The sequence below is a fragment of the Ptiloglossa arizonensis genome, chromosome 7, assembly GCF_051014685.1.
Source record: "Ptiloglossa arizonensis isolate GNS036 chromosome 7, iyPtiAriz1_principal, whole genome shotgun sequence".
Lineage (NCBI taxonomy): Eukaryota > Metazoa > Arthropoda > Insecta > Hymenoptera > Colletidae > Ptiloglossa > Ptiloglossa arizonensis.
In genome coordinates this window covers 7,099,204-7,369,761 of record NC_135054.1, presented here as the reverse complement: position 1 = coordinate 7,369,761, position 270,558 = coordinate 7,099,204, and the positions used below count along the sequence as shown (strand labels likewise).

At 36.6% G+C, this 270,558-nt stretch overlaps 10 protein-coding genes and 2 long non-coding RNA genes across 28 annotated transcripts; 4 read left to right on the top strand and 8 right to left on the bottom strand.

The window, feature by feature from the left end:
* The first annotated feature begins 44,301 nt into the window (after window positions 1–44,301).
* On the top strand, window positions 44,302–150,856 carry Myo10a (unconventional myosin 10A). Of its 7 annotated transcripts, none has more exons than XM_076316705.1 (34): window positions 44,302–44,706; window positions 60,124–60,225; window positions 70,935–71,045; window positions 82,563–82,651; window positions 82,719–82,782; window positions 82,867–82,976; window positions 83,358–83,642; window positions 84,272–84,449; window positions 84,521–84,799; window positions 84,881–85,210; window positions 86,115–86,402; window positions 86,484–86,641; window positions 87,309–87,686; window positions 87,976–88,319; window positions 88,889–89,560; window positions 89,748–90,019; window positions 90,093–90,269; window positions 90,443–90,896; window positions 91,166–91,947; window positions 93,287–93,391; window positions 93,769–94,244; window positions 94,758–95,042; window positions 95,111–95,322; window positions 95,499–95,694; window positions 95,932–96,928; window positions 97,386–97,628; window positions 141,632–142,008; window positions 144,830–145,133; window positions 146,041–146,436; window positions 146,806–146,990; window positions 147,183–147,315; window positions 148,053–148,257; window positions 148,354–148,490; window positions 149,013–150,856. In XM_076316705.1, exons 2-34 carry the CDS (start codon window positions 60,205–60,207, stop codon window positions 149,241–149,243), a joined length of 9,474 nt encoding a protein of 3,157 aa, XP_076172820.1. In that variant the 5' UTR covers window positions 44,302–44,706; window positions 60,124–60,204; the 3' UTR covers window positions 149,244–150,856. The 7 variants fall into 7 exon arrangements, with proteins under 7 accessions (XP_076172820.1, XP_076172821.1, XP_076172819.1 ...); XM_076316706.1 differs by having other exon boundaries at window positions 60,121–60,225; window positions 91,184–91,947; XM_076316704.1 differs by having other exon boundaries at window positions 60,121–60,225.
* Window positions 50,344–51,992, bottom strand: LOC143149547 (uncharacterized). The gene is made up of 2 exons (XR_012992820.1): window positions 51,723–51,992; window positions 50,344–50,713 (listed from the first exon to the last, which is right to left on the bottom strand). It is a non-coding gene; the product is annotated as an uncharacterized LOC143149547 (long non-coding RNA).
* Window positions 150,624–158,366, bottom strand: LOC143149387 (uncharacterized). 4 transcript variants are annotated; one of them, XM_076316714.1, is made up of 6 exons: window positions 157,539–158,366; window positions 156,298–156,424; window positions 155,415–155,512; window positions 153,470–153,689; window positions 152,626–153,193; window positions 150,624–151,788 (listed from the first exon to the last, which is right to left on the bottom strand). In XM_076316714.1, the coding sequence occupies exons 1-6, from the start codon at window positions 157,575–157,577 to the stop codon at window positions 151,461–151,463; spliced, it is 1,380 nt and encodes a 459-aa protein (XP_076172829.1). In that variant the 5' UTR covers window positions 157,578–158,366; the 3' UTR covers window positions 150,624–151,460. The 4 variants fall into 4 exon arrangements, with proteins under 4 accessions (XP_076172829.1, XP_076172831.1, XP_076172832.1 ...); XM_076316716.1 differs by having other exon boundaries at window positions 152,626–153,139; XM_076316717.1 differs by having other exon boundaries at window positions 153,470–153,685.
* Window positions 158,367–163,492: 5,126 nt separating this feature from the next.
* Window positions 163,493–164,243, top strand: LOC143149629 (putative RNA-binding protein 46). The gene is made up of 2 exons (XM_076317199.1): window positions 163,493–163,924; window positions 164,229–164,243. The coding sequence occupies exons 1-2, from the start codon at window positions 163,493–163,495 to the stop codon at window positions 164,241–164,243; spliced, it is 447 nt and encodes a 148-aa protein (XP_076173314.1).
* A 1,941-nt stretch (window positions 164,244–166,184) lies between these two features.
* Window positions 166,185–214,584, top strand: Adsl (adenylosuccinate lyase). Of its 3 annotated transcripts, XM_076316712.1 has the most exons (6): window positions 166,185–166,448; window positions 210,785–210,988; window positions 211,596–211,878; window positions 212,306–212,457; window positions 213,007–213,405; window positions 214,086–214,584. In XM_076316712.1, the coding sequence occupies exons 1-6, from the start codon at window positions 166,293–166,295 to the stop codon at window positions 214,347–214,349; spliced, it is 1,458 nt and encodes a 485-aa protein (XP_076172827.1). In that variant the 5' UTR covers window positions 166,185–166,292; the 3' UTR covers window positions 214,350–214,584. The 3 variants fall into 3 exon arrangements, with proteins under 3 accessions (XP_076172827.1, XP_076172826.1, XP_076172828.1); XM_076316711.1 differs by lacking the exons at window positions 210,785–210,988; window positions 211,596–211,878; window positions 212,306–212,457; window positions 213,007–213,405; window positions 214,086–214,584 and adding an exon at window positions 167,700–169,969; XM_076316713.1 differs by lacking the exons at window positions 166,185–166,448; window positions 210,785–210,988; window positions 211,596–211,878; ... (1 more) ...; window positions 213,007–213,405; window positions 214,086–214,584 and adding exons at window positions 167,246–167,607; window positions 167,700–169,969.
* On the bottom strand, window positions 171,601–173,848 carry LOC143149400 (uncharacterized). The gene is made up of 4 exons (XM_076316739.1): window positions 173,736–173,848; window positions 172,615–173,391; window positions 171,872–171,955; window positions 171,601–171,747 (listed from the first exon to the last, which is right to left on the bottom strand). The coding sequence occupies exons 1-4, from the start codon at window positions 173,846–173,848 to the stop codon at window positions 171,633–171,635; spliced, it is 1,089 nt and encodes a 362-aa protein (XP_076172854.1). The 3' UTR covers window positions 171,601–171,632.
* On the bottom strand, window positions 174,117–177,159 carry LOC143149388 (uncharacterized). The gene is made up of 4 exons (XM_076316719.1): window positions 177,061–177,159; window positions 176,292–176,501; window positions 175,579–175,754; window positions 174,117–174,392 (listed from the first exon to the last, which is right to left on the bottom strand). Exons 2-4 carry the CDS (start codon window positions 176,496–176,498, stop codon window positions 174,179–174,181), a joined length of 597 nt encoding a protein of 198 aa, XP_076172834.1. The 5' UTR covers window positions 176,499–176,501; window positions 177,061–177,159; the 3' UTR covers window positions 174,117–174,178.
* LOC143149389 (uncharacterized) lies at window positions 178,585–185,458 on the bottom strand. Of its 3 annotated transcripts, XM_076316722.1 has the most exons (5): window positions 185,061–185,458; window positions 184,784–184,900; window positions 184,028–184,239; window positions 183,599–183,784; window positions 178,585–180,643 (listed from the first exon to the last, which is right to left on the bottom strand). In XM_076316722.1, the coding sequence occupies exons 3-5, from the start codon at window positions 184,115–184,117 to the stop codon at window positions 180,413–180,415; spliced, it is 507 nt and encodes a 168-aa protein (XP_076172837.1). In that variant the 5' UTR covers window positions 184,118–184,239; window positions 184,784–184,900; window positions 185,061–185,458; the 3' UTR covers window positions 178,585–180,412. The 3 variants fall into 3 exon arrangements, with proteins under 3 accessions (XP_076172837.1, XP_076172836.1, XP_076172835.1); XM_076316721.1 differs by lacking the exon at window positions 184,784–184,900 and having other exon boundaries at window positions 184,028–184,306; XM_076316720.1 differs by lacking the exon at window positions 184,784–184,900 and having other exon boundaries at window positions 185,061–185,457.
* Window positions 206,369–209,983, bottom strand: Ssk (smooth septate junction protein snakeskin). Of its 2 annotated transcripts, none has more exons than XM_076316146.1 (4): window positions 209,777–209,983; window positions 208,336–208,542; window positions 207,221–207,340; window positions 206,369–207,067 (listed from the first exon to the last, which is right to left on the bottom strand). In XM_076316146.1, exons 1-4 carry the CDS (start codon window positions 209,825–209,827, stop codon window positions 206,957–206,959), a joined length of 489 nt encoding a protein of 162 aa, XP_076172261.1. In that variant the 5' UTR covers window positions 209,828–209,983; the 3' UTR covers window positions 206,369–206,956. The 2 variants fall into 2 exon arrangements, with proteins under 2 accessions (XP_076172261.1, XP_076172262.1); XM_076316147.1 differs by lacking the exon at window positions 209,777–209,983 and adding an exon at window positions 208,616–208,717.
* Window positions 214,585–216,859: 2,275 nt separating the features above from the next.
* C1q-vp (C1q-like venom protein) lies at window positions 216,860–225,502 on the bottom strand. Its single transcript, XM_076316723.1, has 3 exons — window positions 225,306–225,502; window positions 219,628–219,790; window positions 216,860–218,919 (listed from the first exon to the last, which is right to left on the bottom strand). Coding segments are annotated over exons 1-3 (486 nt in total). The 5' UTR covers window positions 225,308–225,502; the 3' UTR covers window positions 216,860–218,598.
* On the top strand, window positions 223,142–226,986 carry LOC143149391 (uncharacterized). Of its 3 annotated transcripts, none has more exons than XR_012992763.1 (3): window positions 223,142–223,247; window positions 225,144–225,379; window positions 226,672–226,986. It is a non-coding gene; the product is annotated as an uncharacterized LOC143149391 (long non-coding RNA). The 3 variants fall into 3 exon arrangements; XR_012992764.1 differs by lacking the exon at window positions 223,142–223,247 and adding an exon at window positions 223,315–223,615; XR_012992765.1 differs by lacking the exon at window positions 223,142–223,247 and adding an exon at window positions 223,315–224,266.
* Window positions 226,987–231,337: 4,351 nt separating this feature from the next.
* On the bottom strand, window positions 231,338–254,100 carry LOC143149186 (uncharacterized). The gene is made up of 14 exons (XM_076316347.1): window positions 254,064–254,100; window positions 252,038–252,412; window positions 249,013–249,156; window positions 242,850–242,995; window positions 242,597–242,769; window positions 240,465–240,735; window positions 240,202–240,324; window positions 239,938–240,108; window positions 239,332–239,492; window positions 238,992–239,245; window positions 237,183–238,913; window positions 235,157–237,102; window positions 234,975–235,085; window positions 231,338–234,889 (listed from the first exon to the last, which is right to left on the bottom strand). The coding sequence occupies exons 2-14, from the start codon at window positions 252,096–252,098 to the stop codon at window positions 233,717–233,719; spliced, it is 6,465 nt and encodes a 2,154-aa protein (XP_076172462.1). The 5' UTR covers window positions 252,099–252,412; window positions 254,064–254,100; the 3' UTR covers window positions 231,338–233,716.
* Window positions 254,101–270,558: the final 16,458 nt, after the last annotated feature.

Sequence of the window (270,558 nt, the reverse complement as noted above, 5' to 3'; positions counted from 1 at the left end):
CGTTAAATGATTTAGGCAACGCGAGATCGAAATCAAAAATTGCCGATCGAGGGTCGCCGGCGATGATCCACGAAGCATGTGGCCAACGTGAAACGTGCTCGCGAGGGATGCGCCTGTTACACTCGTAATTGCATCTTACGCCAATGAGCAACGAATTACCAGGTAATATATTACCTCAAATTATAGGTGATAACCGACGGGACATTACGATCGCCACTTCGACCAGATGGGTCGATCGGTCCGTTTTCGGTGGCGATTCGCGCCACGGCATATGGAACCCCATAAATATTCGAGGGCTTCCTGCTCATCGACACTGGGCCCCTTTGATTTCTCTCTCCTTCTCACGAGCGGTCAGTGACGTACATAATTCTATAGATTCAGGTTTCGAGTACTTGGCAAACATCTTGGTTACGTTCTGGAACATTTCTTTTCGTTTCTTCTTGCCAGAGTTCGGTTGGATCGATGGGTCGAATGAAACATTTATTCATCAACACTGGAATTACCGAGAGATTCCAGGTGTATTAACGTGCTCCTCGTGTGAATCTCGGAAAAATCGATGATTGAGCAAAAAGAAGAACGTATGAAATTAATAATATGTATAGAATAGAGAAAGTCGTAACGTCTTTTGAAAATATGCTATGGAATTTCAAGTGAATTTCTTTGTAAAAACGGTTGATTACGACTGATGAAAATTTCTCAAGCGAATCGATTTCGAGACCGTCTTCAGAGTGTTATCGTTTATATAAAAATAAATTCGTAAAGAGTTCGTTAATGGAATGGGAAAGAAAGGAGTAGCCTCCTCGTTGTTGCATTCGCGAAGGAAAAACCCTTATTTGAATCTCTAAATTTATTCCTCGAACGTTTCCATTAAAGTGCATCCATGTTTTAAATAAATTAACACACATTACAAAAGAGGTATTCGGATAACGGTATTTGTATCACGATTTCCTGAGAAAAGTATCGTCGGTGTCTTCAACGATGTTGAAAAGTTTATAACGGACTCGTTAAAAATTCTTCAGCGTCGCTTCGCGCTTTACAGGCTTTCCAATTTCGTCCTTTCGTTTTCCACGTTTACTCTTTACAGTCGGGGGGGTTAACTGCGACTTTATAACAGGGCGATTATAGTGGAAAGCTAATTTCCAACTAGCCGAGCGTCCTCGGCAGCGTTCTCTCCCCCATTCCGCGGCTAACTTCGTTAATGTATAATCCGGGGTGACTCCCCGGGGCTGCGTTGCCGTGATATAAAATCAGTAAGCTTTAGTAAATTTCGTTTAAACAATCCAGTAAACAATTTTCCGCCGCTCTGCACGGCAAAGTAACGGCACCCTGGTGGCACCTGTACGCCTGCAACACTTTCTACCCCGTGGCGTTTACCCCTATCGTCGGCCACGTTCTGCCACCCCCTTTTACACTTCGACGTCCTACTTCGTAGGAGAACGTTTCTGGGTATCTGTCATCCAGGGATTAATCTAGTTAAATGTTCGCTGGAAGTTCCACGCTGCGCACTGTTTTACACGTGTTTATCGCGACGTTACCTCGAGAACCTGAACGCGGAAAATAATTTCACAAATTACAATCGGAAATTCATTTTTCATCGCGGCGAACCGAAAGAAGCGATACGAACAGTTTGAACGGACTTGGAATCTCTTTTTCGTGCAAGCTTGAAATTTCTCTGTGAAAAATAATTTTGTATTAAAATTAGCTCCGATCGGAGATAAAACGACACGTAAATGGGAAAATATACACGAAAAAGATCGTTGCATAACGTATTCGCGTATTGTCCCACAAATTGAATCGAATTAAAATTTCACTCATTTCTAGCTTCAAAATAGCAAGTGAGATAGAATTTTTCTTCCAGTGTGCTTTAGTTTGGTAAATTTCCTACAATCACTTTACACAATCACTCCGTTTTATGTACGTGCAAAGTATTCTTGTACTTCCTAGTTTTAAATCGAATAATTTCACTCGTACAACGTACGAAAGGGTAAAAACTTCAAAGTGTCGTCGAAGTCATTTCCATGACTTTCCGATCACCCCGAGAAATGAAAACGGTACAGATCGTTCGAGTCACCGACTGTACCAAGACTTGGACATTTTCGCTCCCCTGTGATCGTACACCGAACGCATAGTCCATCCCCGCGAGTTTCCGTCTCCAATCGCGTCGCGTAAATTACCTACATTGGAAAATTCGTTTTTTCCAAGAAACATAACTCAACGGGCCACCTGGAAGCCTTACAAACACCCGAATTACTATTTATTCCCGATGCTTTCGCTCGGTGGTGCGAGGGACACTGCTATCGGCCGCTGATAGTGATAAAAGTATCTATAACTCAACGAAAATAAAAAAAAAAAAAAACCGCGGAAAAAGAGGCACAAATCATCGGTGAGACGGTGTGCACGGGGTGGTGGGACGGTGGGGTGGTCTCCCGGGGGATATCGAACACGGTCATAAATCGCAAATCAAAACGTGTCAAACGGGCCGGCCGCGAAATTAAAAGTGACGGGCGAGCGGCGTGTATTGTGCACGGTTGCATATCGACGCCGTGAAAACCGGCCCGCCATAATTGTGAGTTACGGTGATCACGCACCAGCATTTATTTATTCGCCGGTGCGCTCGTTATTTATGACGAAAATGCATCAGAGACTATATCTGCGGCACAGGCAGGACGTGCCTGTGTACGCGTTCCGTTGTATCGATGACGCGCCGATATTTTATCGGAATTTTCGAAAACGCGACAAACGTAACCCCGGTTGAACCGCGGCGACCTGGCCACACCTTTCGGTACCGACCACGCAGCCGAAGGAAATTCAAATTCCCGCCCCTTCTTCGCAACGTAATTTCAAGCCGCGAGACCAACCGTGGCTGGTGGTGATCGTTCGAAACGCGATATTCCTTCGGTAAATGTACCACACCACCGTGATTCCTGGTACAATCGAAGAAGCCTCCGTGCGAGAGAAAGTCGAAAATTTCGAACGAGGATTTTTTCCACCAGACTTTGCTCTCGAGACAATTTCAATCTTCCTCGAGTACGAGCGTGACTCGACTAACGTGTTCTTAACCCGTTTCTTTTACTCGGAGTCCGTTAACGATGACAATTTTATCAAATTTCTATCGCTTCTGCTACCGTCTTCGTGTCACTTGACGTTCCGTTAAATGATCGGTATCGATATAAAGATAGATGGATATTTTGACGTTTTATTCGAGTCTCTTCGGGAATATCGATCAGAAACTATCTTTGTGTGTTCGCGCGTTGTGTCAGAAACGGTGTACCAAAATCAAGTAGAAGAAATTACAACCGACACCGATCGGATCATCGAAGCTGGAAACAAGGTAAATGGCGATTTCTCGGTGTAGCTTTGTCGACGCATCGGGCGGTACGGTCTCACCGGTTAGAACCGGTGGTTAATCAGGAACTGGGGGCAGAGGGTGCACCGTAGCCCGAAACTTACGAAAGACGTTAAAACCATCGAGCGGCGTTGGCAGATAAATTTTTCACCCGAAACTTCGGCGGCAAGTTCCGATTGCCTCGCGTGTCTCCGAGGTCCATCGACCCTCGACGTCTTGCGAGACCTCGCCGCGTCGAAAGGGCCCCAAAAACCCTTTAACGAGGAAACTTTCGACGAAACGAGCCACTTGAACATTTTCGAGGGTAGCTTTAAATATTCGAAAGCACAGTTTTCCCTCCTTCGGTCCCTCCTTCTCTCCCCCGTCCGACGGCCGCATCCCTGTTACTCTTCGGGCCGCCATGACGGTTCTAATTTAACGCTAGCTAACGACGGAAAGGGGGAGGCTGTTGGCCCGTCCACCCCCACCATCGCACCCCGCACACGGTAACACACATTCGGCTCCGACAATGTACTGTTTCGGGACAACGAATAAACAAAAAACACCGATTCTCCATCAAGTTGATTGGCAGCACGGCGGAGGATTTACGATGCGGACTTTTGGCGAGCATGGTCCACCGGCTACTTTTTCAATGGCTCCACGGCGTTTAGACGTTCACGTTGAAATAATTTAAATTACCCGGCGAAAATTGTAATTAGCCCCGCGTCCCGTGTAATCGCGCGTGCAGAAAATTGCGAGGAAGGAACGTTAATTATGCGGACGTGACATAATGTCCCCGAAAACGACTTCGCTTCCCTGAACGCGTTCGCGATTATTTTTAAAAGCCACGCGCTACGGGATACGCGCGACCATTTGACGAATTGCCAACGAAAATTGCGGCAAATTCGGCCGTGATTTTAACATCGATCGTCGAACGTTTTTACCATTTATGTGTTTTTACCCGTGTGTTGCCGATAGGGATCCAAAAGGTGGGTGGAGGACATTTAACGATCGAAATTTGTCAAGTCTGCCACGATAGAGCGCATTTTAACCATCTTTTCAAAGTATAAGGAAAAATAGAAGAAAACACAGCGGTAAGAAATCACTGGATGTATTAAAGGAAGAACAGTCACGTAAAGGACATAAACCTGAACAACCTAGTATAGTATCTATCGCATATCAAAGTGACAAATAAATGTGGTCGCTGATAACCCGGTAGGTGGGCGTGATCTTAAACTCCAAAGAAGAAAAGAAAAAATCAATTTTTTAGGCGCCAGACTTTACAATTTTCTCCTTGTTGCAGCGTGTACAGGAATTGTGTAATTTTGTTCAGGGAATATCCGTGAAAAATTTGTACAAAATGTTTCGAGAAATATAGCCTACGTTTGAAACGGACGAGTGAAGAGTAAGAAATTCTTCCGCGAAAGTGAATTGCACGAAATGAATATTAATAGGGACTTTTCCACGAACGTGGACTTTCCCTCTGCGCTCAACGGTGTAATTAAGGATCGAAACGGTGTAGAAATAGGAGGTATCCTTCCAACGTGTTAACAGCTTGGAAACCAATCACACGGTGTCGTTAAATAACTGATTGAACGCGGCAAACGATGCCGTGTTTAAACGCGGCACGCTTGTGTGCGGCTCCGTTCACGCGTGCACACGCGTTGACCACCATTCGTGCGAGCGTATTACGCAAGATTCGAAATTCCATTCCGCGTGCACCGAGGCGAGAAAGGTCTGCGTACGCGTCCGGCAATAATGAAAATTTTCGAATTTCACGCTCGATTATCCGCAGCGCCGCGTGCGCCACCGCCATTTGGCGCATTTACAATCGTCAATCCCTTGGAACGGTCCACCCTCGAACGTTTCGACGATCACGACCGATTCGTCTCGATCCGACATGCATTTCAAAAGATTTCGCACGAAACGGAGTGTTTCGACATTTTTCGCGTGTAAAATGATCGTTTCATTTTCTTTCGATCACTTCGATCGACTATATTTGTACTTGAACCATCTATCTCGAATTTGGAATTTGGAAATATCTATGCTTACGGGAACATCGTCCATTTGACAATTTTTAATTTTTACATAACTTGGCACACTTAACTTAAGTCACTGATTACCGACGCTCTGAACTTATGTCTCTCTAAAGGGATCGCAAGGAGAGAACTCTAATGCTTGTAAATTTTTTAACAATATTATTGTTGTTCGTAATACTTTAAAATAACAAGTGTATCGACAAATTATCAAATCTTTCTACTTTTTATATTATAGTTTGAACAAATGGAGGACACCCTTAAATATAGAAAACTGGGGTGGCAGTAAACGTGTTACAAAGGGGATGAAAATTATCCTCGAGGTTTTGGATGAAATAATTATTTAGTTGAACATCTAAAACGTCAATGGAGATGGAAAATCATGTTGGATAAAAAAGTTTGGTTTTCAACGAGTTACAACAAGGCCTGATAAATTTTACGAAGTCATAAGTTGCGCCACAGCAGTCAATCAGATATTTATAAACGCGCCATTTGATCGAACAATAACGCCACCTATGATTTGTTACAATTTTTAACTAGTCTCCGTTGCTCGTTAAACAATAAACATTCTTCGTATTCAACATTGTTTTCTCTTTGCGTTAGTTCGAACGCGAATAACGTTAGATAAAAAAATAATTATTCATCTATCCTTTATCTGTGTGCCATTTTTCTGAAATAATCGAGTTATGCTACTTGTTAATTGGTAAAAGAAATTTAAATTAAACCACACGTACATATACGAAGTTTTTTATATCACCCGCGATCTACGTCAGCCATGGACGGTTAACGTAAAAACGATGTATAAATTTCGCATAAACATATGCTTTACGCGACCTTGTTGCCAAATTACAGCCATTTCTGTACTCTGGTAATGTGCAGCTGCTTACCGTTACAGAAAACGCACAAAATGGTTACCATCGACCATAATGCGAGCCTGTGTTCACCAAACATGGAATAATCGATTTTCATAACACTCGTCTTTCAACCGAAGAACATCGACAATAATTCAACACGAATATAAGTTATAGACAGGTTACGATTAAAATCGTACATTAAAAACGATAAACTGTCGATCGATACTCATCAAGCTCGATGCTTCTGTCAATCAAACAACGATCGTTTCAACGACTAAACATCTGTTAGATATTCCTGAAACGTACGTTGGATCGTATCTGGATCCACGCGATGAAATATCCGATAAACTCTCTTCCAATGACGCAAAGACGCTCTTCGTTTCCCCTGACCGGCAATTAAAAATCAAAATTCGATAGACAAAGCAGCAGAGACATTTGTCGAACGACTGCCATTTGGCGCGTACCTAATCGCTCAACCGTCGACAATTCACCCTTCATCGCCTCGTCCATCATAAACGATCGCACGAAACGACATTAAACACAGTCGAGAAGCGAGCCTCGCCCGCAGCATCGAATTCCGCGTTATCTTTCGAAGTGCATCGTTGCATCCGTGCGGTGGACAGATGGTGCAGCGTCTCGAGCGGGCCTATGACAGGTTGGTCCTGGGCACCGGCAGCATTTCGTGGTTCATTTGCGGTACCCAGGGGTGCCATCTATTATCGAGGGTCAGCCCGCCGCTGTCCCGAAAGTCGACTCTCCCTACCCCCATCCCTTCGGAATCTATACGCGAAAGGGGGTTGTTTACACGCCGGAAAGGCGACTCGATTTAATTCGGTGATGATTTTTTAACGAGCTCCACTGTACCGGCTGTGACGGTTCGTAGATTGAGTTCTGCGCCGGTTTTTCATTCGGTCCCGTCACGTAGAGCCACTCTGTTTCGTATATTGAAGAGCGAGATTGGTTTTGAAAAAAAAACGCGCCGCGAAATAATCAATAGCGCGATTAAACGAACAAATTTCCTGCCACCGTGTGACTACGTGGCGCGCGAATTTGTCGAAAACCGGCTCGAAGGTTTTTTTTTTCAATTTTTAGAGGCTTCGAATTTCCCTGCTTACCGCGAGGCCAGCCCGGTTCCCCGAATGTCACGGTTTATTCGTTACCGAATTTGCGGTTACGGGGATTCGAATGCCGTGAAGTTTACGATGCTCCGGAAATTCGGTAGTTTCCTTCGTCGATGGATCGCTGCGTTTCTCCGGTGAGTGGATAGGTTTCGAAAGAAAGAACAATAGGTGTTATTTCCAGTGCTGACTTTGCAATATTATCGAAGAAACGATTAACGGTGTCCGTGAGAATCGTATTTTCCAGAAGAGGACCATATGGACGCGCTTGAATATTTTGCCGAATATTTTCGTTTTAATATTATCACGTTTACGAGGAAAAGAAGGATTTCTGAACGAGATCAACAATTGCAAGGATACGACATATTCAGTTGTTATCTTGTGCACATAACGGAGGAATATATTAGCAAACGAGGAGCATCTAGAATCAAGAATCAGATAACGACGCACCTGAAAAGAATCGAGTTCGTCGTGTCTGATAATCGAAAACGATAATCGAAAGTTAATTAAATAAAAACACGTCGCACCGGATCGACTACCAATGTTGAACAGATAGACCGTTATCACCGTGAACGAAGAAGTTGCAGAGACTTTTATAAATATACTTAGGGAATAATTGTGATCTCGAGACCTTGGAAAATGGAATCTTCTTGGTGAAGAAAGTGAGACATATAAATATAAAAACATGTTTCTCTGCTCGAGAACACGTTTTGAAAACCTACCTGGTCGTTAAAAACTGCAAACCTGCGTTTAGAATTTTTTTTTAAGGATTTCTTTTCTCGTAAAGTGAGAAAGTAATCAATGTCTGTCGAGAAATGTATCAATGAAATAGAATTAATACAGTACCATCGGTGCTTCTTCTCATCGGTTTCCAACAAATGTTTCTTTCATTGCGAATTCCTTGAAAACACACATACACACACGCAATCTTTGAGTCTAATCCCTCCAAGTAACTCGTTCCACCTTTTTCGCGCGTACAGAGAATTTCCTAAAAATTCTTCGCTCTCTATCTGTCCAACGTCGACTGAGCACCCGTGTATCCCTCGCGTTTCGGAGTTTATTAAATCAACGCCATCTTAATGCTGACCACATAATTGACACGTCGCGCTTCGTGTCGCGTTTATTACTATCGGTGCTTATTACATCGATAACCACTTAAGCAAATTCCCGCAGCAGGTTATTCAAATTTCCAGAAAAATCTTATCGCCGGGCCCCGTTACAAGATCGACGTCGCAATTTCAATCTCGGTGGAAAAAGGAAAAAACCATGGCCGAAAACACGACGATCGCGAGCGAGATAAACGGCGACTAATTAAAAACGAGTAAATTAGGCCAACCAGCTGGCCGGGGTACGTTCGTGTCGGTGTCGGGGCGACCACGCCAAGTCCCGGAACGACGTTCTTCGTTCTCTTTCGGTTTTGGGTCGGTTCGGAGCGCGCGATCTCTCTCGTTTCGAGGGCCTTTTTTAGCCGCGTCCCTTCCGAGCCTCGCCGCCGCCTACGGGCGTTTCATTAATCTCGCGTCTCTCAATTTATTTTGTACGTCTTGTTAGGTGCCCGGGCCCGTTCTCGGCTGGTTATGTCTCACTCAAGGAGAGAACGCGCGATCCCGTGCTGGGTGATAATGAAAAGCGGACGACGGGACAGAAGGAAGACCACAGAGAGGATGAGGGGGACCACGAGGCCGAGGTAAATAGGAAACGAAAGTCGTGGTCGTGACCACTGAAAATATTGCCAGGACGATCACCAGTGAGTGATAGGAAATGGTAAACCTCTTGTAACACGATCGTTTTGTTACATTGTACCGAGGTAACATTAGGAGTGTTTGAAATGCGTAGAATAACGAGTTTCAGAAATGTTTAAAATTGTGTAGAACAACGATATTTGAGAAATGTTTAAAATTGTCTGGAACAACGAGTTTGAGAAATGTTTAAAATTGTATAGCACAACGAATTTGAGAAATGTTTAAAATTGTCTAGAACAACGATATTTGAGAAATGTTTAAAATTGTCTAGAACAACGAATTTGAGAAATGTTTAAAAGTGTGTGGAACAACGATATTTGAGAAATGTTTAAAATTGTCTAGAACAACGAGTTTCAGAAATGTTTAAAATTGTGTGGAACAACGAGTTTAAGAAATGTTTAAAATTGTCTAGAACAACGAGTTTGAGAAATGTTTAAAATTGTGTAGAACAACAAGTTTGAGAAATGTTTAAAATTGTATAACACAACGAATTTGAGAAATGTTTAAAATTGTGTAGAACAACGAGTTTGAGAAAAAGTTTAACGGTGGTTTTATGAAAGCAGGTTAATTTCTCGAATTATTCGCCAGCTGGTGTTTGTTTACAAGTTGGAATGGTTTCAAAGTTTCAATACTTCGCGCTAGGCCCTAAAGTGTGCCTAATTTACCAAAGAAAGGAAAGATTATTTTTAAATTATCTGTCTGATCTAGAAAGCGAGAAAGCAAGAGTCCATGTATTATTTAAAATTTGTTTTCAGTTGGTATCAGAACTCACACATCCATCCGATATGGCTTCGTCGGACTTCCAGATACTCATTAAACTGTAAAATTCTCGGTCGAACATAAATGATCCCGTATTGGATCACAAAGAGAACATAACGAAGTCGCAGTATTTATGGACCAAGTGTATCGATCTTAAGCGTTATTATATCGAAAAATAAAACTACAATATAATTCTTTTCTACGCAAGGCTGCAAACTTTTTACCTTACCGTTTCGCTGGTGAAAGACTCGAGAATACGTATGTTCAAGGTTTGCAAATGCAGAAAATGTAATAAAACTCGTAAATATGTGCAACTGAAAATTGTTGAATAATGATTTTGAAAATGTCGAAATGAATCATACCGAAATTTAATTTCAGAACGAAAAAGGAAATAAATTCGGCCAAAGAATTAGATTTCATTTCATTCGATATGGCCTTTCAGAATTGTGCAATGAGAAATGTAAAAAGAATTATAGAGTTGGCGAGCTCTTTATCGAGAAGTTTACGAAGAATTACAAAATAAGAGTAACCTGTCCTTTAATACTATCTATGAATTCAATCTATGGATTCTTTCCTCAACTATTTCTCGAGAAAAAAATATCGAACAATATCAATTTCCAATTCCTAGAAAAAAAAACAGTCGAGTTAATGGTATTTGTGAACGATAGATATGAAAATTAATTCAACGATGAAGAAGGAAGGGAAAACTTGAGAAAATTGAAAAGGAACAGGAATCTATATATATATGAGCAAAGGACAGAATGGAAATATCGAAGATTGGTTAATAAAACCTTTATTTGAACCATCTCTTCATTTTTAACGCAGCAAAGTGTCGCACATACTCTGATAATGGGAGATTCTGTACGAGTAGTAAATATATATCTGGTATATATATATATATATTAATATTGTAGGCGAAGACACCGCTAATAATTAAGTAATTTTAAAAAGAAGTTTGAAACAGATCAAAGTAACCAGTTTGGTAATTCTAGTGTTAAACGACACCGTATCCCACAACTAACGTCATCCAGAACTATCTGACACACTTTCTCCATTCCATTTCGATTAAAACCTCCATCGTTCTTATCGAGGACAACCTTTATTTCGCAAAGAAAACGATAGAACGTTTCGAAAGCACCAACCAAATGGCAGACGATTCGTAGATACGCGTTCCGGTCGTTGTCAGACGCGCGATAAAGTTATCTTTGGGTCGTCGATCGATAACATTATCGAGTCGAAAACCGAGCCCCCCTCCGTTAAATTGTCCGATTTTCGTCGAAATTGTGACCAGCTTCTGCGATCGCACGTTTGTCTCCGCGTCCCTACGAAACACTCGTGAACGAACCCGATGCCCGAATCCTGGCTAGGCGAATGGGTGTCTGCGGTGAAAACCACCCCGAACAAAGCTGAATCGCGTAATTAACGTGTCCGATCATCGTGATCATCTTCTAACGCGACGTGGCAGCCGATCAAAAACGTTGTTCTTATCGTTCCCATCGATCTTCCTGAGGTGGTCGCTCGCGTTCGTCCCACAGGACCGAAAAAGGGGACTCGGCTGGATGTGCACTGCTGACGTGCCCCGCTTTGACGAGCCACGACGGGGACGTTTCGTGGCCTCTGCTCGCGAGCTCATTGTCCCGCGGTCGGGCTTTGTTCGTGTTCACGCGCCATCCACGGTAAACATCCTAATAGCAACGTTGAAAATAACGGTGGCTCGCTTGGATCGACGACAATACTTGCATACCGAATTACGATGATTTGCGCGTTGTTGCGCGTCCGCTCGAGAAAACGTGGATTGGTAAAGTGGGCAGGAAGAGAGGGCCGAAAATTGTCGATACGAACACTGACGAGGCGATAGGGGTATCGAAACGGGGAACCGTGGAATTATCGATAATTGCGGTCACGTTCAACGGATTGACATTTATCACCGAGAGGAGAACAGTAAAAAGGAATCGAGGATTTGATTACGGAGATCGAAGATTCGGTACGAGCAACGGAGAAACGATCGAGAAAATATTCTTCGATGTTTGGAGGCTGGAAAGGTTTACGCAATGTAATCGATGTAATGTAGGCCAATCGGATGTGAAGGACGTGCACACTACTCGTATTTGGTCGTCGCTTTGATAAGCTTCGTCGAAGTTATCGATGGGAGGATTATATCTGCGACCAGAGTGGACTATTTAAATGACTTAGACCGTCTCTTTTGCTCAGCACGACAAAGATGAATCATTTCGAAGGAATTATTGCGATAGGAAAGATATATTTCAGATACGACATTAAGAATGATAGCAAGATACGATTTTCCTAATTCTTGTGATTTTATAAATGTTTACAACATCTGAAGAGAGTGGAAAGAGACGCAAAGGTTTGATTTTTCCACGGTTGTAACGCGATATGCTTGGAATAGCAAATAATCTGTTTATGAGTACCTACAGTGAAATAGAAATTTCAAGGAAACTCACTTGTATTTATATATAGATGTAAAATCTATATATAAATAGAAAAATAGATTAGAGAACGAATCGTGAGTTGTATCTGTCCGTTGTTCTTAACTTTCTCGAGAAATGTGTTACACAGTCGCGGTTTGTGAAATAAAAACTAACCGAACGAATAATTATAACCAATCTACATTAACTGCGAAGTGAATGAACTTAATCTGTAAATAATCAAAATGCCATAATACATTCTACAGACGACTGTGACAAACACGTAAATACTTGAGAATGATCATTAATTTAAGAAAAGTTCTCCATCAAAATATTCGCAATCGGTAAGATTTAAAAATTCACCGATCGTAGATTCGAGTCTTCTATCAATTTACAAGTCGTAAGAAACTACTCTGCGATATTAGCTTAATAGGAAAATTAAGCAAACCTCGCCGAGCTTGTATAATACTTGTTTCGCAAGCTTTCTAACTCGATAAGAAATTAACTTCCATTTAAATAATGAACGTAAATTCTTACGTTCCTACGTAAGCACTTTCGCCTTGCGTGTACGACACAAATAATTATCAGCTTCTCTTCTTCATCGACCGTTTACAGGATCGATCGACGAAGAATCTGGACAGCATTCCGCGTTATTCGATTCTCCGGCTCCCATGAGAATGATACACATTTACTGGTGACAAGAAATCGATCATTCTTAACTGCACACGGATCTTTTCTCGTTCTCGCGTTGATGACGGTTCAGTCCATGAGACAAATAGTCTGTCTTGAAAGTTACACCATCCTCTCTCGAAAGAAAATTCTGAAATAGAAGTAGCACGACTTATATTCTGTAAAAGTTATTCGATAAGTTGAACTCGTCTGGAAGAGCGATAGATATTTATACGATCGAGTCAAACTTTCCCATGTGAATTCTTTCGACTTGTACAATTATCCCTTCTCCGAATCTTTGAAACGTTCCAAAAAAATACCTCGTTTCTCGTCGACACAGTGGTAAGCACTCCGTTCTCGAAAAAATTCTGCGATAATCGTTCGGAATGGTAAATCCAAATCGAAATCCTCTTTAAGGTAAATTCTTGCGTACTCGAACAGCGCTCGAAGAAATATTTCCGAAGTGACATCGACGCCGTAAATGAAACGTAATTCACAGAACGTCTCTCATCGATCGAAGATCGCGTTAATTAACTCGGGCATAATTACCGGTTACAAGACGATCGATTCTCGGCCATGGAAGACATGGACGTATTAATTCGCCGCAGGAAGACTGGGCGAGTCTCTATCACAGCGTTCTGGATATTCCATTTCCACCTCGTTGCACGGTACCACGGTGATATAAATGCTAATTCGTGACGGGCATCTCCGATCGAGACTAGAGGAATCCGTACCTAATTTTCCTGCTGCCAAGGGATTCGCTGCTCATAGAGACAGCTGTTTCTCTGCGGGAACACGAGAAACACGCCCCACTTTTCGCGGGAAGTTTGACATACGCGCTGTGCGCGACGCTTTAATTGCACCCTCATCGTTCTCGCCGCGATATCGTTCGATCGACTTTCGTATTCTTCACCGATGATGAGATCATCTTGCCTCCATCGTTTACTTACGGAAACTGTGGCCAAGATCGAAGATTTACAATCTAGACCGCACCTTAACGAATTACGAGAGCAACGCTGCATACGAAGAAAACAATTCGCGAATTCGAAGACGAAAACAGGAAGTCGACGTTTGGATACTCGAGGAAACGGTATGGCGTACGGTAATCACTAGAAACGGTGGAAATTGAGATCACATTGCTATAATTGAGTTCATAGTACGGCTTCAATTTCAAATGTATTTCCGGTTCCATTTTCGAACCGTGTTTCATAGAATATGCGTATCGTTTATTGACTGCATTGGAATTTCACATTGTTTCCTTAAATTCTTATCGTTTACATAATACGGGCCTTGGAATGATTATTTCTAATTTTTACTGGATCGGTATTCGATTACTTTTTATTTTTACGAATCTTTCCGTAGATTTTAATTTAATACTACTTGTTAAACTTGCGAAGATTTTTCATTTTATACAACGACACACACTGGGTTACGTTGTCTACATTTTTATGAGAAATATTTTATTCCATTGATAAAAGTATGATCTATTTTCCTGTTTAAAAATTGTTACGTTGAATATTGAGGTACTTTATTCATTCGTTTATTTAATACTATACTTTCTTTTTATAAATTTACTCAGCTCTATTACTTTTCGTGTTTAATTTGCAAAGTAAATTTCTTCATACTCAATCGTTTATTTTTTCCATCAAATCGTATATTAATTCTTATTATAATTTTATTTGCACTGTACTGAGAAACGTTATTATCGTAGGCCGAAACATCGAAATATATCTGTTGGAAGCATTACTTGGTAATGTTGATCAACGTCCAAAGTTACTCGTTCGAGGAATCAAATTAAACGAATAATAAATCAAATATCGGGAAACCGTAAATTTTCGATAAATTTTCGATAAATCTTTAATCACGTGGTTTTCCACCAAAGATTTCGATCACAAATCACGTGAAACAAGAAAAGAAACAAATCACCGCGCCCTCTAATTTCGATAAGTCAAAAAGGTTCGAAGAAACGGTCGAACTCGCTTTCGACGTGGACAGGATCGAGACACCTGCGATGAAATACGACAACCAGACGAACCGGGAAAGGAATATTAAGGCGAGTCTGCGAGTGCTCTGTGTTTCGTACGAATATTACGGAATATCGCGTGAGAGAAGCCCTCTCCGCGTGTCGGTTGCATGCACCGAACTCGTTACTGGTTTTGTCCACGTAAATTAATTACCTTACACCATTTGTTCTGTTTCGCGAGCAACAAACGCCGACACAGGTTTACGTCAATGGACGTCTCGTTCGTTTCCAACGTTGGATGACGCGAACAACGCGTGCACGGAAATTGATAATAAATTATGGAATTCTCTGCTGGAAAATTTCTGCCGCGAATTAGACACAACACAGGTGGTTCGAACATTTGTTATCGTTATTACTCGAAAAGGAAGTTACCTATTCTGTAAAGAAGAACCGTAGAATCGATAATGGACCAAATAGAAAAATCGTACAGTTGATAATAATTCTAAATAGACGTTTAATACCTTTTCGTCATTTTTGACATTACTTCGTGGCTTTCTTTACCATTATATAAAATTAAAAGTTCGATAAGGTAAGCTACTACGTTTCAATGCAAACGATATTCGAGTTCTATTCCCTGAATCACAAATAGAGACGAATTCCCATGGAATTTCAGTTTTCGACTATGACTCCAATTCGCACCTCGAGTGAACACGTATTACTAATAATTGAATCGCGCGAAGAACGCTTACATTAACATTCTCGATGCTTCTGAGACACGTTTTTTTCATGGACAAAATAGAAGCTTCCTCCAGCAAACGTCACGTTTACAGGGCAAACGTGGAATGAATTAATGTGCAAGCACTGCCTCGTATTGTCATTTTGATCGAACCGATCGTCGAAGATGGATTTAGCAGTCTTTCCACGAAAACCGATTACGAAGCATCGTGTGCCCTATTATCGACCACCGTGGTAGGCAATAAATGTCGATATACGCCTATCGGCACATGCGCGTGTTAATCGAGTCCCCGTATGTTTCATCCTATCAGAATCGTCGTAGGCAATAACACTACCGGCAACCCGAAGACGCCACGAAGCACATTCGAGCGTCTTCTATTTCCGATAGAACCGTAACGACTCCTTTTGCAACTTACTTGCACGAGTAAATCATCCTGACGAGCTTCATTTTTTATCGACTCTTACGAACCCAGGAGCGCCAGGTACGCTAGTGTTAATCTAATCGCGTGTCTCGTTTGATCGAAGCGGTCGAGGACGATGAAAGGAACGGAAATGGAATCGTAGACCGAGCGACCGATGAAACGATATATAACTAGACAGAAATGTAGGCACATGGACGTAATACACCGTATCGAGGTAGTCGTCAGGCGTGGAGAATGTATTGGAACGTCGATCGGGAAAAATGTAATTGAAAATCATTGATCGGTGGACTGACGATATAATTGCCACGACATTGTCACGAGTGAATCGAAATACGGCCAGGACTACGTTTTCAATGTACAATTAACACCCGCAATGTTGTTGAATCATTGTTCCTCGTCTTTGGTTAGTCGATGTTGGACATTAGAATCGTGGTGCTGATGGAAACAATAAAACACGGTACGTCGTACGATTGGGACTGCTGGGGACGTTGAAAAAGTGAAAATGCGATAAGATATACATTGAGGCACTGACTGATAACACCTCGACACTCGATCATCCAAACATTAGCTTCAAATGTTCAATGTGTACCGCTTAGTAAATACCGTGGATGAGTTACTGGAGTTCTGATTCGTTATGGCGTGCAAAAACATTAGTGCTGACATGGTCTAAAATTCTAAATAACTTGCTAATAATGTTAGAGCCAATGTCAGGAGATTTCAGTATCAATACACCCGAGTAATAGTAGGTGTTGGAAATTTCTGACACGATAGGTTCAAATCTTTAACAAAATACCATAGGGAAGGGCAATTCAATTAAAACGAGAAATCTAGCATCTTTAAACGGAACCATTTCAGAAACACTAAAGATCATATACTGTTCTATGATTAAATCCTATTAATTAGGATGTGAAACACTGACGATTAACGATATTAGAACTTTATTCGTGTACCTTGATCACTTACCTGGCCATTCACAGTACCAACTACCTTCTACTCAGCAACTGGACAATTTTTCCTTTTTCTCTATTCAGATGATACAAATTGTTTTACAAACGTTGTAGTAATTTTGTACGTTTCAGAATATTTTACTAAATACTGCTGAATATTTTTTATATGTTGTACAATATGAGCAAAAGTTACAGCTAAACGGAAAACTTCAAACAGAAGAGTGCAAAATTTCTGTACTATTGAGAGCTGAAAAGATATCTTGAAAGAAACGAAGAGGCAACGTACACGTGCAAAACCTACAAAGTGTATCTTGAATATTTAGAGCCTCCCCTAACTTATACTGTAGACAGTTTACGAGAATTGTCCCGAGAGGTAGCATAAACTTAGGGGAATGCTTCACAATTCCGCGACAATATAAACAAAATTGACACAGCGGCTCAGCCACTACTTAACAGTGGTTATATTAATTCTATACCGCTCAATATATGACGTTACTTAAATTCAATGTCTCGATGTACGTCGATATATCAAATTCAGAAAATATTACACAGTTTAAATCACTTTGCTTCGTTTCCTGTTATTTTTAAACCGAAGTATGTACGTTAATGATTTCTTGCACCGATTACGTAAATGTACCTTGCGTTTTCAATGTTCGTTTCGTTTATTTTGTCGATTTTTTTGCACCGTTATTGGAAGGAAAACTAATGTTCTATAATTGAAATTATAATTTACCCAGTGTGTAAACTTTGGATCACCTTATTCGGGTAATAGTATACTTTTCGAGCGGCGGATGATTCAACAATGGCTACGTCGATGTGTGATATTTTTTACATCTAAAGCATACTATTGCAGAGGAATACCACAAATGATTTATTTACTGTAATTACGACTTCGTACATTAAATTTCTTCTTGCACCTCTTACCATAGTTACGTTTAGTTTTAGTTATTGATACATTTTTCAAATATCGGTGTACACGATTTCTGAAACCAGAATTTATTTTTACAATGACTGACTTTAAATACGGTTGTTCCTTTTTCATCTCAACTTCGCTTAATCGTTAATATTAATTTCGAAGATATGCCTCAAAATATCTATAACCTAAAGCCACATAGATTTTTAACCAACGTGTATTTCCGAAGAAGTCCACAATCACATTCGTGTCGAAACATTGAACCGTACGTCGTTGCTCCAATATGTAATCTAACGAAAGAACATTTCCTCTATCCCTGAAGAGTAAAGCATCTACAATTATTGTTTCCTAGATATTGGTAAAACAAAGTTTCAAAATGTCCAATGTGTTCAACGACACGATGTGTTCAAAACCTAACACTGAATCTCGAACCCTACAAAAGTGGTGTCAACATTCTAACCAATTAGACCCTCATTGCTCCCAAGAAATCTTCCAACCTGCCAAGGATACATCACCGTACGATAACTGTGAACAAAAACCCAAAAAAGAACCAACGTACGCGGCTACTGGGTGTCCCGAAGTTAACAGTGAAAGGGTCTGTGGAAAAACGAGACGATTCGTAAGGAAGCCACGGAGGATCGTCAGTTTAATTTGTAGGACGAACGCACCTAAGCGATAGGTGGTAAAACTGAAAAATCAAGGGTCCCGGGCACGGGGAGTCGCGCGCTCGACTCATTGGCGGGGGTAATAACGTGAAATTAGGAGCTAATGTGGATCGATGTGCCCCGCCGACGTCGTGGCTCGACTGTTTTAAGAACGATAATAAAAACGAAACGATTTCGCCGAGGCTTCGGCCGACATGTACGCGAGGGGAACGAACGGCACGCGGGCGGAAGAGGCGTTTCCAACGAACAAGCGACTTCTTCGTTCAACTTTCGCCCCGCCTACGCCTCCGTGTTCCCTGTCACCCCCTCCGTCCAACGCCCCACCAGGATTCCCCTAGAGAGAGGGGTAGCAGCTCCCCACCGCGGTTCGTTTCGATTGCCAACCGACGCGGCGTACGTTCGCCTGGCGCAAGTCGCCATGGAAACCGACGAAAAGCGTCGCCCGGGATTGTTCGAAACAATTATCCGGCGCTCAATTCCACTCGCGCTAGTTCTATGTATCTCTTTGGCCGCGGCGCCTCCGCCGACCGCTCTTCAATCCTTCCCGGTGAGTAAAAATTCCTCGAGACGACCGAACTTTTCCGATGGCTATCCGAGACCGGATTGCTACCGACTACGCGCCGCTTGGAAAAGATCTGGGGGACGCGGTTGCCGTTTACGGCCGGTTTAGACGAATTGCTAAAACTTATTGCGAAAGAGAGTCAAGAGTACGAGCGACGCGACGATCGATTAACCGTGTTCGAACCGAGACACCGGATCTTGGATGATAATATTGTTCAACCCTTTGGACTCGAGAGGATACCCTCGCTCGCCACCTAATTCAGTGTACGATTTCCGATTTGGGAAAACTTCGTGGTTTGGAATTCAAATTGGAATTTAACTGTTACGTTTTTGTAGAGTGTGAACGTATGTATACGAAGTATATGAAAATGTTCCATTCTGGATTAATTTTACGACTCGAAGGATTCTTTCGAGGCGTTGGTTTCTGGTAGCGAAGAAGCATCGAGTGCAAAGGGTTAAACAGGAGTGAATCTTCCGCAACTGGTTAGGGTTCAAGATGCTCTGAGTCGCGGTTGGAGAGTTCGGTACTCTTTTCTGATAGTGGGATCGAACGATAAACCGTAGTACATAGATTACGAGATTACGGTTTCAGACGGATCGGTGGGTCTTCTTCTGTTCAATTTAAAAAATATTCTTCGATGGCGTTAAGTAGAATTGAATGTTTCATTTTAATAAATTCGATAATGATATTCGAATTCGAGGCAAATAATTCTAAACAGTTCGAGCAACGTCGCTTGTTAACTGTCGAGTTTAACCAAACCGAGGTGTTGGATCGTTGAGGATAATTTCCAAAAGAGTTTGGTATTCTTTTCTGGCAGTGGGATCGAACGATAAACCGTAGTACATAGATTACGGTTCGAGATGAATCGGTAGGTTTTGTTCTGGACGTGGATGGGAGCAATTTGAGCAACACGTCGCTTGTTAACTGTCGAGTTTAGCCAAACCGAGGTGCTGGATCGGTGACAATGTTTAAATCCGAGCGAGTCTCTCTAACTTATTACAGATCGAGATGCTGTGTCGCGATTGAAAAGTTTGAAAATCTATCTCGATAGTGAGACGCTTGATCGATAGCTCTTATACCGGATTGGTAAACGCTGAATTCAGTCGAATTAAATCCCTGGATCGGTATCAATGGTTCTGAGCAATGTTTAACTCCGAGTGATTTGAATCTCCGTAACTTGTTACGGATGAGATGCTTTGTCACGATTTGAGAAATTGAGCTATAATCTGCAATGAATAGACTTCGACTTGAAACGAATTGGTAGGTTTTATCGTTTCATTGTTCGATATTTAATTCCAAGCGGTTTGAGTTTCTTTAATCAGTCACGGATGAAGTGACTGTCACAGTTGAGAATTCAAAAGTCTATTCTAACTATAGAATTCGATGAGTGGTTAACGAGCTTCAGTTTGACCGTCAGTTTAATTGTTAAGTGTCTTGTTGCGTATATAGGCATGGAATGTATAATCGAATGAAAATTTTAATTGGAGTGTCCGTCGGTTCATTCGTAGGACACCTGAATACGACCAATCGAAACTATTGACAGATGCTATTCTTCGAATAATTAAGCTACATTTCGGATAAAAAGAAACCAACTTAGGTAACCAACTTGTTAGGTCATGCTGACACTAACAATAAATTCAACCGATACGTAATTTTAGGCTATTTTAGTTTGAATACTGCTTCGATCAACGGTTGTGAAATCTATCTACTAACTTAACGTGTTAGATGTATCGTCGCTAATTAATTCAGCGACAGTGAATAGGTGTTATTACCAATTTCGTGTCCGTGTTACACACCGCTAATTTAGACTATACTTTACGTTTCGATAAATCTCCAAGACATCGTTGCAAGGATGAAATAGAAGCTCGATAAATTGGATAAAATGTTAGAATTCTATCTTCGGTGTTACTGGCAAATTCCACGGTTCATCTACTCGCGTTGTACATCGAGAATGCACGAACAGCATTCCTGTGGAGCAAAGAATTAGACAAAAAAGTAACTAACCTGACGAGATACAGTTCGAAGTAGCATTGCTATTCGGAAAATGATCGAATCCAATTTGACGGCAAAAGTTCTCGCGAGGAATTACTCGTGAACGTTCCCACGCGTTGTCATAGTTGAATCAATCTTTCTCATACGCGTCAAACGGTAAAATATAATTTTACAACAAACGTTTCGAGGATTCCGGTGCAACGCACAATACTCCGCGCATAGCATTAACCCAGGGTTTCTCGGGATATTTCAGACGATCCACGCGGAATATGGGAAAAAGTATTCTGCAAATGTTTTCTCGAAGATGGCTGAATAGTGGAACGTATTCCGCTCGAGTTTTACTTTAGCACATCCAAGGACGGATCCGTGGTGTGTGTAAGAGCTTGCGTGGTTAAGGGTACCACGATTCGAGCAAATGTGTTTCACGCTCCGCTAAGCGACGGCTCGATTGGAGATCAGAAAGATGTACGGCATCGCGACTGCCTCCACGGAATATAAAACTTTATGTACAAGCGAAATGAAAAATTCCGTACACTCGTGTCTAAAAATCATGGCGATGCATCCGTAGAACTCTGGAACCGTTACAGGTACATCCTTTACCATTCGTGCCTCGTTAATGAAATTAAATTATACCTACTATCGTCCGGATCAATTAAGCTCAATGTTGACATAACATTAATACAGACTTGTCGGTATTATTCTATATTAATTTACGTTCTCTTCCATATCCACAATGGCGAATTTGGTTAATTTAAATTCGAAACTTTGAGAAATTATTCATGTTGGAATGCAACCGAGTGTAAGAAATAAAGTGCAATAAAGCACGAAACTCGTTAGATTAACGCGAACGGGTGCGTTAACAATATATTATAAATTTAAGTTGTGTACAATATATCCAATTTTTAAACGATTAAAACATTAATGTATATCTGCATGTATCTTTTTTCCACCATTGAGAATACATTTTTCCTGTATTAATAAAATGTGTAAAGAAATTTATTCTGTCAGCATAGACTAAAGTAATTTTCAGACAACGTTATCTCATCGAAAGTGATTTTGAAACAACATTAGTTTTATTTAAAAGAAACGTAACCTACAGATTGTGTCCCCTCCTTCTTCTTCGCGAGTATATAATATTTCACAATATTATATTATCCTTTTATACTTTAGTATTAATTTTATACTTTTACATACGACTGGGGAGAAACTGAAAATATTATTCTGCTCGACTTCCACTTGGTATTTTTGCATTATACATTTTCGATAATCGCTACATAATATAGTATAATAACTACAATGTCAAGTTTTATACAAATCGTACGTCGTAACCGCGCTAAATTTTGCGCAAATTAACTGTTAGCGTATCCTAGCCTCTAGAATCTCTTTGTCCGCCATGGTCTCACTTTCCGTGTAATTTTCTCAACAGATGAGTATCATTTATCGAAGAGTACCTAGAACTAAGCTCGCAACGTATAAAATGTACACGAGTAACCTTGTATATCTTTGCTAATTGGTTCTACGAATGGAATCTAGACGCTGCCCATTTGATGTAAGATGTTCTATTCCGAAATATGGAAAACACACTTGGCTGCAGGAAACGTTGAGGTCAAGAGATCTCTTCGACCGATGAAAGCGAAGAAGTAACGTCAGCTCGGCCGGTGTGCAAGATTCACAATGGACTTTCTGCGAGGACTGTATGCGAATCCTCTGTTATTTTCGCGTACATCCAGATATCGTTTCCGCATCACGTCTCCGCTATTCGCCTCGGTTCACCTAGAAATAAATATGTTTCCCTTATCGTTCTCGGCCGACCGATCGAGGAACAACGATTCCTGAAGGTTCCGCGGGGGTAAGAAGAGGTATAGGCGTCAGAAAATTCTTATTTCATCGTGCAGCAGATAGGAAACGAGAGGTTGAACCGTGTACCGCGCACCTGGACGCTTTGTTGCAGCGACAGCGAGATCTCCGGAGCCATCGAGTTCGCAGCGGCACGCTTTTTCACGAATGAAGTTGTAATTACGTTTATCCGAAACGAATCAGACGCGAAGGGGACGGTAATTAAGACAACCGCGCGTTCACCACGTCGTTCTTATCTACATCTCGCTCTTTCCTCGCCGGGCGTCAATTAACAATTCGGGGGAAAGGATTGAAGGTTGAGGATCGATCTCGCGCGATGATCGCGGCGCTAGATTACGGTTGTAATTAATTACGCATCCCTTGCCGAGTATATTCTCACTTTTCGTAATTAATTGTTTCTGTCTGTATAACTTACGCCCAATAGCGGTATAATTACAATATAAATGTTTAAACTGTAATTCGCAATTAACGAAAAGAAGTACCGAAAACTTCGAGTAGGTATTAATGACGATGAATTTGTCGCATGGATGTTATTTCGATAAACAGGGCTCTGGTACGCGCAACGGTGATCGACTAATATCGATAATTCTAGTTCGACGATTTCGAATATTTGATTATATTAATTAAGTACTTTATATGTAAAACTGACCGTTGCGAAGGAAACATCGACGGTGAAGAAATTGTACAAAGAATGGTTATTATGTAGAGTATTCGTATTATTTATGTCCGAGGTGACGCCCACGTGCTTTGTTCACATGCCTCAGAATGATAACTACTCGTAAGAATTATTCAGTCTTTATCTTCGTATCTTGATCCATATGTTCATACATTGTTGCATCGCCTGCTTACGTTCCATTAGAAACACAAAAGTAATGTACGATGATATATTATCACCTAGAGAATTTTTAATTTTTGGATATCAGTCGGTGAATATAAAATCTGATACGAGTCTTCTAGATTATGTAAAATAAGTTTTAATTGGTACCGGTACGAGGATGACAAAAGAACCAACTTTGAAAGAAGCTCGAGAAAAGTGGAAAAATATTTTCGGGAAAATTCTGAAAAGATTCTTCGTATTTCCTTTGAGATCAATAAATCACACTCTCAAATACGAAAGCATTACTTTTACCTCCCAATCCTTGTTATACGATGTTCCTAATTTTTACGCAGAATATATCTCATTAGCTATAACAGCGTTCGAACAGATCTATGAATCGCTATATTCGTATCTTCCGTGGATAAAAAATTCTAAAAAATACAGATATAACGAGGAGCGTGTTATTAGGCAAAATCTTCGAAAAACATTTAAATTTACTAGTTGTTTCAAGTACATCGCTGCGATATACGAAGAGAAAAATTAAGTTACAGTGTGCACTGGTGAATATATCTGCGAATAATATGTAGAATATATAAGGAATCATAAACCAATATAGACAAATAAAATATATTTTCTGTCCTTGTATTTATACACACAATAAGGAAAGTAACATTATTTCTTATACGTTTGCAGTGAGAAATATCTTCTCATAACACAGTAGTTAATGAAATATATAACAAAGACGGTCGCTACCGATAAATTTTAATTATCAACAAAAAAGAATATTGAGTTACTTCGGTAGCTAAATATCTTAGAAAGCAATTCTTTGAATTTAAAATTCAGTTTAAAAAACCAAATGAATTTTCAAATCTCTATCACCGAAACTGATTTCAAGTCTTTTAACAATTCTTTGAAACAAATGGCAAGTCGACGTTACAGAAACTACCTCGGATTGTTAAAAAGTACAGTTAACATGGATGTTTCGTTATTCCTCGTTACTTCTGTAACACGAATCTCAAAATGTAAGACTACAGCATCCATTGATTAATCCTTCGGATAAAATTGATCCAAAGAAGCAAACTATCGCGAAATATTTTTTTCCCACGATCTGAAGATTCTACTTTAATCACCCGGCCCATAATCGTACCGAATGCATTAGATCCTCCATTAGGATTTTAGAGTCAATAGCAGCAGCACTCGACGTTCGAGTGTTAGCACCAGTGTTAACGCAAAGAATATGGATTTAACGGTAACTCCGAGTACACAGCGGCGCCGAATGATTCAGACGCTCATTGCCATGAAGCTGCAGTACCGTTCGGACATCAATAACGTCTAATCACCCTGACGTAGAACCGATCCTGCTTGGTCCTGCGGTGCAATTTCGTCCTCTAAGCGTCCGCCACAAATCACACCCCGGCACGATTTGGAAGCCTTCCCCCGTTCGACATTTAAACTCGGTCGGATTATGGTCCAAAGCCTCTTGTGCGACCGATAATTAATCGCCTCGATCGATTTTACGATCGCCTCTGATCACGCTCACGGAAAGTGTTTAAAGAGTCCGAAGTGCATTTCCTGGAGTTTCGCGGAGAGCTAATTTCTTTTTCAGAGACCACTGAATCGGAAATTGCCAGAGTTCGGCGTGAAATTAAACTTCCTCTGCAATTAAGTAGTAACAATCAAACTGCAATTGATATCGGCGCACCGGGATTCCTTTGATGATTCCAATAAGATATTTTTCCGTGGAAATATATTATACTTAATTAACAAAGACGAGTAGGTTACGTTACTCTTCGACGAAGAAAATGTAGTTCAAGTATACGACAAATAAAATTTCATTTAGTTTCTTCTTTATTAGCGAAGATAGAAATAGCGTTCGTTTGATTCTTTTTTATGAAAAACTTGAATGGTCTGGAGATTTAATTAATACGTTTCTTTCCATTTTTGCGAATAATAAATATATGCATATTGAAAGATTGGAAATGGTAGAAGAGGAAACTATCGTTACTTATGGGCTGATTCTGTTCAAAATTTAATGAAATAAGTATAACAATTTCATTATTCTTTTTCTATATTCCGATAATGGTAGGCTCGTTTGCACCAATTTTTTAATTTCCTCGACGTTAATATCTCTGCAATGTTTCGCGTTAACGAAGCGATTTCCTAATTATTTCATTTTCTAATACAATAAGTCCTCTATTTACGCAGTTAATTCGTTTCAGAGCTTCCCGCGTAATTCCAATTGTATAAATACGATGTACACTCCCGTCCAAAAATCACCGTACACTTATTATTAGTAAATACAGAATGGGAACCAATTAACATAATGAAATAAAACTAAATTAATTCTTTATATACCAAAGGAAATGTAACGTACGATTGTACGTTAACGATTTTATCGAAAAGTGAACGAACAATCATCAATTTTCTTTTTATCGTCGCATCCGTGTGGTTTGACAATTATTGTTGGAATATTTTACAATCAATTTCATTACAATTTTCTTGTAATATTTTCCTCAAGTGTTTCAATTTTAGACACGTTTATTTTGGAAATTTACTTATGCGTACAACCTTATTTATTGCATATTTATTTGGATTATATACGTATGCATTATAAAATTTACATCGAAATAATAATTTGGAATAGATACAACAAAAGAAGATAATAAAATCGTCTCTGAAAAATGTATCCGCATTTTGATTTGCATTTTCTAAGCTGGACAAGTGTACAGTGACTTGTGGATGCTGTTATACCTTTGATGTACAATTTTTATATACAATCTTAGTTTGAAAAGTTAATCAAAGTGAAACGGGTCGATATGTATGTACATGTTTACGAAAAGAAAAGCGAAGAAAAGAAAACTCTATTCAATATGTAAATACATACATACATGAAAAATATGTAAAAGGACGTAAATGTTAAAGTCCCCTGTAAAATATTCACAAATACACGTAACTCGAGGACTTACTGTATTTTGATTCCCCCATATTTATACTATATTCTGCGTTAAGTGAGCAAGAAACGGACTAAGATAACTTAATTCAAGATGGAGCAAATAGCAAATAGCCGCTTCACTCTTACAAGCCGGGATATTTAACCGGGTAAGTAATAACGACATTGTTTTTATTTAAACACAGAAACTGTGAAATAGCTGGCTGTGGTACGTTGTAAATAACAATTTTGTTTTTATATCGTATACCTTGAAAGATAATAAGCACCCTCAAGTGCCATAGTCTGTATAGAATATAGCCCTTCAGCTACGTGTCGTGATTCCCAAGGACGTCGCGTTAACATTTTTCGTGGTCGTTGAAAATGGTGAAAAACGTGAAGCTTGTTTTCTGTTGTTTCTGAATATCAAAATATTCTACCCCTATAAAGAAATTATACTTCTATAGTGATTATTATTATCAATTATATTAGTCAGCCAGTTAAGAATGAATATATTAGTCACTAAAATTGTCCTTATCCTCTATACGGTTGAATTCGTGGTATCCATAGATTTCACAAAAAGGAATCGTTGAACAATTTCATCTTACAAAGAAGGGTCCCGCGTGACAAAAATTAAAATATCCCGGTATGGAGGTTACAGTCGTGTCCATTAATATCATCAAAGATCCATAATTATCCACGATTATCGAAATAATATTTCTTTCAGCTCGTTAAATTTCAACTTAGAAATCTTTCGATACCAATCGCGATATTTTCATTAGATTCCACGGCAAAGTGTTCCAGAAGCAAGCAACGAATCGAAGTGAATTCGAACACGGCGGGGCAAAAGCCTTTTTATTAATTTTCCGTTAAACTACTTTATCGTTTTCAGATTCATTTTACGGCGCGACTCAACTCGCGCCGGAGAACGGGCGACAAATAAAGTTCTTATTGTGCAATTCGTTTTTCCGTGTTCTTTCGAACCCGGACATACGTTATCCGGGAAGTGCCTATAATTCCCGGCCATAACTTAATTTTCGGGTGGTTTATAGCGAAAAAGAAGGATGACGTTGCGAGGCTGGATCGCACATGGCCGATACCGGTAACGCTCGTAATAATTCTCGCTTAACCATGTGCCGGAAATAACAGGGAAATAACGATGAAATAACGACGACGGAAACGTCGTCCATGGCAACGCGAGATAAATATGCGCTTAATGCGACCAACGATCCGTTTATAACCGGGAACGGTTGTCTCTGCTTGTTTGGAAAAAGGACCGCATTAATTCCTTTATTCTTTCGCATTACCGTTTTTAATCCCCGTTTCGCTAAACAAATTAAAATGCTCGTTGGTCGTCTCGTTGCGAATTTCTCGAGGAATCTTTCCTGTTCTCTTTTACATCGATGAACAAGATACTATCAGCGTTGCCTTCCATTCTTCTTTATGATTTATTTCCTTTCGTAAGTAGCGTTGTAGAGGGTGAATCCGAGTGTAATTTATCCGCTCCTATTATTTTCATTTGCAGCAGATCGAACGAAAGTTTGTCGTAATTGATGCGATTCGGAAGCTTTTTCAAGACAACGTTAAATTTTCTGTACAGAACCTAACTAATTAAAATCCGAAAGCTGGATGAAATATGATTTAAATTAATTTCTCAAAGTCAAGAGAAATTGACGTGTATTGTAAAATGTAGTAACAGTTATTAGAAATAAACTTGGAAGTGTTCCATAAAATTAACAATTAACTTTCCAAGTTCCCAAGTTACTTTCCTCGGGTTCGGTAAAATCGACATGAATTAATTGCCAACGAAGTTTCTCGAGTGAACCGTTGGATATCGAGAAAAATTGGCTAAAAATGGACTTTCCAGGGTTAGGCAGAATGAACTTGAATTATCCGCTCAAGGTTAGATGAAAATTGGTCTCGATTAACTTTCCAAATGGTGGATAAACGCGTGTACATTCCCTTTCTCGTTAGCAGAGGGGTTACGATAATACCACGCGTTCGTCAGAAATGAAAATAAACTGTTCGCCAGTTTCAATCGACAAGACAAAGAAGCTTCGTCAACGAACCCGTACACTGGACTCGATCAACCGACGAACTGGGTCGGGGAAAAAATAGCGGACTCGATAAAGTCCTGGAGCGACGCTGGCAGCTTTCCGAGATACATGCCTCGGATTTCCGAACGTATCTCAATTACCCGTTGGACTATAATTAACAAAAACATTGGTGCGCACCGGGCGGAAGTTCGGCTGGCTATTTTGTTATCGAGGAGAACAGAAACGGTCGGCGGTGGAACCGCGCAATTACCCGCCGCAGAATGTATAGCGTTCGGAATAGCCCTGCACGCGGAATCGCGGTACAGATTAATTGTAACTGCATCGTGGCTACCGATTTGCCTAATTAATTCGGTTACTAATGGCCGCCGCGGAATCCTCGACTTCCGAGGATCGAACGTGCCCGCAGCGCCATTCGTGTCCGACGCTATCAATGGAATCGAAGCGGATCCGCGCCGGGATGGGAGATTCCACGGCTGCCAGAGCGACGACGGAAACTCCGCCACGGAATTAAATCGCCAGAAATCTCGGGCTAACCTACCCGCCCCACCTCCCCTCTTCCATCTCCTGTCCCACACCAGCGAACTCGATTAATTCCAATCGATTCGAGCGACTGCACCTTCTCCGGGCTCCTTGATCTCCGTTCCTCCGATTGCTTTCTTCGGGATTCACCGGTAATATCAATTGCGTTCAACGGAGAGGCGGCGCCCGCTGGGCATGCCTTTAATGCGCTCCAACTCTCGGAATTTATTCCTCGACGGACGAATTACTCGGCGTTATCCCCGTGATAAGAAATATTGGTGCAAACATTTTTGTTGTAAAATTCTAATATATACAGTTGTATACGTCGTATAGGTTGTACACGTTGTATATGTTGCATACGCTGTATACGTTGCATGCGTTGCATACGCTGCATACGTTGCATACATTGCATACGTTGTATACGTTATATACGTTGCATGCGTTGCATATGTTGTATATGTTGTATATGTCGTATATGTTGTACACGTTATACACGTTATACACGTTGCATGCGTTGTATCCGTTGCATGCGTTGCATACGTTGCATACGTTGCATACGTTGCATACGTTGCATACGTTGCATACGTTGCATACATTGTATACGTTGCATACGTTACATACGTTGTATACGTTCTATATATTGTATATGTTGTATACATTGTATATGTCGTATATGTTGTACACGTTATACACGTTGTATACGTTGCATGCGTTGCATACGTTGCATACGTTGCATACGTTGCATACGTTGCATACGTTGCATACGTTGCATACATTGTACACATTGTAAACGTTGCATACGTTACATACGTTGTATACATTCTATATATTGTATATGTTGTATACATTGTATATGTCGTATATGTTGTACACGTCATACACGTTGCATACGTTGCATACATTGCATGCGTTGCATACGTTGCATACGTTGTATATGTTCTATACATTGCATATGTTGTATACGTTGTATATGTTGTATGTCGTATATGTTGTAAGATTATAATATATATAGTGACTCCAAAAAGTATTTGCACGCTGTATTATAAAAAAATTCTTCGCGAATGAAAATTTATAGTAGTATACTCCTAATTATAGGAGTATATGTTTTTCTTATGTTCAGGAATTACCGATTTGGAGAAAGATCTTTAATTTTTAATTTTTTGTAAACTTACAGCGCACAGATTAAACGAGAACCCGACAGGTGTCTTAATCGTGATTAAATCTAGTGACAATTTTAGAAACTGTGGAAAAATGTAATGTATCGTTAAATCTGTTGTTAAATATTGACAGTGCAATTTAGTCGGTTTCGAGGTACGATGATCCGCCACTGTATAGTGATTGAAAACCATTGCCGTAGAGTATCCACGATGTTTCTTACGAATACACTATCTACATGTACATACAACTTAACCACATTGAGTATTTATAGGAAATTTGAAAAATATTTCTTTAATAAATTAAAATGTAGATATTTAAATACCATGCGTTGTTCAAGTTAAAGCGAAATTCGAGTTTTGATTTCACATTTCTTTGATTTTGAGAATGATTCCGTAAAGTCTTCCCTATTTTATTTAATTTTTGAAAAATAAATTTCGAAATTAATTGAACGTAGTAAATGGACACCAATTTCGAGAAAACAATATTTTGGTAATGCGTAGGTTAATATCATAGAACCACGTTATTAAATGAATTACGTGCGAGAACGTTACGGGGTCTTGAATCATGTTCTAACTGTTTATCGTAACTAAAGACTGGATGTGGAAACTGGATAGATACGATCCGTTTGAGCGGTTGTAACGTAATTGACGGTGCTTTCGTATTTTTCTACCAACGAAAGATCGGTTGGAAATAAAATCGACTATCGATGGAAGATACAAGTTTCATGAAGTTTCGAACGATGATTGGTGGTTGCGAATTCCTGGTACAAATACGGATACCCGATTGGTGTCGAGGTTTTTGCTGCCTACCTTGACTTGCGACACATCTCTTCTACAATATTACACTCGTAGATCGCAAAGGCACTGATGATCGGATCGATTCTATCGAGTATTTATATAGAACGGAAAAAATTCGCAAATTAAATTTGCAATAATTTTTTTTGTGTAAATTTTTAGCCGTAAAAGTAACTATTAAGCGAGATTGCGTACATTGAGTTTGCGTACATCCTCTTGGCTCAATTCCCCTTAGATTTTAATTCGAATTACTCTCTGGAATATATTTCTAATTTCATCGCAGTCGGACGATTAATTTTTTTAAACATCATATTTATGATACTTCAAGGCTATCGACATCTTTAAACTGACAACGTATTTTCACCGTTGAAATGATAGATCGTGAACAAAAATTCGGTCGTACAGTTTGTGTTGATCTTTAAATAACAACAAGAATCGTATTTCATGTATAATTAGTTTCTTTTAAATTTAAGTGAAATTGTTTAATACTATCGGTATGTTATCCTTTCGCGTTTTTAAATTAAGATCGTGCGATGATCGAAAATAAACATCGATGGTACTCAAAAGTTGAGAGAAACAAAATTAGAAATACCAAGTTTGAGTCTCGAATAATTTATCAGGTTTGACCTTTTAAGTAGTAGATGTCGGCTCCAAAGCAGACGTGTTATGCGACACAATGAGAAGGAGACACAAAGCCGTTAATATTCGTTTCTAGAATGAACCATAAATTAAATTGTTCACGTAAAGGCAACTTTTGCTGATCACACTAACAGCAAATATACTTTTTTCGGTGATCAACATAGCCCACAAACGTAGAATACCTCTTTGTTAGAGTTAGGAATTGGTAACTGTGTCTATCTAAAATTAGTATAAATAAATCTTTTTAGACCAAACTGATCAGAAACTACGAATCAAAATTTTCGTTCGATCGAATTTAAAATAATTGCTCGATGCGTGGAATTTTTTCGATTTTACAACTGTTTTTCACGAAAGTCGTAATAAAACAGCTTTTAAGTGCGAAGATAAATCTTCGACCTGTATTGTACTATGAGCAAAGAAAATCTAAAGTGTCGATTAACGTTTACTTGGTTACAGACTTTTACCAAAGGTTAACCGAAACTGAAGAATTCATACAAATCCTATATTCTCCCCGTAATAAATTTGATATACAATTTCAATTCAAGATCCATTAATAGTTCTTTACGAAGAAAGAAATCGAAGAAAAGAGAACTTTATTTAAATACACGAGTACCAAATGTATAAAAATATAAATATGCATACATCGTTGTACATCGATCGAACTAAAAAATTGTATTCAAATACGTATAGACGTACAAAATGCATACAAACATAAATGTACATTATTATACATCGATCGAACTAAAAACTTTTATTCAAAAATATATACAAACATAAATGTACATTGTTGTGCATCGATCGAACTAAAAAATTGTATTCAAACCCATAAACTCGTACAAACAGTGTACAAACATAAATGTACAATATTATACGTCGATCGAACTAAAAACTTTTATTCAAAAATATATACAAACATAAATGTACATTGTTGTGCATCGATCGAACTAAAAAATTGTATTCAAATCCATAAACTCGTACAAACTGTGTACAAACATAAATGTACAATATCATACATCGATCGAATTAAAAAATTGTATTCGAATACCTACGCGTCTACAAAATGTACAAAAACCTAAATATTTATACATCGTTGTGGATCGATCGAACTAAAAGATGCAAGAAACAGCGGTACCAAAATCGACTACCATTCTCTTATCGGGAGTTTCGAACACTGCCTAAGGAAGAGAACTCATCGATCATCGTAACCGCAGAAAAATCCTCGTCGAACGAATCAATTAAAAACCTGGGGCAACATCCTATCGCCATCAGCGGATCGTTCGAGCGGAAACAAACAGACGGCGCGCACCGATACCTTGTATCTCAATTTATAATGCAATCGCTTCTTCCACCGAGGTTTTCAATGGACCCGTCGATCTCCTTCGAGCAACCATTTACGACGTGAAACCGCGAGGCCGACAATTTCACCGAAGAGGAAAAAGAGAACGAGGAACGGAAATAAAATTAAAAAAAAGAAAAAAGAAAAAAAGAAAGAAAAATAAAAGAGAACACAACACGCTTGTCCATATCGGAGCAGGGATCTTTTGTGGTGGCTCCTGGTCTTCGAAGCTCCGGAATGTTCGAAGCTGATATCTTTCGATCGGCTACCATCCTTTCAGCAAGATATGTAGACTTCTCTGACGCGTCTCCCTTTGCCTTCCCTTTGCTTCGATTCTTCGCTCTTTTCACATTCCCCGGTCGTGTTCTTGCGGTTTTGTTCGGTAAACAAACCGATGATTGTTGCGGTCGATCCAGCGTTCATCCCGGAGGCACGCCATTTCGCGGTCGCTGTGAAAAATCCATTATCGGCGTGTTTCGCTCGGGAACATTTCCCTTCTCCCCCGCGAGATCGTTGCGCTTTCTCGTTGCCCGATGAAAATTGGACGACTTCGGGGCTGCCGCGAACGAGCGAATCAACTGTTGCGAAGAATCATTTCGAGGTACGAGCCGTGGAAATACAGTGTTCGTTGTGGGAATTGATTAAAATTAATACGTGCTTTTCGCTATTGCGGGAGTCTAATTGCGCCCAATTCGTTCCATCCATTATGTTTGCGAGAATCGTTTGGCAGTGCGAGCCGTGGAAACACTGCGTACGTTGTGGGAATCGATTGAAATAACTATGGCTTTTTTGAGATTCTCAGACTCGAATTGCATTCAATGCGTTCCATCGATCGTGTCTGCGAGAATCGTTTGGAAATATTAACTGTGGAAACACACTGATCGTTGTGAGAATCGATTAAAACAAATATGCATTTTTTTGAGATTCTCAGACTCGAATTGCATCCAATGCTTTTCATCGATCGTGTCTGCGAGAATCGTCTGGTAATATTAACTGTAAGAACACAGCGATTGTTGCGAGAATCGATTAGAACAGGCTGCAGAAGTACAGGAATTGATTAAAAAACATATGTAGATGCTTTTCGGAATTGTGGACTCCAAATTGCGCGTACTTCGTTTTATCTATTCTATTTTGGATCGCTGCGAACGAACGAATCGATCGTTGCCTAGAATCGTTTGAAAATAAGAGCCGTGGAAACGGAGTGTTCGTTGTGGGAATTTATTAAAATGATTACGTGCTGTTCACGGTTGTGGGATTCAAATTACGGAGAATGTCTTCCATCCATTGTGTTTCGATGATTGTATCGACATTATTGTTCATTTGGGCTCGTATTTTTCTCGGCGGTAGTCGACCAGCGACATATGTACCTCTGTTCTACGTTGAGCGTGTTAACTACACGCTGATGGTGGAATGCGAAAATAGTACCTTTCGTTTCTTACAAATTATAGGATAATCAGTAGGTAGCATTAGTACAACACTTTGGTGTGGCTGAGAGGCGTAGTTGGAGCGGAAAGGGTTAACGGCTTACTCGCCGGCACCTTGAGCGCAGAATTAGGTCTTATTAGCAAATTGTCGGTAAAACCTTTCTACTTTATAAAATTTGATACAGTGTACCGATATGTATGCATCGAGCAAACTGGTACTAACGTGCTGCGATTACAATGTTCAATCGACTTCACTTCGCTCGAAACTCGAATCGATTCAGGTCCGTCCAATTTTCCATTATTTATATTTTTAACCCAATATCGGTATTTTGTTCAACCTTGTCAACAGATTCTCTGGATATCAGATACTCATTGGGTTTCTACATAGCGTTATTCGGCGATGATTTTTATGTTCTAAGAAACGATATCTCAATAGCCTAAAGATTTATGTCAGTTGTATACGCGTGACGTAGCAATAAACGCGTTAAAGGCTGAATCGATTGATATTTAAAATGGAGTTTCTCCGCGAAATAAATTACTACGAAGTTAAATATCTTACGAGATATTCCAGCTGCGACACAATTTAATCATTTAAACACGATCAACTTCCAAATAAAAATTCTTTTTAAACGAGTTTTTCTCCGATCGTGGACATTCTCCGAACGATGTCATTCTTCAATTGTGAACATTCTTCAAACGATGTCCGAGAACATCCTCTGAATAGGAGTGTAGTCAACTTCTAATTGTGAACACTTTTTAGATATGGTCAACTTCTAACTGTGAACACTTTTTAAATATGGTCAACTTCTAACTGTGAACATCCACTGAATATATAGTCAACTTTCTACTACAAATTTCTCTAAAATAATGTCATCGTCCAATTGTGAACATCCTCCAAATATGCTCGAGTTTCAACTGCGAACATCCCCCGAACAAAGTCATCTACCTGCTACGAATATCCCCCAAATGATATTATCGTCGAATCGTGGACATCCCCTGAACGATATTGCGCTCTAACTGTGGACGTCCTCCAAATATGCTCCAATTTCAACTGTAGACATCCCACGAAGGAAATCATCTTTCAACAATGAATGTCCCTAAAAATTATATAACTCTCCGATCGTGGACATCCCCTGAACGATATTGCGCTCTAACTGTGGACGTCCTCCAAATATGCTCATTGCTCAATTTTAACTTGTAGACATCCCACGAAGAAAACTACCTTTCAACAATGAATGCCCCTCAAAATTATATAATCATCAGATGGTGGACGTCCCCTGACATCTAACTGTGAACCTCGATCCCGGAACAGTCATCTTCAGACTAGGAATATCCTTCGAACGATGTAATCGTCCGATCGTGAATATCCCTCAACCTGTCCGTAAATCTTCGTTTTCCACCGAAGAAGGTCATCGCGAAAAGTACGACCATCCGCTGTTTCAAAGGCGTTCGTATACAGGAATAAACGACCCCCGAAAAGGCCCGAAGACGTCTTGGAAATTAAAAGGAACGGGGCGGCATCGGCGGCTGGGATAGCGTGTCGCTGTTAATACGGCACCTGGAAAAATTAAAATAACGACAAGATTTATCGTCGAAGTTCTCACGGCGGAGGAGCGAAAAAGTTTCGTCCGCGACAGGGATGAGGGAGGGATCTCAGCCGGTCGTCGTCATCGTCGTCGTCGTCGTCGTCGTCGTCGTCGTCGTTGCCACGAGAAAGGAACTTTCCTCTCTTTCTCGGACCGGTTAGCACCCCCTCCACTCCCCCAACGCCCACCCTTCGCCCCCTCCCGCGTTCGTCCGGCGCCGTTCTTTATTCAAAGTTGTAATAACGTTTGGCAGATGTTTCTGATATAGTGGCGAAGCCCAGGGCCGCTTTATTCCGCGAACTTTTATCGAGTCAATTTAAGTTGCTGCCAGGGACTGCCGCGCGTCTGCTCGCCTTCCCTTTTCTCTTTCTGTTGCCACCCCCTCTCGCCCCCTACCCCGTGCCCCGACGAACCCGCGGCCGGCCCCGCTTTCTTCTGGAACTTTGTATTCATACTCGTCGGAGAGCCGCGGCTTCTTTTCGCCCGGCCCCCACGTGCGCGCGCGCACGCCAAATAAAAAAGGGGAGAAAAGAAAAAAAGAGAGGAGCGCAAAGTTTCGGCATCGTGGATAGATTTTCTTAATTTTATGCAGACCGAGCCAAGGCGCAACTTCGGAATTAGTTCGGCGTAATGTCGGTGAAATGTTGCGGGACGGGACGAGGCGTCTTCGTTCCTCGTTCGGATAGATAATGCTCGATGCGTGGTGGGTAGCGTTTTCGTGATGGCATTTCGATTCGCTCGAGAATCGCGCGCGCTACTGATACGGCATATCGAATCAGGTGGTTCGATCCATTAAATTTTGCGACCCGTTTGACCCTTTTATATTATCTTTTATTTCTTCTTCTATCTTTTTTATTTATGAAATATCGTTTACCGTCGTGACGCATGCTCACGGAAACAATAGTTGCCAGTTTGGAAACTCGGTGAAAGATACTTTTACGTATCGCTTCGCTTCACGTTACGAAATCAATCGGAATATTGAATTAAATCAAACGAGTTCAATACGAAACACTTTCATACGAATACATTGCCAACCGAAGATGAAATCTTATATGGATTTTTATGCTTCTATCTTTATGCTTCTTATGTAGCATTTTGGTGACCAACGAGTACACCGATCAGCTGTTAGCATTTTTCTGCAACGGAAACTGTTTTACTTTATTGGTTTATCCAGTTCGGGCGAGCGTCGGCGGACCGCGCCGATGGCCAGGTGTAACTCTTGTTACCTGAATTACTTCGGTCGTCATGTTCCGTGTCTGGGTTAAGTTTTTGTTATCTACCAAAAATTTATTATTGACGCTATTAAGGTAATCGCACTTTTCGGCGCTGAAACCCTTCCTGTCTTTAAGAACCGTTTTTTTTTCTATTGTTACGCCGTAACGTTTACTATCTATTTACCATTATTCGAAAGTACACGTAAACAGCTTTCGCTGACCTTAGTGGGTTCTTTCGTTCGACAATACAGTGAACATCTTTGGGAAAAATGTGTCCCGAATGTGGACGAAGCTCGTGTTTATAATTTTATAATACGATGAAAAGACTAAAGAAACCAGGAAGTATCTTGTATTTTTATAATAGTTTTATTTATAGAGAAACGATTATATTACGAACAGGCAGTGGGTAGACCATATGAGATCCATGTCGACTTTTAGCAATTAGAAAACTGATTGTATCGATGAAAAGTGCATTCTTTATTTGAGAAGGATATCATGGCCTCGTTAATTATATTTAATCAATTTTAATGTTATTATTAGTCAAAAGAACGACTAGAAATTTAAAAATGTTAACGAATCAATGTAGTTTTTCTTGTACGAAAATTACGGTTGTGTGGATTAACAATTGTCTTTGCAGTTCCAAAATTCATCAGTTTTATAGGCATCTAATATGATCATCCTTCAAAAACCACTTTTCTAATATTCTGTTTTGTATGTTTATTGTAAATATAAAATAATTCGTATAAGATTGCTGGTCACATTGTTAGTCGATAGAAAAAACATAAAGTTCGAAGCAAACATAGTTAAAAAATAATATTATGTTTACTGTCTTATACAATGCATAATACTGTTTTATCAAAGGGGGTTCAAATTGAGGCCGAAAAGTTTAAAAAACGTAATATCATTATTTAAAGTCTTTCGAGGTGCTGAGCTACTTAACATGCGCATACATTAGTAAAAAATTGAAATGTTTTTAAAGGATATGTACGTCAGAATAAACTTCTTTTCTCAAATTGTACAATTTTGAACCATATAATTTGATTACCTAACTCATACTTAAAATAATACATTAATGTTCAGAATAAAATCGATTATATTAAAAACGTTAATATCCTTCGTGCGATACAATCGTTTATTACCTCATCGATCTACCACGAAACTAAAAATTAATATACTAAAAGCAATGAATAAAGTTACTAGAGATTATATTCGATTTCGTGAATCTTAAAATGAATTATTGTATAACATGAATTACTTGAACCAATATTCTAATAAAACAAAATATTAAAATTAAATTTAGTAAATTGGATATCCTTAGCAGAAAATTCGCAACTAAGAAAATTTCATATTACAGTTGTAGAAATAATTGCAAGTAAATCAAATTTCTTATTTACATTCGTATTCCCTTTTTAAACAAATTTTAATCGAATAAAAGTTTTCCCAATGTTACAGAAGCACAAGGTACATATAAAATACAATATTTTTGTAACGAATTAAAATTTGTTCTTATTTTTTCTTGGTCCCTGAATGCATCCGTCGATTAAATAACTTTAAAAACCTAATTTCCTCATTTTTGTAGAACTTGATACGGTAGAAAATCCAATTTTCGATGTAAAATGCGAACTCTCTTCGGAGAAGGAAAAAAACTACATTAAAAATATGATAAGGTTGATGCTGTTATCTTCTATTGTAGAAAATAACGAAAAATTTTACGAAGACTACTCTGGTACGCTATATATATGTAAATAACAAAGTAGAAATTTCAGTTACGTAACATATGCATACATTGGAAAATAATCCAATTTCATATTAAATATCGTTATCCACGAGCATTTATAAAATACGTACACATATCTATATATATATATATTTCCAAATATATAAATTTATAAATTTATTTAATACAACGACGATATTGTAGATTTATATATATATTTGCGAAAACACGTCTTTCAAAATCCAGCTGCGCGATAAAGCACTTAAAAGAAAATTGTTTAATCTTTCACCCGTCGGATGCGATGTAAAAATTGCATCGAATAAAAATTGTATCCGTGTTCGTTGCACGGGTTAATAATTTTATGCATGTCGAACACCGGCTTCCTGTAACGAGCACCATATAAATTCTGCCACACGTATTATGCCAAACTGGTATCGATACGTAGGGCAAGCAAATATAGCGGGGCTTAAACCTGCCGATGTAACTTTATTTCAGCTCACGTGCGAATCCAATCCAGGCATGATTTTCCATTTCAAATCGAGCGTATATCAAAAGTCTGTGCCGTCTCATCCATATCAATCGAAGAAGGGTTTCGCCTCCTGTACCTAAATTACAATAATTCTTCGAATCCGTATAAAAATTGTCGAGTTGCATGAAATATACTTGGCTGGAGAAGCTCGATACATCCATCGCTCTTAATTTTTTAAACAAATCCACTCTCGACGAAAACATAAAGCAGTCTCGCGCAGAGATACTGCGGATAGCTAATCAAGGGCTCCTAATAATTAATTTGACAGGCAAGTAATTGATAAATGCGAAGGGATGTAATTTAATCACTCTCGAAACCGTTGAAATAATATTGGCCACTTTGCCGTTGAGTGTAATTCAATGTTAATTTTATCGTACCCTTCTGGGTGCACGGATTTCTACTAAAGGATTATTTAATGTTTGAAATAGCACCGATAAAAGATTCCGATAAGCTTATCGCACGTTGGAACAATTTATAAATCACCTTATGTCTTTTTTCTGGTTAACCTGTAATCAATATACAGAATCGTAATGTGCATATTCATTTTTTAATGAAAAAATGTACACGAACCGGTGAGAACAATACATACTGAAATGAAAATACGAGCGGATATTTCTTTTCGCTACATATCGAGGCGAACGAATGCGAGATTAAAATTTATAGTTTCTGTGATTTACAATCGTTACTTTTTAGAAAATTTCGACGAACCACCCTTTGTATCCAAATATTTTTGGAATTAATAAACGCTTCGATTCAAAAAATTCTACAGGAGAATAAATAATTTTCTGTTTTGACTACTTTCACATTTTTCAGGCTTGCTACATATTAGATCTCTTCCTTATCAGCAGTCGCTTACGATTCCAGAATTCTTCATTTTCAATAATCGGTAATCGTTTAACTTATTTACAGACAAGATATAAAATAGACGTTATGTCTATTTATGCCAAAGATGGCCAGCAGGTAGATCAAAAGTCGAGACGTTCGTCCATCTCGTAGACTCCAGAGAAAGAGAACATTTCCGGTTACGTGAAGTCTATATATGTATCCATACTTTCAAGGACTAGTAACGTCACAGATTTACAGTTCCATTGTCCATTCGATCGAATCGAGAAATTGTTTCACGAACAATTAATGTTTCGGTGAAGCGATACTTTAAACCAATATTTACACGATAGATACAATTATTAATTATTTCAAATATTTCCCAATGAAAATTGTTAATAATCACGATGCACAAAAACCAAGATGTGCAATCTGTGACGGATGATAATATTAATAAATTTTTATTCCGGCGCGTGATTGTTACAATATTTGGTAGGTTCGACGAAACCACAAACGATACACAGAGACCTATTCTCTACGTTTACTACCTTTCCCGACTTTGGTAACTCTGTTGAACATAATTCATAGAATCACCGTTCTTACACTTAGGATATCGTTCCCAAACCACCGATATTTCAGATCGTACAAGACTAGTTCCTATAACGTTTATTCTAGATCTCGTCTACGACTTATTTATTATCCATAAACGGATTTACTTGCAGATTCCTACTTACGGATCGTGGATAAAATAGAACGAAATAATTTCTCCAGTATCGACCGTTAATTTTAAAATACCTTCTTTTAAAATTCCTTTTCACCGAAATTTCGTTAAATTAACGCGAATTGGAGCAAATCGACGGATTGATATCAACGATATTTAAATACGATTAAGTATTTCCAATTCGCGTTGTACCGTATCTTACGAACGTCTTCGAAGTTTCCTTCGATCAACGCAATTGTTCATTTACACCGTACACAACGTTTCATTCGTTCGTGAGATCGCAGAAACGGTGAATGGAAATCTGTAGTGCATTACTTGCATACCAGCGTTAAGGCAGCGCAGGTGGTCGTACTGCTGAGACACGAGCGATAGCACGAAGCATATATTAACATAGAATAAAGCGATATACCGATACATTATTGACCCGTTTGAAGCAACAAGCGCGTAGGTTGAATAATCACGCTTGGGAATTCGTGGAATTGGTTACGGTATTTTCATTGTTTATCGTTTATCCATTTGCTTGTGCATCGACGCGCAAAATACGTTGACACTTATTACGCAATTGTTTGCTATTGAATTAAAATTCTAAAATTAGGTTGCGAAACGACGACTATTCGCCGAACCTCGCTCGTTCACCTTGCTTCTTCTACGTTGTTTTGCGTCTCTTGTATCTTTAGAAACTCGTATACCATTTTGTCTCGACGAATAAGATCATCGAATAAAAAATACAGAAAAATGTGATTATTATTACGGTAACCGAGATTCAATCGGTACTCGAATCGATACGGATGAACTATTATGCAAAATTAAATTGCAACGTTTCCCACGGAAACAATTACGTATTTAGAATCTGACTTCATCGAGGACTTATTTCTTGGACAAGTTGATAACACAAATTGATAACACCATTGTTCAAATTCTACGAATGATGTATGAATATTATCTTTTAGTAATGTCATTAAGTATTTTAGTAAAATATCTATCCATAAAACGTGCGAAATTATCTTAGGATAATTTATTACATACCTCTGTAAAGCACATGTTTAAATTTATCAATATTACGAAATTATTTATTTTCTCCATAGATTATTCGATATCGTTGGCCAGTCAAGGTACGGAATATTTTCAAATGAAAAATATTCTTCAACCCTTTTATTTTTACATTAAACGATCGTTATACACCCTCCACTCGTTTAACGTCATATTTTTGTCGATTCCTCTTTCTATACGTAATAGTCATAATCATAGGTGTGGAACATCTGGATTGAATCTGTGGTGGCACTTCCCACACTTGCCACCAGAGGGAAACTGATCACCGACAGTTTCCCGCAAGCTCCTATATCTGCTCCGATTGCTATATATAAGGTTCCTTACCAATCACCGAATATTCAAACGTATAAGGCAGGGCCTGCTAGGAAGCCTTACCGATGAGTCCACTAGCAGGCCCGGGATGAAACGCTTTTCTTTCCTTTTCCTATCTACTGGCGTATAAGGTTAGGGCCTGTTAGGATGCCTTACTGATGAGTCCGCGCTATCAGGCCCGATGAAACGCTCTTTTTTCCTTTTCCCACAGTCAACACCTTTAGAACCATCAAAAGTCTTATTTCGTCTCCAAATACGATTATTCGCCATTTCTTCTTACGCGTTACATGTTTCGCAAGACTGACACGATCCTTCCTATATCTAGATGTCAATGCAGGTTTTCGTTTCAATTTTCGTCGTACGATATTTTCACGTATCCGAAGTATACAACGAACGTTACTAGAAACAGGGTCAATCTCATTTCGCGCGATTCGAATTTGACGCAGCACGCAAAACGACACGTTTTCCATGCGGAAAAATCGCGTTCACCGTACCATAATTATTCAAATCTTTCGATAGGTTATAAATAACAATTTTTGAAACTGATAAACGTTGTTTTCTCCATTTCAAGAGTTCGAATTTCCTCTTTGTTTAATTTTTTCCCCTGTCTCGTTACTATATTAAATATTTCTAATACTTCTAAGGCTGACTGTCTACGGAACACTATGTTTACCCGACTTAGTATACACAAAGACACTAAAGAATATAAACGAAAACTCGTGTGTGTTATCGTTTCATCGACCTCTTTTGTTGATAAGTACAAAGAAAAACAGCCAAGTTCCGGTACATTTCAATCGTTACAAGGTAATGTTTACGCAGCGTTGGCGTCTTTGTACAATTCCGAACGTGTTACTGAGAATTCAACGCGAAATACCTAGGTACACGCGTGTTGTCCGTTTAATATTTCCTAGATAAATTTCTTCCGCTGTCCAGCCACGCCTAACTAACTAGAAATTCTCGAATCGATACGGATAAACAATTCCGAAAAATGAAATTGTCCCGAAGGAAGAGTCCGTGGTTTAATTTCGTAACCGTGGTCGAAAAAGGTCTTTCGAGTATCCCACGAAAACCGGTCGAATCCAATCAAGGTTTCGATAGATCGTCGACAAATCTTGTTCGTCGATTATTTTCGTTATCCGTTCGTTCCGCGTTGGATTCCTCGATCGGCATCCGGGCATCGAGAGCCTGTCCTAAACTCCTCAAGAGAAGAATTCCATTCCACGTTACCCAGTTCCCCCGTTTGACGTTCCAAAAGGAGAGCCCGGCGACCGTTTCGGTGACACGTGCTCGTGGCGTAGACCCGGTTCGAGCAAAAGTGAAAAGCCGCCCGAATGCCGACCACGGGGACAATGGCCGCCGATTAGATGACCTCTTTGACGCGTTCCTCTCGCGAACCTGCCCGGCGTACATTTGGGTAAACGCAGGTAGAAGAGGCGTAGGTATGCACCTGCGCATACCTGCTTACAGAGAGTCGTCGAGGCGACACCGAGGACACCCTGGCAGGGTACACGTAGACCCAACGACGGGACACGGGAGAGGGATCACCGAGCCACGAGCCACGAGCCACCTGTAACGCCGTGTAACGGTACAGAGGAGCGTACGGTGGCGCCGTACGTCGGCGACGCGAACTAAAATCTCCTTAGGCGAGGTCGAGCGACCGCATACCACGTTCTGGAATCGCGGCGAGTACGCAGTCGGTGTCCGGTCGTCCGGGTAACGCTCGAATTGCGAAGGGAAAACGAGCTGGCCCCCACGTCATCGTCCTGGTAGCGCGACCAGGTTCGGTAGTGACACCCGTGACACTGTGAGACCCCCGACGCGGTAACACCGTCGAGATACTCCGCGCCGGGTTCCTTCGTTTTCCTCTCCGTTTCACTTCTCCTTTTCACCTTCTCTTTGTTCACCGCGCCCGAGCATCCTCGTGGTTTACTGCTCGCGATCGCGTGCATCGTCGTGCATCAGTGACCCCCCTACCCCCTACCCGCCCCCCACCACCGCTATCGGTCATCGCGCGAACGATTCGACGAGGTGACATCCCGTCCAAGTGAGACATCGCGGGCCTGGAACCGACGAATTACGGGGAAGAGGACGGATACCAGAGTAAGTGGAGAAGATATTGGTTCGAGCACGCTGTCCGGGAGACATCAACGCGGGTACAGGGCATGCGCTCTCGCGCGACAAGCCCGCGTGGGGTACGCGTTCGTCACCCTCTCCGCGACGACACACCGTGGATCGTGAAAACCGCGGTTAGCTCCTCGCAGCCGTCGATCGATTTTAAAATGGCGCGCGTACCAGGTATACATTCCAGCCCGTACGGATGCTGCGACGAATACCATTCGAAACGTTTCTCCGTGGCCCACGGTGTCCTTTCCCTGCCGTAAACACGATGTTTTCGAGCACGTTTCTACGGTGTCACGTTGTCGATCGAGGCGGACCAGTTTCTCGTCCGTAGACGGACGATGGAATTCTCACGATCCCCGCGCACGCGCGACGCAACGACGGATGGATTGTTCGTTCGCCAAGCCGAGTCTCCTCGTGAAACGATCATGGGGGACCGAGGGGGGTCATGGGAGAACGGTCCAACCGTGCCTCGATGAATAAAGATGCCCGTGGAAGCGACGCGTACACGTAGATATTCTGGTTTCGTTTTTATTCGACGACTTTGTTAGCGATGGAGGAAAATCTGTATTCAAGTACACGAGCGGAGAAAACAAGGTGAAAGGGCGAGGTTCAGCGAATCGCTGTTTCGTTGCTCGAGAGATAGATCGGGATCTGAGTTAAGGATACCAGAGGTAAAAAAAAATACTACCAGAGAGAAATTCACCGTCATGGGAAAAGAACGAGCATGTTTAACCTTAAAGCGTTCTTCCGTTCGACTACGCGTTCAAGGTCTTCGAATGAAAAACGTCCCGGACGTTTGGTACGCGGTGTTTAACTTTGCGATACAGTAGAGCCTCCCGTGCTCGAATCAATAGGGAGACTTGTATGGTGTACGAATAATGGAACAATTTTCGATGTTGAACTTCGTTTATGCGAATAGAAACGAAGAGAATCGACGATTCGTTTAAATATTTTAGGATTCTATGTCGTTGTGACAGCTTGCGCAAACAATCGTACGTTGGAGTACTCGGATGTGGCTTTACTGTACAAAAAGAAGATCCAAGAAAATTTTAAAGCATCGGTTGTGGTAGCTTTGGTTATACAAGAAAATAACGTACAATCGACCCTCTTGTAACACGGTATTCCGAAAACAGGGTTTCGATTCAACACCGTGCAAAAATTTCAACGATTCTCGTAATACGATTTTCATACAGCACGGCTCGATAATCTTGGACAACCCTCGTACAGCACGAACGTTTCCACCGCGTTGTCTCAATTTCGTTTAACATGATTTAGATGCAACACGAAACGAATTGTCGGATTGTAAGAGAATCGAGTGTATTACGAGGATGCGATTAGTTGAAAAGAATCAAAGGAACGCACTAGGGTTAAACGAAGCGTAGAATTTTAAGAATCGTACGTCGATCGGGTTAGAATTAAACTAGTAAACGGATGAGTAAGAAAGGATGGCTTGAAATTTAGCAGGGAGAGGATACAGAATGATTTATTCATTTATTTATTTTTATCAGCTGGAAATCTTTTAGTATCATCGTACGTTACAATAGACAATCAGTTTGCGAATATAGGAAATAAATTACACCTAAAGTTGTAGATCGGAGCTGTGTAGCTTATTGTTAGACCGGTAGAAGTAACCGAAGTAACGTTCCCACCACTGACGTCTTGACCTACCATGAGCTACAAACGAAATAAATACAATAGCCAAGCGTAACTACTGGGCCAATTGTACAAAAAACGTTTATTTCTTCGCAGGACGGATCAACGTTTCTTCAACATTCTTCTGATACAATTGAATTTTCTACAAGGAGTTCGATGAGGTTCTTAATTAACGAGACGGTGTTTTATAGAGAGTCGAGATGTATATAAATTGAAACGAGTTAAAATTTCGAGGGTATTTACGGTGCTATTTAATATCTTCTGTGCAAAAGTTAAATTAAACATCGGGCGTCTACGTTTAAAAGTCATTAGGTTTGGATCAGAAATTCCTATTTCACGTGTCTTTAAGTAGATACACGTGCTCACGTATCTACTTTAGTGCGTATAATTTTAAGTACATAATTATCCGTGTACTGTTTCGCGTATATTTAGGTATACGTGTGGTATTTCAATCACATTTAGCTACATATGTGTTTTAATTCGTATAATTTTTAGAACACGGTTACTAATTTACTGTAGTTATAAAAATAAATTTCAGAACCGATCCTATTAACAAAATCGATTCGATGAATCTCTCGTTTAATACAAACAATCCAACGTGTTTATATTCCCAGCAGTTCAGAACGAGCATTCGAAAATAAATTAATTTGCCTTATCCTCTTCTTTTTCTTTCGTTTTATTTCATTTTATTATTCTTCATTTTATCTTACTTTATTTCGTACTGTATTCATTGACCTGTCATTTTGATTATATACCTGCTTTATATTTTGTTATACCAATTGTATACAAAGAAAACTCAAACCCGTTAAACTAATAACCAATTTTGAAGATACGTACGTGATCTGATACAAATAGGAATACGTTGGTAGTTCTTGTGTTAATACATTTCCATCAGGGACAAGACCCGAGAGTCTTCGTGACAGAAGAATCCGTGTATTCGAGAGTAGGAAGCGCACGGATGATGTGGTGATGAGAATCAATGCAGAAGAAGCGTTTCTCACTGGATGGTGGAAACCGAAGAAATAGCATTCCTGCATTGTTTACCTGTGTGCCTTGTGAGTCATAGTAATTGCAGCGCAGTCATGTTTATTTATAATAGTAAATGCCCGGAGAGGTTGGAGAATTGATTCCACCGAGCGGTAGCCATTTCTTTTTTAATCGATAATTTCAACGAATTTACGGTATTCGTTGGGAAAGAGCTCGGTATTTTCAGTTTCCGCTGCATAGAATTTAACACGATTGCGAAGAGAAGAATGTAATACCAAATTGGAGAACATGTTCTGGACGTTCACAAGTGGTTTAGAGAGAAGGAAATTTCAAATTCCAGTAAATCAAGGTCGAGAGAAAATTAAACGAATAGTTCGTAAGCGAGTATCCAGTTATGTTGCGAATTATATAAATATTTTTTCACCGGATCTAGAAACTCGAATTTCAAAATTCCTCCACGCCGAATTTTATTCATCGGTCGGAAATTCGAGTGGCACACGTCGTCGATGGTTTATAAACGTTTTCTCTTTTCATTTTCGAGCATCGAATTACGCGCAAAATTAACCAACAGTTTATTAAGAAATTTAAACGAACGGGATTTCAATCGTCGGAGTTTCGAATGCGCAAATTTTTTAATTAGTGGTCTTCGCGGCGAGATCCATACACGGCGTTCGATCTAGATGCCCGATTAGGCGAAAGTATTCAAGGACAGTGAATCGTGTGACCTCCCGCTGTTGCTGGAGAAAGATACTGTCCCGTTATTAACGTTCATTCATGTCACGCAAAACGTTCGAACGCCTTGGCAAGCTATTAACGACAAAATATTTAACGAATCGTTATACGTTGCAACGACCTTTAAAGGGAACGAATCTTTTCGGCTTGTTCGCGAAACTTAAATAATTTATTCGTACACTCTATTTTTGTTCGTCGATAACGGTTTATACACGAATAGAAAATTAAAAAAGGACAACGTTACCGTAATAAACCGTTCATTGGTATTGCTCGTTACAATTGTATACATTTTTTACGATTACAACATTTCAATCTTACTGTAATAAAGAAATTTTTAGATTCGTCAATTTTAAGACGATATAATATTTCTACGCATTTAGACAATACCGACAACGTTTTGCGATCATTTTGTTCTTCCATTGTTCTAAATAATAGAAATTGTTCTAAAATTTGGGGGAATTGGAAATTTTCGATACTATCTTCGTAATACTATCGAACGATTAGAAGCACGACGGTTTCATTTTACTATTGAATCGTGAAACATTATTTATTATTACACAAAGTGGCGGTAATTGGCTTTTAATTGAGAAAATAATAATTCCAATAGTTGGGATGATAAAATTGAGGAATTTTCTGAAAAAGGGACCTAACCCAGACCTATGAGCCCTTTTTCGGTAAATCGTTTTTTATTACTCATCGTAGATCCACAAACGTGTTCTCAAAATTTCACCAATTAAGATCACAGCAGCACTTATCGTTGAATCGTGTACAGTTGGAACTCGAAACAGACGAGCAATTATTGTTACGTTGCTAACACAAGCTCGCGACCGTCGATTCAGTTTTTCAAATAGCATTATCTTAAATAATAAATTCATATTTTGCAATTCATAGAAACAACGGTGTTCCTCCGACGCTATTTATTCGTTCCACGATTTCGTTTTATGGAACCTTTGTTCAATGCAGCTCAATTATAAAAATGTTTCGCAATAACACAGATTATGCCATTCGTAACTCGAGTAGATAATTTCTACATACCAATATATAGATAATTTCTACGTATTATAAGTGCTGGATCAATAAAGGTTTTGCTCTCGTTTCGAAAAGGAAAAATATATATTAGGTTATTAAAGTTCCTTAACGGATAAAATAAAAATAACGTATCATTTTTTATAGTAATTTCCCGTTGAATGACAAGTTCCATTCATTCGTGATCCCCGTGATCGTGCAATTTACGTAAATGGTGAAATCGGTGTAAGTCTGCATACCAATTATCAACGATCTAAATATTTTCTGCAGTGTCATTCGTAAAACACGTCGTCCCGATCCTTGTTGCGGTGCGGTACGATTACAGGAAATTTTATTACGTATTGTGACTGGCGGTTAATTGCCTTTTCCGTTGTACTTGTCGCTTTTGATGCTTCCAATCGTTCCGCCGATAAGAAAGCCGACTTTAGGAAGCACTTTCATCGTGAATTTCAACTGGTTTCGTATCGAGGCAACGCGATCGAACTTTCAACGAACGGCACAAAAACTTCTCCCGGTTATAGCCAATTATAAGCAGGTATTTGCACAATTTCGACAACGCATTGCGAAACTCCGCCAATGGAGGCTTTATTCAATGTATTCGAAAATTACGCTTATCGTTGGTAACCGATATTTCAATTTGAAACTTTACATTACACTTCTTTAAATTATATTTATTATACTTGCTTTGGTATCTTGAATCAGTTCCTAATACAAAATATTTATCATCGCGCGGGACTGGTAAAATTGAACCAGGTGTATGCAAACACGGAACGATGACTTTCGATTGATTTTCGTATAGATAATTTTAACGTGTCACTATTTTTGGAATTTTGTCCAAAGAGAATTTCATTTTCTCAAAATCTTCAATTCTTCCCTGCTATTCGAAATCGTATTCGTTTAAAAGAAATGCAAAAAAATAATTAAGGAACATTTTCTTCAATCGAAATTGATTTTTTTCGTTACACCTGTATCTTCGCTGTAAACGTTTGAAAGTTGATTCGTATGATTTATTATATATAGTTAGTACCATTTGATCATGTTTTGGTACGTTCAAACGTGACGAGAGTTAAAATCACCGGAAATTCGTTGCCGGAGAAGAAGCTTATGATCACGTACTTACGACGTCGAACGCCACTGTTTTCGTTTATTTAAAAACGTACGTCCGATATGAGCGTATGTTATTTACAAGAATGCTTACGGAGATAATTAATCTCTTGCGTGTCTTCTGTTTCGATAGAGAGAAGAGGCACGATTATGAATTACATAAGATCCTTGTATCACCGTATTCGAGCTGCTGCTTTCTCTGTCTGACCTCGATACTTGCTCGACGAAACCTCGATTCTCCTCGATGTTAGATTCGGCTTCGTGCTCCCATCTTCGAAGGAATACCTCGTTCGTTAATTCGTCTTGGATGTTAGAATCGTATTGGTGTTTCTACCCTGGAAAGAATCCCTCGTTCCTCGATTCAACTTCGACAATTAGATTCGACACCGGGCTACATCCATCTTGGACGGAGCTTTTCATTTCTCGTTGTAAATTATTTTACGGGTGTGTTTTATCATTTATCCTTTCGTTAGATCAACACGATCTATAATATTGAAAGTAAAAATAGTGTTACTATATTGCTAATTATAGTAATTCAATTGTATTAGGGTAATCTTTAATTACATCGATAATTAACAATTACGCTAATGATTACCGCTAATTAGCAATTACACGAATTTGATCCTACCAGGATTATTTTTATAATTAACGCCGAGATCCTCAATTTTACTAAACATTTGTTCCAGTTACCTATTTTTGAGTTTCGTTAAAATTGAAATCCATAAAAATTTAAGTACAAGATACGTTTATATTTGAAAAGTAAGTTATTAAGTTATTTTAAACATGACAACATAGGAATAACCATCAATGTTATTAGTAAATATTCATAATTAAACTTTCAAGGGCAATAAGTTCGATAGGTGTAATAGATCGCTATCGGTTTCAGTTTTTCTATTATTCCAAGCAGAATAATTTGTTCCCGAAGAAGCGAAGTAGATAAGAATCTACTATAGGTACGTTTAACGAGAGCTACGATCATAATGCCGATTTTGAAGGGAACTGCAGAGTTAATTAAAGCATTAAAAGAAGTATCACCGTTCACGAAGCATTATTTGACCTTTAAAAGTTTTTTGAACAATACTGTGGCTACATTGAAATACCACCTAGAGCAGACCAAGGCGAATCTGATCACTTTCTGCTTGGGGAGAAAAAAAATATAGATTAAACATTGAACGGCTAATTTTTCATAATAAATTCGTAACTAGTACTCATTTGATTTGTACAAAAGAAACTTAAAAATCTTTCTTTTGTGAATGAAAAACAAAAAAGTGAGAAATAACCGATTCGCCTCAAATTTTGGCAAAAGACAAATTTTCGTAACGAAAGCTTTGAAATCAATTCCAAAATATATAATTCATTAACAACAATGTCAACTGACACTATTTGACATCTAAATCTGGTGTTTGCGGGGGTGTAAAACCATTTTTACACCCCCAAAGGTTTCTTTTCATTCTTACATAATAAATGTAGATACATTGACATTATATACCTACATATAAAATTTGTTCTTTTAAATCATCTTTTTTACGAGACGAAACATTTTCTGATGTGTGGTGCGATGATTTTGGCTGTGACTCATTGTACATCGCAAACATATTGTTCTTTCTTACCGCCTCTATCGGCACAATTCTCGTGGCACTACTCTTCACAAACATTGCACTGTATCCAATTTTCTGAAAGTGAATGGATAAATTTTTCACCGCAGTAAATATAACATCATCCTTCTAATAATCTGTATATAAATAATTGTCATATTTGTAATCATAAAAATACTCGAACGAAGAAAGAGAATGATCCGATTTAGCCCAAATGACGTGATTTGATTAGTTTCGCAAATAAAAATGTTAACCTAAGTAATTTACATATGTATATTGTGATATAATAGTCTAAGATATATCAAGTGCTAAATTTGGACACGGTGCAAATTAATAATAAACACATTTCAATTTTCCAGCTTCACTTTTTATATTAAATACGAAATTGTAGATTATGTATCTTAAATTTGCACAAAAGTTTTAACGTTTGCACGCGTCTATCTCACTGGCAACGTAGGCTGACACTAAGCAACGACTTAAAACAATTGACGGGCTCTCTAGTAGGAACAGGGGAGAGGGATGAGGTAATATGAACAATCGGAATGCGAGTTTCTATCGCGATGTAACAAACATCGATTGAATTCATATTTTGAACCGAATAGCCTCGGTCTACATCGAACAGTATTCTTTCCCTTTGAAGATAAATTGACGCAGTTTGCAACGATACTTGGAACATGATTCACTCTTTAAAAATGTTTAATATATAACACCTATGTATATCTCTGTAAAAAGGACTACGTGTTATCGAGACTATGCAGATCTAGCGGCGAAATCTGCCAACGAAGAAAGAGGGAAACTCCATCGCACGAAACGGGAAATAACGAGCGACTACCGCGAAACAATGTTGTAACAAACGACGAGACATTTTATTTTCCTCTTATTCTGCAGCGTTTCAAGTTTTGCGACGCACAATTTGTCTTGCTGAACGATTTGACAGGAGTAAATTATCCATTTCAACGAAACGGAAGGCAATTTATTCAGTGCCCTGAAAACTTATTTCACCGTATCGTACCAGCACCGACGATTTGTCGCTGTAATTCTGTATCATTTTCTAGGACGCGCCTACTGTTCCTCCTAAAGACCTTTTCATTCTAATATCGTGGAATCACGAACTTTGAACAAAATCGGTATCTTTCCCCCGTAATTTGTAACAACTCTCGTTCGTTAAAACGTGAACGTTTTATCGTTGGTATTATCAAAATGAATAAAATTATTTTATATTGATTCGATTTCGCAGCGATAAGTTAAAGTTTACTGACATGTCGGGGACCGGGGTAGAGAAATTGAAACTCGACAATAACCTTATCCAGTATTTTGTTGCTATCGATGGATGTTGTGAACATTTTCTTTACTGTACAACGATAGTGTTGATTAATATTCACTGAGGACTTTAAATGCGAGGGCTTGAAACAAAATTTGATATTTGCATTTGGAGTAGTTTTTCTAGGAGTATAAAATTGAAATGTTATATTTGCAGTATTGCAGTTCTCTAACTCTCGATAACGGTGTTTGTCGATTATATGGAGAATGGTTGTAATAAAGAAATAGGAAATATTGTTAACGAAACTTTGCCATCGTGATACTTCTCTATTTGTTGTCTACGATCACTGCTCTAGTATGAATGAAAGTGATTCATACTCTTGATCGACACAACAAAGAGGAACTACAATCGGAGTTACATTTTGATCCAAGTATCTATTTGTGGTAGAATAAAATAATTCTTGACAGTTTTCAAATTCGATAGCTATTATCAAAAATTGTCAATTCATGCTATACGACAACAGTGACGTACACGATTTCTAACTCCTTCGTACTGAATTGTAATTATCTACCCTTCCTTCGTCCTATTTATCTAGATAAAATATAGCATTGTGAAAGGAAAACGAATGATTCAATTGCCTCCGGGCAATACTTATAGGCATACACCGTGGACGACGACGAAAGCAATTAGTTAATGTCAAAGAGTGCTTGAAATAAATTTATACTTATTCTTACCATAAACAGTAGGATTTCTATAACCTTTTGAGTACGAGAACGATTCAAAATGGTGGTTGAATAATAAATATTTGCTAACGGAAGAGAATGTTAAGACAACGATCAATTTAATTTTCAATATAGAAAATGACATAATAAACATTCAAAAGTGACGTGTATTATCAAAAATAAAGAAAAGTCGAGTAGCCTATTACTTCAATTTTTTTCATTATAACAACTCTTCTTTCGTGGTGTTTCACTCTGTAAATATACATTTTAACGATGGTATTAACAGAATTGCAAATAGCAAATATGCACTTGTTGCATACTACACAATACTATATTAATTAACAACTATGTATCAGTCATAAAAGTCTACGATATATACGGTATTGTAAAAAATACGAGAGATTCTTTTGGAGTTACAGTAGTCTATACATTCCAGTAATTGTTTCCTCATTGTTAAGAGATACACGTTTCATAACAGTAAATGAACATGTACTAGAACATACACATAAATCACTACAGAATAAATCTCTCGTATTTTCTATAATGTTGTGAATATAGATTTTTTTTACTAGTACCTATTTACTAATCAAGAGAGAAGTTTAGAGAGAAGTTCGTTCGTTTTAATTAGTCTAACATTCAGAGTGTTCAAAGTAAGGGCTTGCTTGTACTTATCGGTATTCACGTTTCTGTTATAGAGCAATCAAATACCACGAGACGATGTGTACTTATCAATACTAAGTTTAGGAAGAAGTTCGTTCATTTTAGTTAGTCCAATATTCATAGTGTCCAAAGTAAGGGCTTGCTTGTACTTATCGGTATTCACATTTCTGTTATAGAGAACAATCAAATACCACGAGACGATGTGTACTTACCAATACTAGGTTTAGGAAGAAGTTTGTTCATTTTAGTTAGTCCAATATTCATAGTGTCCAAAGTAAGGGCTTGCTTGTACTTATCGGTATTCACATTTCTGTTATAGAGAACAATCAAATACCACGAGACGATGTGTACTTACCAATACTAGGTTTAGGAAGAAGTTCGTTCATTTTAGTTAATCCAATATTCATAGTGTCCAAAGTAAGGGCTTGCTTGTACTTATCGGTATTCACGTTTCTGTTATAGAGAACAATCAAATACCACGAGACGATATGTACTTACCAATACTAGGTTTAGGAAGAAGTTCGTTCATTTTAGTTAGTCCAATATTCATAGTGTCCAAAGTAAGGGCTTGCTTGTATTTATCAGTATTCACGTTTCTGTTATAGAGAACAATCAAATACCACGAGACGATGTATACTTACGAATACTAGGTTTAGGAAGAAGTTCGTTCATTTTAGTTAGTTGAATGTTCATAGTGTGCAAAGTTAAGGCTTGCTTATATCTATCGGTATTCATTTTTCTGTTATAGAGAACAATCGAGTACCACGAGACGATGTATACTTACTAATATAAAGTTTAGGAAGAAGTTCGTTCATTTTAGTTAAACCAATATTCATGGTGTCCAAAGTAAGGGCTTGCTTGTACTTATCGGTATTCACGTTTCTGTTATAGAGCAATCAAATACCACGAGACGATGTGTACTTACCAATACTAGGTTTAGGAAGAAGTTCGTTCATTTTAGTTAGTCCAATATTCATGGTGTCCAAAGTAAGAGCTTGCTCGTATTCGTCGGTATTCGCTTCTCGAATGCAGAGGACAGCCAAATATCACGATACCGATGATTCACACTCTGCTCCTAGCAGCCAGATAGAGGTACACACGCCTGCGAGCATCGATCACGCGGATAAATCCTCGAGTAAAAGTACCTCCTGGCGTCCTTCTGCGGTGCTCACGATGGAATGTATTTCGCAACCTTATGCTAATTTGGTTAGTCACCCTCGGTAGGTCGGCTGCGTTCGATACGTGTACACCGGTATTCGCTGTGTATCAGTGCCGGAATAGAAGAGGCGTAGTTGAAACGAGACAACGGAACAATGGCGATGGCAATTTGGCCTTTCGACACCATCGATTGTTCCCTGTCCTTTCGCGACTCCTTATCCTTAAACACGTCCCATTGACTGCGAGAAATGGCGGAGATTGTTGAACCATTTCGTGCAACGGCGTCACGTCTACAATGACATTGAAATGTTTATGACAGTTCGTTGGAGGAAAACAGTTCGAGATAGTTGGCTGGTAGCGAATGGTGACGATTCGTTTGCATCTGCAATACCAAGTAACCGTGAGCAGCCCTTTTTGTGTACAACTTGAAAGAACATGTTTAGCGACTGAATGATAAATTAGTGCTCTATATTGCGTTGCTTCGAAACTTTCGATTTATTTCGAGACGCGAGCGATAGGACTATGAAACTTTAATCTGAATCTACCGATTAGTACTTCTTCGCTCGCGACAAATTGCATTCGGTTTAATGGAGGATTTGACCGATGATCGAAGCACCGAGCAAACTTGATATTTATACCGTAGATGTATTTGTACAGTATCGAATTCAAAAGGATTTCAATATTGTCATCTTTTACCTGTGTTGGCTCCCTAAATTATTAGCATTTCGATCAATGTCGCGTATAAGATTATCAAGGTATTAAATACGTAAACTTCGAACGGATTGCTTTCGATATCACGTTGTTGAATCGAGAAGATCGGAATCGTATCCTTTTGGAACGTTGAAACGTTAAACGCGAGGCAGCTCCGATATCTCCTACTCGCGAAATATGAAAGTATCGAATCCACGGGGAAACTTAAACGTTGAAATATTCTATAAACGTATAAAAATTTTACGCATCGCGGGTTAAACTTCTCTCCCACTTTCTCTCCGACGATAAGCAGCAGCAAGCGTCTGAAACGTAGCTGCTCGTTCACGATCAGCGGCTCTAAGAGAACAACGATCGCTGTTCCACCATCTTTCGAACCGTAGGATCGTTTCTTGCGACAGTCGCGGTATTCAAGGAACGCGAACAGGACGATTTTAATAGTCGGTTTGTTCTCCATGCGCGTCGTGAAAACACGGGACATTTTCCTTTTTCTTTTTTTTTTTCATATCGCTCGTTTTACAGCGGGAATCGTGAATCATACAAGCGCGATGTGATACCTCAATTATCCGAGCCAAGGCATCGTTTCTTCGCGCAAAATACAGAACATTTTACGACACTTCCTGTATTTCCGAAACGCCACGCGATCGGTATCAATGGCTCTTCACGCGAACAGTGCGTGTATTTTCTAAAGAACGATTCCCGCGAAATCTACGCAAATCTGTGCAAATAAAGGAGTCTCTGAATCGTCGTATTCTCGCCTCAATGGATACCTGTTCATTCGTTCGTGAGCCATAGTGACACTCTTTAACCTCTTCAAGGCTACTCGCGCGTATGTGTACGTTTTATTTCTAACACGAGAGTTCAACGGTCCGAAAATGTTGAAAAATTATTCTTTATTCAGACAATGGAACCATTTTGGTTTCGAAAACAATATTTTCGTATTATCACGAATAAATGGATTACGAAACCGTAAAATATATACATACATGTATCGAAAAACAGTTTAACATCAAATGTTATTGTTATTCATATCACACAATACGATGAAGAAAAAGAATATGTTCATTGAAAATTCTTTATTACCATATGGTAGGATATTGAAAGCAAAACAAATTTTAATTACACGTCTTTCGTTATCTTTTGTGGTTTCTCTAATATTTATGATAATGTGAAGAATTACAATTTCTTCGAGAGTGTTTCCACCTCCTACAATCGTTTCATTAACGAAAAAGAGTTGTTTTACGTTATTAGCATCATTTAACATTTCACAGGTTCGTCTTTTGATTATTTTTGCATATAAATTTTGAAGAAACAGAAGAGTACATCATATTTGTGTTGCGTTCCTACAATTTCGTAGTCAAATATAAGAAATCCGCATTCCAATTGCTTGAATATGCGCCAAGGTCGACACGCTTTGGTGGCAATGGAATTCGTCAATTCTTTTCGATGGTAAACATAGTGTTAAACGATCAATTTCTATAGTCCCATCACGTCTTGGAATCTGAAGACACGACGATCGTAGCTAATCATTTTTACTTTTTCCGTGCAGTAAAGAAAGAAAGTAGATATCGTAATCGAGAAAAATTGAAAGAAATTTCTTTTATGTTAAAGCACGTATTAAAACACCCCAATCACGTTTTAATTATTAAAAACAAAATTGCTTCGACTTACTCACTATTTACTTATGTGTATTATTAACACAATTCGTCTAAACAGCTAAATAGATTTCGATGAAACTTTATATTTAAGTTTTACATTCCCATTACGAAATCTGATTAGATTTTCAGAAAAATCTATCAGGGGTAATGATAATATCCTCTTGTAGTTTTTTACTCTTTTATATGTACATCCATTATTTGTGAAATTTAACAAAAATGTTTTATACAAATCTTAAAGAGAATTAAATTCCACATACAAAAGTTAAATTAACTTTCTCTCCATCTTCTCCAATAAAAGAAGTATTAAACGAAATTGTATACGTTGTATACTTAACCACATTTTCGCACTCAAATCAAATACCTAGATAGCACGAACGAAGACGGTGGCCATCTTTACGAAAAGTTAACAATCCTTATATTTAACAAACGATTGAATATAAAATAAACTCTAAAATATATTATATAGGGTTTCAATCTTAATTGTCTGTACAATTTGAGTTCCTTTCATTTTTAAGAATCGACATACTTCAAATGTCTCAATCAATATATTTATGAAAATATTGTTTTGTTTAATTTACTGTATTCTTCGATTAAAAGTATACTAAAGCGATACGTTGGCAAATATTGTGACATATTCGTATTGTTGACATATTGTTAATCCATCCGAGATATAGGATTTAGGTTCGAACCTCTATCGAACTTTTCCTCCAGGTCCGTTCCTTTCGTGCGTGGGATGTCGTTAATACCGGAAGTCGAATAATAATCAGACGTTGCACGTTGCTTCCGGTAAGTTGTCGCGATTCATTCTTTCCGATCACGAAGGCTGGAAAGATCGTGATGTCGACTTGGTCGTTCATGATCCGATTTGTATCTTGAGTGAATTTGTCATTACTTAATATTATACAAATAATTGTTATCATAAAACAATTGATTATAGTTGATCTAATTTTCTTAATTTAAAATTCATAATAACCGAATTGATCTCTCAACTACGAATCATAAGCTATTTTCGAACGCACAATATGATGCATGTTTTATTATTCGATAAATATTTGTAGAAAGTATCGAATAACGATAATTTGGAACATATAATTACGTCTATAATCGTATAAAAATAGTAATAATAAGTATAATCTAACCACAGTTTTCGAAACCAAAATGGCGTAGCTGTAGAGTTAAAAAAAATTTAGATGTATTGAAACACACTATGTTGTTGTTTAATCTGGTATTCTAGCTACTAAAATTACAATCAATATTGTGTAATGCATTGAAAGGAAAATAGGAAGTTTCGTTTATTAAAATGAAAAATGCTAGTGTCTACATACTGATCTCGTTGTTTTGATTAGAATCATTCATAATACTTAAGATAAAATCTAACATCACGGGTTTTCACCTACAACTATTATGAATCATCATTTAGTACTTACAATAATCGTATAATAATTACGATATAGCATCATTGAATTAGTCCAGTTTGTTTCTAAAATAAATAATGAATTACTTGTAGAATTTTAAATTGCGACATCGTATTTTTGCACCCAATTTATGAACAAACGAAGAGGAATTTTAATTTTACTTGAGAGCTAATCAAATTCATTCATTTATATTCATTTACATTTGTTCGGCCGTAATTGAACACACTTTATGTGCCTGAGTCGAGGAAAGGTCAAACGAATGTTCGTAGCTGTAATAAATACATACCATAAATTATTGAAATTCTTTGAGTTCAGAAAGATTGAAGTAGGAAATGACTCGCGTGAATCCATTAAGCTTCAGTTTTGTGAACTTTATCTTATTAATTAAATTTACGGTTAAATTTATCGTCTTTGGTAAATTATAATAAAATCTATCTTTAAAGGAAATACCTTAGAAGAACAAAGCACAGTTAATTAAATTTTATTTATTCGCATCTTTATTTAATTACAGTTCATTGTTTTACGTAAATGTAGTTTCACCTGGCATACAAATTAATAATTAAGTCAAGTTCATTCAGTCAGTTGCAATATTTAATTAGTTTTTCAAAGGAATGAAATCTGGCCTGAGATTGATTTCGAAATCGTTAATTTACTTGATTTATGGAAGTTTCACTTTTCTTTGGCAGATTTTTAAGAGCGTCCATTCTTTTTCAGGAGGCAAGGAACAACAATCTAACCTGCCCGTGCAAAATGAGGGTAGCTCATTCTCTTCGAACGACACTCTAACATTGTCTCAAGATGTACGCCGAGTGGCAAAAGGTGAGTCAACAATTATTCTCTCTCCTTTCTCTCCACGAATCAAATTTTGTTATATTTCTGACATTTTTCATTTACACGTAATTTTAGAACTATCACTTATTTAAAAACATTTTAGAGGAGTGTCTCAACATTGACTAATCTGTACACAAGTCCTTCAATAAATAGCGAAATATATGAACACAGGGTATGCCAGTAATCATAGTCAAACTGTGAAAAAAGAGTGATTCTCCGTACAAGAACAAGTAAAAAATGTAGAATTAAATTTTTATATTATTTATCGTTTTCTTCTGTTCTTTTTATCTATTCCTAAGAAATTCGTCTTACTTTTTATTTAATTCCAGATAGACTGTGTCATAATTATTTCTGATTATACGATGTATAATTTTCTAGAGAGGGCCTATTCGTATCTGTTTAATTGTCTCTAGTGTCGAACTCAGTTTTATATATATGTTGCAACGTAGACAGTACTTTTGATCGTTTTTCTAATAATCTTAATCTTACTTGAAAGTTATCATTATTCATGAATGAAATACAATCTACATTCTGGTCCATTAGATGACAGTCAACAAATAATCAAATGCAGACTTATTTGATCGATTTTCAAAGTTGCTTTTTGTAAAAGATTCTATATCAATTTATTATACATTTTCGATTAATCTTTGGACGAAGAATCGCCTCCTTTCCAGGTGTACTAGTATTAATAAGACACCCTGTGTACATCGTATTCTAAATCGTATACCATTTTATAGAGAAAGAAAGATTTGTCCCAGGTTGAGGGGAATATGGTAGCATGAGTAAGAGGAATGTGGACAGTGTCGAGTCATTTTTGTTCAGTCGTAGGCTTTACGAAGGCTGACTAAAATGCCTGACCTAACACGACTCACAATTCCTTCCAGGACCGATCTTCCTTTCTCCCTATAATACAAGTGAATTCGTTTTTTGTTTTTCTCTTTCTATATCGTTATGATAATGCTAATTGTTGTACGTTACTCGGAGCAATATTCCACAAATTTTTATTCATTACCAAAGAATCAAATTATAATACAAATCTAACCGAGAAATTTTTCTAAAAGGCGGACGATTCTGTACTCGATGAGGAAAATTTCCTTCTTTAAATCGTCATTTATGATCTTCTCTTTGTATCCGATCTAGGTCGACAATAACTGGCAAGTCCAATTTCCGTAAGTGGTTCTGACGTAGTCAAAAAAAAACGTATTAGGAGTACAGTTCCTTCCGCCAGTGCTCGCTGATAAATAACAAATATCTCTATTTTGATATTTTTACTCTTTTCGTATCAGAATGATAATAGAAATAGGATTTTCTTAATTTATAGTCCTTTTGGAATAATATTCTATATCATAGGTACCGAATTAATACTTTCCTCGTTAAATGTTATCACGAACTTTATATCAAAACATTTCTCTAAGATATACATATGTACATCATTATTCAGTTATATCTGAAAAGAACTTTGTAATCAAAGCTGAAACATCGTGATAAATAAACGTTCGTTCTATGTAATTTCATTTCCAATTTATAATATTGCATCTCGATGTTGAAGCGGTTATGAAGTTCTTATTCATAGACCTTTTAGTAACATCTCGCAACTACCTCAAAATGAAAATGCATGATTGTAACGTAGAAAACGAGGCCACGCAGAACGAACGTTTATACAAATTCACTCGGTTGTTACACTTGGTCGATGTATCCCTGAATGCTCACACATGCGACATAAATATTCCTTTGTGCAAAACGTTTTGGTTGTCAAAGCTGACAAGATTGATGTCAAACGTCATTCAAAATTTCAACGAATTTCTCAAGCGCGATCGGACTACGGGCTCTTGACAATTTCTCGAAATGATTTTTATTGTTGTACGATCGGTGGTCGCTTTCGGGTTATCGTGTCGTTGCACAATGTTTACGTGGTCAGGATCGTACCGGGGATTGTTGCGTGGTTGGAGTCAATGATCTGTGCACACGCAATTGCGTCGTCGCGCAAGCCAGCCACTTTCGAATGCTTCTGCGCTTCGCGCTGTTTCGTCCGGCGACCTAATCGCGCTCTATTCGCCGTGCACGCTCGCGAATACACCGCATTTACTCTTTTCGTTTGCGCTCCGCTGCTCCGTGGATAGCTGGAAAAAGTATAAAAAATATTGCGTAAAATCTGGCGCGCTTTCGTACCGACGAAATCCAACGAAACGCGAAAATCGTTGGAGTAACGTTGTACAGTGACACTTGCACAGGGTGTTAACTCTCCGATTCCCGGTCCAGACAGATAGATACGTATTTAGAATTATTGAATAAAACGATTGACGAAAATGGTTCGACAACCATACTCGTGTCCATAATTATTTATAGGTCTTTTGATCATCGATCAACGAACCTATATAGAAAGTAGCGAATATTAGTTCACGGTAGGTAAGAAGGTTATAAACGTTAAAATAGCACGAGATAAATTTACATAAAAATTTGTTTAACGAAATTCAAGAGTTACAAAATTAATCATCGTATAATAATTTTCTCATCTTTATCTTCTCTCAAACACTATCTTGAATCTTTTAATTGTTATTAAGTCAAATATAACTGCCATTTATATTTTCATATCTCTGTATATCTTGGTTGTGTTTACTGTTATGTAAACAGTTTCAGCATACATTTGACATATATTTGAAAACTTATTAGCAAAACAGAATACGTTACCATTCATTTAAATGCCGTTACAGTTCGGTAATGAGAGTTATTATAAATACAGTTAAAATTCTTGCAACGTGTTAGGTAAATGTATGGATCAAAAGCAAGGAAAAAGGTTTTGCAAATGCAAATAATAATACACCGATTCCTAAGGAAATCAACTCCGAACTACCGTAAACAACGTCTTGTTGAACTTTGTCTTTCGTATTTTAACATGTCGCGTATGCAGCGAGTTTAGCGTCAACGTTAACAAAACTTTAAAGAAAAATCTACAACGGAGCAAAACGCTTTTCGAATAGAAATCAAATTCTGGCGACTACTTCTTGTCTTCGAATCTTTCGTCGACCGTGTATAACGTCAAGATCAATTATTAATATTAACGACGAAAAGTTTCTTGATAAGTGCTTTAACGATACGTCGCGCAGAAAGTTACAAGGAATACGCAATTCATCGTCGCAAAATTTACCACCGCGCATTACCTTTCAAAGCTTTCAGTTACTGAACAAACGAAGGTCAATTATTTAATGAACAGTCGCGTGCGATCTATTCACTCGTGTGAAATTGTAATTGTGCACAATGCGCCGGCGTAGAAAAGTACAAACAGTTCTGAACAGTTTCGTCCCGTGCGAATGAAAAATTAAAGTGTACCGATTGTCTTGGAACGTTCGAAGGAACCTCGTTCCGAAAATAGAAATTCATAACAGGGAACGTTTCGTCGGAGAAAGAGCTTGGGAAATTCACGATAACTCGTACCATTTTCAATTATCACGAAAGGAAATACGGCGCATTAATTATCGAAGTGGAGATGACGCGCGTTGTATTACTTCAATTTTCTGTAACGCCGGTTACGCTACCCAGGGACGATGTCTTCCTCAATTATTCTGGAGCTCATTACTGGTGATTGGACCCGCGTAATGCCGACTCGAGTAAAAGTGAGAACGCGGGTGAATCGTTCTGAACGTTAGGGAAGTGGTTGCGAACATTTCCAACCGCTACGTATCCTAACCGATTTTATTCAAATGTGATCATCTTTCGTGAAATTTCAAAGGAATGAAAATTTCGTTCGTAGGTTACTTTGAATTTCAATTTGTACGAATCTAGCTTTGCTAGACACCGAACTGTTCGCTACGTTTGAACGATGCGCATCCTCCTAATCTTTCATCAGAAAATAGAAAAGGCGATTCATTGAAATAATATTGTTAGAAATTTTTATAACCGAACCGTATGCCAAAAGAATACACCTGGCTTGGTCAGGGTCATAAAAAGTCGGTAAAAGTATACCAATACGAGAATTCGGTTAGCTGACAGTCCTTTTGATTTCGAAGGAACTTGATTTTCGAATTAACAATCGTTTCCAAACTGTGCACAAACGTCCACAATTAATACTTGGAGGTTAAGTTTCGAAATAGCACCTCGCCACTTTACGTGCTTATCTTTCCCGTGTCTGGTCCCTCGCGATAAATGAATGTTCAAAGACGTTGAATAAAACAAACGAATCGTATAAATACAAAAGTTTAAAGTCCGGAAATTTCTCAAAGTAGAACTGAACCATTCGACGTACGATAAATGAATTTCCATTTAGAAACCGACGAAGACGCTCCAACGATCCGTATCCCCAAAAATAAACGTTTCTCGATTAACGGATCCTCCTGGTCGATTTGTCACAATTGCTGACACTGTTGCGATCCTCGTTATTCGCGTGTCAGCTGTAACATTGTACAAAGCGAAACTGTAACTATTGTACCTAAATTATTCCAAGTTAATTGGAACAGACCGTGCACAAATTGCTGACAAACCGGTGCACAGATCGATCGACACGATACAGAGTCCCCCAGCGTCCGTGGAGTAACATCGGACTTCCTCCACGAGGGGTTGGCGGTGTTTTTTCTTTTTTTTTTTTTTTTTTTTTTCGAAAATCGAAAGACGACGTGCGATCCGTGGCGAAACAATTGTCCGATCTCGATCGGCGTGGCTCGCGTCAGAGTCGTCTGAACGCGGTTCGAACGGTTCTGCGAGCACAATCGGTTTTTGCCATCGACAGCGGTGGCCGCTTCTGCAACTCGCCACGGTGGCTAGTTAGAGAATCGCTTCCCGTTCGCCGCGGCCGCGGCCGCAGCCTATATCCAGCTAGCTCCACGTAGGCGTACGCGTATTTAGCGCGTAATTTATATAAGAAGAGAGGCACGCTTGGTTCCACCCCAAAGCACTTCGATCCACTGGCGCCGGCAACGATTCTTTCGCGTTTTCCATGGAAAGCGGACGAAACTGTTCGCTGGTACGTCTTCGTTCGGAGACACTAACGCTGGCTCGTGGACCGACGTTTCGGTACACCGACGAACGCTCGCGAAAATGAAAGCCTGAAGGGCCGATTTCCCAACGAGAGTTTGTAACTCACATCGGCCAATTAGCCGTTACCTTAATTAAAAAACGTGTACGCCACTGTGAACACGCAGCAATTGTTGCGGAGAGGAGGCGTATAACTTCCAGTGTTGCATCGAACATCCTCGCGTCCGGATCGCGGAACTCGATTCCTCCACGTCGGTGGAAACGGACCGCTTCTTCTCTTTCTTTCTTTTTTTTTTTTTTTTCACCGATACGTGACCATCCCGGTGGCCGTTTTTCGTCGATCTTGTAATTCGTCTATCGTTTTACGAACGAGTACATCCCAATTTCTGGCCGACCTCGTTTCCGCGATCGATTTTTCGAACAAGTGGCACGGAATCGTGGACATATCCGACGTCGCTCGTCGAAAGCTGAATTTTTCGTTGTGGCCTCTCTCTCTCTCTCTCTCTTTCTTTCTCTTTCTCTCTTTTCTCTCTTTCTCTCTTTTTCTCGTGGCGCTCCCACGCGCGCGAGAAGGGAATATTTTGCGGTGTTTATTGTTGAGCGAGGACTTGTTTGTGTGCGAAACTAGCTTGTGAAACGAGTCGAAGGACAGCGAGATCGAGAGAAGCGACGACGTGGAGAAAGAGAGGACAGTCGTAGAGGAGTTGAACGCGCGCATAGAAAACACCTGAGGCTGCTAGAAACCAAAGAACACCAACTCTCGATCGAACTGTGATATTCTTTGGGAAAAGTACGAAACGGGTGAAGGAATCCAGGTTACCTCGGAGACGGAAAGTTTCTCTAGGAACTGATTTAAGTAACACATACTTCGGGAGTGTCCGAGTGGCCAAACAAACGCGCAGGGTCGTTTAAATCCCAAACGACGGGTCTAGAAAGGATTCTAGGGACTGGACAGCCAATCGAACGCGCGATCGTATTCCCGAAACGTTTCGTCGAAAGACCGTTAACGAATTCAACGCGAGCAGCACGATTTTTTTCGAGACTGGTGACCCAATGTGCCCGATAGTAAACCGTCTCAATGACCTCCTAACTCCTTTAAGCCGAATTTAAAATGCGCGACAGTGTTGTGCCCGACGATTGTCTCAAATCTTGACCGATCGTGATCGGATTCTCGAACGAGGCGCGCTCCTGTCGTTCGATAATTGCGGGACGTTTAAACGGGGCATGTTCTTACAGAGATCGACGATTCCCTCGTTTCGTCCTTAAAATGATCCACGATTTTCAAATAGTCGAGGATTCGCGATCGTTCGATGGAACGTTCCTTCCAAGAAAAGACGTCGTCACGTCGCCGGGCACGGAATGAAAGCAGAGGTCACTGACACGTGGATTCGACTGGAAGACACCTTTTCTCATCTTCATCGACGACTTTACCAGTCGCCTCGTGTTTGCGCGAGCTTTCTGCAAATAGAAAGAACATCGATGACCGAACGAAAGGTGGTTTGCGCGCGTTAACCTTGAACCCTCGAGTACTTCGCAGTCCGCAAGGATGCGGAGAAACGAAGTGCAGGGAATATTGTATTCAACTTCGAGAGACCACGAGAGACGAGATTGGTGAAAATTTCCAGCTGCTTTGCTCTCGAACCGAATGGGAGTGAACGTACGCGATACGTGATAAGAGGCCGATGGAAAAAGTTTTCGAACGGATCGTGTTACCCTCGGGTAACATTGGGACTAGAAACTCGGTTTCTGGTTGAACGGGAAACTGGTATCTGGCAAAACTCGTACGATTCGAGCCGGTGACAATGTCAGGTTCACGTGAATTCCCGGTACTCGGTGTTAATTGATGTTTAAACGGCACCGGCGCGCGTTGAAAACACCGGACGGTTTTGCTAAATTACGTGCTCCGTCGTCCGGTTGTGATTTAATTAACGTTCCCGTTAGTGCAATCCTTAAAACTTGAACGCTACATACTAATCGCGAGTTCGAACGTAGTGCCGAACGATGGCGAGCGTTCGGCGAATCGTTACCGGTTTGCGCGCCAGAAAGTGGACGATCGAGTGACCCGAGGAAGCTTTCGATGGGATTTTGACTCTCGTTTTTTGAGCTACGCGTCGCGAAGAACCGTCACGAATCGACGTTCGACGAACGAACACCGAAAGGCTTTCGGTTAGCTTCGTTGTACTTTCAATGGACGTTTCTCGAAATTTCCCGAAAGAACGTATTCGTCGGTGAGCGGAGAGTATCGATCGAGATCGTGACCCCTCGAGTCGCAACGAGGTCGAATGCAATTTCGAATCGAGTTTGTCAAGATCGAAGCGATCGAGCGGGACGAAAGACCGATAATGCGGATTAAAATCGAACGCTGACCGATGCGCGCAACATGGAGTCCACGGTAGCGTGCAACAAGAAACCCGAGCGCAGGTCTACGCGATCGTCGACCTCGAAGAATCGGTTTTCGTCACGAAACACGCGCTCGGAAGCTTTCTACGCCGGCGTGGAACCGTTATCCGTTCGACGCGCATTGCATAATTCCACCGGCCCAGACCCAGATACAAATTCCGCTCCAAATTCCGGCGTATCGACGGAACGCTCTAAGAGGCATCACACTTCCGGTCACTCGCAGCACCTAGACCCTAGAATCGTCATAGAGATCGGACCAAGGGCCGGTGTATTGCCCCATCAGGAAGTATTCTACACGGTCCCGCGAGACCTGGCTGTCTCGCGAAAAGAAATCCTTCGAAAGTACAACAAAGAGAAGGAGGAGAGGGAGGCTACCTCGAAATATGCAGACACGATGCGTCACCGTTGGAAACGATCGGTGGACGTCGATAAGGATCAACAAGAGAGGCCCAGAACTCTACCCTCTATCGCCAAAAGATCGTACAAGGATTCCGAAAAGGTCCAGGCGTCTCAGGCTTTCCGAAAAATCTCGAGGCAGGATATATTGCGCAGACGCGCCAGCGTGGACGGGCCAGTTGCGGTATCTCGGGGAAGGAGTCACGGGGACGCGAAGCTAGAAAGTTCAGAGGCGAAAGGTGGCACCTCTTCCAGTTTCCCGAGGAACGTCCCGAGGCCGAGAAGCGCTAGGTGGGGCAGAGAGGACGAGAGAGAGTCCAGGTCGGTCTGCGATTTCCTGACAGTCACTGCCAAGCTGCAGGACATTAACAGCGGCCTTGCGCCGAGACCATCGACCTTGCCCAAGATCGTTCACGCGTCGAGGACATCCCGTCTAACGGAAGATTGGATTAGCCCTAGACTGATCAAAGATGCGGTGAAAAAGGAGCCACCGGTTTACGGAAGGATACGCAGAAGGAAGACTTCGTTGCCAACGAACACCGGCGCTCTAAGAGGTTCCGGGTTGTCATTGAACACCTTGTCCAGGTACTCGAGGCCAGGCCATTCGCATGTCAGAGAAAGGGCCGTGGACGTGGAGTTTCGAACGACCACGAGACATCTTCGCGACCCTGTGCCCGACGCGCCGTATCACTCGGCTACTTTGCCACTCGTGGACATGAGAACGAATCCCCAGCGGAATGCGATTTACGCCAAAGTGTCTCGGAGAACGCCGAAAGGCTTTCAGAGCCATAATCACAAGACTGATCCGAAAGATGGTGCTAACGGTAGGCTCGAAGTTAACGTAGATACCGGTCATCAGACTATGTCGCGTAGGAGGATCATCGACAATATGAAAGACACGAATGTCTACGAAGACCAGAACAGCTCGAAGACCGAAGACTCTGTTGACATTCCGTCAGAATATCAGTCAGAAAGTCAATCGTATCAGAGCAGGGACTACGACGTCCACGACAGCAAGGATTCCTGCGAGATCGATACCGACCGATCCAAGGAAACAAATGGCTTTTTCCGCGTGACCGGCTCCCACACGCTGGACTCTCGATCTAACGACAATTGGACGAAATCGAAGGAGTCGACGAAACACAGATCGAAGTCACAGAGCAGACTGATCGAAAACTTTCGCCCGTCTCATCGGGAGATTGACGCCGCGGCCAGGCTAGCGACCACTCTTCCCAGTTATGTGAAAAGTTCGAGAAAGTGTTCGACCGAGAAGCCGCCAGGGACCGACTGTCACAGGAAACTGTCCAAGGAAACTGGAATCTCGACGAAACAGAGCAAGGAGAGATCAAACTACGTGAAGAAGTCCGCGGCCAGTCACGCCAGAGCTTACAACGACGCTCATAGCGGTCGTTCGAGTTCACCGGTGACGACGTCCTCGATTTTTGGATTTTGCACCGGGAAGAGAAAAGTGCAAACTTCGACCAATGGTGCCACGAAGGTCGAAAGTGCACCATCCTATCCATCATGGAACGTGAAAATGGTTAGCATCGATTCAAAGTGCTTTGACGGGGAAGATTCGCAGTAATCGATCAGTGATTAATCCTTTGGGTGTCGTAGACGCTCGTAAGCGTTCGATCGGTGCATTCGCGCGCGGTAAACGCCTAAGGGCGATCACCGTATATGCTCGATAAATGTGACCATAGGATTTCCGCCCACGCCTCGTACCGAGCCTTCTAATCTTTGCACCGAAAGGGTTAATTATCTTCCCATCTTTGTTCTTCCATTGAGAGTTCATTCTACGACTCATTTCCTTTTGCATGTTTCTGGTACGGAATACTCTTAGAATTCTGGGACTAATGGGTGTGTCTACAAACGATCTCTTCGGTGTGTAGATCTTTTAAATTTACACGTTAATGAGGATATTTAAAATTTTCAACTCCGTTTGTGAAAATGTCGTAGAATGACTGTTGGTCTTTCATAAGCAACTAAATATAAATGTGCAGTGTTTAGAGTCGCAGAGAACAGTTATGGAAAGAGAGTGCTTCGAAAATGTATTCCAATATGGAAGTCTTTTACTATGTAAACATACTTACGGATCCATGCAGTTCCATGTTTTTCACATTTAATCGGCCTAACAATTAAAAGGAATAGATTTTCAAAAATTTCAATAGTGCAGAATTTTTATGAAATTCTAAGAATGCTTGTTTTCTTGTTATCCAAAATTAATAACTCTGGACATTTTCTGAAAACATTCAAAATTAGTACAGAAACAATTTTCACGAACAACGGTTCAAAATAGAAGATAAACGTATATTTCTTCTAACTAGGACATAATTTTTTGCACAATATCGTAATTGAACCTCTAATTTCTTTTCTCAGGTTTCATCAATATTCTCCATTCTTTCGTAATAGAATTCCCTTTAAAATTAAAACAATTATATATCTGTTAATAACGAACAAGGTACGACAAGAAATCTTACGTGTATGCAGATCTCTATCTTTACATATTTTTACACAAATTTCTTTCTCATTAAAAGAGAAACGAATTTCGAAATCGACCACCTGCAATTCTTCAAATAATAATAGATTTCGACATGAAATGAAAGTCAAGCTATTGGACAACTTAAATGAGTATTCCTACAATATCTACTATATCCAGTACCAATCAAATTACAAAAAGAAACCTTAGACATAAATATCATTCTCCGTGTATCTCTGCATCGATAGTAAAATGATCTTCCATCGATCACCTACGGGTATCTTCCTCGATTATAAACTACGATACAACTCTTGCCCTTTGCAGGTGTATTTTTCTACTTTTGGTCATAATTCTGTCCTTACTCTTTACTACCGGAAAGTAGAGGATATCCCTTTAACGAGTGTCTTAGGATCATTCGAAGCAAAAAATTCATCTTTCCTCGACCTTTCTTTTTCAGGGTGAATTGGTGTGGTTCGACCCTGGTGTCGGCCACGTGTTACCGGGTGAAGTTTTGGAGTACCACAGAGCCGCCAACGTGCTCTCCGTCCAAGCAGTGATCGCTGGCAAGGTACGAAAATCAATTAATTTTTTCCAGATTCTCGCTGGAGTCCGAATGACCCCTGTCGAAACCCTGTGCCGAGTAGAAAGGGGACAGACTCGGTGTGTAAATTATTCGCCATTCAAACCATCGGTCGCATAAGTTACGCAAGTTCCGTGATACGTCTTCGCTTATGATGCATGGAACCTAAACGCGTTGTTTGCATCGACGGTTCGACGACGAACCGCTCGTTACTTTCCCGACTGAATAGGAATCGGATATTTACCGTTCGTCCCCATAGACAGACCAACAATGAAACTGCACCGTATGTTATTATCTCGAAGGGATAGAAGAACAGGATAGAAGTGTGTTAGGCTACGCGCTAGTCAACAATACGAGTCCACTTCGAGGCCAACGAACAACCGGTTATTCTGCATTTTCTTAAGACGATGCACGATTCAAGCGGTCGCTCGACGTCGTATGTTTCATTGATTTTTTGTCGAAACAATTTGGCACAGAGACAATAGCTAGAAATAGTTGAATAGTTATTGTAGCGATCTAGGTGTATGATATTTCAATTTTATATGTACTTTTGTATTCATAAGCGCGTTCTCGACTTGTTAATCCTGTGTTTAGGTTTTGTTAGAGATTATTTAATTATTTCGTTCGGGTTTGGTCCGAGCATCGACCTCTTCAATATTTTTCCCATTCGATTAATATATGTTCAACCGTGAGTCGATTCTCCTTTGTTACACAATTAGGTGGATCTGTTACGTGTGTTTCTAACGGAGATCTTGATTGTTATTGAATTTGTCTTGAACTTAAAATCATTTTCATATCTTTGATGGCGAAAGATAAGATCCTTCTCTCAGCTATATTTGATTAAACCTCCGGTCAATCCTGTGGAAGAAAAACGTAAGTTTTCCTGGGGAAAGTGATACGTCGATGCCTTTGAAAATTAATTAAATACTTCCCGTTGTTCACATACACACTATACGCCTGTTAAGTTTAGTTTTTAGTTTCTTCGATCAGCTATGCAAATTATTTAATTTGAATTCGATTTTTCAAGTCGATGTCGTCGTTACTAAGCAAAAATTATTATCAACAACTGAAGACATTTCCAAGCAGGAAATCGTGTACGATCCAAACTCTATCGTATATCGTTAACTCGCTGTAATGTGCACAAAACCGAACAATGAAGGATATGCTCAAAACTCGTCATTTTTGGTACTCGTTGAAAAGGAAGAACGTTTACATAAGATATCTCGATACAATCTAGAGAATCAGGAAACAATGGTTACTTAATCGACATGTGATGGGAAAGTTGAAATAAACGCGTCTAAATGTTCGAATATCACAGCAAGTACAACTCACCCAACTGATGTGCGTTATCCTCGTCTTCCACATACCACCATCTGTTCCCGTAGTAATTATTCAGGAAATTGTTCGAAAAGTCTGTGGAAGGTCTAGCGAAACGGTGAAATCATAAAACTGTTCCTATAGGAGTGCAATAACTGCTACGCTGTTCGTTAAGAATGCGACCACGCGCAATGCTAGAAAATAACTGCCTTAGGTAGGTAGCCTTCCGAAAGTAATATTGTTACGGAACACATACATTTGAACTTAATAATTAAAAATATCCACCGACACAGATACGTATAAACAGAGTAAACCACCATTTAATACAGACTGAAAAATTTTGATAATTTTTCTATAACGCGTAAGGGTAGTTTCAAATATATCAACACCGAGGAATGTTTAGTTGTGTAAACACTTCGACATCGATATGTTCGACTTTACGCTATGATTTTATAGTATTGCATCAGTTCGTTTGACTTTCGAAAAAATTGATGAATTTATTTTCCTCTTTTTTGTAATCGAACAACATATTTTCACATTTTATACTGTTGTATAACGTAGTTTCCTATATTGCGAAACGTATACTCTGTATTATACAAAAGCTTATCGTGTATTTGTATGTATGTTTACGGTCGTGTTCTTTAGTAGTATTACTTTTCGAAGGAGTCATTTTGAATGCATCCTAGGCGAATCGAATACAATTTAATTTTTGCTCCCCTAAAATAATAGTTGTACAACTGTTTATCCGTTTTGCTAGACCTTCCAGAGATTATCTTAACAATTTTCGGATTAATTACTTCGCAAGGAAGTACCGTGTGAAGAAGTCAAGAACAACGCCTATCAATTAGATGAGTTGTTCTCGCTAATTCTCCCATATTCCATATTTGGTCGCATTTATTATAACTTTCACATCACTGTCGATTAAATGACTATTTTTTCCGGATTCCTTTGTACACATGTTATGTAAACGTTATTCTTTTCCAACGGCTACCGAAAATGGTCATCTTCGAATTTTTGTTAACGATTGTTTAGGAAAAGATTCCTTCCTTGTTGATATGTGCGAACCAACAATTATTTTACGGAAACCCTGCAATAATTCAATATTCTATACAAAACATTTTGACCTTCTTATTCGAAGCTATCATTAAGTATTTACAAATCGATATTGATTAAAATAAAAGGGGGCAAAATGTATACGTAAACACGGATGAAAAAATATAAAGATGTAATGAATCAAAGAATAATAATTATTGATCGTAGAATAATATAATTTGACTATAAAATGCTCTTGCAAAAACAATTGAAACCACACTTAATACTGTTTAGTCATTGAACATTTATCACTTTAAACCTTTAGTGTGTGTTCTCTTTGATAGAACAATACATTATAAAATCAGTTATTTTTCTTAAATATATATTGTTTCACCGAATAGGACCCAGAGGCTGAAAACGTTACATACATGCTCAATAACTACACTGATTGAAAATTAGTAATATTCCGAGGAAGATGGGTAAATAAAGCTTGAAAGGCAGTATCGATAAATTTTTTAAGCGGGAAAGATAATGTATGAAAACAAACATGATCCGTTCATTGTAACATCAGACGGCCTTTAAGTTCCGTACATCGACACGAAGCAGAAAGAGTATCGAAAAAATATTCGTCGAGAAACAAGATTCCCGTTGTGGCCACCTAACGAAGCAGTCAAATGCGTCGGGTCCCGGATAGAAAGTCGAATACCACGCATACTTGGCGAAATACTTCCGCTAAGGCGGTCCGCGATACCTTGGAAAATTACTCCAGCAGTGCGATGTGTCGATCCCGGCGTGAAAGTGCATATCGAAAAGGGGCAGCGTGCCGGCTACTTGCAACACCTTCCTGCACTTTCAAGCTCCAAGGACACCGTATTGGCAACAATCGTGTCCCCGAGTTTTTCGCGTTCCCCGTCTTTCACTTTCGTGAATTCACGGCTCTTCTTTCCCTCACGCACGTCCATCATTGAAATAATACGTCGATTCTGGATCGGGTCGATACATACCTTGCACATACGGTTGAACGTTAGTCGAACTAACGGGGAGACGATGTGTTGTTCTCAAGTTCGAGTATTACTTTTCAGAACTAAGCCTCGGAAAATCCACGTGTTCAGAACGAGTGATTTATTTCATAATTATTTGAATTATCTTACTTGGAAGTTGTTTCAATTCTTGAAATTATATTTAATAAATGCCAAATTCTTTTGTTAGATTTTGTTACGTATCAATTGATAATGTGTCAATTTAAAGATTTCTCGATGACACTCTCTAGGACTATTTATCAAGATTGTATTATAGAATTAATTCGCGTTTTGAGCTATATTCGATTTCTCTTCAGGAATATAATTAAGATGCAAAGACCATCTAATCGGAACGAGTGACTTGTCTCGTAATTATCTTACTTATCGTACTTAATGAAACGAAAAATAAATTCAATCCATAAAAAAGCCATAGTCCTATAAAAACAGCAATTATTTTATAAAGAACATTATCACAGAAGTAAGTCACGTAATGCACGAAAACGTGATGTTTTTAACGATCGATGTTACTCTCAAATAGCTAATTTTTTACCATTTTTACGCAGGTGCTTATTTTTTACCCATAAACGTGCAACCAATATATAATACTTTATCCCATAATAACTTCAACCATTGGACATATTGGTTTGCTGTTATGTGCCAAGATAAGAATTGTTATCATTTTTTATTTGATGTGATTTTTATACTGCGATTATAACTGTTTCTTGTGTTTGAAAATGATGTCGGATGTACTAAAAGAAAATTGAAAGTCGGTTACAAATGTTTTTCAATTTTATATTTAATACACTTGGTACAGTAAAAACAAATATATGCTTTTATGACCAATAAAACATACAGTGAATTTGCAATAGGGAAACGTACACTGCCACTCAAAAGTTTGATGTAGATTTCGATCATTAAAAGTAAATTAATAGCTTTTTGTATATACACGAACATTTTTCTCGCATTACGAAACTACATCTTTGATAATATTACTTGTAAGGTAATTGTAGTTTCATAAGTCTGTTTTCTTTACGGATTAAATTTATTTTTCATCTTATTAAGTACAGTAACTAAGATCATTACGAGACACGTTATTCGTTCCGATCATGTGGCTATTTAAACCATTTAAACCTTAATTATACTCGTGAAGAAAATCTGAACATGGATCAAAACGTTAAATTAATTGTATAATATCAGCTTGATAAACGACTCTGGTAAATCTTATCGAAGAATTGCTTTTTAAGCTTCACATTGTCAATTGATACGTAACAAAAGTAATAAAAGAATACTCTAGTTTTTCGTGAAACTATAATTCTTAAAGGTAATAAATTTGGCATTATATAAGTAAAGTTTCGACATTTTATTATTGTGAATTCATAACGATCTCTCTCGGTGAACTACTTCAAACAAGTGAGAATTTGTTGAAGTAAACTATTGCTTAATACCGAAAGCCTCCTGTCACTTGTTTACAAAATAATATCGAAATTGGAACACCTAATTAATTGATCGCTAGGAGAGATATGCTTAGCAAAATTACTCAATATTAAATTAATTTTTACAACTTCTCTAAAGGAAATTTACAATATCTAATTTTTCCCTTATTTCTTACACGGAAAACAGTTTTGTAAACTTTTCCTATTTTTCTAAATAATACCTATGGTATGTAATATTCTTTTAATACGAAGGAGTACAATTTTTGTTGAAACAAGTATATGTGTATAAAAAGGTTTATTTCTATGAAAATTGAAAAAGGCTCAACAATTTTGAGCGAAAGTATAAATGCTGGGAAATATAAGAAGAAACAAAAGTCAAATTTTCGAAGAAAGAACAACCATTCTGGTGTTGTACCTATACTGGGTGATAAAATTGAGCAAGAAGCGATTTCTTGCGTAAAAGTAAGTCGAAAGTGTAGAATAAAATTTGTTTCTGCAATGAGGAATTTGTAATTCCTTGCATTGTCACAATCTCAATGCGAGCAGCATGTGCACGATTGTTGTATTCTTCCACCGCAATAGCTTTGTTGATGGTGATGATGGTACATAAAGACTGATAGCGAGCGAGATAACAGAGATGATAGAAGGTAAAGCGCATTGACAATGTTTATAAATGCAAATACGAGCAGAAATAGTTGTAATCTTCAGAGATACGTTAAATTGACAGCTAAGTGCATGTGATTACCTCGATAACAAAGCTTTATGTGAAATTATTTTATTCTACATTTTCGATCCATTTTTACATCAATAATCCCATCCTACTCTGTACGAATAAAATGAAGTTTCGTCTGTCTGTTTCTTAACGCATCATGGGAAAATGGCTGAAGCAATTGTGATGAAATGTGAAGTGTATTTGCAGAATAGCCCAATTTAAAGTCTAACAAGCTACATAACATCGTAACATTCTTCCCAGAAGAGGCACTGATATAATTTTGACATTCAAGAAATAGTTTCTATCTCGCAAAATATCGAGCAATTCGCCTAGTTTTATACATCTGATACGACGTTAAACAAAATGAACGCTTGGATACTGTTTTACGTGTTCCACATCTTCTTGACAGCCGAGTCACAGTAATTTATTAACATGTTTAACTATATTAGATTGTATTTGGCGTTCTAAATCTTCTAAGCCTCTTCTCCAAAGGAGTTAAAAAGCAGAGTTCCCTGGTACAGCTAGAAAAGTAATTATGCGAAACTTTTGCTTCAAGCTCCACAGCAAATATTCAGCCTAGATAATCCCGTTACTTCGTTTTTAGAAAGTGTTATTATTATTCGTAGACTTACACTGCGGATGAAAACAATAATTATAGGACAAATGGATAGTTCTTAAATAAAAATCTGATTCGTTTTAAATAACTGGCAAATATTACTAACAGAATCGACAGATTTGCTCAGAAACCATTTTAATCCCACGACGATTAGTCATCCGTTTAGGATTCCGTTATAAGAGTTAAATATAGATACGAAGATATACCTCGAGTGACACGTTTACTCGAATATAACCAAAAATATGTATTCCCAACTAGGATAAAGCCGTAGTCGAAGATTCCATGGTTAAAGGATATATATTTTCAGTTTATTAACCGTTTCTGGTAAATTACTCTAATGATAGGTTCGTAATCGCCACGTAATGCCGGTGATAACTAATTGTAGGTTACAAGGAATTACATAGTAAAAGAATGTACCGTTTTATAAAATACTATTTAATAGAGTTAGGGAAAAACTCGAGATCTTAAACGGTTATTTAAATCATTAATTTATATTCGTATTATAGATATTAGTACTCGTTCATAAACCTCTTACATGACTAGTTGCTGCCTTTTGTAAAAAGTTAATTGTATTCGTTACTTGTAAATTTCATTTTTCTTTCCTATATCACAGAAGAATATAAAAGAAAATTTTCACAACTTTTCGTGAAATTATTCGTGTAAGTGCTCATCAAATAGCTCAAATAACTCTGTGATTAAAAGTTACAAAATATTTAAAAAATCGGATTAACGATGAGAAACGTAATGTTTACAGAGTAAAATTGAAATATTGAGAAACAAGAAATGAATAATTTTAAATTGAATGTATATTGAAAAACAAAACAATATTTATAGGCATTATGTTCATCACATAATGAGAATTCTTTTATGCACTCGATAAGGATATAAACCAATAAAAACGAAATGTTGCGAAGACGTTCTTTTATTATGTTTTAGAAATACCAAATCTTTGTTCAAGACACAGTATTGATGACAAAATTGATAAACAAACATGTTCACAAGTATTATTATTTAATATTACAGAAGAAACTGGTGAAGGAAGTCAGCAATTTGTTGCGTACCATAAAATTTACTACGTTTCTAAAGTTCTAACCTGTTTTCCAAGTAAGCGTAACGTTAACGTAATATTAGTTGATGAGCTAAGTTATCGAGTTCGCTTGTAATTTTATTTTCACGACACGCGCGAATCATCGTTGTACAACTCGACTTTAGCATTTGATTACTTTTCTACGTAGTAGTGTCTCATGTTCGATTTCTCGAAGCATTGTCGTGCATTGGTAGCAGAGTCTGGTTCAACGGTGTCCCATTATAGATGACGATGCACACAGGCGTAGCAATGTGAGATTTACTTCATAATTACATAAGAGTAACGTTAAAGGTATTAAGCAATCTCATTATTCAGTGAGCTACACATTATTCAGAATTACCAGTATAATATTTCAGTCGTTACACAAATACTAATTATAAATGGATATTCTTTTTATAACAATGTTCTAAATTTATTATAAATATGAACGTGCCCTTGACATTGAATGAAAATTATTGTGACTTCTTTGCTCTGAGAACTACAATTACACCTTTCGGAGGTAACTAGTTCATTAGATCGAATATTAATTTTATAGCATTTTCATAATCGATAAATAAATACCATATGGTTGTTATTGAAGATAAATGATAACCATACAAAATAATTGAAAAGTACAACAATTTGTATCGTGTAATTTTCATAAATATATTTTCCTACACACTATCCGCAGAACAGTTTATGTTTATTTAATAGCTCTGTACTAAATAAAAGAATTATAAATCGGTTAAATATAGTTAATTTACAACAGAGAATTCCGTATTATATTTCAAGGCATGTTACCTCGAGTACACTCGTAGCAAGAAAATACCTGTAAAACTAGTCGTAGACTATTTTCAATGATATCACTCGCAAGAAGCAATCTTGCAACTTAGAATGAAAATTAACCCACTGAAGTATCAGTGTCCTATTTGCATTGACATTCAAAACAATTTTTGTCCGTGTATTAAAACATATTCGAATATCGTGTGATCTTTCAAGTATAGGATTGGTACTCGAATAAATTTCATTGAAACTTTCTTGCAATCGTTTTGATAGTGTATTACGAATTTAAAAATATTATATTCAACAATGATTTACTTGATTTTTCTAGTCTTCAATATTCCCAGATGGTGATCAGTGAAACAAATTCTATCATACGTTATTTTGATTCTTTACTAGAAAAAAATAAAAGCTTACTTATAAGCTTATTTATAAAAGCTTACAGCATTGTTCTTTGTTATTCCACACTATGCGCTATACAAGTTTCTCGATATTATTAGATACTTCTAGGTATCAGTGTCCTATTAGTAGAAACGTCGTAACATGAAAAAAAAACTTTTTTCTTCTTGAAAAAGAAATGATAAAGAATATTTGAATACAAACGTGTAGTAGTCGTACTACGTATTTATATGTAAAGAACAAAATTTTGACAAACTTAAATGAATTTATTGTTCTTTTTGGTATGAATTTACATTACGAATAAAAGATTGTTCAACGAATAATACAGAGCATCCCTAGTTCGGACAAACATATTTTTAATAATACCGACAATTCGTTCTATTTGACTTTAAATGTGTTCGAACAATTGTTGCACGAATAAATAATGCCAGTGTATAACCTTGAACCCGTAAGTAGAGAGATATTTATAACTTTTAAGATCAGTTTGTACAGTTAAGGTATAGTACAATTGTTATCTATTTTCATTTCACAAATCTGCATTGCAATTTTTCTAAATTCATTCAGAATTGGTATCCCGAAGAGAATCCAAAAAGAAGAGTTGAAACGTCGATGTTATTGAAAATAAGTTTGTTTGCGGAAAATTTTCGTCAATTTTGAGTAAACAATAATTCGATAATTAATGGGTTAACATGTGACCTCGAATAGCCTTGGAAGACTTTCAGACGCCGTGTCAGTGAAAGGATGCTCTTAATTAATTTTCATAATTCCACGAAGTACTGGGGCGCCCATTAAAACCTTCTAACGGGATCGGTTTCTGTTTACTACGGCAAACCGAGTTCGCCAGAACGTCGATACACCTTCACGAGTCGCATTCCCCGCGGTAACGCGGCGACGACGCCAATGGAATTGCAACTGCAAACTCAGGCAGCCCAGTATCCGGTTAAGTCTCACGTGAGTAGCTTTCGCGTCTTATGTGAATCCGCGCGAATCTTCCTTTTTTTTAACGCGCATTCTCTCTACGGAGATCGGGTCGCAACCGTCGTGGAAATCGGGTAAAAAACGTCCGGAAAAAAGACCGCTGCTAAGAAAGTTCCACCATGATGCACGGGTTAACGGATCTAACCTCTGGAACGTTGCCTATGGGATCATTTGTCCGGTGAATCTCGAACGAAAATGATCGAAAAATGGAACGTTGAGAGAAGAAGTCACACCGATGGTTCGCGAAGCATCGATGGAAACCTTGACGATCGATTTAACCAAAGTGGTTGCAAACGATTCGTGAATCGATACCAGTGAAACCAGCAATGGCTAACACAGAAGATCACCATTACCATGTACCGATTATTCGTCGTGGATCGACACCAAGATCGTTGTCTTCCGAGATATCTCTCCCTGGCGACACCACGAATACATCAGGATCTTCGGATTCGTTCGGTGGCAGGGATCGCGCGGAACAGTTTCATCTTGATCACGGTACGGTGTACTCGGACTCGGACAGATGTTCCGAAACATGCCGGTGTCGGAAATCTACGTTGGAGTCGTGGTACGATGTTCCTGTTCAAAAGTCAAGGTTACGCTGGAAAGAAAGTGTCTTCGACTGCAAGGACGCGGAGGTGTGCTTGTGCGCGCCGCGGCAAGACTTCGTCGAGTGGCATTACAAAACGACGAAGTCGGTGTTGAAGAGTTTAAAGCCGTCCTTCGGCGGGCTGAACTTCCCCGACGATGGCGACGACTCTCTCAAAGAATTCCACGATGGCTCGGTCGATTCCTCGACGACCTCGTCGACGTCCTCCCGCGAGTTTTTTCCCGCGTGTCCGAGAGAGGACGTGGAAAGCGACACTGGCAGTCACTCGAGGAGGCAGGGTACGATCAAGAGGGCGACGCCTGGAGACACGACCTTGAGACCGAAGCCGAAGAAGTCACCGGAACCCTTGGCGTACCTCTGCGTTCGCGTGATCGACGAAAATGTAATGCACTGCGGGATGACGTTTGCATATCTTTTCGAGAACGCGCAACATCCAGGAAAATCTCGCGTGTTTCGCGATTTTCATTCATTACGTGCGACGTAATTCAAACTTTAATTTCGTGCACCACGGTTCATCGTTTACTATTGTTCCGAAAACAATTGAATTTTTTCACAATCGCACGATGGATCGTGTTTTTTCTTTTTTGTTTTTAATTTCGATGCAAAATATTAGACACATTTTTGTTCAGCCTCTTCGGAGACACTGGCAAGAATTCCACGACGCTTACATTTCGTTTTCACGTTCTTTTGAACGTTACGACATGAATGTAACCGTCGAGATACATAATTATGTCTGGCGACGATACAACACGATCGTATTGTCGCAAAATTAATAGGTGCAATGTATCGATAACGTTTTGAACTTTTGTTCGTTTCAAAGAAATTAATTGCTCCCTGAGGTGATCTTCTTAAAATGTCTCGAGTTGAAAAATAGGAAATCTTTAGGATTTCTGGTAAAGTACGGGAAGTATTATATTAGATTGAAACTTTCTGCCTTTGTTAATACACTTATGAAAACTTTACGTGTATTTTTGTATATAATTTATTAGAATAGTGCACGAGTTGTTAGCGATGCTGTATCGAAAGTGTCGTCGTAAAATCGATCATGATTGAACAATTCGAAAAATTCTAAAATCGACGAAATGGCGGCACTTTCAAGACGTAGAATTATTTTCTTACATTTTTTACGCATAGTTTTTCTTTAAATATATTTAAAATTTTCGGCTGTGAGTTGCATAGTTCTTGTTTCTTTTCAGTCTTAATTATTTCAGTCATTGAGCGTAACATCATTTGTTTATCTAACGAGTATGTTGACCTTGTTAACTTGGGCGCGGTCTTTAACTGGTTAAAGGACTGGTTCGACCGCATACATTTTTCTGTGATAGATTCTTCCTTGTACTAAAACCTGTAGAATTGCAAATGTTACACAGTGCAAAACTTTAATGTAAATAGGAAATTTTATCGAATGAAATTTGGTAAACAGATTACTATGAAGACAAATGACGATTAAATGAGAAACATGTTTGTATCAAATACAAATTAAAATGTAAAAAGATTAGACAATATAATTGAAACAATGGTAAATATAATTCATTTTATGTTTCAGCCGCAAATCTTCACCCTCACTAATTTGAGTGGAGTGAAACCAAGGCAGGATCTTGGTCAAAATGGGATCGAAGACATGATTCAGTTAACGTAAGTTCGACTTTAAAAATTGTAAATTATTTATAAAATGAAACTAACAGCATTATTCGCATAACAGCGATCTCAACGAAGCATCTTTACTATGGAACCTGAAGATTCGATACGACAAAGAATTAATATACGTACGTTTGTTCGTTTAATTCCTCATCAATATTAACGATTACTACCTGCGATTATAATTAAACCGTTCTTTTCACAAATGACAGACGTACACAGGTAGCATCTTAGTGGCAGTAAATCCGTATAAAATGTTTGACATTTATGGCCTGGACCAAGTGAAACTATACGAAGGACGAATACTCGGCACATTGCCACCGTGAGTCTCATTTTATTTGAAATTAAAACTATATGTATCCGTAATATAGAAAGTAAACGATTTATTCAATATCACAATTGTAAACAAAACGAATCGCGAACTGCACTTAACCCTTTCTGTTAATTCATTCGCGATTTATTCTCCTCGATTAATCGTTTCTTGGTTTCAAATCGATAACGTATTTCAATCTATAGATACTACGTATCTGTATTCGAAGTTCATTACTTTAAATATTCTATGCTGAAAACGAGTTTTCTCGTTTCATTGCAAGTATTTAAATCGTTCGTAATAACGTTTCTCCTGTTATTCTACTGTACAATATTTTGATGCAACGTACCGTACGATAATTCTTATTGAAAAAATGTTACAATGCAATTGCAGACACCTGTTTGCCGTGGGCTCGTCTGCGTACAGTCAAGTAACTGCGGCAAATAATGCCAGCGCGAATCAGGTGGTCGTCATTTCCGGTGAATCCGGTTCAGGAAAAACGGAATCCACGAAACTCGTAATGCAATATCTAGCAGCCGTTAATCGAGCACCGAACAATCTTGTCACCGAACAGATACTCGAGGCGACGCCATTATTGGAGAGCTTTGGGAACGCGAAAACCCCAAGGAACGATAACAGCAGCCGATTTGGGAAATATTTGGAGGTTTACTTCAGAGAGTGAGTGTCCGGTACCGTTACAAATTACTGCGAAATTGGTTGCAACCATCGTGGAATCGATTCTGCCGCTTTAACGTTCAATTACGAACACCCATGTAAAATTCAAGGTATATTAATAACGATTAGAAAGTGAAATTAAATACTTGGAGAGATATTTGTGAAACTTAATTTCCATGACAACAAATGAACTCAAATGTTAAAGAAATAAGGTTACACAGACGTTGAACAGACATTCTTTCGATCGATCGTATTGAAGGGAATTGGTGAAAAATTTACAAAATGGAGTACAATGCTCAGAACAGTTGAAACGTTTCGTAAACGTTTTTCGCTCGTAATAAGTGTATTTTTCATATACTCGAAATTCTCTGTAACTCTAAAGAACTTCAACGCAACTCTCCGAGAGATTAGAGGCTCATACTTTGAGAAATTCTGGGTTAGAAAATCGTGTATCTGGACTGTTCTGAGAACGAAATGTCGGAAAAGGAACAACTTCTGAGCTACTAGATACATTACCGAACGATTCGTTTCGAACGTCTCTTAATCATTTCGAACAATACAAAGTGTAAAGTATAAGAAACACGGTCTGAAATCGTGGAACCTAAAAGAATAATTGAACTCGTTGTTTCCAGTGGAGTCATCGTCGGAGGAAGAATAACCCAGTACCTTTTAGAGAAAAGTAGAATAGTCACCCAAGCATCGGAGGAACGGAATTACCATGTGTTCTACGAACTTTTAGCTGGTCTCGATCAGCAACTCAGGGACAAATACGGATTGCTGACACCGGACAAATACTTTTACTTGAACCAGGTTATTTGATGCTACATCAAACAATGCTACCGTTCTCAATGCACGGATGAGGTTACAACTTCAGCTTTCAGGGTGGTAACTGCGAGATCGATGGCAAAAGCGACACTCAGGACTTCAAAGCTCTGTTGTCCGCGATGCAAGTGTTGGGGTTCACGTCCGAGGAGCAAGACACGATATTCAAGATCCTCGCCAGCGTGTTGCATCTTGGGAACGTTTACTTCCACCGTAAACAAATGAGGCACGGCCAGGAGGGTGTGGAGGTCGGCTCGGACGCGGAGATACGTTGGGCTGCTCATCTTCTACAAGTGAACTCCGATGGGATCATCAGAGCGCTCACGACCAAAACAACAGTGCGTGGCAGAGAAAGCGTTATAAGAAACGTCGTTGCCCCAATTTTTCCTCGGTCGACGGGTAATTGTGTTTGTTTACAGGAAGCAAGAAACGAGAGAGTCTTCACGGCATTGAATATCGATCAGGCACTGGATGCCAGGGATGCCTTCGCCAAAGCCTTGTACAGTTCGTTATTTTCCTGGCTGGTTGCTCGTGTTAATCATATCGTTTACAAAGGAACCAAACAAACGGCTGCGATCTCGATCCTCGATATATTCGGCTTCGAGAATTTCACGGAGAACAGTCTGGAGCAGTTGTGCATCAATTACGCGAACGAGAACCTTCAGTTCTACTTCAACAAGCATATCTTCAAGTTGGAGCAGCAAGAGTATGCAAAGGAGAAGATTGACTGGACGACCATCAATTACACCGTAAGTGAATATTTCATTGTTGTCGCTGAAACGAGCGAATTAAATTTTACTCGATAGTAGATGCTGATATTTTGACGAAATAGTAGCGACGTATCAAGAATTGTACGTTATTATTATACGAATCGGGGAGAACAGGGTCAGTAATGATGATTACGCGGGAGTTTTTGCATTTATAACAGAAATTCTTGTACAAACATATTATCTAATTATCTGATATTCTTGAGCAATTCGTTGTACAAGTAATGTCCAAGATGATAATAAAAAATAACAAGCGGAGAAAATGTTACAACCGTCCCGTACACCGGGGTAACACAATTTTAATTTTAGAAAATCAAGATATTTATTTAAATAAATTGTAGCAGTGTATAAAAAGGAGCAAAATTATTATTTTGGTACATAGAAAGGGCGAACAATTAAAAACCAAAAGTACAAAATTATAATATTTGAGAGATCAAATTGAAGTTTTAAAGCAAGAAACGAGAAGATATTTGCTAAAAGAGCGTTTATATTACAATTCTAAAATAGCAAGAAAAGTTAACTTTTGAGTACCACGAAGCTACTTTCTTTGTTATACAGATGTCTATTTTGCATCTACATAAATATGATAAATGATCATGTTTCAAATGTTATTTTGCACTATATACCTGAAAACTTGTACTTATGTTTATTATATATTTTGAGATATTTACGATGTTACTACCGCCCCGGTGTTACGACCGACCCCGCTCTCCCTTACTTTATCATTTTATTTGTCGACACCGTGAGCAAGTACGTCATTGATTTTGCAAAATTAAACGCTTGGAATAGTTACTGTCGTGGGAACTTAAAATTGAAGTATATATCTCTTTATTTGATTGGATTAGGTTGTATGTAGCGACAGAATTAGTTTTTCTTCGGTGTATAGGACAATCTGCCAGTGATACATCTGATAGCAAAGAAACCTGTCGGTATTCTTCATCTGCTGGATGACGAAAGCAATTTTCCCAAAGCAACGGATCTCTCGTTCCTGGAAAAGTGTCATTACAATCATGCCTTGAGTGAATTGTACTCGAGGCCAAGAATGAACTCTGCCGAGTTCGCCATTAAACACTATGCCGGCCAAGTTTGGTATAACGTTGAAGGCTTCTTGGATAAAAACAGAGATACATTGAGACCAGATGTAGTGGAATTATTAATAAGCAGCAAAATATCCGTGAGTTTTGTCTCGTTCGACGAAAACAATGTTTCGTCGAGGCTCGTAGTTATTTACCTCGGATGTTGAATTCCTTTCTAGATGGTGAGTAAAATGTTCCAGCATGTAAGGACGACTCACGAGGCTAACAAAACTATGAATAAACCGAATGGTAGATTCGTCACCATGAAACCGAGGACGCCAACCGTATCTGCGCGGTTTCATGACAGTCTGCAGCAACTTCTGGATTCCATGTCTCAGTAAGCATCTCTCAAAACTGATATTATTTATTATTTCAATTAAAATGATAAATTTTCAATAAACAGCATAGTAGTGAAAAATTATTCAATTTTATCCAAAGTACGGAGGATTCTAAGAAAGAATTTAATTAATAAAATATTTAATATCTTATATTCAAATTTAAACAGAATAACAACTTAATGTGATTTTATATTCTGAAATCTATGTTTATTTATTATGAAATTTAATCAAATTCTTCGCCAAAAGTCCTCTGAAAAGCTTGCAATTTACAAAAAATATTCTACAGTTTCATTAGAATTTCAGATAGTTTTATCAAGGGTTTCAGAAAACATTAAAACGGATCATTCAGTTGATGTCTAGAGCATCACCTTCTCATATTTCAAATCGTTCCTATCAACAATAATATTCAATTGGCTGACTGATTAATTAAAGAATCGAAAATAGACTGTTATTAACAACGGATATATATTAACAGTTCCATATTTTTCATCCATCAGCTGATTATAAAGTGTAGTTGATAATGATGAACCCAATCCACGCGATTCCGATGAAACTAGCTGCAATTCAACAATTCAAACGATTTACCTTCATCGTTAATCCCTGGGAGCAGTTTCTGCTCTCTTTAGCCTGCAAAGTACTCGTTGCAATATTCGTTGAACGTTCCAGGTGCAATCCGTGGTTCGTGCGGTGCATCAAGCCAAACACGGAGAAGGCGCCAATGAAATTCGACATGCCATGCGTTCTCGAGCAGCTACGCTATACAGGAATGTTAGAAACGATTCGCATTCGGAAAACGGGTTACCCTGTTCGACTTCTTTTCGGACATTTCGTGGATCGATACAGATACCTCGTTTCCACGCATCTACCCAGAGGAGCACCCAACAAGGAGCTTTGTCGCATAATTTTGGATAAAGCTGCCCCGAAAGAGGCACAGTCTCAGTATCAACTGGGACTCACCAGGGTGTTCCTGCGGGAATCGTTGGAGAGGACTCTGGAGTATAACAGAGCACTGATTCTAGAAAGGGCAGCCATAACTGTTCAGAGGTAATGAAAGTTGTCCATAGAAAAATCATCAAATATTTGACTTTTACTCGTGTGAATTGAAAGAGACTATTAGAGTGTAAAGTACAGAAACGATAAGAGAGAAATGAACATTTTGTAGAATGTTTTCAACAAAGGTAAAGCAATCGCGTGAAATTAAATTGTAACGTTCGCTATTGGCAGCTTCTGGATCTGTTAGAAATCGAAATTAAAGGAGATGTTGAAGATATCGCACGATACTTTCACTTAATGTGGGAAATAATTATATGCGTTTTTAATTGCACGATTGCAGATACACAAGGGGATTCCTCGCGAGGAGGAGGTTCCTCAATATTTCACGAAGCACGGTGCTGATTCAAGCCGTTTATCGTGGCTATCGAGAAAGGAAGAAGTTCAGAGCGTTGAAGAGAGCGACGCTCATGGCGCAGAAAATATACAGAGGAAAGAAACAACGCGAGAGGTTTAGCGTTTTGAAGGAAGAGATGGCGAAGAGGGCGGAAATCGAAAGGGCCAGCAAAGAACGAGCTAAAGCGAAGCAACAACGGGAGGAACAAGAAAGAACTTCGAGAGCTGTGGCTGGGGTCAATCATTTAGAAATACCTGCAGAACTTGCATTTATCTACAGTAAACTTGACGGTAATTTATTTTATAGACAAGGACAATCTCTCGTTAACATTCTAATTGTGACACAATTGCCTAAAACACCGATGACTCAGAGTTTCGTAGCGTTAACGACGAAAAATTCTATTGCTGCGTGCTGGTCCAAATAGTTTGTACCAGCTTCGTTAATCGTGAAACATTTTGTCGTCAATCCGACTCGCGAAACTCGAATCGACCAACTAAGTCATAAAATCGATACCGCCTGGACGATAAGGCAAAGACATAATAACACGAATCAAACATAATTCAATCTTTATTCGACTCTACGCCATTAATTTGTCGTAGAGATAGGGTCCTCTTAGAATTTCTATTCTACAAGAATACACTACAGAGCGTTGAGCCATCTTACACACAGCTATTCGAAACTCAACAACTGTTTCAAACCATTTATTCATATTCTAAATCTCATTTGATGAAATAATTAGCCAAGTCTCTGTTTCAAATAAAAGTTCACGTTCTTCTAAATTCTTTGCTATAGTTACAAGTAACTTGGTTTAACTGTTCCCATTCAGATTTCATTCAAATATGTAACTCGTTCTCTATAGACTGGCAACCAACACACACGGAAAGAAATCTCTTGAAAGTCGTCGGTCAAGTGATCCCTATGCATCACAATTATGGTCTGCCACCGGATATTGATCAACACCAATTCTCAAAGTTCACGAACATTTATTTCAAAAGTCACATCTTCGGGATGAAACGGGAACCGATAAAGACACCATTCCTGGCGAAAGCTCGAGACCAAGATTACACGGACTCGTTGATGATCTTCAAGATGATTCTTCGTTTCATGAACGAGAACAATTTGAGTGGAAAGAGAGAACAGGCTCTGGGTGATTATATCGTGAACAAAGGAATCGTCAACGAGAAATTGAGGGACGAGATCCTCTGCCAACTGGCCAATCAAACATGGAAGAACGAGAACGATGCAAATAAAGAGAGAGGATGGTTGTTGTTGTCGAATTGTTTGTCAGCCTTCCAACCAAGTCCCACTTTGTTCAAATATTTGCTCAAGTACGTGTCAGATCACGCGTACGATGGTTACAAAGCCTATTATCAGAGGAAGCTTCTGCAAGGCGAGAGAGCAATATTCAGGATAATGAGCAACAATCAACAAATTGTGCATCACGTACCGAGAAATTATCCACCTTGCGTGTTGGAATGGAGAGCGAACAGAAATCGTGTTAACATGGCTCTGAGTGTAGGATTCTATGATGGTGAGTATCCAAACGGATTCAAATATAGATTCCCCGATAAGTCTGTGCATTATAGTGACACAAGAGATACTTATTATTTTCTGTGAAAGAAAAATTGCAAGGTTCACGGTACTGCTGATAAGATACGAGTGCGTCATTATCGAAACAGAATTAATTGAACGAAACGAGTAAACGAAATTACTTTCAGGTGAAACGGTCAACTGTGCAGTGGATTCGTGGACAACTTGCGAGGAATTGGCCAATCTCGCTGTTCATAATCATGGCGTTGACAATTCTGGCTGGACTATCACTTTGTGGAATCAGTTGGATGGCCCAGACGCTATTGTGACAGAAACCAATGGTTTCGATTACGTTCTTGACCTGATCTCCGAAATGGAGCTGGCGCCAGCTTTCCCAGCTGCCAAGCACATGTTCCTAGAACAGCGGAAGAACAGTTTCCCACCCATTAAAAAGAGAGAGGTGAGTAGAATAATTTAAGATAACGAATTCTGTTGTAACCTCGTGCTATACAATTTTTCACGATTCGTTTCAGCACACGCAGATAATTCGTGAATTGGAGCAAGAAATAGAGCCACCGGTTCTCAAGACCTTCCAACCTCTCGAACGGAAACCAGTACCAAAGACTGTGGACAAACCTGTTGAACCGGAAATTCAGTCGCCTAGGCGGCCTGCTGTTCCTCCGCCTCAGCCACCTGTGGCGAAGCCATCGGTAAATTAAACTTCTTTTAAATTTAATTTGAAATATTCCACGATCGACGTGCTTTTACAAAGTCGAAATTGCTTTCGATGTTCTGTTTCGGGGAAAGCAAATTAAAGTTATTATATTTCGGAAGTATTTTAGCGATCACCGCCTAATTTTTGTACAACGATTACACCTTCCAGACAAGAAAGCAATCTCACGAAGCCATGTTAGAAACAACAATAGAAACTGGTTTGTCGCGGAAATCAGCTTTGAACGACAGATACTTTGAAAAAGAAAAGCAACGTAGTCGTAGTTTGGATAATTTACTTCAACCGGAAGTGATATCGCCTCCGGTGAAACTAGCGAATCTTGGATTGTCGTCGTCGAAACTGAACGAACGCTATCACAGTCTCGAAAGGATCGGAGAAACATCTGCCGTTAGCAATGTCGAGTACATGACAAGGAATGAAATCGCGCAGGAGAGAAAGTACAGCAGAATAACGAGGACAACGGAACCAAACATCGAAGAGGAAGATTTAACGATCGACTTCGAGTATCCTGATATTCAATCGGTCAGTCAAACTGGACGATCAGAAGACGACAAGAGCAGTTACATCAGATCGCAAACTAGATTCATCAAATCTCAATATCCTGGTAAGTGTCAAAGTTTCGATATATATTAATATAAACCACCAATTTCGTAGAGCATCTATGACATTCAGATTGATGATATTATCAGATTTTCTTGCTTACTATTCAACTTCAAATATTACAGTAATGTTATACGATTGCTTCGAATGTAATGCCAATACTTCACGATTGCTCCTAATAAAATGCAATTTGATTGTTGCAAATAGAAAATCTGAGTATCTCATTCTGTTCAATTGTCAAGTGTCTGTGAACATTTTCCCCTAAATCTGAAGGTAAACGAGCACTGCCAGGTAGCCAATCGAGTCGAGCCTACATCGAAAAGAGCGAGTACGGCGTGAAATCCTCGGCCATGTCTGACACGAGCGAAGCTCCATCCCTGGCGTCGCACGTGAGACGAGTTAGGGTGCCTAGTCAAGCTTCGGACGTGGATCAGTTCCTGGACGAGTTGTTCATGCCGGTTCTGGACGGAAATTTGGACGAACTGTCCGATGCTAGAAGTCTAGCAGCTAGCATCAAAGGTACAAACGACGACAGGTCTCACAGCGATGCCAACATCGACGAGCAAACCGACAGAAGCAAACTCGAAACAGTCGACGACTTCATGGAAATGATGTTCAAAGGCTCCGAGAATGAAACGATCACAGCGAAGAAATTGTTAGAGAAAATCAAAGGTGGAGGCAACATGGACATACCAAATCAGAATGCAAACTTCAACTTCGGTGCCATCACACCAGGAATGATGTCCCCACCCATGATGATGCCAATGTTTAGTACACCGCAACAAGTGCCACCTGCGCAGAGCAGCAACATGAATATGGGAGCGGGGTTCATGCCAATACCTATCTACAGCATGCAAGGACTCAGTCTCCCTCAGTATCCGAATTCACCGCCGAATCAAAACAACGACATGATGGCCTATCAGCAGAACCTGCAGAGAGCATTCCTGCAAAGTGCAATGGCACAAAATATACAGATTCAACAGCAACTATTGGCGCAGAATCAGGCTCTCCAACAACTGCTTGTGCAGAGCCCTCAAAACTCTAACCAACAACCGGTGAGAAATTATTAATATAAATTGGTTATCGTGAATAATGACACTGACACTGAAATGTTAGGACACGAAAGGTCTCCTCGTTTATCTTTTGGGACAGTTAATGCGAGTGCGGATACGCGAAGATACTATTTCAAATTACGTTTCTTATAATACATATTAATTAAGGATATATCCAGGATTAGAATTTCAAGAATTTTCTCATTCGAGTCAACTGATCGTTGTTTTCCATAGTCCCAGAAGATAATCGTAGAACAAACGCGAACACGTCTCGCACACAAAGACTCAAGACACTCTGTAAAAACAGACACACTTTAATTCTTGATTGAATTCTTTTCTCCGACACTGCGTTACCTTGCCGCACAGTAACACTGAAGATGTCGTAACGACATAAACAGAGAATTGCATGTTAAATGTCATCACAGTGAATGGGATAGCCGTCATTCGGCATGTCACTTTCACGATTCACGATCACATAACTAGTAAGGATGGGTCGAAAGCTAATTTCTAAATTCACGAAACTCGAAACCGAAACTCTGTGAGATATCGAAACCTTCGAAACTCTTCAAACTTGAAACTTTCGAGACGTTAAATGCTGATATTTTCCTTTCGTTGTAACGTTCGATTTGAATAGCTTTTAAACTAGAACAAGTCCACATGTTAGTCGTGATTCCAATAAAATCTTTAGTTTCTTCGTACCTGTTAGGAATTATTTTATTTGTTAAATAATTTCTCGTAAGGATAGTATGGCTTCGTTAAAGATGATTAATCAACTTTCGAAATTCTTTATCATCTACTATAGAAAAATGATCTTCACCGTGGCTCTACTATCCCTGAAAAGAAATGCCTTACTCAATAGTAACAATAGCCATCTTTATAGTTTACAAAACTTGAATTTTTATGTTTTATTTGTTCTCACTATAAATTACTGTAATTGGTAAAATCGTACCAATAATTAAAATGAGTCTAAAGCTAAAACACAAACTCAGTTGAAGTATTGGTTAAATAAATTCGTATGATGACAATATTCATGACGTTATTTGTACAAATTATTATTACTTAGGTTTCGAGAGTTTCAAATCATAAAAGTAGCACAAAATGTTAATGGGCAGCAATTCATCGAGTTCTCGAGACTCAAAACTCAAAGAGTTTTGAAGGGTTTTGAGATTTCAAGGTTTCGAGCGTCCCATCCCTAATAACTAGTACTAACACGATCACTCTTGCACAACACTGCACGAGAACAGCTTCAGTGATTGCGATCACTCTCGACGGAGGGATCGTGTCCCTCTGGACAATCCTGTGGGCTTTTGAGCCGCATCGCGGCATGGGTGTGTGTTTCCAGGGCACGGTGTTGTCCGCAGGCCCCTCCAGTATGAATCTTGTACCCCCAGCCCCCCAAAACGGTGCCCAAATGGGGCCCAATGATTCTATTGGACGCTACTCCAAGGTATCTACCGATTTCATCTAACAAATAGAACTGCTGGTCGATTCATGTCAGTGATTACTTCGACGTACTTAAACGTAACGATAATCCGTTTGATGTTAGATAAATCGTGTATAAATATTGTAACATATTTTGAAAATATTAACTGGTTATGGGAACGATATCAATGAACGGATTCGCGCGGTTGATGTGTACAGTGGTGTGAGGAAATGTACTTTTCACTCGAGGGCGTTCGAATACTTTCGTGACTCACTATAGGTTCAAAGAAACTGTTGCTTAAGCATCCTGGTCATATTTCACAGCGGGGACAGTAATTATATTGTACGATTCTCGAATATTGATGACCAGGAAGCTTGTAAAATAACTTTTGGCATTGTTAGGTGTCATTCCGGGAACCAGAGGATGGTGAACTTTGGTCGACGGAGAAGCAAGTGTCTCAAGTAAAGTCATCGGCGAATAGCCAACGTCAAGAAGTAACGGTCAAAGCTCAAATCCATCGATCTCAGAGTCCGCCACGGATGAACTCTGAAATCGTCAGGAAGACTAGCGTCGAGTATGCAGTTAGAAAGATAAGCGTTGACAGAAAAGCTGGCGACAAAAAGTCATCCGTTCCAACAGACGTTAAGAGGACAAATTCGAACAAGAACAATGTACAAAGCAACTTCACGAACGTGTTGAGCGAATTGAAGAATCGTAAAAGTAGCGTGGACAGCAATTTGTCGAGTTCGAGCAACAATAAGGGTGTTCCACCACCGCCACCGATGCCACCACCATTGGAGTCCCATGATCCGTCGGAGTCGAGACCATTTCTTGACCCATACGGGAGAGCAAAGACGGTTCGAATTGGCAAATGGAGGTGAATAATTATTATTTTATTAATGATTACAGCAATAACTGTACAATTGATAACGTCCTTAGTTCCTGGAAAAGGCATAACTTAAGATTGTTGCACATTTAATATTCTTTAATGCAATTATCGTACTACTAAGGAGCTACTTTCATTTTGTTCTCTTTTTACTATTATATTACCAGTTCCTGAATTGATTCGAACATACATCTTAATACTTCAAGAATTGAATCTAAACACACTAAATTAGATAAAGAATAGTATATGTATATAATACAAAGTGTACCATCTAATAATTTTCTCTAGTTAGAGTAATAAAAACTATTTCATCATCTAGTACAGTATCATATCTAAACACGTTTTTCCTGCTATTTGTCTATTGACATGCTTTGATCACCTTTTATGTATTTAAACAGTGTTTCAACGTAAAGTTATATCTAAATAAATTTTCATACGAACATTTTTAACAGTAATATTTCCAAAAATATACTCGAAGAAATCCTTTATATTTATTCTGTTTAGATGGCCTCCACCAAGTGATTCGAATGAAAATCAAAGCCAGGACAGTTTCATAGAGTTCAAAATGCGCCAGCAGCACCAACAACGTAAGATCACGCCACAGTATCAAGAATACAATCAGGGGGACGGGGAACCGAGTACAGAAGGCACAGTGGAATGGGAAGAGTTCGAGATCGAAAATATTGTTGGCAACGAGGAGAGGACGATAACAACTCATGCGTCGGTTTCCACAGTTAAACACGAAAATGGATACAAAGAAGAAGGAGAGAAGAAAAAGAAGAAATCCAAGTACGATAGTTGTGTAAAACATAGCGACTATCGTAAATCCTTTGTTACTTTCCGATCGATGTTTTTAGGTCTGCGTTGGAAGTCGGGGCGCAGAGACCGTCTCCAGGCAGCATTGGAAAATTGAAACTCAGCTCGGAGATGCGACAAAGATTGGAAAAGGTAACAGCGAATCACAGCGTAAGATCTACGAAAACGGCTGAGAAACCCGCCCTTCCACGGGAAGATGGTAAAGTGAAGCGTTTGGAGGACAATAGAAAGCTTCTTCTTGAACAACAATTAGGTACGATCCTGTGTTTAGAACAACGCTGCTATTGGGGTTAAATATTTTCCTACACAAATAAGAAATTTTTGTCCAACTGAGCGAATCGACACAATGGGATATCCGAATTCTTTAGACCATGCAGCGATTTAAAGAATAGTTATGAAAGTTTGGTAATATTTGTTGGCACTTTCAAGGAGGTCGATGGGACGATTATGCTTCTACGGCTGACGACACACAAAGCGTCACTTCGAAAGGCACGACCGATATGATGACTCAAGCTCAAGTGGTCAGAACGCAAATTGAAAGGATGGAGAGACCTGTACCACCTCCGCTTCCGGTGACACCTCCGCAACCACCCAGTCCGAGAGGTGGAAGCATGTACAGTAATAGGTATTTCCTCTTTTTCATTCTTCGGTACCGCTAATTGATTGAAAATCTATGCGTTTAGAATAGCTGTTACACCTTCTACTCTATTGTCTATGAATTTAATTTCGTTACAACATAACCTGACTGAAGAATTGACGAACTAAAGAATTATTATTTCTGTAATCTTTCTTTCACTAGCATCCCATTCTTGTATACAGACGTCGAACTAATTTCATACTTCAAAACTGATACAAATTTCAGTCAATCAGGTGTACCGCAACCAAGGTCGCCGCCAGCTCCGATCGAACCAAAAGCTCGAGAATCCTTCAGAACGTCCCCGGATTCAGAATCCTTCGATCATTTCTCGAAGAGTCAACGCGATATGTTCAGTCACAGTCGGGATATATTTACGTCCCAGCAGCACCTGAGAGAGTCCCACGAGTACAGAAACGATTTCGACAAGTCTCGCTCGCAGGATCAGAAATCCAAAGACTTCTACGGAAAGGACAGCACGGACATGGCCAGTTCAGCCAGAGACAGAAGCTCCGATTTCGATTCTCGTCGCGATTTGAATTCCGACATCTTCGATCCGAAGTATGCCAGGGACATCTTCGAGAACTCGAACTCCAAGAGGGATCCTTTCGGGATGACCAGAGACGTCTCTCCAAAGTCTAGGGACAGCTTTGGCATGCCGTCGTCTCGAGACTTTGGCGTGATGCCAAACACGAGGGAATCATTCGCGGCTGCGCGTCAAAGTTTCAAGAAATTGGACCGTGAGGTTGACAGACGTTCCAGCATCGCGTCTACCCATCGTACGGACAAGATGGAGAGGATCGAGATCGAGGAATGGCCCGAGTTTCTCAGACCTGTACTGCCACCAGCGGAGAAGCCAGAGATCGAGAAGGTGCAGGAAGTCATGAACACGAAGCTCTATCTTCAGACCTCCACCGCCCATTTCACGTACAACAGAGTTACGTGGACCTTACGAGTTAAGAAGGAAGTGTTCGCGCCGAACGAAACTCTGAACAGTCCTCTAGCGTTGCACCTGGTGTTCTGTCAGGTGGCTTACGATGTTCTTGCCACGTCCAGCATCAGGATAACCAAGGAAGACAGACAGAACATGCTGAAAATGCTGGACAACTACGGTATCACTTTGGACAACCTGCAGAGCACGCAGCACAAAATCACGATCAAAAAGAACGTCGTCGATATGGCTAAACAGTGGCCTCTCTACTTTGCCAGGATATTTCCAGTCTCGGTAAGTGTTTTGCCACAGTTTGCTATTAATTAAAAATGAATTAAGTGCGCCACGTTAGTTTCGTGTTTTTCACGCGAACCGCGGTTAGTTACTCATAGTGTGCAATTACCGTGCATGGTGTTTATACATGGTTAATCATACGTAACATTCTCGAAAGGAAAGTCGCGAAAAGAATGTGACGGTTAAATTAAAATCGTGCCTCCCGTTCCCCGAGATACAAAACTTTTATTGCTAATCCGACTTCGGAACATTAAACAACGAGACACTGTTATCGTTGAAAACTGTAATTACTGTTACAGTGCCTATAAGTGCCTTTGTCTTATTCGTGATCGTATTGTTCGTTGATTCTTGCTCTATTTTGTATTCGTACCGACTACTTTCTAAAAAAAATTCGTTAAATATCAAGATTTTTGTAAATTCGTCGTTATTAATGGTATTTAATCAATTTTTTACGCAGATCGGGCCGCAACATCCTGAAACCCAGCACGTGGCAGTCTCTCATCACGGTCTCCGACTGATCAAACGTACTCAAAACGGTGACCTAGTTATCCTGGAAACTTTACCTCTGGAGGACATCGTGTCTGTGAGTTCCCCACGTGTTGGTGTGTGTGTAATGCAAATTGCGTCAGGAGTCAGGCTACCCTTGCACACTAATCGAGCACCACAATTGACAGAGATGATCAGCACCTACATCAGACTGGTGAGTGAATATTATTTAAATGTAATAGGCGAGACGAATTGACTTGAGAAGATTTTCATTCATAACTGGTAGAAAAGAACATCGTGTTTTACAGTTTTCAGTTTCCTAACAAGTTAACTTAGTATTAATTTAACAATATTTCTACATTTGAAGACACAAAGAGTTTGTTTCGCGTATCTTCTTTATATTGAGATTAAATTGATCTCTTCCTAAGAATTATATACAAAGCATAATTACATTATTAAGTAGCTAAGAATGTCTCGTAAATTCAATATAATAATAATATTTTGAATATAAAATTAGGGTTGCAATCGAGACCAAGTATTTCAAGTACTAAATTAAAGGTGTGTTCTAATAAGAAAACTTGAAACTGTTAAGAACGATTTTATTCATTTTCCATTTATGTACAATGTGAAAGGATCGTCTTCGGTTTCTTGGTTAGGAATTTCCGATAGCATAACGCTCAAAGTATGAAGAATAATTACGTTGGGCAAGTTTTCTGTATTTCATTCTCACGACATTTTCTTCCAATTCCATCGCCAACATAACGCTCGAAGTATTATAATTATTTTCCGTAGTTCTCTCTATTTCGTTCTCACGATCTTTTCTTGCAATCCCGTTGTCACAATTCCAAGTATTAGAAATGTAATTCGATAACACGAAGAAATCAAGATCTGATTTTTATCAATATATATCTGGGTTATCATTCTTTCTTGAAAAATAGGATGGATTGTAGAAAGTGTATAAAAAAAATTGAGCGTATTTGAAATATCTATGATGAACCGTGATTGACCAACTTCTGCCTGTCGTTTTCTTCAGCGATCTCCGTGAAATTGATGGGATTCACCGTAACCGTTAGCTGCATCGAATTATACGATTCGGAGCAAACGTAGAATGAATAATATAAATTTCAACAATAAAGCTGATAATTGTTTGCTCGGTTATGTACTCGTTGATAAATTATTACGGAAGCAAATTACTGGTGAAACTTCTCGGGTAAACAAATTTGCACAATTAATTAAACGATTGAACGTATCGTTCACATTTCCTGGACCTCTTCAGAGGTCTAAATTAAACGCACATTGCAAATTAATTTAAATACACCGATTAATTACAAAAAATAGAACAAAACATAGAAAGTTATATATTTACATACATCAAAAGAATTAATTTCTATATTTTCAATATGTTGTATACCTTTGTATGTTTTTCATTCCATCTTTCGTAATTGGGTAACGTGTATTAATTTCAATATTTGTATATCTTAAACTCCTGAAAAGATTTAAAAAGTAACAATAAACGAATCATCGATTCCATACGCGTCATTAAATGTACAGCTTCGTTGACTGTGGAAAATCCAACGAATACGCGGTATAAATACTTACTAATAATTTCGTCACTGTCGTCAAAGGATGTAAAGTAATTATCCGACATTCGTACGAGCGATGAAGTTTATTCGGTACACGCGAAAACACGTGGCATTGAATAACAACCGAACGAATCTAGGCTACTTCAATGTCAATAACCGTTTCCATAATCAACGGCGCACTATACCTTTACAAGAAGCAATGTGATTATCACGGCTCTATTACACATCTATTACTCGATTAATTAAAAATGCAGCGTAAATTTCCAGCTCTTTCCCCGCGTGCTACCCACCGAGTTTAATATTCACATTCCAAACTCAATGTTAAGTTGAAAATACACGAATTATCAAGGATGTAGTCAACAGCTTGAAACATTACGGACCCAATTATCTCAACAATCTTCATTAAGCCATTTCCATGAAATTAATGAATCTAGCACACCACTCTGTTCCCAACGAGCCTCGTCAACCGTTTCATCGTTGCGAGGAGTACAGTTTCCACCTTGATAGCGGTTAACAAAACCAATCGAATTAACAAAACCAGTCGAACTGCTGGAAGTAATGACCCGTGACTCGCTGGTTGCCCATTAGTCACCGGTCATTTCATCTCTGGGAGGTGAACAAACGATGTTCACGGAGAGGTGTTTGCTCTATCGATCGTTCGTTTCAATTTCTCACGGGGAACTGGTTGCCCCGTGCTACCAGCACCGCGTTTACCAACGAGCTTGCCAGGATCCTTGAAGGTCGGCAGCTGCGTTAGATCTTGCGCAATTAATCGCGAACACGCAGCCGACGTAACGCGATCGCGCGTGTGGAAATCGGTACACACGGCTGTAATAAGCTACCACGGTAAGGATAACAACGAGGAGGGGCCATCGTTCGAGGCGTGTGCCCGACATCGACCACAGACGACGCATTCCAACGCGATAATGCGTGGGCAGTGGAAAGCAAACCCACGATTTCCTCGGTAAAAGACGATCCTGGCTAACAACGTCCCGAGAGGGATGCGTCTACGCACCGTGTCGTTGTTGCACGGAAAAACGGAACCGTGACCTCGAGTTCGATTAAACGTGGCCTCGTTGATAATCACTACGTTAGGGGCGCGTCCTTACTCCACCTGATATCGTAGACGAGGAACAGGGCGCTTGATTAATCGTTTCCAGATTGCGCAGGATGCTGTCCTAGGTTTTCCATTTCCTCGTTCTCTTGCCTCATCACGTTCCTCGGATCTACGGATGCAATTTAGGTGTACCCTGTTTTACGCTCATTTTCAGAAATGATTTACCAGACGGTTCCTAAGACATCCACGGTTATTAGAATTCCAAAGGTGTAACGGAACCCGATACTCTGGTTTCAGAAGGTTGAACATTTAGACGAATCCGGAGTATAGTGTTTCGAGTACTTGGTACACTGTCGGTAGATAGGGTTCTCTCGGTTGTTGGGTTTTTCTGTGCCAATGCTTGTCCACTTGTCCAACGTTTCACATCGCAGAAACTTTTGTACTTCGATAATCTCGAGTATGAAAATTCTGTCACGTTCGTTCGTACTCTCTGAATTTATTTGGGTTACTTATTGCCGTTTCTTCCAGAGGTTGTGCACTCGTTTAAAAGAGGATTAAGAAAGTATCCTTTCTTTTAATCCTTTCGATTAAGAAAGTATCGATATCGTCTCGTTGGTGTTCTTAAGATTTAAGTGCTTAGAATATAATAATTGTAAATGGAATTCGTAGCTCTTCACGTCATTGAAAAGAACACTTTCTTTCGGCGATAAATATTTTACGTTGTGTATACATTTCGTATGTCACCATCGAACACATGCGAGTAAACATTTGCTAACGATTCCTAGGAATCCTGTAAAATCTTTCATTTCAGGTTAATGCGTTCGTCTGTACCAACCTTATTTTATTTATCTATATTGTACGTATACCAGAATGATTTGAAATATTATTGATTAGGTCAATGATTCAGCATACGTAAGATAGATTTCATATATCTGCTGATTCTTTTTCTCTCCGCAGATGTATCAGATTGTTTTTCTCTCGCAGGGATATTAGATTGTTTTTTCTTCTACGTACACATTTAATAGAATTTCTTGCACCACACTGTAGCATACGTTGCATCTAACAAGAAGCGTAATAGCGTTCGAGAGACTGTAAAGCTAAGTGGTGTATGTCCATGAAAGTGGATTGAGAAATCGAGATTTCGTGCTCGATTCTGCTGAAAAGCCTGTTCGTGCAAGTGTGCTACGAGTCAATGACCAAACACAATATAAGTAAAAGACGAATATGGGCGTTAATGAGACTCGTACGAATTCTAGAATATCTTAGACCGCAAAATCGATGAAGATGGAACTTTCATCGCGGGATATATAGCCTCCTGATTTATTCAAAATATTGTAATCGAGTCATCGAACAACTTTCACACACCCGAGAACGTACCTCGTTTCACGAAGTAAAATTGCATTCTACAAAACTTCTGTAACATCGAATCTTATTTTGAACCCACATCAATTAAACCACGCTACCTTCTAATTCCTTGCTTTCTATCGTAAATTCTTATCTTGAAAGTTTTATTCGCGAGCCAAGGAATATTGCTAGAGGTTGCAATCCGTATCACTTTGCAAGATAATTCCAACGTATCGTCAGAATTCCAGCTGGTATCATCAGTAGCCGGAGGAAGTACCGATACCATCAATCCACAGTCTCATTGCCCATGAAAGAATTTTCCTCAACAGACGGATCTATTTCATCTTTCAACCTTACCAATTTATCAGAATTTCGAACAACTGAACCAAAAACCGTGAGATAAAATCGACGATAATTATGCAAGCTGATCCTGTTGGTTCCAGCGTTGATCGATCAAAGCATTAACATTTCAACCGATGACTTTCAACCAGGGAACCGTAATTCTAATCAGTTCCGTGATTCAACAAACGGTTCTACTTTACCAGCGTATCGAATCGGAGCACGAAATAATCTTTTGTCCGTTAATTCAATATTGAACGTCGGTACTGTACACAACGTTGAAACGTTTCGCAACGAGAAACGTTCGACGTAGTTCCTAAATAAGCTTTATTAACGCTACGAAGAAACGGTTCGCGATAAGAGTACTCGCGATTGCGGAACGAAACTGTACGCAACAATAGCTTGTAATCTTGTCAGCTGTGGCATGAATGAAATACCGATTAATTATCAGAAAGGAAGATTCGTCGATCTATCGACGAATATGGCGTTTCGATGGCTCGTGTAACCGTTATTTCGAAATCGTCTTCGACCCCGATCCATTCTTCGGTCGGAAACATTATCTGGCCCAACTGAAGAACGATCCCCCGTAAATGAAATTAGTTTCTATAATTGTGACCGAAAATGAAATTCGGGAATTAGACTCTACCTGCAGAGACATTATAATTGGTCAGTTTATTGTTACGTGCATTTCAGTATCTGGTGTTAGGATATATCTGGATTATGTACATAGCTTTATAGGTAAAGTAGTTCTTACCAAGAACAAGGATCTAAAAGAACGTGTAAACGTTATTTTAGAGTTAGTTGTAACAACCTCTACAATCATTCGACTTTAACTCGATTAGGAAATTGAAGGATAATTTGAAAAAGAAAATCAGAACCAAGTGTCCAAAGTTTTAAGGACGCCTTTAGGCACAGTTACAGACAGCCTGGGAAGAAATTCAAGACGACGAGTTAAAAACACTCGTCCATAAACCATTATCTTCTAAAGAGTATTTAACTTTTTTCGTCGTTTCATTGCAACAATTTTATTGTAACATACCGTTTAATTTTAATACGATACAGGCATTCTGAACTAATCGTTGAAAAGTATCAAGCAACATCACTGCACTATTTACTTCGAGTGTCTAACCTCTTCAAGGACGTATTATTTTGCTTAAAATATCGCACTAAAGTATTTATCAATGTTACGACAAGGTTGTGCACTACCATTGGAAATATTTATGAATATTTATTTACAATTTTAGTAGACCTTTTGGAAAATTAGACGCATACGTTGGTATCCCTGAGTATCGCACTTATAACGAATCGTAATGCGGCCCTAAAGTCTAAAATCATGTTTTTACCACTCATCTTCGATATTCGCTTCTTCGCTATTCGATTCGCTTCTGTGGAAGAGAAATCCTTTTATATTTACATTCCAGTTACATCGAGACCTATTTTCGCGTCAAGAAACCCGATTCGTATGTAAGATCTGCATACTTACCTGCACCCGTCATTTTTCGCCCTTAATCTTTACGTGTCGCGATGTTGATCTATCAAGAAATATGATTCTAAAGAAAAAGCCTATATCCTTTCTTAACCGAAGCTATAGCCTGCCATTGAATAAGTAACATATGTGCCACGATATTCGTGCGACACTTCAACCTCTACATTGAGTTCCATGGCGTATGATGTGAACGTGGGACCAGTCAATCGATCGGCCCTATCATTTTACTTGTGCGATCAATGGCGTAGCGAAGCACCGACGGACCAGCGAATTTCTCGTAAACCAAAACGGTAGCAAACCTCCCGAATAATTGCTACCCTCTGACACGAGATGTATCGTAATTTGCATCTTTCGTATTTAAAACTTTCGATCTTCACGAGATCCGAATCGCTCGCTTCCATTTCAACGAAAAAGAAGAAACCGCTACTTGCCGCGCGCGAAGTGGCGAGATAATACGTAATTAGAAAGGAAGAACTGCCAACGTAGCTAACTCTGAAGGTTGGCGATCTAAGGAATGTACGTTTTAATATCTCTGAAGGTTGTGAGCTATATTTAGGAAGTGAAGATCGCTATCGACCCTATTCTTTATCAGAGGCGATCGAAAACTGTCTACGCTGATGATAGGTCGTCGATACGTTCTCCGGCGGGGCGAAGAAAAAGAGGAAGGAGGCATTGGCCAGCATATATGACCACTCACTGGAAACGCAATTTACACTAGGCGTTGCCCGAGGTTGCTTCGTTGCGTTACACTGTATCGTGCTGTTAGAATTTCCTGGACGATCGTCGCTAATTGGTGTCGGTTGATCGTTCGCGGCTCGGCTGTTTGCACGGAACAATTTCAAGAGCGAAGAAATGCGAAAAGTCCGGTTTCGTTTCTGTTCAACCATGAAGGAAGCGTACCCACCTTGCACGTGTCACGAGGAGTTCTTCGTAACATATTTTTCAATACGCGCGAACTATCGGTTCATTTTTATTCATTTAACCCCCGCACTTTAACACAATCTTACACCTAGATAGCAGACTCTGAACGAACGTACAATTTGGATAACTTTTATTCGTTTATCCCCCGCATCTTACCACAGTCTTGCACCTAAATAGCAGACTCTGAACAAACGTACAATTTGAATAACTTTTATTCATTTATCCCCCGCATGTTACCACAGTCTTGCATCCAGATAGCAGACTCTGAACAAACGTATAATTTGGATAACTTTTATTCGCTTATCCCCCGCATGGTAGTACAGTCTCACACTTAGATAGCAAACTTGAAACGAAACTAAGAGAAAACAACGTAACGTCAAATTCGACAAATTGTAACGATGCTGAACGAGCAGTGCACGTTGTCGATTGAGAATAAATTGTTATCGCACAAAGTAACCTGTAAGATCGTACGAACTTACGGTATAGAATGAATATTGGAATTTTGCAAAGATTACGATCTTTGTAATATTGAAATTTTATGGGGTGTTACCAGTCGTTTTAAATGCACCGTGATGCAACGATAATACTTCGGTACATTAATAGTTTACAAATAAAAACTGTCGAGGAAACCATCAGTGAGTTTAGTAAAAATTATTTGCAATTAGATAAATTAGATAGGCATCCGAGCACGTTGGTTACGAATTTACCGGATAACGGTGAAGAAATATGTGGATCAAAGCGTTACAGTACAACTGATTTAATCGTTCAGATATAATTAAAACAGCCATAATCGTTAGGTGAATAATGTTTCGAATATAAATATGCAATGTATTCAAATAACTAACACGAGTTACGCCACTGGATCTAATTCGTACATGTGTTATATTAATGGCACAGTTACATTTATTACGGTAATGCAAATTACGTAATAAATATGTGGAAAATATTTGTTATACAATGACACGCAAGAGTATCCTCGGATAGTGATTCGTTGACTCTTCTTTGAGAAGGGAAACTTCAAAGAACAGTGTACGATGTAATTTCTCGTGCAATTAAAATTTAGACGATTCCTTGTCCGAGAATACGTCACAATGGTGGACTACAAACAGACATGCGATTTATCTATGTCTTTATTTCTCATCTGATTGTTAATGTTGGTCAGTCTTTTCTTCGTCATGAATTGTTAAGTTTGCTTAACCGATAACATCGCTTCAACAGTTGTTCTCCAAAGGTATAATTCATCGCTACGCTTACTCTTTATTTCAGAGGCTAAGTTTGTACAAGGTCTGGTTTACTCGTGTAGTAACCCAAATAAAGTATTACGAGTTATTTTCTTGGGAGCTGTCAGGGATAACAGGCACATTTCTTTCAGTGCTTTAAAAGAACAAACGAAGAGAAGTATTCTCGTTGCTTGTGAAACGGTTACGCGAACGACGCTGTCAAATTTTCGAACTAATATAAATGGCATATAAAAAATATAAAAAATCTAGAAAATGACAAAAATGATTTATTGTGTCATATTTTAAAGATTGGGAGATTATATGGAAGATGATTCTTAACTGCATATCCAGTACACTAAGGGATAAATCTTGACTGTAAAACAAGAAAAAAATGTTACACATACTTCCGTTGATTAAGTATTACAATTTATATCGTATAGACTTTTAATTTTTAACTGTCACGCATATTTTTTTCTCGAAAGAATTAAAGGAAGAGTTAAATGTTCTCAAAACGTGTCTTGTTCAATTCACATTGGCAGTTCAAATGAAATTGATTATTACAGTATCGATCACGCATCACGCCATTCCCAAACCCAACATTAAAAACTAATTACGAGTACATTGAGGACGACACGTCGATTATCAGTTATGGAATCGTTCCTGCCATTTAACAGCTGCTGCGCGAAGATATTTATAAACATGGCGTTTGAATTATTCGTCTGGAGAATAATACGATATCGAACGAAAACTTTCATCCAATGATTTATGTCCAAGATACGTTAAAAACTTCCAAACAGAATTTACAATTCAGAAGAATGATTCGCGGCTCTATAATTTCACACAACGTTATCATTTACGTGTCTCCATTAATCGTATTTCTGTAACATGGAAATTGTACGGAACGCAAACTTCACTTCCTTGATAATACATCGTAAGAAGTATCCTGCAAAAGAAATAACCAAACAATTTCGTTTCTTCGATCTCGCTATTTATCTCGCGGAGTACAGAATTTATCAAGCGACGTCTTTTTAAACGAGATATCGATAGAAATGATAAGAAATCCAATTGTATCGCAATCCTTCCTCGTTTAACACGAAAACATTGAGACACCTTCCATGCAAAGAAACCGATGGATTAACAGCCGTAATTAAATTCATTAGATCCAACAAGTTGGATCGCCACGACAAACGATGAGAATGGAAATGTAATTGAGCATTATTATGCGAGATCCTCGGAGTTCGCGTTGAAAAACGTCATTTAAAACCTTCGAAGACGCCGACTTCTTCCGGCCAGCTCGGCCATTGTGCACGACGTCAAGCTTCGTGCACGATGTCGTCACTTCGCTCGTGACAAAAGAGGCGAACAACAATTTGTTACCGGTTTTTGCACCTCTCGAATGCCTTTTTCACTAACGAACGGGCGTGTGTCTAGAAAACTTTCGCGTTGAAAACACCGTGATTCTGCCTACATGGTTCCGTTCGTGTCGTAATTTGGAAACTTCGACGCGCGATGGGCTCAGGTATCGATTGTTTTTAGAGTTCTCGTGCAATTGATTCGAATAAAATTGTATTTAGAAACAACAGATGAAAATTTCTAGGAAGGAAAATGCGAATTACAATTGCTCGAATACACTTGGCGACGATGCACACTCGTAGGTACGAGGTTGTATTTGCGCGATAATATTTTTATCAGAATCGTACTTCTGGTTTCTCTTAACAGTAATTTTGATTCGTTTCTACAATCAAGTTATGCAAATTGAACAGCAAAGGTTGAAAGATAAATGCTCGCTGAAAGCAGTCACGATTCGTGTAAATGTAGCAATATCAGTAGCGAGAGAACAGTGAAACACGTTGATTGAAATAATTACAAAATTACTCATTTGGGTGACATTATCCACGAGAGCCGGTTTAATACAAAATTTATACGATTCAAGTACAAATCATTCGCTAAAATTATCACTGTATCGAATAATCGGAATTGATTTCACTGTCACAGTTGGATGTCATACTAGATTGCTCATGATACACACCGTTTAAAATAATTCCTACATTAAAAAGTTCATGAAATAATGGTAGAGGCAATATGTATTTATTGCATTTTCGACGTACAATCTATCGAAATGAAAATGATTTTTTTATTTTTATTTTTTAAAGATTAGTTCAAAGTCAACATGATTTCCTTGAATGGTATCGTAATACTTCATTATCGATATTAAAGTTAGGTTATATAAAACCTTTTTCTTTTATGCATTTGTGTATTCTAGGTATATTTTATTATTAATGCGTGTATTCAATTCTGCGTATGCGTAATAAAGACGTTAAATAATAATAATAATAATAATAATAATAATAATAATAGTAATAAGAATACATTTTGTTAGGCAAAGAAAAATTAATTCAAAGATGTATGGCAAAATAATATTCAAGCTCGGACGAGACCAAAAAAAGGAAATATATAATCAGCATTTTTTTTATACTAGAAAGGACGGCTAATGTACTTGACTTCCTCTGCAAACCCGCTTCTAATACAAAGTTGATGATCGGTATATGTTTCATTTCTGCTCTCGGATAACCTTGTACATTAATCAGTCGTGTATTTATCGTCGAATTGGTTATTTTCTATCTATCAGAATATTTATAAAAAAATATAGCCTACTATTCGAAGAAATCAAGTTACCCTGGTAAATAATAAAAAAATAAAAACATAAATATAATTATTATCCTACCGAATTCTATCGGAAAACTGACAAACATAGTTCCCAGTGCGTTTGTTTCGTAAAATCGATAGTTTAGGAGTTTAAACGGTACTAACCTTGAAACATCGTGTGTCTACATTCTAAGAGATTTTCTTTTTCGAACGAGCATCTGTGCGACAGGTGTGAATTACCCTAATTCTGGTTAGGACAGGTTGGTCGCGTCTATTTATGGATTTGTTCCCGAGGTCTGCGTTTGATGTTGCTTCTCGTTTCTCTCGCTATTCGAGCCCAATAATTAAAAATCCGAGGAAAATTCCCTCTCTTCGAGTAACTGCTCGGATAAATTTCAAAGACGCACGACAAATTAAACGATTATCACGAATCAACGACGTCTCGTCCCTCTGCAAAACTGAAATTGCTCTTTCGGTGAATATTTCTCCTCGAATAAAATAGCATTTACGATCCCGAATACCGTTTTCTACGGTTGCACGATTTACGATGCTCTTCGCAGCCCCATTTATATACCAGTCGCATCTTTGCATTCCATTACGGCTGGAGACAAAGGAAAAAGGAATTCCCGTCACCACGAGGGAAACGTCAATTCGTTTCGCCGCGACATCGTCTCCTGTTTCTTCTTCTTCTTCTTCTTCTTCTTCTTCTTCTTCTTTAGCCCGCGCGCAGTCCTCCGCGATTGTAAACACTTCGTACCTGCGCACAGGTGCATCGTAGATTTCTCCCTCTCGTAAAAAAATCATCTTGTCACACCGTCGGCGCAATTACGCGACGAGAAAAGGTGCGACCGAGCCGGTTCGGGTCAAACTATCGCGCATGGAAGAAGAAAGTTGCCTCTTTATACCTTGCCCGTGCGTATTTAACAAGCTGGATTATTGCACCGCTTCTGTGCTGGAATTTACACGTTTGTCGTACGACATTTCCGTAATCTCGAAAGATTTATTGCTTCGCTAAGTACGTTTCAATCAGAGTTTACAAACAGCGTAGACATCAAACAGACGCGTTTGCCTGTTTTTTTTTTTTTCGTAATCAATTGTATCAACCATGTATAATTTCTTCCATTTTGTCTGTCGTTTCGATCGATTCTTGTTTCATTGATCGATGCGCCATTGAATTTACTCATTTTCTCTCACAAGAAAATTCTTACAACGGTCGAAACTTAAATTAAAAATCAAACCCTCGGTAATTTGATTGAGAAATCTGGTAGCATAATTCGACGTATTTGGACTTGTGCTTGCTTCGTTTTACCATATTTCTAAATTTGGAAAATGTAAATATAATTCTAGATATTCGTAATACCTATTACTTTTGTTGTGTATATTTATATATATATATAGGAATACCTAGTCGATTGTATCGAACAATTTATGTAGTGTGTTTAATGTATTGTGGTAATTAAATTCGTATAAAAGTATCAGATTATCAAACCAAGCTTTCAAATTAACAATTGGTGACAATTCTTACAGTAGAGAACTTTTCAAAATGAACTATACCTTCGCGATACGAACAACTATTACTTGCCATAAAGAGTATTATCACGGTACCAATATGTGTTAAATTCTCCTGATTAATAATCAACCTACGTAAAATTAATAATTAGTGCATTTTTTTCAATTCTGATCTCCTAGTACGTGTCAAAACTTAACAAGGTACGTGGATGTTTCTTTTCTTCACAGCAGAATTATATATATACACACACACGCAACAAAAGTAATAAAAATGAAACATCCGATGTTGATTTCACTCCCAAATGTATGTTATCCTAATCTACGCGTTTTATTTCTTTTTCTTATTTGGTTATGCTGTTCCATTGATTTTACTACTTGTACCGTGTACTGTTTCATTTCATGGTAACGCGTTAATCGTTATATTTTTCTGTCCGGTAACTCGTATTGATACAAGTTTCGTATTAAATTAAAATCAATTATTCGTTAAAATCGTACAGTTCTTTCGGCTTCGTGAATAATTAATTCTTCTACGACCGGGGAGAAAGAAACATACCCGTACCGTTTCCCGTGGATGAAAATTAATTTAGAACCGTGTCGAAACAAACATTTCAATTCCGAGCGATCTCCTTTAACGATTGCTCACGATCCCGTGTCAGCTGAGTAATTAGCAACCGCGAACGGTGTCAATTAAGCCGGCGAGGAAATTGTAACTAAGAGGGGGATTACGCGAAACTTCAATTTCCTCTTTTCGTTTCTGCGAGGCACTTTTGCGGATCCGATGCACACGGTTGCATGCGTGCCAGGCTTCTCGGATATTCCGCAGCCGAAGAAGCCGAAGCCACGTAACGTTCAGGCGCGCGGCTACTTAGGCTTCTTTCAAGCGATTCAGAGTTCAAGCAACTCGTGTTTACCGGAGGCAACACCTTCTTTCTCGTGTACGTTATACCGGGGTATGGAGACCGGAAGCCGTTTGAATTGCTAATGGCCCTGGCAACGATCGTTATCTCCTTCTGACACTCGCCGTCTGGCCTAAATTCTCCCGCGATGTCCTTCCCGGTTTCGGAGCCATCCTGATCCTTCGTGCGTCCACCAGTGAATCATACTTATCGTTCATCGGATAGTTATTCGCGTGGAAAGAAAGACGCGATCGATAGGTCTACAACGTTCGAACAAAATAACAACCCACGTGGAACAATTATTCGATAGATTGATTTAGGTGTATTAACGGCTTGGTCTACGGTGATGTTTCTTCGTTGAAAAACGTTTACTACAATGTGACGTTTCAAGCATCTCTCGCGAGCACCTTCGTGCACGGTATATTATATTAATATACCGTTATATCTAAACGGAAATTTATGTGTCTAGAGAAACTTCTGATAAAAAGAGAGACTTGTGAGAGTATATTCGTCAAAATTTAATTAAACAGTCATTTATTCAAACGTTATTAACGATAACGAGGTCGTAGTTTCTCTAATGAACAGAGCACAATGGAAGAACGTTTTTCCAATGGAAACAGTTTATAGGAGTGTTTCTCGAACTTCACTTTCCCGCAAATCCCTTCCTTTCTTACGGAAAACTTTTGATGAAATTCTAAGATTAAAATTAAATTCTTTCTGTGTCATACATATTAAAACTGCTTTTTAACAAATGCATTCGTCGTTTAAAAATTGTAATTTTATTAAATTCACGTGTGCATCTTAATTTAAATTTCTTATGCATCCTTCACGAGAGCAATGCACAAACATAAATATGAAGAAATATGATCAGACTCGTGTAGGGTCGTGGTTTCCTGGAGATACATTTGATCTTATTTAACAATAAATTCGTATTTATTAATATTTATTTTCTTTTATCGGGCGGTAGTGAAACATCTTATTACTTGGCTTTCAGGTAAAATTATTTTACTGGAAGCGAAATATCCAGCAAAATTTGTTTCTTTGTTTTATATATATTTTTAATACTAGCAAGAGAAAAAATTGTACTCACTGTTTTTGATAAGAATGTAATACTACAAGAAGCATCTGTTTTATCTCATTATTTAAGATGCTTTCTTTTCTTCTAAGAGCTCGCGGTGCATCATCGACACTTTCAAGAACCTCGTGAGGTTGAGAAATTGATTTATTGCATATATATATATTGCAATATTTTGAAAAATCGAAATAAATAGATTGGACGTGATAATAATGTACAGTATAAGAAATAAAAATTGATTTATTAATAAGATAAAATACTATTATATTAATGTTTGATGTAAAACTTATTATGCAATTTTCTTATCCTCTTTTGCTTTAGTCTATTTTGTACTTTAGTTTTTTAATTTTTGTACAGTATTAACCCCTCTCATCTAAATCGTTTCTGATTATATATAGACTCGATGAACAACAGACTATTGCTTGAAAGTAAACTCTTGTGCAACATGTACTGCACAATATTGCCCTGAAACTATAATGCCCTGCCATAAAAGTGCAATCTTGGGAGTAAACGGTTCATTTACCATGGTGCAAAGCGTCATTTTTTTTAATAAAGATATATTATATCGTAAGGAAATGAGGGCGCGAGAATTTCAGAATGATTTACTTTCTGTATTACGTAACATTACTCCGAAAGGGTAACGTTTGATGTACAAAAAGAATTAAATTGTTCAAAAGTCCAAAACGGTGACTTGAATTCTTGAGATCAACGCCTCATTAAGCATCCAAAACGATGTCGATGTCATTTCATAGAAGTGATATTTACAACACTTAATACATTCTTCGAAGACAACAAAACATAATACAAGCAGAAGACGTAATAAGAAAATTCTAAAATATGACCGAAAATTTTGCAAACGAGATATTATTTGACAAAGATATTATTTGATAAAATAGAAATGTACCAGTCCAAAAATATAACATAGAAATGTACGAGTACAAGAATATAATAACATAGAAATTTACGAGTACAGGAATACTGAAGTGTAGAAACATAATAGTATAAAAATGTAAAAGTACAGGAACACGAGGGTATAGAAAACCCAAAGACAACAAGGTATTAAAAAATAATACTCTTTAATGTTAGATACCATTTTCTTGAAACATCAACGATCGATAGAAAAAGCAAGTATAAAGAATCGAATGAGATTCTCATAGACTCGTCAACCTTTCGAGACACCCGAGTTTCATTTTCGCGGGAGTTAGGCGCGCTACGTCGAGGAAAGGGGTGTTGCGAAAGACTGGACGTCGGAAATGGAAAATGTAACGCTTATTCGTGAAACAGGGAGAGTTTTCTAGGAGTCGACTAGTCTTTCCAGTCACGACAGATGCCTTTTACAGCGCACGATCATGCTCGAGGAAAAGATTTCGCCTCGATCGCCTTCTTTCCGCCATATTGGCACGTCTCGCAGCGTTGAAAAAGGATCGAAGACGAATGTGGCTAGTTAGAAAATTACCTACAGGAAGAACGACAGGCGAGAAAGCGTTGAAAGCGTTGAAAACGTTTCACAAAGGGTCGAACTGGATCGAGTTTCTCTGTCGAGTCATCTCCTAAAATCACCGCTTCAACCAAGTTCCACTTGGAGCAACACCTTTAAACCTTCGCGCGATTTCATCATTCCTATTTCGTAGCGGTTCCATAAATTATTCCATACTTTTGTCTTGTCTTTCGTTGTATCTTACAATTAGCGTCAGTTATAAGAGGTAGATAAACAAGAATTGCTTCTACACGAAAGTAAAATATATTTTCGTTCAGAGAGCTGAGGAAAAAGTTCTGTGTTTTTAGCGATACTGTACGAGTTAACAATTTCTTGCTGATTTCCGTGCATTGAACTCGAAACACTGAAACAAAAATCTGAATGAAACACTTCAATGATATTCGTTAACAGTACGTGTTTACACGGCTTAAAACGATTGCAATCTGACGCAAACCCGAAGCTTAATGTAAACACCCTTTTAGGTGAACTGTCACCGAAGCTTCGCGCTATAATTTACTGAAAAGCTTAAAAGATTCTGGCAGCGATTAAAGCTTCAATCGCGTTTATTCTATACAACGATTCGCTCTATATTATCTAAAAGACTGTATAATAGTCGGTGAGCTCTCTGTCTCATCGTGATTGCTAAATCATCAATGATTTCATCGAGCAGAAAAGGAGAAAGATGGAGGTCGTAAGGTCGTGTACGTAGAAACGTGGGAACTCGTCTTGAAGCTTCGTGTGTGGAAGGATCTTCGTTACTTCCGGCGGAAAAGGACGACAATCATTGTTTGTATTTCTGTAAAATTTTGGTCATTGTTTGATACGGATAGTATCTTCGTTGAACGTTCCATATGTAAAAGTCAAAGACTATAGCAATTGTTTCAAATTTTTTTTGTACTTTATGCTTGATTTCTATTTGGAAATAAACAGAATTGTGGGGTAGATTGCGATTGATATTTAGAAGAAAATTAAATTAAAGTTTACTTTGCAAGGGAACAGAGTTTCCAGATTGGAGCTACTTCATTGGTAGTTTTTTTGCGTCAGATTTTACTTCTTTCTATTAAATTATGCTTTTTATTGTATAACATTTTCCGCTTATTTTTTAACAATCTACGGCATTAAAGGAAATAATTTTAAATCAAATGTCAAGTAACTCGGTAAAAGTATAATGAATTATCGTAATCATAATTTATCACACTGTTATCCAGATTCTTTTTAATCGTAAAATACCATTAAGCCTAGAATCTTAATTCCTTTAAACAGTTATAAAGTGTACAACAGAATCTAAAAACGAATGAATTACATAAAAATATCTTAAACTCACCGAATCGAAGTAATTGAAGAATTTTCTCCGTTTACATTTCTTCTTTATTTGAAAATGTCCAAAAACGTAGTCTCAAAATTGCACAAAAATAAGATAAAACGTTCAAAAGAACAAATTGAAAATGTACCTTACGAGTAAACTGATTTTTAATTTTATGACAAAATTTTAGTCACAATCGTTTTCACTTGTTAAATTTTCTTGGATACGTAAATTGAAGTATATTTAGATCAGGACTTTTATTTAGAAACTAATCGGTTGAAACGAAGAGAATACGTCGTAACTTTTGGGAAATGGGAGTGGGCCTGTACTTCAACGATTACGCTTCTCGACGAGGCTATTATAGGACCCTGAAAAGGGTCCCAGGTGTAATCGTTCGTTTCCGTTACCGACAGGTGCGCCCGTTGTTACACGTACACGCATGAATCACGCATCTTTTGTGTAGCTTCTTTTTTGTGTGGCGTTGATCGAGGATTTTAAATTATGGGAAAGACTGTTTGTGGCTCAACGAATTTACGTTGTTTGCAAAGAAGGCTTTACCACGAATAGAATCCTTTCCTTTCGATCGTGCCGAGAGTTACTGTTATAATCGAGGTACGTAACTAATATTTTTCTACCAAAGTGTGGTAATGAGATAATCCTTTATTACAAAGTGTGCGCAGAAGTGAAAAACGAAGAGTTTACTTTTATAAACATTAACAAAAAAAATAGTAAGGTAATCCATTATTTTTGTATCACAATTGACTACCAGAAGCGAGTAAGTCTCGTGCTTCGACCTAAACAGAAAGTTCTTTATAATTCCGAGAATATTCATTTTTCAATCCATATCAATTGAGACTATTTTCATCCATTTCCCCTTTTTTTAACACCCTGTATATTATATCTCAAAATCAGTATATATTGATTTATGGATTCTTATTGAACTTTACTACCACTGAGTTAGAAACGTTTCTTTCGATACTTGATAAAAATTAATGTAGAAACATTCCAAGATATCAATTACAATTTTTGCTACCTAGTGATTATAGATATTTTTTGCAAAAACGAGAACGCGAGTTTTTCAGGAACGAAAAAGACAGAAACAAATGTCACGTGGACTATAATATCAAAGAACACTCGGCTTACTTTCACGGGCGAAAATTTTTATTTTCGCTGAATGCGTTCATCGAGTAAAGAAATTATAATGTTTCGCGGTGAACTACTATCACTTCCGACTTTTCCTGCGCCTTCCGGTTCTGATTTCTATTTCATTGCAAGCCTCATTATCCGTGTTGTCCTTAGGAGCGGCCACTCGTCGTATTCACCGATGTCGAAGAAAAGAAAAAAACGAAACAGTTACTTTAATTCGATAAAAATTTGCAGAGTGGTTTTTAATTTGCAATCGTTTCAACGATCGCACAACGTAAATATCAAAAATTGTTTCTTAACGAAAGATTAGCACGATACTTTGCAATTAGGTATATTTCTTCTACCGGGTACTTCTGGAAAGAATGTTTATTAAGCAAAGTGTAACAAGTACAATACAATTTACCAATTTGAAACGGTAATGTAAATTCCTTCAAACGATTCTTAACTGCACATTGATCTAGAAACTAAGACATTTATCAAAGTAATTAATGTATCTTCATCTAGATTAATTTACTTCCTGCCTCCTCTTCTCGGTTTCTCTTTCTCCTCGCAATGATCGTTTACTGCCAAGAGCCAGAGCCATTAACCAGCTGTCGTCAATGAGAACTTATGGCAACTCTTCGCCACGATTTGAGCGTCTCTAACTTTATCGCCTAACAGATCTTCTTCAAGTCGAACGTACACGTTTCATTTTGCAAGTAATCGTATTTTCTAAATGGGAATTAAAACCGTTGATTTTCACCTATTATTAAATTAGCACGCGAAACATAATTAGTTGTAGACATTTTTAGAGAATTGAGGACACAGAAGAGAAATTACGAATAATGAATTTATTATCCTGCTTGTATACTTTGTCGATTCCATTAGCGTTCCTTGGAAATTCGAACGAAATGTTGCAAGAAACGGTACTTCCTTCTCTGATCGACAAAACTGAATTCTATCGATAACCATCGCACAGAGGTGCAACAAATATGAACGAAATCACGTTACGTCTAACTTTCTGTTTCTCCTCGTATAAAATTGACGGTGTTGTAACGAAACAAGACGACAAGGAAATTTTCACTCGTCAGTTACGAAATAAATGTGCACAGCTGCAACAACGAGGTAGAACTTTTGTATTCCACATTCCGTGTTTTATAACGTGAATACCAACATGGAGTATTTCTCATTGGCGTTCGATGAGAGTGCACATCGATGGTCAACGAACGATTAAGTCCCCAGGCTATTGTGTGCACAGAATACCAAGCTGTCAGGTCGAATTCGAAAGGATCTATTCTTTGGGAAGCACGGTACGATCGAGGCATCTGAAACTTCGCTACTGTTTATACAAAACATTGAGCTATCAGTTCCAATTGAAAGAAATAGATTCTACTTTTTAGTTGAGAGACTAAAAATTGCGTTGCTTAGGGTGTTCGCAGAATGTTAAACTCTCGTCTTTTTTTTTCTTATTTTCTTGAAGTTTAAAGTGTGTAGAATGTTACGTCGGAAAGACATTTCGAAATTCGAACATTTGACGAAGTTGCAACGATAAATATACTTGTTTTACGTTTTCCTCAAAATTATATTTTTCAACCTGGTCGACACGAAATCTCGCGAAATTTTACAGAGATATTCTGCATAGAGTATTTTATAATGTAGCGTACGATTTTTTCAATATGTTGTTTATTTCATATTTTGGAAACGTTTAAAGTCGTTTTCTTTTATAAAAATGATTATTTTTTCATCAAACTTCGACCGTTTCTACAATTATTAAAATTTTCGAAAAATCGTACGCTACGTTTTAGATAATAGTCTCTAGTTTATGAATCGACAACATTTTTTTATTTCAAACCTCCCTGTTCTTGTCAACTGTGACGGTCAATAAACAATATTTCTTCAGAAGGGGTTCTGGGAATAGCGAATAACTTCTTCATTTTGTACGATTTTTATTTTCACAAAATTGTAAAATGAAGCTGAAAGTTATATTTATATTCTTTGAAAAAAACTACATGTTTCATTTAGTAACTACTTAGACAAAAAATTTGCAAAATTTACCCATTTTTTGAAGTCTCAGAGTGATATCCCCAGTAATGGTGTCCCCTTAAGTAGAAAGAGATATGTATTATACTTTGAAAAAACTAATACGATCGAAACGTTTTAATCACGGTGCACATAGAATAACAAATATTTGTCAAGATTTTCAAATAATCGAGACATTTAATAATTATCGAAAGAGATGTATGTGTCGTATAAATAATCAAGGAATTGATATTTTCAGTCATTATTCGTGCAGAATTTTTATGAAGAATCCTAAAGTAATTAGAATACTGAAAGTCTCGTTGTTACGCCATGCGCGTTTTCAGGCATTCAACGTAATTGAGATGCCTAAAAATCTCGTTGTTATGACACGAGCTTCACTGACCTATGTTAATTAGTCTTTAAGCTAACCGTGCTTCCGTTGACTGCTAAACATTCGTCTAGTTCGCGTGCACGCACGATGCATTCGTAACTAGAAAACTGTACACTCGACATCGTTCTGTCATACCAATTGAGGGAATTAAATGCAGAAAGATGCAGGCGTGTGTAATTTAGTCTCTCCATGAACGAGCAATTTCTTTAAATTACAATTCACGGGACATTCAAGTTGTTTTAATCGTTACAGATGTTGATACTTGATTCGCACGGTTTGAAGTCTCGTAATTTATGTTTAATAGGTCAGATTACAGTAATTTAAAATACTCGGTTGACATTTCTGCCGCAATACGGAATGTTGTAAACATAGCTTTCATCGAATTGAGAACTTCAGTGACAAACGAACGAGTTGTCAACTTCATAAAGTATACAAATTTAAACGTGTCCTCGATTGTCGATCGTGCTAAACAAATTCAATTTGTATTCCTAGTTTACAAACATACGAAACTTAATTCTTGTACCAATCCAAGAATCGACTTCCTAAAATTGCTACTTATCGGTATCTAATTCAGTTAATTTGTGTCATTTGTAATAACAAGAACGAAAGAAATATCTCGGTTTAATATAGAGACACGAAAATTACTCTCGTCATTTTTAAACGGAAGGTGATGAGTTTAGAATTACCCAAACCTCGTACTTTCGACTTACTTCCTCTACTGTGTCTCGTGTTTCTATATATCTACTTGAATATATGCGTGTGTTTCCACTCAAACGAATAAAATCGTTCTATAGAAGAGCTAAAATATAAATCAGAAGAGAAAGAAACAATAGCATCGAAAACAATCGAGTTAGTTCAAAGATCTAATTTTATACCGAGTGCAAATAGCGATTGGGATCGTTTCAGATAAAGCGAGACAGTTAACGACCGAAGAAGGCAAATAAAGTTACGTAAATAATCGAGAAATAAGTGACATCGGTACAGACTTTAGAAACCTCTCTGAGATTTAGACTTCTTAACGGACCAGAGGTATCGTTTCGTTTGATTACGAGGAATTTCTCAGCAGTCCGTAAGAATAACGAGTGAATTTCTATTACGAAATTGGTTGCCAATGCTGACGGTTAGACGTACCCGATCTAAATACTCGGACGTCCCTATTTATTAAGGTCGCTCGTCTCGAAAGTTTCACTCGGTTATCTAAATAGTCGTTCCCCCGATGTGGGCCTCGGAGAAACGGTTTTACTCTACATTCCTCGTCTCGTTATGCGCATTCCGATCAGAGTGTAATGAAAAATGAAGAAGGAAACGCGAGAGAAAGAAGCTGCGGACCGCAGACACGGGACGAGTCATCGGCGATGCCTCTAGCTGTTCTCTGTATGCGAAATTAGCAGCGGGAATGTAACACTTTGAGCATTTCCCCTCGGATCGATCGAAATATATTTTAATATATTTTCTTCTTCGATGCTCGTCGACCATGAAAACTCGAACGTTAGACTCCCGAGAGGCATCGAATAGCCATGGAGTCGAAGCAGGCAACTGGAAAATAAACTGTACAACCGGATTCTTTTCGGTAATGCAATTCGTGTGTCCCCGATTCTTCGAGTCCGCGAGAATTGTTTGTTGCTCGATACCAAAATCACACGGGGCTAAAAAATTCATGGAAATACCGAGTAACGGTCGAACACACGATTTCTGATATTTACATTCTGTTGCTCCGAAGATTCCTGCGAATTCTTAATTACCTACAACGTTTCCTCGACACTTTGGTGAATTGTGAGTAAATATTGGGGTATTGCGCGAATCTTCTCGTATTGAACGATACGAACAATGTAAACATACATAAACGTAGTACTATCGAGTCAGGGCACAACACGTTCATCGCTGTTTTAATATTCAGTCCTCCATCAGTCGCTGAAACAAGTTCAACGAAGTATGGAAAATAAATAAATATTAAGGATATATTTGACACACACTGTTACCGAGCGTTAACAACACTTTTTCGAGCGTTTATTCCAAAGCTGAGACAACTTTATACAAGACAGGTACTCGATGAATGATTACTATCTTTGTTTACGTATTTACATATTTTCCTCAAATACGACCAATTAAATACGTCGATACAAACGGTACAGTTAAATACATAGAATGTTGCTTCTTTACTAGTTGTTTCTTTACCAGTGGACTGAAATATTAAAACTTAATTTTCTCGATAAAGCTATTTTGTGACGTTCCGTGTTTTTTCCTTTTAAACTTCGTATAGTTTCGAGATAATTCGAAAATGATTAATCTTTAACTTGTAACGTTCTTCGACTCGTCGATTCGATTATGTTACCTTTTCACGATCGTTACCCCGATTCTGTCAAATTCTACTTCTTTGCGTCGTTGGGAGCACTACGAGCCCTTAACACTAGAACTACCAACGGTGAACGTATTTCTATCAGATCGCATACGTATCTTCGAAGTTAGATGGGGAAAGGGCAAATTAATTTACGAGTACCATTAATTGCCTATTTCAATAATTGTCCATGAATATCGTAGGCAAAGACATCGTTAGTAATGAAATAATTTTAAAAAGAAATTCGAAACAAGGCATATTAACTAAACTAGAAACTACCTTTAGTAGTTCTATTAGTGTCAAATGTATCCTTTTACCAAACATTTTATATATCTTCGAAGTTAGATGGGGAAAGGACAAATTAATTTACGAGTACCATTAATTGCCTATTTCAATAATTGTCCATGAATGTCGTAGGCAAAGACAACGTTAGTAATGGAATAATTTTAAAAAGAAATTCGAAACAAGTCAAATTGACTAAACTAAAAACTACCTTTAGTAGTTCTATTAGTGTCAAATGTATCCTTTTACCAAACATTTTGTATATCTTCCAAGTTAGATGGGAAAATTAATTTACGAGTACCATTAGCTTCCTATTTTAATAATTCTTCATGAATATCGTAGGCCAAGACACCGCTAGCAATTAAGTAATTTTAAAGATAAGTTCGAAACAAGTCAAATTCACCCCTTTGGTAGTTCTACTAATGTTAAACGTGTCCACTTACCAAATATTTTGTATATCTTCCAAGTTAGATGGGGAAATTAATTTACGAGTACCATTAGTTTCCTATTTCAATAATTCTTCATGAATATCGTAGGCCAAGACACCGCTAGCAATTAAGTAATTTTAAAGAGAAGTTCGAAACAAGTCAAATTGATCCCTTTGGTAGTTCTATTAATGTTAAACGTGTCCACTTACCAAATATTTTGTATATCTTCGAAGTTAGATGGGGAAATTAATTTACGAGTACCATTAGCTTCCTATTTCAATAATTCTTCATGAATATCGTAGGCAAAGACACCGCTAGCAATTAAGTAATTTTAAAGAAAAGTTCGAAACAAGTCATATTGACTAAACTAGAAACTACCTTTAGTAGTTCTATTAGTGTCAAATGTATCCGTTTACCAAACATTTTGTATATCTTCGAAGTTAGATGGGGAAAATTAATTTACGAGTACCATTAGTTGCCTATTTCAATAATTGTCCACGAATACCGTAGGCAAAGACACCGCTAGCAATTAAGTAATTTTAAAGAGAAGTTCGAAACAAGTCAAATTCTACTAGTGTGAAACGTGTCCGTTTACCAAACATTCTCTGTATGTACGGCCGGTGACTCGCAACCCCTCCAAGCTTTTTGCCGAGCGATTCAGTTGGAAACCCAAACGAAACCGTACGTCGAGTGCCCATCGCCGCGCGGAACGTATACGCCGGCACACACCGGTGGAAAGGCTCGACCCAGATATCGGTGTTTCGATGGTACCGGGTAGCAGAGCGCAGCCAACGGGGAATAGCGCTATCTATCGGAAGCCGCACGGCTCTTCAGTTCATCGACTGTCGTCGTGCGGTGCGCTAACTCGCGACTCTGCACCGTGGACTACGCGTCTTCCGCGTCGCATTTCACGTAAAGCCTGCGCCGTACCCGGTGTTCTTATCGTGTCGATAAGGTGGTCAGTGAGTGTCAGTGGCTCGATTCCCGCGGAGAAGTGTCATGTGAAGTCCTACCTACGGTTTGTTTCCCCTGTTCTCCCCTTTGTCTCGAATGTACCGTGCGCGCGGCGAGAAATCGAAACCCGGATTTTGGGTATTTCGATGCTCGTAACGAGGTCCAACCGATGCCAGGGATCGCAGATGTAGTTTGGAACGCGAAGGTCGAATAAATTCGACGATTGTCCACATTTGCATTTAGAGAGGATGCGTTCTTGTAGGTCGAACGGAATTCTTCGGACGTTTTAGCGATTGTTGGAGAATATTTGGAAACAGTTGGAGTAATTTTAACACGATTCGATCGATTCCGTGAGATTTGAATGTTTTGTACTTTTGTTAATCGGCGAGAAACTTGGAATTAATTGGAATACGAGGGTTGAATTTTGAGGATGTTTAGGGTGTGTAATTCACGATGGCAATAATAGAAAATATGGTGGGAAAAAGATCGAGAAATTTTTGTAAGTTTCCGATGATTGTACTTAGACGGCGAGAAATCTGGGAATAATTAGAATGTGAATGTTCGCGAATTCTTTTAGCGTCTAATGATTATGATTACGTCAACTGGATGTTAAGGATCGCGGAAGTAATTGTAACGTAAAGACCGACGATTCTCCTTGTGGTTGTTTCAGCGAGGAGCGTCGAGATAATGTGTTCGTTCGTGTTGAATTTCAATCGAGACTTCTAATTTGGAATGGTAATGTTTATTAAACGAAACAAAGATACGAGCAACTATTTACATATGTTTCTGTTTCGAAACGCGATTACAACGCTTGTGGTAGCTGTCCGTTACACTTACCGCGTATTTTAAGAGAGTAATTTCTCTTGAGCAAACTGTATCGGATTGCATAACGATTATTAAGTACAGGGAAGTTTATTCGTAGTATTGGATTCTGGTTTTACCTGTCGGACGGAATTCAGAGTGGAAAAAGTATCGAAGAAGTGAATTGCGTAACTGGCAAGAAAATTCTACGTATAAGTTATTCCAACTGTAAGATAGAAACGAAGAAATAAAATCCTAGCATTGTTTCGATATGCGACAACGAGAAAAATTATTTCTGCTAACATCGATATCCATTTAACGTACGTCATTTCTATTTCTTCATCTCGTGCTGGTTGATCTGCGTCAGCCATTTGACCTCCTCGTTGTTACTTCGCGTAATTTGCATTTCTTCTTCTGGTCGTTCCTCTGCATAAATTAATAATATTATTTGCAAGACTCGGAAGTTTAAAGAAAATAATACTGCTTCTAATTAACAAGTACACGGGGATTCGATTACGTAATAGTTTCGCAGGGATTCATTTGGTTCTTAATTTTAAGAAGGTAAAATTGATTCTTTGATAAATAATTATTGCACCTTAGGAAGGAAAAATAGTTCGTCCACTGTGATCTCTTAACGCGAATCCTTGTTTACTTACACCGTAACAATCTCAAAATATTTTTGACAGGGTACTTCTATACGCTTTGAAATTGCTAATTTTACATTCAACAATTTACGGAAAAGTACGAAGTTGTTCTATTGCGACGATATGACTGCGTAAAACTGTAAACATTTACTCGTGCAGAAAGAAATATGTACATCTTTAACGATGTAGCAACGTTATAAAGAAAACAAAATTTCTGAACCTGGAATAGTAGTTTCCTGGAATACGACTATTTATAGTCGTAGTTTATAAATAAAGAGACGTACGATTAGAATTTGAGTAAACTAATACACGTTTCAAACATTAATTTATACGTATCTTCTGATATAATAAAATAGATATCTATTTTCTCATTTCATACGTGGAAGCAGTTAATGAATATTGTTCGTTTAAATTCCGAGTTCACATAAACAGTGTTGAGTAAAATAACTCCAAACAGAAGCGAAAAGCAACTTCCTTCGAGGAGTCTGATTTCGAAGGTTATTATTTTACCACGAGACTTGAAATTCGGTCTATTCTCACGCCTTCGAGGAAATAACAGTCAGCATTGTTCTTAACTATCACTTTCTGTCTTTAAGCAGAGGCACTCGTTAAAAATCTACTTTTCTTTGCTGCTCGTCTTTCGATCATAGATAATTATCGCGACATTATATATTATTTTCGGAAGCAAATGCCACGTACACGATTGTATAACAGTAACTCCACGGTAGCATAAAAACAATAAACGATGTAATAATTAATAATGTGCGAGTTGCATAAAAAATTGACTGCAAAATACTTTGTATAATATCTGTCCTGTCGTTCGAAGGAAAAACTGCATGCGAACGAATATGGTAGACATTGAGAAGGATACTTTCGAATAGTATATATAAAAATAAATTGCGATAAATTTAAAAGTAAAATAGTGCAAATTCTACGACAATGTAACTTAGCGTAACTTTGCATCGTGCAATATTATTTTCGTTTTAAACAAACGCGTTAAAGAGATTTTAAGCCGGCATTTAATACCTACTAGTTATTTTTAAAATAAGTTTAAAACTATACGACTAAAAGCGTTCGAAACATGTTTTCATCGAGCTAAAAATAGAAAGATATATTTATTCGTCGACCAGTTTTTGACATAACAGGAATTGAACGGGAAACCATTTGAAATTTAATCTAGAGCCCACAATGACGTAACAGTTAATTTTTTCTTCAATTAAAATGATAAAAATGAACCTATAATTAAGGTTACTTGTGAAATTAAACACACTTCTAATCCAATTTTATTTTCCACGTCATAAGTGGAATTGAGAAACATTTTCAATCCTGACTAATGGCAATACCATAAATACACTGCTGAAACTGAGTACAGGTTCACCTACACAAATTTTCGCAATGTCTGCTCTTAATACTAAAATGTTAATTGCATTAATACATTTATAACTAACTCTGTACCAAGAGAGCAAAGTAACAAAGCATTGGTTTAACTTATTTTATTCCTTGAACATATTGAAACCCATTTTGAAACTATTACAAAGTTCTAGCAAATATGCTAAAGTACAAGTTTCATTCTACTCCGTTTCTTTAAATAGAGAAATGCAAAAAAAGTGTAACGTTCAGAAAAGAAGCGTTTCTTTTTATTCGAATAGTAAAATATTGGAAAAATGATATTCGTTTTCTTGGACTTCCTGGAAAAGTCGTATTACGATCTAACATCTAAATCAGGTTGTATTATACAATTCTATTTTCCCTATCTTGAGAGTGGGTGGTCTATTCCATATTTTCCAATAGAAAACGACGTTTATTCGTTGCTTGAGTCAATTTGTAATATATAATTATCAGCGATGCAAAGAAGTAATTAAGGTCTGAAGACACTGCGAAAGCTCTCATCGAAGATGGAAGAAATCACGAACGATTGTGGCAATTACATTGACAGCATCCACAGTGATGTTTCAGTATTCTGGGAAAGAAATTTTTACACGAGAAAACCGATATTTACTTGCAGAAGAGCTTTTGAGAAAGATGACAGATTTATAAGGATACGAGTCTCGAGAAACCAGCACACAACGACACGCCAAATTCAATACCAACTCTGACACACACAGAAAATGGACGTGAGTAAGTCGACCACCGGAAGATGGTTACAGGAAGAAAATTTTACAAACGGAAGGAAGACTAGTCACGAGTTTGCACTTGTCACAACAGCTGCGTGGTACCAGTCCTCACTTTGCACGAGAGCATATGACCTGGAGGATTAATGGCCCAATTTTCTCTTCATCAATGAACCCAGATTTTCTCTGGGATCACAGGTGGCTGAGAAGAAATCTGCAGAAAACTCGAGAAACAATATACAATCGGATTTATTTCAAATCAACCAATATTTGTTAATTCGTCGATTAGCTGACTCGTCAACAATATTTCCATCAACACTGACACCATCTTTGATCGACCTTACGTGTTTACCAAGATTTGCATAAGTCATATCTCGACACCAACTTCATCGATATTGCGTGTTTATCCATACGTACTGTTGTCAACAATGTATAACAGCACCATTTTTATGTAAACTTTGACTTCTTCACCTTTTCGCTACTATGAATAAGATCTTTTTACCGATATCTTTTTATCACGAGATATCTAAGCGCATTTTATATTAGAGGATAAAATTTTTCATCTGAAAATTTAAAGTGAAGAATTCGTTTATAAAAGATTTCATCGTTGATAAAAAGGAAATAAAAAGTGATAGCAAGAAGTATATTATATTTTTGCAAATTAATTCTTTTGTTTTTATTTTGTATGAAATATTTGAACGTACGGTGTGGCTCGTAATGTACAATTTTTGCAAAAATGCATTGTTTCCTTTCGTTGTCCATTTCGTTTGTCGAGTACTTGGATAGTACTCTATTTTTGTGGGCGATATGGTAACAGAAAAACAACAAGCGTATGTGTATGCTAATGAACATATAAGGTCGGTTGAAATCGGTGTCATTGAAACAGCGCCGATGAAAACATTGTCGGTGGAACATTTGTTGATGATTTGAAGTAGACTCCATGCAAACCGTTTCATTTCGGAAGAATGGCACACCATTGGGGGTGCGTCATGGTTTGAACCTATGTAAACAGTCACGCAATTATGGAATTGGTTTTTACGAAACACGGAACCACTTATCACCCATTGTTACATAGAAAACATTTTCTTAGAGCACGTTCTACCGATTACTCGTACGAGGAAATTTGTTATCCACTTCTTCAGAGATGAACTATTTTGTTCGAAATGAACAAATATTCAAACTGATGTGTATCCATGGTCACCTATCGATACGTTGTTACGATGTTGACGTACTATATTACTGGCAAATCCAATTATGAACATCTAATCACAATCTTCAGTGGATTATTTTCGTATTAAGCTATTCAAAATAACCTAAAAACTAAACGTACGTATCGGTATTCCAGAAAAAGTTAATGGATGATAATAATAATGGTCCACGTGTTGCGCTTCGAACTGTTTGAAGAGTGTTGGAATACGAATAAATTGGCCATTGCGAAACCCAGATCTAAATTCTACTGAACGTGTTTAGGGTATGCTGAGAGGACGTCTTTGAACATGAAATGGTGTACTATAAAACCTCGAAGAAAACATAAACTTATTGCAATTATTATGCAAACTTGAACCTATATTCACTTCCTGAAAATGAACGCGGTGAATGTCCCATTTGGACGAACCTTGTTAAGAAAACTAAATAGAATAACCGTTCCACGCGATATCTCTAGAGCGTTGCACTCGTTCTGCATCCGATTGCGTTACTCGTAATCGAACAAAGACACGTTGAAACTCGATAAACCCGCGAAAGGCAGGAAATTCGCGACGCGGTCGGCCCGATCTGCGATCGATATCAACTTATCGATCGCACGGGATAACAAGATCGAAGGCTGCGCACCGTTCCCGTGCAATGTCACACACATCAGCCTCCGCCTCGGTTTCTTAACACCGCGGGAAGAATGGTCTCGATCTCGATCGCGATCGTGGCGCAATAAATCGGTTTCGCTGCGCCAGTGTCATGGCGAAATCCCGGTATTCGTGTCGCGACGTTCAATTACGACTAGCAATGTTGTTTACCTCGGCCCGCTGCCGCAAAATGGCCCCCGAGCCCGTTGAGAAACGTTTCCAGAATGCGCAACTCGCCTCGTTTCCAGAATGCGCAACACGCCCCGATAATTGGACTCACGGGACGAGAAGAGCCCGGAGCTTTCTTAAAATATTGATCACGACTTCGAGCTGGCATTCCAGACAGGGAACGCAAACAGGGGATGACGTGTTGCTTATGGCGATTGCCATTGTTGCCGGATGAAGTCGATGGAATCTGGATTTCCTTGGACAGATTAATTTGAATTGGACAGTCCCGTAGATACGACCGAGGACCCGTACTCTTGGAACCGGGCCACGATACACTTTTTTTTTTTTTTATTGTTGCTGGAAACCAAGCTACGAATCGTATTTATAGTTTACTCTTTGGTCGATCGAAATTGTAGGATTTCGATGAAATTATCGGTTTGCTGTAGTCTTTTATAGAATACAAAATTATGATACTTCGAGCAAGGACAATAGGCCATTTAGGTCGAACAAAAAGACGACGTTTCGGTTAGACGTACGTGGCTATTAATACTTAAGTATCGTAGATGTATGTAACGTTTGGTTTCATTGTCTACCAGTTTCGATAACGTATACATCATTTAGTACTTGATGTATTATTCAAAGTTGACCCGATAATCGAAGGTCGAATTACTGTACTTTTTATGTTAAATATAGTAAGTGTACCGCCTTTGCTGCAAAGACCATTGCTTTGTATTTTTACGGTATTTTTAAAATCATAATCGAACTCTACTTTGTAAGCTAATGTTGTTTACAGGTTTGAATATTTTATACTGTTCGAAACAATTGCGAAATTGCCATTGACATTATCGTTCTGGATACGTATTAAAAAGACGTTTGTTCAATTCGGTAATATTTTTACTCGTCTTTTAAATTATACATTACTACGTTATACGTAAGATAGTATAGCAAAGAACAGCATTACGCGAATAGGTGAATCTCCAATTATTTTCAATAGTATATTCATTTTACAGAGATCTTGTAAATATTTGAAACAGCGACGAGTTTACGAAAAGAACAGTTAAAGGCAAATTTCGTTTCGAAAGTGTTGCAAGCCTGGAAGAATGGATACCCTCTCAATATCTCTATATTTATAAATATAACAAAATTCTGGAATAGATGAGAAATCGGAGAGTTCTTAATGGATTTCATTATTCGCAACCTGTCATAATTGCATTGCCGAGGAATCGAAAGTCCACTCCAATTATGTTACAGCCATTTCCTGCGATATGCCTTATTTATTCTCTTACTTCAACGGAGAAAGTAGGATTCGCTTCGAAGAAAAATTGATGAACCTACAACTGAACGAAAAAAATCTCTCAATTTTCTTTAACAAGGTATTATGCCACTCGAATGTGTAACTCCGCTTACGTAGTAAGATAAAGATTATACGAATAATTGAATATACAGAATTATTTAAAAAATAATGTCACAATACAGAATGCATCGATGACTCAACACGTTATTCCTTATTCACCGAGCTTCGGCGAATTATCATTCGAATGTTTATTCAAGTTTCTAAACAAAAAAGCGATCGTTCGATCGAGACAATGAAGAAAATTCATTGAAAGAGTTTATTACCGAAAGCGGATGCTTTATCGCGCATTGAAATCACCCGAGCAACTTTTGTATTAATGTCACGCTCACGAATTTATCGTAGAAGAGGTTGTCGCTTATATACGTTGTAATTTCAGCCGTTCTGTTTGAAGAAACGAGAGAGATAAAATAGTTTTCCGAGCATGTAGTCGCTCACAGCCGTAGGAGTGAGTCATTTAAACGGTACCAAACTAACGATACTAATATACTTATTACTCGGTAGGAACGTATAGGAGCTGGTGTAATATACTTCGATTAACGAGAAATTGTCTAAGTATTACCTACATACGGTAATTCCCGTTTTATAAGAAACCCTCGAGAATCCCTGCAGCAACCCAATACAAAGAGTTACGCATATCGCTCGTTTTCCATCGGCGTTTCTCGATGAAGAAGCCACCTCAGGGAACGGAAAAATAGGCGTGTGATCGTGATCTTCCTTACGCAAACCTCTCGATCGCATGCGAGATCGTTAACGATCCCTCTATACGCAGGTTTACGCGTTCCGTGGATAGTTGCGCAGTGCTTGCCAGCGTACCAAAGAAGCTTCGGTCTCAGATATCGATCTTCGATCGAGCTGGGAATAATAGCCACTGATTAACCATAAATTTGTTTCAATGGCGCGCCGCGTCGTAAATTAACGGTCGGTCATCATTATCATCGAGTCGACCTTGCCGCGGAGAGAAAATTACGCCCATTGAACGATGTAACCCGACGAAGGTCTGTAATTAAACCGAAAACGAAATTGTCGTTTCATCGGTGTAAAAACAATCCCGTGGGCCTGGTTTCACGCATTCGTTGGAACCTCTTCGCGGAAGGGAGTTAATTAAATCGGTGGATTAAACGACGATCGTTATTTGCGGTCGATTCATTTGGAATAATTTATAGAACATCGAAGAATCCTCCGGTCGAGTGTTTCTTTCACTGTTATTTTCCGTTCGTAACATTTCGTGGGATACATATTCACGAAAAACTTGTACAACGTGTATCGTACGAAAGAGAAGTGAAACAAACGAGCAACGAAGAATCTCTGAACTCTGCTCGAATCTTCCGTCCGAGTCTCTGTCCAATACTTTGCAATCAGTGGCAAGAAAGTTATACGAAATCTTATGTATTACGGTACTACTTTAGCAACTACCTAATCAACAGCAGCTTTGAAACGCGTAACTTCTATAGGAACGTCTGTTAACTAAAATAGAGTCTACGCAAAAGAGTAATGTCTTTTAATTAGCGCTATGCAACCGAGTGGAACAGGACAATGCTAATTAGCCGTTTCTTCGCCGATCGTTCTGCATCCCTTTGCGGAATGAATATTCATAGAAATTACTTCTTTTTCTCGTACTGTGCCTAAAGAACGCCGATTAATTAACCGTCCTTGAAACCACGTTCTTCATATTCGATCGCCGATTATTCCCTTCTCGAGTTTCATCCAAAAGGATATTTCAACTTGATTCCAAAAAATTGTTGCCGAGAAACTGGTCCCAGGTGACGTAAGATAAGATTAATATAAATTATTCGGAGAGACGGATATTCTTGCCATTTGGTTTCATACCAGACGAATGAACAGCAATCGTCGCGTAGCCAGTGATAAAAGGTAGCATAAACACGGCAATTATCGTTCAAGGCCAAAATTATAATTTCAAATAATCCTTGGGACACGGTACACACGACGAAGTTACGGTGTAAAGATTAATTGGCATCGCCTGGATCATTTATTTCTATCCCTTGTACATTCACGTGTAGATTGAGTCAATCGTAAGATGAATGCGTTTTAGTAGGCCAAAACCTGCTGGATCCATTAGTACAGTGACACACTGACTAGGATTTACTGAATTACACTTCCTACTTTTTCTCGAACAAACGAAGTTTGTGTTCGAATCTGGGTTTTGAATCTCTCCACTCTCTTCTTTGCTAAGCTGTATGCATCAATTCTTGAGCCGCAAAGAGGACACGTGAGAAACACTCTCCAGACATTCGAACACCTTAGGGGAATATGTGACACACAAATTGACTACTAAATAAATCAATCGCTATAATTGGAAAAGACGACTCTTTGAGAGGACTAGCTTAGTTACATAAGTCTTCGTTCTAGGATAATATCGTATCGACGATTTCGGTTCCGTTAAATCGTGAATTATTTACGAGACTGTATCGACGTTTCGCTATAAAAATTTAAAAATGTTCACTTTTAATCCGATTCTTTCGAAAATTTACAGCTGACAAGAGAATCGTGTTTTGGTACCTTGCCGAGTCTCGCCGCCTAAACCGCGACCATGACGTTGGTCTACTTTTGGTAATATTCGCAGTCCCATTCTTTCGAAAACAGATGGTTAGTCACATCTAAAAGCGGACTCTTTTGTAATCAATTTTTGAGACCCGTTTCAGCTGTGACTACGACTGTCGTCTCTTTCGAATACTATTTGAACGCAACAAATACTGTTACCAATTGTTAGTTACGTATAAAGAAAGATTTTTCATTAGTAAATCTTGAGATTCACTAGTCACTTTAGCCGTAACTTCAACAGCTCTTGTCTTCTTCAAGTACTACTTGAATGTAACAAACATCGTGCACCTAGAAGAAGATTTATCTTTAATAAATTCTTCAAATCGACTATTTCAACTATGGCTGCTAGTTTTCTTAAAAAGACGTTTTTGAACGCAGCAAGCGTTGTGAACAACCATAACCCAAGTTTCGTATAACTGAAGCATCAAAAGTCCTTCAGACGCAGTCTTTTTAGCCGAGAAAAAAAGGCTTGTAAACTAACCGGGACAGTTAGTTTATATTACCCTTATACTTCGGGATAACTAAAGTTTCCCGTGATGAGGACAAGAATTCGTAAATAACGCGAGTAACGTGGAATTTGGCTCCCATGTGTAAAATTTCTCTCATTTCCTCGGTACTTTTCCCTTCGGTGTTCATTAAAAGCGAAGACAGCCCTTTTCAATCCCGGGCACGCAATAAGCCGAGTTTCCAAGAAAGCAGAGGCCTTTCTAATTCGCTGACGGAACGAAGGAGAGTTCGTTAGTGCGAAATAATTGCAATGAAAAGTGTACATTGTTTTCGCGGTCTCACGAGAGGCTTCTTCGCCGATCTTCTCACGGGGCCCTGAAGAAGGTCCTTCTTCCGTGATCCACATGTAGCATTGTGTGCTCTAACAAGGACAATTCTATGGTTTTTCGAATGCGTCATCGAACTAGCGACTAGATTATCGAAAAATAAGTTCCCCAAAATGAAGTCTTACCATAAAATCTTTGCTCTCTTACAGAGCGCCGCAAACTCTCTATGTGTTCTTTAATAATTCGTTCAATTCCATTCTACGAATATTCATCAACGTTTCCCACGACCACGATTTCTTTCTCCTTTCTCTTTGAAGTTTAATCACCGTTCTTGCGTTCTGTCTACCTTTTTCATCAGCTTGTAATGAAAAAAAGAATTATTAGTCTATTCCTTCGATCTTTCTGTACGAAATGTCTGTTTTTAAAGAGGCAAAATGCTGGAAGACCATTTCAAGTCTATTCAATTTTCACGCTGAATTTCGTACAGGGAAAACTATAAAATTTTGTTTCCAGCGTTGTTCAAACCTTTCCAGTGTTTCAAAATACATATTTTACAGGAGAAGGTTCGAAGAATACTGTAACGGTTGTTTTTAAGCGATTCGGTAATTGAAACAATGTTCAAAAGTAAGTAAAGTTTTCTCATCGAAGTACACGAGAGATTGGAACTGTTTTTCGTAGGATATCCGAAGGAATATTTTTTTCGAACTTTTCCAAAGTCACGTGAACTTTCTAGAAGATACATTTTGTAAAAGAAGAGACAGACCGATCTTTTTTTCTACAACCAGGCGTATCGTATAATTTCCACGTGGTTAACAGTTGACGAGCACCCTCGGACTCGTATTTTCGTAGACAATGCGTATCGATAATGATATTCTCTTCGAAAGGAGTCTCTTTCCCTCGTTAATTACCATTAATCTTTCAATTCGTAGTCGAAGAAAGTTCACGGTCGCGCATAAACGATCTTCCATGATTCGAGGAAACAAGGTCAATTGTATTCTTTTAGATGTAATTTCCATACATATTACTCCCAGACATTCGTCGTGCTCGATAACGCGCGTTATGCAGAATCGACTTGGAAAGTATTCTCCCATCGACATTGTTCGTAATTTATAGAACGCTGTGTTTCAGCGTGCATCGTCATTTGAGGCATTGCCGCATTGTGCTTTCGACAAAAGGCAAACGCGACTTCTGTCAACGGTTGCTTTCTGCGTGGTCGAGATCAAAGGAGGATCGGATTCGATTCGAGAAACCTTGCGAGACGTCTGCTAGTCGATAAATATTCCGATGCAAATTATTCGTGAAAAATATCTCGCTACGATCTTTCGTTAAAAGAGAATGTTTCACGGTGAATCTGTTCGCGAAACGCAGATACGCGCCGTGTTCCGTGAACATTTCTTGAACGCGATGCAAAATTTCAAACCAACGATTGTACATATCCGAATATAATACTTCTCAATCGATGTAGCAATATACTGTATTCTTCGTTGCCAGAATTTATATTCTAAAGTGTGAAGTTGAAATAAATTTTCTCCGATTCGGAAACCAGTGTCTGTTCTTTCGTTCGATCGGTTAATTTTTTCTATCGAACGAAATTTACGATAAATTAGAATTACACAACAAAGACAAGCAGTGCGCACGGTACATTCAAAAATTATTAACAATCAGCCTATCGTCTACGCGAATCCATTTCTCTGAACGAATAGACACGCGAGTTGAAATGATCGTGCTACAAAGTGACTAACATTAGCGAACGATCCAAATGTGTTCAACGAGATTCACCAATCGAGCGTCCAACGACAACTGACCAAAATGGAGAGAGAGGTTTCGGACACCGAAGGGATCTTCTCGAAGAGACTGTCCAGCAATTGGGCAGAGTTGCCCACCACCTTAAGGAAGAAGCAGAAACACCGTCCAGAGATTCTGTCGCAGTTCTTCGATCCATCGGAAGGTTCCGAAATCGAATCTCGAAAGATCGAGCCCAGACCTTTCAACAACGTACAACGAATTGTCCGCAGATCCGAATTTCTTCGTAAATTGGAAACGAACGAGAACGGTAGGAACCTTGACTATCGAAGGGACGCGAGAAACGAGAGAAGATCCACACCCGATTACTTCTATCGCGTCGATGAAGATTACAGGAAGCATTACGACGATCACGATACGAAGCTAGGCCCCCGTAGGAAAAGCTTGAGCAATCTCGTCGGGAAATTCGAGCCGAAGAATTTCTCGGACGACGATCGTAAGACAAACTCCCCGGACAGCTTGCTGGTGAAGTCCTCGGAGTCTGAGCTGAGCAGCGACGAATACGGTCACACGGACGACTCGGGAGCCTTCCTCGAGAAGGCCTCCAACCGCGAAAAGGGCCCAAAGGGCGAGCAGAGGAACAGATTCATCAAATTCTTCGCGAAGGACGACTGGAAGAGGAAGAAAAAGCAGGAAGAGAGGAAGGTATCCCCGGATTCCAGTCAGCTGGACGTGAACAAGAACAACGTCAAGCAAATCTCGAGGAGCCTGGAGTCGAGCAAGAAGGACGCGAAACTGCCTGCTCAGCAGAAGTTCGAGTACGAGAACATACCGAGGATCGATGTCTCGAAGTTGGAGCAGAAACCTTTTCTGAGCCCCCTAGCCTCGACGATTAACTCGTTGAGCTCCAGTAATTCCGATCGTCCTCACAGTCAACCGACGATCGAGCAGCTGAGACTGGAGGAGGGCTGTCTGCTGAGAGATTCGAGGAACGCCGGTCAGTCTGGTTTAACAAGGAACAACGAGGCCCATGAAACGATGTATCGTGCTCAGTCCCCGAATACACAGAGGCAAAGCGCGGAGGATCTACAACTGAACGATCTGATTCAGGATTTCTACGATAGCGATCAGATCGTTGGTCGAATGAACGGGGACCGCAAGATGTCCAAAATGGAGACCATCACCGAAGAGAACGCCGATGGAAGCAAACTCAGCGTCAGAGAAATCCTGAAGAGGTTCGAGGAGCTCAGGACACAGAACGAGGCGCAGGTCGAGGAGAAGTCGAATGACAAGACGCTCAGCACTATACAGGAGACCTTGAAGAAACTCGACGAGAAGGTCAAGAGCTACCAGGTCACGATCCCGATAAAATTCTTGTCCTCGATTAATAAATACTCGGTAAATCTCACCGGTTTCTTAGCAAGGTCGTTCCTGTTTACGATACGCGGTAGCTTTATTTTTCTTCTGTTTGTACACCTTTCGGTGAACGATAACGAATCACTTTTGATTCGAGAAAACTATCTGTCGTACAAATGGAGAAAAAACGGGAAAGAATAATTATTATTCGAAATTGGTTAGACCATTACTTACTACCATTTGGCTTGAAATAAATTTTTAAAAAATTTTCAAACTTCGAGTTTAATAATAGTCGTGAATTCTAAGGAAGGTATTTTGGATATTAATATGTTGGTATTAAATCTAAATGAAACCTGACATTGATATTCTTCAAATACAGAATTTATTCCTTTCGTTGTTCTCACAAAATTACTGGCCAAATTAAATTAACGAAGACAATTTTCATTTTAGTTGTTCATTTTGTAAAACAGGAAGCGTTAGATAATTAAACGTTATCGATTTTTTTTATTAAATTATATATTCATAAACTTTATGACTGTTTTGTCCAGCTAGTCTATTTTGCAATAATTACTACCCGAAGAGGAACTTTTATAATGTTATATAATGCAGGAATTGTATAAATAAGTGTTTCTATTATGTAACAAAATTCGTGTGCGAAGCGTACTCAAGACTTACGTAAAATCGATATTCGCGCGAAGTTTTTCAATTAGACGGGCTCGGTAACTACGAAACTGGCAGCTCCATTGAGTTTACAACATGCAAGACACGCTACTACTGTTTTTCTACTAACAATTGCAATTATCGATGCATTCGTTAATTTTCCAGTCTCTTCGCGTAATTGTTAGAATACTCTCAAAGTATAAACATCCACACAATACGTACTTACAATACCATTCATAAATCCCCAAACACTTCCTCGTGCTCAAAAGAAAAAAAATGGAGTACATTGTAAAAAATATTATTTGGATCTTTATGTTTGAATATTTTAGACTTCTTCGTTTGACATTATCGATTTAGTATTACACATTGGTGTTTTCGTATATTATTACATTATTCTACAATGTAATTTTTGTTATGCCATGTGACCTATTCCAAACTTAAGAACGTAATAGCGATCTTATAACAACAATCAGGTTTGGAAGCCAAGAATGAAAACCTATTTTGCATACTCACAGTTGTTTATGATCTAAAAATTTAAAAAAATCTCTCTGTAAAAAAGTATTTTGGCTATCCTATTACCTGTTGTTTCGTGTGCGTGTTTTTTAATACAATACCTGTGTTAAAAATAAATATAACGTCCTAACAATGTAATACGTGATCGAACACACGTCCTGCCGCTTTAATGCTTTCAGTACAGCTACAAACGCATGTATTCGCTGATCACGTGTTCACCTTTCGCGAGATAACATTCGATGAAATATTAACAAACGAATAGGTTATAAGATACTTCGATTTAATTTACTGCTTCTACACAGAATATATCTATTCGTAAGTTTATGAACGAGAATGCTAATCTTATGCGCAATGTCTCGAACCAAAGTCTTCGTGCTATAAGAGTCAATTTAGCCATCAAAACTTTATTATACATATATACAGTTACTGCCTCGGTGACGACCAAAAGCTCGTCATAATTCTAGAGACGAATTTCTCTGTTAATTTAAACTAGTATCTAGAAATTTACGAATGGAAGCACACACGTACACAAAATACATTACTCGTTCCGTGTATGATCTTCGAACGTAAGAAAAAATCTCTCGCGATAAATAATACTTCTCGAAGTAATGTCTGGCAATTTACGAACGAAAGAGTATATATAAATTATACATTATTCATTCCTCGTTTGATCTACGAACGTACGAAAAAGTTTCTCGCGATAAACAGTGTACCTTGATGTCGATACAGCCGATCGATGGAATTGACGCGCGAACGATCAACATTACTCGATCGTACCGTGTGCATGTTTCCTTCGCGAGGATTTACGCGCGTCGCGAAACAGGGTCGTCAACTTGTATGCTTTACGACCGATAAAGTTTCATTTCCTATTAATCCGAGCCGCAGTGTCCTTGATGATGCCGAGGTCTCGCTCGTCTCTTTCCGTTTCATGGTTCTACATCGCGTGAAAATCAATTTTCAGACAGTTACTCGGCCAGCAGGCCGCGCAGCATACGATTTCTGAAGGCGAGAAATCGCCGTATGAAAAAGCCTTTACCGTTATTCGAGCGATATGAAGTATCGAAATGGAATGCAGCGGCTGTCTTCGAGTATCTCGCATAAACCAGCCCTGTTTACATCGCCACTGTGCGCGGATATTAAATAGTAAAATGTTGGCGGCGCGAAGGTACTGTAATTGAAGGCTACGCCGAGTGTAACGAGCGGAACCATTAAAAAGTTTAAAGAGAATTAATGGTGCCACCTTAGAAGGCACTCCGTGTCGGCCAATTAAGGTTAACGAAGAACGAATTACAACTTTATGACGCTGAAAATGGTAAATTCTTTCCATAGCAGATGTTGACATTGCTTCGGTAACTTAATTTTCTATTACGTTTAATTCAATGTGTCTTTAAGCGTAATTGGAAAGGAATGAAAATTTTATTTCTCCCGCAGCGAGCTTCAACTGTTGCATTTTCGAATTTAACTCGTTAGCATATATTCGTTAGCGGTTTGTGCACGGAGATGATGCCACTCGTTGAAATTATTGAAATTATCCGAGCGACGGTCGAATTAATATTATGGTCATGATTTTATTTTACACGATTTGTGGTGTATTCTTCTGTAAAAGTTCTCTATTTTAAAAAGTTAACTTTAATTAATTTTTTATGAACCCTTCGAGATACATCGCGTCATAGCTTGAGTGTTATTTAACAGTCGTCAGACGTACAGTGTTACAAAACACATTTTATGGAAAAAGGATCGACGAATACGTGCATACATATCTGTGATTAAATTTTTGCTCGTTACGAAAAGTATGCCTTTCCTAAAACCAAAGTCCCACATACAGCATCGAATATGAAATAAAATGAACACTCTTATTTATTTTATTCATTTAAGATCTTGCACGTTAACAATTTGTATTTCAAATATTTCTCAAGTAACATTAATTGACATTCAAATTATAAAACTGCCTACGTTGTGCCATCACCTTTACTCTTTTTTTTTCTAAACAATACGTAAAATATGCTGTTCCGACGATGCGAAAAAATGTCTGAGAAAGAAATTGTTTGGTTCGGAGGCGCAAATATTATGCACGGCGGTTTATTTGTTTCAAGGTCATACTTTTCAAGATTTAAATCACCGATGTTTTCTTGTAACCAGGACTACGTATTTTTTTTTTTATGTATTATGTTTTATCCGATGTCGAGGAGAATTCAACGACCTAGAGCAATATGACTTTCAAATGACCTTGAGTATGAAAATTTATGATGGCGGAACGAACGTTCTCAACGAGTATCAGCAGTTATTGCAGTCTGTTTGGAACGTTACATTCTGACGATAAAAATTTTCTTACTCAAGATCATTTCTGCATTGATAATGAAGATCGTATTGCAGATTGTGTATATCTCTTTAAATATCAGGACCATACGTAAAAGGATGTGGTTCTATTTAAAATAGACGTGGAAAATCTCTAAATCTTGTAAAATATGGTCTAGAAATAAATAATTGCAAAAGAAATTAGAAAATTACGTTCTGAATCGGTACACTTGGAGACAGTAGTAACGCAATTTATTCTAGAAGAAGACTGGGGAAAATCAAGTGGATTGTTCTTATTAATAGTGTACCGTAACTATGTGTGTTCGCGTCTTCCACCATACCTCGATGCATTAACGATTATGTAGGTCAGGGTCAACATCTGCTTATCCCGCTTGCTCAGGTACATTCAGGTTTTGTCAGTGAAGGCTTAGGTATCAATACACTGAGTGCTCTTTTGTTCTTTCCATGAGAAATTATACAATATGCTTCGCAACTGTTTGATTAAATTTTAGAAAAATATCTTCCGCTAATTTATTTTTCGAATCGTAATATTACAAATCTCCAAATTGATTACCGTTGATTTTATTAAAATTATACAAATCTTTTGAAAAGTGAATAGTTGAAATCAACGATACGAATTTAAAAAATTCAATTACATAGTCCTTAGAAGGATTTAATCGATTGGGATTAAAACTTTTTATGAACGATTTTATATTCTACATTTTTCTATCGAACGTAGAACCAAAATTAGTAGATTCCAGAATCTATTAAAGTAAACACAATACTATGAGCTTTGTGCTATTAGCTAATAAGTGCTATTAGCTGCACTTTAAGATGAAATATAGAACGCAATGTATGATGGAAACACAACAGTTGTTTCAAAATTAGAAGAAGTAACAAACAATGTATTCCTCTCTCAGATGATCCTGATTTAAAGTAGATTAACCTGATTCCCATAAAAATTGACAACGCGTTAAATGTTTCTTCTTTCCTGTATAATAGTTGCACATTACTTTGAAAATTACAGTAAATTGACGGTCACATTATTGCAATATCATTTCCGCAACTGCACCATGCACGAACTGTTGTCTGCAGAAACGAAATCACAATTTACTAAATATATGTCAATTAAAGCTAATAATAAAAGCAATCGTGCGTGCCTATAAACTTCAACTTTCACGACATCGTGAACGTTGTAAAATTCCACAAATGATAAAAATTGTATCGACATTCCACTATGAATTCAAGAAACCGTTGGTTCCTCGTTTACGTATATTTACAATTCTCTCTACAATTCTCTTTGGTAAAAATCACCTCTTACACTTGACAAAAGGAGTCAAATATAAAAGACAAATCTAAACAACTTTTCAGTACAGACAGACAAATATAACGAAAAAAAATGATTACACAGCTGATCATATTGGCTATCGAACAACAATTCTTCAAAATAAATTCTGTTATCGATATAGAAACAACTACCGTATTATTATTGCTATTATATTACTATTATTATTACTATTAATCAAGTGTTTTATCAATTATTTTTGGTCCTCTATAGCTGCCTATAAAATAAAGAATTTTGTTTTACCAATAAATCCATAAGTAACCTAAAAAGGATTAGAAATCTGTTGTAAAAGGAAATGTTCAAAAATGTTTAATGTTAAAATTCTTCACTTCATAGACAGTTACAGAGAACTAAAAATGATTAATAATATATTTGGTTATTATTAAACTAGTGTATTATCATTCTAGGTCAATAAAAATGTTTACTTAGACATAAAAAGATATTTAAAACGTGTTGTAGATGGTCCTGATCTAATTAGTTTACTAATTCTATCGAACCGTTTCATCGGTAAAAGAAAGAAAGCGATGATTGCTTCTTAATAATCGTGTTGTTCCCTGCATGCCTGAGTTTGTTCTCGATCGCGTGCAGGGAAACCCGTTTTCTCGTCCGCGAGATCGATCGATAGATCCAAGATATCCGTGACGGCGATGGTGAAAAGCAGGAAATGGAAGCTGAAAGAGAAAATGAATAATAGGAAAGGTCGAGAAACCTTCGTGTAAATCACTCGCGAAACCAGGGCGACGTACCGCCCACATGAGAGGATTTTACACTACTAATTTACACGGTTGAACGTAATATCTTGATCTTTCGATCGGGATAATGGAACGGAAGAAGCGTGTCAACGAAAAATGAAAGAAATGCAATCTTATGACGTCAAATGAGACGGTACTTAACATATCATTCGCACAGATTATTCTAGGATAGTGAAATATAATTCTTTAATTGCTAAATGACGATGTCATTTAAAATAATTAACAATTTCATAATTGCCACTTTGTCGGGGAAAAGTGACACGGTTTCCACTGCTCCAGTTCGAGGCATTTTTCTGTCGGAACTGGTGTGAAAGTTCAATTTCGCGTCTTTCGTTAAATGAGCGAAGATTCTACTCGAAGATTAACTTTTGTTTTCTTAATCGCCTCGACGTAGTTACAATGGGAGCAAACATTTTTCTATTAAAATATCGTTGAAATCGAAACTTTTGTTATCGGATTCGCAGAATCTTCGAACCGAATGACGTAATTTAAAGAAAATCGTACTGAGCTCTCGTAAATTCAATAGAATTAAATTGAATAATTCTATATTTATCCGTTACTTTAGAAAATTGTATTTGTTTCATTTCAAGAAACAAAGGCAGTGTTTACCTTGCTTAAAATAAAACCAATAAAGTATATTAGAAAGGTACTCGACTGAACACTATTTCCTGACAAAATTATTCTCAATTTTAATTAACGTCTTGGATACGTTAATTTCTAAAAAATACATGGTGAAATCGATACAAGTTATTGGAATAATTATAATCAGCCTCTCGTCGCTGTATCCTCGATAGGACCCTACTTTCTACTTCTCGAAACACATATATTAATTTTATTGTTGAAAAATAAAAGTACTCCATACGCAGTGTCAATACGTTGGAGTAAAATCAATAACATCTCGTAATTTATTTACAGATCGATCAGAAGCCGCTCCACAAACCGAATCATCACGAGAACCACGTGTCCCAGATCACAAAATCAATCCAGTCGCAGGCGAATCACGGTTCTCTGAATCATGTCCAGTCCCACGGTCAATCTAATCACGTTATCTCGAACCACGAGAACCACGTGTCGGCCAGTCGTGTGCCGAACCACGTGTCGGCGACGAACCAGACGAATCATCAGAAAAACCAGCAGAACCAGCGACTCAGCCCGAACCAGGAATGGCGGCAACCGGAAGACAACGGCAGGTTGCAAGAAGATGGCATCTACGAGAGCGGACCGGTGATCAACGATGGAAAACACTCTCTTTTGCAATATGCTATGCTGAATTTCAGACAGAGTACAGAGAAGTTAGTATTTTCTTCAGTTGAAAAACTCTTTCAAATTATTTTAATTTAATTTGTCCGAAACTTGTGGAACTTACTTTGAGAGTGTCAAATTAATCTGTCGAGGGAATTTTTTATACGAAAATTTTACGTACTTCGAAAGAATTTGCACTTAGAAGGTTCAAATATGAAACGATACAAAGCTCAGGATTGGATTGATCGCGATGGTTTTTACGAAATTGTTGAATAATTGAAATGCAACTGAAATTTAAAGGAAAAATTATTTAAAAGTATTCGATTTGTTTAGTCTAGTACTTCGATTTAATGTAGGAACATACCTACTTAGAGTTTTGTCTAATCAAATACAGAGTGCACCGAGAAAATATATGCAACGCAGAGTTGCATCAGCCTGTGCACTCTTTCTTGCGATATATATTGACAGATTTCAATCGTTGGTGATTAAATAAGTAAAAAAGAACCGCTATTATGTACCAAACTCAATGACTCCGTTTACTTAGTTTTGTAAATTCATATTTATCGTTGTCGTTCATAAATCCAACAAATTATTTATAAACAAAAACATTTGCATTTACCAAACGAGTTTCGATTGAAAATACTTAGCTCGATAGTCCGAAGAATGTCAATTTTGTAGAATCATAAATTATGTGGTAAATGGACAATTTGAGTGTCAGGTGTGTGGGTGTGTGTGTGTGTAAGAGAGAGAGAGAGAAAGAGAGCGTGAGAACGAGTATAGGAACGTGCGACCCTACGCGGGGGGGTCGTAACCGACAAAAGAGGACTGGTCACTGGGACAGTAGAGTTTTCGTGTCATGACGATATGAAGCAGACCTATCTTTTATTTATGGTCCCAGTGACCACCCTGGAAGACAAGTGCACCCATCCTACGCCTCTCGCATCCCCCGAGACGGCCATAACCTCCTGATCTGGGTCACGTAGACACAGAATGGAGAATATAAAGGGAACCGTAATGAGGATAGTTGTATAGCATGTCGTTGGAAGAAAGCAGTGTATCTCTAATCGAGAGTCGTGGTTGGTAGTTGTTGATCAGTATTAAATTTCGTCACGATGGCCTTACACGTATACTTTAATAATAATAATAGTTTTTATCATTAATAATCTCTTTTTCACAATTTTAATTCGTTTCTTTCGCAAAATGTTACACGCTGTGCTCTCTAGGCTTGAATCGGTAAGTAATCGAAAAGGTATTTTTTATCGAGAAACGCGATCATGCTCCTTCGAGAATCCAAATGTGGCAGAAACACCTATACCAAACCGCGGCACCGTAATAAAAGGGAAATTAATGTTAAAGACTAATTGGCCTCTCTTACGCAAGAAACCCGAGTCGACCGTGTTGAGAAAGCATAACGCACTGCGGTTCTCAGAGTAGCATCGACCATCTTGGTGAACGCGCGGCTAACCGGTACTCCGCGTCTTCTTTGGGCATCGTTTCGCGATCCACGAATTATCGTTTCTCCGCGTTTCGTATCGTGCCCGTTGAGATTCGATTTATCAAAGTCGGATTCGTTCGTTGAACACAGGGATCTGTAAGAATAAATTTTTCACGAAAACTCGTGTCTCGCTGCAAAGTGCAACAAGAACCGTAACAAGATCGAACTAAAACTGTTGTTTCGCGGTAATTTGTGAACAATGTACTAACGTCGATTAGACCACATCAACAGTAATCACCAGTTGGAATCACGTGTTTGTAAGGATATTCATACTTTGCGAACTCTTTGTGTTCGACACCATTATAGTGACCTATTAGCTGTGTGATAATAGTTTCCTAAGAATTAGAAGACAATCTCTGCCAATTGTTTACTATATAAAACTTGTAACCAACTCTAAATCGCATAGTGGGAAATTGAAACCGATAACGAGGCCAATTTTCGTATAATAAAATCGTAAACGTAATATCAATACAAACGCTGTGTGGGCGATTTCAATGCATGGTAATAATAGCATCGTCTGGTTCATAGTGTTCTCAGTCTCGTTACTTTCTTGCCTCACCGTGCACGATGAGGAAAGAAAACATTGTTCGAATCTAACGAACGGTAGTTTCACTTCATTTGTACATACTGTCACGACAATGTACTTATATCCTGTCAAAAATTAAATGGTAATGTACGGAGAGCTATAGAATATAAAGGACTACAGTATTGTTCTTCGTTACTTATTCAGTTAATTGACTGTGTTTGGAAAAACGCGAACTGCCATTCTTCGTTAGAGTTAATTAATTAATGCAAGTGTAAATTATTCGTAGCGTTAAAAATATATTGCGTATGACGATATATAGGACAGATTTAGAAAGGAACTCGAACAAACTCTTAAGGTAACAGAATGGTGAGGACGTTTCAAATAATCGTTAACGTTAGGCATTATCTAATATAAAAAACACAAAAAACAGATTTCAAATATAGTAACAGATACAGTATAAGAACTATCGTCGTAAAAGCGATAACGAACCAGAAGGATGCGGGGAGTCAAGTTAAAGGATCATTAGAACACCTAACTAGAGTACAGACTTCCTAAGCATGACTTTGATAAGTGACGACCACCCAGCCAGTACTCTCAACGGGACTTTTTCCTCCTCTGTAACAACGTCCTGCAATGGAAAATCCGTTTACGGCCTCCTGCTCCTCCAACGAGACGTTTTCCGTTTTAGAAGGCTATTACCTACGTCACCTCCAAGTCCCGTTCCTTCGTTAAGTTTGTTCTAACAGTCTTCCTACCCGATTGGAACTTAACGCGATTGCCACGTGGATGGCGGTAACGTCGTCAGAAAACTCTAAACGAACGAAATTTTCAAAAATCGTTTCTTCGGCAGATTCGAGATGCTGAAGACCGCAGACGGGTCCATAAGCGGCTCTTTGAAAGTCATCGAGTCTTTGAAGAGCAAAAAGAAGAACAAGAAAAGTAAAGGTCAACAAGACGGTGCAGAGTGGACCTGGAAGGAGCAGGTGGATCTCGTCAAGTACTCGCCTGTGCCAATAGAGCAAAGTCTTTTGAGGCTGGACGTGGATCTAAGTGCCTTAGCTGTGGAATGTTTTGTCTGCCTCATGAGGTACATGGGCGATCAACCTTTACCTCCAGATACCAGCGAAGTCAAGTGTGTTTACACTATTTTGATGGTGAGTAACAATTTTCGTAGACCGATCAATTTATTGGAGGGTGACATTAGTTTTTGTCGCGTTAGGTAACTTAAAATAATTAAAAATGACAGTTTGTTGTGCACGATATACATACAGGTACTTAAGACCAAAAGATTGCACCGTTTTCTTTTTTCTAAATCGATTCATCATTCTCAAAATTCCACGTTTACACAATAATAGTTACAAGTTTTTTTTTGATTTTGTCATAGATCTGGAGTATCGTGAAATATTGTTGTTGAATGTAAATTAAATTTATACTCAAGAGGGTATAAGATCAGGGATGCAATAGTGAGTTTATATTGTAGTTTCGGTGAAAGAAACTTTAACCTAATTTTACTACATTCGAGCTAAAGTAATTTCTCTTCGTTAATTTCGTATGGAAGTCTTATTACTCTAATAGAATCACGTTCTGTTGCTGTAAAAAATAAAACTTCCCTTTAATCCATACATTTCGATACGAGTGTGGTTAGAGCATCGCGTGAAAGGTGCCTTGAATTATGAAGAAAACCTTTGATTAATTCTTCGTAAACAAACCGAAAAGGCTAGAACTCTCGGTTGTATTTCAGCTTTAATTACACAGTGAAGTAAGAACGGACGTAGACTACGGGAGAATTTAATTCAAATTGAATTGCACATTATCGAGGTCACCATTTCTCTACCGTGCTCACCTTTCGGGTTTCATTCGTTCCAAAACATCTTCGCTTTGTTCGAAAGAAAATCAGCATCGTGGTGGCTGCAATTACACGCCGGCGTTAATTCTCCAAACAATTACCGAGAGCGAAATCAACGCTTTCACTTCTTCTCGCTGATGAATCCTCGAGTAACTGAAATCGTGTGGCTACTTGCCATTGAGGGACGCCATTCTAATCGAGCAATTTCATTGCAGCATTGTCACAAGTACGAGCACCTACGAGACGAAGTCTACTGCCAGCTGATGAAACAGACCACGAACAACAAGAGTCCGAATCCCGATAGCTGTCAACGTGGCTGGAGGATCTTCAGCATCGTTGCTGCCTACTTCACATGTAGCGACGGTTTGAGACCTTATCTCACCAAGTACCTCGAAACGGCCGCGTACGATAAGCGAAGGGCTTATCATGGCACTGCCACGGTGTGTCTGCAAAATCTCAGGAAAACCGTTAAGTACGGGGGAAGGAAAAACGTGCCCAGTGTCGACGAGATTATGGCGATCAGTGCTGGCAGAAATGCGAAAAGACAGATTTACAGACTTCCGGGTGGAACAGAGAGGGTTATCAATACGAAATGTACGACGGTTGTGCAGGTAGGTGTTTTGGATAATAGTAAAAAATAAATCAATTATTTGGGATGAAAAGAATTTTAAGTGTAATAGAATTACTCATTGTGACTTTTACAAATTTGTCGAAACATATGAGCAAAATTATAGAAACTTGTCAGTGTTTTCAATGTAATGGATAATTTATCATGTTATAAAGTCATTTCAGTATATAATTTTTCGTTTAGCTTGAGCGGTGTAATTGGACGAGGAAAAATATATTTGATTAATATATTGGAATGCAGTTTTAATATCAAATAGACATTAGCAGAAACTAAAAGGATTATGAAACCTTTTTTATATTTTATGTACATATTGTTACTCTATATAGGATAGTTACATTGTTTCTTCCAACAGGACGTTATCGAGGAGATGTGCAACGTAATATCCGTAAGACATCCTCACGAGATGGACGAATTTTCGTTATACTGTATCGTTGACGGTGATGCGTTCACCATGCCATTAGCTAGAGACGAATATGTACTGGATGTGACAACGGAACTTCACAAGAATCATCAAGTTTTCTACCTAATATTCTGCAGGTATTTATCTAAAAATTATTTACAAATAAAGTTGAAATTACGGAAACCAATTTCCCCGTCTCTAGTCGCAAACCTATCGAATATATAGAAATTTTACGATTCTGAAAATATTTGTCATTAACATTGTTTATTTCAGTGTTAAATAATAGTTCAAAATATTGCTATAATATAATGAAATTTTGTTTTATCCAGATCCGTCTGGTACTATCCTCTTAGACTCGATGCTCCACTGTACATAGAAGTTGTGTTTAACCAAATAGCTCCAGACTACTTGGAAGGTCTTCTATTGGTTTTACCTGGAGAACATTTACCTCAAGAAGTCGTTGTAAGCTCCTTTTAAGATTTCATACAATTTTAATTCCATGTTGATATAATTGACGGATAAAAAGCATGCGCAACAGGAAGTGGCTGTTTAAGGTCACTGTGCAACAAACCTCACTGTACCACTTGGTGTAAGAAATAGAAAAAAGCGAATATGCAACGAAGCAAGCATCAAGTAAAAGTGGGAGTTGTGGTACACAATTTTAGAAAGTAATCTTAATTGATCAACACTTTCGGCTCCGACTATAGCCAATTGCGTTAAAACTTCATGTGCAGACTTACGTTCAGCTTATTCCTTTTCTCTAATTATTTTAATAGTACGCTATTACTCAATTCTTAAATGATTTTTCATCCGATCGTACTATGTATCTAGAGATAATTACGAGGTTGAGATGCGAGGTTAAGATGTAGGTTAAAAAGATAAGATTTATTAAAGACAGACTAGAACGACGTGCCACGCTATTTCGCTCGCTTTTCGAATCTGTCCCAACCCAGACACAATCCAAACATCGACATACACACACTCTCATATCATGGGAAAAAGAGCACCTTCACTTTTTACCCAAACCTTAGAAACAAATGCACACTGATCTTTTCCCACAATCTCGAACACTTCACTTCACACATCGTTCACTGGCGTCAGGGATACTTCACACGCACACTCGCCATCACACATGTATATATATTTTATTCGAAAACTTTACCTAATTTTTCAATCAATTTTCGTTTTCTTCCCCGCAGTACGACATGGCGCAGATAGCAGCCCTTCTCCATAGAGCAGCAGACATGGCTCACGAACCAACCACCAAGGAAATCAAATATCTATTGCCGAAGCCTGTGCTCAGTTTGAGGGAGCCACGACCTCAGCAATGGTCAAACATGGTCCAACAGGCGTGGAACAACGTGCAACACAACGTTGTGGCTGCCTGTAAAGCACAGGTTCTTGGTGGGTAGCTTTTAGCTATTCTGCTCTTCTTTTTTTTTTTTGAATATTACAACAACAGCTCGAAGAGAATAATATTGACTGTTGTTTATGTCTTAGAAATTTTGTGGAAATGGCCACTATTTGGGTCTAGCTTCTTCGTTGTGAAAAGAGTGCCCGAAGGAAAGGAAAAAGGTGGCGATCACATATTGGCGCTCAACAGACATGGAGTGCACTTCATTGATCTAATCACTCACGTAAGAGATTCAACACTGCAAATATCGATATAATTTTTCATTCGCAAGTCATTCAAATTAATTTTCGCTTGTCAATTCAACAACGATATCAGATGTTTTAGAACGTGATCATTTATTATCTTCTTTCTGATAATACTATGCGTAAGCTGTCGTTAAATCACACGGAATTTACTTTATTATTTATTCAATTTCTACACCATGAAAAAATCGATAAATAAATAACACTTGAAGTTGGAAATATTTTTAGGAGGTAATAATATTCATTATTAAACTTGCAAGAAAAGATCAATGAATAGAGAATACACTGTTGAAAAAATTGACAAATACGTTCTAGCCTACAATAGTTTATTAGTCCTCCGGTGTAAACATAAACAGACGTCTACAAACAACGTATCTTCCTCATGTTTACTAACATTTATCCTTAAGTGAACACGATTTAGATCTAAACTCATACGATTGATGGTACGTACCAATCGTGTCACTTATATAAATGTATAAATGAAATTCTTTAAAAAATTACAGGAGACACTGCACCACTATCCCTATTCAGAGGTGATTTCCACCCGGAAGGTGAAATCCGAGGAAGGTACCCTTTACCTAGACATGAAATGCGGAAACTTAATGCAGCAACGCATCACCAGGCTGCAAACGGAACAAGCTCACGAAATCTCACGACTGATTAGACAATACATCACCATGGAACAGAGGGCAACCAACAACCAGGGCGCTGGTATTGGCTTTGGAATGAGATAAAATTATTAAGCTGCATTCGTACGTTCGTTCGTTAGCAGCGTGAGCGGAAATTCCAATCCTTTCCACCGATTAATCGGTCACGAAACGCTGTATATACGTGTTTAAAGGAAATAAGCTCAAAACGAAGGGAAATGAAGTTTTGGCAGATCTATTTCTGACGAGTCTGTAAAATACGAGCGTTTTAAAAATTTCCACAAGGAATTTCCTGTCGCGTATCCAAATGTGCTTCTTGCTTGTTTTTAACGCGTTTACGAAGTACGAGGGTAAGGAATTAGTCCATCGAGTCCCTTAACCAAAAAAAAAAAAAAGAAAAAAAAAAGCAAGACAGTCCAATGGCGAAAAGAATAGTTGGTGGCGTTTAATTAATCGTTTCGTTAATCGTGGTTTGGGAAGATCGTCAACAACATGCACGTTTTACTCTCTTATTATTTATTTATTAACAGAGGAGGTGAATTGTAAAAATTATGTAGAACAATTTGGATAAGATTTATCGGGAGAAAACGCGAGCAAGGTGAAGAATTCGAAAGCTTTTCGATTTGTAAATATCTCTAGAAAGCTTTAGCAGCGAAAAAGAAGAGAAACCAACCACGGTGTTTTCGCGAAGGAAGGATAAAAATGATGGAAAACATCGGTTGATGGCATTGTTACGCGTAGAATCATTGTAACTTTCTCTGAAGTCGTAGCAAAGTGTTCCACACACTTCGTTTACGTTCTAAGAATATCCTTCGATCAACTTTGACCGATGTAGCAGTACGATACAATAAATAATTCGCAAACTCGTACCTCGATGCAAATACAAAGCGTAAGATCGAGAACGTTGCGTTTAGGTAAACGTAGAATGGAGAAGTAGATCCAACAACATCGATCCAGTGTCCAAAATAAAATTTCATAAAGTAATAAGATGATCGATCTGATTACACCATATCGTTTTCGTTCACGAGCGTTTTGACAATGAGAACGTCTGATTGTCTTCTTTGTCAACGTGGACCAATGATGTACGTAACGCTGAACGTTGATGTACAGAAAAATGAAGAAGAAGAAGAAAAAGAGGAACCAATGCTCAAGTATCTAAGCAATTATTCTCGGCTCTGTAAATACGCGTTTAGAAACGTTTTAGAGGAAAGAAGAACTGCGCGATAGGTCGAAAGAGAGGACGACGGTCCTGTGAAACGAGAAGTGTTTATAAAAGTCTCGATTGTTCGTTAACAGGGCTTAATCAGCAGGACACGTCGACACTCTCAGTGGCGAACTGCGTCTTCCGGTTGATTTCTTTTTCTTTTTCCAATTTCTGGCGACGAATTTCTTCCTGCTCGAAGAAATTGTCGATCACTTGTTGCGAACGACGGTCTGACGGCAAATAAAATAACGATGGTGTTTCGGTACAATCGTTTATTTATACAAAGTGTAAGAAAAAGAAACAATACGGTACACGAAAGATTTTATGTAAATCCAATTACAGACTAATCTTTAACGAGTACGTTCCGATGGAGACTAACAAGCTGCGGTTACATGTTATCACAATGAGACATTATTATTAATAATTGTACGTATGCGTATCGATGTGAACAGAGGTGTTAAACTTTATATTAAAATTTCTACATGTACGAAAAGGATTGCGTGTCCGAAACTTCATATCCAATTCCCTCCTTCATCCTCAAAATCGCTGAATGCCGATTGTAAATATCGCACGATAATCAATCATGTAATCATCGTGGACGGTATGGAGAAATGGTATAACAAATTAATTACAAAATGACAAAACAATCTAGCTTTGTCACGAGCATACGTACTCTTAAAATAAACTTAGAGAGTCCCATTCTACACTTTACATTCACACTGTTTACTTAATCTCTGCGAGCAGTACGCATTCATTGACAACCAAAGGCAGTGAGTGAGAGGCATAAATCGTTCGTTGAAAAACGCGATTAAATTTCTAACACTGAATTGAATAAATCTTTGAGAAATACATATTTAATATTAATAGGGGGCACTTCAAATTCGAATTGCGGAGTAAAACGAATATAATATTTAATCGAAGTTTCCAAAAATGAATGAAAATATTTTCTCGGAGAAGGTAAATTTGTTAAAACTAAGCAGAGAACAGGAAAACGTTGGAGATTGAACACGTCCTTTGGTACATCGAGTCTGTTTCTAATGCCTCGTAAGCGTCCAAGTATAATTTCAAACAGTTAATCGCGATGTTTTGTGCGTATTGTGTCAATTTCTCGTATGATTGGGACTGGAACCAGGTGTTTTCGTTTTTGTTTCCTGAGGCCAGTTATTGGCAGTGTGACGAACGTATCCAGGATCGGTCGGCGATGAAGGTGTTCGAGTTCCAGGTGTCTGTGTTCCTGTACTCGTGGTTCGAAGTGCACCGAAACAATCCTCGAGCATCTCGATCTCGTCTTTGGTCTTGTCGTAAGCCTTGCCGTACCCTTTCGGTGGCGGAGGGATGTTGAAAGAGACGTCACGATTCTTTTTCTGACTCGGCGACGTCCCTCGCATTCGAATCGGCACGTTATCGTATTGACTGGTATCGGAATATCTACCAACGCAATAACAAGCGAAAAAGTATGATAAAATGTATGATTCGTGAAAGAGAAATTGTTCAGGAAAATCGATTCGTTTGATTCAAATATTTCCTACGTCACTAGAAATTGATCTCATGGCAAATTGATCTGTACCGTGCAATATAAACTATATATAAATAGCTTAAGGACTACCCACATTCAGTTTCCGTTGACATGCTGCGGGACAATTGTACAAATAGGACTGTATAGGTATGTAGAAAGAGATAAAGTTGTGCAAGAGACTCTACCTGTGTACAATAATGGTGTAAGGACTATAGTAAATCTTTCTAGGGACATATTTAAAGTATTTGCACAAAATACGAGTCCTTGCTTCGACATCTCCACCTCTACCAACCCTTAAATTGTTTTCAAATACAAATCCATAGAAAAATGTATCATGACTTCAATCGGATTGTTAAACAGCACACTGCTGTTACGTGTAAAAGTATAAATAATATTGCACTGTTTTATTAAAAAGTAAACCATGAATCTAAATGTTTAGCCAATTTTTCAAACAGATATTGCAGTAATACAAAACAATGCACAACGAACGAGACGCAGTACAGTGCTGCTATAAAACATCATCTCAATATCGTTTCTTGAATATTTCTGAATAAATTTAATATCTAGGGAACAATTTAAATGGAATTGTAAATTCAGTGTAGGTTAAGAAATGTATTCGTGTGTTGTTTATTTGATAAATAAAATTCTGTTCTATCTTCTACCGTTTAAAGGCTAAAATCTGACTAACATTCTCTATATAACGTTCACCATCCCAATAAATAACCACTCTGTGGAACATTCAAGAATACCTGTAAACATCAAAAGCTTCGTCAACATCGTGCTCGACCTTCATGATCTTTACACCGGGATTAATCATCTTGGCAAACGTTGTTTCACTTCTGCTGTTCATTTCAGTCGGAAAACGAGGCGTGTCCACTTCGTCCACGGGACGTTGATAAATGTCCTGAGCTTTGTACACGATTGTAGGCACATCCATTCGATGATCCATTTTATAGGAATCTTTTCTGCCATTGATTTGCGTCTCGGAACTTCGAAATATCTGCGAATTTCTGAGAGCTCTTCCATTTTCAAAATTCTGTGCGTACTCTTTCGCTACTGTCTCCTCGCGAATATAACGTTCACTGTCTTCATCTCTGCGCGAGCCTTTGAACAGTTGATTCGAGGTACGATCTTGGTCCCACTTTCGAGGATCTTCGGATAATTCCCGAGAGGAACTATTTTGATGTCGCTCTTCTATCTTTTCGAATCCGTCGTTAACGGTACCCTCTTCGTCCTTTTTCGAGACTTTAGGGCTACTTGCTTCTGAAAATTTCGATTCTTTTTCGGTCATTGCGGATGACACTGCCTGACTTTTACCTGTGGCGTTTCAAAAAGGAAGAAAATTAATGTATCAAAGTAATCAAAATTCACAGAAGAACTGTTTCTACGAGCAGCTTCTTTTCTTTTTGCTCAACGAATGGTAATGTGTTAACGATGTATAAAATAAATATTTACATTTTCCAATTTTCTATTTACAGATTTAATTTCGCTAAATCGTTTAATCCACTTCCACGAAGTTTCATTTTCGAATCATTTCGAATAATAATTTCTCGTTTTGGTAAAATCGTATGTAAATTTAGTTCCGTGGTGTACCTTTTTTATTAGTCAAATGTTTTGCTATGGCCTGTTCGATCTTCTTCTTCGGTGTACTCATCAGCAGGTCAGCGATGAAAACCAACGCTGTCAATAAACACAGCGCTCCAAAAACCGCGGCATTGTCTATCAAGTCTTCGGGAACGTTTTCAATGGAGGCCATGGACAAAGCGCCAACGATGCCAAAAAGAATGACGCCGAGCCCCAGGAAGAACACTTCCTTAAATAAAAAAGAAATCTTCGGATGTGTAGTAACGATGATCGTTAAATATTAATGACTTCCTTCGACCACCAGTTTCTACAATCAACGAAACCTTCTGTCGCTTCTTTTCTCGTTACAAATCCAAAACAAAGACCATGACATTTTCACGAATTCGAATATTGAGAAATTTTCGTTCCGTAGAATCTGACGAAATCTATTCCAAACCTTTTCATAAATGACAAATGCAGATTTATTCGAAATTCTAATCGTGTCTTAACGAAACAACTAACCGTTATTTGAGACGTTTTAAAAGTTATCCGTTATTTGTACTATCTAAAATCAAAATCAAAGATTTCTCGATGACTCGATGTGTCGACAATTACCAACAATTTGAACGCAAATTTCTGTCTCGTAATCAGTAGAGGCAGATCTGCATTTAAGAATCGGTACGATCCGCCTAGCCTCAACTATGAGTCATTAAATAAGTCACAGTAGCGCACGCATTACGTGGCTCAATTGCCACATACCAAGGATGCAGTTACGTGCTTTATCTTGTAAGGTTGGTTGCGCTAAGGATACTTTTCACCTTGGCCCTCAATGACAGAACTATCTGGACGCTATACGCTGTCGATATTCTCACGCTATGGTTAAAATGCACGTTCTATTTTTAGTTCGTTTCTCGATCAACGTATCGATCTGCATAAATTTGAAAAAAAAAGAGGAAAAGTATCCTTGAGGAAGAATTCTGTCAATATGCTGCAGGTTATTACAATTCAGTCCGATTATTATGTCGATCTGTTGCGTCTAATGAACAAGGCGTGTCTCGAGAAAAACGATTCACACCAGGAAGGATATAGAAAATATAATACGCTCGAGATTAACATCGTGGGAGCGTGAAAGAATTTGTCCGAGACAGCTAGTTGCTTCTGGTTTTAATTGCAAAGCAATTTATGTGATTGGTTTCGATACGAAATACTCGATATTTGTACAAATATAAAAGTTTGATTGGATAGGGACTCTTTCACGTCAAGTTATTATGTGCTATATACTGTGCAGTATGTATAAACGTAACGAGCACTTTTTTAATTTATTTAAAACAATTAATACTGGCGACAAAATTAGACATAATCAATTAGTGTATACGGGGTGTTTAAAAATTGTGGTGCAGTTTTTTTCAAAGCAGCGATGGTAAACATTGTAACAGCATTTTTTCAAAAAGTGCATCCATGTATTTGCAATATGCCACTGCACATTTTCCCAAATAGAACTGCGCGTTTACTTTCATAGAAACTGATTCCTCTTGACATTCTGCGTACAAAAATATTGAAACGTGTTCGTCGAAAAATTAATATTACACCAGACATTTTGTAATTTACTTCAAGGAAATATCTTATTGCAGCATATAATCGTGTGTACCTTTCGAAGTGTAAAGTGTCAAACAAATAAGTAGTAATGATCGTAAGAATTCAAGATTTTTTTATCGATTGAAGTCGTGTGGTTGAGGTGTTCGTTAAAAAAGGAAATACGTCAGTGTGCGATAAAAATCGATGTCATCGAAGGACGTTGTGTCCCGTAAAGGAGGAGTACCCTGAAGAGCTCGAACAATGGAACTATTAGGGAACCGCAAGGTCTTGCATAATTGTCGAGGAAGAAGAAATTAAGAGTTCATAGAGTGTACGTTGAATTCTTCTTCGTGTTGCAAGTATGTACGGTACGGAGAAATAAGAATGAAGAAAAATTTACCGTTTTTCGACCAGAAAGCTCTCCAGTCGCAGCAGCAATAAGGAGGCCAGTCGTTATTATTATGTAGCCACCGCAGGTTGCAGTTGCTAGAGCAGCGCCTGGATTAAAAAACAAAAAACTCGCATGTTTCGCATTTACATTTTTCCGAGACACAGTAATACTATGTCAGATACTAAGATTTGGGTATCTGCTTAATTAGTCCTTGCTCGAAATTTGAAACAATTATTTTTTAGTCTCTCACGAACTCTTTCCCAGATTTATTAAATTAATTCTTAACGTTATATAAATTCTACTGCACTGAACATTTTTCTGTCTCTCTAAGATGGGTAAATGTAACCGAACAAATATTGCGTAATAAAATAAAACATATTCGGGTAAAATGGTTAATTAAAATTGTACGTAACATTTAACCGAAGATGTCAAAAGTATGTGTGATTATTTCTTAATCTGTTTCGATCTTTTAAAGATGTTACAAAGATTTACGTTGTTTTCGAAAACGAGGACCGGAAAAACATTCCAAAGGGATATTTCTAGGAATTTGTGCACAAAGTGGACTTCGTGAGTGAATAATTTGAGAGTTATTTAGCAATTATACATTCTAAATCATTGTTCCTTAATATATAATTAATTGTAATATATTTTTTAAGGACTAGCTACGCTAAATGCTGAACGCTTATAGACGTTTACTGCACGTGATTAACTGATCGACTGAGAGATTATAGTCGTTCGTCGCGGCGAGAGGATTAAAGGTTACTTCCATTTACAGACTACTTTGAAATTGAATATGTTTAAAGAAATTGGAAACTAGAGATAAGTAAAGTTCGACCTCCTTCTATAAACAACCAAGAATAAATAGCATGTATGTATATAAAGATATTCGAACCTATTGCACCCCATGTCACGTTGTTTAGCAGAGACCATTCTCTGCTACGACTTCTCAGATAATGGAACACTCTTCGACTCTCATCATTGGTCACTCTAAGTGCCACTACACACGCAATACACAGTACCTGCAAATTGAACGTTCCTCGATTAAATTTATTTAACGAATCCGAATGAATAAAGCTGAAAGCGAGAACAGGTACAGATTTAATGTTTGTTTCTCTTCGCGAATTATTTCTCTCTATGTACACGAATAATTATAATTAATGAATTGTGAGAACATTGAAGGAAGTTATCTATTATCTCCGTATCATGGGAACAAGAAATTAAAACCAATTAAAAGCGTTTCATTGAAATACGGAGGCCATATTGTATATAAATACTTTTCATAACAGATTTAAAACTTCCGATACTGCACTCGCACGGAAAGTTAATAGACCCGGAAATTTAAAAGACCTTTAAACATTGTGTGCAAATAGAGTAGCCCATTCGTAACATAAAACCATTGTTTACCGAGGTCATAATACGACTTGAAAGAATAAAACCAGCCTTTGGAAGAACTGGAAATTGTTCTTTTTCGTGAAATAATTATACAAGTATTGAAATAAAAGTTCAAACGAAAGTTACATTTTTCTTATTACATTCTCCTCTTATGCCTACAAAACTCTGCACAAATAATTATCGAAAAATACTTTCTGAGTTATTCTCACAACCCTTACAGTTAAATACGAAATAATGCGACATAATACAACATAAATTGATTATATGTACGAGAAAGGGTAATGCAAAACTATTTTTGCATAAATTTACAAAGTTCAAAAACTCAACTGTAAGAGTTGCTGATCGAGGTAACTTGAAAAACATCGATTTTTTCGTAATTATTTCTACTCAAATTTGTAAATGTAAAAATAGAATGCAGCTTTCGTTTAAACTTTTATTCGATATCTCTCACTGTTCTACAGTTATACTATACAAAAAAATGGCTTCTCTTCGAAGGTTAATTTTAACCTTCCAATCCTACAAATTGACATCAATGAAAAACGATTTTGTATTACGAATAAATTATTCTATTTGCACGCAATGTTTCGAAATGTTTTAAATTTTCGAGTTCTTTAACCTTTCTTATTAGTCGGTCACTCAAAAGGGTTAATATTCATCATAGTCATAGAATATTGAAACAATTGATGAATCATGTTCGAACGAACGGATGTTATATTAAAATTATGATTGTCTTTCACGCACCACTTCGATAATCCTGATGAACACTTTCCGGTTCCACATGTTCCAAATGGAAGAACAACGTCGCTGTACGAAAATTTATAGAAATAACTGATGCTCACCCCTTTGCGCAATTTTCACTTTTGTTCGCCGCATTACGAGAAGTCACAGGCTATTAACAAATTATCCAGCTACGAGGTAGACAGTTAGGAGTCACAATACCGTGATTTTGAAACCAGCCATTATTATAATAATTTACCGCAGCAAAAAATGTACTGCAGATGTTTCAAAACTTGTACTTTCAAAAGCGAGCTTGTACCGAGCCGGGAAACAACAATTCGAAGCTCTCGTGAGTACGTTCCCCAAGAATGAAAAAAAAACTTCTTAAGATCTTTACCAAGATTCAAACAACCGATGTTTCGTTCCTTTCGGTTAACGTTAATTCTATTCCTTAGCAATCATTAGTATTACAATGTCCATTGATCACCAACGTATTTCTCATTCAAAATTCTACACTTTCGTCGATCACTTAGAAATAAAATAAATCATTTACAAAATCGAATTCAACGCAGTCTGCATAAAAGTTTTTCACAGTAGCACAGTTACAAAAACGGAGTGATCAGAAAACATCAATTCGCAGCAATTATCGTTTCATTTGCACGTTCTGGAAAACTTTCGAAAGTAAGATCGATCGGTTGAAAGTGGCGTCGAAGAAGAGCCACTAAATTCATCCCGACATCCAGTTGAAGACGAACTAAATTAGCAATCGGTAAAGAGACGAGTGGAACTGTTTTGTCTTTCTCATTAACGGGTCTCGATCGGAAGAATTGCGAAAACGAAGACTCGAATCGCGGCGCGCTCGAGCGACAACTGAAGAGATAGGGAAGGCTCGTGGTTCACGTTGCACGAGCTAGTCCGTGTCTCGTAATAACGTCTGCGTACTGCAGGTAACAACAATGCTATTATCGCACGGTGCATTGGTGCAGTACGGTGTGAATTTTCGCAACGAGTACCATGGAAGTGCTTGTCGAACCTGCGGGTACCTTGAACCGGTTCGATAGCGTTTTGTTGAACCGATGAGGACAATCGAGCTTCTACAGACGAACGTAAAAATAAACATTTTGTAATATCTATTGTCTATCATCTAGTATGATAGTACGTGTGGAAAACTGCATATACAAATATGCAAGAGATGCAAGTACATTCGTAGACTGTATTGTGGGTAAAATATAGCGCAGTCTAATTTTAGAAGCGTTATAGTATTATAAATTATTGAGTGTAATTGGATTCGCTTCAAATATAGGAAAAACTTAACATAATTATCGATAAAACTGTTTTATATTGGTAAATCGTAATCTTCCTTAATCGGAAAGATTCCTTGCTTCGTATTAGAAATTATAAATTCTCCATAATTCTGTTTGTTTAATTTTTGCAACAACTATCACATTACCCTGCAATTGTAACTTTTTTGGTATTATAAATTATGGAAGCAAGTTATGAAAAGAAATAAAACACGCAATTAAAAGTTATCTTTGAAATATTGTTTCGTTTTTTGAAAAGTTTCGTCTCTATGTCGTTACAGATTGCTTGTTCGATTGTTCTTTTTATCGAATCACTGTGTGAATCACTTACAAGCATAAAATTAAGACAGTTACTATATAACCGGAAATGATTATTCATTCATCAGGAACTTTAATGAATGTACCCACAATTAAGTTTGTACTTCTTGCAACAATTCTGCTAATCTAAAAATTGCGTTCAATCGCAATTCGAAACCCATAAATTCGAAATTATAAATTTCACATTTCTAACACTTGATCATCGGCAATAACATCAATACCAAAGACCGTCTAACATGGTCTTCGCAAATCCCAATTCTTTACGTAACAATTCTTTTAATTGTTTATAACACAACAAAGTTGAGAGTTCAGTGTAATGATAAAACTGCAGGAACCTGTGTATCTGCTTCAAATGTTCGAGTTGCTCGAATCTTTCGTGTTTATAATTCAATAATAAGTACTTCAATTTTCAAAAAACAACTTTAAAGTTTTGAAAGAATATTCTTAAATGTAAATACTTTAGAAATATGAAAATAAAAAATTCATTTTTCAGAATTCACAGGTGTATATGTCCCTTTAAACACATACATACATACATACATATTTTCCAATTATAATCAATTTTTATCTTTTAGAATCTTATGAAAACGAATATTATAGAAATTATAATCACTGTCTGCAACGAGATGAGTCACGCGATACTCGATCTGAAAGATTTTACATTACAACGTGTTAATTAAACTTTTTGTACGTACTTGTACACGTACATATGTACATATATGTATAAAGTCACGCGATTTCTAAGATGACAAATAATTATACACTACTGTTGTAAAGTATTTATGAGTCAAACTTTAAAATTCCTATGTATTGCTGCAAATATTCGAGGCGTTCAGAAGAGATAATTTCAACTTCAAAATACTGTCATTTTTTCAATCGTCAATTTTTTTCTATCCTTTTGATACCTACTGTAAACAAATACATACATATATTCTAATTAAGAATCTTTTTCGTTTTTTTTTGCTTTAAACAAACAGAATGACTAAAATCGTGGAAATCATGAGAACATTTTATCGGTATGCAGTTGCGTACGAGGCTCTGTGCTACTACTAATTTTGACTATTTCTCATTGTGAAAATTTGTAAATATTATTGAAAGAGTAACAAATATATATAAAAAAAGCCGATGCAAAGAGTTGCATAGGTACTTTACAAAAATATAACAAAAACAGCAAAAAAACACGTTTAGAGTAGAAGACCGCCTTAAACTGTAATTCAATGCGTTTCCTAAATACATATGTGTATGTACATACACACATTGCGGTGTAAATTTTATACTCGTCATACAAATGCTATAAAATTATAAAATATTTGTTGCATTCGAAATTTAACGCAGCAATATTATAACAGATGATAGACATTATTTCATGAACTGAACAAAAATTAAACAGACAAAATGGCTTTTATTTTAGTCAGATCCCTCATGCCACGTGCCTCGAGGAGCACGTGACAATTCAGAAACATTGTATGGCGAATTCTATCCAACCGTTGTTTATTTCCAACTTCGAGTGGGGTAACAGTTTGCTCGGGTAATATAATATCATCGACGAACAGAAAATCTAAAACTGTCGAGTCTGTTAAGAATAAATTAAAAAGTTTCTTTTTAATTTACGTAGTTTAAAGGAAATTGAATTTGTAACTTAAAAATAAATTTAATTTCTAATTCAAATTATACTTCCTCCTCGTTATTTATTCGAATATACGAATACTATACGAATACCTTATTTGAACAAATACAATTTTATGAAAACAATAAACATCACAGATACAGATATCTATAATGAAAATTTTCTACTATAAATACGTGATACTAGATTGAATCGAAGTTTCCATTGTTTAAATACTTTCCAATTTCTTTACCTTTCATTCGAAAGTTGTAGCAAAATTAAAGACTGAATACCAATAAGGAAATAGGCGTTCAAGGTGATTTCACGATGCTTTTCAAAGAAGTTCTATATTTGTGCAATCGTTCGCATATTCTAGAACACAGTCGAGGAGATTATATAAAGGAAAACAGAAGAAAGCGCTTGAACGTGAAAGGGGAAAAGAAAGTTACAGATTGAAAAGGGAAAGAAGTATTCCTTCCAAGGACTAATGGCGTAGTCCGAAAAAAGCGCCACCTGACCCTATACTCTCGACTTGTAGCTCAACCGTAGCCTACTGCATCAATCTCATTCAAACCGTGGTGGTGAGTTTGTCGATCGTCGATCTCTTTAATTTAAATCAGCCTTTGTTCTCTGTCTACTGACTCATGAAATTGAATCGGTCGATTTGATTTTTTACTCTCGCGTATTAAAATAAATTTAACATTTAATTAACAGAAAATGATATAACGTGACAGGCGAAGTTCATTGTTAAGAAAATAAATGTGAATCAGCGGTTACTACGAAAGTCAAGCCGTCGAATAAATCTTGGAACAACGAAGATACGAAAATACAATTGGGTAAGTGTTATTCTTAAATATTTCAAAGGTAAAAGGAACTATTTTCTTAATAACGGTAGCTTGTTTTAATTAACATGAACGAAAAATGGTGGTTTTAATGGAGATTTATACTTGATTATGACCGTATATTTTTTTCTATTGTGCAATGTTGAAAACATCGTTAGAATAAAATCGTCATTTGTTTTAAGAGATATCAGTGTATGTTTGTGTGTCGACCACACTACGAGAGATTGTGCAAGGTAATATTATTGTTTTAATTAATTGTTGTAATAGGAAATATTTTATTCGAATTTTATATTACCTACTTTTTTTTTATAATACACAATATGAATCTAATTGTTGGACAATTTCAGCAATCTGCATATAGAGAAACACTTGAAGGTGAACTGTTATTGTTATGCTTCTTTTGTCTATATTGCTTTTTTTTTATGCGTATTGCGTATGTTCGGTGTATTTAAAGAGCTTCTACCTCATGTCGTCACTTTTACACAATATGACTGTTACGAAAAATCTTACGTTTAATAGAATATAATAATAAATTACAGTTTAATATAAATCTATTAAAGATTATCTCGATTGACCATATACAATGATCATATGCCATTTAAATATAACCAAGTTTTATTATTAGTTATTACTTTTTCTAAACAGATGCACAAAACTCATACAATAATACATAAATAAGCTATTCTTTCTTTTTTTCATCCTCAAAGTATGTAATATTGTAACAATTTTTTTTATATCTATTTCACTTCTCAAAATATATAGGGAAACCCATTAATTTTGTAGGGTGTCTTCACTCTGAAGAATCCAAAGAAATATCGAAGAGTTCAGAATTAAACAATTTTCGGATCCCTTCTTCTGGAATCAACAATGATTGGTTTTTGATTGCTTAGAACATAAGTATCTGGTTGATTCATACTTCCTTGAATAATAAATGAAAACGAAGAAAATACCTTTGTAAAGTATAAGTTAACAATATTTACTTTAACGATATGCCATACATATGTATATCAGAGTTGAGTATTTAATTACAATCTTCTAGTATCTTTCAATATTTTCTTTTCTGTCTTATTACTTTCCTAACTAACCTTCGCTTAAGACAAATTCTTGTTTACGGAAAAATATACGGAAATATAGATAAAATCGTATTGTATATATACATATGTGTATGAAATACGGACTCAACACTATCCAGTGGTAACCATTTATTTAACATCCACCTACACGCCACCCAGTTTTGTAACACGCACCCAATATTTCACCACACACCACCCTGTTGTAACTATGCATCTAATATTCCAAATAAACAGGCTGATTGTAGATGGGACACCCTATAGATACTATCGCTATTGCGTCATCGGTTATTCGAAGGTTGTAGCAACGGCTATTACAAAGGCAATGACAATCGCATTCTCGTAACGTCTGTATAGAGATTTCAATGTATAATACCAAAAGTTTTTCACTGATATTTCAGAAATGATAATATTACATACTTCAAATTAAAATTTTATAATTTGAACCCATCTTCTCGTCCCCCTAAAATTTTGTAATGATTGATTAACCACTGATGCTTTTCGGAAAAATACTCAATATTTGAAATGAACCTTCGGGAGGATTTATTAATAAATTTTGTATAAAAACGTTAATAAAATTTTGTTGTATCTTTGCTAATAAAGAAAAAATTCGAAATCGTATTCATTGCATACTTAAATCATATTTTTTTTATCAGAAAATATCGTGACGTTTACAATTCTGTTAATGTTTCTTCTGTTACCAATTTCAATCAATGCGTAGCAAAATTTGTTTATTCTTCTTCTTCTTATTATTATTATTACTTATATTATTGTAAATTGTTATTATGTACAGGAAGTCAGTGATTAATTCCAGTTTCGAAACGTCGAGAAAATATTGAACATGAAAAATCAATTGGAAAACTCTCTGAAGCTACTGAAATTTATAACCGATTCTCAGTTAACGTTAACGCAAGTCAATGGACAGAGGAAACTTGGACCACCTCCGGGATGGAATGGGCCACCGCCTGATCTCAAATGCGAGATCTTCGTCGGAAGTATACCTCGTAATTATTACGAGCCCGATCTTGTTTTGATATTTGGTGCCATCGGGCAGATTTACGAGTTGCGTTTGATGATGGACTTCTCCGGCTTGAACAGAGGATACTGTTTCATCATGTATACCACCGAAGAAGAGGCGGCTCGTGCTGTGAAAGAATTGGATCAATATGAGATCTACCCTGGTAAAAGAATTGGTGTCGTGGCCAGTACTAACAATTGCCGCCTTTACATCAATCAATTACCCCAATACATCGATTCTGAAAGTATCGTCAAGGTGCGTTAGACTTCTTATTTAAAGTCTGTAATAAGCGAAGGATGTACGTTCTCGAAGTTGTTTGGCATAATTTTAGAGAAATTTCGAATCATATCGTTTCGTTCTACAATTAATTATTTTAGAGTATTCTAGAATTTTCTAACTCGTTTCAGCATAATATCTGCATAAATATTTCGCAATTATTGTATGAAAAATATTATAATTTTGTAAATCACTCGAGATAATAATTGAAGAAAAATTTGAGAACTTCGCGATACGAATTTGAAATCTGACTTCAATGGATTCATACAAAACGTTATTTCAGAGACAGTCTTGTTAACCCTGGCGCAATGAGCGAAAAATTTTAATGCGACCTACATACCTCTCTCTACCCTATCTACATTTATTCTCTGTTAGATGTAGTACCTTAATTAGAAAAACAATTTTAAATAAATATTTTGTGCGTATATATCTATGTATTCTTATTTTAACAAATTATTATATTTACATATAATACATAATATTTTCAGTACACAAATATTTACCAAACGTAACAAAAATATATAAAGATATAAAGATAAATTGAATGTGACTTATTTGAAAAAATTGATTCTTCTCTGATCTTGACAAAATGTATCGAACTGTAACTCCTCAAAATTAAAATTCAATTCTTCAAATATTTGCTAGTTTATTAAAAACTTTTTAAATTGATAAAAAATATAATTAATGTCACGGAATAATATTATAAACCTTATATAGTAGTAAAAAATAAGTGAGGAAACTTTTGACACCTGATACGTGGCGCTTTGAGTAATTGCACACTTCTAGAATTAGTATTGCACTGTTTAATAATTGTAATTTGTCGAGGAAAATGATTATTAAAGTTTGAGCATATAAAAGTTGGAATGAACTTTTATTCGTATATATTTTTGTCTTATTTCTCTATAGTTGATATCTTTTATTATTAGCCGGTAAATATAAATAATTCTTTCGGTTTCAGCGCTTGTATTTCATAACCGAGAAGGTTGATAAAGTAAACGTTTATCGAAATGCGAACGGTTTCATTATCTACGTATTGATTTCGTACAAAACTCATCGAGATGCCGCCATGGGAAGAAGAAGATTGGTTCCTGTAGCGGCATCACTTTTTAAATATTGCGAAGTGAACGTGGAATGGGCGAATCCAAACATGACCCCTTCCAATGTGGTAGGTACCATTGATCAAAGGAAGTCAATTAACTTTTATTTTTTAAATTATGGTAAAACTTATACGTTTTGTTTCAAACAAATTGCAGACAATTTTTTTCGTAGAGTAATTTTTTCCGTTTAAAAATTACTAATGCTGATTATTCAAATTAGTATCGATAAGCGTCTGTTCTTACTGTAGAAAAATGCAAAATAATGACAGAAATCTGACAAAGGGAGGTTAGAGTTTGCAAATAGGCATCGGTTGCAATTTATGGTTTTCCTTTCGTGTCTGTCGAACAATGACATCAGTCAGTTATGGTCTCACGTGAAAATGGAACGTGGGTACTTTCCCCAGTTGACTTGTCTCTCTGCAAATGGTGTTACTATTTGCAAGAACCCAGAGAGCCTTGTAGAGAAGTCGGTAGATCGCATTCTTGTGATTTACATCTTGATAAATTCTACGTAGAAACTATAACATTTTTGTTTGTGAAAATATCTATAATTAATATATTAATATACCGATGTATGTGTGTGTGTGTATATATATATATATCTTTTAACATTTAGAATATTCTAACATTTAGAAGACATTAGGTAATTAAAAATTTTCAAATCTATGGTTTAAAAAACATTTGACCGAATGAAGTCGACACACCAGAGAATTGATAAAGTTAAACATTAATAAAATATCTCTAATGACAGAATTAATTTTTTAAGAATGTATAAAAGTGTTATTTGTACGGTCACGTTTTAATTTTGTTTGAATTGTTTTCGCCTGAGAAAGTATTCACTGTAATTGTCACATCTCTATTATTTCACACTTTTTTTTTTAATAATCGCTTTTTACATACAAGTAATTAATTTATCGCACGTAAAATTGCAATCGTTATTCATTTTCGGCTACATTTGAAGCACTGTGAACAAATTTTACGTATATTATGACAGTTTGCTTAAAATTTCTTTCCTTGAACGTTAAAATTGTGTTTGAAAACAAACTCTTTTATGAACTTGAATGAATAGTTCAATGTTTCGCCGCTAAGTAGCGCTGCGAGTGTTTGATTTTACTATTCTGTAGTAAATGCGCAGCTGCAGATCTGACGACTCGATCAGCTGTTCACGAGCAGCTAGCTTCCTCATTCTGGTGTATAAATTCGATTCTAAACATCTTACAGTTCATAGATTCGTTTGAAATTTAGTAAAAATGAGTGTTTCGAAGGTAGAAAACAGTGAATACAGTGATTATCGTAGTCCTTTGGCGACCAGATACGCCTCGAAGGAAATGCGATACAACTTCAGTGAACAACACAAGTTCAGCACGTGGCGAAAACTCTGGGTTTACTTGGCCAAGGCAGAGATGGTTCGTAATTGTTTCTCGAACCTTGAATGAATTACCATAACTAGCTTGTTTTGCGTATTACAACTTTACAGATAAACAGCCTTTTTTTATTACAATTTGTTGCATTTATACTAACAATATGCACTTATTGTTTACTTTGTAAATTTGATCATTCTGTTTTGATTGTGTTACTGAACAACAATAACTGTAGAAGATTATAGTAAGAAGGTACATTATTAATGTAATTCGAATTGAATTTAAATTTGATTATAAGATAGCAAGAAATTATTTGGAGCAATTTATATAGATCAATATAACGAATTCCATGTAGAAATGTATTATTGATGCAGATTTACTAGCATGTTTAGTTATACTAATTACTATTAATAATTTTTTTTTTTAGCCCCTTATAGAATTTCAATTTGTTTTAATTTTTTGGCAAATGGAAAATTCAAAAAAGAAATTAAATTTCGCAGAAATGTTCAAATGCTGTTGGTAACTATTTTTCGTTTTAGCAATAAAACGATCCTAGGGGTGAAAACACCCCTTCAAAGAAATGATGAATTTTCATATTACCAGAAATAATTTCAAAACCGTAAAGGATATTGAAAAAAAGTTTAATTTCAATGTTCATGGTTGTTGATATCCTCTGTATGGTAAAAAATTATTTTCAACGAAAATGAATAATTAAAAATTTGTTATATATTTTGTGTTATAAATTTTTTTCCATCATATTACAGAGTATCAAGAATCGTTAAACTTCGAATTAAACTTTCTTTTAATGTCTTCTATCGTTTCGGTTATACACATCCGTTCGATGAAGCGAAAATGAAGATTTCAGAGATTCTCTGGTAACTGACAATCACGTAAAAATAAAAGAGTACATATAAAACATATTCCTTTATTTCTCGAAGCATTTAAAAAAAATAGGAGGGTATTCTTTCTCAAGTTGCTCCATTTTATTGAAAAGCATACTCATAGAGGATGCTTTAGTATTGAATGACACACCTATAGTTATATATTTGTATCGCTGAAATCATGATCGTTAATACGGTCGAAAAGTAAAATACAGGTGTCAATCACACACATATGTTAAATTCCAAACAATGATACCGCGCTCCGAACCAATTTTGCAAACACAAAACATCCCTTTGTCTAATGAGAACAGTGAAATAGTGAGGTAAATATTCTGCGCATAAAACGCATTGCAGCGGATCTAAAACGAATAAAATCGCCAAGTTTTCGTATAATCAATTTTTCATGGAATTGTAGTTGGAAGAGAGCGGAATCTGCGATCAACAGGGCAACGTAACAATAACAAGAACCATGATCGGGTTAGCGAAACCCAAGAAACTGACAGTCCGAACGAAGCACAACGTAACAGACACGCAATGCAACGTGATAGACAAGAATCAAAATTACGAATCGTTCGATCCGACAATTCGGAACAGTCGAGCCACGAAATATCTGGCAGAAAATTGTACAAAAAATTGCAATCGGTCATCGAATCACTGTAAAGTCGAGAAATGCCAATCGAAGAGCCCGGTGTGTTCCAGTTGCCAGCTGGTGCACTCTCGAGCGAACGAATTCAATGTGAACAAGGATTGTGAACATCAGGCCTGGAACATGAATGGGAATCTTAGAAACAGTTTTTTCTCGTACGAAAATTTCAAGGAGAGTTGCGTGCAGCATAATCAATCGAATACGATCCTTCCGTCGATCAGCACCTACCTGAAAAAAGGCATACGCCAGAAGAGTCTCAAATGGAACAACATTCAAACGTGCCCTGACGAGACCTTCAAAAAGGACGGCGAGGTGGATAAGTACATAATACCGTGCCAGTTTAAGGGTCGATTGTACGATCAAGGCAACTCGAATCCGGAGAGATTGCGTTCGAACGAGTACTTTTCCACTGACAACAAAACAAGCTACGTTAACTACGAGCAAAGCAACGCTGACAAGACTCTGTTACAAATCTCCTCCGCAGAAGGCAATCTCTCCTATCGTCAAACTCTGAGCGATACCAATCTGCAATCAGCGAATCATTTCCAGAATTACACAACAAATGGCGCAAAACCGAGCAATGGAACGGTTTGCATTCAGTCTCCTGATCAGACTCGGAACGAGTACAACGTTCAGTATGTTCGAGGACCTGTGTTCCTTCAAGAACCAAAATACAACAGACACTTTTCGCAGCAATTTCAACCGAATAGTTTCAAATGGGTAGTCGTAGGCCAGCAATTCGGTTGGTATTTCGTCGACTCTTTGCCTAATCAACAGCTTTGCAACATGACGCGGCAAATTCCGGAATATTCTAACGGAATTCAGAGCGACTTGAACTATTTTAGCAGTGAAACGGTCATCAGGTCTCAGAAAGCGCAGGGAGCGTGTTACGGAGATCAAATCAACTATGGTTACCGTTCAAATCCTTCCATGGTGGATTTCGACCATGATAACTTCGCTCGTAAGAATTTTGCGAGACCCACAATCTCTGTGCAGAATGAGCAACAATTTGTGGAGAATGGTCAGTGTGACGTCAAGTGTAAGATGAGGCCAATCTTGAAAGGCACCATGGCTAATCTCAAAGTCAATTATTGATCAGAGCGAGGGGAGTTTCTTTTATTCCCATTTATTAGATCTCTTCGTTGGACACCATTGCGTAAGACGGCGCTAAAGAAGGAAAATGCATCACGGTGCTCCTTGTCTCGCGATAAATTAAAGTCATGTAAGAAGTATTCAGCGGAAATATCGCGACCCCAATGGCGAAGTTGTAGTTATCTTTGTAAACAAGTCGATAGGGGAACGAGGAATGATTATTGGCCAAGAAATAATTAATACTGAGATAATATTATTGTACCGTGATTGAAGATCGTTGGCAATGTTGAATGGTCACGAAAGATTTTGCTAATTGATATTTGGAAGGTAAAAAACATAATCAGTGTGCTGAATCTTATGATAGTTTTTTCCATATATATATATATATATATTTATCATTCATTTCTAAGTATTCATATTAAACACGAAGGATAAGAGATAAGAGAGGTACAGAAGATCGCGTTGTCAAAACGAGATAATTTTCTTGAGTTTTGTACGAGCCAAAGTTCCTAATACTTAATAGTTATAAATTTTACAGGATGAAGCAAAACTTTGTTTTATATCGTAGATTGATAGTTTGTATTAATAGCAACTGATAATTAGGTAATCTGTTATTTCTTATCATTATAAGCGTAGGAATCCATTTATGAACTAATCTTTATATAATTTTATTTTATAACTGCACGTGCACGGTCGTTTACAAGTTTCCTGCTCTGATACTAAGAAATCGTCGAATCCTTTCTGATTTTGATACATTGGGATAAAGTTATGAAATTGTTTGTATACTTTTTAATGAATCGGTTATTGTTGCATTTTATTTTGCTAAGCGGGTTAATTTATATTATTGTAATAGAAGTATATGTATTTAACCTCTTTAGGGATATTGGCATACAAGTGTTTACATTTAAACATATTTGAAATATTATAATGTGGAAGTATCTGCTAAAGTTGTGAATTTCTGTTGATATTATGAAACAATATTGGTTTAAATTTTTGTTTATTTCAAACAAAATAATTAGTCCTCAAAGAGGTTAAGAAAAAGAATACTAAAATTTCGATAAATTTATTATAAATACTGAAAACAATATTAACTAAGAAAGATTTTACAGCATGTTATCGTATAGTACAATCATCTACGAACGCGTAACATTCTTACAAAACTTGTTTTTGCGATCAGCGACTTGTCACTTTTGTTTTAAGAAATAAATGACGTTTTGAAATACTTAAGGAATTATATAAGCTTAATATAATTAATTAAATATCACTGTTAATTAGTAGTAATTTGCTAGAACTACAACTGTTACATAATAGCATAAAGTTAGATCGCATCTTTCATTGTGTGATAGATATATCGCTTGCAGAAAATATTGAAAATAAATTTGCATTTAAAATTTCGTTTTAAAGTATTATGGAGAAGAAGAAAATTCTGTTCGCATTTGTTCTACGATTAAATCATTTCCACAGTTGAGCAGGATTACTTTCCAAGATATACACTATCTAAACAATCTAAACAACTTAATGTATACGCAAAAATCTTCGGAGAAAAATATCGAATATGTTCTGTTGCGTCCACAATTTGTTGCTGACCTGTGTACAGTAGAATAATTATTTCTACATAACACAGTTGAATTTCAGGAAATCATAATTTACCCTATCTTAAAATTTCGTTTCCTCGATGTATTATTTTCACTGACACCTTGTCTTACATTTTAAACGGATTTATTTCATTACGGTTGAATGTGCACGTGCTTGTACTTGATCACATTTTGGACAGCTATTGGACTTGGTTCGAAAACACTAGAGATAAAAGCAAGTACGATTGAACTTGCTGAATTAATCGATAATTACGATGTTAAAAATATTTCAAATTAAATTGTTTATACAGTTTTGTCGTCTTGACTGCTTTTCACGCGTAAAAGGTTTTTACAGCTTGTACATCTTAAACGCTTCTGCTCATTTCCGTCATCCTTATACAGTATCTAAATTAAATTAATGGATAATATGCGTTGTGTCGTGTGCGCGTGAAATATCGTCTTTATCGTTTATCATACTTTAATCGTATTTGCAGTAGCACAAAATTCACAGTAAACTCTACCGCGTTTATCCTTATAGACACTGTAGTATCGAAAGGAACTTGGCATCAGCGGAGTCTATGAAGCATGTTGACAAAAGTTTTTATAAAATATAAATCATTTGCGAATTCCTAATTATACATATAGAAGCAGTGGGATTTACCTGATGCCCTTTACAAGTGTGACAAATACTGATATCTTTTTCTTCTTCTAAACCTTGTTTTTCTCCTATAAACAATTTCTATAAAATATTTCATTGAGTTGTACCAATTGTATCAAGCTGGCCAATGGGATGTACGTACGTATGTAGGTTTTTTAATTTGAAAATTATAAATAAATATGCCTTCGCGTTAATTTTTGTTTCTATGTGTTAGCACAAACAAATTACACATATTTCCCATTGATATTGATAATTATACATATTCCCTATTGATATTAAGAATTATACATATTCCTTATTGATATTGATAATTATACATATATTCCCTATTGATAATTTCTTTCATTCTAAAAATTGAGTTTTCTTCTTGTGCAAAGTTCAATAATTCTGAACTTTGCTTGCGATTACCTCGAATTCTGGTTTACCAGTAGATAAAATGTTACGTCCACTATAATCATCGTGGTATGAAGTTTGAACGTCAATGTCAGCGTGCCTAAACATTCACATTTTGATTCTCATACACCACTCAATTTCATTGTGGAAAATAATTAGTGCTCTTAATTTAATCAGCAAGTTTAATTTTGGTGGCGAATTTGAGATATTTGTTACTTGCTTACGTTAATTCGGCAGGCTCGACTTTGTTCTTTTTCCGCAGAAGATGAGCTTTTTTAGGTTTGGTCAATGAAGCATTTGCATCGGTACTAAAAGAATTATGTTATTTTAAAACAGTAATTATATGTAAGTTTACGTAAAAAGAAATTTCATTAATGATTGCTTTCAATAAGGTGATCATAAAGTTGAAAAACAAATCTTGTGGAGAATATACCGATTTCGTAAGTATTGTATATGTTATATTTTGTCGATGATTTGTAATGTTAGGTAACGAATGAAACTAGTTTGAACTCTACGACCGATGGACAAATAGTTTCGTAAAGCAATTTCCGGTCTACTATCACATACATATGTATTGCGGTCAAATGAGATTAGAGGCAGACAAGTTGCACTTTGGAAAATGCACTAGAAAAGGGTCAATTGTTAATATTCCTTTGTACGAATCAATCACTTAAGTAATTGAATAGAAAACAAGCAAATAAATACACTTAAAATATTATTTGATTCGCGTTATATAAGTCTAAATCGTAGTTTAAATTCAGAAGAAATTAATAAATCTTTATAAACCAATTTTGCACCTGAATTTGTTAATACATAAGAAAATGTCCCAAAATAGGGAAATTAGTCGCCGAGTAAGCAATTTGATTAAAAAATAAAATTACTTTGCTGAATTATCATTAAAGTCTACTATCCAAGGAATAAATTGAAACGAGAAGTATTTTTTACTATAAATCAGAGTATTTCTTACCCTTGTGTTTCTGTCTCAGGTTTGGCCAGTGGGGTAGTGCCCTGTTCAACCGTCGTGACATGTTTATTCGTTGAATCATCGAGTTTCCAGCTACTGCTTCTCAATTTATCACTAACAAGCTCCTCTACACTCCCGAAAGTCATTTCACTGGTAGATACATCACTGACAACAGATCCTCCTTTCACTTTCCCATCATTTGTTTTAAAAAGTATTTCGGTTTCCTGTTCTGCATTTGTTTCAGTCGCACTTTGATATTCTTCCATTTGATGTACTTCGGGATGGTTCACGACCTCTCCCCCACTTTCAGACTCCATTTGGGATTCTGTTTCTTCCTCAACCGCAGATGTTGGCGTAGCAAGTGTTTGTGTAGCAAGCGTTGATGCAGTTGTTTCCTTCGGTTGGTCGTTCGTTTCAGTTCCTCCGATTGTTTGTTGGGAATTTATTTCTTGCGCCACTTGTTGCGGTGAAGTTGCCTCTGTGAGTGACGGTTTGTGTTCTCCGCGAGCAGATACCGATTCCGTCACGGAAGATCGTGCGGTGGTTTGAGGACTTGCTGTTTTTGTTGTATGCATTGTCACCGATTTTTGCACAGGCTTCGTTGTCGGTTTTTTCGAAGTTTTAATCGTGTCTTTCGAGGTCTTTATCGATTGCACTCTTTCCCTTTCTGATGTTAAAATTTCGTTGTGTTTCTTCACGGGTTTCTTCTCTCTTTGTTTTTCCTTCGAAGGCGATATCATTCTCATGTTCTTTTCTTCGGACGAAGCGGGTGTGCATGTCCTAATAAGACAATAGAAAAATCGTAATTCAAACGCGCAATGTTTTGTCTACACAAAATTGGTAAACGAAAGTTTTTAACCAATACAGTGTATAAATTGACGCAAACATATTTCTGACATCAAAATCATCGTCAGATCATTTTGTTCGAACCAGATTGATCGTGTATTAAAGGAATTTTATACGAAATTACTTTACCAATTATGTACTTTATATTCAATTCTTTGGTGTTACATATAGGTAAGAGCGATGGAAATTAACGTATTCACATTGTGTCAACTTTGTTTTGTTAAAATATAACTAAAAAAACAACTGAGAAGCTTACATTTTACGAAAAATAATCTTACATGGCTTTCACATCGTCGCTAGTAGTTTGACACGACATGGGAGTTTTCTTGCTCGGTGTGACACAGTAGGATGCAAGTGTAAGTTTAGTGATGGTTCCCGACATTCCCGTCATTTTTGGCTCCTGGTGTTGTCCACCTTCAAAAAGGCGAACGTCGAAACGTAAGCTCTCAGTTGATCACTCATTTAATATAAATCACAGAAAGAGGCAAAAATTTGTTCAAGATTTTAGTTGCGCAAAATTGAGAATCAAAAGGATACTCAAATTTCGATGAATTGCAATGTTTCGGTACGTTAAAGAAAGAATCGTTATAAAACTTTTCAATCGTATATTTATCACATTGGTAATGGTTGTCTTATAATGTTGACGGTTCACTGTAGTGAAATGCGCTAAATACGTTACATCGATAGTTGATCGACAATCGTGAATTAGATTCAAATAAAGTCAATTGTGTTTCAAATTAACGCCTTTATTTGCAACCTGTTGAACTGAAGCTTTCTCACTCGTCAACATTCCATAGGATTTTTGGTCCCATTCCATTTGATTTTGGGTTGTCTCTTGTTTTTGTCCCTGCATTTGTTGCTCTTGCTCTTGTTGTTGCGTTTGCTGCTGTTGACTTTGCTGAGGTCCTTGAACGATACCTGCGACGCATCTGCAACTATATTTCGATGTAAAATTAAAATTTTCAAACGGAATAAATTGTGCAAGCTATTCCAAAGATAAGTGACAAATTTTTGGGAGCTTATTCTACAGAGAAAAAATGTTTTTAGTTCGTAAGAGGTTTTCTTAAAGACATAAAACTGTTATCAATCCCTTTTTGTATTTTATGCTTCCAAGAAATAAAAAATTAAAGATATTCTTTTCGATTTCATTATTTTCAAAGAGCTATTTTCCTTCTAATAAATAAAGATTTTATCCTAATTTGGCGTACATTATTCCTAATGAATATCTAATACAATTTATTTCATCTTGCACACCTTGAGACACTATCGTTATTTTTTGTAGTAGTAAAATATGTTATTGTTAGGCGGTTCGGTTCGTTACTGCTTGTATTATATGCATCTATGCTTTGATATAAGTCACAGACGTTTATCACACGATGAGTTGACACGACATCGTGCTAAGATAGGTGTACCGGCTTGTCGTGCATCCTGCTCAAAGACGTGATAACCTATCTTTTGACGATTATTATCAATAAGTAATAGTGTGCTTTATCTGAACGAAAAATACTTACATTTTAACATTTTTCTTTAGAAGCTAAGATTGTACAGAGAATTCCTTCAGGCTGCTCAACAACCACATGGGTTTCAATCAGTCGTTTATCAAATCTGTAGGAGGTCAGATTTTATGGCAGCGTTGTATTGATCCAACACGACCATGCCGTTTGACAGATTGTACAACAACTCTAGACACTTTACAATTATCGCACAAACAGTCTTATCAACCATAGTTGGAGAATTTATCGTACGATAAATCGTTACGTCTGTAACCCCTATAATGTCGAACCTCTAGACTTAAACTTTAAGGTATACTCTAATATGAGTACCCTAACAACCCTACATATTTTACAGTTATCGTTTAAACAACCCTATTACAGTTATAAAAATTATTATACGATAAATCATTACGTCTGTGATCCCTACAGCAGCGACAAGTAAACCGCCATAATTTGGCCACTTATTTCTACAATAGTGAGTTATATCCAGCGACTGCAACTTAACAGTTCTTATCTACCTATAATGTGGTGTTTCGCATTAATTGAAATCCCTTCAACGTTATGGTAAATTAATTCTTTTTCGACAAGTATTGTTTAATGACATAGAATGCTTAGGAAGAATACTAACACTGGACAACATGGTGTTCCTCGAATAAGCTGCACAAAGGCAGGACAGGGCGTGCATGGTAATTGTTGCGTTGTTGTCTGCATGTCTGTGGCCGTTGGAAAAATTTGCATTTGTCGGTTACATAACTCACATTTGCTCACTGTTTGCACCAACTTATCCCTCGTATTTCGTTGAGTCTGAAAAATTTCTTCCAATCATCGAAGTTACCCAATTCGATTAAGTACAAATTTCCTCTATAAAACGTAACTCTAGAAAGCTCCGCGTAGATCGGTATTTTTTCTATTAATGCTACATTTGTGAGGGCTATAAAGTTGTTAGGAAATTTTAACATATAAAGAAAATAATGTACATCACGTATATTTACATAAATTGGAGATTACGTAGGCTACTGAAGGGTTTGTTACACTTAATTGGACAAGTATCCTAGATTTGTGTTTTGTAAAATTCTCTTTCTAATTTATGGACATCTTCCATGAAATATGGAGAATAGCTTTCTGTTCTACGTTATTTTTTCAATAAAAATCCCAAGATCAAATACAGATGTTTCTTTTAACGAAAAAGTAACGAGTAATTATTAATAGAAGGAAAGTAGATGAGTAAAATTTCTGTAACTTTGCTTTAGAGAAATATATTGACTGGAAGATATGCTTTTTTTATTTTCACGATAAGATGATTATCTCTTATGTTCTTATTTCTGATTGTGTGTTACTCACTTGACTCTCTGTGTGAAACGACAAATGGGTGTCAGTTTGACATTCACCACAGTTTACAACGGACGTCGATCGAGCACTTGTTGGACAGTCGACGTACTGTCGCCGATGTCCGTATTCGACTTTTCGATGACAATGATCAGGGGTCGCTACCTCAGCTCCGGAAACTAGTTGGAGGTTGCTAATGCTGGTCGCCAAGTCGTATTTCATAGTCTAAATTGTAGAGAGGTACCTTAAAAGAGATGTCGATACTCGAGGAACATAGATTATTTCACACATGTTACATCATACTATTGTCGAATATATTAATAGTGTAGGATGTAGGGTAAAAACAAACTTTAAGAAAAATATTTAATATCTGTTGACCTGTAAGTATATTTCTAAGTTCGAGTTTCCTTAGTCTGAAGTGTTTATGAAAATGTGTGTTTGTCTACTTGAAAAATAGTTAAGAGACGAACAAGATACATTATTTTTGTTCTTACGGATCAATCAAAAGGTACTTTGTTTGTAAGAAAATTAAAATGAGAACTTAATAGCCGCATTATCATTTTGTTTCGACAAACAACTTTGTTACTATTTAAATGAATCTAGAGTTTCCAGGCATCTATAATGTCTGTGGATGATACATGACACGTACCACAAAGTTTACTCGTTTCTCAGTAACTAATAGCTCCTTAGTCGTGTAATTTTATAATAAAAGTTTTTACTATTTAATTAATACGGAGTTCTGTATTACTTTGCTTTTTAAGAGCACAGCTTTTTTCGAACTTACTTCGTGCGTAGAATGAGGTTTGATAGGTACGGGCTTTTTCAACAATACATCAACCTTATTTCCATGACAACAGTGTCTGCAAACAATACTGCAGCTTCGTTTCCAAAACCTGTGACAGAACACGTGAAGCTTGAGTGACAAACTTTAAAATTAAATTGGAATAATTTAACGCTTACACGAGTATCAGTGTAACATCGATTATGAAGAGGATGCACAATAGGAGACTGAGGCATAACGTTCCTACTACGTACCAAAGTACAGTGCTAGTGTGAAGAAATGTTAATAAAATTGCAACAGTTCCGAAAAGTATTATACCCAGTAGCGAGAAGACGAATATCTGCAATAAGAATGACCATTGGAAGACACGTTTGAGGATCGTGTTTTGAGATTGTGTAGAGGTGACAAGATTTTTATGAAAATTATTCTCTATCATTGTTAAAATCGTCACACTAAATACAGTTTACTGATATCAATTAAAAAATATTCTTCGAGAGAAATTTCTTTAAGCAAATGGTTACCGTGGCTCCGTGTAATTCTCCACCACTGATCTGGCTGACCAAATCGATCGCCAAAACGAAAACGTAGATCCCCGAAATGACGATGAGTAAAATACAAGTCACAGATGATACATTCGATTTCCGATCCACAATCATGTAAACGACAAACGCGAAAATCAGTAGGACCACTATCTGATCAAGTAAAAGCAAAACATTGTCAGTTTCATTCGAATGACTTGCAATGAAGTGTTTCTGTACAACCAGACAATAATGTCAGCAATGAATAGCAACCATTTATTCATTTCTGCAATTGATACTTGCAAATTGGAATATCCTGAGCACTCTAATGGGCGATTTAAAGGTATGGTGACCTTCTGGTACACTAATATCCGATTTCTTTGTAAGAAGATGTGCATCTGGATGCGAATCAGTTGTACCTGTAGTGTAGGAATTGCAATATTTATATTCTCATAATAGTTAAACAGGTGGAAAAATTTAATTTTTGGGTTCGTTAACCTTTGTATGACATGGTTTACTTGCTTTTGAACAAGATTGTTATTATCCGTTTTATATCGTCGATCGAACCTTTAAATAATTCATAGAGACTAGAATTGTCATCCAGTTTTTTGTTTTCTGCATCTTGAATATTGCAACATTGAATTGTCACATCGGGCCTCGATAGATTTTCGACTTTGTTTCTGATCGACTTTCGTAGGATACTCGTTAGAATTCAGAACAATGTCAATTAATGTATCTATGGTGACTAGCAACTACATTTTATGTGACAAAAATTTTATTTTGGGGCACTGTGAATGACAAATTTTTTTTTTTATTTCAAATCGATTAACTTAATTTCAATTTGAAATTAATTAAAGTTACTGGTTAATTAAAATGACTATGAGTCTATAAGTAATTTTTAAAGATTCAACTTTATAAATGAAATACTTCGTTGCGGGTTTTACAATCAAATGTCTTATGCTGTTCGAAAAATTATTTATTTTTATTAATTTCTTAGAATGAGCTGCTATACAATATAACAAACACAATTTATTTTTCCATAATTTACTTCGTACATGTATTATATATCGTATACTGTATCAAATTTAGTTTTTCTTTATACATATTTCCATGCATATCGTGCATGGAATTATAATAATTTTGTTCAACATACATTAATGTAACCCTAATATTAAATTGGACGGAATTGTTTTGATAAAGCGGCATATGTCTAAATCGATAAACGTAATAATCGATTGATCTCTTTATAGCTACAATTAGTACTAAGAAAAAGTACAATCGTTATTTTATTTACGAATATTCATGGCAATTCTGAGATTGAATCTTATACGCATAGAACGTATAATCCATTACAGAAATTACTATTAATAATAAAATATAAGGGAGAGTGTTAAAAAAAATGCCCATATTTGGCGTTGCTTGGAAATTGAAAAATTCATGCAGGATTTTTTAGTGTCTTCCAAGGCACAAAAAATGTTCTTATCATTTTCTTGAGAAACGATGGAAAAGTTGTTAAAAATTCGTTCAAAGTATGATTATGATGATAATTGAACTTACGTATATTTTACATTTCGTCGCCTTCTTTTGATATTGAATAGCCCTCGAAATATTTAAAGACTTTTTATACGTTGTTTGATTACTTCGGCAATATATTGATATTTTGTAATAAATTTTGATTAATTAACTTGTTCAACTGTTAGTGGTTTCCGAGTTTTAATTCATCTGCCCGTTGAGTTTCTTGCTAAATCTATTCAATATCCAAAGAAGAAGACGACGAAATATAAAATATACGTGACTTTGATTATCATTATATTCATATTTTTAACAACTTTCACATTGTTGCTTGGGAAAGTGATAAGGACATTTTTTGTCCCTTGGAAGACATTCTAAAGATCCTGCACGAATTTTTCATTTCCAGGCGATGCCAAATATGGCGATTTTTTAACATCCTCCTTTATTGTACCTAAAACACTAATCGTATAATTATACAAACTTTGGATCATAGCATGATATTAGTAACAATTCATATTATTCAGTAGATCTTATTATATACTTAAAACATAAGATATGCCACATGTTTAAAAGATCTTTAAGTGTTAGTTTCAATCAATTTTTTACACTAATTTCTAAAGTTACTAAGAACGTATTGCATATAAAAATAAAAATATATTTAGCAAAAAAAATGCTAAAAAATTATTAAGCAACAGTTCACAAAATCTAATATTCTACAATGTATAATTCAATATATTGTTTAGTTTGTACATTTTCTAAAAATGCTAATACAAATGCAATACTCTTAATTCGTTACGTGTCAATAAACTAATGTGCCTTCTACACAAGTGCTATTTCTGTTTAAAATGGACGGTAACGGGGCTTACAGTTAATCTTTAAATATTTGGTTCTGATATTAGTTTTTAATTGTGTATAGATTTATTTTTCAAACAAATTGTGTGTATAAATCTTTTTCTGACACATGTTTTGGAACACATTTGGTGGAAATTTCTTTCTCTGTCATTTGTTCTTTTTTTCAATTTCTTAAAATTTTCTAAACTTCATATTTTTTTTTTTCCTTCTGTAAAGACGTGAAAAAGATTAGCTGTATAGATTGATATATATTACTAATACATTACTGACTATTTCGTGACATTATCGATTCAGATACTAAAATAGTTTAAATGATATTATTCTAAGTCGTCTTAAAAACATCTAATATTTTGTCGTAAATTTCTTCTTGTTCGCAAATTTCTTTCGATCATCATTACGTACGTAATTCCCTATAAAGGGTATTATTACTGATATTTCATCGTTTTTTAATAACTAATGGTGGTTTTTCCTCTTCATTCCAAATTCTTCGTTGAATACCTAATAGTGAGAATAATTTCTGCGATAAAAACGAGTGCGTCTAAGAAAGTGAATACTGCTCCCGATATAAACATATCCATGTACTGTTTGCTTGGATAAAATTCGTTGTTGTTGGTATAAGGGTTGACAATCTTTCTCCAATTATAAACAATTACGCTTCCAGCGACGATGTGCAGCAGGGCACCGAGTGAAGAGAATAGTATCAGCTGTAATCAGAGTAGATCAATGTGACTTGAGAATGTATTCAGATAAATCTGTTATCACGATATTTTAGTGTCTTCGTGTTAAACTAGTTGCACAGGGTAGAGACAAGTTAATATGAAATGTGTAAGACGATTAATTTGTCAATTTGGTATTATCAATTTCAATAATTGAAATATACTTTAGTATTTTATATTAAACTCTCAACTTATTAGCGCTTATACTTTTGTAAATAAGGATACATCTTCAAAAGAAAACTGAAATTTTCACTTTCGATACTTGCAAGATCTTTATGTTTAGACAATATTTTGTAGAATGCAACCTCCATATTGATTTTCCGTGTTTCTTAAATATGTATTTCCATGTGATTATAATACAAATTACGCAGAAGAAAATTTAAAGAATAGGATATTCTTCAAGTGGTGAGATATTGGAGATAATTACTGCAAATTTTGTTCTTTCGATGTTTCTAATATTGTTTCATTTTTTGAAAATACATATTGTGTAAAACAAGGAATAGATCAGAGATACAGTGATATAATATTGATCTAATTATACGTAGGTCTAAAACTAAAAAAAAGGAAACGTGTATCAACTAATATTTCAGAGAAGGGAAATCACCTTCAAAAAATTTCCTGAAATATAATATATATTTATGTTCAAGCACAGACAAAAATTGTTGTTAATCGTATCATGAAGACTGATGATGTAATTTGATTTTTCAAACAAAATTTATTTTATAATTACATACTATATCATATACATACATATGTATGTTATATCACTGCATTTTTTCAAAAATAATCCAAGGAAACTAATTTAATAACTTTATTAAAAAGAAACGTATTCAGTAAGGTGTTCGAAGTATTTGTGAAAAATATAAATTGAAACTCCTTCCTCTTAAAAACTCTTCATACCGGTTAAAAGAGGCCACGAAGTCGTTCGCTTTCGCAGCAAAGTCTCTAATTATTCTGCGTGTTATCACACTCGTGTGGCATTAATGGCAGTAACTATCGCTATTTTTCGAACTAACCAGTCCTCGATATTATGAGTTCCGATCGCTAAACGCGCATAAACACCGCAAAAGTGTGTAGTTGATAAAACGACGTATGGGAACCTGGACGTTGATAAGTTATGAATTTTAATCGAACTAGAACGGAACGCAATTGTGTACTTTGAACGTCTTGTTTGAGCATAACCGTTATGGCTTGTTGTGCTACATTTTTTAAACATACATATAACAATATTATATAATAATACCTAATCATGTTTCAGAAACGAAGTCCTTTGAGAATTTCTTCTTTTAAGTACAATCATGAAAACGAATAGAAATATAATGTAGTATAATAATAGAATTCATTATATTGAATTACAATGGTAATATTTTAAAGCACATTTTGCAAATTGAGCTTCAGAGTAATAATTTGTATCTGATTACGGTTATTAAATTTCACTTAGTAGGCTTCGTTGTACAATGCAACTGAGGTAATAGTCTTTAAAACTGAAGTAGTTTTGAGACTCAAATTAGTCTCTAATGATTCATAAAGCTTTGTGAAGCAAAATGCGATACATCAGTTTCTAGATAAAACCGATAGCTATATCGATATAGTTATTATTGGTTCGTCGTATTTGTGAGGTGTATAAGAAAATTAAATAATCCTCTATTAAGTAGCCTTGAATACGTAATGCACTCATTGGCGTACAATTTTTCTGAAGAGAATACCAATATGGAACGACGTTTATTCTGTAAGTTAAATATTTAAAAATGTATAAAAGTACAACTGAAATAAGTCACTAACATTTGAAATTGAGAATGAATAAAGTACAAGTATGCGTAATGTAATTTGTTCAAGCGTAATAATACAAGAAATACTGCAAAGTTCGTTAAACGCAAAAAGGAAGTTTCTTTTTCGCAGAAAAGTTTGCGAAAAGATATAAAAAATCATAGATAACGGAAGGAAAGTTTTTCTGAAATTTCTCTTTCCTTTCTACTCGAAGAAAAGTTGCTCACGATACACAAAAAGAAAATTACATCGAAAAATAGCAGATATTTTTCCACATAAAAAAACCATGTTTCCACTGACAGATTCATCTTTCCATTGCAAAGAAAATATTATGATACTTCAATTTTGAATAACTGTAAATATACGAACGAGTCGACAGATCTACATGAAACTTCACACATGTTCATCAAACAGTAGTACCATCTTTAGAAAAATAAAACGACGAACCTAATAGCTTCATTTCTTATCGAACGACAAAACTTATCGAGCAACCTATCACCTTTGAAGGTGTTTCAATTTTTTCAAACACCGACACTTTGAATATGTACAATTTCTATGCTAAATAACCATTGAGAATCACCAATACAATCGAACAATCGTATACAGGCATAAAAACAGAATATATTGATGCAGATACGAAGGACATGACGCATCTGTTAATTATCGAGTGCGTGGTCTCTGCGGCGACATCTCAGCTGTGCAAATGGGCTATGCTTTTAGTCGGGACTAGCGAAATATCGAAAATTTGAGTCTTGCCAAAATAATAAACACTATTCCTTTGTGACCATACGATACTATTCTATTTGTGATTGTCACGCGACCCTTTGCTAGTGTCACTTCGACAATTTATTATCACGAGGCACGCCATTTAATCTAAATTTTAGATGTGGGACTATATTACGAGTTTCCGTGAAATTTCACTTTTCTTCTGTTACAAAACAATTTTTTTACACGTTTCAGGATTATTCAAATTTTATTTTCCGAATTATACGATAATGGAGATATTAATGAAAGTATAAAAATATTTCAGATTTAATTCATACTAGTTATCGACAGACAAATTTTTTTCTGTGTATTATACTTTTTCCAATTAGTATATATGTATATTGCTTGGAAATTTGTCCGTGACTTTGCAATGAGTAGTTAAAAATATAAAAATGCATTTTATTTCCTTACCGTTCTCTTTGGTATTCTGTCACCGAGGAAATGGCAAATAATGAAAAGTGTGTTAATTATAATGTAACCAGCGATGCTGACGTAAATTATAGCGGCATCGTCGAGCTTGAATCTCGATTTGATCAAGATTCGTTGGAACGAGTTCAGTGGATCAACTATTAATCCGATCGCAACCACAGCCAGAATCTAACAAAATTAAAAATAACAATAGATTATAATAGCACTGTAAGAAATTCAATGAAACATTATAAGCAAAGAATGAAATATATAAATTACTATAACGTAAAAAAAATAATTTGCTGCCCCAAGATATTATCTATGGCTATTGATAAAACTATTATTTAGTTTATTATCCACGTATTGATAGAAATTTTTCATCACATATTAATTCATTGTATGAAAAATTAATTAATGACAATAATTACTCACAACTTCTACAATTTTGATAAGAAACGGTAAATGGTTTATTATTTTCCGTTCCTTGAGGACATGCTGGGGTTGTGGATTGTCGTCTGCCATTCTGACTCTTCGATGTTTTCCTTTGCCGTCACCCAGTTTGAAAGATTTTAGGTTCACCCTTTCTTAGCGATCAATTTTTCCCGCCTTCTAATGTTAGTCCTCTCTCATCGAGCACATCGACCCTAGTGGTAGCAAGGAACGCGATAAACATCAGAATGGACGTAGGAAGGTTGTACGTAACCTCATGAACTGGGGACAAGTGCAGACAGAATGTGATTCGAAAACACAAATATAAGTTTCAAATACGTTTCGATACAAATATAAACCAGGCGTTTTCTTTCATGAATTTAATGGTAATTTAATTAATTTCTGATTTCGTACAGGTTTCACACATAAGTATACATTATTGTATACATTAGAAACCAATATATTAGATTTTATATTAGAATCTAGTGATTGAAATTATGTAACTTGACAGATTGACCAAATTCGAAATCAATTTTTAAATTTCTGAATGATTAAACGTATTACTTCGAAACTTCCGATTGTTTATTAATTACCTTGTACTTTTATTCGTCAGAAATATCCGCTTCTCTTACTATTACTCATCGACGCATTAATTCTTGAAAAGATGGAAAAGATGGAAAACGAAATTTTCTTTTATCGATGACGTGCAAGACGTAAACAATATTTTCTGAGAGAATTAGTATTCTTAACATTCCTTACCCGTGTATATTATGCAATCATCAGATGTTACTCAGTAATACTATTCTCAGCGTGTAGCTTTTAAAACTCAATTCTTTTTACTAAGAAGAATCTACGCCCAGAAATTATTGACAGCATCTGGGATCAAGAGCAGAAAATTACATGAGCATAATTTTCGATCATCGACGCGTAAATCGAGCCGAAGCAATTTCCCGCCGCGCGTTTACGTAATATCTATTCGATATCTCGGAAAAAAACGCGTTTCCCAAGTTTCTGGTGTTATTCGATCGGTACACACCTTTTTTCCAACACACAGACGCGGGACAGTTTCCACGTGCACCTCACGCTGTACGGTTACCGATGATCCTCCCTGTTCACGTGTTCACCGAATCGTTTCGAGACACTCGTTAGTCAAGTTCCGGATCACTTTTGTGTCACGATGTTTCGCTTGGATTCGAGACGATCGAAACTATCGGAACGATCGAGACGATCCACGAGCGAGCGTACACGAGAAAATTGTCGAGGAATCGATCGATTCGTTCGGATGGAAGCGACGACTAACGTGACACTGGCAGGTGTTCAATCACGCTGATCGTTGCCGAACGATGCGGAATCGACCGTAAACCGTACAGTTCCACACCGTGCCGCGGTAGAACTTAAACTGGAACGCCAAGCATGACACACCGAGACTACGTCGTACATGCAAGTTGCGCAGGCGGTCTGCTGGCTTTGTTAGCCAGGTTCACCGTATGATCGTGTCCGTAGTCACTTACGTCCGATTGTGTCACTGGCGCGTAATTTTGCGAAAAAGGGCCGTCGCGGTCGCGTTGTGCTCCCTGATTCGAGTCACACCTCATTCGTCGTTCTATAGCGGCTTGAATCGGCTATCATCATGGTTTTGCACGAAGGAAATCACAGTTACGCGATTACGTAAGAGTCGTCGAAGCTCTTGAAATTTGTTCAGTTTTTCAAATCGATCGATAAGATTAGAAATAAAAGGATTTTCCTCGATGGAAGATTAACGGTCTTAGAAGCGAATACAGTGAAAAGGTTTAATTATTTATTTCGATGTGTCGATAATTTACGATTGAATGGTTTATTTATTATTCTAAATATTTACACGAGTAGAATATTACAATTTTTTGTCAACATTCGGGAATCTTGTTTGAACATTTTCGAAAATTTTTCATATAAAATAACGTTATTCTTGTCGAAGTAGAAATCATGAACGAACATTTTTATTTAACATTTACTAATATTAACTTTGTTGATATTTTTCCAACACACTGAGAAATATTTTTATCTCGATGAGTATTACAAAGAGATGGGAAATGAGTTAATCATTTTTTTCTATTTTGCTGAACTTTCATTGAAAGGATCAAACTAAAATTTTCAAGTATACGCATTTTTCATATCGGTCAATGAATTGTATAAAAAAAAGTATAAAAAGTGAAAATTTGTTAACATACTCTTTAAATAAATTAATATTAAATTCTAAGTAAAATTCGATGATTAACTGTTTTAACATGAAACGTTTCACAGAAACAGCTGGGCCGCTAACATTTAGGTAGGGTCGTGTGATTGTTGTAGTCAATGACATGTTATTATATTACGTTAATACTGGACGATACTGAGAAAGTATAATTCATATTGTATATTGACGCTGTTCTAAAACATCAAACTAACCGTAAAATAGTAGCTTCGTAATTCATAAGACACATGTATGAAATTGCATTCATTTGTAGAGAACGAGAAGTCAAGGTGGGATAAGCATATCCTTGAATCTTTTATTAGAGAAACTAACACTGAAATATGTATAAGTAATCTTTTGAAATTGAAATTGAAATACTTTACCTTTGCGTGACATTCGCCGCGGTAATCTTGAAAATAGATCATTACTTAAACCGCGCTTCTGTAAAATTCTTTCACTGGGTCTTTCAAAGCTCGATGCTATCGATCGAACGCTAATAGAAACATTAATAAGTAGATAAATAATTCACAAACAATTGAACACAAGGAGAAATATTAAAAAATGATTTCAATGAGTGCATTGCTGTAATCAATTTGTAATTTGTGACGTCACGAATTCTTAAAACCACTTCCTCCTTTAGGGTAGTATCTCGAGGTTGTGGAAATTTTCAAATCTATTAGAATCTACTTTGCTCGCAAAAATATTTTCATCGAGTCCTTTTTACTCTTGTTTGAATGTTCTTTAATTTAGATAGCTTCCCTACTCTTAGTGTGTTTAAAATGTGTCCCACATATTGCAATGGTACGAAAAGCACGATAGAAAGTATAAGGTCAAGAACGTGATTATTATAGCCTTTCAAAGTTTTGGAATTACTCGCAGCAAGGATGCAGGCTTGTCAGCAATGTCTCGTGAGTAATAATTGTCTACGGTACAATTGCGACAATCTTGTACATTAATACGTGGTCATCAATAGACCACCTAGAGAAATTTACAGAGCTGAGATCTAGTACACCGGTTCATTCGAATACTTCTTCTGATACGTAACTCTAACAAATTTTGCCCAAGGAGAGAAGTATTCATCGATACATATTTGTATATAATTTATATGATGAAATTTTGTCATCGCCTGAGCAAACAAATTTCTATAATTGGATATCTGTCTATGGACAAAGAAAAAATGAATTGAAATAATACAAATACAGGCAGTTACGTATAAATTGGTTCGATATTTAAGTAACACAGAAGATTTATTTATTAGTATCTCGATGTTTCAGGCCCCCATTGGAAGAGATGCAATGTTACAATTGAACTAAAACGTATAGAGTTATTATAACAATCTATACGGTACCAATATAAATATAGAAATATAAACCAAAGAATAAAAAATTTACAATTGATTACGGTAAATGACTCCTTTAATTTCAACTCTTCTGGAAAAGGGTCATTAAGGTACTCCTTAACAAATCTGCACTATTGAAACGAAAAAAAAAAACAAAAAAAAAACGTTTTATTTATTTATGTTATATCTTGAACCAACGAAAACATTTGATGTATTACTCAAATATCAATAAAATTTGCGTTTTATTTATTTATCTTATACCTTCTGCAACCAACAAAGATTGATTTGATTTACGATTGAAATATAATAAATTATTATTATCAATTATATTATTATTAATAATATTAACCGGTACGTTGAAACTTCCTAGTAAAACCATTATCATAAAATATAATAAATTATTATTATCAATTATATTATTATTAATAATATTAACCGGTACGTTGAAACTTCCTAGTAAAACCATTATCATAAAATATAATAAATTATTATTATCAATTATATTATTATTAATAATATTAACCGGTACGTTGAAACTTCCTAGTAAAACCATTATCATAAAATATAATAAATTATTATTATCAATTATATTATTATTAATAATATTAACCGGTACGTTGAAACTTCCTAGTAAAACCATTATCATAAAATATAATAAATTATTATTATCAATTATATTACTATTAATAATATTAACCGGTACGTTGAAACTTCCTAGTAAAACCATTATCATAAAATATAATAAATTATTATTATCAATTATATTACTATTAATAATATTAACCGGTACGTTGAAGCTTCGTAATAAAACCATTATCGTGATCCACGACCAAGGTTTGCCCAATTGTTCACGTTTCAGCACTCGCGCTTCCTTTCTCGTTCGACGCAGAAGAATCTAACGTAGCCAAAACAAACACTCTGAATCTCGGAGACGCGAGCTGCGATTTCAAAAAGTCGCGTAATTGGAGCCTGGAACGAAGGGCGAGGTAACTGCGGGATTTAATTCATGAGCACGTGTTGTTGGTGCGTCGGAAAGCATGCATCGGAACATGTTGGACTTCACGTGACTCACGGTGTATAATTTGCGTGGACGTATTGCGGATGTATACACGTGCAAAACCTTGGAGCACAGGCCAGCACGACGTCTTGTTTAAACATGCATGAACGAAAGTAGGATTGGGTCGAGAGCACGAGTAAAGGCGATGCGAATTTTCTTCCTTAACCGATCTCAATGGTAGTAGACCGGTCTTTGAATTGCATTACCATGAAACAACATTGCAATAATTGTTCGCTCATTCTTTCCTCAATTCCACACAGTGTATCGTTTTTCACACGTGTTGTGTTTTCTTTTACAATTTTCATTGCGATAGAATGATATTTCTAATATCTATTGCGAAAGGGATGCAATGCCGAGGATTTTTATCAGTTCTTTTTATAAATGAAAGATTCATTTTAGAGATAAAATATATTCTTAAGTACGTTCAAAGACCATTTTGATAGTATTTTTTTTTCTTTAATATTAATACGATTAGTTGTACAATTTTACTTCGGAGAACTAATTAGTAAATACCACATTTTTATTTGCTTCCATTTGTAGTAACAAATGGAACGATAATTCGTGATATCGTTTAAAAACTTGTCAGCTACCTTGGTACTATAAAATGTCTCCGTTATAAATTTTCCGCTTAAATTTACTATCCTTTTCTTGGAACAGTCTGTACAACGAATAAAATAATTTAAAAAAGAGTTTTTTCAGATGTTAATGTTAAACGGTTCAATTCCATTTGGTAGTGGTAGCGATTCATTAAGGAAACTAGTTTCAAATATAAGAAGTACAAACAAATTAGAAATAGAATTTTATGTCTATAAGTTTATTGCACAACAGTTGATAAAGTATGTTAAGAACAAAAAGTTACAACGTTCTAACCATGACATCGTAAACGTTCCACACTGTAAATATTTTAATGGTTAAAAATATGTCAGTAATTTTACGTATGGTAATTGCGGATCAAGTACAAGTCAGCCTCGACATAAACTATCTTCTTATATCCGATATCGACCATGAGTTTATAGTGCAGAGTATAATTTTATGACGTAGTACAAGGAGGACATACTCGGAGCAAATAAAACGTCCAATTTTTTGTCATTTCTATTGATGGTAAAACGTTGAAGCAAATCTAGCGCAAAATTCATTTCTACCTTATATAAAGAATAATTATCTTAAAGTCTGAATAAAAAAAACTACAACGCAAATATGTATTAAAGTTTTACTTTAAAATTCACTTTGTGGTTAAATTTAAATGTCCAAGAATTTCTGAATACAACATTTTATTGAAAGCGAGTGTTATTTATAAGAACGAAAGACGTTAATAAATACGTGATAAATGCATTCGTACACGACATAGAAGCTGAAGAAACTACATCTATTCGTCAACATAGTATTAAACAAAAATATTAAAGCATAACAACTGATCTGGCCAGTACGTCTCTTAGTAACGAGAGATTATGTATTTTTTAATTGCGTAATAGTCTAAGTACTACTCTTGTTACAGATAAACTATACTACATACGCGTATCATAGTAAATTACACTCGGTGATACAGGTGTGAACACCACTACATTCGCAAACATGCGTATGGAAGATTACGTGTTCACTGGGTCAATAGGTGCGGTCTGATCTTCAGCGATCACTATACGATCTTCCTGACAATCATGAACTATGTGTAGTAATATTCTTTTAAAAAATCTCACCATTGAAACGTCAGAATTATTTAATTGTCCCAAAATTTATATCGTTTCTTAATACACTGCTCAAAACAATCAGGAGACTAGTTTCATGAACAATTTTTTATTGCACCTTATACGTACTCTTCGCTAAAAAAGAATATTCGCACACAAAAACCTTCAATGACATAGTACTCCATGAAATATTCCTTGAATGTTTCTTTATCCACGATGATTCAGTTTCCTGTGTTGTTCATGAATTTGATCCCTTAATTTTTTTAAGCAACGTATTTTAATTTTATTTTTATATAGAGAATCGTTAAATAATCTAAACAGAGAAACAATTTTAAATACTTTCGATAATATTAATAATCTTAATTCCAAGGTTCTATCACACACTCCATACTATTAGTCCTATTTATCTAAATTGATTTTTAGAAATTAATGCTTACAATAAACTCTTGAAGAATATCATTAGAAATTAATTAATCTTGTTACACATTCACGACGACTCACATAAAGCTTGCGTGTGACTAATAGTTCGAAACGTAAAACGTTACACGCTCTTTTTTCTTGTTTCTTAACAACATTTACTTTTTGTGTCAAGCCTCGAAAGGTTAAATTACCACCAGTGCTTGTAATTAACGTGATTATGTGCCCGGATCGTGGGTGTGGGATTTTACCGGTCATTCACGATGATTACGAGGTCAAGTAGCCTAATTGATGTATATCGTGGTCGCTTTGTGACCCTCCTTAAGTTTGCTCGCTCGTATATTGGGAAAAAAGTGTCATGCCTTCGTTTAGACTCATATATTTTCTCTTCAGTTGATCGACTTTCAAATTGTTTGCCACTGACTTTGCTATATTTCTTTGATAATTTACCTTTCTTCAACGTTATTTATTCTGTTTCCCTAATGCTATTCGATGAGGTGCGTTCATGAATATTACGGTGAATTACTACAGCAATCATTGACACCCAATGAAGTGTCAGGGCGACCATTAGTATAAATTCTGAGAAGCTGAAACAAATTATTTTAACGAATAAGTCTGGACAGTATTCTCAATGAATATTGTTGATTTTAAAACTTAACAGAATTATGAACCGATGTATCTCTGAAAATTGAAACCAAGTTTTAACTGTAAAATAAACTTAAAAAGTTAAACTTACACTCACAAGTGTAACTTACACTCACTCTTAAATAAATAATTTTTTCTATATACCTTCTATTGCTTAACATTATGAATTTATATTTTATATATTTATTTTTTCGGAAAAGAATCGCGAGTGAATTTTTTTCAAATAAATTAGCCTCTTTTATTATTCTTCTAAGCAACAATTTGTTTTATTATTGATCAAGGAAAATTAAGTTTATATTTTAAATTGATTTTTCTTAAAGAAAAGAAGGTTAAAATAGTTTCTAACGTACTTATTATCATTGCCACGATCACGACTAGAGTCAACTATCCACACAAGCCACTTGAAACATTGGTAAATACCACAAAGAATTGTTCCAATTGCACCAATCACAGCCATGCATATTTCCTTGATAATGTTACACCAGAAATTTCAAAACTTTATATCTCACAATAGCGTATTTTCAGTGTGTTAATTTATTTCGTACTTTTTCACTTACTCACGAGAAAGACATATTTCTTATTTGCGACTAAAATTAAGATATCGCAGAAAATTATAATGATGTAACCAATTATAAAGGTGGGCACTAGGATTCCAAAACTTGGAACCTCTAAATATGGCTCCACTGGACTTAAATATACCACGGTGCCAACTATACAAGCAGACTGCAACAATGACAATGGAATAAAGAAAGGACGAAATTACAGATACACATTTCGTTTTTAAGTTTGTTCACCTGTTTTTAGTATTCATCATTCTTTCAGCTTGATAGATTTATTGTAATAACACAAAAGGTAATATAAATGTAAAACTATACTTATCAAATCCAATTAACGAAGTTTTTTCTATCGATAGCTAAAATGTATGGAATTTGTTATACAGGATTCTTTTAGAATTACTATAACAGTTAAAATATAATTTCTTAATTTTTATAAATCTGTGAACATTTACTACACTTTATTGGGGTCCGTTATCAAATATTGAAACAGTATAAACAAAAATTCATAATCTGTGGTAACAGTGAACTTTTTTTCAATTTTATTGAAATATCTTATAAATGTCTAGATATATATGAAACAAACCAGAGATACTGTTTTCCATATCAGCAATGTTTTATTCCCAGTCCACGGGTTTAAGATCAAACCGTGAAAAGGTATTGGTATATTGCCCATTTCGTCTTAGTTTAATACAAGCATATCGGCCATACAATATCTACAAAATTGTTGATGATCAGTCAGGAAGACAGGACCGACAAAAAATTCAACAGCCACATTCTATTTTCAACTGTTTTTTCCGCATCTGAAGTGTTGAATTATTGAACTTTCAAAAAGTCGATTACTTCGTATCGATTAAATCGTTTAATCGAAACTATGTGTTATTGATAGTGTACTTGAAAGAAAAAACATTTCAATAGTATCGACCGAAGAAGGAATCAAAATGAAAGGATTAGAAGTCTTCAAGGATATTAACTTTGTCCTAAGAATTATTGAATTCGTAAGGAGATTTTATACTGAAAAAACACGCAATACGAATTTCTAGAGAATTTTGAAATTTCACTGCGTTTGGTTATGTTACTTATGTAGGTGCTCTGTCTCGTGGCGATAATTCTACACACCTACGATACGATTCTGATGGTGTTGTCTTTCCATGGTTGGCTGTATTTGTCTTTATTTTATATTATATCTTACGTGTTCGAGGAGCCGAACATATGGGTGGTACGGAAGTAAATTGAATTAATTTAATTACGTTTCTATATTAATCGGTAGACTGTTTACCGTGTCTTAAAGCTGAATCAAAACAAATTTCTTTAAATCTTTTCGAGTAAATATTAAATAGTGCTACATCGATGATATGTGCAAATAAAATTTTTGGTCGCCTGAAAAATCATTTTCAAACGCTACGCGGTTCAATACTCAATCACTCAATTGCTGTTCTGCATCTGAAGTAATATATCTGGATTAATTTATCGAAGTCTTCTTTATTCCTGTAAGAATTTGTATTCGTATAATACGTAGCAGTTGTCATATTTAAATCAGAAATAATAAATGTAGCAGTTTTCAGCATAGTTTATAAACATGAACATTTCGACTTGACGTTTTCCTTAATAACGAATCACGATTGATTGCTTTATGTAAGTATTCCTTACACTTTTGAATATATACGAAAAATGTGTTTTCTAGCTTTTCTTGCCATTATACATCAGTTCTTCCTTACTTTTAGGTGTAAATACAAAATTTTAATTGCGGAATCATATCGAAATGAACTGCTGCGATCTTTATTTACTTTACAAACAATTTTTGTTTAATTTCTTATTCTTTTTTCATCTTACTATTGGAAGTAATCATTTTACTTATTTTATAGGAAGCGTTTGCTCTGGGAATGTATGCCTCATTCATGTTAACCATGGCGTTTATGGATTTGTCGAACCATTGCATTGTGCCTTTCGTCGTAGGTAACGGAATACAAATCGCTTAATTAATTCATCGAAAAATCAGAACTTAATCACAATTTGCTGACTCCGCTACAAGTGTCGCGATAAATTTTATCACAAAATTCCAACGTTTTTAGGCGGTTTAGTAATTGCAGATTTAGTGATTCTTATAATAACTAAACGCCAAAAATAGCACGAAGATGAAAATCTTTCAGACGAAACAATGAAAGGTAAAGTGGTTTAACTCTGTGATTAATATGCAAGACGCAATAAATAATTTAACGTAAACGATAACAAGAAATATTACTTAATACGTTTGTCATAATTATACGAGGAGAATGTAAGTACTGTACACGAATAATGGAATTTAATTGAGTTAAGAGAAGAGATAAAATTGATTGAAAATGATTAAATAATTTTTTATAACTTTCGACTGAAATCTTTATCGTTCCTGTTCAGTAGTACTGGACGCATAGATGTGAATATGTTGTCGTAGGCCTCCGGTATTATATTCTTTTTGTTTTGATATATTATTTTTTTGGTGTTTCTTGTTAATGCTCATTTCTGTGTCACTATATTATGTTGTTTGCGTTAAATAGAGAAAATTTTAGCACCGATAGGTTTACCACGAGATTAACTTATTTTAATTTCCACCTAGTAGCGACAGTCCAATTTTTAGGTCGCTTTGATGAATAGTGTTCGAATTTGATGACTACCAATGTACTGTCATGCACTCTCTGAACATCTGCTATTCCACCTAACAAATTGAAAATTACTCCGAAATACGGAGTACGTGAATTTCTACAAGTTGAATTGGTAGAAAATTACAGAGCATTGAAGTAACATTAAAGTAATGAATTATGTGGACACGTTTTATTGTAATAAAAAATTCATTACTTGATTTGTCGTTTAGAACTTTTTTACGCTAAGAAATATTATTAATTGGTCATTTAGAATTTTTCTTAAATTAATTTTTAATGGACAAATACCAACCATCACATTCACAATAAGTTTCAACGAGTAACAGTGGACTGAATAAATCATTTTCCAGGAATTCTACTTTTTCATGCTGTTAACAACTAAATAATTTATGCGTTGCATCACTATTGTTTATTGTCAAAGAAAGTTTATTTATTGTTTCATTACTAAAATACAATTCGATGCCCATGTGTGGCAGTATAAATAAGTTAACTTGAAGCAAATCTACATCCCTATATTCATATACATGAAAAATTGATTCGATGTAATTGGTTTTAAGTATTCCTAATATACCGATATAGTAATCAACACCGTGAAAGGATGTTGCATGCGCACTATAAGCCAAACATGTGAATCATGCAGCCGTAAGTGAAGTATCAGAAAAATATTGGTTTCAACAGTTAAGCAGCTGATAAATCGTTTAAATGATTTCGTTATGATATGATATAAAATTACACATATCTTTCTCTACAATTAACTGGCAAATTTCGTGGCTTCTGTAACACGTACGCCATCGCAATAGAAACATAGATGATAGAATAAGTCGAAGAGTCGATACAATAAATAATCCAGAGCCATCTTGGTATATGATATTCCCTAAATTTCGCGAGTTCGTTGAAGCAAATGATAGCGAGAACATAAACCATCAGAAAATATTGATAGAAATTCGACAATATTTCCATTTGTTTGATAAGTTATTTATTTTGGCAGCTTCAGCACTTTTAGGAAGAAGTTAAAGTCTTTCATCAACCGACGTGTGCACTTAAACATATTTATTAAACTGATCAACATTTTTGAAGTTCGAAAAGGCAAATGGTCGAATATCGTCAACATCGATATTGCCAAATCATTTTGACAGTACAATAAATTGATTAGCGCTAAATTAATCTTACATCAACTTAGAAGTTGAATGATTAATAGGCATTAACGCTTTAATTTTCTTTATTTTCAAATCTAAGTGTTAAGTGGTTCCAGCTGTCTCCGCTCTATGTGAACCTTTGACGAATCCAGGACCCTTCCCTAAAGCTTTCATTACAAGCAAAATGAAGTCGATAACGAGTAGTATGATCGCCACTGTTAAAAAAGTTCGCAAATACACAAATTCGTTGCTGTTCGACATTATTTTTACATGTATAAACATATATTGCATTTGTACACATATTATTTTGCATTTGAGACTCACCTGAGATCATTGCCATAAAAGTGGTGTACTTCTGTTGCTCGTTTTCTGGAAAATTGCTATCTGTGTATATATTGTACAATTGTAAATTATATGGTTTACACATTTCCGTGAACTTACGCACGACTCCAATTTTCGAATTGTGGTCATGAACGCCGGAAAGGATCACGAAGACCAACATCACTATCGATCCCAGCACCGTTACGGTTTCCTGAATTAAAAGACAAATTGATCATCATGACATTTGAATGATGCTTTTTTTGACTAGGCAGTTTCCTCTTTAACCAGTTAGTATAACCAACTAGCTCCTGTTTACAATCTTTCATCAGTTGTACTTGACGCTAGACTATTTCTGATGCTAGAAGTAGAGTTCGAGTATAGGATAATTTTGAAGAAAAATTGCTAAATCCAATTACCAGAATCGAAGTTGTTTCGAACCAGGTGTAAGCATACAAAAGGACCACTAAATATGAAAGTACAATGAAGCAGTATCCTTCGAGGTAAAGGAGACGAGAATATTCTGCGGATGAATCGAAAACTAAAAATTTCACGAGCCCCAATAGTTCCTAAAATAAAGAGAACCTCGTTTGTCTGATTATTTTCGAAGACATAACGACACGAGAAGTGTTTAATTTAACTTACAACTGTGCAAATCTTGAGTACAAAATGCACATCTGCCCAGAGTTCCGAGCACGATCGTCCCATTTTTGGAATATATGTATTTTACTTTGAACTTCTTGTCATATAGATAAACAGTGAAATAAAGTTGTCAATTACCTTTTCAACGTACCATGAAATTAGGCACATTTTCACCCTTGTTTTAATCGATAAGCGTTTTCGATGTTTAGATGTGTAATTTAGTGTTTTTACACAAATTGTTCAAGTATCGCTTTACACAAGCAATGTTATGAGTCTGTCAAATAAATTAAGCTAAAGCTTATCGTATACTCATAAATTTCTTACAGCATAAAAAGAGATTTGTAATCATTAGAAAAAGGGAAGTCTTTTTTTTATATTATGCAAATATATTACAAATGCCTGTAACATATGTATGACACTAACCAGGGACACTGTTGTCCGCATCAGCGATGTTTTATCACCGGTTCATGAGTTTAAGCTCAAACCGTAAAAAGGTGTTGGTATATTGTTTGTTGTGACACTCATTCTTTTAAATCGTAGTATAGTGCTGCACATCCTCACACGCTTAATTAAATTCGTTTAAGTGAAAATATTAAATTGGACTGGTGCGTAATATACTTGTACTTGTAATAAAAGATTGAATTAATTTAATAGATGAGTGTTGTTTGAAGTTATGTCTGAAGTTTATTGATTTTCCTCATGGACTTTTCCATGATCTTCACTTGTCGCGTGGAAAATTGTGGAAAGGGAAAAATAGCTCAAGTGCCAGGTATATATAAAATGAGCCAATGGTTGGTTGACTATGGGAGATGAAAGGGAAGATTCCTGGCTAAGTGTGTTGCTCTTGAACGGCCAGATAAGGTCCAAGGGCCATTTGGGAATTTCTCGACGTGCACCCAATGTGTAATAACCAATTTCCTAAGACACCCTTCTCCTTAATTAATTTTGCGATTTAATATTGTCCATTTCGTCTTAAAATACTCGAATAGAAGCATACAAAAAATTCAACAGCCACATTCTATTTTCAACTGTTTTTTCCGCGTCTGAAGTACTGAATTATTGAACATTCAAAAAGTCGATTACTTTGCATCGATTAAATCGTTTAATGGAAACTATCTGTTACTGATCGTGTGCTTGAAAGAAAAAACATTTCAATAGCATCGACCGAAGAAGGAATCGAAATGAAGGGATTAGAAGTCTTCAAGGATATTAACTTTGTCCTAAGAATTATTGAATTCGTAAGGAGATTTTACACTGAGAAAACACGCATTACGAATTTCTAGAGAATTTTGTAATTTCTCTGCGTTTGGTTATGTTACTTATGTAGGTGCTCTGTCTCGTGGCGATAATTCTACACGCCTACGATACGATTCTGATGGTGTTGTCTTTCCATGGTTGGCTGTATATGGCTTTGTTTTATATTATATCTTACGTGTTCGAGGAGCCGAACATATGGGTGGTACGGAAGTAAATTGAATTAATTTAATTACGTTTCTATATTAATCGGTAGACTGTTTACCGTGTCTTAAAGCTGAATCGAAACAAATTTCTTTAAATCTTTTCGAGTAAATATTAAATAGTGCTACATCGATGATATGTATAAATAAAATTTTTTATCGCCTGAAAAATCATTTTCAAACGCTACGCGGTTCAATACTCAGTCACTCAATTGCTGTTGTGCATCTGAAGTACTATCTGTGGATTAAGTTATTGAAGTCCTCTTTGTTCCTTAAGCTTTTTTATACGTATAATACGTAGCAGTTGTCATATTTAAATCGGAAATAATAAATGTAGCAGTTTTCAGCATTTTCTTTAATTACGAATCACGATTGTTTGCTTTTTGCAACTATTGCTTACACTTTTGAATAGACAAGGAAAATTTGTTTTGTAACTTTTCTTGCCACCATACATTACTTCTTCCTTACTTGTAGGTAAAAATGCAAAATTTTAAATGCGAAATCATGTTGAAATGGACTGCTGCGTGTTTTATTTACTTACAAACCATATTTGTTTAATTTCTTTTTTTCGTGGAATATAATTTTATTCTATTTCATCTTGGTATTGGAAGTAATCATTTCACTAACTTTATAGGAAGCGTTTGCTCTGGGAATGTATGCCTCATTCATCTTAACCACCGCATTTATGGATTTGTCGAAAAATTGCATAATGCCTTTCATCCTAGGTAACTGAATACAAATTGCTTAATTAATTTGTACAAAGATGATAACTTAATCACAATTTGCTGACCCACAATTTTATGACACAATTCTAACGTTTGCAGGTGGTTTAGTAATTGCAGATTTAATAGTTCTTGTAATAACTAAACGTCAAAAATAGTACGAAGATGAAAATCTTTGAGACGAGGAAACAATCAAAGTTGAAGCTCTTTAATTCTACAATTAATATGCAAGGCGCAATATATAATTTAACGTAAGCGGCAATAAGAAATACTACTTAACACTTTTGTTATAATTATACGAGCAGAATGAAGAGACTGTACTCGAATAAGAAATTTATTTACTTATTGATTACATGTAAAGTAGTAGCTCGCTCTGTACTGTTTCTTCGCATGTACAAATATTCCCTGCAGACTTTGTAGCCAACTTCGCAAAATAAAATGATGAAATTGACTGAAAATAAATTAAATAATTTGTAATGAATTTCGACCGTAATTGTTTTCGGTTCTGTTCAGTAATATCAGACGCATTGTTCTATATATTTTTAAGAAGGTCTTGTTTCTATCTTCTTTTTGCTTGATATGTATCAATTTATTAATATTCTTTTTATGCTCATTTATTTTTGTAATACTGCATTACATTTTCTGTGTTGGACATGCTACCTTTCAAACTAATAAATTTAAATTTGACGTATATTTGATAAATATGGTTGTTGATTCTTTATAATAACGAGAAGTTACTGTTAATTCACGGAAGATTTACGGTGATGCAACAATTAACCCTTTGGATGCTGTGAAACGATCGATTACTGTGTGGAATGAATGCCTGAGTGTTTGGGAAATATGCTTATTTACAGAATTGTCGCACACGACGTGTGTCAATCTTTTAAACCTTAGCACCGAAAGGGGTTTTACGAAAATAATTTATTTTAGTGTGCACCTAGTAGCAGCAGTCCAATTTTCAATTCACTGCGACCTAATTCGACATCGACCAAGGTACTATCATGTGCCCTCTGAACACCTGCTATTCCACCTATTAAGTTGAAAATCACTCCAATGACGAAATACGTGAATTCCTACAAGTTGAATTAAAAAAAATTGCAGATCATTGAAATATCATTAAAGTAATCAACTAAATTACCATATTTTATTATAATACAAAATTCATTACTTGATTGATCCTTCAAAACTTTTCTTACGTTAGAAAATATTTACGTTAAGATGTCGCATACGTACTATAAGCCAAACATGTGAATCTTGCAGTGATAAATATCAGAAAAATATTGGTTACAAGATTTAAGTAGCTGATGAATCATTTAAATGATTTTGAACATCGTTTAAGCGCGAAAAGAAATTATTTCGATATGAATAAGAGTACACATATCTTTCTCTACAACTAACTGGTAATTTTCGTGGTTTCTGAAATACGTGCGCCATCGCAATAGAAAAATAGATGATAGAATAGGTTGACGAATTGATACAATAAATAACCCAGAGCCATCTTGGTATGTGATATTCCTTAAATTTTGCAAGTTCGTTGAGGCAAATGATAGCAAGAATCTAAACAATCAAAAAATGTTAATGGAATTTTGACAATATTCGCAATTGTTTGATAAGTTAATTTATTTTACCAGCTTCAACAGGTTTAAGAAGAAGTTAAAATCTTTCACCAACCGACGTGCGCACTCAAACATATTTATTACACTGATCAACTGCTTTGAAGTTCGAAAAGGCCAATGGTCGAATATCGTTAATATCGATATTGCAAAATCATCTTGACAGTACAATAAATTGATTAACGTTTAAAGAGACTAAATTAATTTTATATCAACTTAGAAGTTGAATGATTAATAGGCATTAACGCTTTAATTTTCTTTATTTTTAAATCTAAGTGTTAATTAGTTCCAGCCGTGTCCGCTGTACGTGAACCTTTGATGAATCCAGGACCTTTCCCTAAAGCTTTCATTACAAGCAGAATGAAGTCGATAACGAGTAGTATGATCGCCACTGTTAAAAAAGTTCGCAAATACACAAATTCGTTGCTGTTCGACATTATTTTTACATGTATAAACATATATTGCATTTGTACACATATTATTTTGCATTTGAGACTCACCTGAGATCATTGCCATAAAAGTGGTGTACTTCTGTTGCTCGTTTTCTGGAAAATTATTATCTGTGTATATATTGTACAATTGTAAATTGTATGGTTTACACATTTCCGTGAACTTACGCACGACTCCAGTTTTCGAATTGTGGTCATGAACGCCGGAAAGGATCACGAAGACCAACATCACTATCGATCCCAGCACCGTTACGGTTTCCTGAATTAAAAGACAAATTGATCATCATGACATTTGAATGATGCTTTTTTTGACTAGGCAGTTTCCTCTTTAACCAGTTAGTATAACCAACTAGCTCCTGTTTACAATCTTTCATCAGTTGTACTTGACGCTAGACTATTTCTGATGCTAGAAGTAGAGTTTGAGTATAGGATAATTTTGAAGAAAAATTGCTAAATCCAATTACCAGAATCGAACTTGTTTCGAACCAGGTGTAAGCATACAAAAGGACCACTAAATATGAAAGTACAATGAAGCAGTATCCTTCGAGGTAAAGGAGACGAGAATATTCTGCCGATGAATCGAAAACTAAAAATTTCACGAGCCCCAATAGTTCCTAAAATAAAGAGAACCTCGTTTGTCTGATTATTTTCGAAGACATAACGATACGAGAAGTGTTTCATTTAACTTACAACTGTGCAAATCTTGAGTACAAAATGCACATTTGCCCAGAGTTCCGAGCACGATCGTCCCATTTTTGGAATATATGTATTTTACTTTGAACTTCTTGTCATATAGATGAACAGTGAAATAAAGTTGTCAATTACCTTTTCAACGTACCATGAAATTAGGCACATTTTCACATTTGTTTAAATCGATAATCGTTTTCGATGTTTAGGTAGGACCTCTTAGGAGCGGCGAGGTATTCTAGATCACGAATATAACGTTTATTATTTAAATAATTGTTTTCTAAATGAATATATTTATCGTTTTATAAGATGGTCGAAATGTAAAATTACAGCGTTATGTGTTTTGTATATCGTAAGTAATACAGAATATAATAATTATGATATAATAATTAATTGGCATTTCTTATTTTTAATGATATATCTTATCAATAATACTAGTTTAATATATTATATCGTATGTTATGAGTATCCTTATGAAGTGCCTATAAATCTCAACGTTTCTTGACAAATTAAGGTGCCATATTGCACTACTTTGTTACCTACCTATTCTAAATAATAGTGTTTAAGGATCTTTAAGTATGTCTCTACTGGGCTTAAATTTACCACGGTTCCATTTATGCAAGCAGACTGCAACAATACTAATGAATGAAAGAAACAAATTGCGGATATACATTTCGTGTTCAAGTTTAATCACCCCTTTTTAGTGTTCATCATTCTTTCAGATTGATATATTTATTGTAATAATCCAAAAGTCACATTCAATCTAATTGAAAAAATCATTAAAATTACAGTTATCAAATCCACGTAACAAAGTTTTTTCTATCGAGTGGTACACTACCGATTGTAACGCCCAATCTTTAAAATGGTATTCTACTGCTGCAAGTCCGCACACACTTAATTGATTTTATGTAAGTGAAGTTATTAAATTGAACCGGTACGCAAAATATTTGTTTGAAAAAAGAAATTCAACTAATTTAACAAATCTGTGCTGTTTGAAGGTATGTCTGACATTTATTGATTTTGCTCATCGACTTTTCCATGGTCTTCACTCGTCGCGTGAAAAATATTGGAAAGGGAAAAGTAGCTCAATTGCCAGGTATATGTAAAATGAGCCAATGGTTGGTTGACTATGGGAGATGAAAGGGAAGATTCCTGGCTAAGTGTGTTGCACTCGAATGGCCAGATAAGGCCCAAGGGCCACTTGGGAATTTCCCGATGTGAACACAATGTACCAACTAAATGTGTAGCAAGGTCACATTTTGATGACTGCATCAGTAATAACCAATTTTCTAAGACACACTTCTCCTTAATTAATTTTGCGATTTAATATTGTCCATTTCGTCTTACAATACTTGAATAGAAGCATACAAAAAATTCAACAGCCACATTCTATTTCCAACTGTTTTTTCCGCGTCTGAAGTGCTGAATTATTGAACATTCAAAAAGTCGATTACTTCCTATCGATTAAATCGTTTAATGGAAACTATCTGTTACTGATCGTGTGCTTGAAAGAAAAAACATTTCAATAGTATCGACCGAAGAAGGAATCGAAATGAAGGGATTAGAAGTCTTCAAGGATATTAACTTTGTCCTAAGAATTATTGAATGCGTAAGGAGATTTTATACTGAAAAAACACGCAATACGAAATTCTAGAGAATTTTGAAATTTCACTGCGTTTGGTTATGTTACTTATGTAGGTGCTCTGTCTCGTGGCGATAATTCTACACACCTACGATACGATTCTGATGGTGTTGTCTTTCCATGGTTGGCTGTATTTGTCTTTGTTTTATATTATATCTTACGTGTTCGAGGAGCCGAACATATGGGTGGTACGGAAGTAAATTGAATTAATTTAATTACGTTTCTATATTAATCGGTAGACTGTTTACCGTGTCTTAAAGCTGAATCAAAACAAATTTCTTTAAATCTTTTCGAGTAAATATTAAATAGTGCTACATCGATGATATGTGCAAATAAAATTTTTGGTCGCCTGAAAAATCATTTTCAAACGCTACGCGGTTCAATACTCAATCACTCAATTGCTGTTCTGCATCTGAAGTAATATATCTGGATTAATTTATCGAAGTCTTCTTTATTCCTGTAAGAATTTGTATTCGTATAATACGTAGCAGTTGTCATATTTAAATCAGAAATAATAAATGTAGCAGTTTTCAGCATAGTTTATAAACATGAACATTTCGACTTGACGTTTTCCTTAATAACGAATCACGATTGATTGCTTTATGTAAGTATTCCTTACACTTTTGAATATATACGAAAAATGTGTTTTCTAGCTTTTCTTGCCATTATACATCAGTTCTTCCTTACTTTTAGGTGTAAATACAAAATTTTAATTGCGGAATCATATCGAAATGAACTGCTGCGATCTTTATTTACTTTACAAACAATTTTTGTTTAATTTCTTATTCTTTTTTCATCTTACTATTGGAAGTAATCATTTTACTTATTTTATAGGAAGCGTTTGCTCTGGGAATGTATGCCTCATTCATGTTAACCATGGCGTTTATGGATTTGTCGAAACATTGCATTGTGCCTTTCGTCGTAGGTAACGGAATACAAATCGCTTAATTAATTCGTCGAAAAATCAGAACTTAAGCACAATTTGCTGACTCCGCTACAAGTGTCGCGATAAATATTATCACAAAATTCCAACGTTTTCAGGCGGTTTAGTAATTGCAGATTTAGTAATTCTTATAATAACTAAACGCCAAAAATAGCACGAAGATGAAAATCTTTCAGACGAAACAATGAAAGGTAAAGTGGTTTAACTCTGTGATTAATATGCAAGACGCAATAAATAATTTAACGTAAACGACAACAAGAAATATTACTTAACACTTTTGTCTTAATTATACGAGGAGAATGTAAGTACTGTACACGAATAATGGAATTTAATTGAGTTAAGAGAACAGATAAAATTGATTGAAAATAATTAAATAATTTTTTATAAATTTGACCGAAATCTTTATCGCTTCTGTTCAGTAGTACTGGACCCATAGATGTGAATATGTTGTCGTAGGCCTCCTGTTCTATTTTCTTTTTGTTTTGATATATTATTTTTGAGTATTTCTTGTCAATACTCATTTCTGTACCACTATATTATGTTGTTTGCGTTAAATAGAGAAAATCTTAGCACCGATAGGTTTACCACGAGATTAACTTATTTTAATTTCCACCTAGTAGCGGCAGTCCAATTTTCAGGTCGCTTTGATGAATAGTGTTCGAATTTGATGATTACCAATGTACTGTCATGCACTCTCTGAACATATGCTATTCCACCTAACAAATTGAAAATTACTCCAAAATACGAAGCACGTGAATTTCTACAAGTTGAATTGGTAGAAAATTACAGAGCATTGAAGTAACATTAAAGTAATGAATTATGTGGACACGTTTTATTGTAATAAAAAATTCATTACTTGATTTGTCGTTTAGAACTTTTTTACGCTAAGAAATATTATTAATTGGTCATTTCGAATTTTTCTTAAATTAATTTTTAATTGCCAAATACCAATCAAACACGTTTATTAAGCTAATAAACTGTTTTGAAGTTCGAAAAGACAAATGGTTTAAGGCGTTTTACACTATCGTTTAAAGAGACTATATTAATTTTACAGCAACTTGGATGTTGAATGATTAATATGCATTAACTCTTTAATTTTCTTTATTTTTAAATGTAAGTGTTAATTGGTTCTAGCTCATTGCGCTCCACTTGAACCTTTGAGAAATCCTGGACCCTTCCCTAAAGCTTGCATTACAAGCAGAATGAAGTCGGTAACGAGTAGTATGGTCGCCACTGTTAAAAAAGTACGCAAATACGCGTATTCATTGTTGTTCGACATAAGTTGTACATTCATTTACATGTATCGCATTTGTACATACATTGTGTCGCACTTGAGACTCACCTAGGGTCATTATCATAAAAATGGTATAGTTCCGCTCTTCGTTTTCTAGAAAATTGCTAGTATTGTATACATTTTACAATTGTAAATTATACGGTTTATACATTTGCGTGCACTTACGCATCACTACATTCTTTGAATTATGGTCATGAGCGGCGGAAAGAATCGCGAAGACTAACATCACTATCGATCCCAGCACCGTTACGGTTTCCTGAATCAAAAGGCAAATTTATCACCATGACATTTGAATGATCCTTTTTTTTGACTAGGTAGTTTCTTCTTTAACCAATTAGTATAACTAACTAGCTCCTGTTCACAATCTTTCATCAGTTATACGTGACGCTAGACTATTTCTGATGCTAGAAGTAGGGTTCGAGTATAGGATAATTTTGAAAAAAAATTGCAAAATCCATTTACCAGAATCGAAGTTGTTTCGAACCATGTATAAGCGTACAAAAGGATCACTAAATATGAAAGTGCGATGAAGTAGTATCCTTCGACGTACACAAGACGATAATATTCTATCGACGAATCGAAGACTAGAAATTTCACGAGTACCATTAATTCCTAAAATGAAGAGTACCTTGTTTGTCTGATTAGTTTTGGTGACATAACACTTGAGAAGAGTTTAACTTAACTTACAGCTGCGCAAATCTTCAGTACAAAATGCACATCCGCCCAAAGTTCTGAGCACGCTCGTCCCATTTTTGGGATATATGTACTTTACTTTGTACTTCTTGTCATATACCCAAATTCCAAAATAGAGATGTCAACTATCTTTTCAATGTACCATGATATTAGACACACTTTCACATTTGTTTTAATCGATAATCGTTTTCGGTGTTTAGACAGGACCTGTTAGCAGCGGCGAAGTTTTCACGATTTCGAATATAATGTTTAATGTGTAAATTATTGTTTTCACAGTGCATGCGTTTATTGTTTTAGAAGTTGGTCGAAATGTAAAATTACACCTTTATGTGTTTTGTATATCGTAAGTAATAAAGAATACAATGATTATGATATAAAAATTAAGCAATACTTTTTATATTTTGAATACATCTTAACAATAATACAAGTACAAACATTGTCTCACGTTGTCATAGTTACGCGTATGAGTGCCTGTAATAATTACAACGAAATGTGTTCGTGTAGTTATAACTTATTACGAAGTTTTTAACGCTTCGTTTCATTTTAAATTATAATCCTGGTGTATGAAAATTTTTCTAAACCATGTCCTAAACTGGCGATTTTATCGATTAACTAACGTTTTTCGTTGTCTAACGTTGAATGATTATTCTACATGGAGGATGCTTTTATTTCGCGTGGATGATGCGTATCAAATTAATGTTTGTAATGATAATGAATTAACTGTTGATTTCTGCTTGCGATGTAGATTTCACTGTTTGAAATCGGACATGACGAGATGATAGTTACGTGTTAGATCATTACTCTAAAAAGTCATCGCGATTTTTTGCGAAATGTAAAAAGCTCAGCATCAGGTCCACGAGATACGCAGCACCTTCAATGACGCACAATGACCCAGCGGCTAATCCCACCTGAAAATTTGATATATATAATATAAATGTATCAAACTAATATGTATAACAAATTTATGCACTCTCATTGTGAACAATTGAATTGTTTTCTAAACTGTTTTAATTTCATCGTTCCTTGACGAATAAAGATGACATATTGCGGTAATTTATTACCTGTCTTTCTTGAATAATAGTATCCAATTTATGTTCTGGTTGGTAACCATGCCAATAGTGAAGCGCTGTACCACCAACAGCAACAAACATGAAGGTCCCAACGAAGTTCATTATAATTTCCTGAAAAACAACACTTTGTTAGAAGCAGTTATCAAAAATCAGCATTCAGTATTTATTTGTAGCCGTATAAACATAAATTTGAGTTGTGTTAATTAAATATGAATTACCGGTTTTGCAGTTAATACTTTAGCAGATTAACATTAAATCGTTTAAATATTTGAATGATAACTACACTGCTCAAAGCAATTATGATGTCACGTTTCTGAACACCCCAAGAGTATGAGGGTCTCTTCGATATAATTGTATTATTACTGAAAGTTTAACTTGCACAACAAATTAAAACATTTAAACGGACTGAACAAGAAAGACACTTAAGCAGGTGATACTATTATAATTTTAAGCAGAAGACATGACTCCTATTTATAATTTCAAAATTTATAACCGAATTATTTTTTAAACTATTAGGTTGTAGCTTTAAAAAGCTGTAAATTGTAAATAAACGAATATACACAAAATTTGAACATTAAGAGAAATTTATTTACGAATAGAATACCGAAGGAATATTTGGTATGTTAGAGTTTACGGTTGTTTCTTTTTCCAATTAAATGTACAGTTTTCTCAAATTTGGTATAGGTGAAAATATTATGACGATGAAATTATAGGATCGAAAAATTTGCATTTTCTATTTCAAGAGACAGAGAAACGTGTAAAACTCGAAAAATAACTATTTGATCTAAGAACCCTACTTGTTTGTTTTAAAACATTTGAATATGTTGCTATCAGTCAATGTCAGAAATTTCTTTGAACACAATGCGAAAATTGCTCATAATTTATACTGTTAATTCAATACTTTTGTTTTGAACAGTTTTATTAAAAAGTTCTGCAAAGATCACATTTTCACACCCAACAGACTTCTACATAACTGCTATGACTCAAAAACCAAGATATACCTACATGTAGATATTCATGACGTATAGTTAACGTGTTAAAGGAGACTTCTATTCTAGAGTAATTTGAATACAAGCTTTTATATAAAATTTGAAACGTGATCTTACAACAAGCGTTCTCTTGTGATACATGCTCCCGAAGCAGTAACTGATGAGAACTACACCCGTGTAGATGAAGAAACCGACGAAAACACCAGAAGCAACTATTTCTGCATCTGGATTCTTTTCCTCGTTTAAGTTCCATGTTCCTCCAACACCTAGGAATTCCCCTTTATTTCCTGTTCGATACAGGATCAGGATAATGAGATTAATAACCTGGAAGGATAATTGACCGTGTATAAATGAGGATGAAATAACGAACCAAACAAGAAACGAGAAAATTTCTTACAAACATTAAATTCGTAAATCGTTTACTTTCATTATTTCTAACCGGAACTTTAAATAAGAAAAAATCGCTGTTTGCGAGATTTGGAACGTAAAGCAACCACGTAACGGGACATTGTTTGAAATTACTGTTTCGGTTTTCACAAAAGTGAAAGAAATTTGGAAACATACGGACATTTTATAATCTCTGACAGGGTCGACAATTTAGTTTTGTTAGATTTTTTGAGAAAAATTAGTTCCGATAAAGAATAGTACGCTTATATCGCAATAACGTACATCAAAAGGGCGTCATATCGCTTTGCAAACAAAGTTCCTTATCTTACGCTGATAAGAACCGAAATGAATCATAGAATCGCGTTCAAATGCTTCTTGAATGAGTCCAGTTACGATGATTTATCAACGTAGAGGTATTGCATTAATTACTGAAATCTGGCGTCACTGACCGTACAACTTATCGCCTGACTGAAATATATTTAAATTTAGATCGAATAAATACAGAAAACATAACTGTTATTTAAATGACTATAAAATCTTTGTCCTTCCAGTAATCGCCATTTCGTAACGAACACTATCAATGTGAGATAACTGGAAACAACAAATATTTTCTCTTGAGTTGTTTATGGCTGCAACTATTGCTTTGGACAAATATTTTTGAATTGAATAATGTTAATATATTTCTCTAAATTATGCACGGTGTTCACTTTCATTTTTGTTTTTTTTTTTTTTAATACGAGTGACAGACAATATTAGTTACACAGAAAGTATTTTTAATTGAAAAGTGTAACATTGGTTACTAATTTTTGTTTAATATTATCGATGGATATAATCTAATCGAAAATGATAACTATCTATATCCAGTATTCTACACTTATACATATGTATATGCATATCGACCACGAAGTCGATTGAAATATGTTAGCACGATGTGATGAATATCGTATAGAAATTGCAGTTTGAAAACTTATATTGGATGCCATACGAAGAACAGCCTATAATTTTGTTCTTTTCTCGCAATAACTTCCGTGCAGTCGATTTTCTCGTATCCTCCAAATACACAAATGATAGTCCTCGCTGCATGAGCACGAATTATCGACACGTTTCAAACAATCTTAATCGAATGAACGTTTTATTAAACAAACATGAATAGAAGAAAGATTCTTCTCACCAACTTGAGAACTTTTATCACTATACCCGCCACACTTTCAAGGGACACCATGTCTACACTTTCCGGGAGCGTACTTTCTACGGTAAAAACGTATGAACGAAATGAAATACACGACGTTCTGGATGCCTTCGACCTAGTACCAAGCCCTCTTTATCTAATCAGATGATACAGCGTACGTTGAAAGCGGGATAAGAACTATAGAAAGCACCTGCACATTTATTGTATTATCTCTAGCGATAATATAACTCGATGCCATCGAAATGTAACGTTTGTTATTATGTGGATTCTTTATGGTTTATGTAACTATTGGTAACTATTGGTACCAATTTACACGATATTGCAACATTTGCATGTCAAATTCTGATCAATTTCCTTGACTTAATTCTATTCGAACATATTGTTATAAAATGTATCAAAATACACTTGACATTCAACCTGGATTGTTAATGAATTTGTAAATGAGACTTGTTAAACAAACTCGATCTTCATTGTCTTAACAAAGTCAAATAATTTCCGTTTAATTGTGTCTATGACAGATTTGTTGAATCAGTTTTATCAACGAGTCCACCAGCAACTCAGGACGAAGCATACCAAATATATTACTTGTTGTTAATATAGTTCAAGTAAAACTCAACCGATTTTAGGTACAGTGAGGCTTAAATTATTGCAAAATAACGGGACTAAGAATTATTGCGATCATCGAAGTTTATGCAAGAATTAAGGTGATCAATTCAAGGAGAAAAAATTCTACTCACACAGTATATTTCCAGTAGCTATAATCACTAGTATAAGTAACTTCTCCCTCCAATTTGACTCGTTTTACTTGTCATTCTTGTACATCCTTTAAAAAAGAAACAAATTGTCGTCAAAATGAAAGAAACAGTTTTATTTAAACAAATATACACTCTATGAATATAGACATTTCCTTTCTTGACTGATATTAAATATATCAACTCGTTCGAACCTAAATAGCAACCAATGTCTAAATTGTATTTGAAATTATTCTAGGAACTCGGCTTGGCGATCACTCCAGAACAGATTGCTGAAATGGAATCGCACATTAACGATATCGACTTCGACGCTGCTGCGGCCGAAGAAAAGGCAACGAGACACGACGTTATGGCTCACGTTCATGTTTTTGGAGGTCAGTGTTCAACAGCAGCGCCCATCATTCATTTAGGTGCAACCAGTTGCTATGTCGGAGATAATACGGTAAATTTCAACGTACATTGCCCAACAAAATTTACAAAATCGTACATATATACTGTCCATTTCTGGATTTTCTATAGAAGATACATCTCGATATTTGAGATACTTTGTTAGCCAATACTTTAAATTCTATTTCAATTATTCATCTTAAAATAATTTTCTATTAATTTAAAGTACGGTTTTCTTTATTTTTCTCTAGGAATAATTCAATTCAATATACAAATTCTTGTTTCGTTAATGTAATATTGTATTTATTCGGATAACAATAGTTTTCTTTAAAGAAAATCTAATAGATAACTATTGAAAATGTAACGACAACAAAATTTCTGTACAAAATTTAATTTAATATTTCATCCGCGACTGTGTGGGCCATAAACATCTACCGACTAACATGTACATATTTACGTATATGTATTTAGATACTTCCACGGTCTCCGTAAAAGAGTTGGTATCTTTTAGTAACACCATGTAATGAACGAATAAAATTAGATAAAATTTCCCATTTATGTTATATGTATAAGAAATGTGTAGTTTAATCATTTTAGCAAATATGACATTTTTCAAAACGTTTTGGAGTTCTTATGTATAAGGATTAAATTTATTTTTGTAGGATCTGATAATTCTTCGTAATGGATTCGATATACTGTTGCCAAAACTGGCGAACGTTTTATATCGTCTCGCGAAATTTTCCATGGACTATCGCGAATTACCGACACTGGGATTCACTCATCTCCAACCGGCTCAACTTACGACTGTTGGTAAACGAGCGTCTCTTTGGCTTCACGATCTTTTGATGGACGAAAGAGCCCTTCGACGTACTAGGGATGATCTTAAATTTCGTGGCGTAAAGGGCACCACTGGCACACAGGCTTCGTTTCTTCAGTTATTTAACGGTCAGCATATTTTATGCATAAATAAAGGATATTTTAAATATCATGTTTAACGTTTTTTTTTGTTTCTTAAGTACCTTTAATTAAGAACGTTTTTAAACAGTTCAGTTTATACTCTTCAAGGTATTAAAAGAAGGATTCAGGATTCATATTTAGTATTCGATAAATAAGGTCATGAAATAGTATTATAATGTTATGAAATAAATGAATATAATTAACAATATTATTCAATCAATAATAATTATTATGTATCAGGTAATTCGAATAAGGCCAGGGAAATTTTGAATGATAAATTTTTAATTTTCTTCAAATAGAATTTTAAAGAAAATAAGAAAGAAGGATTTTTAATAAAAATCGACACTTTGTTTGCTATTATTGTGTTAGGGAAAACATAATACTATAGATACCTTTTAATTATGTATTTCTACAGGCGACGGAGGAAAAGTGAAACAATTAGATCGTCTGGTAACTAAAATGGCCGGTTTTGAGAAACACTACGCCGTGACAGGACAAACTTACAGCAGAAAAGTCGACGTGGAGTGCTTGAATGCTTTGAGTTCTTTGGGCTCGACCGTTCACAAAGTAAATAATTGTGTATTATGTCTTCACTTTTTTCTAGAGATGAAAATTAAACGTCGCACGCTACACAAGAAGTGGTACCAATATAAATATAGTGCAATTGATAATTTTAATTATAAGTATAATGGACGACAAAAACATGATTGCATCACGTCAGTTTGAGAATTCATGCATTTCTTGGGTCCTTTTCGGTAAATTAGTAGATTCGAAGAAAGAAATTGATTAAAAAGCAACCAAAAGTTAGCTCTTGTATCCTCACAACATATAGTCTTAACACGTCAAAGAATATGAAAGTAATCTTAAAATGTACTTATGTTTGCACAATTCCAATTTTTTGCGTTGTTACAATATTATTACTCAACTAAAGGTATGTTTATATGTGTATAATTTTCATCGTTCGTTCTCTAATTCTGTTAATATTATTTTAAATTATTTTTAAACGTTAATTTGAATACACAATTTTTTTAGAAAATACCAGAAAAAAGTCCAGAACGTTAAACATAACTTGGCTTGAAGAAAGACTAATGAGCACTTGTGGTCCTAATATTTTAGGTATGCAGCGATATTAGACTTCTGGCAAATATGAAGGAAATCGAGGAGCCTTTCGAAACTACCCAAATAGGTTCTAGCGCCATGCCCTACAAAAGGAATCCGATGCGTTCCGAGAGGTGTTGCAGTATAGCCCGTCATTTAATGACATTGTCCAACAACGCTTTGCATAACGCCGCGACACAATGGCTGGAAAGGACACTCGATGATTCGGCAAATAGAAGGATCACTTTATCAGAGGCGTTTCTATCGGCGGACGTGATTCTAATGACCCTGCAAAATATCACAGAGGGCTTGGTTGTCTACCCCAAGGTCATTGCTAGGCACGTGGCTCAAGAATTACCTTTCATGACCGCAGAAAATGTAATTATGGCGATGGTGAAGGCTGGTGGCGACCGACAGGTAAATCTTCGTAACATTCGACGATATAAAATATAGGGAGAGGAATAAAATATAGGGTAGCAAAATTCTGCGGCAAAATATTTCCAGGCTTATTTTGTAGCTCAAAAGTAACAAAGAAGAGCTGATAAATGTGTGTCCGAAAATCATTTGAAACATACGCGACGATTCGAAATTAACATGGGGAGTAAATTAATACGAAGAAAATTTATCAACAACTTTTCTGATGGTCTATAACATAACGTAGTCTGTGAAAAATATTTAACAAATGCAACAAAGCGTAAGAAACGCCTGTGACATTATGAAAAAATGTTCGTGGATGTTACAATACGTCAGGCAATTAAATCGATGCCAAGATCATGTCGATCACTTGTTGCGAATTGTTGTGTTAAACTAAAAGTGATTGTATCAAACATTTAAACGGTGTTAAGGTTTAATATTTACTAGTCCTTTTTTGTTCACTTTGAGTTATAGAACATTGCCAATTTTGCGACAAAGCGTTCGTTTTACTCTATATAGTTTTTGTACTTGTGTGTTGCATGTTAGAAACAAATTTCCTTCTTTAAAAACTATTACAATCTAAATAAGTAAGACAAGTATTAGAAATGTATTGCTTACCTGTAGAAGATATCTCGTTTTAGTTTTTTTCATGTTTTTCACTTTGTAATATATTTTTGTAACAGGTGTGTCACGAGAAAATACGAGTACTGTCTCACGAAGCTGGTGCCCAAGTGAAGCAACACGGTCGAGACAACGATTTGGTCGAGAGAATCAAAAACGATCGTTACTTCGCACCGATCCTCGATCAACTGGACGAGATTCTTGATCCTTCGACCTTCGTTGGTAGAGCACCCGAGCAGGTGGTTGAATTTTTGGTAGAGGAAGTTTACCCCATCCTCAACAACTACAAAGGACTTTTAGGCGGTCATGTAGAACTTACCATTTGACCTGACATTTTATTAATCATATGGGACAATAAACTTTCATTCTGGGAACCCAAAAGGGACAATTTCGAAAAGAAACTTGTGACACGCTTGTTTGATGCTTCTATTAGACTTTCTGTTCTTTTTCCCAAAGAAAAACAATGGTAATGCTTACAAGTTATTATAAAGTTATTATAAAGATCAAAGTTTAATAAACGAGGAAGAAAATATAAAAGCACACTGTTCGCAGCCACGCGCACGCTTTTTCCACACTAGAACGTCTGCTCATTTCTGTAAGCAGACATTGATGTTTTTGCGATTCGATTAGAGACTTCTCGACAACGTAACTGCTGTGATAGCGAATGCAGATTAGAGAACAGAGTGGAAAGACATGGCGGAACGCGGCGTCGTGTCGACGTGAGACTATTCCTTTCGATATCTACATATAACACGAGACAAATAAGCGAGAGAGATCGTGAGATAGGTAGAGAGAAAAGGTAGAGTAGAATGTTTAAAAAGAAAGACAGAGATATTAAGAGCCGATCGTTTATTGTAAACAGATAGACAGGTTGAAGTGACAGTTGCTCGGTTTTCGGTTAATTTATGTTTCCTTTAAGAAAGAGACAAAGTTGCAATTTCTGATTCGCGTTAGAAGACGAAATGCGGTTTACAGGTTGGCGCTGCAATCGCGTTGTTCTCTCTGTACAAATAATTCGGTTTGCAAAGAAATTTAAGTTCGATGCAACTGTCACGACTTACAGAACAGATTAAAAGTAAAAGTTTACCCTGATACAGGAAATAGTTGGCTATTTTTATCGTGAGAGATGGAGCGGTTACGTTAGCAGAACAGAAACAGGTAAATAACGACTGCAGCGTTTACGCTGATGGGTCTTGGATTTTCGCGCAAACGTCTATAGCACTTGAGAATCACAGCACGAGGGAAAGAGTTGCACAGATAGTGTTCACATTGTTCTTTCATTGAGTAGGTTTTTCTGTAGCGTAGATCGGGTAACGATAGATGGAAAGACTAGACTAGAGGTGATAGAAGCGAGGAGAAAATACGGTTTCTAGTCGAAAATTACGCGAACAGACTTTCGTTTTATTAGGACGCGTTACTTTCATCTTTTCGCGCATGGAGAGCAAATCAATTGTAATTTCTCTCGACGTGTAAAAGAGTATGTATAAAATTCGTAATAATTCGACTGAAAGATACAGAAGAAAGATTTTAGACAGATAAGAAAGTGTAGAGAGAAAGTAGCAGTAAGATCCGATAGAAAGGCTTTGAATCGTAGAAAAGTGGAGAATAGAAAGTGAAGCGAAGAGTACTTAGAGTAAAAGGAAATACTTAGAGAGGAAGAGTAAAGAATTAGCGAAAAATAGAGATACAGAGTGAAGAGTCAGTATAACAAGAGACTTTTTTAAAGAAATAAAGCTGAAAAAATATCTTATGTAATGTAAAATGCACAGCATTATTAGAGCATTAAATTTTATAATCGTATCAATAAGAAGACTAGAAGAGACATGGCGTTTCGACGATACGTATTTAAAAAAATCATAATGAAATTTATACTTTTAAAGATAACGAAGATTAGAAAAAAAGAAAGTAGTAGAAAATTAGAGATAGAGAAAGGAAGAGAGAGAGAGAGAGAGAGAGAGAGGGAGGCAGGGAGAGAGAGAGAGAGAGAGAGAGAGAGAGTGTGAGAGAGAGAGAGAGAGAGAGAGAGAGAGAGAGAGAGAGAGAGAGAGAGAGCTGTGGAGAAATGTTAAGAATAGTATTTACAGAATTATAAAACACGAGTGAGACGTCAGCACAAAGAACACTTATAGAAGTGTCTAGAATAAACAGAAAAAGTAAAAAAAAAAATGAAAAAGAATAGCAAAAATATAGGAGGTAAAAATATTACAAAAACATAGAAGATACTAGAAGAATTTAAGAGAAACTAAGATGTACATTTATTTATAAAAACGTGTAACGTAATAGTAAAGTGATTTAAAAAGTAGAGATGTAAAGATAAAGAAAGAAATCTTGGAGGACTAGAAAAGGAATAAACTTTCATACGAGATTTCAATAAAGATCGAAAAAGGTAGAGAGGGAAAAGCAATAATGCGTAAAAATAAGTTGTATCTTATAGATAGTGAAGAAGATAATATTGAAATTTTGAGACAAGAGAGAGTAAACAAAGAAACAGTTATAGAAAGAAACAAGTTCAAACTAATAAAATGCAGAAGTAAAATGGGACAGACATAGCAGTAAAGTAAAGAATATCGAAATAGGTGAAGAAAAATAGCAAGTACGAAAATAAGATTGAAATTTTAACAAAAGTTCTCAGTAAAAAATAATAGAAGAGAACAAATTATGAAAGAAAATATGCAATTGAAAGAGTAATTTTTATAATAGAAGCCGAACGTTAGTAAAAAGACAGCATAGAACGTTGAAAAATAGACAGTAGAGGTAGAAAAAAGAATGAGGAATAGCAGTACAGAAGTATAGAAAAATAGAATAAGAGTTAGATATTGCAGAAAGAAGATCGAATAAATTTTAATTGTGAAATAATTTACTGAGAATAGTAAAATATTGGAAATGGAAGCGTATGAAAAATTGCTGTTGAGAAATAATTTACAAAGAATCGTAAAATATTGTAAGAAGAAAATAGGAAATATTTTAGTTCAGTAGAAATTTACAAAGAGAACGATAAAATATTGTAAATAGAAGATAGAAACCATTTTAGTTGAGAAACAATTTACAAAAGTAGCTTTTAATGATAATAAGATCACAGAAGAGCAGAAGAAACGAAAATATAGAAAAGAAATAGAATGATGTTTTGAGAAATCAGTAGAGTAAAAATCACTTATATATTTAGCAGAGAAAAATAGCACCTAGAAGTGAAAATAAAGCATCGTAACGCGAAGAATTTCAGGTACTTTGATACATTTGAACTCATACTAATGGAGTAAAACTGTGAACTAATTGGAAATATAAAGAAATAGTAAAAGGTGTAAAAACTTTGGAGAAAGGCTGTCGTTAAAACAGTGAAGCACCGAAGAAAGTATAGACTGAATAATTGTGGTAACGTGTTTGTAAGTACAGTGTCACAGGAGAAAGTAAGAAACGCGAAAAAGATAAGTATACGAGGTAAAATGAGTGAAAGAGTCAGAAAAGAAAGTAGAAAGGAAAATAGGGTTACCTCGTTAAATATATTTGAAGAATATTTTATGGCAAACTCAGCGAATTTTGAGATCGTAATACTGATAGGTATTTGATAAGATTGTACAGCTAACTGTAAACATAAAATAGTGACAATAAAGGAAAGAAACTGAAAACAATAGTAAAGTATAAGAAGATTGACAAGGGTAGAAGTTGTAACGAAAAGTAGGAGATAGATCTAGGAGACAGATGTGGAATATATTTTTACGATGGAGACATAATTCATGTTTAAGGACGAAAAAGAGAAAATGTTTGATGGAAATTAAAATCAAAATGTAAAAGTTCGAGATAGATTTGTACTCGTTGATAAAATAGAGAGAAAGCAGTAAGAAGAGAGATAGCAAACAGATAAACAGAGAAAATATTTATAGTGGAGTCACAAAAGGTAAAGTATAAAAGACGAAATTCAAGAAACGATATACCAATCACAAATTGTGAATAGTTTCAACGTGTCTCGCATTTTCATTGATTCGTGCCGATGTGGTTGTATACGACCAATAACTATTATATAGGACCAATAACATCAATGAAATTGCGAGCCAGTATGAGAAAGTGATCGAAGGAAAAGGGCTATCACAGAGCGTTAGGTTCGTGGAGAAGATTAAAACCGCTCTGATCGAACATTTCCAAATTAGGAACTCGAACAACTTCGATATCAATCATCTCGAGCGATTCATCTTGACAATCAGACGTAAAAAGAAAAAGAAAATATAATGAATTCACGATTTAAGCAAATTCCGATCGAAATTTCTCAATTTTGCACTCTTCAGCATCAGGTCGATTTCAGGTAGCGATGATAATTACAGAATTTCAGTTGAAAGACCAGTAATCAGTCTTAGAATATTAAACAATTGACACATTCTTCGAACGGTATAAATTGTGACGAACAAATGTATGCCGATTATTGAAATTGAGGTCTTTCGAAAGAACAACTTTACGTTGACGTTGAATCCCGGTCAATTGTGGGACATTTTCCGTAATTCTGTTTCGTAATCAATGAGATTCTAAACAGTATCTTTTGGTGTTCTCAAAAAGTAATCGTCGTGGTGTGATTGTTAAACGAGTGGATTATTTTTTGGCGATTCGATATCCGGAGAACGAGACACCGTCTGCTATTTTTCCGTCATCAACGAAAACAGCGAGTTGATCTCCAGCTTCGACGTCCAGCAAGACTAAATTGCTGCCTCCTCCTGGACCAACGCTGATCACCGATCGCCAACTGTCGGAGTTGTTCAATTTCTTTTTCAGAGTTAGTCGAAGGTCGGTGCTGCCATAACCGGCAAAGCTGAATTGATACAGGCCCGGGCAATGGGTGATGAAAATTCCAGTTTGGGCGACGTAACCGACGCCTTTGTCAACCAATGTCTCAGCGAGTACGAGCCTGCCAAGCTAGCAAACAGAGCGATATTTAAAAAATTTTTACAATTTCAATTTGCATTTCAGTTTATTTACCAGACCAATTTCATTGTTTATTTCCCACCAAAATGTAGATACATAGGGGACACTGTTTCAATTTTCAGTTAATTTAATTTTGTTTTTTTAAGTAATATTATTACGAATACAAACTCTTTTAATTATCACAGTCGAATCAATAGTTCTTTACCCACGTATAGCGAAAATAATGTTAATTTTAAATTAGTTCGAGAACCATTATTATTTGTTAAGAACAGATGACAACACTTGTGACAACTAATATTTTTACACAACATAGAAGTTAATACCTTTCTGCGATCTACATTAATGTTTCGACTGTGTCCACCATTGACGTTGTATTCTTATTTCAATCCGATCTATGAATCACACATACCATCCGGATGAAATTAATCCTCGTGTATATACTGTATAGATGAATTTGATCCGAACTTTAGATTCAACTGATTTTTTGTCAAAATATTTAACATGCGTTAAATTTACCGAAATTTATTAATACATAGGAGATATGTATATGCTTTAATAAATATCAATAAGATGATCGGTTTTTTATCTAAGATAATTTGATCTAAACAGTTTAAGTAAATACGTATGAGGGTTAAATTGAAGTGCATATTTGCCGATTGTATATTTTTGTTCAAAAATTAATTTCAAACTCGAACTCACATCGACAGAAGCTTCAGTGGCGGAAAAAGCGACAACACCAGCACAGTCCGCTGCCGTCGCCAATTTCAAAGACCCAACGGTGGTGATACCGGAAGTCGGCGGGTCTGGTATGGCTGCCTCCGCCAAAATGGCTGCTGCTAGTAACAGCACCGACCACACCACCCTGAAACCAAAATTATTTCATCAAAAACATAATGAATATACGAAACGTTCGTACCGTGTCGCAATTATATTCAGTATTACTTTGCTCGAATATTTTCTCTGTGAATTAATTTCCATTTGACAGACTTCTATACCATTAGTTGCCATTACTGATAACTACGATGAATCAATTGCACGCTTATCATTTCCCTGTCTATTTATCGTGTGTTCTACACGACACACATGTCTGACTGTTAACGATACATGCATATATAGTATAAAACTAGAAATGAAATCGATTGTGGAAGAAAATAATGGAACTAAATATTACTTTCATAGGAGTTTCTTGAAGATTCTAGCAGCGAAACTCCATCGTAATTATAACGAATAGCTGTTCCCAGTTTTTGTCTTGTATTTTTCTTGGAACGATCAAGCTTTAAAATTCCTTTGTCAACGACGAACAAATACGTGGAAAGATTGTTACGTCGAGGCACACGCACTATTGCGAATCGCGACGGAAAAATAAACCGGAGACTCGTTCTTACGTAAGACAAGTACAAGTAGGTGGTCGGGGTATTTTTATAATTTCATCTCGTTTATTTTTTCATTCGAATCGTGTTAAATCACCGGCGTGACCATTCTCGGCAAAGTTCAACCTGGTTTGCGACTTTCACTGCTTCGGGCTACTTCTCCGTCTGGTTCTCCTTCTACTTATTTCTTTTTCTCACCGCTTCATTTGCTCGATCTTTCTCAGCGTCGCGGAGCTTTCGTTTTCGGCGGCGCTTCTTTGCCTTTCGCGGTGAAATCTACTTTCTGTGGGCAAGATTATTCATACTCGACAGATTCGAAGTGAAATCTCGAGCAGAATTGGAATCCAAGTTTACCGGCCACGCTCGGGCAATTAGTAGATTTCTATCGTTTATTGCTCCACAATCGTATGGGAATCCCATTTGATTTCTAATCGTGTGCAAGGTTTCTTCCAACGTTTGTAATAATTACACTTCATTCTATTGTTTGAAATAACGATCGAAATATATTTCTCGATTCTATGTACGCATATTTTTAAACGCCCCTGACACGAACGTGATATTTAATGAAAATAACACGTTGTCGATCAAATTAAATCAAGTACACCGTATTGTGTATTTAAGGTTCGCGACCACTTTTGTCGATGTCAGTTTTAGAAATGAAATTTTACAATATCGCGTTAAAAGTAGTAAAGGCAATTATAGTTCAAATCATGTTATGAATAGTTTAAAGGAAACAGTTCTCGATAAGTATGATGAGATTAATTTGACTTTGACAGTAACGTTTTATTTAAATTATACTAGCATTATCTAAAGTATTTATATACTATTTAAAGTATTTCATAATCGATCGAAAAAACGCGAATAATTGACGGTATTCTTTTTTTTTTTTGTACCGTATGCAAATATAAAATAATACGAATAATATTACAGAATATGATTACATAACAAGAGTCGTTGAAAAATGCTTGGGCAACACCGTGTAGTATTAATTATAGAGGAAGGAAAGTAAGATGGCGTGTGTTGATACACCTTTTATGTTCGAACTATATTCTAGTGATTTGTAGAATCGAATAAAAATTTACTACCGTCCGTTTCGCTCTGTTAATCGCATACCTTGTGCGACGAAAGCAAAAAGAAGCGTGTAGTCCGTCAAGCGCGATCAGCCACGCCAATCGAGCCTAAACTTTCTACTTTATATCGAGAGAAAGTCGTGTATTATGGTTTCGTTAGACATTATACTTAATTTTCCCTTGTGTTTGATCGTCTTTTGTTTGCCTTCTAGGGGTTAGTCAATTTGATTCATTCGGAATTCCTGTTTCTCCTTTAAACATTTAATTCAAATGTTAACGCTTGCCAGATCAATTAAACTCGGAGATTGAAAGAAACGAGCGAAATTTTGTTTAATTCGGTTAGAACTTATATTTTTTTCTTTAAAAGTATATCTATTTTTCTGTTATGTTTAGAAGAAATGTTTCAGCTACTAGGAAGCTTTTTAATAAGTATATTCTTCTAGTTGAGTTATTTGAGAATTTGTATTTCAGAACGTTCGTTAAGAAAATGATCATAAAATAAATTCAACTAGCATACTAGTTTTATTTGTCAATATAAAATTATATTATACATAATATTATATTATATTGTACACAATACTGTTTTTTACATAATATTACATAAGAAGTATTGAACAGAAAAGAGAACTTGTTGAAGTAACATTTAAACAACGTTTTTTTTTAGCTTTTATACTTAATATTTTAGCTTAATATAAACAATACATATAGAAATTCTATAATTTCATATACAATACGTAATAAATCACAGAATTCTATAAATTGAAGTACGCACAAGTTGAGAACATTCTTCATATCGAGAAATAAAGTGTCTATTCCTGTTGTATAATATAACAATTTTTATTTTTATTCCAGAAACATTCTAAATAAATTACTATTTTCAAGAACTTTTGTTAATTCTTAAAATTATTATCTTCAAGAACTTTTGTTAGTTTTTAAAATTATTATTTTCAAGAACTTTTGTTAGTTTTTAAAATTATTATTTTCAAGAACTTTTGTTTATCTATTCTCATCGAAATTTGTATTGTGAAAACTCTTATTAAAGAAATTCAATTTAAATTAGATATAAATGGTATCTATTAAAACGGTTTTGTAACAGTTTCGAGCCCCAGTTTAAAATAATAATATTTCCTAACTATCTAAAAATATATAACAGTGAAACGAAAAATGTTGAACATCCGTATGACGTAATTTCCTTTTATTCGACACTGTGCTTTGCAGCGCAGCTATTTAGAACGAATGTTATCGTAGAAACCAGTTCTCCGACATGTTGCATTCTCTCGAGGAAACAGAAATGTTTAACGAAATATACGGTGTCGTTATTCGTTTCTAATTAATAAGCGACGCAAGAGGTCGTATTAAAGTTCACCAGCGAGTTGCACATTAAGAACAAGAATACCAGCGTAAAGTACTTTTAACCCCTGAATCGCATTTACTTCTGCAAGATAAAATCAGAAGTCCTTTCACTTTCACGGGCTCCGGACTTCAAGGCGAGGATCTCACGTGCGACACGTTTCTGTCGCCTACATGGAGCAGGATAACAACAGTTAACGGCATAATACCTGATTATCGAATGAATTTTGATAATTGGTTCGTTTCCGGAGGGATTCGTAGAACGAGCAATTGTAATCGTCGTTGACAATGAATACTCGTTCAAATACGCATATACGTATTTGTTTCTTTTTGTGCGCCAATTGATGAGTTGTTCCCCGTGAATTTTGTTTGTTATCGGAAAATAGCAAGGTCGTCGTTGAATGACGAAATCGACCCGGAAGATCGAAGTTACGCTCGTAACTTTTATTGGAGTTCGCGGAAACAATCTCAATCGGTCGGTTGCGCAAAAGCTTTGCGTATTCAGGCTTTCACGTAATGGGAAATGTCGGTGCGTATCGCAAATTATACATTTAAATGAACGGGCAAGAGTTTAACGCTCTACTGTATCACTTGAATATTTTATCATTAATCACTGCTAGCGTTGCTACGAATTTACTTGATACACGCATATTTCGTACTCTTCGTACGAAAGCAACGAAGCGTTAAACTGGTGTTTGCTAAGTAGCAATCTTTACAAATTATTTAATCGAGTCGATTATAATACTTTGTAACAGCGAATAATTCCAGTCGATTAAAGTGTTTAACTTTCGGATAGTGTAAAGAAGTTCTTCAGCGGAAAATTGATTCGAATCAAAGCGACGAATTTAATTTAATTTCACTTTTACGTCTTATCGTTAGAATATTTTTTACTCGATGGTATTCGTCTTTTGATTAATTATTTAGTGGATAAGTCGCGTTATTATTTCCTTCGTTATCATTTTCTGGATCAACAGAACAGTATTAAAATTTCAAATAAGTCATGAAAGTGAATTTTATTCCGAGTGTAGAATGGACGTTTTCAGCGAAATCGAGCGAGTAAATTTAGTGTCACGATTTACATAAACCTCGAGATCGCGTTGTAACGTAATACTGTCCATCTTATGCAACGGCTGCATCATAATACGATGCGCATGTGTGATCCACTTATCGCAGAATCTAATTTAACGAAATAAAACGCGTCTGCACGATGTGCGTTCGTTCGATGTGTTGTAAACATTCCTAGCATCTATTAAATAGAACGAACAAAATTAAAAAGAGTCGGTATCGATGCATGTGTGCATTTTCCTGAGATGCAACACACGTATGTAAAATGTAAATCAAACGTGCATGAGTGTAAACGTTATAAATATACAGATGAAAATAAATATTCATAGGGTTATTATCGTTGTATCGCATTGCAGCATTCAAAGCAGGTTTCTAAGACATAATTCAGATTATGTGTATACATATTCTCATTTAACCTTTTTCAAGCAAGCGAACGATAAGTCGATAAAGTTCATTTGCAATACATATACAAGTTAAATCGGGGTACTTTCTACTGTTCCCTATTGTTTTTGCACCCGGTGTTAAATTACGCAGTTACATTTTAATTCGAGTTGGCGTAAAACTAGAATTTAAATATCCAAAAACATTATAATATTAAATTACAAATAACAATAGATACGTGCAAATTTTGAATCGTTCAATGAATTAAGTAAATTTCAGAGATACGAGTTAATCTATTGTTTGTTTTAAGGAGTTATTTTTCGCTGAAGAAGCAATTATTTATATGAAAATATGTGCACCGATTAGTCAACAAAGTGCTAAAAAACGTTAACAGTGTTAAGTAATGGATTTTACTTGTTCGGGGACAAATTTAAATTAGCATTGAAAATTGAATAGATCCTAATTATTACGCTAATGGTATTAAACAACGTTTAAGAAGATAAAACCGAAATCATAAATAACTGTGTTATGATTTAAGCATACGGTACAATAAACAAATGCACAGAAAAAATAAAGCACGTTTCTGTCGTATTGACAACTCTATGAAATAAATTTAATAAAAGATTATATAGACACAAGTAAACGTGATACTCATTAATTAATCATCGTTTAAATTTAAACTTTCCCTGTGTGTAGAAACAAATTAAAGTAACAATGTATCAATCGATGGCTCGTTAACGCGAGTATAATTAAATTAAAATATTCTGGCTTCATTCGTGTCCTTCTTTCACTTCTTATATGTTTTTCATATGTTTTTTATAATTTCTAAAATGACTGATATTTCACTATTTCATCCAGAAGAATAAACGAACAGAATACTCTATGACTTATTAATTCTTAATAATTTAATAAAAATTCTTAAAATCATTCTTCTCCTTCCTGCTTAATCCGATTAAAACCACCTCCATTGTGTGTTCAGGTTTATAACTATCTTTCTACCGAAGGGAAACTCCAAACAGAGGTCGAAACGTTTAGTAAAAACATGCGTGTTCTGACTATACTTCCAAATGTTAACTGGATGAAAATAAATTTCGAACGAAATTAGAAGTATCCAAATGATTGATCATTTAAAGGGACTCACATGATGGTAGAAAGTGGTGTGGCAGTGGCGGACTTCCTGACCGTGCTGGACAGCGCAGCTGTTCGGTGTTCCAGGTAAGTTAAACCAGGTGAAGTCGATGTACGCCTTTATATTACCTTGGAGCCCGAACTGCTTGGTCTTGACGCCACCTCCATTCTTCGCCTTTCCTTTCCTCGTGTCAAGTGCTGCTCGCACTCGCGAGTCCCCACTCTGTCGGCATTAGTTAAGGACAACCGAGTAGATAGCGACAGTTGGATTACTACTGGCTGCCCCAGCAGGCAAATTTTCTGATACGGCGCTAAACGGTGCCGTGGATGGAAATCTGAAGTTTGCTTTCTAATGCAACTTCTAACGCGGATGAAAATGGTCACCCTGCGAAGATAAATAAACAGATATATTTTGAAAAGTTCAGGGACATTTGAACGAACAGGATTTGGATCGGTAGCAGAGATAGGAAAAATTTGTATCCAACGAACGAGGGATAAACAATTTTGCATTCATTTCTCGTTAAATAGAGATTAGAATTTGAATTATGGAATGAAATATTCTAGGCAACAATCCGAATGAATCGTTATACGTTCTCGCTCTTTGTTTCGTATTCGAATAAAATTTTGCCTGCCTTTGGCTTATCGTGTGGTTGATAATTCTGGTAAAATTCTATAGTAATTTCTAGGGTGAAAAATATCACGTCGATAGAAATAATTAAAGGATTATTTATCAGGCGTCAAGACTAAGTGTCAAAAATTAAATAGGATTAAAGGAGCATTGAACTTTTTAACAATATTAGACTATCGAGTACACTGTAGCAGAAGTGGGACAAGTCGCTACTAATTATTTGTTAATACGTTTATAAATATGTATAATAAAAGAAAGACTATATATTTAACACTGTCGCGTTTATTTCTGTTCTCGCAGGTGTTCTCAGAAACGCATTTTTGATTTTATTTGAATAACGAATGTTATAGTAAATTCGATGCACGTAATGCATTTTATTTTTCAAAAATATTATGCAGGAATTTTCGAAACGTATCTTGACGAATATATCCGTCATTTGCCGGTAGTAAACTTCCATTTTTACAAGCTACGCGACTAATTGCAATTCATTCATATTTTCAATGCACGTTGTACGGCTATTGTTCGAATACATACATAATTTGCAATGGAAATTATTTTTGTCTCAGTTTTGTTATATAATTGAGCAAGTAGGTTGTTAATTTTAACATATTGAATCTAAAAATAAACGGCCATTGTCATTTCCTCGGAAGTATTAATACGATTTTAACATCGTTAAAATCATTATTCAATTGAATTTAAATCTTTTCGTTGAATGCACAGTAAGTAAATAAATTTTTATCCTTCCTTCTAGGTGATTGTCACACGTCTACCGTTTCATGTGACATTTTCATCCGGCAACGCCATCGAGTTAATAATATTGTGTGTATTATGCGTAATAGCAGGTGTCTGTGAATACCTTGTGATTATTTAGAAAACGCATCGTCTAAAACGCATCATGAATGGAAATGAATTTTCTCTTTTGGCATACAATACCGTCGTTAGAGTTAAGCACAATAGTAACTAGAACGGTGTAAAGTAATTAACCGCATACGCAGCGAATAATTCATCTACTAATAACAATTTTGTAAAAGATATCAAGGCTCTATTCTAATTAAATTGTTCCTTCGACTCACCAATTTCCAAACCAACGAACCAACTATATTATAATTAATTACCATAACACTATAACGTTTTTCGTTATTGCTAAAAATTGCAAATTTGTATGGCTCTTTTTTTAAATTAACTGTACAATTTGTTTAATACATTTTCGATTATATGTATAAATGAAACGCGAAACATTTTCGTATTATAATTAAACACGGATCAATGCAAAAATAATGCGATTAATCATTGACCAAAACAAAGTTCCATTTTCAAATATTGCTGGATGCTTCTCATATAAATAACTTTCACTTTGACTTTCGGTTTGTGTTATCTCGTTTATATCAAACTGCTGCTCGGGTCCATATTACGTTCACTGACTACACGCCTTTTCTAAAGAACTTTCGATTTTTAAAAATGTGAATTAATTACGATCTCTTACATTTGACAATAAAACTATAAGTAACGCAAAATTACGTCAAAGGCTCTTTTCCAATCGGAAAATCGTGCTTCCATTACTCCTGATAACAATAATTATTACTTTTCTGTTCTATAAGAAATGCAGTAACATTTTATGAGAAAATTGATCGGAACTGTAATAACATTTGCAAAAGTGCTTAACAATACTTTAAAATTTAATATAATAATTTATGGAAATAATGTTGGTTGCCGCAGATAAAAGTAACGAAATAATTAAGTAAGAGTTACGAGACGATAATTGATTGACATCACAGTATCTGCTGAAAATATTTCTATTCGTTTCAGACAAGATTATGCGCAGCACTATCTCGTCAAACAACTGCTCTTTCCCTGGGGGAATGTACAAGTTTTGCGCAATCCATGAATTACACCAGAAAGGACCCTAAACGACACATGAAAGTATAATCATAATTGCATTTATCGTGTGGTCAGTTGTTCGTATAAGAACCCACTATTAGAGGAAAGACTATAAATTAAATGCGCTCGGTTTCTTCCTTCTTCCTTAAAAAAAATTGCTTCCTTTCGTGTTGTAATAGTAGTACTTTTCTTTTGTAACACAGTGGTGTGATATTCACTAATATGGTTTCGAGCCAATTAGAATTATAACCGTAACATCTGAAATATCTCGTTTGATTTTGATAATATCAAAAAAATGTTTCGGATAAAAGTTAAATGATTCGAAGGTGAATGTTATTTGATATAATTATCTTTTTATAATGGAATTATATATTACATTCATCTGCAAACGATAACCACCAACAACGTCAGTTTCAATTAATGTAAAATTATATTCACGTTCAAATAGTGGAATTGTGACCAGAATGAATGGAGAAAAATTTGATATTGTCTGTATTTATGTTGAGTGTCGTAAAAATGCATCAGCGAAATGTTTATATTCTGAGAGATTTTCGAACAGAACTCAACCGTCCGTTTGTACTTTTCGAAATTTTAGTAAGAAACTTAAGGAGAGAGGAAGTTTCAAACCGACGAAACACGTTCAGAACAAACCAGTAAATAGTGACATAAACAAAATTGCTATTTTAGCACCCAATTGCACATAATCCTGGAGTAAGTCTACGACAACTTTCACGTGAGCCTGCAATACTCAAAACAAGTATACTGCAAGTGTTACGTCTACATTAATTTCCAGCCGTATCAGATCTCACGTCATTGGGAATTCTATGGAAATGATTTTTTGAATCGTGTAACATGTTGTCGGTGGGCTTCAGATCGGTAATAAAACGTTAACTTGTTTTTTCGTTGTATTTTATTTATCGATAAAATTAATTTTACACGTAACTGTGGAGTTAACGTGTTCGATGTAAACCCTCATTGCTTCACTACAGTAGACCAACGCAAACGAAAGGTGAACATTTGGTGTGATATTATTAATAATACCATTATTGAACCATATTTTATAAAAGATACTTTAAACGCACCTGTATATACAAAATTTCTATTCGATACTCTTTCTATTTTTCTCGAAGAATTGCCATTGCAAATACGGATGCTAATATAATTGCAACAGAATGGGTGTTCTGCTTGTTATGCTCAAACAGCTTGATATGTTAATTGTAATGTTCCATATCGTTGGTTTAGACAAGCAGAAACAAAGAAATGTAAACAAACGAAGTGTCGTCATGTGTCGAAGACGAAACGAAATCTATTATTTCGCAACAAAAGTGGCATAAATTAGGACATACAAAATTTTGTTTATACGACTTTTGGTCACCTTGAAGATCGGTATCAGGTCACTGTATTCGTTGATAAACTGATTCTTGTCTGCAGATAAGTAAAATAAATAATTCTATTTTGAACAATAATTAGATTTTCATATATCTTGTATGTGTGGATCTATAAAAAAAAATTATATTAAATTACATTCTCCTTCATTTAAGTCTCTTAACATTTAATATTATCAAAAACAAGCGAGATATTCCAGGTGATAAAGTTAGGTGAACTACGCTATATAAATACTAGTCCTTAGGCGAAATTGAAAACGTAGTCCTTGAGAGTAAAACATGTTTTATGAGACTCAGGAAGGATATGTCACAATTAAAAAGAAAACTTGAACGATTGTGTTTATGTGCCGTTTTCCCACATACGGAGAGAACGAAAATGTATCAGTGGGTCAGTGGGGACGGAGTTTATTTCCAGTGACCCCCTTTTTCATTCCTCTTCTTTCGGATCTTCCATTTCCTTCTCCAACGCGTGAAACATCTCGGAAGTCAAAACAAGTAATGTAAATATATAATTATCAACACATTTTTTGACAATTGTCACTTTGATTGATAATAGAAAATTTTGAATATTATCTTTAGGTCTATAATTGCATATATAATACGAGAAAATAGAACGTTTTATGGGGTACAAGCAGTATGTTTTAATTTTTCTATAAAAATAATGTATTTACAATTTTTAAGTATCGACAATATTGATCAATTAAAAGATGTTTACTAAAGATTTAGTAAAGTTTACTAAAAAGTATGATGCTTCGACTAAAATGTTAATAATCAAATTAATAAAATAAATGGAGGGTGTCAATAACTGGGTTAGTATCGAAATTAGATGCACTTATCTTATTTTATAAAAAGATATTTTAGAAGTTGTTTACTAAAAATAAGAAACATAACGCTACATAAAATTACTTTGTAAAAAAAATATTTTCTTCGTTGCATTTTGAAAAATAATTATTTTCTAATACGATGCATCAAGTCGTATAATACAATTATAATAATTTACTTACAATTTCTATGTCTTAGGTGATTCATGTGACAAATAGTTATGCGCATTAAATTGTTACAGCACATTAATTATTATTGAAATACATTTATGAACTACCGCGTAGAAAAATGCACTGACGCATGTTAGTAAATAGTTATTGCTAACGTAGTTAATTTCTCCCGTAACATGAAAATTTGTTTCAATACTCGTTTAATTTTACTGGAAACGAACGACTATAAATGGTGAAAATAATGTAGCTAAAAAATGACAACTTACCATTTCACGAGCGATGCTCAACATAGAGAAATTGCTTCTACAATATTTTTCATAATTTTATGGGTTATCCTACGCTATATTATTTTCTATGTTCATAGCTAACATATTGATACTTGTAATTAACCTAAACTAGATACAAAATAGATTATTCACGGTTCTATTTCACGCCTTCTGCGAAACATGATTTATGGTTGTATAGTTGACACAACTTTCCACCTATCAAGGCTACGATATAGAGTTGCATTGCGAAATTATTCAGCATATTTCATCACCGAGGACTATCACGATTTCACGAATGCCATATACAGAGGATAAATATTTTGATGGCAGACATATAACTAGGTACAACACAAGCATAATAAAAGTTATACAATTTTGGGCATCAATTCTACAGAAAATTGTATAGTATTTTGATTTAACCTTCATGCATATGAAATATAAACTGATTGACTGACTAAATAATATTTTAAACGTTAAAATCTTAATATAATTCAAAAAGTGTTTAAATTCTCGACTTCCATATATATACATGTATATACGTACATATCGAGTGTTGTATAATCGCAATTCGAATTCGCTAACGATTTAATTAACTTACAGTTTACTTGAAACAATATACCACCGCCTGTTTGTATCAATAATTTCGCTTAAAAGGTCATTGTAATTACACTAACGTCTTCATCGTTAAATGGAAAGTCACCACGCCTCGGCTATATGGAACGAACGAAAGTTTAGCCTCGAGCTGTACAAAACAAACGATAAAATTTACGCGGTTTTTGCTTTGTTTAACACCGCGCGGAAAAGTAACACGCGTTTCCGTATCATTATTGAGAACGAAAAATGCTATAAAGAGAGTTATAGGATTAAAAATGATTAAGAACAACGGAACGTATTATTTTTGTACAATTTCATATTTATTCTAAATTCGTAATATTACATTAAGTAACCGCGTTAAAATGGCACGATTATCGAAGCTCCGTTTTAAGTTACGAGAGAGAAACGTACGTATGAAGAAATTTTTATCGGCGCAGGTTTTCGCGAATCGTTATCCTATTGCACCCTTAACTGCTACTAGTAACAAGCGGCAAATAAATAACAATTGCATCGAGGAGAAGCAAGAAAATAGAAAAGGAATAGATAGGAACGAAATGAACACAGAATTAAGGCAAGCTTAAGTAGCGTACAAAGAATATTAAAATTAACTTCCCGCCTCTGTCGGGAAGTACGAGAAACCCGGAAAAGAAAGTAAACGAATTCAAGGGATATATCAGTTATGCAAACTGCGTTATCGATACCGATACACGTACACTCCATAAGTATATACAAAGTTACCAATCATTCTTCATAAATATTGTTTAAAAAAAAAAAATTTCAATTAAAAGGACACAAGCCAACAATGACCGATACAGGACGTCGAATTAGTATCATAGATAAAACGCGCTTGGACAAGTCGATACTTTCGATACTTTTGAACAAGTGTTGGGATTGCTTGTCGAAATTTTGTCTGTATAATATATTATTCAAATACTTGATTATTCGAATACTATTAAAATACTTGACCATTCGAATACTCTTCGAATACTATTCAAATATTTAACTATTCGAATACTGTTCAAACACTTTACTACTCCAATACTATTCGAATATTTTGCGCATTAATCGAGCATCTGGATGTTCATAGTATTCGAATAGAGTATAATAAGTAACATAAATCAAGTCCTTTAAGTTCACCGTACCTTTTCACATTTATCGTTCGGTTTTAATTTTACTTTCATGTATGATTTGAATACTCAAATATTTGAATGGTAATATTCCAGCGATGATATTCAAATAATAATATTCGAACGACAATATTCAAATAATAATATTTCAGTAATGGTACTCAAACAATAATGTGTAAATAATAATATTTCAACAATGATATTCGTGAACTCAAATATTCCAATAATGATATTCCCAAAGTCAAATACTCAACTATTCAAATACTCGAATACTCAAATATTCGAAGTTTATCCGTGGTATTCGAATGCCTATAAACTATTCAAATATTAAATTACTCGATCAGTTCGATCAGCCCCATTTTGGACTTAGTTTCTCACTCCGTCGATTCCCTGGCCCCGTCGTCGATACTTTAGACTTATTTTTGTTTACCAGAGGGCAACGAGTCGGTATTTACAAATTTCGAAGAGGAAGGGACGTTATTTACAATGATTCTCGGTGACATCGAATCGCGCACGCCATCGAGTTCCTGCGATTTGGATCGTTGAGCACAACTTGACTTTCACTCTGAACAGTGTGCTTTCGCGTCGCTGTACCTCGATCGCCTTGGATCTTTCTTCTTCTTTGTCTTGGTCCTCGTTACCTCGAGAAAGCATTCTGTTATACTCATTCCGCGGGCCTCGAAGGTATGCAAAGAAATTGAGCGTAAACCGTTACTCGGTTATAATTAAACGTTATCTCACGTGTAGTCTTATTGTCACGGAGTGTGTGTTAGGAGATACTAGACGAATCGTATTCAATTGTTAAGCAAATTTTACGAGCGACAATGAACCCCGGCATAAAAGGGTCAAGAATCGTCATACAATACAGCTATTATTTCACTAACCGAGAAATAATCATATTTGAAATTGTGAAATTAATTTTCTTCGTCGGAGGATCAAAGTTCTGTCACGAAATTTAATTTTACTTTGTCATCTTGGTGTGTTTCAATAGTCTTTAACTTTTTCAAGCTCGTGGCACAGTTTCTCAAAAAGATCATGATCGTGTTGGGCTCGTGACATAGTTTATAAAAAGAAAACTTGGCACAGTTTTTAACAACGAATAATCATAATACGTATGTAAAAAAGTATGACAAATAAAAATTCAATAAATCACTGAACGATGAAGGCTTCATTGGAAAGTGATTAAGAATCGCTGGTGCAGCTACGTGAAAAACTGTTTTTTAAATAATATATTGCAACCACTATTCCCATCTGTCGTTACGAATTATTTTTTAAATTATATTCTCTGTACTTTGACTTTTCCACCTAATCTTATACTTTTCTATATGCACTTATCTCTTGGACCGAAGTAAAAATTCTGGACAAACAAATGAAGGATTATCGGATTGAAATAATTCGCAAATTATTCTCGTGGTAAGAAATTCGCGTCAAGTTCTTCGCTACCTGAAGGACTTTGAGGTGCAATTTCGAGAACTTCCCGTACTCGAAGAAATTGGTGATAAGAAAATGCCGCAGTATCCGAGATCGATTGGCTGTCCGTCGACAGTGAACCATCTAAACTAACAAGTTATCGTCCTGACAAGCTGGTCCCATGCTCGGCCAATTGCACGCGCTCGCGCCAGTGTCGAACGTCAAATGAACCGGGCAGTTGAACACGTGAAGCGTGAACGCCTTCTTCCATTCGTCCCAATGACAAGCGTAGAACTTGTTGCAGAAGTTCGGATGCCGGAACAACCCTGGCCTGGCGCAATTGGTAGCACCATCGAGGATCTCCTCGGAGTCTCCTAGTCCCCCTGGTCCATAGCGATCGAGAGAAGCACCACGATTGCCGACAGAGTTTATGGAAGGTCCATCGTTCTTCAAACTCTTACCGGATCTGTAATTGGCAGTGAGACCACGACTGGAAGTACTTCCGAGATGTCTCTGCGATGATCCCGAAAGACCACCACGAAAGCCTGCGGCAGGAGTAACACTTGGCAGATAAGCTGACGAAGGTTTCTCTTGAATCTGAGAGGCTCCAGAGTACAGTGGACTCGGAGCAGATGTTTCGTCGGTCCAGATCTTAATCGGTTGTGGCGACGACGATTCGTAATTGGTCACGTAATCGTTGTTTTCATACGAGAGTTCCCTTTCCAGATCCACGTAGATATCAGAGTCGTCGTAGTCAGCTAGATCTACGTTGCCCTTGGACGAGTTTATCAATCTAGAACCGGGTCCTCGGAGATTGGCGAAGGGATCTCCCTTACAGGTGCATTCGGCTCCCAGCTTGCCAAGAAGAAGTGGGTGTAGATCGCTCCACTTCACGATTATTTTGCTTCTTCCTACGGTTGTGGTCTTGTCAGTGGTTTGGTACGAAACGACGGATGAAGGTATCGAGTAACCATTGGAGAGAGACGATTGTGTTTTTCCGAATGGCGCGGGTGTCGGTGAACCGTAATTTTGTCCGAATGTCGACAAGGAGGACGTCTGCGTCCTGGAGAAATCGACTCCAGCGTTTAATCCCGGTGTATATACGTCGTATTGACTTGGAACATATTTTGTCGTGCCTCTGTTGTAATTGGTGATAAGTTTTCCGACTTCATCCTTGGGGATAACCACTTTTGTCGGCGAGTCTCCGGTCAGTGTAACAGGCGTTGATTGCTGATAAGTGATATCAGTTTGTGAGAAAGGTTTTTTGTAGGTTACACCGATGGCTGGAGGATTGTAATCAGTTGGCAAGTATGAAGTCTAAAATTGAAAATATGTTTTACAGTTTATCGTTCTTGTTTAAAAAATTCCATCGATCTTAAACGAGAGACGTTTTAAAATTTACCTGTGGTTTCAATGACCCCGGAATACTGGAAGGTGTCACCGTCTGTTCGAACGAACTCTTGGAAGTCGAGTCATAGTATCCAGAACCAGATGTAGAGGATATGTAATTAACCTGAAAAGTCACATTATAATATATAAATTACAAACACGGATACGTGTTAAGTGGTTACGAACGGTTCATACTTGTGGTTGTTCGGTTACGGATGGAACAGAAACACTTGGTCCAAATGGTCTGGGTCTCGTAGCAGAATACGTCGAGGATATTCCGAGTATGGACGAAGGTGTGCTAGAAATGTAACCGTTTTGTTTACCATAGTCATCCTGTTGCGAAGTTCTCGTCCCAAAATCAAACTGGGTTTGAGTAAATGCAGACCCAGTTTGAACATTTCCACCGTAACCATCGTGAGTTACGGTCAAAGGTATAGGCGTTGAGGACACCACAGTCTTGTATCCAGTATCAATTACTGGCTGAACTGTGGGCTTGTAATTTTTTAGAGATCCAGTTGTATCAATTACCGGCGTAACAGTTGGACTTGGTCCACTTGTGAAACCAGAAGGAATATTTCCTCCAGTGTAAGTATTCACAACTGCAGGTGAATCTGTGGGTAATTCGTTGGAACCGAATTTCGGTGTATTGTATATTTCAACGTTTAAGAACGGCATTGGGGTTGTTGCTGGGAGAACATTGCCCTCTGTTGATGTAATCGGCACTCCTGGAGAAGCTGGAGTTACTCCAGTATCAAATTGAACTGTTGGTACCTGATACGAGTAGCCAGTACCAGGCTTCGATGGACCCAAGGTAATTTTAGAAGTATCTATATGACTTAAGTCTTGAGATTGTGTCGAAGTAATTCCTGGGTAAACTTTGACGCTGCTTTCGGTCGATGTTTTCGTATATCCTGCCACGTTACCTTCAAACGCCTTCACACCTATATGTTCGGGATTAGTCGTAGGACTCGTTTTTCCCGTACTAATCACGTAACTTCCATGACCACCCAAAGAAGCAGTTGTAATACCTGTTCTGGTAAATCCTGTTTTGGTAAATCCAATTGGAGTTAATGTCGAAGAAATACCAACGTGTCCAGGGATGATAGAATCAGGAGGAATACTCCCAGCTGGCCTATAGTCTGGTATATCATTCTCGGTGTACTTCGTAGTCACATCCCCGTTATTGAATCTAATGGTGCCACGTCCTCCGTTATCGTGGTACTCGTTTGTCTTGTAACCAGTATTATAAGTTGGAGGCACGTTTCCATGTCTCATTCCATGAATGAAACCTGTGTACACGCCTCCTTGTTGCGAGTATCCTGTATCAGGAAGTGTATGATGACCCGTCGAGTCAACAACTGTTCCTTGGTCGACTGATCCACCAATTGATACTCCGGGTGCTGTTTGACCTGTAAGGATAACTCCTGGGCTTGTGTCTCCTTTTAGAATAGTTCCAGGTTCAGGTTTTCCGGTCAATTGAATTCCAGGTGAAGGTGTTCCATACACTGTACTTCCAGGACTAGCTGAACCAGTGTAGACAGTCTTTACTCCTCCGCTAGATACATAACCAGGAGTACCAGTACCAGTTGTGATATACCCTGGATAACTGCTTCCAGTTAGTATGGCACCTTGATCTGAAGATCCTGAAACGACTATACCCGGAGTATCACCGTATGTGATGACAGTTCCGGAAGAAGAGTCTCCAGTAACGATTGACCCTTGGGCGGTACTTCCTGTTACAATACCACCGACGCCAGCAGTTCCTGTTGTTCCATAACCAACAGAGGGTGCACCGACTCCATGATAGGTCGTACTTCCAACGGAAGGTACGTGATCTCCAACTAAAGTAATATTCAAATCGTTGGAGCCACCGACTCCTTTGAAACCAGTTGTATATCCACGATCACCTTGATAAACAGTTGTACCAGATGATACACCACTTGATCCATGTTCTTTCGTTCCAGTATTGTCAAAATATGTCGTTGCTATACTCGATTGTCCGGGATTCACTGAACCGGTAGAAACATCATGGCTACTAGCGTAACCATTTGTTATATAGGATTGATCACCTGGCTGTTGAGAAGTTTCTTGACAAGAGTCGCAAGTTGGTCCATCAGGTTTTTGAACATAAGTCGTTCCAACTGTAAAATAAATTTTTAAAAATTAGATAATTTTAACTAAGTTAAAATTAAAGCAAATGTTTCTTACAAACAGTATTTACATGTTTGTCCTGGTACTCCAGTTACATGACCAGATGTTACTCCTGTTCCTATTGGTCCAGCAGAAGGATAAATTTGGCCTGGCGATGAAGCTCCAGTTTGAGAACCTCCGTAATTAGATCCTGTATATTGTGTTCCTGGTACTGTTGATCCATAAGAAGATCCTGTATGTTGATTACTAGATGAGCCACCCGAATAGCCTCCATCGTTTACTCCTGAACCACTATAGACTCCTGTTGAATGCCCTCCAGATACAATAGGTGGAGCAGTATATTTCGTTCCAGTTTCATCAATATGATTTTCATTCGTTGATCCTGAGTACCCTCCAGTAGCAGATCCTGTGTAACTCGTGTCAGTAGGTCTCGTATAGACACCACTACCACTACCACCACTAGTAGATCCTGCATTTCCTCCTGTGTAACCCGTTCCGTGTGAATCTGAATGAAGAGTACCACCTGTCGAACCCGAATAGCCACCGTCGCTAGACCCCGCATATCCTCCCGTATAACTCGTTCCAGTAGATCCTACATGAACACCACTAGTCGAACCTACATATCCTCCCGTGTAACCAGTTCCGGGAGAACCTGTATGAACATCACCCGTTGATCCTAAATAGCTACCACCACTAGACCCTGTATATCCAGTAGATCCTATATGAGCACCACCGGTTGAACCTGGATATTCTCCCGTTCCGGGAGAACTTGAATGAGGAGCACCACCTGTCGATCCTGAATAGCTGCCACCACTAGAATCTGCATATCCTCCCGTATAACTCGTTCCAGTAGATCCCACATGAGCACCACTAGTCGAACCTACATATCCTCTCGTGTAACTCGTTCCAGGAGAACCTGCATGGACACCACCCCTTGATCCTGAATATCCACCATCAGTAGATCCTGCGTATCCTCTAGTAGACCCCGCGTGTGCACCGGTCGATCCCGTGTAACTCATTCCACCTATGTTTGTAGATCCTGTATAACCTGTGCCAGCTGTTCCACTATAAATTCCATTTGTTCCTACGTTCACTGTATCTCCTGTCTTCACATATCCTGAGCCAGTAGATATTTGACCCGTTCCAGTTGCTCCTGAATAGTCTGTGCCAGCAGATCCTGTGAGACCGGAACCTGTATATACTCCGCTCGTAGATCCAACATAACCAGTATTCACCGATCCTGTACGCCCTGAATCAATCGAACCTCCGTAGCTTCCCCCTGTTTCACTTGTCGATGCTGAACCACTGTGTCCTCCAGCAGTAGTGCCATGGTAACCACCAGTGCCTATATGACCTCCTGTTATTGTCCCAGAATATCCACTTCCAGTTGTTCCAGAGTATCCAGTCGATCCCTGTTCAAACGAAGACCCGTGACTCCCAATAGTAGATCCTGTATATGCAACGCCAGCTGCTCCAGAGAATCCTGAATGCTGTGAATATCCTCCACTTGCTGTTCCAATCGATCCAGTGTTAGAATAACCAACACCGGCTGTTGTGCCAGTGTAAATTCCATTCTGGAATCCTGTTGTTCCGGAATATCCATGAGGTAGTTGTCCAGTGAAATATCCACCAGTAGCTTGGGTAGATTGACCACTAGATCCAGTATGGTCGTATCCCGATCTTGTGTAATCATTGCCAGAGTAACCTGCCACCAACCAGGGCCATTCACAAACAAACTTCTGTTCATCGAAGATTAATCCAAATGGACAACGGAATTCGTACGCCATCGTTTCAGGGCCTCCTGTAATAGCAATTTTGAATTGTTTAATAAAACTTTATTAGTATTAAATTAAGAATGTGTAGAAGAAAAGATATGAACCTAAATCTATACAGGCGAAAAACCAACGAGGATTTTGAGGATCTGCATAGTACCCAGGTTTGGAGGGGCATTCGAACCTTACTGGAGCTACGGGTGCGATTTCACTACTTCCAGGACACGGAGATCCTTGCGGCAGTGATCCTGGCCAAACGCAAACTTCTGTACGCTCATCGAAAGCCAAACCAGCTGGACAGTCAAACTCAAAGACAGAATAATCTTCTACTTCTTGATTGAATTTAACGCAACGATAGAATCTATGAAAGAAGACAAATTTTTGTTGCAGAATAATGTCACACAATCTATGTTATAGACAATCGGTTGGAAATCTTGTTGTAACTACCTGTTGCAACTCTTCGGATGAACAAAGTAACCTTGTCTGGAGCATGTGAATTCAGTTTGAGTATTTTCCCGAACTGCTCGAATATGTCCTTCAGTGTCGACTACGCGAGTGACTCGAAAATCGGATGATTTGACTTTAGTCGGATAAGTGAGTTCGGTTTGCTGCAATTTAAAACCGATTTACAATAATTGTATATTTTATAAAGCAATCAAGTCATCAAGAGGACAAAAAGCTTAAGTTTCTTAAATATCTCGTAATATCGAAAAAGAAAAATAATTTAATATTTAGTTTTGCTACTTAGTGACGACATTTGAACAAAAGTTGGAATTAAATACGTATCGCCATCTACTAACACACGCTACACACTTGAAACTTCAGTGAAAGGTGACGTACCGACGGAAACTTCAACTCTCAAGTTTCATAAAGAAAATGATATCATAAAATTTTAAAACTCAAAATGAACGCAAGCACAATGATAAACAATATTCGACTCACGTAAAATGCCGTTAAATAGGCAAGAACATGTCAGTAAAAAGGATACCATATTTAACGATTGATGTTAACTTTCTATTGAGGTTTATCGTTATCGTAATACTTTGTATTTACATGTAAATCGTCTTCCAAAGCGTTCAGAACAGCGGTTCTAGTCTTCCTCTTAAAATCTGTGAACGAATGATGAATTTCGTGAGTAAGAGGCTTCCCACACTTTGTTTCGAAATCATTTTCTACGTCTCGTATCGCAAGTCCTGGCAAGTTCCGAAGTAAGACATATTTTCCCTAAAACATCGATCAACGAACCGTTATATTTTATTAAATAAAAATCCATCATAAAGAACAGAAGCCAGAGATTATAGCTCGATTGACATTTACTTTGATCGAAATTGAAATCTTATCTTCAAAGGCGACCCAAGTTTTATTCTTGAAAGCATAAGGTGCGGTGAGATCTTCGTCCCTTTCGATCGTCCATTCACCTGTGTTCATCAAATTGCAGAGCTAAAAACACGAAAGAAGAAACGACTCATTGAATTAAATAATTCTTTTAATATAATAGTATGACATAGTCTCGGCTCAATCTTCGTATTCTTTTTATACAGCGTTGGTAAAGTTCGTTGAGAGTGACATTGACTTCGCACCTGTTTCTGATCAATGATAACCGGCTGCATCTCTTCAGTCGATGACCTTGGGGCATTGTCGTCCTGATCCTTCAAAATAAACTTGTAGGCACTGGCTGGCACCGATACCAGGATCTTTCTTTTAGGTGCGCCCAATCCACTCATCAAGTCGATCAAGCTGTCCGCATTGAATATATCGAAGAGACCCATCAATCGCGATGGATGAAAAGTATGATAGTCCTCGTCATCCTCTACTAAGTAATGCGTCGGGACCGTGAATAGATCCACGTATCTGATGACAATTATGACAGACTAGAAACATTTACATTAACGCATGTTTACGGATATAAGAAGAAAAAATTACCATCAATCGGTTTATCAAGTTCTATTAATCATTCTTGAAAATACACGGGAGGTGCACAATATCGGAAACAATATAATCATCGAATGGGAAGTATTGCTTGTTTCGTAAAACGATTATCGTTGAAGAATGTTGTTTTGATATCGTATTAAGAACCATCTCATTCATATTTCAAGAACTACTTGGACTATACTCATCCATATTTAATGATATATATATATATATATATATATATATATATATATATATATATATATATATATATATATAAAACGAAAATTATATATATATATCGAGTACAGCTGTTATATTTAGACGTTGGCTATGATCGACTCTTGACTTACTTAACCAGTTCAATATTTACGCGAGATTCGAAGAATGCTTTCAACCATAAGCTGAATTAATACATAAAATTATGAAGTGCGATTGAATTTGAACATCGTGATCTGTTTTCGTCTCTCGACCTACGTTCAAGTCTAAGCGTAGCAAAATAGTATATTATTAGTTCAAAGACAGAATGAAAAGGGAATCAAGAGTACTCATTTTGGTCCTTGAGGAAGATACTTTGTGAATTTTAATTTCTGACTATGAGTTACGCTTAAATACGAACGAAGGAACGTTCCAAGAACAAATCAATATTTTCTTCACGTTTTTAAAAATTCTATTTAGGTGTATAAAATGCAGCTGTTTGTTCAAAGGGAAAACTACTCGGTCAATAAGATTTGGAACATACATTTCTACTCGAAAGAATTAATCGAAAAATGTCGCATATCAGGAAGAGCTAGAACAATTTTTATAAACAATAACTTCTTTTCGAGGATGATGTGTTCCTGTCATGCGCTCTGGCTACAACTTTTGTTCTTATTTGCATTCTTACCTGCGTCACCTGTGCCTAATTCTCATCCATATTCAATGAAAAATTCCGAACAGTTCAACGACAGTTTGTGAATGGTCCACTAATTGTAAAGGTGCGTCAATTCGCAAACAATCGTTCAGTCAACTGGTGCATCGGTTTGTTACGGCATTCCTCACGCGCTGTCGACTTTACAACTGGCACAAGGTTGACAGATCGAACATAGATGAGCAGTTTTTGCTGAATCCGTTCTCACTTACTCCCTTGGTCAATAATGCATGAGATAGTTGAGCTGACGTTTCATTAGAAACTTTACCGGTTTTTCATGTACGCGTTAGACGAAGTTGTTCTATTGATAGCAACAAAATAGCTCTATTGATAGCAAGAGAAGAAGTTCTTAGAAGATCTAAGGTGAAGTATTTGAATTTTTTACGATTTCTTATATATTATTTAACAGAAGAGATTTTCTTCGATGTCGATTAAAATTGAGAAATTAGTTCGATCGAATCTCACATTTTTTCCACACTAATTTTCATATTCTCTGTATGCGAGTACAGTACTGTAAATACCCTAATAGTATCGCTAGTTCTCGACGAAAATAGTATTTTATCTGTCCTGTATGTTATCCTGTCCACGTTACCAACTATTTATCGAGTTTTAAAAAGTTTTTTTTTGGTTTGAATAAGTATTAGATATCTCTCGTTAGCAGATTTGTTGATCGGTACGAGGAAACTGGTGAATGCTCGTAAGAAAATTTGCAAGTAAGAGTCAGTTGACTAAGAACAGATTGTCTCGTGTTCGGTATATAATTGCGATATAATTGTTCGAATAATGTTTAGAGTCGGTGAAAGCTTTACTGTATATTCCAATAAAAAATGATTAGACTTGGTTACTTGAAAGTGCTCCACACGACTTAATTCTTATTAAAATAATCCTTACTTCGAGAGTTCTTTAAACTGGAACTGTTTTGCCAGATCCTCCGGTTTCGTCGGCACAACCATAAAGATCCTCTTGTCGTATGACTTCCTCACCAATTCGTCTTTCAAGCCCTTCACGAAATGCAGTAAACGGTCCTTCGAACCTGCTGTCATGTTTAATTCAACTCCATCGATCTGCTCGGACGAAAAAATATTGTTAAATTATCGACAACTGGAATTATTTATATCGAGGTTGTTATAAAAATGTGAATTGCCTCTTTCAAAATTCCGATTAGACGAGCAGTGATCTCTTGACGGACTATGGCGGAAGTTCTAAGCGTTTTTCCAGGGTCATCCACAGAAATCATAAACTGAAGGGGAGGATGGATCCTCTTCAAGGTCTTCCTGAAGTTTTCAAATTCTGCAAAATATGTGTTAGAACTTAGGGAATGGTTATCGAACGAAGGAAACTTTTGTAGAAAAGAGTATTCTAATTTAGGGAGTTCAAAAAATCCATTTTTTTTAGAAATGCGTCTCTCAATTGAGCACTGTGCTACTGTTGTGCACATTCACTGCCGATGTCGAGATTAAATCTCGGTCAAGAAAGAACGGACATTTGCTAAGTATGATTTAGGTGAGCGCAAGGGAAAGTGATATTTGTTACATCTGGATCATCTGTAGGAACCACTTTCAACGGTCTTGGCGTTTCATTAGCCACACCCATGCACAAATTTGGTACAAACACGTGGCGTTTCTCAAAACGAAATCGAAATGCTTTGGCCATAATAATAGGTACAGAGCACACGATCTTGAAGCTTTACTGCGCTTAAAAATAGCTCTTATTTTGTATAATCGAGTTCGACAAGATTTATTATGTAAGAGTAAATTAATACAAATAGAATTCAAATATTTTTTTATAAATACGTATGAGCAAACACAAAATTATATTTTTTAAGGAGACATAGATGATATATATATAAACGATCACACACGCACATGTATACTGTGAAACATTGTTAACAAATTTAGTTTCGAAAGTAGAGGTATTTTATTATAGACGGATTTTTATTTTGTATTATTCTTATACGAATTTATATTACAAATGTTATTCAAATTACGAAATTGTGAAAGATCAATTCGTAGATTTTCAAACCAGACTTATTGTTAGTAATATTTGCAAAATTTGTTTGCCGATTCAAAATCGTAAACACGTTTCAATATTAATTTAAATATTAATTATTCGTTTAAATAAATATTAATTAGTCTCGAAACATATTTTTCTGTAGAAAAATTGTTCAAAACTTGGCTTGTTACAATTCCTTCTTAACAATTGTAAAATACAAAGGACCGAGAACTACGGTAATATAAACTTCACAAATTCGCTTAATTTAATAACATCAAAGAATACTCTTCTTTTCATATTGTTTTGTTTCACTAGTATCGATTAATAATTTTCTAATAACCGTATCTATCTATTGCACATGCAATAGAGCAACCAGATGCAATTGCAATCAGTTCAGATAGAGGATAGAACAGTTTCATTTTAATTGACACGGACGTCTCTTGTCGATGAGATGTTTTTTGAAAACAGGCAACATTCGAGTGCAGTCATTCATGGAAAGAAACGAGGGCGGAAAAAAGAAGAAACAACACGCAGCTCGTTTTCGCGCGATTATGTCACAAATGTGGTTCACGTTTCTGTCCTTGTTCTTCTCGTTCCACGGTTTTCCCTTCTTTTCTCCACGTCTCGTTCTCGATCTCGCGATTCGCGGCCAACAAACACGGTAACAGAGAATATCGAATTTTACGCGTGACATACCGTAATCAGCCAGCCACCTCTCTCTTATGCATAACGAATTGATTTCGCTCGTGTTTCGAAATCTTTTCGGGCCATTTTAGCGGGAAATTTTTTGTCTTACGCAACGGGTAACTTTAATGACAACGTAAGAACTGGCACGATTATTGCAATTATCCGCCGCAGAAACTGATGGGATTTATGACGATGAAATGTGTAATGCTGTTGCAAGCGATCCTGGTAGAGTTTTAATAATAATGTCAACTTCATCGCGCGACGACTGACAGTGTGAAGATTGCGAATCAATAAGCGAGGCAGAAGGGAAAAATGAACAAGCACCACTGACAGTGATACGGGTACACATATACGTACGAATTGTTATACAATATACACGTAATTTGATATTGATAACTTAATGTTCATGAACAGTTGCTTCAAATGACAATATTTATCATATCTTCCTTTTCTAACTAATATGATTAATATTTCTAGCAAATAATTAAAATGATATGTAACTATTATTTCTTGCTTTCGAATCGACAAGTATTTTATTCATCGATGCGAATCTTTTTTTTTGCAGAAGGAATAGTAATACTGGGAAAAGTTAACTTTAACGTTTCGACTTATGTTGAATAATCTCTTTAGGATAAAGAACTATAATTGTAATACAAACATATGAATACTAAGAATACGTAAAAATGAAAATTATGTAATAGACGCATATAATTAATTATTTAAAATATCTTGTCAAATTATATTTTAACAGGAACCTTTCATTTCGATTACGTTTCGGCTGATCTTTCACACTCGTCAGAATATGAATTATTATAATCACAAAAGCATGTCGATTAACCCGTAAATAGGGTAGGTGGTTATCTGACAAACTTTAAAAATATTCTCTTTCTTTTAAATTACGTTTCAACATTTTTTATGCAAATATCTTCAGAACTCACGAAAATCAGATACCAAATATTGCGCAAGTTAATCCTCTTGATATGATCCGTTAATCTAGAAGCTCGTATCCATTGATGAATCAGAATTTGAGTAGCGAAATGGAAAGTGCATAACGTCTAGTGGTCGTAAAAGATTAATACGAAAAGATGAATATTCATCGACCATTGTGTTGTATATATAGCGATGTTTTCTGACCAACGTGTCTACCTCGATTTTATGAATTCCAGACGCACTTCCGATTCGACAAGCTTTACCTTCTTTTGACGTGGGTATTGTTCATAAAGTTCAAGGGAACTCTTCAACTCCATTGCAATCCCAATGAAGAATTTACACATGAATTCTAAATGCTGATTTTAGATAATAATTTGTCTAAATTTTGCTGCAATTGTGTTCCTAAATATTTTTAATATTTTTACATTTGGATATAGTAATTGGAAATATTAATTCATTACGTGCCAATATTCCATTTATAAAACATTGAAAAAAAAAATGGTTTATGTACATCAAAATTTAGTTGAACGTCATGTTATTTAAAAATCGTTTTCATTTATTGATTAAAATTGGCGTATTTATAAAGTAGTACATTTAACGGTGCTTAGCAGTCGTTCGTCATCGACGAGACTTGGTGACGATCTTGAAATGTCAATGAAACGTACTCGACATCATTAATTAAAACGGTGACAACAGGCTATTAATCACGAGGATAACGATAGTTTTCGCGTCTGGGAGATAATGACATAATTACGTGTAGTCAGTGACATAGTCAGTGGGTGCAAAAATTGTTGCAGATCTCAAATGCTAGAAAATTGATAATGTTAATTGTTAACTTTAATTGAAATATGATACCAGACATATGTAATTTAAATAATAATTGAAGAATTTGTGGATAGAAAAGAAATGTGTTGCGTTAAAGAGATTTTTTAAATTAGCTTTTCCATAAATTAGATTATGCATTACATACATATACAGATATACAGATATATATATATATATGTACAAATGTTTAATGTCAGAAAGTGAATTCGATTTTTCAAATATAACAGAAGATGGTAAAAATATTATGTATCTATGTTCGTTGTGGTTAAATCTCGATATCGTGTTGCAAGTTCAAGGATGTGGTTGCATCTCTATGGATGCCGTGTTTATGCAATCGTGAAAAATTTAATTTTATACTTCTTGCAACATAATCGCGCATTGCAATATTATTACTGTTATCGGTGAAAATCTATCGTGACGGTAAAAGTGGTAATTATCAATTTTTCAAATGTTGCATTCGAATATTTAAATATCATGGAAATTATTATCGAGTAATTTTTACGGTGACTGAAAAATTATTTACCTTAAATAGGAAACGAACGAAATTATTTTTGTAAAAAATACAATATTCTATGTAAACAAACGCGTACAACGATATCCTTTTACTATTAACGACTTTCCATTAAAGCGAACCTTGCTTTCATTTACACGTCATCTTGATTCATAGTACAATCTCACTCTTACCACTAATGAGTAGTTCTTACAGCTAACAGGGTCTTTGAAATTAAACGAGTTAATGACCCAGATAATTTGCACGAAGAGCCCGAGATAAATATATCGTTTCCTGACACTTGACTTTTGACTTTGACTTATTTCAAGGTCAATGAAATTTCTACAATTTAAATACTTTATGGAATTTAATTTAAATTTACTAATTCTACGTAAACGTAAATTTAAGATAAAAATTAGAACAATTGCTGGTTTGAAAAAGTTAACATACATCTTTGCATTAGTTTATGTAAGATATAGCTAATATATAGCTTTATTATAATTTTTCGATCATAACTTTGTTTCTTTTTGGTAAATTAAATAATTATACGTATAAAAATTATACGATGAATGTAAAACCGAACATTATATACATTTTTCAGTTCAAACATTAAATTAAATTATAATCTACATTTATCTACTTTATTAAATCAATGGTATTAAACAGTGCAAATTCTACAATGCATTAATATGTAACAATGTAATTACTAAGAAGTTAATCACGTTTTTCTCAAATCACTCGTTACAAAAAAAATGTACATCAGTAGTGTTCTAAAACTCGTAAATATGGATATTGTGTGTGCGAGTAGTTTTATATTGGTAGGAATATTTTAATATTACGACTTGCTGTTTTTCGAGCATTAAGCCATACGTTCCCCTGATATTGATAAAACTTTGCAAGTTTGTAGACCGGTTAAAAATGTAACGTCTTTATTTTTTTTAACTAGGGTAACTCCTCAATTTTAAGAAGCGGAGTTAACTTTAATAGTTTCATCCTCTAAGACTATTCTGAAAAGTATCGTAGATAAAAGCAAGATTTGTAAACAATTTTGTTATAATTTTAGTAAGGTTCTCGATCTATTGATTCCTCATCGATTTTGATGAAGTTTAAATATCTTGTCGGTTCGAACGTTTTGAACAATTTTCCTCTGAATTTTTTATACTTTTATCAGATAAGGGAGATTTTTAATTGGCGAGCTTTCTTCGATGTAAAGAAATTGGGTTGATTTTCAAGAAAATTTCATACGGAGTCAATAGATTTGCAAGATGACGAAGAGAGATGATGGAAAAATCTAATGACTCGGTGCGAGCAGTCATCGCGTACCGTTATGCTGGGAAGCTATTTACTATCAATCTTCCGTTGTACAAGAGTTCTTACGAAGCGGTAAAAAACTTGAGCCTATATGGCTGCGCACACACCTGGTCGACCGTTCTTCGATTGTAGGACAATCCTTTTTACTACATATACCAAATTGTCGTGGGTTGGAAAGTAAATAAGTATGTTCTCAACAATACAAAGGGCTCCGAGTAAGTGACAGATATTTCGACCGCGTTTACGAATGCATTGTAAGGGCGCATGAGACAATTTAATTGCGATCGTAAACTAAATCCATTGCAGGGACCAACAAAGAGTTTTAAAACGAAAATTTTCAAAATTATATATTCTACCGAGTATTGGGTCGACGTTTTTATGATACAGTATAAAGTTTAGATTTAAAGGGACAAAGTTTCTCCTTTAGGGACATTAAGACATTTCCATTGTAGTAACAAAGACAGTTTAACGAAACGTTAATAATTTTGTATCCAGAGACCAGTTTGAGAGCTAATATATTTAGTTTTACAACTTGAGAAATATTTAATAATTTTATTATTATCTCTGAATTTTTCACCAAACTGGATTTGTTCACCAATCCCTTCTATTTTCCAACATTTTTATACATTTTTATAACTCTTTCGTATATTTGTTTATATTTAATTTAATACAGGGGCCAAACCGAAGAAACTGATAATACCAGATAATACCTATCTGATAGAATTCGACAATAGAAGTATCTTTAATGGAATTCTAACGAATACAGGTGGAACTGTTACGTGAGTTATTAAATCCATAATTCATTTACAGATTTGATCGATGCTCTTCAATTTTGTAACTATATGTTTCCAGGAATTCTCTTTGTCGGTTCCTGGTTGTTCTGTAATGATTTCCTCGCACCTCCGATCGCAACGAATAAGAAATCAGCTGACATAATCGCTTAGCTTCGATCGTTGCGATTATCGTGAATTGTTTTTTAAACGACCATCGTTTTACGTCAAAATTAACGCGTTAGACTCCGTTACGTACGATTACTAGTAATTATTGCGAATAAATTATGCCGAAGACTTACCAGAAGTCGAGAGATTTCGCACATCGTATCCTTGATGCACCAGAGTGGTGCAGCTGCATATTGCATTGGTCAGTTGCCCGACGTCGGAAACGGAAGTGTAACAGACAACTTCTCTCCCCGGCGACGTTTGTTGTTTTGGGCATTCTGCAATTAACCAAATATTTTTGTTATTTAAAAAGTCATAGCACACGTACAATATACACATGATAGTACTTAAGGTAAATTAGACGTATCGTGTTTTTAAATTTCGAGTTTATTTCGTCGTAAAAAGAAATTGTTGTACGTTCGAGTTTATTTATCGCATAAATTTAGTTCTAGTCGGTGTATAGAATATAATAAATTGTAAAAAAGATAAGAATTGAAGACTGTACAGGAATTTCTTATTCGAAGCTTCGAAAACTCGAGTCTTCGAATTACTTATAATTCGACACCAGTTTAAAATTCGAATATAAAAAGTCATCGTATCGAGCGGTGATATATACTATAAAATTATGCATAAAAGCTTGCTCATTCTGCAGTGCAAATAATCGTTTCGTAACTCAGCATTTGACATCGAGTTTGCAATTTTATTAATGGTCACGCACGATGTAAATTAACTACTCAGAAACGGAGTAAAAATAACGGTATCGAAGTGTAATTTTCTGTGGCCTTGATTCGAAGCGTTATAAAAACGAGCCAAAAATTAGTAGCTTCGAAGAACCGTTTGTTATGCGTATGCATTGATTGAACGTTGCCGTTGACATCATCCTTCGAACGCTATGCAACCGTTGCTATAATAGTCGTTTACATAGCTGCGCAGCCTTGCCATTCTCCGACAAGAAAAAGAAGAATCACGCAGGAGATGCTCTGCAGAAGGAAATAACCAGTGGATCGGCATGGGACATTTATTAACAATAAATTTTTTATATAACGTCGGATGCATTCGAATCGTTACTGGGAACGAAGATTTCACGGTAGAGAGCGAATATTGGAAAATTAATGATCGTCCAACGACGTATTAAATTTAATTGAAATAGACTCCAGTTAGATGAAAAGAATGGAGTCACGTGGAGTATCTGTCTTCGTAGAATTAAATTTTACGATTGGCGTTACAAACTCGTCGAAATTAATTTATCGAAACCTGTACGTTTGTCTAGAAGCGATTGTCAAATATCGATGGCAAGATGCTAACTCGACTATTGGTTCGCTGTACGTGATAATATAAATACGTAAGCTTTAAAGTAATTTTTCATTACAAAATAATTAATTTCTCGAAGTAATTAATTAAAGTAATTCTAAAACTTTTTTTGCGACACTTACAGATATTTGTCGAAAAACATTACTACGAGCCTTTAGAATAATATTTTTACTTTGAAATCGTATGTATTCTTTGGACAAAACTTACTCGTAATTTAAAGTATGTTAATTTTCATTTTGATAAGCTTTTATACTGCACTGAACTCGATAAATATTGTACTTATAAAACGTCGTACGAAGAAGGAAACATTTTGAACTCAATCAGATTTCGATTAACCCGATACGAGTGAAAAATATTTCTTCACATCGTTCGTTCAAGTTTTGATGAATGTGCTGTTCGAGAAGATGATATTTTCCTGATCGTTTATCTTAAGGAAAATAGTTACCAACGAAAGATTAGAATTTGCGTTACATTGCTTATCGAAGAATTTGATAGGAGAAAGTCCAGGTGCACGTTTATTCTCTCAAATCGCACGATCTTCGGCTACATTCGGAAAGGAAAGTCTGTTTACCGATTGTCCGAGCCTCGCGAAACTTTCAGGCGATCGGCGTGAATCGATGCACCGCCCGAGAGTGGAATGTCTCCTTCGAATTTTTACACGCGTAGTGCCCGAAGATCGCCAGTGTTTAATGACGTAAATGGTACCGTCCTTGCGCGCGTGGATCGTTGCTCCAGTTGCCGATGGCGCAATCTATAACCTTAGAGAGGAGAGGACGGTGTCTCGATACGAGGTGAAACGATCGCGAAAGTGCGCGAAACGAGAAGAAGATCGTGGAGTGATAATAAGCCTCGTTAGGTACTTACAAGGCTTCCCTTTCGATTAAACGTACGATATTAACACCGACGTCGTGCCGATCCCGTGGGTGTTAACAACCGTACAGTTTGTCCGATTGTAAAATTTCAACGTCGCGCGGATAAATCACGCGTTGAAATTCATAATTTCGCTCGATCTCGACACCTCTGAAGCTTGAAAACTTTGAACGCAAACGAAAACTGAACATTAGATATCCGACGAATAACGAAGAATCTCTGAATTTACAATACAATGAAAATTGAAATGATACCACGATTCGTTGAAAATTGCAATTCCTTGTGTAAAACTATGTGAAGTGATTTACAGTGATCAATTTCGTCTAGGGTTTACAGTGGAGTTACGGTGAATTTTTAACGGCTCTTATTAGCGTAAACAAGCGTGCTCCGCGCGACCCGTAGCACTTCATTAGACGCTCTTCGTTCATCATCCTCATTCATAAACACAAACAACGTTACTTTGAACCTGACAGAAGCGTGTCAGACGCTTCTCCCGCTTCTTGCGCAATGCGTTCACTCTAAACGGTGGGCCATTTCCCTTCATAATTGTACGTGAGAAATTCGCTGTTAAATTTCATTTTCTACGATTCGTACAGAGGTGAAAGAACGACACCTGCACGGCAGAAGCGTCGAATAACGGGTAAACGAAGGTGACGGTTAATTACGGAGAAGAACGTTGACAAGGTCGCTGTGAAAATGTTTCCAATTTTTCGAAGAGAAACATTCAATTTTACGCACTTCGAAAATCTCACCTTCGATTCGTGAATTGTCTTTTAAACGAGCATCGTTTTACGTCAAAATTAACGCGTTAGACTCCGTTACGTACGATTACTAGTAATTACTGCGAATAATTACTCGAATACCTCGATGCACCAATGAGTTTGACAGATACGCGGGAAGAAACTATTTACTTTAACAAGCGACGAAATACGATCGACCGGTCAAGATACAAGGATTTCCGGCAAAGAGTAAACTTACGTAAACCGTAGCTCAGTCCCAGTAGTCCAAGGAGGACCGGCACGATCATCCTGTCGATCATCTCGTCGACGATCGTTTTCGCCCGTACGGAACTCCAAGATCCGTTAGATCAGCAGCAAGTCCGACAGTGGTGGCCGAGGAAGTGACACTTCAGCCCCGAGATCGGCGCTCATCGAGATTAAAGAACGGATCGACGAGTGGTTCCGTGCCACCGGGAGCGAGAAGTTCGAACCAAGTGTCGAGGCTAGGGAAAGCCTCTCTCTCTCTCTCTCTCTCTCTGTGTGTCTCTCTGTCTTTCGTTCGTCTCTCGACACGAGTGGGGGATCAAAGGAGGCGAAAGATCCTTCGAGTTCGAGAGCGCGTTTCGTACTGAACCTTTGGAGGATTTGTGGTCTCTTAGTAAACCCTACCGATCGGATGGTAGCCTGCCGAGGAACGATGTTCGAGGGAGATGGAGTTACAGGATTGGAATCGAGGGGGAACGAGAGATCGGATAACACGGCCGTCGGGACCGCCGGATTACCGGATGCCTGGGGTGGGGTACCCGGACTGGCCCAGATCGGGACACTTTCCGTGTTACACGTACGCCACCGAGTTAAAAATAGGATGACTCGCGCTCCTTCGCGATTAAGCCGATGCAACCGAGCGTTAGGATTACTTAACGCGATCCTTTGGTGTCTCTTTTCCGAACGCCTCGGAACATACGCGGCACACGTATGCCTTGTTCCGTGTCAGGGGATCAAGGTGAACGTTGCGAGCCTGTGAACGACGTACGGAGGAATTTCGGGTTTGTGCAGCGTTAAGTTAAGGTCCTGGATTAGACGAAACGTTTCCCAGAAAAGTGGTTCAGTGATTTTTTAGACCAACGACCGGTACCGGTGGTGACGTTTACCTGCGATACGAGAATAGACAATACCGAGGACTCCGTTTTCGTTTCGGTTGGTTTTAACAGTAATCGTTCGTGGAGAGTTTTGTTTCTCGAGTAAGCGGATCTAACCATGCGGATTACGCAACATGGACGAAACAACGATCGAAATGCACTACGAAATCCTTTTGCAAGGCTCGTAGAGGGAGAGGATAAGGTTGCCGGATTCGGGTGAAGGCGATTGACGCTCGAAAAGATCGAACTAGTTTTTAGATCGAATTCATTTCACGGACAGTGACAGAGTGGCCGTAGACCATTGTATCGATTTAAGTTTCGATCCTACGCCAGCGACGTGGAACAGAGAGGAATGTTTCCGAGTGGTTTACGAGCGTTTCCAGCCATAGTTCGCACTCTCTGTAATCTAGAGCTCCGACCTAGGCTCCTGGTCGAGTTTCATCGACGCGTCTCTTTTTTCCGATGGCCCTTCTAACCCATATTGTTTTACACAAAGCGTACAAGTCTCGGACGATGTGCTGCGCAACGGCGACATTAGGGCAAAAAATTATTTTCAGCTCGAAGAGATTACCGACAAGCCTTTAAACTATAAATACAGCGATCTAATGGCCAGCGATTGCATCGTTTTAATGGGGTTTGTCAATTAAGGAGTTCCAGCACCACGAGCACGAAATTGCAACGCAACGATCACAAATCAACACGGTGTCTACCTCGCCGGTACAAGTGGGATATCGTTCGAGCACCTTTAATTGTTAATAATTTACCACGACGCATGGGTTTAGCGTTTCGTTAGCGATGTTGGGTCAGGCATCGTACGACAATTCCCATTCCGCGACTACACTGCCCGAGCATGTTCAACACTTTCTCTGACACGGTGTTTGCTTTGTCATTAATTCACTCGGCGTTCTGCGAGGAAAAATGATCCCCTTAACATAGTTTCGGACGATCGAGTCGTCGCTATAGAAATTTCTTAATCGGTCCGGTGATTCGAATTTAAACAACAGGCGTCCGAGGCGTCGGAAAAGTTACGTTTCTCGATGACGGATGACAATACGTAATAGAGCGATGACGAATTCTCCAATACGAATCTTTACGTCCTCGCTCTAACGTCTTTCGAGCGAAGGAAGACGAACGCGATGATCGTACCTGGATCGCGGCTGAGAAGAAGCACGCACTACGACCGACTGGTTCGAACTACCATAAGTAATTCGAATCCTCGTTCTCATGATACTGCACGTGTTTACCCGTTTGTCCAGTATCCAGGATAAACTCGACTGCTGTTAGATTAATCACTGATGTATGCTAATCGACGATGATCACCGTTGTACGATGCTGTGTTACGTCAGCAAACGTCTCGCCTATTATTGTCCTGCTAAAGTTACAACGATCGATGTACGCTGGTTTAATCCCTGGTTTTAAAGCGTTATAGTTAAACATCGAAGTAGATAGATTCGAATTATTTTTTTTTTCCTTTATAGAAGCCGAGAAATCGATAGATTTCTCTTTGTTTACGACGGTTTGAGGTATGTACCCGAGGGACAGAGTCACTTACCGTGAAACAATATTTTAAAGATCCGACATCGCAATTCTATAGAAATTCGTTCGATCGTGCGGATAGATCTGTGGAGGTGATAATCGAAAAAGGGTCGATATCTGGACCGGCTTAGACAACGATTGCTGGAAGGAGATCGTCATCGACGCCGTCACTGGCTCGTGAGAACACCTCGTTCTCGAGAAAAAGTGTAAAATAGATGCTCGATACGGTCAGCCAACGCGGTTTTTCGATAGGCGATTGAGAGATACGATCGATGAAGTATTTATGACTGAAATTCAACGCGGTCTTGGAAACCTTGGAAACTCTGAAACTGACGAAAGTTCTATAGAGATGAAACATTCTCGAGGTTCTAAGATTCTTGCTACTTAACGGTGCAATCGTTTTCATTCGTCGACTTTGACTTCTCGAGACATTCGAAACCCTTCTCGAACTTTAATTTCGTCAGATTTGAATCAGCGATACTCTTGTACTATTTATGAAAAGAAAATAATAATTTCTCTTCGCAATTTCTCTTGTAGTATTTATGGATAGATAATTTTTCTGCAAAACGTTACAAAACAAAAATTAAATTAATTTGAAATTTATCTTTGCACTTAATAATTACAAACTAGTATTTCTCACAATAGATTATTGTCTTGAATGCTTTATCATTTACATTTCTTGTTTTTTTACTTTTTAACATAATTGTAAATAATTCAGAAATTCAAAGAGGACAGGGCGGTTGAGATTCCAGAGAGAGATCCAAAATGATATTTGCGACGAATTCAGAATTCAAAAAGTAATTTCGAAGTAAACGCGACATTTCTTACGGAGATAAATTAAGAAGATGCAACGAAACTGCATTCTGTCGCAGGTGAATCGAGGCGACACCAATACTCGTTCTAGCGAGAAATATAGTATACATTCGTACGCATATCGTTGTTGCGAGGTGGTAATCGCCGTAATTACATTAATGCAACGAAGTGGACAAACGAAATTCAGTATCCGTATTCGTATCAGCGATTTTTAAATAAAAATTGAACCGTTTCGTCGTTTTGATTTAAATTTCGTTTCTACAAGAAATGTATACTACGTACACGTGTATTTTTCATCGTTTGTAGAAACAGCGCGCGAAAGTCTTTTAGAGTTTTGCAAAGAGCCTAAATTTCATCACGGATCGAAGAACAAAAGTCAGTCCCGTCTTTGAAGCGTGTTCGACACAATAAATAAACGAAGGAAGTGCGAAACTGTAAAACAGTTGTAATTTATTCCAGTCATGAGAAATGATTCCTTTTCAATGAATATCACGGGCCCACATTGAAAACAAGACGGATGATCACGTGAATCATCGTCAATAAGGTCGTCCCGCGAATATCCAGGTCTCCGCGTATATGTTTCACGCGATTGCAGTTTCTTCCTACGAATTACGTCACGTTCGAGAAGAGCGACAAAGCGGTTGTCCTGTCGCGGCGCGATTTCCGTGGCGGTTGTTCATGATTGCCACACAGAATCGACACACCTCATACGCAATAAATTTTGAATGAAGTATTGCACTCTGTCGAAAGAATGCTCTTTCGGTGCTCGCGACCATTTTCGCTAACGTGTAACGATTCAACGGGATTCCGTTTCCACCGTGATTATTTTTATTTACGATCACCGTACGCACTCAACGCGAGTATTTTAATGTCATCGAAAAAATTAAAGAAAATATTAACAGAGACGAATACGTCACAATACTTACCGATGAAAAAAAGTGGTTTGCGTATGCCACGAAGAAGATTTAATTTAATTTTTTCTCAATTACGAAAAAGAAGGTAAAAGATTATTCAATTTCCTTACGTGGAATTTAATTTTCTTTGAAATTTATTTAAAACGTTTCAATAAATTTTGACCAACAATCGACATATGTACATGAGAAACCGAGAAATTACAAGAGGATTTCTCCCAAATTTGAATCAATTCCTGAGATGAGAATATAAAACATAAATATAAAGTTCACTTGAAATCCATTCGGTTGAGAGACGTACACAGTACGGTACAAATGTTCGGCCGAACGATTTTAAACAGAATACATTCGTCACTCACATTTTCGTCTATGGTTAAGAAATCTCGAATTCATTATCGTACATTATTATTTATCATTACCTCCTATGTATAGGACCGTAAATACGGTCAGGGAGGGCCTTGAAACGTGGTCTTCCGTAAACAAAATTTTTCCAAATTTATTTCGATCGATACTTTCCTTCCTTGTAAGTCGGGAGAAAGAAAGAAAAAATGTACATATTTAACGTTTCGGTTCGGAACGATGTATAACGATCCCATCGCAACGCGCTGTCATGTTCTCGTTGGTACCCAGAGCTACCAGACGCAATATAGTTTCCCTTCTGGCAGCGAAATCTCGATTATCGGACAGATATCGATTGTCGTTGAGCGCGAGGCCGCTTCTATGAACAACGAGAGAAAAGCGACGCGTTCATCATTCGCGCGCTTCGGGCGATCTGGTGCAATTGCAACAATGCACGCGTAAACGTACACAAGGGAAAGGAACCGTTTAGAAAATTACCGCTAATAAAAAGGCCGCGGTTACTTGAAAAGGAGACACTTGCCTCGTAGTGGGCGTCTAGGTTGCCGAGCCACCTTTTACAAACTCTTTAACCGTGTCGTAGGCTTCGTCGCTGACGCACCGGTAGCATGTATCGCGCTGAAACGTGACGGGAAAAAAGTATCTTTTCCGGTAACGAGACCATGTGCGAATTTTCCCGCGCCTCGTTGGACATTTGAATATTCTCCGAATCGTTGCCGACAACCGGAATCTCGTCGATCGATTTTATGCACGATGAATTTTCGCGTTTTTGCAGAATAAATTGCTCGATTTTACATATCCGGTGGTGGGTATCCGTTTCGTGCGCCATGACTATTGAATAAAATTCGATGGTAAAATCTTGCACCGCGTTTCATAATTTATTTTACGTTCGACGAGTCGCATTGTATCGGCCCACAATCCGCTAGTCACGCAAAAATACAGGTTCCGCGGATCGCCCACCAACTTCCGGACGGCTAAAAATAAAACGATATATCAACTTAAAAGTATCCCGCTTTTCCTTGAACACTTATATGTGTCTTCTCTCGAGCGGTAACATATTGAAAGCATCTTTGAAAAGAGTCGACTTTTAATAATGGGGACTCGCGAAGCTCGGATGACGCTTTGGGGACCGGGCAGTGCATTCTACTTTCTCTCGAATGTTTTCGAAACTACTTCACCCTTTGGTAACGCACAGTTCGAAGAGAAACGTTAGGAAAGGAGGCTGATATTTTTTTTTAAAGCAGAACAATGTTGAAAACATCGTTAAAAGGGATTATATTCCGAGGGTAGAGATTTGTGACACTTGGATGAAGTTTCGTAGAACACGTTACGCAAATTTTATTTTTTGTCCAATGTTTCCGTTGTTAGTTTAACATTTTGAGATGTACGTTTCGTTGAGGAAGTTTCAAAAGATGAGCTAATATTTTTGTTAATTCGTACAATGTTGGAATTGACGTTGAAGTTGGTTGTTTCACAAGGTTGAGATACATATTTTCTAGAAGAGACTTTAATCAATTGGCTGACATTTTTTTCGAAACTGATACCGTATTCATGTAATTTTAAAGACGACGAAGTTTTAACGTTAGACACCTGGATAGCGTTTTTTAGATCACATCCAGCGTATTTTTTATTCCAACGTTCTCGAAGTTACGTTAACTTTACGGAACACACATTTTATAGAGGATACGCGTGATATTTTTTAACGCGAACTATTGTATTGCATTATGTTTGCATGTCGAGCAGTTTACGTACAATCTACGAAAATGATACTTTCGTTCGATTGGTAAATTATAAATAATCGTCGAGAAACGAATTGAAACGAAGTCTCCGAAAGTCAACGGCGAGTGAAATTTCACTCAGAAATGTTGCTAGAGAGATCCTGGATTTAAAAGTAGTCAATGCGTCACGAAAGAGTTCTCGGTGGCGCGCAAATTTATTTTAAAACATCTCGTATTTGCAAATGCAGGGAACACCACTCTTATCGTACCAATGATCTGTCAAAACACAAAGCCGAACAATGGAGTCTCCGGCTTCGTGCTGCGCTCGTAATCACGTATTTGTAATTTACACGCGAATCGTCCTTCGTATACCACAAAGTCACTTGCCAAAATATCAGACGGTGAACAATAAAAGGATTTCTGAGAGCCGCAAGGTCGTAAGGCGGACCTACGGTCGGTCAAATTACAGGAATATGCTTAACGAGTACTGGCGCTGTATTTCCACACGAGTAAATAGTCACAGGCAGTCGATTTACTCGATTTCATTTTGCAACGTAAAGACGCGGAGTGTTAGCTGTAAATTATACTGTATATAGACCATACAGTTACTCCGGCTGCATACTTACACATTTTCAAAGTAAATACACGACACAAGGTCTTGAAAAATTAATATAAACATCGACTTTATCGAAAGAACGTGCATCATTGATAACATTCCGAACGATAACGTTGACTTTTCCTCCTCTTTTCCGACTTTCGACAATACTGTTCTTCCGTATATAAACAATACGTAAATTTCGAAACGAAAAATAGAATAGTTACGTTACTGGCATCGCTTGAGCTACATCTCTGCAAAGCTTCAAATATTTTTTATTCTTCGGATTGTCAAGTTTTCTTTGTCAGCGATCTACTCTTCAAAACTTCCGTTTGTTCTTTGTTTTATTTTCAAACGGACAAATAATGGAATAGCACTGTAACGATAATGCGATTAATGTAACAATGAAATGTTACCGTGTATACGTTATTTACTAACGAAACTTTCGAAAGAAATTATATTACAATGGCAAATAAATCTTCTACGGAATGATCGATAGTCACGAAACTGATCGAGTGTATTATACAATACTCCGTATGCTTGGAATAAATTTGAGGAGATCAATCGGCGAAAAAAAAGTGGTTTCAGTGACAACAGGACATATAAAGGAACGAATAACAATTATCTTGCATCAGATTCTGCTGTTCGGAGAAAAAGACACACCGAAGAAATTTACAATTATGATATAGTCTGGCAAATTTCGCAAGTCAATGTATTTCTATATTTTTTCGTTCAATTTTGTAATTTAAGTAAACAATTTCCTCTCTCATATACATTACTATTTTCTATTAAAAATAATATTATATTATGTACTGTAACATAATATATTTTTCTTACGTATATAATATAATATATGTGTACAATAGTAGTTCGTGGAGAAATATTTTTAGAGAACGTTACGTATCGGTTTAAACGGAATATATATTTACAATGTGCGATCAAAGTATCGAAAGTGTATAAATATTCAATTTATCGCATTGTCTGCAGATTAAAATCAGAAATGGAAACGACAAGTGCATGTTTCTGTTCCGTTTCTCTAAGAAATATGTCTATATCGTACGAAGCGTGTAGATTGATCGATCTGCAACGATCATTCGATAAACGAAACTTATGTGGAAAAAGGACCGCGCCCAAGTATTTAAATACCTGAGGGCCATGCGAGGCGAGTATAAAGTTACTGCAGTTACGTAAGGGGTGACAAAAACACATCATAAACTATATTTTTAATCATACGTTGTTCGCGCGTAATATAATATATTACCAATGTTATTTTCGTTACTTTGTATTTTTACTCTGACGAAGTAAATTTTAAAGATTTTAATTAATTCTTCAAAGTTTTAATAATTGTTTTAGAAAATTAACCGTTCGTTGCTTTCTATTTTGATATCTTAAGAGTAAACGTTGACTCGATAATTTGGTTGTTCGAATATAATGAAATTAATAATTAAACTGTTAATTAAAACTGAGTACTCAAGATTAAATTGTACAAAAATATTTAATACGAAGAGAAGTATTTATAGTCTTACAATCACCGATAAAGTGCCATATAGAATAAATGTACAATTAACTTACCCAATACGGAAGAATAGTAAACAAATACAATGATCGTGGTACGAGATAATTCTTTTACTGCTTTTCGTTTAACAGAACAATAAAGCCATAAAGAATTCTTTCTGGGAGTCGCGCGTTGATGCTATTGTTTTAGAGACAAGCGTGAAGATAAGAGTTCATAACGAGGTATAAGGGTTATGGGAATGTTTTCTTCAGTTTTGCACACTCTACAATTTTAGCAACTTTTATAACACAAGAATATCGTACAAAATTTATAAAACTATATCAGAAATATTTTCTCTGTTTCTACTTACCCGTACATATCATATTTTCTCTTTCGCGTAACTTAAAATCCTTTTCAAGCATTTATCCATTTTGCACGAAGAGATAATTGGTCAATCGTTTACGATTCAAGATATAGGAAAATTTGAAGATTTTTCAGCGCATTCGTAGTGGATGTTTAAAAATTCATACAATTTCCGTTCCTGTGGCGGATGTATTCGATGAGATATCCAATTTATACTCCTTGACAGGAAACAGCGAAGCTGTAAGTTCTGAGATGTCGACAAAGGCACGTAAGAGATAAGCCCCAGGGCTTCGAACTACTTATTTCAGGCAAGTGGATTCCTGACGAGTCGATTCCTCGGTGATATGAAAGTCCTCGCCAGGAGAGAGCTTATTTGCATTCGATAACAACCGCGCCAAACGACTAAAATGGGATCACACCTTTACGAAATGTGTAGCGGGCCCCGCATGCTCATTTCGAGAAACAATTTTGTTTATCTACTTTTACCATTTTTTTCGTATTTCTCTAAACGATTTGTATACGAAACTATTGGTAACCTTCTTCTCATTACACATTGATTATTGCTATAAAAATAGTTTCGGTTATTATTGATTGTGAAAAGAATATTTTTACATTATTGAAGTAAACCAAATTAAATGACTAATCCTCTAATTATTCCAAGCACTGAAATAATCTTTGACGCGTTTACCTGCATGGTAATTAAGGCAACTCATTAGGATTTAATTTTGAAAATAACGACAGTTAAATTTTTTGTATGTAATATGAAATTTCTAAATTGTGTATAAATTCTGTGATACGTTTTGGTGTACAAACATTGGTAACTAAATGATTATAAATCATCGAATATTAATTTCTGCGTATAGATGCAATGATGTGATGTACAGATTTTTCTTCATTCTTCGGCATTGAGTTCGAAGTTTCTGGAATATAAATAAATTTGGTTACTAAATAAATGATGTAATTATGAATTAATCAACGATACAAAGATATAGCCACCCTTAATAATCCCGCATTGTCAAGGTCCTGATAGTTTCTTTGATGATACAATCAGACAAGAATTTCGCAGGATAATTTACTTGCTTCGTAATGCACGCAACGATTATGCACGCTCGATCCTAAGCACGAGACCATAACAGGTATAATGCGATCTACGTTTGCAGAGTCTAGATATGGCTGCAAATTATTTTACAACTGGATCATTGAGCAATGAACTGGATAAGTAGATACATTGAATGTGCTGAAACGCAAACAGTAAATACAACCGTAAAGGCACAAGATTTTATTACAATTATAAATAACTTGCAAAGGAAATAAAAGTATAGATTATTATAAGTTGATGTGTTTCGATTAATTAATGAAGTTCAATTTTTGTAATAATGTCTGAGATATTAATTTATTACATGGGTAACATATAATAAATATTATGTATTTAAAATGCCTCGTATTAATTCGAATATCAATTGGCGAATAACAATAATCAACACAAGCATAATTTAGATAATAATATTATATTTAAATGTTTCGATACTTGTTTGCGTCCTCTTATGTAAATTTTATAATATACTTTTATTACTAAACTTCTACTTTTTAATTTTCCTAGTAACAAATAATTCACTATATTGATAGTTCGTGCTTTTAAACAATTGGTTCTTCTTGCACTACTTCTTATTTTTTTACAGTTTAGATTACCATTTTATTCGATGCCTAACTGGGATCGAAATATTTAAATATAGTATTGTTATTTAAAATTATGTTTGCGTTGATTAGTATCATTTTCTTATCGAGATTCAACAAATAGTTTATTTATGTGACAGTTGGTAGAGTATATTAGAAATTTCAAGCTAGATACGAAATTTTATAAATTGCGTACGAGACGATCATTAAATTCTGCGTTAATTAACATTCTTTTGGGTAACGTTGCACAGATTCGTATCGTAGAAAATTCTTTATGAATTTCTGAAATGTCACGTATTACGTACCACTTTAAGGAACGTGTATAAACGTTAATTGCATTCACAAGAGAAATGTGAAGAAGAATCTTTCGAAAGTAAATTTATCACAGAGCCTGAAACATTATTTTCTAATCATTTATCGAAGACCATCGATTAATTCACTAGTAAATTAAATATTAATTACAAAAATGTTTAGAGTTGTAGTAAATATTATATTTTAATAGAAGCAATTTTAAAAATTTACAGAAATGTGCTATTGTAAAATTTCAAGACAGATACAAATTAAAGGCAATTTCACGTTTCGCAATTTGAACAGTTTGTCGTTGCAATTTCATGTGTGCAAGGCCGTTGGTTAAAAGGAAGCAATTAGATTTGAAGACGAAGGACAATGGTATTTTAATAAGTCATTTTTTTTCATAACGGTGTTGCCACTCGAAGGACGAAGTTGTGAAATTATTAGGTCTCATCATAGCAGAATGTCTCCGTGTAACGCCAAGAATTTCTACTTTTATTATTTCCGTGTAAGTGTGAAAGAAAGAAAATCAGTGAACATTTATTCTTCTTTTATATATAAAAATGGTCGTAATACATTCTCGTAGAAAAGGAATTATTATATTAAATACTATTCAAAATCACTTGGTAGCGACTACGAAATGTTTCCCAATGTTTCAACCCTCGGTATGAGTTCTCAACGTAAAAGAACATTTTCGTTTATAATCTAGGTAACAAAAGAGAAACTCGTGAAATAACATATAAGAACTAGCCGAGCCAAAGTTTCACCTTACATACTACACTTAAACTTAACCTTTTTATTCCACTACTGAGCCTTAACACTAAATTACGCAATTTGGATTACTATACTATTGTTTCGAAACTCGAAATAATATTATACTTTCTAACTAAATTTGAAATTAAATTGTACATGAAACTTAAATTAAAAATAAAATGAATAATACAGCATATATTACAGTGGAGTAATAATACATTATTTCATCATATATATAATTTTTTCTTATTTTGCGTTACCATGGAATGAAATTTAATTTTTAAAACTTAATAAAACAGAATTAAATAGGCATGTTTATTTAACATTTCACTGTTAAGTATTTGAGTTATCCTTGAAAGAATAATATAAAAAAATTGTTCCAAATTTACCAAAATACTGTAAGGAGCATAAGCAATAACATATACAGGGTGTGCCAGTAATCAGGGAACAACTAAGAAGTGGATAATTCTACGTGTTAAAATAAATGGAAAATATAAAACAAAATTTTTCAATACGAGACGTTTTCGAGAAAATCGACTTTGAATATTCTCCCGATCAATAAATTCTTAACTTGTGATTGAGAATAATGCGGTCGGACTCCTCGATTATCCTACCACTGTGACAGATTCGTAGATACTTGAAATCGGAAGATATTATAGTAAAAAAGTAAGACAACGCATTGTAATACTATATTATGAGCATACGAGTCCGTATCGAGATCCGTTCAACCACAATGTAATAATATGTATAGGTATCACAAGAATACTCAAAGTTGATTTTTACTCAAACAGTCTTGTATGGAAAAATTTTTTTCTACATTTTTCACATGGAATTATTCCCTTCCTCATTGGTACACCCTCTAAATTAATTAATATTACAAAAATCGACGAGTATACTTTGTAGTAATTTAGTAAATTTAATTTTGAAACTCATTATGTATATTGGAAGAATTGAAGACGGAGCATAAAAAGTATTATTGTACTGTCTCCTTGAACCCTCTGTTTAAGAACGCGTGGACAATTTCACGTTAACAATTCACTCAACAGTGCATACACGCACACAATTCCAGTTCTGTATCGTTCTCGTGGTTCCTCGAACACGCGTTAAGATGGCTCCATTTTCGTTCTCGCATAACTCCACCTTATTATAAATCGTCGGCGGCTGCACGTTTGAAACCGTTTTACGTAATCGATTCGTGATCCACCTTCGAACGCATTTCGTTTTTTCGCGTTTCAATACTCGACGCTGGTAGCACCCGAGATGCCCGCTCGTAGGTACATGTTCTGGTCGTACTTTCTCCAGAATTGCGTCACACGTGCGCCACGACACCCCATTTCTACAGCTGCGGGATGCTTTTGGCACTGCCACAGGCACGCGCATAAATTTCGCGTAAACGTTTTCATGCGGTGATTCCGCGCACTGCTGACGCAAATAGGAAACTCTGGACACGGATACAGCGTACTCGTATCCGCCACTCTGAACAATTTTCAGAAAACAATATTTATTAATTGCACGGTTCTTTGGAAAGAGACAATACTTAAAACTTTGCGTGTCACCGAAGAGAACTCGAGGTAAGGTCCGTAACGTTTTGCTGAACAAATAAAATTGATCACATGTCTACGATTACCAAGAAATTATTATTATTTTCCACTCGCAGGTAAAAAATTAAATCTTACAGTCAAAGAAGGTGAAAATTAATTTCTTACATAGGTATTATTAACAAGTAGATAAATGGAGACGATTATTTATACGTGAACAAATTTTTACAGTTTGTCAAAATATAAGTAAATATACGTACAACATTTTAAACCTATGTGTCTAGTAGTTTGTTGTTTTTTAAATGCCAAACATCATCCAATTTTTAGAACCGAAAATTACAGACCTCTCAAACCTGTAATAATCGTTTTACTATTTTAACTACTTAATGAATCGTTCATTTTTTGCGTTATTATCTACATCGGCGTTCAACTGTTATTTTAACCTACTACGCCATTACAAAAGTTTCATTCTTACACAATCGTTCAAAAGTAACTTGGTTTTTCAACATCCGTCCATCTTACGTCAGACGCGATTTAAACTATTGTAGAAATACTAGCAGAGAAATTTAATCGAAAAGATTGCCAGGCCTTGAATCGCACAATGCGAAGTTACATTTTGCGACTGCGTGTGAGATCTAGTAATCATTTGGAACTATAGGCGAATAAGAAAGGGAAAGAACAATTTCACTGCCACTGGAGGTTACAACACACGTGTACCATTAATGCGACTATCATTAACAATATGAATGCGTAACCTGTTAAATCTCGGTGTCCTATGATTTCTTTTGAATGTAAAACGCCATGGCTGATGACTGAAAATATGACAATAGATACCTCAGGTGCAAAAGGTTGCTCTCAAAAAAATTAAAAAATATTTGAACATTACAGTTTGATTCGACAGATTGAATTATTCTCCAGATATACTCTTCGTTAGATCTGAACAATTTTATTTGAAGTCAGAATAAAATATACCTAATTATTTGAAATAACATGTCAATATTTTATTTTCTACGACGTTATTAGAAACAAATGAGTTTTAAAATAACGGTGTTACAATTTAGGTAACGAATAAATATCGAATTGCATATAATGTAATAATAAAAAATATATTCTTTTTTCGCGAATAGAAAGTTAATTGTGTTTAGCTGTAGATGTATCTAAATCATTAGCACATTGCACACTTGAAGATATAAATATGTATGATGGACAACATCAACAAAGTATCTTACATTTATTTGCCATGCCAATATCTTTTCCTGCTGAATCATTATCGTTTCATAATTTTAATGATATAAAGAAATTTGTAATTTCATCTATTGAAAGATTTCAGATCAATGCACTCTCGGAATACGTTGGTTATTTCCAAGAGTGTTTTCATTATTTCATTACTTCAAATGTTGAACTATTATTTCAAAGTCTACTTTCCGTATTATACTATAAAATATTGTTAGTCGAACAAATTGTGCAATTTGCACACAAAATTTCTTAAATTTCTTATATTCTGCCCAAGTAGCCTAACTTTAATATTTTCCAATGAGAAAGAAATAATCGATATTAATGTTAACATTTCTGGAACTATGAATTTCATTTTCTTCCGAAACATTATCTTACACTTAATTGAACATGATTTAGGAAAATAGTAAGAGAAGAATTATTTGTCAGTACAATAAATACAAAGGTATGTATTAAATAAGAATGTACAAAACATGTACAATGTTTTGTATTGTAATGTATTAAACAAGATATATTATAAAATATAATAATATATGCATACTTTTTATAAATGGCTTGTTTCAGTTTGACGATTTAGTCGTTTTTTACGATTCAGGAAAGTTTTGTTTTCAAAAGTGCGTCAAGTTCGAATGCAAATAAGTACTCTTTAAAAGAAAGTGCTGTTCTTTTCGTGAAATCAATTTCATTTCTTTTTTGTCGTCACAGATTAGGCGGCGATCACGCGAAAGACATCCGAGTGGGAAGTGCCAACTCTTGTGAACTTAATCGACGTCAGCCCGAGCTGGTGTCCGGCAAAAAGGAAATGAAAATAAAACAACACGGAAAGAATCCAGTTTTCAATAAGCGAAATAGACAGGAAAGAAAGTTGACTCGAGTCACCCGTCGTCTTTGGTCCGCTTAGAAGTTACAGGGAATGAATGCTCCAGAATGAGAGTGAACTTGTAGTCACCGGACGAAGTGACGCAGTCCCATGTCCGGTTGATGTATCTAGATAGGATCCTTCTAGGACTTTCGAGAGTCTGAGAAATCGAGTGGAACAAATTTAGTACAACAACAACAGTATGGAGAAAATGGGAAATTACGACAATTTGTGCTTTCTGTTTATCCTTTCAACCATTTATGTAATTTTATTTCTTGTGTATTTTTGAACAATTATAGTTTTACCGTGGAATTATATCAGGAAGCTTCCAGACAGAGTATTCAAAGTATTCGACCGGGAACTATGTTCCGGATACTCGATCTTGATAGAACAACTCCGGAATCCTTCAAAGAACTTGTCCCAGTGTTCGAGTGTTATCTAGATTTGTACAAGCCAAGCGTCTTTGTATCTTTTGTACTGCCGCGATATAAAAATCACGCGAGTGTAAGAAGTAAAATAGAATCTTGAAAACTTGGATCACCTTCGAAAGAAATTTGTTGCACTCTTTCGATAAAGAGTAATATTGTGACCTACATAAAACGTGTTTCAACTCCCACAGACTGATTTGTAGAATCTGAACACATCGAGAACGGGCGTGTGCCGACCCTAGAATACACAACCTGCATTTCAACCTTACGTTCTACTCAAGACAGCATCGCAGATTCATGTGCAATAAACACGTAGGTTGCCATTGCAAGGTACGTACAATCAATGTATCAGCTGAGACGTGGACCGAGTTCGCTGGCCTTATCCGTAAACTTGTCCAAAGTCTAGTGCAATCGGTGGTGTGAATCATTGCCTAGTAAGTCACGTGTGTCCTCGCAATTGATCGTCTAGGAATCCCGTTTTCTCTCAACAGTAACGGAACCAGTCTTGCCAAAAATGGAGACTGATTGCACGGTTTCGTCCGAAATCGAATCAATGGAACATTTTATAAGGAGATGATCATTAATCAAACCGTTTAGTCGAAACGGTACGCGGCCGATTCGCGCATTTGCATAATTCATGAGACCGTGATACTGTGAAGCATCGATTGTTTCGTAGGGGCTACTAAGGAACAATAGGTACAGGAATACGGTGAAAGCAGATGGCGATGAATGCCAAGTGTAGCATCTGTTTGTAGAGGCAATTATACTTGAGTTATTTTAATTAGGGTTACGAAAGTTATCAAACGAGTTGGCCAATTACATGTCGGATAATTTCTGAACATAACGGGTTTTGAAAACAAGAATTATTTACGTTTCGAGAATAAATAATTCGAGCAACTTTTTGGGTACAAGTATCCAGGATAATAGAAATTGGTATTTGCATTTCAATTAATAATCTATTAATAACCACCGAATGTACTTTTTACATGTTTTACGTGTGAATGAATTCGTCCTTGACGAATACGGCTACTACCCGAAGGTATGACTATACAAAATATTATATTACGTTTGTAAACATTGGTGTCAATGCTTTCCAAGTTAAGTTCAAATAAATTGGCCGACGTTTAACATATTTTTTATGTCCTTTTATATTCTACCCCATGTAAATACACGTATAACCGTTCCCCTTCAATTTGTTTAGTATCTTTGTACTAAAACTTCAAACAAACATTAATACATTGAGATGGATCGAAAAGTAGGGTCGAAATGTTTCATATGCTTATATTTATTTGCAAGAAGCAATATCATGAATTCTATACAATGCGTTTGACCTCATAATTTGGGTCATCCACAGAAGAAATCATTTTATATTTTTTTTTAGGCTTTATATATTCTTGTATGTTACATCATTTTAAAGATGACCCCAATTAAGAAGTCTAAAGCGATGAATAAAAGCTTGTTTGGCAATATTTTTGACGCAACAAGTAACAAACTTTATCATACTTATGAATCTTATCTGTCTTTAAAATTTGAAGTAGTAAAGTATGAAGTTTCTTGTACTCGAGGTATACTAGATCAGAGAAGCTAAAAGATGCCCAAAACATTTACCATTAACAATAACAACAATTTTTTCGACATTTAGGCCAAAAAGAGTCGGCCCTCCTTAACAGAAATAAAAATACATTTATTTTAAAATTTCTTCGGCAAGACTCGATACGTTTTACCTCGTTTTTCGTTTATTTATTCTTTTCTTGGATATGCTTATCGTCTCATTAACTGCACTTAAGTGGTTATTAGGGATGATGATTTAATATTTCAGACGGAAGCACACAAGTTATTTCAACACAGTATTATTTCAACAATCATGTGACTATCGTTAAAATTTGCTTCTAAAGTTGACACGAATTGTTATTTATTTCTAGATTCGTAGTGTTGTTGCAGTTGCGAATAATACGTATTTTTCTCCTTAAATTAGGAAAATTCTTCTCAATATCTACGTGCAAGATTGCATCAACGTTTTCCCAATCTAGTGCATAACACTTGATCGTTACGATTGAACTATCGCCACGGTCAATCGGCATGCTTCGTGGAGCACCATTGTCAATTATGCGGACACTGGTCGTTTTGATATAAAATGACACGTGATCCAAGAGATCAGTGAAATCACCGAGTGTCACGTCTCGAGTTCTTATCCTCGTTACATAAATATTAGTTCGCCGTGGCAGCGTCCGCGCACAGAAAATCGCCCATTAATCCAGGGAGAGTTGAAATTAGTCTTACCAAATGACCATTAGTCTCTCAGGCCAGAGACAGGATTTCGAGAAGGAACAACGACGTGATTAGACGCGTGTACGCGTCTATTCCTTTTACCCTGTTACTCGAATCTGACAGAACAGCACCGCTAGTCATCGTGGCGAAAGTAATACAAGTTCGCTCGGGGCCAATTTACAATATTACACCCCCGCCTATTTCTAGACCGGTGAACGCTAGATTTTCCAGCCACAGAAATATTGGATCGGTTCGAACCAATTAATCATGATTCATGAAAAACGACAGGTAGTTTTCGAAACCAATCTCGCACCCAATACTGTTACTAAAGAAAGGTAGGTTTTGAAACGATTCTCGATGAAATTTAGAAACGGATCAGAATCTAAGATAAACACGAAATAAGTCAACAAACGTGAAATTGAAAAAAAAAATGACTGCAGTTGTCGCAAGAAATTTCACTTCTTCGTCAGATTTTGGAGATTTCGCAAATGAACAAAATTTTTTTTTGTACAGATATCGTTTTGATTTTGGTTCGTACAATATAGGAACATTCACTTTGTACGTGCGACGAATTAAAATCGATCTATCGGTTCTCGAGATATTACGTCAACCAGCTTGAGAAAATATCGATTCGAGTAAAACGTCTGTTGAAAGTTCCATACCATTGTTAATTTGTTGGATTTCGCCAGAATCTTTTCAGAATTATATTCATAAGAATTTTGAGATCTTTGAAGATAAATGTAAAATACAATTGATTCTTCTTGCATGTTTTAAAACCAGACAAACTCTTTAATCAACGCTGTACCACT

Excerpts from the sequence above, each read along its gene's own strand:
- Ssk (XM_076316146.1), bottom strand. The coding sequence starts at position 209,827 with ATGGTGTCCCTTGAAAGTGTGGCGGGTATAGTGATAAAAGTTCTCAAG. Across the intron at positions 208,543-209,776 it reads TGATAAAAGTTCTCAAGTTG|GTTATTAATCTCATTATCCT; the intron begins GTGAGAAGAATC and ends TTATCCTTCCAG. Across the intron at positions 207,341-208,335 it reads ATCACAAGAGAACGCTTGTT|GAAATTATAATGAACTTCGT; the intron begins GTAAGATCACGT and ends GTTGTTTTTCAG.
- LOC143149387 (XM_076316714.1), bottom strand. The coding sequence starts at position 157,577 with ATGTGGAACCGGAAAGTGTTCATCAGGATTATCGAAGTG. Across the intron at positions 153,690-155,414 it reads AGCTTTCTGGTCGAAAAACG|GAAGTGTTCTTCCTGGGGCT; the intron begins GTAAATTTTTCT and ends TTTTTATTTAAG. Across the intron at positions 153,194-153,469 it reads ACATTTGACTAATAAAAAAG|GTAAAAGTCAGGCAGTGTCA; the intron begins GTACACCACGGA and ends GAAACGCCACAG.
- C1q-vp (XM_076316723.1), bottom strand. Across the intron at positions 218,920-219,627 it reads CCACTGAAGCTTCTGTCGAT|CTTGGCAGGCTCGTACTCGC; the intron begins GTGAGTTCGAGT and ends TCTGTTTGCTAG.
- LOC143149629 (XM_076317199.1), top strand. The coding sequence starts at position 163,493 with ATGAAAAATCAATTGGAAAACTCTCTGAAGCTACTGAAATTTATAACC.
- LOC143149186 (XM_076316347.1), bottom strand. The coding sequence starts at position 252,098 with ATGATCGACAGGATGATCGTGCCGGTCCTCCTTGGACTACTGGGACTG. Across the intron at positions 238,914-238,991 it reads TTTCGCCTGTATAGATTTAG|GAGGCCCTGAAACGATGGCG; the intron begins GTTCATATCTTT and ends TTGCTATTACAG. Across the intron at positions 235,086-235,156 it reads CCGTAACCGAACAACCACAA|GTTAATTACATATCCTCTAC; the intron begins GTATGAACCGTT and ends GTGACTTTTCAG.
- LOC143149388 (XM_076316719.1), bottom strand. The coding sequence starts at position 176,498 with ATGAAATACGACTTGGCGACCAGCATTAGCAACCTCCAACTAGTTTCC. Across the intron at positions 175,755-176,291 it reads CGTTTCACACAGAGAGTCAA|ACTCAACGAAATACGAGGGA; the intron begins GTGAGTAACACA and ends GAAATTTTTCAG. Across the intron at positions 174,393-175,578 it reads GGAACACCATGTTGTCCAGT|TTGCAGATGCGTCGCAGGTA; the intron begins GTTAGTATTCTT and ends ATCGAAATATAG.
- Adsl (XM_076316711.1), top strand. The coding sequence starts at position 166,293 with ATGAGTGTTTCGAAGGTAGAAAACAGTGAATACAGTGATTATCGTAGT. Across the intron at positions 166,449-167,699 it reads ACTTGGCCAAGGCAGAGATG|TTGGAAGAGAGCGGAATCTG; the intron begins GTTCGTAATTGT and ends ATGGAATTGTAG.
- Myo10a (XM_076316703.1), top strand. The coding sequence starts at position 67,583 with ATGGAGTCCACGGTAGCGTGCAACAAGAAACCCGAGCGCAGGTCTACG. Across the intron at positions 85,211-86,114 it reads GGACGACCATCAATTACACC|GACAATCTGCCAGTGATACA; the intron begins GTAAGTGAATAT and ends TTCGGTGTATAG. Across the intron at positions 90,897-91,165 it reads CATCAAATCTCAATATCCTG|GTAAACGAGCACTGCCAGGT; the intron begins GTAAGTGTCAAA and ends CTAAATCTGAAG.
- LOC143149400 (XM_076316739.1), bottom strand. The coding sequence starts at position 173,848 with ATGACGGGAATGTCGGGAACCATCACTAAACTTACACTTGCATCCTAC. Across the intron at positions 173,392-173,735 it reads AGCGACGATGTGAAAGCCAT|GACATGCACACCCGCTTCGT; the intron begins GTAAGATTATTT and ends TTGTCTTATTAG. Across the intron at positions 171,748-171,871 it reads GTCGAGCCTGCCGAATTAAC|GCACGCTGACATTGACGTTC; the intron begins GTAAGCAAGTAA and ends GTGAATGTTTAG.
- LOC143149389 (XM_076316722.1), bottom strand. The coding sequence starts at position 184,117 with ATGGCAGACGACAATCCACAACCCCAGCATGTCCTCAAGGAACGGAAA. Across the intron at positions 183,785-184,027 it reads TTATCAAAATTGTAGAAGTT|ATTCTGGCTGTGGTTGCGAT; the intron begins GTGAGTAATTAT and ends TAATTTTGTTAG. Across the intron at positions 180,644-183,598 it reads ACAGAATACCAAAGAGAACG|CTGATACTATTCTCTTCACT; the intron begins GTAAGGAAATAA and ends CTCTGATTACAG.